The sequence below is a fragment of the Gopherus evgoodei genome, chromosome 8 (genome assembly GCF_007399415.2).
Source record: "Gopherus evgoodei ecotype Sinaloan lineage chromosome 8, rGopEvg1_v1.p, whole genome shotgun sequence".
Taxonomy (NCBI): domain Eukaryota; kingdom Metazoa; phylum Chordata; order Testudines; family Testudinidae; genus Gopherus; species Gopherus evgoodei.
In genome coordinates, this window is record NC_044329.1 from 57,437,876 (window position 1) to 57,673,086 (window position 235,211).

Genomic DNA, 235,211 nt, shown 5'->3' on the forward strand with positions numbered 1-235,211 from the left:
CAGCTATGAAATGCCTCTGCAAACTGCAGCCAGGAGAGAGAGAGCCCATATATAGCAAAATTGTGGAAGAGACTGCTAGCAGAAAGAAAATTACCAGGTAAAAGATTTTCCATTCTCTACATTTCCTCGTGCAGCTCTACTGATAGTAACCATAATAGAAGGGTCACTATGAATAAGTTAGCACCGGCCTTTTAGCCAGAGTTGTCTAATCCTACTCAGAGTAGGTCTGGATAATGACTATGTAAGGGTGTTCTACATTAGTGCTCAACTGTTATTGCCAATGCAGCTCTACCAGTGGTAGTAACAGTGGAGAAACTAAGGATCAGACTACTGTAGACACAGGTGGCTGTTCAGTGTTATAAAATGACCTTTCCTAGCCTCCTGAGAGGAAAAGTATCTGTTCCCAATTTAGACTATTAAGTCAAAGGGGACACATTGTAACGCAAGACTGAAGGTGTGTGTTAGAGTTAGATGCTCTAAAAGTTAAAGCACAGTAAGGGCAACTCTAGCCATTTTCCATAACATTAATTCAAAGAAGCATTTAAGACTAACAGTCTTCAACTTGGAGTACTGTTGCTTTAATTTTTATTAACAATTTTTATATATCAAAACATACATCAAATGCATGTTTAACTATGAACTATGCTGAGACCCTTGATATCATCTAGTGTGTTACTACTCATCTCTAGGCTCAATTCATGCATTAGTTTGGAAAGGATATCTTCCTCTGCATCTCCAGATGCAGTAAATTCTAGTATCCCTCCTGTAGCAGACAGTTGGTCCGTAGGTTGAAGGATGGTCACTCCATAACCATTGTTACTATAAATGTGATTATTTTTCATCTTCAGTTTAGGGACAGGAACAACCTGTTAAGGATTCAAAACAAACTAGTTTTGAAGGGTGCATTGTGCTCTTACACACCTAAAATATGGCATAAAAGAATGCTTGCACTGTTCACATTCAAAAGAAACACATTTTCTTTTATAGTTCTTAGTATTCCTCTCAAAATGGCAATGCCTTATCCCAGATTTTTAGACCCTCTCATAACTGTTAAAAGGAGCAATCTAATTCAAATCTGAAAAGACTTAACAAATACGTTTTAACTTCTAAAACTACTGATTTTAGTACTAAGACTACAGTTTCAATTTATTTAAATTTGATCTAACATCCTTTGAAGCTTCCCACTTTCTGTTACTATATTTAAGCAAGTATCTTTCACAAAGTATAGTATAACTAGTAGCTTGCAATCCATTCACCATAGCCAGCTCTGCTGCCCTAGCAGCAGTTCACAATGGGACTGAAATTGTCAATCTTCCATTTTTTGACTGAAATTCTAATACTTCTCAGCAGTTTGATAGCACAGCTACACAAGACATGTGACCTATTCCGTGTCCAACTTACTATTTAGTACAGATACTGACGAGAGAACATTGTGAAAAACTGTTTTGCTGAGAATGTGAACATCAGGAAATTCATGTATTGCTTATGTATGTATGCATTTATTCCTTATGTATGTATTTTTACTCCTACAGCAAAACTTATACTGTAATTGTCTCAATGATTACCAGAACAGTCTTGCTCAATTTTTTTTAAGTGCTAGTTCCTACAAGCTCAGCCTGATACCTGAGTGATTAACCATTGGAACAAACTACAGTGGGAAATGATGGTTTCTCCATCTCTTGATGGCTTCAAATCAAGATTGGAGGCCTTTATGGAAGATGTGCTTTAGTTCAGTTAAACAACTTGTTGGGTTTCACACAAGAGTAACATGGTGAAACTCAACAGCCTGTGATCTACAAATAGTCAGAGTAGATGGGACCATTAGTTTCTAAGTCAAACTACAAAAACAAGCTGTATTGGCTCATGGGCAAAACGCTATAGTTCTAACCAAAAAAAAAAAAAAAATTAGCCTGTTAGCACATACTAAGTCTTACAGATGGGAACTAAAATGTGACAAAAGTTGACTCAGAGGACCTACAAAAAAAATCATGAACTCAGGGTAAATTCTTAACTGTTGAGTCGAGCAAGTGAGATCATGTGTAACAACCAGTCAAAGCAGTAATAAAGGGAAACTTCTTCACACCAAGGCCTTCTCTTCAGTGGAAAAAAAGGTATATTGCTAATTCAAGTTAGCTAACCTGAGGTACAATTCTAATGCAGGGCTTGTCTGCACTGCAGTGAACTTGAATGTGATGGTGCTTAAGTTGAGTTGGCTGGCCCATCAAGAGGTATAAGTTCAATTGAGCTCAACCCATTAGCTGCTCTCACTACCTTTCTGAAGAGTGAATGAATGCAAACTCCACTCAAATGGCAACCTCTACTGATTTCCCATTATTCCTTTGTGTGCACAGAAAGGAAAGACATGTTCTCCCACAATTCACTGGGAAAGTCATGGAGCACCTCATTACTGCAGCACAGACCGTGGAATATAACCTCGGAAATCTTAAGTGCCACACGAGTGAGTGCAGTGCTAGAGTGAAGACAGCAGCTTGAGTGTTTTTCAATGTGGCCATTCACTCACACTAAGCTAACTCAAGAAGTAACTTGAGTGTAGATAATTCAAAATAATTCTGCAGTATGTAGTTTTCGCATGAGTAAGGCTATGATTTTGTCATGGAGGTCACAGAAGTCACGGATTCCATGACTTCCCAAGACCGCCGTGACTTCAGCCCGCAGTGGCTGGGAGCTGCAGGGTACCCTCACGGGCAGCAGAAGAACCCTGGAGCTCTGAACAGTCCCCACAACTTCCTAGTGACTTCCAATTTTGTCGTGGATATTTTTAGGGTTTCCGTCAATTTTTTTTTATTGTCTGTGACCTGTCCGTGACTTTTTGCTAAAATATTCATGACAAAATCTTAGCCTTACATATGAGGTAGCAGATTGAGTTAAAAACTATAGTGGATCTTGGGACTGCCTCTTTCCCCTAAAAACACACCTTCTGTGCTGCCTCAAAAGAAGCTCATGCAGCAGGGACACTCCACCATTCCCCCCGAAGAAGCATGGGCACAGGGACCCCTTCCAAGATAGCCCTTCCAACCACCACCACCACCACCATCGCTGCCCAGCATACTAGCCTCTCACTTTCTTAGGTACCAAATGCCCTTACTCACAGTTAGCTCTCAGAGCCCTGATGCATAGCACTTCAGTAACTGCTGTACATTTGGTGTCTAAGAAGTTGAGAAGTGTGCTGGAACACTAGAGGTTACCTGATAGGATTCATGAAATTCCACACTAATTGTTGGTAATCAAGGACTTAGCCACTGGATTCTTGAATTAGAAATTTTAACTAAAGAAATGCAATTTTTAGAATAAACATGACGTTCCGCATTTCGTTAGCTTCCACTAACTTCTGCATTTGCAACAGTACAGCTATTACTTTATAGAGTGTCAGTTACAGTTGCTAGGAGAACACAACACAGTTAGTTACCTTAATATTAATTCCACCTAGGGCACCCTGTGAACTCTCATTGGTTTTGAAGTTATTGCAGTGGTGAATTTTGTTACCCTCCAAAATGGCTGTGCTTCCTGGGTGCAGCTCAACACCAGCACCCTGTAAATTAAAATCAAAAAATTAAATCTTGAAAGTAAGGATTGCCACAGGAAAAGCATTCAGAGTACAGTCAAGTACGTAAAAAGTGGTTCTGAAATTTCGTATGAATATAAGATGTCAAAATTGGTCCACTGCAATTTATTATAGTGAGGAATGGAAACCCATAAAACTATGCAATTATGGGGCCTTGCAACTCCTGCTCACACTGGAATGAAGAATGCAGTGGAATCTTTTACTATTCATTGCTTAGCATTTATTACCTTAAAATTACATCTTCAGGGATATATTTTAGTCTCTACATCAAAGTGATTTACATGTAAAAAGTACCAAGCATGAAAATATTGCTTAATAATTCTGTTTGGTTTTTAATAAGTAGGAAAGCAACTCCCACCTAACACTTAATTCCAAAGGTGAGGATAGCACTCTACCCTAGTAACACCACAAATAAAACAAGGCTGCTGCCCTGAAGAGCTTAAAGAGATTTGCTACAGAAAATTGGAAGTTAACTGAAAATTACATGTAAGTTTTCAAAACAGAATTTGAACTTCAGGTATTTCCACTTGCAATTCAACAACAGTATTTGTCCTTTTTAAAAAAAAAAAAAAAAGCTGCTGTATGCATGTTAACATTTTATACTTGCTTGTATTATTAAATTTATTTTTTGATATTCATGCAGACTCAGTACCTGAGCTCCAGTAATCTCACTGTTTGTAATAGTCAGAGAAGCTCCAGTAAGCACACAGACTCCAGTTCCTTCACATTTCAATATACAGTTTACAAAAGTCATATGACCAGATTCAACCACCACAATACCATCAACAGTCCCCTGTTGTACTAAAGTGAGATGCATTAGTTTCACATTTTGGGCTTTGGATACCACAAAACTCTCATGAGTAGGCTCTGAAACGATCACAATTTCTTCTGGCTTCCCAGCTCCTAGTTGAAAGAAGAAAAGCACTGTAAACATTTATTTCCACACTATACATAAAGCAGTGAATACCTTTTTGCTGTTTGATTAACTGTTACAACGTTTGGGTTAAAATGAGTATTTCTCAGTTAGGTGTTTTTGGTTTTATTTTAAGTACCTAATTAATTACAACGAATGACTTGCGTGTAAAAGAACGACTCTCTCTCTCCCTCCCTCCCATCCATCCACCGCCCAGTGGTTTGAACATTGGCCTGCTAAACCCAGGGTTGTGAGTTCAATCCTTGAGGGGGCCATATAGGGATCTGGGGCAAAATCAGTACTTGGTCCTGCTAGTGAAGGAAGGGGACTGGACTCGATAACCTTCAAGGTCCCTTCCAGTTCTATGAGATAGTTATATCTCCATATTTTTTTTTGTTTAACCTTTCACAACTGATGCTGTTGCTCATGTCCATTCCAAGTAGAGGTGTGCACGCCACATGCATGATTGCCTCTCTAGTCCCTTGAGGAACCATCTAACCAAGGGGTTAGCAAATACTGACAGCCCCGCTGCACCCAGGTGGAAAGAGGAAATAAGAGCCAGATGCACCTTGATCAATGAGACTGCCAGCCCCTGCTGCTTTAAGTAGAGTACCTAGCCTGGTATAAAAGAGATTGAAGACTGCGGCGGAGGGGTGCCCTTCTGCGAGGACCAAATAGAGAACCTTTTCTGCTTGGCCAGATAAGTGGCATGAGTGGAGGGCTTTCTACTGCCAAGGAGAATCTCCCAAAGTAAATCAGAGTATTGGAGCTTTAATGAGTTTAGCCATGAAATTTCCACACTGTGAGGTGGAGATGCCAGGTTGGGGTGCTGGAGGCAGCTGTGGTCCTGCATGATGAGGTCTGGAATCATGGACAAGGCCATGTCCACCAAGAGGTGTAATAGCGTGGAGAACTAGTGTTGGGGAATCAAAAATGTCTTGTCCTGCTGGACCTCGAAGAGGACCTTGTGGATGAGAGGGAAAGGCAGGAATGCATACCGCAGGCACCCCATCTGCGAGAAGAGAGAGGCATCTGTGATCAAGCTGGGCTGTGGTTCAGGAAGGAGCAGAACTGCTGGCACTTCCTACTGTTCCATGTTGCGAACAGGTCTACCTGGGGAGACCCCCACCTCTGGAAGATATTGCTGACGACGTCCGGGCAGAGAGACAATTCATGGCCATGAAAGGATCTGCTGAGATGATCGGCTAGTTCATTTTGTGAACCCGGCAGCTATCATACCTCCAACTGTATTGAATAGGTGATGCAAAAGACCCACAACCTGAGGGCTTCCTGGCACAGGGGAGAGGAGAGAGCAACACCATGTTTGTTTATAAAGAACATCACTGTGGTGTGGTCTGTCAACACCAATACACATTTGCCCTGGAGATGGGCCTGAAATGTCTGACAAGCTAGACACACCGCACGCAGCTCCATGATGATGTGCAGCGATAGTTCTGCCTGGGATCATAGACCTTGAGTTCTGTGGTCGCCCATGTACACACCCCACCCCAGCACCAATGCATCTGAGACTAGCAAGAGCAATGGCTGAGGTTTGGAGAAGGATACTCCTGCACAAACTACTTGTGGACTGAGCCACTAGTGGAGGGATTAGAGAACCCGAGGAGAGAGCATGACCAGTCTGTCTAGATGGTCTCGGTTCAGCCTGTTTCCTTGAGCCAGCCATGCGTGAAGGGGACGGAGCTGCAACCTTACATGCTGCATCATGTATGGGCAAGCTGTCATATGTCCAAGCAATTTTGGGCCGTCGTGTAGAGAACAAGTGGAGACCTTCTATGATGGTGCTCACGGCCAGAAAACAAGACTTGAGCAGGAACACCCTGGCCTGAGTGGAGTCCAAGAGGGCCCAAATGAATTCTATTCTCCAAGTGGGAATTAAGGTTGACTTTGCCACGTTGAGAATGAGACCGAGTCTGAGAAACATTGTACGCACCAGGTTCACATGTTCCTCCACCTGGTCTTGAGATGAGCCAGGAAGAGTGATGCTTTCAAAGAAAAGCTGCCACAACTGCCATGCACTTCAACACCTAGGGGGCCGCTGATAGGCCGAAGGGGAGGACCATGAACTGGTAGTGCATGTTGCTGACCACAAATTGCAGAAACATTCTGTGGAACAGGATTATGGAGATATGGAAGTACACATGCTTCAAATCAAGGGTGGCATACCAATCCCTGGATCCAGAGAGGGAATGATGGAAGCCAGGGAGACCATCCGGAACTTCAATTTCTTCAAGAATCTGTTGAGGTTTTGCAGGTCTAAAATGGGCCTTAACCCACTCTTGGCATTGGGGATTAAGAAGTAATTTGAACTCCAAAGGAACCTCCTCTACCGCCCTGAACTGTAGGAGTGTTTGTACATCCGGTACTAGAAGTTGCTCATGAGAAGGGTCCCTGAAAAGGGATGGGGAAGATCGGTGGGAGGGAACAGAATTGGAGAGAATATCCCAATTCTACAGTGCTCAAAACCCAGTGGTCTGAGGTTATTTGAGCCCAGACATGGTAGAAAGGGGATAGATGGCTCACAAAGAGAGAGGAAGGATCCAGGTATTGAACTGGTGCTCCATCCTCGGGCACCTCTTCAAAAGTTCGGCTTTGAGCCCAAAGGCTCCTTAGCCTGGCCCTGGCCGGAGGAGGACTGAGATGGGCATCTCCTGTTACTTCTGCCCTGCTTCCTGCTATAGTCCTGGCTAGGAGGGGCAGAGCAGAAGCATCGGGCGACCTGGGGCTTTAAATGGCTTCCTTTGAGGGGCTGATATGTGCAGCTCCATAAACTTGAGGGTCACCCATGAATCATTAAGGGGTATGAAGCCTTGAGTCTGTCTGTTCCGCAAAGAGGCCGGAGCAGTCAAAGGGCAGGTCCTAGATTGTATTGTGGACCTCATGCGGGAGCCCTGAGATCTGCAGCCAAGAGCTGCACCTCATGGCTATGGCAATGGCCATATTGTGGGTGGCAGAGTCTGCTGAGTCCAGGGCAGCCTGAAGAGAGGCCCTGGCAACCACCTTGCCCTCCTCCAGGACCGCCCCAAACTCGGAGCAGAAGTCAGCTGGAAGCAATTCCTGGAATTTGACCAGAGAACTCCAGGAGTTATAAGCATAGTGGCTCAGGACCACTTGTTGGTTCACTATGCGAAGCTGGACTCCCTCCCCCCGGTGGAGTAGACTTTCTGAACAAAGGTTCAGCTTCTTCACATCCTTGGATTTGGACGTAGGCCCCAGTTGCCCCTGCTGCTCCTTGTGGTTAGCTGCCTCTACCACCAAGGTCCCAGGCTGGGAGTGGGCAAAGAGGTGTTTGTACCCCTTAAATTGTACAAAGTGTTTACACGCCACCCCCTTGGCAGGATGGAGGCAGGTGTGTGCCACAGCACCTTGGTGGTATTTTGTATAGTTTTAATGAGGGGAAAAGCCACCCTCAAGGGCCCTTCAAGAGCCAGAATGTCCATCATTGGGTCCGTGTCCTCAGAGGCCTCCTCTGTCTGGAAGTTCAGGTTCTGGGCCATCCTCCTGAGGAGGTCCTGATGGGCCCTCCTGTCCATAGCAGGAGTCCAAAAGGGCCACTGTGTCAGCCCCTGCCACTGAGGCAGCCAGGACAATATAGGCACCAGCTGCCCCTTGTCCTGCCTTTGGGCGGTGCTGGGAGCAGTACTGGCTATGCTGGGATGTGTAGGAGTCCACCTCTGAGGAGAAGTCTGAGCTTGACCACGGCGGTGCGGACCTAGACAGTGCCAGGGAATGGTGCTGCAAAACAGGCTTGCTCCTATGACGGATGAATGCTGATACCACTGTCTGTGCCAGAGCACAAGCCAGTGGAGCAGGAGACTGTGCAGTCATGGCGATCAGGTCCCTTCATGCCTCAAAGGTGTCTGGTGTGAAGGGAAGATCCAGTTCCTCCTCTAGCTCCTCCTGCACTGGGAAGTCCACCAGTACCAGACTCGATGGACCTTCCCAAGAGGCCAGAGTCAACAGTACCAGCATAGACAGGCCCAAGGTTGGTCCACTGTCTTAGTAGGGAAGTGCCCCATCCGCTCTTTTTGTGTGCCACTGAAGACTACGAGCGGTGTCTCATAATGGAGCTGGTTCTTGGTGCCAGGAATGGTGGTTCTGAGGCTCCCCAGATGAGTCCTTTTTGGGTGCCAGGGCCTCTCGCACTGGGGCCGGCACACTAAACACCGAAGTGCCCAGCCCTGGGTCTGACACTGTCTGGGCTAGCTGAGGGCAAAGGGCTGACTTCATCAAAAGGAGTTTCAGCTGAAAGTCCTGCTCCTTTTTGGTCCTGGGCTAAAGCCCTTGCAAATTTTACTGTTGGACTGGTGTCCTTCTCTCAGGCACTTGAGACAGGAGTCATGTGGGTGTCCCTTGGGCATGGGCTTGAGGTAAGACCCGCACGGCTTGAAGCCCTGAGACGGAGGCATGCCCTAGTCCCAGAGATGGGATTGTGAGGGAGGGGCAAACCCCAATGTAAACTTAACTAATTACAGCTATACAAACTATTTATAGAAAGAGATGAGAAGAAAATCCACTAGGGAATCACTTGTGAACGCAAGAGAGAAGCTGCTCCAATGACCATTATTGGTGGTATGATGGAACTGAAGAGGCGGCAAGTCGGCAGAGACCTATATACGGTGCCACTTCAGGAGGCTCCACAGCCGACATGACAGGTACCACCAGGGAAAAACCTTCCAGTGATCGTGCATGTGGCACGCACACACTTACTTGGAATTGACATGAGCAATCATTCAAAGAATTTAAGTTATCCAAATTTGTTCCCTCTCCAGATCTACTTGTTTGTATGTGCCATGTTGCACTGAACAAGGACCTAATAATGATACACATTTAACATGCTGGTCAAATGCCAAGTAAAAATAGCAAAACATTATTATGCTTTCCTCAATCTTAGTTCTATAAACCTGGTGCTCAAAACACAGAAGTTCTGAAGACATGGAGAAACAAGTATCACTGTGCAGACAAATTCTGATAACTCTATTTGTTAATGCAATATGCAGCTATAGTGCTGTCTGTTAACAATTGAGCATGACCAGGGAAGCAGTAGCAGAAGAGATTTTTAGAATCCACCTTACTGCTCCATTCTAGAAAATGTATCCGGAGCTTGGTCTCTCACAAATGGTCAGCTTCTGCAATTTGCCCAAAGAAATGAAACTTCTTTCTACCTGTTAAGTTCCACCAATGGAGAGTCCTGAGGATTTAAAGAATATTCAGCAGAGCTCCTATATGATTAATATTTGGAGTGTATTTTGCTTCCAACACCACTAGATATCTTCGAGCTCCTGGCACCAATGAATGACTTTAAAACATCTGTCTCTATATCAAAAAGGTTCACATGTCAGAGCTGATGTTATTGGCATCCAAGACTTCAGTACTTATAGAAGTCATAGGCATAACAGTCATGGACCCTGATCTGTTCTGAATTGACTTTATTGTGGAATTTATTCCTCATTTTCCTGGCTTTGAGACTAAAAGAGGTCTACTCTATTACTTCACAGGACAGCTGATTCAACATCAGAGTCGGGTTTGAGCTTTTAAAGCCTCTTTGAGGATGGCATAAAACCTCTGCTGCTTACTGGTGCAGACCTGATATTTGAAAGCTCTGCACACAGTACAGCAGTTTGGGGAACAGGCTTACTGCAAGCAGAACAAATAGCAAATGCGTATGTCTGCCTCAAGGAACCAGGAGAGAAATGACATACACTGCTTAAATCCACCTTTCTTATCAGAATCCTTGGAAGTGTGATCATCCAGGATCAAAAAATCTGAGAACTCTTAAGTCCAAAATAAAAATGAAATGTGCAAGGCAACAACCGTTTTACCAAATGTCATAAGTTAAAGTTTGGGGTGAAAACAACAGAAACCTATTGAGAGGGCTGGATCTGCATAGCCTTTTGCAGTCCATGCTATGAACATCTGCTATGAGAGTACACTGGTGTAGTGTTAAAGAAACTGATTTGCAGGAGGATCACAAAGTTCAGCCACAGATCTCAAGTTTGAATAGGCCGAGGCCACCTCAAAGAACCTTAACTTTATTTCTCTATTCTGAGTTTACTGACCGTAATGCTACATTAACTTATTTTGCATTTAAAATACCTAAGGGATCAGCAAAGATTTTTTGAAGGGATGTTTTGAAGTGGTCTGATGCTGTTGCCTGTTAGTGATCTTTAGCAGAGAGTTCACTATTTAGATAGAATACATGATACTGTAGTATAAGTGTTTGTTAGTGATGGTTACATTATTTACAAGTAGTCATTACACTCATAAGTAGCTCCTCAAAGACCTTGAAAGAGAAGGTGATGGAATCTGGTTATACTGTGGCATAAAACAGGCAAGCCCATTAAGGCAAAGTGCCTGATGTAATCGAGAACTTCCTCTGATACAGAAGAATAAAAAATCCAAACTAAGAACCCAGGAACAGGTATAAAGCAGCCAACATTAAGAGTACGGTTACACTAAGAGTTTACAAATGTGCAGCTACACTGCTGTCAACTCTCTAATGGAGCTGCTCTAAGCCAACAAGGGAGAGCTTTCCTGTTGGCTTAACTACTCCAGCCCCCGTAAGCGACAGAAGCTATGTAGGTGGGAGAAGCTCATCCGCTGACATACTGCTGTTCACACCGGCGCTTATGTCAATGTAACTTATGTCGCTCAAGGGGATGATTTATTCACATCCCTAAGCAACATAAGCTTTGCCAGCATAATCTGTAGTGTAGTCATAGCCTTAATTTCCTTTTTCATGGATGTTTTGAATGAATGACTCAATGACTGAAGACATAGTGCACACATGTATTATGGACACATTTAACCTTGGCGGATGAGACAGACAGGATCTAGGAACAGACAATTTCAGTATACCATTCTTGAGCATTAATTCATTAGACCTACCTGCTCTGAAGTCTCCTAGGACCATAGAGACATTTGTTCACCTAAAGCAAGCAAAGCAGAGAGGCTGGGGACAGAGGCTGCCATTTTGGAGACCAGGGTAGACAGTCGCTCAGAGGCATGACACAAAGTTACAGAGCTAGCCAGCTTGGGTAAGCCGTAAGAGGAATACTTACTAGCATATCTTCTGTTTCTCATCCATTTTAAGTAAACTCTCCTGAAGGGAAGGCCTGACTAGATTTAAGAGAAACCAGTCTAGGGAATAATCTGGAAGGTTGAATGGGAGTTTAGAACTTGAATTGTCCACAACTGGGATGCAAGAGGAAGTTTAAGTGCACCTGGATTGTTGCCAAATAACTTTCCAGAATGCTATTGATTAATTAATGCTTATTCAAGTGTGACACTAGTGGAAATCTATCAAGTTGTGGATTGACTAGGATCTCAGAGATATCTTCTTCTCTAAGGTCTTGCCAGATGAAAAAGAGTACTTCTAGATGCAATGTCATCACTTTAAGAGGAAGCCATTCAAGTGCTGAAAGATGAGATGGAGAGTACTTTAAAAAATAAACTGTTACAGGTACCAAAGAGTGCAAAAACCTGTCAATGTCAAAAACAGATTCATTCTTTCTCCAATAAAAAGATAGAGCTTCAATTCTGCACCTGAAATCAGCTGCATGTGTACATGACAGAACTGAAGTTAAATCATTTGTGCCTGACATTTTGCACTTGCACTGAATTGTATATGCATGATTGGCATGCCAGTTTAGACCCTATTAAAAATTAGGGCCAAGGGTTGTCTTATACCAATACTAAATGCATCAATACTATTGGTGTTGGCCAAGCTAAGGAAAATTTTTCAAAAGGCTTCAGTGAAGAGGGACATTAGCCCCAAAGTATATTATTGAGTTTTTAGTTTTAATTTTCAGTTCCTTCTTGGTTTAGTAACCTGAAGAAAAAAAATCTAGTTGCTAACCTGTCAAAAAAGGATATAAAAAGTTTTAGTCCTCACATTTATTACTTCCATCTTCACTTGTTAACTAGGAATGCTGCCGTTTATCAACAAGACTACTACATTACTGGTTTCTTAACAATGAATAAGGCTAAGATTTAGTCATGGGTATTTTTAGTAAAAGTCATGGAGTGGTCACGGGTAATACACAAAAATTCACCATCCGTTATGTGTCTATGACTTTTACTATAAATACCTCTGACTAAATCTTAAAGGGGCTGCTCATGGGGAGCAGTCATCCTGGGGAGCTGCTGCTGGGGGGTGCGGGGCCAGCTCAAGCACCGGCTGCACCGGGGATGGATGCCAGGGGCCACCTGGGGAAGCAGCTACTCTGGCCACTTGGGAACTGTCACCAGGGGTCACTAGTAGCAGCTGCACTGGCCACCTAGAGCCTGCTGCTCAGGCTGTCCCCAAGGCCACTCCAGCAGCAGCGAGCTGCAGGGCTGCTCCAGGAAGGGCCAGTGTAATTGTCCCTAGGGCCACCTGAGCAGCTGGCCCTGAGGTCAGCCACACTGGCCCCCACAGAAGTCACGGATTCCATGATTTTCCACAACCTCCATGACTTCTGTGACAAACATGGAGCCCTAACAATTCTTGAATGAATATATTACTAAATTCCTTATATACTGTATTCAGTTGCACAGTATTTTAAACCGGGGTGACCAACATTTTATTCTGTCTAATGTTTTCAGATTCAGTGTTACTAATCCCATTAGAATTCCCAGTGGATTCCCTCTGCCTCCCTATTTACTTGTAGTAATTGCTGATCTGAAAGACTGCTTTATATAGTTACAATTTGTAACATATTAAAAGTAAGTAGAATGCACTGCTGACCTTGAATAATAATATCCTCAGTTAACATGGACAGGTTTAGAGCCTTATATTCTCCTGGGAAAATGACCACATTATCGCCACTGTAACAGCTATCCAAAGCCATGTTTAAATTATCATGCTGTTGAAGCAGTGTGTCAACAGAAAAATCCTTAACCTGTACAGGAAAGAGGGAGCAACAACTATTAAGACACAACACACACAAACACCATGAAACGTTTGAATTAACAGCCAATCTTTTTAAATCTGCTGCGCTGTTTTCTTAGTGTCATTTACCTTTGTAGAGATCATTTCAAACAGCAGGACTGCATCTTGGATGTGGAATCCCACGTTCCTGCCCATCCCAATTCCCTGTGGAACATTCTCGCGCTTTCCTGGCTGCAGAGAGCAGCATAAAGGGAGTGACAAAAATGAATCTACTCCTTTCCTGCCAGCTGCCATCTTTTCTATAGCTAAGCTTTCTCCTTCATGAGACCCTGTCTGATCTCCAGCCCCTTCCTGCTCTTTCCCTCTTGACTTCGGGATTAGTTGCACAAAATAGAGTAGCCTGCATGTTTGGAGTCATTTGGCTAAACTGTGGCAGCTGATCCCCACCAGTAGCTCCCCTTCCATGTTCTGTTGCAAGAAGAAAATCTTCAGCCCATGTGGAGACCAAGGAAGAATGCACCTGGTCCCATGTCCCAGAAGAGACTCCCACCATTGCTGCTCCCCCTTGGCCCAAAACTCTTCATTGGAGGTGGTCAGAATGGAGTATTGGGGAGGGGAAACTCAACCTTCATGTGAAAGGTAACAGGTTGATGGTTGTTGAGAGCTCGAGAGGAGGGGGAAGAGGGAGTGAGTGTGATATGGCTCAGTGCCTGAGAGTGTGCATGATGGGTGCATATATGTCATAGGGTGGCTGGCCCTGACTCCCCTTATATGTACCTGTGACAGGATTCTTTAAGGAGAGCAAAGCCATCTAGGCAGCTAACTAACTAAAACATACCTGGGCCTGATAAAAGGCTCAGTTGAAGGGAAGTGCTCCCAAAGACTCTAGCACAGTGGTGGGCAGCCTGTGGGCCCCACGTGGCCCACCAGGGTAATCCGCTGGCAGGCCGCGAGACAGTTTGTTTACATTTGCACAGCTGCCTGCAGTTCCAAGCTTGCCATTCCCGGCCAATGGGAGCTGTGGGAAGCAGAGAACAGCGCATCCTTGCACCGTTTCCCGCAGCTCCCCTTAGCTGGTAACAGCTAACCGCAGCCACTGGGAGCTGTGGGCGGCCATGCAAATGTAAACAAAGTGTCTGGTGGCCTGCCAGAGGATTACCCTGACAGGCTGCATACGGTCCGCAGGTGGCCCACCACTGCTGTAGCAGGAGGATAACTATGGCCTGTTCATCTCCAAGCTGACACATGAAAGGAGTAAAAAAGGGGCCACCTGGCATAATCCTGCTCCAAGAGGAGTTCTATGGATGCACTCATCTCAGATGCATGAGTTTGCTTTGCATGTTAACCCAGCTCTGGGATGGGTGCTAGGAACTCCTGAACTTGGAAGAAGATGCTTGTCAGCATTAGCCCCCAGGTCAGAAGAAGGGTTAGTGTTGAGGGGCTTAATGAGATGCAGCTTTTTATACTCCATAAAAAAAAAAAAAAGTTGTTAAAGCGTCACAAAGAGTGTATCTTGTTCTGTTCCCAAGTCTGAGTAAATCATTGCATGACCTCAGCAGGACTGCAAGGTCCATACCATGCCCCAAGTGGGCATGCTTAATGACATCTACCTGTTACAATATACTATTGGCATAAAGAAAAAATAAATGATGAAGGGAGGAGGAGAGAAAGATAAGGGGAGGGATTAGTAAAAGGAACAATTCATAATTGGGGCCCTACCAAATTCACGGTCCATTCTGGTCAATTTCATGATGCTGGGATTTTAAAAATTGCAAATTTAATGATTTCAGTTATTTAAATCTGAACTTTCAGTGCTATAATTGTAAGGGTCCTGACACAAAAAAAGGAGTTGTGGACTGGTTGCAATATTAATGTAGGGGAGGTTGCAGTATTTCTACCCATATTTCTGTGTCTATCAGCACATGGTCATAGATTCCTGGAGTAACAGTACAAATGCCTTTCATACCAGACAAGGTGGGTGAGGTTATATCTTTTATTGCATCAATTCCTGTTGCTGAGACAGACAAGCTTTCAAGCTTACTCAGAGCTCTACTTCAGGTCTGGGAAACATACTCCAGAGTGTCACAGCTAAATACAAAGTGGAACAGATTGTTTAGCATAAGTAGTTCATACATATTTCAAGGGACCATTCAAGGTGAACAACCCTGCAGTGATAGGGGGGAAAGGAAAGGCGGAAGGGAAAGCCAGCTGAGGGGACTGTTAGTGGGTTATAGATCATTGTAATCTATAATTCCAGTGTGTCTACTCAATCCATGATTTTTAGTGCCTTGCAAAGTTATGAATTTAAGCTCCTAAGCTCATCTTTTGAAAGTGTTGTGAAGGTTTCCTTTGAGGATGAGAACAGATAGGTCAGATACAGAGTAATCATTTTGTGAAAAGCATTCAACCACAGGTGATATGGTGTTTTTTTGTCTTTTTTATCATTTTCCTGTGTAAGTTCATTTGAGAGCATAGTGGGGCTTCACTCACATATTTGTTATTGGGGCACTGAGTGCACTGGATGAGGTACACATGTTGTGATAGGCATGTGTAGGACCCATGGATCTTGTAAGGTGTGGGGGTGTTGATCACTGTAGCAGTGGAGACACATCTGCAGGTTTTGCATCTGTCGTTGTGACAGGGTCTGGTGCCACTTTGAATTGGTATGTTTTGGTCTGTGGGGAATTTGCTTCTGATTATGAGCTCAGAGAGGCTGGGGGACTGTTTGAAGGCCAGAAGAGGAGTTTCAGGAAAGATATCTTTCAGGATGTGGTCCCCATCAAGTATGGATTGTGGATGTTTTGATGGTACCTTCATGTGGGTTTCAACGTTGAGTGTTAGGTGACAATTATGGGGGTGTGGTTAGAGGAGGGTTTATTTCTGTACTGAAGCACGTTCTCTCGGGGTATTTGGATGACCTGTTCCATGAAGCAATCTACTTCTCTGGTGGAGTGTTGTTGTTTGATGAAGGCAATTTTGCGTGAATTGAGGTGTATACCCAGACTCTCTCCTCAGAGCATATTCTGTGGTATCTGAGTGCCTGGCTGCAGATAACAGATTTCTTGGTGTGTTTAGGGTGCCTACTGGATTTATGAAAGTAGTAGGTATGGTGACCTATGGGTTTCTTGTATATAGTTGTCTGTAGGGTTCCATTGTTGAAGCTGATAAGAGTGTCCAGGAAGTTGATGCTAGTGTAGGAGTGTTTCAGAGAGAGTTTAAGGGATGGGTGGTGGTGATTGAAGTTGTGGTGGAAATCTATGAGGGAGTTTAAGTTGTTGTCCAGATGATGAAAATATCATTGATGTATCTCAGGTATATCATTAGTTTCTAATGCATTCATGCCAGACAGAAGCCTTTGAGCTTTAGGATGTTTATGTAGAGACAAGCTTCTTGAAAGGGCCATAGGTCCCAAGTTTAAAGGTGCTCTAGGAGAGCCTCCCTAAGTGAGGAAGTCTGGTGAACAGTCTTCAAATGTAGAGGAAGAGAAGGAAAGGTTACTTACCTTGTGCAGTAACTGCGGTTCTTTCAGGTGTCTCCCCCTGTGGGTGCTCCACTTTAGGGGGGAAGTGCGTCCTGGCGCTATCAATTGGAGATTTATGGTCTCGCGCATGCGCAGTTGGTGTTTTGCGGCGCTGTTGGTGCCACGTGTAGTATGTGCATGACCTGAGCCCTCTAGTTCCTTCTCTACCGCAGAGTCCTCACTGTGAACACCAAAATAGACGGGAGGTGTGTGGGTAGTGGAGCACCCACAGGGACACACATCTCAAATAACTCCAGTTACTGCACAAGGTGAGTAACCTTTCTTCTTCCTTTGAGTAGTATCCCTGTGGGTGTTCCACTTTAGGTGTCTGTAAAGCAGCGCTCCTCTAAGGGCTGCAGGGACTTTGGGTTCGTTCGAGTCATTGAAGTAAGTACTGTGATGTCCACTATGGCATCAGCCCTGGAGTCCTGTGTGACTGCATAGTGCTTTGTGAATGTGTGGACAGAGGCCCAAGTGGCTGCCTTACAGAGCTCTAGTATTGGAACATTATTAAGGAATGCTACTGAAGATGAAATGGACCTAATAGAATGTGCTCTAATGTGCTCCAGTGGTTCTGTATTCCAGATATGGTAGCATGTTTGAATGCATGTGGAAATCCATTTGGATAATCTCTGAGTAGATATAAAGTCTCCTTTCAAGCACTCAGTAGTAAAGATGAAAAGTCTAGGGGATTTCCTGAAGGGTTTGGTTCTTTCAAGGTAGAACACTAGCACCCTTCCAATGTCTAGAGTGTGTAGGCAGGGCCGGCGCTACCATTTAGGCAGCCTAGGCAATCGCCTAGAGCGCCAGAATAATTGGTGGGTGCCGTTTTGTCCGGTGGAGCTACTGCAGTGATGCCTGCGGAGGGTCTGCTGGTCCGCGGCTCCGGTGGAGCTGCTGCAGTCATGCCTGCGGACGGTCGGCTGCTCACGCGGCTCCAGTGGACCGCCCGCAGGCACCACTGCGGCAGCTCCACCGAAGCCGCGGAGCACTGGACCCTCCAGAGGCACCACTGCGGCAGCTCCACCAGAGCCGCGGGACCAGCGCGCGGGGCGGCGAAATTGCCGTCCATCTAGGGCGCTCAAACCCCTAGCGCCGGTCCTGTGTGTAGGGTGGCTTCTGTTGGAGTACCATGAGGCTTAGAGTACAATGTCTGTAGGTGAATAGATTGGTTCATGTGAAATGCTGAAGTTACTTTTGGTAAGAATTTAGGTTGCGGACTTAACGTGATCTTGTCCTTGAAGAATGTTGCGTAAGGGGCGCTCATGGCAGATCCTCCAATCTTGCTCATCCTTCTGGTCGAGGTAAGGGTGACCAGGAAGGCTAATTTCATCGATAAGTAGAGTAATGAACTGGTGGCTAATGATTCGAATGGTGGTCTGGTGAGACATTTCAGTACCAGGTTGAGGTCCAATGTTGGCATAGGTCGTTGAACATCTGGGTAAACATTTATGAAACCGTTGAGGAAGCGTTTTGTAGTTGGGTGTGCGAATGTCAAAGTTCGATCTCTCAGTGGAATGCTGAAACGGCCGCAAGATGGACTCTGATGGAGCTCATTGTTAAGCCAGTGCTTTTCAGCTCCAATAGGTATTATAAGATAGATGCTAGTGGTGCTGAATCATTGTCAAGTGTCTTCCTTGACACCAGGCCAAGACCTCCATTTTTGAAGGCAGGTTTTTCTCATAGTCCGTTTCCTGCTGTTTAATAACACGTGTTTAACCTGTTCTGAGCAGATTATTTCGTCACAGTGGAACCATTCAGGAGCCAGGCCTGTAAATGGAGTATCTCCAGGTTCCCATGGAGAGTGCGACCATTGTGTTGAGTCAGCAGATCCGGCCAGTGAGGGAGAACTCGCGGGGTGTATATTGCCAAGTGTAACAGGTAAGGAAGGATACCCCTCTCTGGGCCATGTCAGAACTGTAAGGATAAATCTTGTCCTTGTCTGCTTGTATCTTGTATATCATTGGTATCAGTGAAAACGCATACATGAGTTGTATCTCCCATTTGATGAGGAAGGCATCCCCTAGTGACTGTAGTCCCAGTCCTGATCTTGAACAGAACATCATACATTTGTGATTAATTGGGGATGCGAACAGATAGATGGTGGGAGCGCCCCACTGTTTAATGGCTGAACTCAGGAGCTCTCCGTTCATCTCCCATTCGTGATCCTGAGAGAAGTACCTGCTGAGCATGTCTGTTGTTGCATTCTGACAGCCTGGCAGGTAACACGTTGAGATGTTTATGTTGTATGCACCAAAAGTCTCATGGCTTCTGTGCACAGAGAATGTGAGCAAGCAACTCCTTGCCTGTTGAGGTAGAACACGCAGGCGATATTGTCGGTCATAATTTGAATGGATTTGTTCCATATATGAGGTAGGAAATGTCTGCAGGCATTGCGGACTGCTCATAGCTCTAACAAATTGATGTGCAGTTAAATCTCTCCCAGAGACCATTTGGCCTGTAGGGTGTGTTGACTACATGTGAGCACCTCAGCATATCAGTGAGGCATCTGTGGTGATAATTGTTGTCAGGAGTTCCTGTTGGAAAGGAATACCCATACAGACATTTTGTGGAGTTGTCCACCATTGTAATGTGTTCTGGACATTTTGTTTGTGTAGGTTGTGTTTGCTTGGTATGTATACTGTGTGCAGCCAACCTCGTAGGCATTGCATATGTAATTTTGCATGTCGTACCATGGATGTCATGGCCGTCATGTCTCCTAGTAATTGTAGGACAGTGCGAGCCTGAACTTGAGGACTGACTTGTACCTCTGAGATGAGGTTCGTGAATCTGGTAAGGGTTAATGACGCGTTGGCTTTTATAGCATCAAGGTGTGCCCTAGTAAAGTCTAGTTGTTGTACCAGGTCTATGGATAATTTTGGTTTGTTTATTTGTAGAACGAGCTCCCAGAATAGTGTGATAGTGGACTGCGTCCATTGTGTCTCTCAGAGTTGGGCCTTTGATAAGGCAAATTGTCCAGGTACAGGAAAATCATTATTCTCTGTTTGTGTGGATGTGCCGCTACCACCGCTAGAGTTTTGGAGAAGACTCTTGGTGCCATGGATAGGGCAAATGGCAGTACCCTGTATTGGAAGTGTTCTCATCCTACCATTGATGCTGGCATTATCATATGGTCGCTGTTGTTGTCTGTTGTTTAAGGAGTCTCTAAGTCTCTAATATGCTTGGTATCTCCTTCTTCTCTTTGCAGGGTTGGTGTAAATCTCCAAGGTGCAGACCGTGGCCCAAGAGACCTTCACTGAATGAAGCACCTCGTCTGACTTCTGAGAGAAGAGTTATTCCTGGTCGAAAGGTAAGTTCTCTGCTTTTGTCTGGAGTTCTTTTGATGTCCCTGAGGGCTGAAGCCATGAGGCTCAGCGTGTTACTACAGCTGTGGCCGTTGTTCAGGCTGCTGTGTCAATTGTGTCCAATGCCGCCTGAAGGACTGTTCTGGATATGAGCTGGCCCTCAGTGACAATGGCCTGGAATTGCATCTGTTTTTCCTCTGGGAGTTCAGATGTGAACTGGGCAAGTTTCCTATAGTTGTTGTAGTTGTATTTGGCCAGTAGGGCTCAATAATTGGCCACTTGAAACTGAAGGGTGCAGGAGGAATATTCTTTGCATCCAAACAAGCCAAGTCTTCTGTGTTTTGTCATGGACTGTAATCTTGAATTGTGGCTGTTCATTACGGTGATTTACAGCCTCGACAACTAGGGAGTTGGGAGGTGGGTGCGCAAACAGAAAGTTTGCCCCCTTGGATGGTACGTAATATTTTCTATCTGCTTTTTTGCACGCGGGCAGAATAGAAGCAGATGTGTGCCAGACTGTCTCTGCCGGATCCAAGATGGCCTCATTGATGGCACTGACAATTTTGGAGATAGATGCAGGTTGCAGTATTTGTACCAGCTTGTGCTAGTTTCTTTACCTCCTCCAGCGGGATGTCGTGGCTTTGCATGACCCTTGAACAGCTCTTGAAACTATTTAAAGTCATCTGCCGAGGCTGGCAGTGGGAGCATAATCGCCTCATCTGGGGAAGAAGGTGAATTGTGTACAGAAGATGTCATGGTCTGTGCCCATCTCTGTGTCCTCTCCCCCTTCCTGTGTCTCCAAGGGTTGTGGTGTGGGAGATGCTGGGTTAGAGCACAGTTCACATCTATGCACTGTGGACAGTCTAGAAAGCTGACCCTTTTTTGAGCTCCATGGTTCTCAAATTGCCCATTGCATTGGGAAAGCCATAGGAGAGTACATCCATGGGGGTCCACACCATGGTTGGTTCATCTGGTGTCTTGGACCCATGTGTCTCCACGTTGGTCAGTGGACCTTAGGTGAGGAGTGACGTGGAGATAGGAGGTATTGTCCCTGCATCTCCTCATCGTCATCACTGGGGAACTGTGCTATGTCTTGTGGGCTGTGATCTCCTCTGGAGCCTGTGGGGGAGCCCTCGGCACAGAGTATCAGTTTTGTGTACATAAGTCATCCCATGGACAAGATCCCATTTCACCAGTGTCTCCAGGTGTTTCTCCTCAAAGTATGGACCCATTCGCTGGAACATATACAGGATCAGGTACTGGTCCCAAGCCAGGTATTGGATTCCCTCAGATAGTGGGTAATCCCAAAGATTGTCTGCAAGGGTCTTTTCATATGCCTTCTAGACCGCACAGGTGCTTAACGAATGTCCACTTAGGGGATGGGAGCATACCTGGGACACAGAACAGCACAAGGCACCTGGAACTCCACCAAAGGGAATCAAAGCATCATTCACCTGGAGGCTCTGTGCTGTTAAGCTCACCCTATGAAGGTTCCAGAGGGAAAGGGGTCTGAGCAGGTCTGTCTTCATTTACTTACTGAAGGCAAGGGCTAGAGAAGCTTTGTCTACCTCCAGAAACTCATGAAGATCCTGAGAAGTATTCTTTTCCCCTGAATGAACAAGAAGTATTTTTAAAAAATAACTTCCCCTGTAATTCTTTCCTAATTCTCCAGAGGCATAGGAAGCTTATTCAGATATGCAACTTCTTTTACTACTGTTATCCAGAACTTCAGAGTTTTAGACCACTGAATGGTATCTTGCTCAGTTCAGTTCTGGAGTGGTGTCCACACCTGGAGATGAGGCCAAGTATATCTCTTAGCTATGGTGGAACAAAAGGAGGCAATGGAAAAGCCAAGACGGACAGATTCAAGGGACAAATATCTCATTAAGGCAGAATTTCTGGATGAACAAACACCAGGGGGGTGGGGGGAATGAGTGGGACAAAGAACCATCTGAGAGGAACAGAATTAAATGATGCCAGCCTGCAAGAATTTGGGGTGGTAAGACTGGATAAAGCAGCAAGAGTTACTTTCATAGGTAGAAGGCTTCTAGCTAATTCAAACACAGATGAAGTTCCCTCTTGTGGAGACAGAGCATCTAGCTTCATGACCTTTTTTCATGGCTGTGGTGTCCACTGGTCCCTAGAGCAATAAGTAATAATGGACACCTCATCTCCAAAACACCCAGAACAGTCTCTTAACGTATGAGCCTGTGACAGCCTATCACTAACTGGTAAGAGATACCCTTTTCTAGGACTATTGCTGGCCATGGCAAAGTGGAGCTACTGCCCTCCAAGCTAGAAAAGAGGTGTACATCCCCATGTACACCCTGCTGCACATCATCTACTTCTGTCAGCTCATCTAATAGGCTCTATGGTCTGCTGGAGGGAGAAGGAGAGAGAAAATGTGGAAGTGTGGGGAAAGGGATGCCAGCAAGCCACAGTAGCCAAGGTTTTCCCCAAGTGCTCTGCAGTGGAATGATGACAAGTTGTTTCTGCAAAGAGAGGTAAAATAAACAGAGCTTGTTGTGCAGTTACTAGGCTTACATATGGGGAGTTTTGACAACAACCAATAGTTCATTTCAGACTAATGGATTGCCTATTAGAAAAAGACGGTTACTCACCTTTGTAACTGTTGTTCAAGATGTGTTGCTCATATCCATTCCAGTTAAGTGTGCGCGCTCATTGGAAGATTTTTTACCCTAGCAACTCCGGTGGGTCAGCAGGTCGCCCCCTGGAGTGGCGCCGCCATGGTGCTGGATATATACCCCTTGCCGACCCGACCGCTCCTCAGTTCCTTCTTGCCGGCTACTCTGACAGTGGGGAAGGAGGGCGGGTTTGAAATGGATATGAGCAACACATCTCGAAGAACAACAGTTACAAAGGTGAGTAACCGTCTTTTCTTCTTTGAGTGATTGCTCATATCCATTCCAGTTAGGTGATTCCCAAGCCTTACCTAGGCGGTTGGGTCGAAATGAGATGTCGCAGAGTGTAACACTGCAGAGCCGAAGGCTGCATCATCCCTGGACTGCTGAACCAGGGCATAGTGGGAGGCAAAAGTGTGGATCGAGGACCAAGTCACTGCACGAGAAATTTCAGGAATGGGTACGTGAGCGAGGAAAGCAGCCGATGAGGCCCGAGCCCTGGTAGAGTGCGCAGTCACGTGGCCTGAGGGGACGTGAGCCAAGTCGTAACAGGTGCGGATGCACGATGTTACCCAGGAGGAAATCCGCTGCGAGGAGACGGGTAGGCCCTTGATACGCTCAGCCACCGCGACAAAGAGTTGGAGAGTTCTGGGAAATGGCTTAGTTCGCTCGATATAAAAAGCGAGCGCTCTACGGACGTCCAGGAAGGTAGCTGCTGCTCCCTACAAGACGAATGGGGCTTTGGAAAGAAGACAGGTAGGAAGATCTACTGGTTAACATGGAAGGCCGATATCACTTTGGGGAGAAAGGCCGGATGTGGTCGCAGCTGAACTTTGTCCCTGTGGAACACAGTATATGGGGGATCTACTATGAGGGCTCGAAGCTCCGAGACTCGTCTCGCTGATGTGATGGCCACCAGGAAAACGGTTTTCCATGAGAGGTAGAGAAGGGAGCAAGCTGCTAATGGCTCAAAAGGGGCGGACATGAGTCTGGCAAGAACCAGGTTAAGGTCCCATGTAGGGGCAGGGCGGCGTACCTGGGGGTAGAGGCGTTCTAGGTCCTTAAGGAATCTAGACACCATTGGGTGTGAGAAAACCGAGCGGCCATTCTCCCCTGGGTGGAAGGTAGAGATGGCTGCCAAATGGACCCTCAGGGACGATACTGCTAGGCCCTGTTTAAGGGACCAGAGGTAATCCAAAATGTTGGAGATGGAGACCTCGGTGGGAAGGAAGTTCTGCTCCACGCACCAGCACGCGAAACGCCTCCACTTGGCCAAATACGTCGCTCTAGTGGAAGGCTTCCTGCTACCCAGGAGCACCTGTTGCACTGGGGTAGAGCAATGCAGCTCAGACTGGGTCAGCCACGCAGGAGCCATGCCATGAGGTGGAGGGACTGAAGGTCTGGGTGACGCAGTTTGCCATGGTCCTGGGTGATCAGGTCCAGGTGAAGAGGCAGTGTGACAGGGTCGGCTATGGATAAGTCTAGCAACATGGTGTACCAGTGCTGCCGAGGCCACGCCAGAGCTATCATGATCAAGCAGGCTTTGTCCCTGCATACTTTTAGTAGGACCCTGTGGATGAGCGGAAATGGTGGAAAGGCATAGAGCAGGTGCGTCATCCACGGTACAAGGAAGGCGTCCGCCACTGAAACCCGTGAGAGGCCTTGAAAGGAGCAGAACGTCTGGCATTTCCTGTTCCCGTGGGACGCAAAGAGGTCTATCCAGGGAAACCCCCACCTCCGGAAGAGCGAAAGAGCAACGTCCGTGCGAAGGGACCATTCGTGGGAAAGGAAGGATCTGCTGAGGCGATCCGCCAGCGTATTCTGAACTCCCGGGAGAAAGGACGCGATGAGGTGTATGGAGTGGGCTATGCAGAAGTCCCAGAGTCGTAAGGTCTCTTGACACAGGTGTGACAATCTCGTGCCACCCTGCTTGTTTATATAGTGCATAGCTGTTGTGTTGTCGGTGAATACTGACACAGCGGCCCTGTAAGTGCTGCTGGAACGTCTGGCAAGTGAGGCGGACCACTCTCCGCTCCCGGACGTTGATGTGGAGGGTCAGCTCTTGAGATGACCAAAGGCCCTGTGTGCGTAGGCGCCCGAGGTGAGCCCCCCCAACCCAGGGATTATGCGTCCGTTGTCAGGGACGCCAAGGTCTGGGGTGGATGGAACGGGAGCCCTGCACACACCATGGAGGGATCCAGCCACCATTCAAAGGAGTCTAGGACCGTTGGGGGAATGGTGACAACCACGTCCATAGGATCCCTGGCTGGACGGTATTGTGAGTTGAGCCACGACTGGAGGGGTCGGAGGCGCAGTCTGGCGTAGTTCATTATGAACGTACAGGCTGCCATGTGGCCCAGGAGAGCGAGGCAAGTGCGCACCGAAGTCAACGGTGCCGCTCGCAGTCTCCAGATGATGGCTGCCATAGTCTGGAACCGTGACAGTGGTAGACAGGCTTTGGCGAGAGTGGAGTCCAGGGTGGTGCCAATAAATTCTATCCTCTAAGTAGGGATCAGAGTCGATTTTTTCCACACTGATCATTAGACCTAGATGTAGGAAAAGTCCTTGACAATGCGGACGTGACTGAGGACTCTCGCCTCGGAGGTCCTGCGGATGAGCCAGTCGTCTAGATACGGAAAGACATGTATCCGACTGCGGCGAAGGTGGGCGGCGACTACAGCCATACATTTGGTGAATACTCTTGGGGCTGTAGAGAGGCCAAACGGTAGGACCGCAAACTGAAAATGTTGGCGGTTGGCCACGAATCGGAGGAACCTCCTGTGAGGCGGGAAGATGGCTATGTGGAAATAGGCATCTTGCATGTCCAGGGCGGCATACCAGTCCCCAGGGATGGGATAATGGTCCCCAGGGATACCATACGGAACTTCAACTTTACCATATATCTGTTGAGTTCCCGCAGATCAAGGATAGATCTGAGACCCCCCTTTGCCTTGGGGATTAGGAAGTAGCGGGAGTAAAACCCCTTGCCCCGCTCGTGCTCCGGTACCTCCTCTATGGCTCCGTTGGCAAGGAGCGTTTGCACCTCCTGTAGAAGGAGTTGCTTGTGAGAAGGGTCCCTGAAGAGGGACAAGGGAGGGAGGTGGAAGGGGGGGGGTTTGAAATAAATTGGAGGTGGTATCCAAGTTCCAACATGCGTAAGACCCAACTATCTGATGTTAGCTGGGACCACACAGGGAGGAAAAAAGAAAGACGGTTGGAAAAAGGAGGGGACGGATCCTTTAAAGAAACTGGTACAACGCCCTCGGGAGCACCTTCAAAAGGAGGGTTTTGGCCCTGAGGAAGGCTTGGAGGAGCTTAGGTTCTGGCTCCCTTGGTTGCCTGCAGCAACCGGTTCTGCCTCGCCATCTGGTGAAGTCTTGCCTTTGTCGGGGCTGAGGGTAAGGGCGGTGCGGTTGGGGCCGGAAGGGCCTGCGCTGAGTTACTGGCACATGCATTCCTAATGAGCCCTGTTGTCTTTTAGGCTCTGCAGCCTAGGGTCACTTTTATCTGAGAACAGCCCTTGGCCCTCAAATGGAAGGTCCTGGATAGTGTGTTGGAGCTCCGGGGGGAGGCCGGAGACCTGCAGCCATGAGATACGGCGCATAGTCACGCCAGAGGCCAGAGTCCTGGCGGCTGAGTCCGCTGCGTCCAGGGAAGCCTGGAGGGAGGTTCTTTCCACCTTCTTTCCTTCATCGAGGATCGCCGAGAACTCCTGACGTGCGTCCTGCATAAGCAACTCCTTAAATTTGTCCGCTGCTGCCCAGGTGTTGTAACTATAGCGGCTAAGGAGGGCTTGCTGATTGGACACGCGGAGTTGGAGAGCCCCCATGGAATAGACTTTTCGCCCTAGCAAGTCCATGCGCCTCGCATCCTTTGATTTAGGGGCTGGAGCCTGCTGGCCGTGGCGCTCCCTCTCGTTAACTGACTGGACAATGAGAGAGCAGGGAGGAGGGTGGACATAGAGGTATTCATAACCCTTGGAGAGCACCATGTATTTACGCTCTACACCTCGCGCAGCAGGTGGGAGAGAGGCTGGAGACTGCCAGATCGTAGTGGCATTGGCTTGTATGGTCTTAATGAAGGGAAGAGCCACTCTAGTGGGGGCATCCGATGACAAAATGTCTACCACTGGGTCCTGCACCTCCGGGACCTCCTCAGCCTGGAAGTTCATATTTTGTGCAACACGCCTGAGGAGGTCCTGGTGAGCCCTAAGGTCAATTGGTGGCGGGCCGATAGATGAGGTTCCAGCTACAGCCTCATCAGGGGAGGATGAAGAGGAGAGACCTGGAACAAGCAAGTCTGATGAGGGCTCCGCCTGGTGGATCGTGTCTGTCTCCCTGGGGAGCTTGGAGTCTTGAGGCTGGGTCAACCCTTCCTCCATAGGAGGAGGAGAACGGGTGATTGTGGCCTCCGGCACCCTGTGTTCTGAGGTGGTCGAGTGTGATGGACCTGGGTGAGGGCCTTGGGCCTGATGGTACGCCCAAGGCGTCCAGAAACCCCACTGCTGCGGTCCATGATCTTGAGGCTGGGGCTCATGGAATAACGCAGCAGGCACGTTGGTGTCTGGGGCGTATGCACTATCCGCCTGGGAAGACACGGACGGGTGTCGGGACGGCCATGGAGGAGCCGAACAAGGCTGGTATGAGTCCTTCGCTCCCGTCGCTGGAGATTTCCGCGGTGCCGGGGATCAATACCAGGAATCATACCGGTGCCAAGACCGAGACCGGGACCTGCAACCAGCGCGGTGCCGGGAGGTCGACCTGGATCTCGAATGTCTGCGGCGGGACCGGCTGCGAGAGTCTCGGTGCCTAGAGCCGGAGCGGTACTGGGAGTATTGGGCAGGACGAGAGGTGGATCTGTGCCGCGAGTACGACCGGTACCGCCTAAGTGAGCGGTGCTGGGACTGCAAGCGGCGTCTAGACCGAGATCATCCATGAGACCGCGAACGATGCCGGGACCTGGATTGAGATCGTTGCCGGCTCATCGATTTCAGTGAAGGAGGTCTCATAGTGGTTGGCTTGCCTCTGGAATGCAGAACTCGCACCGGCAGTGCCGGGGGTTGAGGCAGGGCAGACTCAATCATTGCAATAAGGTCCCTGGCGGAGGAGAATGTCTCCGGTGTGGAGGGGACCGTAAGCTTGACCACAGGTCTCGCCGGGGAGCTGTCAAGGACCGGACTCGACGGCCCTCACGGGACCGGAGTCGATGGTACCACAGTCATCGGTGCCGCAGCAGGAGTAGGTGCCGGGCGATCCGAACGAGTCTGCATCGAAGGAGTGGAGGAAGCTGAGATCCTGCGATCAGGTCCCTGCGCCGGAGAAGGCCGGTGCCGAGGTGTCTTGGCGGAGCCGGTGCGGTCTGGTGCCGGAGGAGCACTGTCAGTGCTCGGTGCCGAGGATGGAGGGTTCAGGGCTGCCTCCATCAGGAGAGTCTTTAAGCGAAAGTCCCTCTCCTTTTCAGTCCACGGCTTAAAGGCCTTGCAAATGCAGCACTTGTCGGAGATGTGCGATTTCCCAAGGCACTTTAGGCAAGAGTTGTGGGGATCGCTTGTGGGCATCGGCTTTATACAGGCCAAGCACGGTTTAACCACGGTGAAACGGGCATGGGCCCCGGCACTGGGTGCGGGGAAGGGCTAATGCCCAAGCTCCGCTAAACTATATACAGTAACTAATAACTATAAAACTAATTACACTATAGACTAAGTCAACTATATACAACAAGAGATCAAATGAACAAGGAGAAGCTAGGGAAGTGGAGGACAGCTAAGCCGCGCTCCACTGTTTCAACGACCGACATGGGCGGTAAGAAGGAACTGAGGAGCGGTCGGGTCGGCAGAGGGTATATATCCAGCGCCATGGAAGCACCACTCCAGGGGGCGACCTGCCAACCCACCAGAGTTGCTAGGGTAAAAATCTTCCGAGCGTGCGCACACCTAACTGGAATGGATATGAGCAATCACTCGAAGAAGAATGTATATTCTCTCATCCCATGGACTGAGAGGATTCTATGCGACCACTTCAGTTAGATCAGGATGTAAAAGTTTAGAAGTCAATTCTGAATAACAATCTCCTTCAAGACAGCTATGTACTAATATCCCCTAGGTCATTTGGCCTTGGTTTGTTTAGCACACTTAATCCTTCTGACTCATATAAAACATAATCGAAGTCTTCCTCACCATTTCTGCTGTCATTGTTTTAGCTACAATATGAGTTACAGCTTTCCCATCATCTCTGTGTCCTCTCCTACGCCTCAGTATCCTTGGGGTCAGAGGTCCATGAGCTCTGTAATTTAGACCAAAATCTATGTACTACAATTAGTTTTATACAAAGTATTTCTGATGGTATGTAAAATTGTTTGACTTTACGAAGTTTTATGCTGAATTTATTAGATTTTAACAGATATATGCACTTAAACATCTTCATCCATGACAAACATAACAAACATCTCCAGCATCACAAAACTTTCAGTGTTAAATGCCAGATATGCAAAAGCAGCACATTTGGTATTTCCAAATTCGTTCAGACAAGTCACCTTCCACTTTGCTGCCATTTCCAGAATCCTATAAATTAATATATTTCGTGAATTTGGCTTTAGGGTTCTGGGCTTTGACTCATGTTTGAAAACAAACATTGAACTCTATTTAAACATTGTTCCCAATATAATCCATCCAAAAAGATTGTCTGAGTGACCAGTACAGGTAGGCAAAAAAATATTTTAAGGCTATTTTCAAAAAGCAGCTTCTAGCCTAGATCACCAGTTTGACTCTATCTTTTGATACAACATCATTCCTTTACTATACCAATCTCCAATGAAAAATGCATATGGAGTGTCCAGACAAAAACCTACCAAAAAGACCCTGACATTTCTTAAAATATAGGCACATCTTAAACTGTGGTTATGGTTAGAAAGGGGACTCTTCAACTTATCTATGTTTCATATTCTTTCCTCCCTCAGTATAATAAATCACTTCCATTTTACAAAGCAAAGAGAATTTAAATCTGCAAGAGATGCAGGGCAAGGAGGAGGATTAGAAGGCATGGAGGGTGGGAGGGAGGGGAAGAGGCAGGACAGAAACAGAAGAGGACAAAGACAGGCTTGTTGGGGGAAAGGAAGAAAAACAGGAGCAGAAGTGTCTGGAGCCACTAGACCACACTCCCCAGCAGAACCTGGAACTAAACCCATTATTCCCAAGTCCCAACATTACTTTGCTATCTAGGAAATCGTTGTGAAACCCACTGAAAGTATGTCTCTCCAGTTCCCATCTAGTGGCAGTCCCATACGGAAGATGAACTAACACAGCTGATAGCAAGAGAAGGCAGTTTAAGTGGTAGAGAGCTGTGCCGTGAACCAAAATTTCCCAAATACGCTGCTGACCTATGTGGGGAGTAAATCTGTTCCCAAATACACCTCTACCCCGGTACAGTGCTGTCCCTGGAACCCAAAAAATCTTACCGTGTTATAGGTGAAACCGCGTTATATCAAACTTGCTCTGATCTGCTGGAGTGTGCAGCCCCACCCCCCCTAGAGAGCTGCTTTACCATGTCATATCCGAATTCGTGTTATATCGGGTTGCGTTATATCGGGGTAGAGGTGTAATGGAATTTGTATTTGAAATTTAAGTTTAAAAAAAAAAAGACTTACTGCATAAGACATTAAACTAACAGTAATGTTGCAAAGTCAAGCACTCAGAAGTTAGAAAATGTTAAAATTAAGTTTTCCTGTGCAGTCTTAATTCAGCTTCCTTGTGCATATGTTATGATAAGAGTTTAATTATGTGTTCATGTATATTTTTTCCCTACAGAACTCCTGCCTCATTAAGTTCACAGGACAAACTGTGCTGGAGGAATGAATCAAGGTTGTGTACTGAGTGAAACTGTTGTAGGACTGCTGCCTCATTTGTTGCAGAAGTTGGAAGATATGTAGTGAATGAAGCAGAGAACTATCATTAGGGCAGCTGAAACATGGAAATTGAACTCTATCCCTGACACTGCCACAGAGTTCCTATCTGATGCTATGTAAGTCACTTAAAGAAAACTTTTTACAGGTGGTCACTAATGTGCATTCCTCATTTTCTAGGAACCTGGTTTGAGATACATGTGGGTTCATTTGCGTTAAGTGCTGAGTGCACACAACTGCAACTGAAGTCAATGGGCACTGTACTTTCAACATATAAAGTGCTATAAAATAAGTCCTCTAAAAACCAAACTTCAGGCTTCTCAAATTCAGCACCTAAAATTAACTTACACTTCTAACAATTTTGAATGTAAGCTTTGTACCTCAGTTCTCTATCTGAAAACTGGGGATATCTTGCCTCTCAGGGGCTGTTGAAGATTAATTAATTAATGTTCATAAAGAACTAAGATACCTCAACGAGAAAAATACAGAAAACACCATGAGCAAATTAATTCTGTTCAAATTCTGCACTGAGTACAGTGCGCAATAAATAATGATGAGGATAGAAAGAAATAGTGAATAGTGAACCATCTATCCTGTGCACTGAGGGGGAAAAAAGTGATAACATAATTAAAGACTGTCAGAGCATATGCACACTAGGACCTGAATTAAGAATGCCTGTGGGCAACTCTTAACTGGCATTTAACAATTTCTGAATGCTTGACTTTGCAACCTTGTTTTAACGTAGGGTTTTTAATATAATATGGATTTACAGTACATATTTTCATACAGTGAAATACTGCAGTTCAGACAGCATCTGGATAAGGACTCAAGTATGCTGATAAACTAAAGAAAAATGGAAGGACAGAGATTTTCTAAATTTTAGTGATTTAATAGTTCCACTGGATAATAAGTAGCAATCAGTTGGTTATCTTAATATAATAATTCCACTAGGGAGAATATCAGTCTGAACCACTGGCAGGAAGTTTTTAAATTCACAGTTTATAATTAATTACAGTGCTAGTTAACTTCTATTAACATTGAGAAAGGACAAGCAACAAATTATGATGTTTAAGAATGAATTTTGTTGTAGGGCCCCAAGTATGAACTAGTAACTATAGAACAGTGGTTATCAAACTATGGGGCACACCTGGGAATGTGTCACGGGAGGCGGAAGCTGTATGCATTTTTTTTTAAAGAGTTCCAGCTGTCAGCCCCGAGCATCTGGGGCTTGGGCAGCAGGGCCATGCACAACCAGGAGGCCAGGGGAGGGAATAAAGAGGACAGCCGGAGGCCCATCATCCCAGGGCTCTCCTCACCCACCAATCCCTCACCAGGATGTAGTCTGGGCTCTCCTCTCCCCTCACCGCCACCAACCCTTCACTTGGAGGCGACTGCAGGGCTCTAGCTGTCAGTCCCGGGACGGCAGCAGTGCAGAAGTAAGGGTGGCAATTGGGAGCTAAGTCTGCTGTTAAAAGTGGTATTGACAAATAGCACTTTTCACACTGCCACTCTTACTTTTGCACTGCTGCTAGCACAATGCTGCCTTCAGAGCTGGACACCTGGCCAGAGGTATATGCACTTGTGTGGCAGGGGCCGTAAATGACTACAGATACAAAGAAAGGGGACTCTGTCAAATAAGTTTGAGAACCACTGCTATAGAGGTTACCTGAGGCGAAGATCCTCCCATATTTTCAGCAATCCACATAGCATTACTAGTTCATAGTATTTTTTCCAACATTCAACAGCTTCTTCTGCTGTAGGTTCTTCTTTAATATTACTTTGGTACTGAATCAATTCCAAATGCATCTTTTTATACTTCTCCAGATTTTTTCTAAAACGTTGACCAATTGGAACAGGAATAGTTCCATTCTCAATATCACACCAACTGTGAAAATAAAACAAAAATATTATATTTCTGTTATAGGGCATACAGGCTCCATGCTGGCAAGGAGAGGGTTAATGAAGGCCTCTGGACCCAACTGGCCTTGTGTCATTACACTTGCAACAGATGTCAGGTATGGAGTTAAAAGAAGTCCCAGCTCAGTGCTGGGCTGATCAGGAAAGAAAGCAGAGCTCTGCTTCTTCATTGCCAAAGAAAAGCCTGGTTTCAGCCAAGAGTCAGATACAGCTTGCTGTCTGGATGAGCCTCTCAAAGGATGAGATGACCAGGCCGAAGAAGACTGACCAAAAGCCGGGCCACATGTTATTTCCTGCGGCCCTCCATAGGCACCAACTTCACCGGCAGCTAATCTCCACTCTTGTCCCCCTCCTCCTCACTTCCCCCCAAGTGTGTTGTGTCCCTGCTCCTCCTCCTACCTCTCAGCGCTTCCTTGGCTGCACTTAGGACTTTCCGGGGGGGAGGAGGGAGGAGCGGTGACATGGTGTGCTCAGTGGAGGAGGCGGAGAAGAGGCAGGGCAGGGGCAGGGATTTGGGGAAGGAGTTGGAATAGGAGCAGGGAGGGAGCAGAGCTGGGGCGGGGATTTTGGGGAAGAAGTTGGAATGGGGGCAGGGAAGAGGTGGGGTGGGGGCGGGGCTCTGTGTTTGAGACACCTGTGATAGACTGTTTGTTGGGGCACCAGGCACTGTCGCCCAGGGATCTCTCTGTTAGGGGTTCTGGGCACCTAGGGATCCCCCCCAATCACCTAGGGGTCTCTCTGTTAGGGGTGCTGGGCGCCCAGAAGTCCCCTCCCCATTGCCCACAGTTCTCTTTGTTGGGACACTGCACAGTGTCTGTGATGAAGTGGAAATCTTCTGTAACATTTTTATAATTCCTAGGCGAGCCTCAGTTTCCCTCTCGACTTTGTGCTATGACCGGAGGGGGTGGAAAGGGTTATGCAGTGCAGGAGAGAGTCAGCGCCTATGGCGGGCCGCAGGAAACGGCCTGCCGGCCACGTGTTTGAGACTCCTGGTGTAGAACATCAGTGTTACTGACCACATAAGAAATAGTTACAGGTGTTTATATTTTATTAAAACCCCTCTTCGCATTACAGTTTTTAAAAAGTTAATACATTGACTTTTAATAGCGTACTATATTATTCATTTTTTTCATTTTTGACTATACTTTTGTATCGTTGTATGAAAAGGTTTCAGTGATGCGGCCCTTGGGCCAATGTACTAGTCCTCATGTGGCCCTCATGGTGATTTGAGTTTGAGATTCCTGCCCTAAATAGAAGGGCAGGATCCTGCTGAAGATTCCTTGGATAACTCTGTTTTTGAGTTCATAGCATTCCTTTATTTTTGGACTTTAATACGCCAGGAGGGGTAGGACTCAAGTGTGCCTTACCTGGAAGGCTAAAGCACCAATGCTGTAGACCCTGTGAGAGGTGGCAAGTGAACGCTGGAGACCCTATGACAAGGTGAATAGTGCTAAAATGGACCATGAGGAGACCCCTCACAGTTTCTTTAAAAAAACTCAAAAAAAACTCTCAAAAACCTCTATCTTTTTTGGGGTAATATACTTACAGTTTAATTCTCTCTTCTACCAGTGCCACATAGGTCTCACAACTTTCATCTTCATCCCAGTCCCTCCAAAGGAAGTCATAGAAAAACCTAAAAGATATATTGACATTACAGGGGGTCCCCAGTATACGTCAGTGTTGCGTTCTTGAAAAGGGCTATGGATACTGAAACGACAGATACCAGGGAATTTAACTTTTCCCCATAAGAAAAAATGGCCTGTTCCCCCTCTACTCTTGCCTTGCCTCTTCCCGCCCAGTCCTGCCCCCTCCTCCGAGCGCACCCTATCCCCGCTCCTCCTCCTCCCTCCCAGCACCTCCTGAACTCCAGGGGAAGCACCCAAAGAAAAGCCCTGCAAAAGGTGAAGTGACAGCTATGTGGATCAGAATCCGTTCCCCTATTGATAAGCGATGGATACGAGAAATGACAGACAAGGGGGAGACTTATACCGGGGACCCCCCTGTATGATACTGCCACCACATTTGTTCTTGCATGAGAAGCAGAGGAAAAAAAGCTTCCATATGTTATTTTGGCAATCAACCTCACAACTTTTTACTGTGGTGATCTCAAGTTGTGAAAAACATTTTCACTTCATAAAAAACTACACCACCACAAATCTTATTTCCCCGCAAGAAAAATCTGTTTAATTTCTGCAGTTTGATTTCTCTCTACACCTCAACAGCAGCCTTAGGTAAAATCTCAACAGCGCTTCTATAAGTTCATCCATATGGTTATGGCTGTCCAAAAGAAAAAATGTAGTTACCTACCCTTCGTTTTTCCTTCTCTGAAATGGGCACCTGGTGCTCCATAATCTGTTATAACTAGGTTATTCTTCTTCTTCCAAACCTGAAGACTAAAAAAATAAACTCCACTAGCTTCACAATGTAGTGCTGCCAATTAGAGCTGATAAGAGAAGTGATTGCCTCTCTCTAACTCCCCAATCAACTGCTCATGCTAAGATGATAAATTATGAATTCCGATTATAACACAGGGAAATGGAAGAAACTGCTTACAACAAAGAAAGATCCTAATATGAGGGAATCACAAGATTTCTCCGTCTCCCTCTGCAGGAATATTACATAAAGAGAAAAAAGGAAGAACTGAGACATTTCCCCTCCAACTGGAAATGAATGCAAATTAGGTGACAATGTGGGAGAGACCCCACAGAGCACCAGATGCCCACTTAAGAGAAGGAAAAGTTACATGTAGATAAGCAAATTTGACCTGTCTTCATCATGGGCACCTGGTGATCAGTAATCCATTACAACTGGGAAGTAGCCAGTAAAACGTATCTACATAAACAGGAGGGAAACTTGAAACACCAGGAGTTAACCACAAGGAAAAAACAACTGCGTGAGGATAGGTTTATTTTGTTTTACTTTTCTTCTGCCTTCCCTCAGCATGTGAAGTGGTTTATTGAAAGAAAGCCAAGAGAGCCTGCGGGATCTTCTGCCCAAAAGTTATATCAAAGACAAAACATCTATTCAAAACAATAAAGGAATGCACTGAAGTCCACAAAGCTATACTACAAAATTACTTCAAAGCACTATGCTGTTCTGTCCAGGAAATGGACATATGCCTGAACTTTTACAGGAGGAGAGGGATCTTTTATGAACAAACTGTAGGCCTGACAAACTCCTTAATTTATCCATCTAGGACTAGTGCCTATGATGATTTGTTGCAATCTTCCTTAGGTCTTGCATCTAATTAAAATTGCATCCGATTTTCTTCAAGAATTAGTTTTATGTAAACAGAATTGGAATATCCCAATATCTAAAAGGAAGTAACTGATTCTCTTAGTGGTGAAAGAATTTAGAATACAAGAAAAGCAAATAGATTAGTTCAAGTGGAAACCATAATTTCAGGGGACACAATTCTGGTGCAGGCCTGAGAATTATTTCATCTGCAAGAAAACTGCACAGAAAGATTCCAGGTTGATAAAGCCCCCCAAACTTTAGACTAGATTACCCTTGCGGTCCTTTCTAACCCTATGGCTCTATCAACTAACTCTCTTGGCCAACTTAATTGCAAACAGGTAAAATGCTTTAATAAGTATGGGGGAAACTCCCCCATTTGTTTAGGAAAAATTAGATTATCTGAAGCATTAAACTATTCTACTAGTCTCCTAACACCATCTCTGCAGAGAGACAGCTTTAAGGAATTGGGAAATGTGAGGGTGTTGCAAAAAATGCTAGAATTGGAAGGAATATGCTATAAGTAGCCTAACATTGAGACCTGAACCTTCAGGAAGATTGTGTCATAGTTTGAGCAAGTGCCTATCTAGAAGGAACTCCAATATGTCCTTTCAAGTGCACCATGAGAATCAAGTTCTCAAAATCCTTGGAAGTTGCCAGATTTGTGAACAATTTCTAGATTTGACTAGGATGTTCCATGAGCTCTCCTGAATATTCATGCTCTAGAAGGCAAAAACTTCAATTTCCAGGCCAAACACTGTAGGTCTGGGAGTCTGAGAGGATCCTGAAATATGTTTCCACTTGACTAGGAAGTTTGAAATGCTTTTTTGGTCACGTACACTAAGGTATCTTACTGAAGGCCTGAATTAACCTTTTCAAAAGACACAGCAACCCCCAATATACTAGGCTATCCATCTTAACTGTTGTAAAGATGTCTGCTTCTGAAGCTATAGCTTTTGCTGCTGCCCCAGTCTATGAACTGCTCCTTGTAGAGACAGAGGAATGCTTTAAAAAAGAAACGATAGAGTTGATAAAAGAGGAAGGAAAGCTGAGATGAACATGCTCTGACCTTAAAGCCTTACTGAAGTGGTTTTAAAGCTGTGGAACAAAACTCTGCTTCCTTAATGCTAACATTTTAGCACAGGATTACAGCCATTTGGATTGTCCATTGAAGCTGGCAGCTAACGGTGTAAGCAACTAGACACTCAGCAGTATCAGTTGAATGAAAATTGTTGTTAAGCTCAGTACAGTGGCAGGCTAGTCCAGTTTGGAACACATGAAAGGAAACTGGAAGAGAGAAGCTCAGTCAAATCCCTGTAGATTTCAGCTATTTTGATGGTCTGTTATTGGTACAGGCAGGATGCTCTGCTGCACTCATAAGAAAAGTCAGCAAGAGTGTAAAAAGGCAAGCTGAGTTAGGCCATGGTGAGCTAAGGGAGGCCAGACAGAAAACAGGTCTACTGATACTGACAGGCTGATCACTCTGCAAAATACAAAAATAAAATCAAATTGGGGGCAGGAGAAGATTAAGCAGTGGTAAAACGAAGAACTATACTAGGCCCTACTGTCACCACACTTGAGGAAGCCAGGGTAACAGAGAGCTAGCGGGCATCAGCAGCTGGAAGAAGCCAGCCGATGGAACCCCTTGCCAGCTGGAGTCCCGGCTGCCGGACCTGCTCAGCCCGCTGCTGGCCTGGGTGAACAGAACCCAGGCTGGCAGCAGGCTGAGCGGGCTGGCTGGCAGGAACCGACGGACGGAAGCCCAGACCAGTGGTGGGCTGAGCACCGCTTGTCTGGGGTTCTGTCTGCCAGTCCCGCTCAGCCCATCACCAGTGTGCGGTTCCTGCCACCAGCCCCTTGCCAGCTGGGGTCTGGCCATCGGCCCTGCTCAGCCTGCTGCGGCCTGGGATACCAGCCGCCAGCCCTACTCACCTCATTGCTGGTCTGGGGTTCCAGTCGCCCTGCGCCGGCCCCCTGTACTTATGTGCCTGTGCTTAATTTGTGTTTTCGATGATTTATTTTCTAAAAGTCTTCCATGTCTTGCACCCCCAGAAAGGACATCTCGCACCACCACGGGGTGCATGCACCCCAGGTTAAGAACCACTGCACTAAACTGATAAGATATGCATTTTAATTTAATTTTAAATGAAGCTTCTTAAACATTTTTAAAACCTTGTTTACTTTATATACAACAATAGTTTAGTTATAATAGATTTATAGAGAGAGACCTTCTAAAAACGTTAAAATGTATTACTGGCACGCAAAACCTTAAATTAGAGTGAATAAATGGAAGACTCGGCACACCACTTCTGAAAGGTTGCTGACCCCTGCACTACACTGTGAAGCTAGAAGGAAATGGCAAAATATTTTCAAGATAAAATGACTCACTGAAAAATCCTTTTCTGCAAACAGTTTCAGTTTCTACACATTAACAAGCATTTTGTCAGAAAATTCCTGACTGGTTCTACTCAAGATACAGTACTGCAAACCTTGAAAACACCATATGGTTGGTACATTAAGATAAAAGGGTCAACACCTTTTAGAATAAAAAAAACCAGAAGTGTTAAGGCAAAGCACCAGAATCCAGATAGAGCTGTTGAACCTCAAGTCCAAAAGCTGTTCACTCCTGGACTAAGTAAATCCAATCAAATTGCAAGGGTTTTTGGGGGCATTAACTGGACTGCATCAAAATGTTTTTTCATCCTTATCACTTTTTAAACTGAGATTTTTGTTTGTGAATACTCTTACACTATTAATGAAGCAAAGTAAATCTTTCTAATCTTTCTATTTTAGGTACAGTTCCTCAGTTAACATTTTAGCATCTCTGAATGGCAAAAATATAGGGGAGAAAGCTAAATACCTCACAACGTCCAAAGCCTGGGCAATATCAAATATTTCCATATCCTGCCCCTCGACAGGGTAGATTTCCAGTAGAGGTACAGAATGGTCCAGTTCCTCCAAGACATTATCAACAAGCTCTCTTGGAATATTTGCAATATTAGAGGAAAATGGTTCAGCAACAGATATAGAAGCTTTCAAGTGAGATGAGGTGCTCTGAGATGGTTTGCAAGAAACCTAAGACATAAGAAATATATAGTTACAAAATGTTTTTAAAATGTCTATTTCTTTGTTAGTATGATCCTGCAATCCTGCCACATACACAATTCTTAACTTTCATGGGAGTGCCACCTGTGGTACTGATCCATACTATAAAACTAATTAGTGAAAATGACATCTTCCTTTAATTTTACCTTAAAGCAGTAGTATGATTAAGAGAAAATGATTAGCTTGCTACAGAATAGGTAAACTGAAAATTGAGTTATTTTTTAATCTAAACACTACAGACAGCTGTAGAGGCCAGTATTTAAGCCTGTTTATCACTCAGAGTGAGAATTTGCTATTTCATATTCTACCTATCTAGTATGTTAAGCTCAGTTTGAGGTTTTGTTTATTTACTAGGTAATCTCTTTGATCTGTTTGCTATCACTTATAATCACTTAAAATCTACCTTTTTGTAGTTAATAAACATATTTTATGTTTTAATCCAAACCAGCGTGCATTTGACTAAGGTGTCTGGGGAAAATCTCAGCTTGGTTACCACAACTATGCATGGTCCTCTTCACATTGAGGTTAAGCCCATATATAATGACCAGATTTGACCAGGGCAGAACGAATGGTACTGTTCTGGGCTCCTAGGCTGGAAAGCTGGTGATTAGAGAGCCTGCATGTGACTGCAACTGGGTGTGTCCCTACCTGTGTGAATACTGGTGAAAGTTGAAGCTTGGAGGGCTTTGCAACTTGTCACGGCAACACAGTGTGAGAGGGAGCTGGTGGGTCAGAGGGCTCAGTAATACCCTAGTTCTAGGGAGCACCCCAGGGAGGAACCCATCACAGGAATCCTGTGGAGGGGGGGGGAATATAGCATGTAATCTCATAATTAAAGACTACTGTACTGTTTAAAGGAGCAGAAGTTAAGATTGTGAAAGCGACCTTCATTTCGGCATTTCCAGACTCTGGAAAACTTAATTTTTAACTTTAACTTCAGTATTTTTAAAAAAAAACTACACATCACATGTTGCGGAAAGGAACAGTTTAGTTAAAAAAGAATTGATAGTCTAATCCTGTCCCTACCGTTATCCTCCAACCTGCAAATTCAAGGAAACAGGATATAGTTATTCTTTTTTTTCCAGTTCTCAAGGACCAATGTGCAATAACAAGCACTTGAACCAGTCTCAGAAGCACAAAGAGATCGTATTGCATATCAGGATCCCTAAGTAGTGGAGTAATTATGTCCATAAAGTTGGGTGAAGAACAAAGAAACTACTCCACAGCTAGATAGCAGCTCAACTCCCATGAGGTTTTGTGCAGGTATCGGTCAGGAGAAGCTCAGTATGTCTCAGCAAGAGCTGTACACTTCTCCAGAATGAAACTGGAGAAAGAGGAAAACTGTTTCCTCTAATTCAGCTGTTTACCAAAATCTTGCAGGATTTTCATTCCTAGATTTTAGCTTCTCTGTAGAAGACTGCTGGGACTCCCCTGGCATAAAGATTCCAAATCAGTGGGGAAGAAGGGTAGGGTCATGAGATCTGTGTTGACCAAAGCATCTCTAAGTCCCCTTTCCATAAGGTAAATAACCTCTTTTCCAATGCTTGTCCACAAGGATCCCACGCGCAGGTGAGCGACCAACAGTTACCTCTCAAAAAAGCTGGCTGTAAGATTCCTATCCAAGATGTCACAATGGAATAATGATAGGTATGTGAACTTATCAAACTCCAACTAGCTTCCCTACAAATCTCAGGAATATGGAATGGAAGAGTATACAAAGATGGTATTTTCTACAACCTGGCTACCATACACAATAGCTCAAAGTATGTCCTTTTCTGCACTTGAAAATGTTAGTCAATGCATCTAGTTCCAAAAGCATGCACAAATGGAGGACCTAAAAAACAGTTACTCACCTTCTCATAACTGTTGTTCTTCAAGATGTGGTGTTCATGTCCATTCCAATCAGGTGTGTGCGCATGCACGTGCACAATGGCTGGATGATTTTTCCCATAGCAGCATCTGTCAGGTCAGTCTGGGCGCTCCCTGGAGTCATGTCTTCATGGCGCTCAATATAGCACCCTGCCAACTCCCCTCCCCTTCAGTTCCTTCTTGCTGGCTACAGGGGAAGGAGGGAGGCATCTCAAAGAACAACAATTAGGAGAAGGTGAGTAACTGTTTTTTCTTCTTTGAGTGCTTATTCATGTCCATTCTAATCAGGTGACTCCCAAGCCCAAATTCAGGAGGCGGGGTCAGAGTTGTCACTGATTGGAGTACTGTTCATCCGAAGGCCACATCGTCTCTGGCCCGCTGGGTAATCGCATAGTGCATGGAGAAAGTGTGTTTGGAGGACCACATCGCCGCCCTGCAGATTTCCTGAGTAGGGACCTGGGCCAGGAATGCTGTAGATGAAACCTGTGCCCTGGTAGAGTGTGCAGTGATCGGAGATGCAGGAACACCTGCTAGGTTGTAGGACTCACGAATACAGGATGCTATCCACAATGAGATGAGTTGGGATGACACAGGCTGACCTTTCATCCTGTCCACTACTGCCACGAATAACTGAACTGATTTGCTGAACAGTTTTCTTCTCTCGATGTAAAAGGCCAGCGCCCTGCGGACATACAGAGAGTGGAGCCCTCTGCTCCTTGCCGCTGGAATGAGGCTGAGGGTATAAGACCAAGAGAAAGATGTCCTGGTTGATGTGAAACTGTGATACAACCTTCAAGAGGAAAGCAGGATGGGGCCTGAGCTGAACCTTGTCCTTATAAAACATGGTGTAGGGAGGGTCTGATGTTAGGACCCTGAGCTCAGACACCCTCCTGGCCGAGGTTATTGCTACCAGGAACACCACCTTGTAAGAGAGGTAGAGCAGGGAGCATTTGCTAAAGGTTCAAAGGGGGGCCCCCATGAGCCTACAGAGGACCAAGTTGAGGTCCCAGGCAGGGACAGGCTGATGGACATTAAGGTATAGCCTGTCGATCCCTTTTAGGAATTGGCTGACCACGGGGTTAGCAAACACAGAGCGGCCCTGCACGCCCAGGTAGAAGGCTGAGATGGCAACTAAGTGCACCCTTATTGAAGACAAGAGTCCCTCCTGCTTCAGATGGAGAAGGTAGTCCAGAATGAGTGGCACTGAAGCTAGCATCGGGGGCAAATGGCGCTGCGCCAACCAGACTGACGATCTCTTCCACTTGGCAGGGTATGTGGCTCATATAGAGGGTTTCCTACTGCCAAGGAGGACCTGTCTGAACAGGAAAGCTCCAACAGACTTAACCATGGAGCTTCCACGCCGTGAGATGAAGCAACTGGAGGTTCAGGTGTTGGAGACGCCCGTGATCTTTTGTGAGAAGATCTGGGAAGAGCAGCAAGGTAACTGGGGCTCCCATGGACACGTCTCGGAGAGTTGTGTACCAGTGCTGACGCTATCACTATGACCTGAGCTCTATCTCTGAGGATCTTGAGAAGCACCTTGTGAACGAGTGGTATGGGTGGAAAGGCATATAGAAGAGAACCTCCTCAATGGAGGAACACATCTGCGCTGGAGCCTAGGCTGTGATTCTGGAAGCAGCAGAACCGCTGGCACTTCCTGTTATGTCACGTGGCAAAAAGGTCTACCTGGGCAAAACCCTACCTCTGGAAGATTGAAATTGCAACATCTGGGTGAAGGGACCACTCGTGGCTGTGAAATTATCTGCTGAGGTGGTCTACCAGCTCATTCTGTACCCTGGGGAGGTACGACATCAGGTGTACTGAACGTTCTACACAGAAATCCCAAAGCATGAGGGCTTCCTTGCACAGAGGAGAGGAGCATGCACCCCCCTGTTTGTTGATATAGAACACTGCTGTTATATTGTCCGTTATGATTGATACTCATTGTCCAATTAGGTAAGGGTGGAAGGTCTGACATGCTAGGCACACCACTCTCAGCTCGCTGACACTGATGTGGAGACCCAGATCTGCTTGAGACCAGAGGCCGCGAGTTCTGCAGTCTTTCAGATGAGCTCCACAGCCCAAGTCTGATGCATCCATCACCAGGGACAGAGACAGCTGTGGGGCAGCAAAGGAAACCCCTAAGCACACCTCCTGAATGTCAATCCACCACCAGAGGGAGTCGAAGACCGAGCAAGGCAGGATCACAATCCTGTGCAAGCTGCCCCAGACTGGCCAATACACTGACACAAGCCACGAGTGAAGCAGTCAAAGTCTGAGTGTGGCATGCTGCACTACATAGGTACAGGCAGCCATGTGTCCAAGAAGCTTCAAGTAGTTCCTTGCTGTAGTGGTGGGGAACTGGCTGAGGCCTCAAATTATATCGTTGAGGGCCTGAAACCTTGCCTCCGACAGGTATGCCCTAGCTTGGGTTGAGTCCAGTGCTGCCTCATGAACTGTATCCTCTGGATGGGAGACAGTCAATTTTGCTTCGTTTAGAAGTAGACCAGGTTGTCTAATGTGGCTCTAATGAATCTGACTTGAGCTTCCACTTGGGTCCTGGAACAGCCTTTGATCAGCCAGTCATCAAGGTACAAAAATACCTGTACCCGGTGCCTTCCCAAGAACGCAGCAAAGACTGCCATGCACTTAGTGAAGACTTCAGGTGCTGCTGACAGGCTGAATCGGAGGACAGTAAATTGGTAGTGGGTACTATTGACCACAAACCTGAGGTACTTCCTGAGGGGTGAGTGATTACAATATGAAAATGTGTCCTTCAAGTCGAGGGCGGCATACTAGTCTGCTGGATCTAGTGAGGGGATGATAAAGGCCAAAGAGACCATGCAGAACCTGAATTTCTTTATGAACTTGTTGAGTTCTTGCAGGTCCAGGATAGGCCTGAGGCTGCCTTTGGCTTTTGGTATTAGGAAATACTGGGAATAAAAGCCCTCACCCCGTGTTCCTGAGGAACCTTCTCCACTGCCCCTAGTGATAGGAGCAACTGCACCTCCTGGAAAAGGAGCTCCTCATGAGAAGGGTCGCTGAAGAGGGACATGGAAGGAGGGTAGAAGATCAGGAGGGCACAGTATCCCTTCTCTACCATGTGTAGCACCCAGTGGTCCAAAGTGCAGGACCATGCATGGTAGAAAGGGGACAGTCAGGAGAAAAAGGTATGGGGGTGTAGATCCAGTCTCTGATTGGTGCACCGTTCTCAACCACACCTTCAAAAGGCTGGTTTAGCACTGCAAGGCAGTTTGGGTTGGCCAGAGCCCTGGCCTGAAGAGGGCTGTTGTCTCCTCCTGTCACTCCAGTTTCTCCTCCAAGAACTGTCCTGGCAGTTCTGGTGATGGAATCTCAGCAGAGGTTGTGGTCTGAAGTGTCTCCACTGTGTGGTGAGTGTGTGCAGACCCAAAGACTTGAGGTTGGCTCGTGAGTCTTTCAGGCTGTGTAGCCTCTTGCCTGTCTTTTCAGAAAAGTGTCACACCCTCAAATGGGAGGTTCTGAATAGTCTGCTGGACCTCATAAGGGAGCCCCAAGACTTGGAGCCCCTTCTCGTGGCTACTCCAGTAGTCATGACCCTAGTGGCGGCATCTGCACTGTCCAACGCAGCCTGGAGGGAAGCCCAGGAGACTAGCTTCCCCTCCTCCATCAAGGCCAAGAACTTGGCTCAGGAGTCTGAAGGGAGTAGCTCCATAAATTTGGCCATCACCACGCATGTGTTATACTAGTACCTGCTGACAATGGCCTGCTGGTTTGAAATAAGGAGCCTGCAGACTCCAGGTAGAATAGACCTTTCTCCAGACAAGGTCCAGTCACTTAGCCTCCCTGTTCTTTGGGGAGGGCTCTTGGAAACCTTGTCTCTCACACTAGTTAGCAGCATCCACAACAAGAGAGTCGGGGTGGGTGGGAGTATAAATGTTCATACCCTCTGGAGGGCACGAAATAACACGCCTCATTGCGCTTGGCAGTGGGCAGCAAAGAAGCTGGGGTCTGCCACAGGGTCTTGGTAGTATCCACAATAGTTTTAACCAGTGGTAGGGCAATATGAGAAGATCCTGAGAGGATGAGGATGTCCACTATGGGATCAGCCTCCTCTGCCTTAATGCTCAGACTCTGAGCAGCCCTTCACAGCAACTGCTGCAGCACCCTGTTGTCCTTGAGCATCAGGGCCACGGCTGTACCCACCAATGCCTTGTCTGGCAATGATGAGGAGGAAGCACTTAAAAGAAGCAGATGCTCCCTGCCAGCTGGCCCCAGGAGATCCTGTGACTCTCAGGGCAGCATCAGTGCCAATGGGGCGCTTGCCAGCACCAGGACTGTAGCCGTCAAACCCAGTGTTGGTGCTGCCATCAGTAAGACCTGGGGAACCATCGATGGAGCCAGTGCTGATCCCTCTGTCTGCACCAACAAAGGCCCCATCGCTGCTATCCGTGCTGGAGCTGCCAGTACCTGCACCATAGTTGGCGCCGAAGTTGGGCGGCTCAGTGATGCCAATGCTGCGGCTGGAGGTGTTGGCATATGGGCAGGCGCCGAGGCAAGCTGCATAAACTATGGCAGGATGAAGGTTACTGAGGCCACAGAAGATCCTTGGTGAAAGGCCCAGGGGGTCCAGAATGGCTTCTGCTATTGTGGTGGCCACACCTGGGGTGCTCTCTCAGACCTCGGTCTTTGATTCCTACTTCTCCTGGATTGTTTGACTCCCAGGTCTCTAAGACTGAAAACCGGGGGGAGCTGAGCCTTGGTGCCTCGAGTGTCAAGAGCTCAGGGAGCAGGTAGGCTCTTTGTTCGAGTGGGCCGATGCTGAGGGACATGGAGGGGGGAGCACCTGGACATCATAGCTGGCTTCCCTCTTGACTGCGCCAGGGCGTGAGACTGCCAGCATTGGAGGTTCTTCCCTCCTCGGGGGCGAGAACGGCACTGTAAGGTACAACAGGTCCCGAGCAGTTTCGAAAGCTTCCGGCGTCGAAGGGAGCTGTGGCTGCTGGTCTCTAGGGACCAGTGACTGTGGTGGACCCAGACTCAACTGCCTTGCCTGGGCAGGAGTCGACGCGGCCCCAGTAGGGGATTGGAGCTGTGGCCTACCTGGAATCTTACTTCTGTGGACCATCCAGCTTCTTTTTCTTCTGAGGCAACGGTGAGTGGGATCAATGTCTGCTCTCAGCTGGACCTCTTGAGGTGCCACGATGGGGCCGAGTGTCCCAGGACCAGACTTTTCTCAGTGCCAAGCTTGACAATGGTGCCGGGGCGCTCCGCGTCAAGGATGACATGTTAGAAGCCAGGTCCCCTGATCCTGGTCGGAATGAGTGCATACAGTTGCCTCCATGAAGATCACCTTAAGCCACTGTTCCCTTTCTTTAAGAGTTCTAGGGCAGAACTTGTGGCAGATCTTACAACAATGCTTTTGGTGACCCTCCCCTAGGCCCCGTAAACACGAGGAGTGTGGATCGCACTTTGGAATGCGCTTTACCCAGACCACACAGGTTTTAAACCCTGGGGACCGCAGCATACCACAGCTCCAGGGAGTCAGAATGGGGGGGGGGGCCCCAACAACTCTAATAATAAGGTAACTATATATAGAGAACTATAGAATGCGCTTGCTAAGCAAGGGCTAGAGGAAGTTCTAGCCAACTATCACTGGCAGTAAGAAGGAACTGAAGGGGTGGCAGGGCCCTATATTGAGTGCGATGAAGGTGTGACTCCAGGGGCTGCCCACACCGACTTGACAGATGCTGCTATGGGAAAAATCTTCTGTGCGTGCACACACACCTGACTGGAATGGATGTGAACAAGCACTAGAAGAATACTTAAATACCCATCACTATATGGAGATCTGAAAACACAGGTGTTTGAGAACTTTGTAGAAACATTTGAAAAAAACTCAATGATGATTAGTGTGCAAGATGCTATGAGCCTTGCTTATTTTTCCACTAAACTTTAAAAACCTAAATGCTTTATTTTAATGACAACTACCATTTATACTTGATCATAAACCGGTTTGTTATAAGCTGATCTCCCCCCCCATCCCCCCAAGATGGATAAGTAAAAATGGAAAATTTTTATAACCCGTTCATAAACTGACCCTATAATTCAGCAGTCAGCAAACTTTGCCTCCGGGGCTATCAGGATAAGCCGCTTGGGGGCCGAGATGGCTTGTTTAACTCGAGGATCCGCAGGCACGGAGGTAAACCTAAGTAAACATAGTGTCCCGGCGCGCCAGCTGCTTACCCTGATGGGCCAGGACAGCAAGTGGTGGGGAAATTTTGGGAGGAGGGTGGAGAAGCTGGGATCCAGGAGAGTAACCCCTGTGACCACCCCCACATGACCCCACCCCTAGCCTGGGACCCCCACACTCTCCCTATCCCATCCTTTCCCACCAGTGATTTCCCTACACCTTCCCCAGGCGGGGTGTACACCCCCCCTGAATTTCCCCAACACCCCCCCCCCCCGGTTTTGTGAGCTAGTTACATACCAATTCAGTGACTATTTGGAAATCTGAATTTAAACTGAAACATTAATACACACTTTAAAAGCTTATACAGTGTATGATAAAATACGTGTATCTGAAAAAGTATAATAGATTTGAAAGTAGGAACATAGACTAGCTTCCTTGCTTCCTTTATACAGCTGTTTTTTATGATGTCAGTGCATTCATTTCGGTTATGTTGACCAACCTAATAATTTCAAATCATGATTTGTAAGCGAAGTCTAAATGAGCTCTCCCTGACAGCTAGTGATGAGCTGGGGCTATGGGGAAAGGCTTCAGGGCCAGATTATATTTACATTCACACCTAATCTACCTAGGTATCCAGCAAACAGAGCTGTGTTGTCCAAGTGATAGATTTTGGCTGGGGTTGAGTTACAAATCACTTGAATGTGGGGGGAATAGGGGATGAAATGTTGTTCTTACTGTATGAGTAAAGGGCAGTAGAACTGTAGCCTGTGATGATTTGAAGGCATCAAGAGAGAGGTTGGGGACCTGTTCCTCTCCACTGTTTAAAGACAGAGCTGATTAGGCTCCATAGATAGTCTTTTGTTCTGTTAAGTGACCACTGCAGCTGAAATCACTGACAATCAGGTCTAAGTGCTTAGTCCTGTTGTGGGGACAGTGTTCCTGTGGATAGTGTTTTTGTGTAAGACAGCCCAGACTGCACTAGCAGCGAGCAAGGTTCCCGCACTGAGAGCTCAGCTGAAATCACTGAGAGCTGGTGGAACCTCAAGAGACCAACTTGCAGAGGTCACAGTGGCAGGTGGCAGCCGAAGGTGACTGCACAGGGCCATTGGCAACAGAGTGGTGGAGTGAACGGTGACACAATGAACAGACATGGCCAGAGCGAACAGTGAGCAACTGGACGAACAAGCAAGGTGCCTTCCTGTCCCCCACCTGGAAGGTGTACTCACGTGAAAGCACCTCTGAACTCTGAGTCTCCACTGACCAAGGACAACACCAGTGAGTGGAGTGCGGTGGAGGGAAAAGTGAGGGGCATGTGAAATAAACATTTGTTTGTTGGACTATATTTTAGTCACTTTGCTCCAGAATGCTAGATTTTTGACTGGGAATGGAAACATATATAAATACGTTTCCTAGTAGACCAAGATTTTTAAAATGCATTATTTGCCAAGGTTGTTATCTCACATTGTTGCTGTCTTGAGAGGTCATTATGCTGGGGAGTTTCTGTACTAAACATTTTTATTATTATAATTAATTTTTTACATAAGAATGGTCATACTGGGTCAGACCAATGGTCCATATAGCCCAGTACCCTGTCTTACAACAGTGGTCAAGGCCAAGTGCTTCAGAGGGAATGAACAGAACAGGTAATCATCAAGTGACCATCCCCTGTTGCCCATTCCCAGCTTCTGGCAAACAGGCTAGGGACACTCAGAACATGGTATTGCATCCCTCCCCATCCTGGCTAATAGCCACAGATGGACCTGTTCTCCAGGAATTTATCTAGCTCTTTTTATAATCCTGTTATAGTTTTGGTCTTCACAGCATCCCCTGGCAAAGAGTTCCCTGGTTGACTTTATATTGTGTGAAGAAGTACTTCCTTTTCTTTTTTTAAAACCTGCTGCCTATTAATTTCATTGGGTGACTGCTAGTTCTTGTGTTATGTGAAGGATTAAATAACATTTCCTTATTCACTTTCTTCACACCAGTCAAGATTTTGTAGACCTCTATCATATCCCCATGAGTCATCTCTTTTCTAAGCTGAAACTTGCCAGTCATTTTAATCTCTCCTCCTGTTTCATACCCCTGATCATTTTAGTTGCCCATCTCTGTACCTTTTCCAATTCCAATATATATATTTTTTGGATGGGTGACCAGATCTGCACACACTATTCAAGGTGTGCATGTACCATGGATTTATATAGAGGCAATATGATATTTTCTGTCTTATTATCTATCCCTTTCTTAATGATTCCCAACATCGTTTGCTTTTGTGACTGCTGCTGCACATTGAGTGAATGTTTTCAGAGAACTATCCACGACTCCAAGATCTTTCATGAGTGATAACAGCTAATTCAGATGCCATCATTTTGTATGTATAGTTGAGATTGCTTTCCATTGTGCATTATTTTGCATTTATCAACACTGGATTTAATTTGCCATTTTGTTGCCCAGTCATCCAGTTTTGTGAGATCCCTTTGTAGCTCTTCGCAGTCTGCCTGGGACTTAATTATCTTGAATAGTTTTGCATCATCTGCAAATTTTGCCACCTCACTGTTCAACATATTCATCTGGAAAAATGGGTAAACAATACTGGTCCCAGTACTGACCCCTCAAGGATACCACTATTTATTTCTCTCCGTTCTGAAAACGGATAATTTATTCCTACCCTTTGTTTCCCATCTTTTAACCAGCTACTGATCCATGAGAAGACTGCCCTCTTATCCCATGATGGCTTTCTTTTCAAAAGTCAATTTAAATTAAATACATTTTTTTTTACTTTTTAGAAATCTAGATCTGTTGTGCTTTGGTGTAACTTGCATTTTCCTTATGTTAAATATGCATAATCCTAACAAAACATTTACTTTATTCATATCTCTTTTATATATCTCATTGGTCCTGACACCCCCCACAGTAAATTAGAACACCCCCGCAATTTCAATTCCTGGGGAAACCACTGCTTCCTACCTTATCTGGGGAGGGCCAGGGGAGAATGTCTCTGACCTGGGTAGAGCTGCTCCTGCAAGCCAGATGGGGTGGTGAGGCCACAGCATGTTTCAGTGGGCTGGGCGGCACAGCCATAGCGGGCCGGGTGGCACGGCCGCAGCATGCTCTGGGGGATGGGGCCGAGTGACACAACTGCAGCCTGCCAGGCCTGGAGCTGCAGCTGCTTTGGTGTGGGGGTGGGGGTGGGGGTGGGAGCAGTGTGGCCTGAAGCGGAGAGACTCTGGCCCAACCTCTTCCCTTCTGTCTCTGCTGGCTGTACTGCCTCTCCTTGCTCCCTCTGCTGGGGGGAAGGGCTGGGTCCCACCTCTACCTTGCTATACCCATTCATAAGCCAACCCCCTTCTCTGGTGCTTCCTTTTTTACTAAAAAAAATCTGGCTTATGAACAAGTATATACGGTAACTAGAATGAAAAAATAAAAAGGAAAATTACTTCAACAAGTATTCCAACAAAAGGTATAAGGATGTCTTCAGAACTGATGAAGAAAAGTTCTGGATTGGTCTTCCAGACTCCAAGCCATTTTTCTTTCATCTTCAGTTTCTCCAGAAGATATTTACTCATTGCTTCATTGGCATCTTCTGCCTATTACATGAACAAAGAGAAAAAATTCTCACTTATTTTAAAGACACTTCACTTTTACTTAAAAATAAATTCATATAAAACTTCACATTAATCCATAAAACATGATACATCACTCTAAGGCAGTGGTTCCCAAAGTGGGGTTTGCAGAATGTTACGGGGGAGTGCCAGAAAAATTTCACTAAGGGCAGCCAGAGGACCCCAGGCACTGGAGGCAGCAAGGCAGACAGCCTGAGCCCCAGGAAAAGCAGGGCTTGGCAGTTGGGGCTGGCAGCCTGAGCCCTGCCTGTCAGCAGGGGAGGCGGCAGCCCAAATCCTAGTGCTCTGCATGGGGCTGGGCAGTTGGGGCTGGCAGCCCGAGCCCTGCCCATCAGCAGGGGAGCTGGCAGCCTGAACCCCAGCACTCTGCGTGGGGCTGGCAGCACAAGCCCCAGGAAAAGCAGGGCTGGGCAGTTTGGGCTGGTAGCCTGAGCCCTGCCCTTCAGCAGGGGAGCTGGCTGCCTGAACCCCAGCATTCTGCGTGGGACTGACACCCTGAGCCCCAGGAAAAGTAGGGCTGGGCAGTTTAGGCTGGTAGCCTAAGACCTGCCCGTCTATAGGGGAGCGGGCAGCTCAAACCCCAGGGTTCTGCATGGGGCTGTCAGCCCGAGCCCCAAGATGAGCGAGGCCGGGCAATAAGGGCTGGCAGTCCAAGCCCTGTCCCCAGCAGCTTGAGCCCAGCACTCCGCGCAGGGCTGGGCAGTTGGAGCTGGCAGCCTGAGCCCTGCCCCCGCCAGTGGGGGAGATGGCAGTGGTTCCGGGCTTCCAAGAGCTATGCAGAGCAAAGCAAGCCTATCAATCACACTGAGGAAATTTAAATTTAAATCCCTGGAAATATTCATTTTTAGGATGGGGTTCACAAGATTTCACAATTTAGTGAAGGGGGTTTGCGGGCTGTTTAAGTTTGGGAACCACTGCTCTAAAGGCAGCAGAGAAGAAGGATATAAAGGGGAGGAGGGAGAAGGAAAGAAAATAATGGAGGGGGAGAGTGTACACTCTTACAGGAAAGAGAAAAAAGCAAAAAAAGGAGTGAACTGGGGGGGAATACTTTAAAAAAAAGTTAACTGACAATGTTAAAATTAAACAGTACACAATTACTTTAAATCAGAGTGCCGTGAGAAAATGTGTTGACAAATAATAACCAAATTCCTAAATTTTATTATGCTGCTACTCTTCAGGGAAAGACGATAGATTTTAAATAGCTTTCCAGCTGATCAGAGACAGCCATTATAGCTAAGAAAAGAGGTAACACTTTCTCAAAACAGCACAGTGGGGAATCATTGAATAGCCTTTCAATTCATTCTGTCAAGCTTCAATATGCTAAAACTTAACTTATCAAATGACAATACATGGGAAGATTAAGACTGTATTCTGTACATACTATGAACCACTGTTCTTTTTTAAATAAATGCCAGTTGAGTGACACATGAAATAGTTTAGGGTGGCAAGGTTATTTCATATCTGTGAGGTGTGCAACTTTTCCCAGAGGTTGGCAATTTATTTTATTTTACAGAGAAAAAAATGCCAATAATTTCTTGCACTAACACCACTGTGAAGTAGACTTGACACAGCTACTAAATAACATATTATAGCACCCAACTTGTCTCTTATCTTTTATTGGACCAAATTCTGTTGGCAAGAGATAGAAGCTCTCAAGCTACACCAAGCTCCTCTGCAGGACCTGTGTAAGCTGGAAAGCCTCTCTCACCAACAGAAGCTGGTCCAATAAAAGACATCACCTCCCCCATCTTGTGTCTCTCATATCCTGGAACTAAGTAAACATCATGGCACTCTGCAAGTGTGTTCTCTAACCTTACTTGGATTTTTATTTTTCTTCCCAGTCCCTCCCCTTTCCATCTCCATTTCCTCCTCCCTTCCCTTCGTTCCGATTGCTCTCTCCTCTTCCTCCCTCCTCCCGCCGCCTTGGGGCAGCGTCCCAAGGGCATGATCGCACGGTCCCTTATGTGGATCTTCTCGTTGGCTGGAGCGGTTTACCGTCAGAGGGCGGTAAACGCGTGGGGCTGAGCGCGCCTCGCCTCTTCGGATGCCCTGAAGACGCCCCCCCCCCCAGAAAGGAAGCGTCCCTGCCCCTCGCAGGGGACTCCCCACCTGCCCCGGCCAGTGCTGCGCGCAAGGCTAGGGGCCCCGCTCACCCTGCAGCCCCGCAGCAGCCTGTCGCAGTACAAGGCCACCTTGTCCCGCCCTGGCACGGCCCCCAGGTGGGACGGGTACTGGGCTGGCAATGGGTCGGCCTCCGCCTCTTCTTCGCCCTGGCTGGAAAGCAGCGGCCGCCGGCTCGGTCCAGCACCGGACGATGGCCCGGCAGGCCATGAGCGGGAGCTCTCACTCGAGCCCGGTTCTACCTCGGCCGCCCCTTCCTCGGGGCCACTCGAGGCCATTGCTTCAGTCAGCCACCCGCTTGGCTGCCCCGGGCCGTTACCCGCCGAGCCGGAACTGCAGCCAATGGGCGGCCGGCGCGGGACACCCAGCCAATGGGGGGCCTGGCTCGTGACCACCGACCGTTAGCACGAATCTGCCTCTTGTGCTGTGCTTTTCCCCTCCAGCCTAACCACGCGCGCGAGGTTTCTCATGCGCGTGGCGGGACGGGGCTTCAATGGTTCTTCTTTGCGTCTGCGATTTCCTATCTCGTGCCCCTCCCAGTCTCAGCGCGGGGCCGGGGCGGGGGCCGGGGTCGGGTCCTGCTCTCATCTGGGGAACTGGGGGTCCTGGGGGTTCAACCACTTTCCCTCTTTTTGGCCCCCTCCGACTGATGAGATGCTCCCGCATGAGCCCCTCCCCCTCCACGTCCCTTCTATTTGTTTGTGGCGGGAGTGGCTCCCTCATTCTGGCAGCTGGTTGCCTGGCCTGATGGCTGCTCAGCCGCCATGAAGCCCTTAGGGGTGGGTGGCAGAAGGGTTTTGTTTGTAACCTAATTCACACGCCGAGGTGCTGCCCCTCCCCCCCCACATGAGGTGACTCCCTTGGGTCCAAGGTGAGGGGGTAGATTGGAACAGCAGGTGCCAGTATGCACAGCTTCATTGCCCACCAAGCAAAGCAGCCTGCTGGAGGGCCTTCTCCCAGCAGCTTTCCTCTCCCCTCCCCAGCCTGAGCCAAGCGGCTTATGGGAGTGCCAAAGCCCAGCGTTTGCACTGCACCGTCGCCTGCAGGAACCAGCACATGCTGCTCTGGCACCACCAAAGCAAGGTGGCAATTTCTATACATTCCTGAGGAATGTATAGTCATCTCTTCAGCGCACACAAGTACAGAAATCCATGTGAAGACCTATTAACATCTCTATTTCAGAACAACATTCTTGGGTGACAGCAAAAGTCAGCTGCATGTGCACTTCCTGGCTCGCATCACCACTTGATAAATATTTTCTGGGCCCTTCATCTCCTAATACTAGCAGAAATCACTGAAAACCAAGAGAAGTCTGGAATGGTGCTTAATGGCTAATCACAAGCTTGTGGGTTGTATTTGACTTATAAGGTGCTGCATTTTTTTTGACCATCCCTATTTCATAGACTCTTCGGAAGTTGACAACTTCTTAGACTCAGCTCTGTCTAAAGTAGTTATGTAAAAGGAGAACTCTCAGAAATTATCTGACATTGTTTTCCTGTTTAATGAACAGTCTCCTCATTTGGACTCTCTAACTCCTGTTTACACCCTTGAACCTAAATAAATTGGCAATACTGTCAGGGAAAGATGAGTAAAACATTGTGGGAGAACATCTGCCATCTCACGCCCATCTGGAAGGACATTTTGTTAGACAGTATTTGGGGTCAGTATGGGAAAAATATTAGCTGTCTAATATAATAATGTACTTCAGGGGAAAACTTAAGATTTCAGTCATGCATTTGTCCATCCTTAGTCATCCTGGACTTTCTGTCTGAATATCCAGATGTTACTAAAGTAAAACCTAGCCATGTGAACTCAACTGATGAAGAGCAAATAGCTACTTTTGCCATATTGCCCTGTACTTGTGTATCTGAAAGCGTGGAGTTTATTTGTTGCAAATCCTGTGCCCCTGTATTTGGGATCTGTATCAGTAAGACCCTTCCATCCTGGCTCATTTTGCTGACCTCAGACCTGGTAACTCATTCAGTCTAGCTCAGGGGTTGACAACCTTTCAGAAGTAGTGTGCCAAGTCTTCATTTATTCACTTTAATTTAAGGTTTCAAGTGCCAGTAATACATTTTAATGTTTTTAGATGGTCTCTTTCTATGTCTATAATACATAACTAAACTATTGTTGTATGTAAAGTAAATAAGGCTTTTAAAATGTTTAAGAAGCTTCATTTAAAATTAAATTAAAATGCAGAGCCCCCCCGACTGGTAGCCAGGACCTGGGCAGTGTGAGTGCCACTGAAAAGCAGCCTGCATGCCGCCTTCGGCACCAGTGCCATAGGTTGCCTACCTCTGGTCTAGCTCTTTCAGATAGATCTGAATCACATTGGAGGCCAGGGAGAGTAGCTGGAACTGACTTGTGCCCTGAAGAAAGAGGTGGGGGCAAAGAGAGGAGAAAGACCTTTAAATATTTTCTCATGACAGCAAAATGAAAAAAAAGGCTCTAGGTGATTATGAATATGTCTATGTTCAGTAAGTAAGAGGAATTATTTTTTTCTCATTTTTTCTTGTTTATTCTATTTTGCCAGCACAGATTGAAGGGTGTAGCTTGAAAACACCCTCAGGGAGCAAAATTCATTTTATCCAGTTTTGCACAATAAATATCCAGATTCTTCCTTACTATAAAAAGACTCATGGGAGCTTCTGTGTCATGGAACAGAAGTTAGATATTCTTGTTTGCATGTTTTGTCTGCTTTTGTTGTTTGCTTGAATTTTGCTGTATATAACCTCAAATTCCATTTGTAACATGGGAAGGAGTAAGAGGAGAAACGATGCCAAGGGAAGCAGCTGGAGATTGTGAATCTCATGTATAAATGAAGGGGGGAAATCTTGGGGGACCCACTCCTGAAAACAATTTGAAAAATGGATGCACACTGGAAGTGTTCTAAGGCCAAAAGAAATGACACTCCTGGTTTTTCTTTCTTTTAGTTTAATTGCCTTAGATCAGATGATTAGGTCATTCTCAATTCTGTTGTTCCTTCCCAATGCCTGAATTAACTGTTGTAGAAGCAGTACTTTGTCTTTCTAAGGCTAAGAGGCACTCTTTCTTTTGGGAGGATTTGATCTAATTTTCCCTTCCTGGTTTCTAAATGCTTTTTCTCTGAAATCTCTTTTCTGTATCCTCTCCCTAGTTTTCTACTTTATCTATTTGCTCACTCATCTTGTTTTCTTTCTTTTACTCTCATTGCTTTCCGTCCCTTTTTCCCCCTCTATACTTGTCTGTGTGGGTTGCAAACCTGTTCTTATTTGCCATGGCTGGTCTTCCGCTGATGTGGATTAGCTCAACCATTTGCAACTATTCTTTCTCAGATGCCAAGAATACCCCATAAATCATTGCCCTGATCCCAGCAGCCTCTCCCTTGCAGCTCTGTGGGAACTTGTGCAAAGGATTCTATGGCACATCTCAGGAAGACTGTGAATGGGTGAATGGAGGGTCACAGTAACTAAAAAAATATTGAGAATCTCTGATTAATTGTTCTCATCTATATGCCAAACAATTTGGCACCTGAAAGAGACAGAAATGGAAATGTGTTTATGGAGGATTCTGGGTTATGAAAAAATAGATTGAGTGAAAGCAGCAAATAGAAAAGCAACTCTATACAGTGCTGATCAAGTTTGTGACAAAAAATTATTGGAATAGCTGAGATGAACTAGGAAAAGGCAAATGCAAATATCCAAAAAGTTAATAGACTATTTAAGAGAGATAAAGATGAAGAAACCATTGGCATAACTGTAGAAGAATTACACTCACTACCTTTATAGAACCCCCAAAATAAGTGTAGAAACTCTTAAAATTCATGATAGAATTTTGATGTTTGATAAACCTTTAATATCTTACAAAGCCATAACATTTAATATTTCTCCTCTAACATGCATATCAAGGGAGGGTTTTTTTTTTAGTTTTAAATGTATATAAAGGGGGGCTTATGAATTCAAAAATATACACATACAAAATTGCAGACACAAATTTAAGTGGCCGGATTGAGGCCCTGTTGAAAATGTGGCACTAGATATTTAATACTGTTTTCCTCTAATTACTGTATCAGGATTTTTGAAGCCTTGGGGCCTTTTTTAACTATAAAGTTAAGGGAACTTTGGTGATGACACCTGAGTTGTCAAAAGTCAGCAAACTATTAAAATGGACTGTATGGTAAAACAAACCTAAATTCTGATATTTAATTTCTTGATAGCAAACAGCTGCAGTTCCGAAGAGTCAAAAAATATTATTTTAAAATGACATATTAGTGTGTGAAGCAAAGGTGACCTCAAAGGCTGAACTGCTTGATTAATGCTGCAGTTACACCTGCTCAGATTAAAAACTGTTAAGTGAATTAACCTCTTTAATAAAATAAATCTCTTGTGCTCCAAGCTGTAGCAAATTAGTAAGTGTTAAAAGAAGAGCAGAGGTTTTGTTATACTTCCAGAATGTCATTGTAAACTAACAATTTATAAACACTTTTTATAAACAGGTAGACAAGCCACACATTGAAAGATTGACTTTTTTCAGTGTCGTTACCATGAAAATATCATAATATTTTCTTCTATATTAAAACACAAAAATGGATATACTATTATTTGAAGATAAAGAAAAAATAAAACTAAGATGCAGAAATTAGAATCTCTTTTCCAGTTTGATTCACTATATTTTTCTGTGTACTTTAGAGATCTTGTCAAGTTCATATGTCTGCTATTCCATTGTTGAACTGAGGAGCAAAGATGAAAAGAATGGCAGAATGCTGATGCTGGCACAGGGCAAATGTGGTTTGAAAGTAGAAAACTATCACTTTGTTCTACCTCCAAACTTTTTTTATATATACATTGTGATATCGCCTCCTTAAATAGCTTGTTACTGACCCTTCAAAAGCAATGAAGATGGAGTTGAAACATTTCGAAGGAAACAGTCTATTTTTAATGCATTTTAGAGATTTTTTCTTTCCATTGTTTGCAATATCCACTTAGAAGTTTAAAAATATCATTTCCTTCCCTAACAAAGTTATCCTTTTCCATTTGACACATGTTGATTTTTCTCCATGCTTAATAATGGTAGTAATAATAGTAATAAATAATAATATTTAGTATTCACATAGCACTTTTCATGTTAAAAGTTAAGAGGACAAATTGTCCTATTTAAAAAAAACCGAACACACACAAGGATACAAGAATTTCTGGGAGTTTCCACACACTGCATTTCCAATACATTGTTCCTTCACAGGGCAGAATTTAGCCATCTAGCCCCTGCAGAATGAGAACTGGTCTCTTAAATCCCCAGATCCTGGGAGATCCATAGATGACAGAACCACCCACATGGCGGTCTTCTACCTTCGCACAGCTCCCCAACCCTCATGGGAACATAACTCTACAAGAGCCATGATTCCATGGGATCCAGCACTGGACCCCAATCAGTTTAGGTTAACAGCAAGTGATAGAATGCTAACAAAAGCAACATCATTTTGTTCTGGGATCCTCAGTAGGGTTGGGGGTCATGGTACCTTGAGAGCAGCCATGCTCCTGTCTACACTCCTTTTAACTCATGGATTGTAATCCTCTTTATGCTTAGAGCCCCTTCCCCTGGATCCATGGAAAGGTTTTCACTGGGTCAAGGAAAAGCAGGAGGGAATGATGCCATGGGGCTGGCACTCACTCAGCTACTCTCCAGCCAGATCACCAGAGCTGGATCCTCTCCAGAAGTAGAGCGGGCCATCTGGCCCATACTACTACTTTCTACTTGATTAGTAAGCCCTGACAAAGAGCTCAGCCATGCAGAAGACGCAGAATGAATATAGATCCTGCCCAAAAGAGTTTATAATTAAAAAGTCAGACAAAGATGACAGGAAAATACAAAGCAGAGAAGAACTTGGAATAAATGTTTAACTTTTTATTAGTATGTAGTTTGTAGAGGCCTCAGTCAAGATAACTTTTTGCTAGGTACTATACAAACACATAGTAAGCAATAGCTCTTGAAGAGCTTACAATCTAAATAGATATGACAGGCAACGGGGCACAGAGAAGTGAACTGATTTTATCCAAGGTGACAGAGTGGGTCTATGGCATGACATCTGAGAGGTAGGTATAGGTAAGTAGTATTATGCCCTATTTTACAGACAGGGAAATGGAGACAAAGGTTAAGTTTATGGAGACTTGCCCAAGACCCCAGAGGAAGTCAGCATCAGAGCCACACTGCTATAGGATCACACTACTAACCTACACCTCTTTCTTTATTAGGGCCAAAATTGACATACTTTCTTTGAATATAAGCAAAGCTGGTAGTGACACCTCTAGATAAGTTTGCCTAACATGTTCCTTTATAAGACCATGTTGTTAATAACTTTGCAAAACATTAGCTGTTTGGGTTGAAATTTTCCAAGCCAAGTGTCTGTCTCAGGCTGATTTTTTTTTTTTAATTTTCAGCTAAAGTAGTCCAGATGTTTCTGTGACCATAGATTAGGGAAAACTGTATTGTTTTGCTTATATGAAAAATTGGTACAACCAGTTAATTGAGAAACTCTAGCATCTGTATGCTTTGGTGTCAAGGATATGCCTCTTATGTCCTTGTAAAAATCTACCCAAAGTTGGCTGAGTTATGACCCACTGAAAATTGCAGTTCACACATGCCCAGTAGCAACCTTTTAGAGTTTGGCTGCTAAGTACTCTGAAGATTTAGTCTGGACTGACCATGCTCTATTCCTTGGCTAGAAGGGCTGAGAAGGACTTCCCGAGCAATTGCTTCTCCTGGCTACTGTGTCTGTTATGATGCCAGGTACTGGAACTGAGAGTAGAGAGACTGTCAATAATGTGCTCTCAGTGACCCCTAGTTGGCACCCAGGCAATGAGGAGAAGGCTGCCTGACCAGGGTTGGGCATTTGACCAGTCCAAAAATAATTGGTCAATTGACCAATCAGACATTGGTCAAGTGTTTACAGATAATCTCAAAAATGGTCAAATATTTTAAGCATTAATTTATTAGAACAGTAACTAAAAAAAAAAGAGTCAAACTTTATAGTTTCTGTGAGGGTTCACGCCCCTCATTGCAGGGCAACATGGCCTAGTGGCCAGAGTCTATAGGATTGCCTCTGGTTATGGGGCAACACAGCCTAGTGGCCAGAATCCATAGGATTGCCCCTAACAACACCATAGGACCTTGCCACAGGCTCAGCAGGGTGTCCTACCAAAACACACTGAGGCTTACTGGGGGCAAGGTACCAGTCCATCACTCCTTCCCCGGGTTGCTTCCTACCAAGTTGAGAGTTGGAGTCTCCCATGAATCTCCAGGTTCTCCACAGGCCTCGAGGTCCGTCGCCTCCTCAGGCTCCACCCGCAGCCAGGCTTCATGCTGGCCAGGGGAAGTATCAGGTCCCAGCAAGTTCAAGGGTGGTGGCTGGTTCTCCACAGGAGCTTCCCAGGTAGGTCCTTCCCTTGCGGCTGCCAGCCCAGACTGAGCTGAATTCTCTCCGGTCTGATGCTGTTGGGGCTAGTGAGGGGCAGGGCTGCCCTGTCACAGTCTTCAATAAGCTTAGTCTAAGATAGAGACTTATACCTAAGGATAAGATTAGTCATGGATATTTTTAGTAAAAGTCATGGACAGGTCACGGGCAGTAAACAAAAATTCACAGCCCAGTGACCTGTCCATGACTTGTACTATAAATACCACTGACTAAATTTTAGCTGCTCTGGGGGCACAACTGCTGCTCTGGATGGGTGCTCCGAGGTGTGGGGACTCCAGGGCATCACTGGTGCTAGCAGACCAGGACCTCCGCTACTGCTGGGGGGAGGCATGGCTCAGTACTGCCAGTGCTGCTATAGGGACCAAGAGGACTGCACAGCAGCCACACCAGCCACTGCAGAAGTCATGGAGGTCCCAGAAAGTCACAGAATCTGTGACTTCCGTGACAGACTCACAGCCTTACTTATACCTAATTACAAAAAAAAGAAACAGAAAAGCCAAGTTACTTGAGTTATTTTAACTCTAAAAAATGCAAAACAATGAATTTAAGTTCTGAAAAAATGATTATTAAGGTGCCATGGGATGTAAATACTACATGCTGGCCCAACAACCAAGGGGTTAATTCAGGTAGTCCTAGCCAATGCTGATTGGCAGCCTCACAACAGCTGGAAAGATAAAAGAGCTAGGAAGCAGAGGGGTGGCTGCCAGAGGAGTGAGCAGGCTAGAGAAGAGAACTCCTGTCAGTAAGCTGCTCAGAGACAGCACCCTAAGAAGAGCTGACCAGACCAGTAGGCTGAAGAGCCTAAAGAAACCAGGGGGAGGTAGGAAGGAGCTTGGAGCTTGGCTGGAGTTGAGTCCTGGTTTGGCTTGTCTAGGTTGAGGACTCTGAGCTGGAACCTGGAGAAGTGGACAGGTTTGAGTTCCCCGACCAAACCCCTGAGGCATTTAAGAACAGAAGGGATTTTCTGGGCACCAGGATTTGACTGACAGAGCTCTGCTAGACTGTGTGAACTCAGGTTCAATGCTCTGCCTGGCTAGAGGTGGTGCTATTGCACCAACACACCAACTCACATAGGGTTTTTTTTTAGCAATGTTAGGTTAGCACAGTGGTTCTCAACCATGAACATGCGTACCCCTCGGTGAATGCAGAGGTCTTCCAGGGAGTTCATCAACTCATCTAGATATTTGCCTAGTTTTACAACAGTCTACACAAAAAGCCCTAGTGAAGTTAGTGCAAATTAAAACTTCAGACAATGACTTGTTTATACTGCTCTGTATACTATACACTGAAATGTAAGTACAATATTTATATTCCAATTAATTTATTTTATAATGATATGGTAAAAATGAGAAAGTAAGCAATTTTTCAGTAAGAGTGTGCTGTAACACTTTAGTATTTCTATGTCTGATTTTGTAAGCAAGCAGTTTTTAAGTGAAGTGAAACTTGGGGGTATGCAAGACAAATCAGACTTCTAAAAGGGGCACAGTAGTCTGGAAAGGTTGAGAGCCACTGGGTTAGCATTTAAATGTGAATAATACTCAAGATTGAACAGTTACAAAAGAAAAATGAAATTAAACAGAAGTAAAACTGATAGTAACTATAAAAAGAAAAATGTAACATTCAAATGTATTTATGCTAAGTAGGCAGCAGGTCACCTCTTTAAGCATCTTGGTTTTCATTATCTATCTTTATCAACTTCAACTCCTTCATTCTATTTTTTTTTGTCACCATCAGTATCTCATTCTTTCTCTTAAGCTGATGAAATACTGTGTCAAAACCCAAGTGCAATTCTGCTAAAAGTTTAAGAAACTCTCTTTATTTTTTTGAAGAGCATCATCATAGGAATGCCTGGGTTCTTTTACACAGCTACCCAATGTATCATCCCACAACCACCATTCACCTAACACACACATTTCTTTTTATATTAGCAGGCTTGTAAGTTAGGGACCTCTGGTCTATTGAGAATATTTCTCAATTAGTAAGAATAGAATGGATTATCTATCCCTTATCAAACAGCCTGAGCTCATGCATGCAAAGGGCTCTCACACAGCTCTATAAATCAACACAGAACAGTTCTCTGCCATTTTCCAAATGGATCTGGGTAAACAGGCTCTAGTCTTCATAGTGAGAACCTCGCCAACACACTAGTGTAAATCTAAGTATGAGAGGAATGTTTATGTAGTTGGATGTATGTCAGTGAACCCTTCTAGAAGTATTAAACTCTCATACTTCCGTGTGACATGAAAATCCCCTAGTGCAAGAACAACATGTTGTTGTTTTCTCTCTGCTAGGTGAGAAAGTTGTAGTACAATGACAAAGATAGCACCCAATCCAGAGTCTAAATTATTACATTCAGAGTGCACACTAATTTCAATCAATTTTGCACATACATAGACAGGGGAATTCAACCCTGCTCTGCAATCCTTTGCACTGATGTAAATGGACTGCTGGAGGCATGCAAGATGTGCTCTTGGGAATACCTGGCACACACACACCTCTCTCCACACAGGAGGCCCTCAGGCAGGGGGCATTTCATAGAGTTGAAGTGAGAGGAGGTATAGTTAAGGTAGTCCTGTGCCCCAGAGATTCCATGTCACCGCAGTGACCCATAGGGAGCAGCCATGAAAGGCTGCTGTATAACTATGGGATGTGGAGTAACTCAGGGCTTGGCTACACTTGCGAGTTAGTGCGCAATAAAGAAGCCCCGTGCACACTAGCTCACTCCTCGTCCACACTAGCAAGGCTCGTAGAGTGCTCGGACTGCGCGGCTACAGCCCTGCAGATATTCCACCTTGGCAAGAGGAATAACGTTTGCTGCAACCCCGCTGGAGCGCTGCAGTGCCAATGTGGACAATCTCTCCTGTTAATGCGCTCTGATCGGCCTCCAGAAGTGTCCCACAATGCCTGTTCTAGCCACTCTGGTCATCACTTTTGAACTCTACTGTCCTGCCTTCAGGTGGCCAACCGTCTGACCCGCCCTTTAAATTCTCTGGGAATTTTGAAAATCCCCTTCCTGTTTGCTCAGCCAGATGTGGAATGCTCTCAGCAAATCTTTCTGGGTTACTATGCCTCCATGCGCCAGGCGATCCCCAGTATGGAGCAATGGCGGGGTGTTGGACCTCATCAGTATTTGGTGGGGAGGAAGCTGTCAAGTCCCAGCTGCACTCCAGATGTAGGAATTACAATACCTTTGGGCAGATATCAAGGGACATGATGGAAAGGGACCATGACCGGGATGCACTGCAGTGTAGGTTTAAAGTGAAGGAGATGCGGAATGCCTACCACAAAGCCCATGAGGCAAACAACTCCGGTGCTGCCCCCTAGACCTGCCATTTCTACAAAAAGCTGGATGCAATACTTGGGGGCGACACCACCTCCACTCCAAGTACCACCATGAACACTTCAGAGCCAGTTCAACAAGGCGGGAGGAGGAGGAGGAGAAGCAAAGCGGGAGTGAGTGTGCTGAGGCAGAGGATGGCACCCCAGCATCCCTAGATGCATGCAGTCAGGAGCTGTTCTCAAGCCAGGAGGAAGGTAGTCAGTCACAGCGGCCAGTGCTTGGGGAAGGACAAACACCAGAGGAGGTTCCCGGTAAGTGGCTTTTATTTTGGGAAGGAAGTTATTTGGTGTGGGCTTTTAGGGCGAGAAGGGCTAGGGCTGCATGCATGCCTAGATGCGGAATAGAGCGTTGATGTTCTCTCTCACATCATGGTAATCGACCTCAGTGATGTCTTCAAAGGTCTCATGCAGAACTTGGGCAATGCGCTTGCGCAGGTTTCTCGGGAGAGTCACTGTGGTCCTTGTCCCAGTAAAACTAACTTGTCCACACCACTGTGCCGTGAGGGGTGGGGGGACCATTGCTGCACACAGGCAAGCTGCATATGGGCCGGGGCAGAAGCCTCATTGCAGTAGAAGACCCTCCCTCGCTTCCCTGGTCACCCTCAGCAGTGAGATATCTTCCAGGACAAACTCCTGTGGAAAGTGTGGGGACAGTGTTCAGTACAGGGGCCCCCTGCTGCTGTTAGCTCTCCCCAAAGCACAGAACCCCAGAGGACAGTACATCCATGAAACAATCAGTCCCGCTTGACTCTGTGCTTACTCACCATTTTGGGACTCCCATGGGTTATGTTTGTTTGCTTTGGGATGAGCAAATTATGCTATTGTGTAAACGGTGCTTGCCCTTAAGTACATGGGAATCATTGCTCTGTCTGGTGTGAACAATGCTGCCTCTGTCAAATGTTGCATTTTGCCTTTACAGATGCAACCTTGAGATCTCAGCCGTCCATGTTATCACTGTCCAAAAGATTCCAAAGAATCAAAATGGCCACGCAAAAGCAAGGAAGACATGTTGCATGAAGTAATGCAGCATTCAAGTAATGAAAATCAAAAAGTGCAGGAGTGGTGGGCAAATGAAAGGAGGATCTGCCAGCAGAATGAGGAGTGCCGGCACAAAAGCCCGGTGCTTTGGCAGCAAAACATGGATAAGCTGATAAGCATAATGGAGCGCCAAGCAGACTCTATCCAGATGCTGGTAGCCATGCAGGCAGAGCACTACTGCCCCCTCGACCCACCTGCAGCCCTTGTGCCAAAACTCTTTCCCTTATGCCCCCATTTCACCTCCAACTCACTTTCCCCAACATCTGGGTTCTTACCTCCACCAGCTGCCTCCAACATCTATAGCTTCACCACCCAGCCCTGAAAACTATTACCTTTACCCACTGCACTCAACCCACATAGCCATCCTGAAGTGCAGCACTCATTGCACAGCACTCCAGACAGGACATACGCAAATCTGTGATTGTACTGTTTGCCCACCCCACCCCCTTGCCCTTTCTGTTTCCCAAGCAATTGTATTTCTTTTCAATAAATGAATTTTCTTTTCAATAAATGGATTTTTTGGCATGGAAAAAATTCCTTATTCTAGCTGGATAACTGTACTCAGAGAGAAGTTATTAATGGTTTCCTATCCTGCTGAAAAGGTATAACAAGTGGGGTTCTGCAGGGGTCTGTTTTGGGACCGGCTCTGTTCAATATCTTCATCAACGACTTAGATGTTGGCATAGAAAGTACGCTTATTATGTTTGCAGATGATACCAAACTGGGAGGGATTGCAACTGCTTTGGAGGATAGAATCATTATTCAAAATGATTTGGACAAATTGGAGAAATGGTCTGAGGTAAACAGGATTAAGTTTAAAAAAGACAAATGCAAAGTGCTCCACTTAGGAAGGAACAATCAGTTTCACACATACAAAATGGGAAGAGATTGTTTAGGAAGGAGTGTGGCAGAAAGGGATCTAGGGGTTATAGTGGACCACAAGCTAAATATGAGTCAACGGTGTGATGCTGTTGCAAAAAAAGCAAACTTGATTCTGGGATGCATTAACAGGTGTGTTGTGAGCAAGACATGAGAAGTCATTCTTCCGCTCTATTCTGTGCTGATTAGGCCTCAACTGGAATACTCTGCCCAGTCCTGGGCACCTCATTTCAAGAAGGATGTGGAGAAATTGGAGAGGGTCCAGAGAAGAGCAACAAGGATGATTAAAGGTCTAGAGAACATGACCTGTGAAAGAAGGTTGAAAGAATGGTGTTTGTTTAGTTTGGAAAAGAGAAGACTGAGAGGGGACATGATAGCAGTTTTCAGGTATCTAAAGGGGTATCAGAAGGAGGAGGGGGAAAACTTGTTCACCTTAGCCTCCAAGTATAGAACAAGAAGCAATGGTCTTAAACTGCAGCAAGGGAGGTTTAGGTTGGACATTAGGAAAAAGTTCCTAACTGTCACGGTGGTTAAACACTGGAATAAATTGCCTAGGGAGGTTGTGGAATCTCCATCTCTGGAGATATTTAAGAGTAGGTTAGATAAATGTCTATCAGGGATGGTCAAGACAGTATTTGGTCCTGCCATGAGGGCAGGGGACTGGATTTGATGACCTCTCGAGGTCCCTTCTAGTCCTAGGATCTGTGAATCTGTTGCATAAAATAAAAGAAAGAAACAGGTACTGCAAGTCAGTGTAGCAAACACAGATTCCTACTAACATTGGAACCACTGCATTTCACTCCCGTGCAGGGCACCAGACATTACTGGTGACTTTCAGCCTCAAATTGCTCCCTCAAGGTATCCCTAATCCTTGCAGCCCCGTGCTGGGCCCCTCTAATAGCCCTGCTCTCTGGCTGTTCAAATTCAGCCTCCAGGTGTTGAACCTCCGAGTTCCATGCCTGAGTGAATTGTTCACTCTTCCCTTCACAAATGTTATGGAGGGTACAGCATGCGGATATAACCACGGGGATGCTGTTATCAGCCAGGTCCAGCTTCCCATACAGAGAGCGCCAGCGGCCCTTTGAACAGCCAAAAGCACACTCCACAGTCATTCTTCACCAGCTCAGCCTGTTGTTGAACCATTCCTCGCTACTGTCAAGACTCCCTGTCTAGGGTTTCATGAGCCACAGCATCAAAGGGTAAGCGAGATCTCCAAGGATCACAATGGGCGTTTTGACTTCCCCTATGGCAGCTCTCACTCTCGTGTCCTTGTGCCACAGGGTGGGGGTGAGCTCCTCACACAGTGCCATGAAAGTGACATTTCTTATCCAAAAGTTCTGCAGACACTGCTCGTCATCCCAGACTTGCAAGACAATGTGATCCCATCACTCAGTGCTTGTTTCCCGAGCCCTAAAGTGGCGTTCTACAGTGGTGAGCATGTCTGTGAATGCCACAAGCAATCTCATGTTCTATGCATTACTCGAGTTGATATCATCATCAGAGCCCTCACTGTCACTTTGGATCCCAAGGAATAACTCGACTGCCAAACGTGATGTGCCAGCGAGACTTGTCAGCATACTCCTCAGCAGTTCGGGCTCCATTCCCGCAGACAGAAAGGGAAGACAGAGCGTGCAGTACAAAAAACATTGAAAGATGGTGCCAAATGTGGATGGAAGCACAGGGAATCCTGGGATGAGAACCGATGCATCACGGGGCATTGAGACAGAATCCAGAATGCCCTACACCCCCCATCCCATTCCCACAAGCCACAGCGCCAGAATGGGAAGAGGTGCTCTGTGGGATAGCTGCCCATAATGCACCACTCCCAATGACGCTGCAAGTGCCGCAAATGTGGTCATGCCAGTGCGCAAGCAGCTGTCAGTGTGGACAGACTGCAGTGCTTTCCATACTGCACTCTCCGGAGGCGAGTTTAACTCACAGCACTCTACATCTGCAAGTATAGCCATGCCCTCAGAATTAGTTAAAGCCAGCTTTGCAGCCTTTCTGCTTGGACTCCCTCTTGTGTGCTACATCTTCTAAAATGCACACTATGCAATCTAGCCCTAAAAGTTTTTAAACATTTTTTAACACATGTTCTCAGTGGGCATGAACAATAGCTTTGGTGGTTCTGTTTATTTTTGTGCTCATGACTTAATTTAAGCAGAAATAAACAATAGAAATGTATTGTTCAATTAACAATAAATAGATCTACAAGGGCAGTTTCAAATCCCATTCAAACCTTGGTCTCTGTGCTGAGATTGCCAATGAAGGTGCCAAATAGTCCCTCTATACTGTGATTGTGATTTTGTTATATGAATGTTTGTCCAACAGGAAGATTGAGACTCCCAATTATTACACATAGGCCACAAGTGCTAACAACTCTTGATCACGTCAAAGAGGGGTTGTATTTAAACCAGTGACCCAAAGTAAAAGGATGCACATCCCATTGCTAGTCTCTTGAATCCATTCCCTTCAAAGCGGGGTTCTAAAAAAGAGAAAATCAGAACACCCCTGAAACCCATTCACCCACTCTATAAAGCAACCAGGTTATGTCTCTTTTTACATAGAATCTGCTTCTTGCAAAATTATCTCATTAAAAGGAGTGGAGAAATTTTATTCACGTACCAATGGTTATTGTGCAGATTGACTTGGTGTAATCTACAAATGAATAACTGAGGAAGTCAGATTTAAACAAAATAATCTGTAAAATTTGCTGTGTTTGTACAGCCAACAGTTCCCTTCTGCAATTTATCTATGAGAGTACACTAACTTTCTGCTCTCAGGAAATCTTGCTGTATGTATTAAGCAGCTAACATGATTCTGATTTATTATAATTATTACTGTTTGTGGTAAATCCAAAGTGTAGCCCTGAATTAGGGGGAAATTTCAGACACATGAATTTGCCAAGCTACCTCATACTCTTTGCAGGGCAGTCACAAGCCCCAGGACTACTTTAGGAGTGGCCTATATAAATGCAGTGATCTGAAACCACTATGCTAATTTTAATAGGAGCATTACTTACAAAGTGCAGTTGCTGCATTGCATGTGGAAAGAACTGAGATATCTTTAAAGGCACTTAATTTTCAGTTTGTGTTTTTTTCTAAGTTAAAATGTGACATACCTCTACACTGAGAGTTTTGGCTCCTGATTCAGGTGTGCCTTTATGTCAGTGCTTGGAAAAATCGAGTCATCTTGTTATCAGTATGTTTATTGATAAGTCTGAACTACCACCCAGTTTTTGAGAACTGGACTCTAATCATAGCCTGCATGACACAGAGCCGCATGGTCAAGTTAGCTTCACTCATTAAAGAAGATGTAGGTGGGCCAGATCCTAAGTGGTTTAAACTGGCATAGCTCCAATGATTTCAGGGGAGCTATGCAGATTTACACCAGCTGAGTATCTAGCCTGACATACTCAGTTCCACTTCACAAAATACAGTATTCAGTTAGGATGGAGGAAGAAATACATCTAGGTTGTGGGTTTTTGCTTTTAATATAAAGAGTATTTCCTCATCTGTTTCCTGATGTTTTACTAAAGACTGAAATGAGGTTTTCAAACACACTTGTGAGAACATCTGAATATTGTCATTCAAACTTTCCAAGTTTTTATCCTTTTGCTTTCATTGCTGGCAGACTTTCTAAACAAAGATGGGCTAGATTTCTCTCCCCATCTCTCTCTCTCTCTTTAGTTTATTTGCTGGATTGTGTGTGGGTGTCTCCTGCAATCACTGTTGTTATGATTGTGTCTATTCAGAAAGATAGACAAGCCTGTGGGAAGTCTCCACAGGATGGAGGGCATAGCAGAATGCTATGGACCACATATACTTCCTCTGCTGAATATGCTAGACAGACAAGAGAATGGTATAAACTGTGCTGCTGGAAACTCTTTACATTTCCCAAAACAACCAGACTGTCCCAAGTGACCTTTTGTAAGCATACTTTGTGTCTCTTCTAATGTCAGCATGATTATAAGCAAGTGGGCTGATCTGTCTCTCACTTTTCAATTTAGGCTTACTTGTATGTTCTTTTAAGAATAATTTGCACTTTTATAGCCCCTTTCCGCTGAGGATCTCAAAGCCCTTTACAAACCTTCGCTAATAAGAGGTAGGAAAGTGTTATTCTCATCATTTAAACTGAGATACAGACGTGAAACAACCTGTCCAAGATCACACAATTATCAGTGACAGATGGAGGAAATCAAACCCAGGAGTCCTAACGCCAGTACCTCTCAATACCTTCTTTTGACATATATATTTACACTTGGTACACAAATAGGCATTGATGCTTTATCCCTCTCAATATAATACAGAGAGGGTGGCTGGCAGGATGTTCTCTATAACGGCCCTGGGATACTTGAAAGGCCAGATTTGTGGGATCCCAGGGCACACTGTTTTATGTGCTTTGAATAGAGGTAAGATGCTTGAAGTATAGGCCCAGTGCATGGGGTGTTAGTATTTGGTTTGGGCTGTTTCTTGGTAAATGGGGTGAGCTGAATGAATTGTTTTTCAGTCTGTAATTTTAAATAATTGGCAGCCTTCTCTAATTAAAAAGAAGACAAAATATTGCCAACTTTTAGAAAGTCTTTTCCAGAATTCAGAAATCAATGTAGGTTGCAGGCCTTGGCACTTCCTAGGTTCCTGAAAGCTGATGGACAGAAACATCATTTTTATACAAAAAAAAATTTTGTCCATACTTCTTACATTATTCTTCACTTCCTTCTTTTCTTCTTTTGGTTCTTTATTCTCTCCCTTTTGTTTCTTGTTATGCTTTTTTTTTCCCCCCCAAAAAAGCATTATGATTAGTAAATAGCCCGTCTTGGCCTTTTGACTATAGGGGTGCACCAGTGGCTTCATAACATACCTATGTTCCCAACACCAGTGCTCAGAAATGTTTTAAGCACTCACCTTTCAGCATGAAGGATGTATCATTACTGAAATATTCATGCCCTTTTTGAGGAAGCAAATAGAGAAGGTGAACCATTGCATCAATATGTAATGCTATACATGTGTGAGGAAACACTACATGATAAACTCTATCAGGAATCAGACAGTTTCCAGACCTAGTCAAGGGCACTTGACATACATGTCAGTGAATAATGTGGTATGCGGCATTAATTGATATGTCTGCAGGCAGATGGTTATTCATACAATTGATGGATTTACTTCACTTTTCATTTTGTTTAGTTGTTACATTGTTACTACAGTATGTGCTGTTTAGTACTGAATATGAACTGGTGGGATCTATGAGCTAAACTGAGTGAACTGTTTTGCACTACTGATATGTGATATCTGCCTATTTGGAGATATGCTTAAGGCAGGCTTTGTGTTTAAAGTTATGATTAATCTTTCATGGCACCATGTATCTGACTGAACTATTTTGATCTTTTCTCTAAACACACACACACAACTGAGCCTCACAATTTATTAGTGTTGGAATGAAATTCTGTGTATGTTCAGGGAGGGAAAATGAGGGGCAAGACATTCATTTACAAGATGAAACATGACACTTTGTATCAGCAACACTCAGGGTATGTCTACACTATGGAATTATTCCGATTTTACATAAACCGGTTTTGTAAAACAGATTGTATAAAGTCGAATGCACGCGGCCACACAAGCACATTAATTTGGTGGTGTGGATCCATGTACTGAGGCTAGCATCGATTTCTGGAGCGTTGCACTGTGGGTAGCTATCCCATAGTTCCCGCAGTCTCCCCTGCCCATTGGAATTCTGGGTTGAGATCCCAATGCATGATGGTGCAAAAACAGTGTCACGGGTGAGTCTGGGTAAATGTCGTCACTCATTCCTTCCTCCGTGAAAGCAACGGCAGACAATCATTTCACACCCTTTTTCCCTGGATTGCCCTGGCAGACACCATATCATGGCAACCATGTAGCCCGTTTTGCCTTTTGTCACTGTCACCATATGTGTACTGGATGCCGCTGACAGAGGTGGTACTGCAGCGCTACACAGCAGCATTCATTTGCTTTTGCAAGGTAGCAGAGATGGTTATCAGTCGTTCTGTACCATCTGCCATGCCATTGTAAATTGGCGATGAGATGACAGTTATCAGTCATTCTGTACTGTCTGCTGCTGTCATGGGTACACCTGGCTGACCTTCGCTGAGGTTGGCTGGGGACGCAAAGACAAAAATGGGAATGACTCCCTAGGTCATTCCCTCCTTTATGTTGTACCTAAAAATAGAGTTAGTCCTGCCTAGAATATGGGGCAAGTGTGCTAGAGAACCAGTGTACCAGAGAGCATAGCCGCTCTGTGTCAGATCCCGCAGAAATGATGAGCTGCATGCCATTCTAGGGGGTGCCCCTGCAATAACCCCACCCATCGCTTCCCTCCTCCCCCAACCCTCCTGGGTACGGTTGCAGTGTCTCCCCCATTTGTGTGATGAATTAATAAAGAATGCAGGAATAAGAAACACTGACTTTTTAGTGAGATAAAATGAGGGGGAGGCAGCCTCCAGCTGCTATGATAGCCGAGGCAGAACATTAAACGGTGCAGGGGAGAGAAGCCCAGCATCGTGCTGCTATGATAGTCCAGGCAGTACAGAATCTTTTCTTTAGACATAAAAGGTGGGGGGTGAGTGGGCTGATGGAGCTCAGCCTCCAGTTGCTATGATGAAGATGGTTACCAGCCGTTCTGTATCATCTGCTGGGAATGACTGGGAGTTATTCCTATTTCTACCCAGGCGCCCCCGGCCGACCTCACCTGGGGCCAGCCAGGAGCACTCACGGGATGATGACAAGGATGGCTACCAGTCCTTCTGCACTGTACCATCTGCCACCGGGGAAGGGAGGGGAGAGGACACTGCTGTTCAGTGCCACAGCACTGCGTCTACCAGCAGCATGCAGTAGACATACGGTGACATTGAAAAAAGTCAAGAAACGATTTTTTTCCCCTTTTCTTTCATGGGAGGAGAGGGGGAGTAAATTGACGAGATATATCCTGAACCACCCCGGACAATGTGTTTGACCCTACAGGCATTGGGAGCTCAGCCAAGAATGCAAATGCTTTTCGGAGACTGCTGGGACTGTGGGATAGCTGGAGTCCTCGGTACCCCCTCCCTCCCTCCCTCCATGATCGTCCATTTGATTCTTTGACTTTCTGTTATGCTTGTCACACAGCACTGTGCTGTGGACTCTGTATCATAGCCTGCAGATTTTTTTCAAATGCTTTGGCGTTTCGTCTTCTGTAACGGAGCTCTGATAGAACAGATTTGTCTCCCCATACAGCGATCAGATCCAGTATCTCCCGTACGGTCCATGCTGGAGCTCTTTTTGGATTTCGGACTGCATCGCCACCGGTGCTGATCAGAGCTCCACGCTGGGCAAACAGGAAATGAAATTCAAAAGTTCGTGGGGCTTTTCCTGTCTACCTGGCCAGTGCATCCGAGTTCAGATTGCTTTCCAGAGCAGTCACAATGGTGCACTGTGGGATACCGCCCGGAGGCCAATACCGTCGATTTGCGGCCACACTAACCCTAATCCGACATGGCAATACCGATTTCAGCGCTACTCCTCTCGTCAGGGAGGAGTATAGAAACCAGTTTAAAGAGGCCTTTATATCAGTATAAAGGGCCTCATTGTGTGGATGGGGGCAGGGTTAAATCGGTTTAACACTGCTAAATTCTGTTTAAACGCTTAGGGTAGACCAGGCCACATGCATCACTCCTAAGATGATTTGGGGCTAACTATTGGTTGAATGCTGACCAGCTACAGAGGGACTGCAGATCTGACAGCCAGTCATTTCTACAGCAGACAGACCAGTAGTAGGCAGAGAGGAGGATTGGGAATTGCTCAGGTTCAACATGGTAATGCAAAGTGATTTGCTTACTTTTGAGAAATCTATAGGCATATCTTCCTGACAGCAGCCCTCCTGGCTTTTATAGATGGCCATTTTAGTCAGGGCTAGGAGGAGGTTGACTAGGATGTCCTGTGACTTTGTGGGGCCACGGATAGAGAGTGCATAAATAAGAAGGTGAGTGGAAAAGTGCAACCAAAAATGTAACAGGATGTCTAGGAGGAGCTGGAATAGGGGATGCAACCTGGCGCACTCCAGGTAAACGTGCACCAGGGTCTCCCTTATGCCGCAGAAGGGGCAGGTGTCCAGTACGGGGGTAAATCACGCCAGATATGCACCCGTGCTCAGGGCCCCATGAAGGAGCTGCCAACTGGTATCCCCGGCGAGCCTCGGGACCAGGGTAGAATATAGGCTGGCTCACTGGGGTGCCTCACCCTCGAAAGGTGGCAGGAGGTCCCACCACTTTGTGTCGGGGCGGGACACGAGAGTGAGGAAGTGAAGGGTGTTGAGCATGAGTGTGTATAGGTGTTTTCTTGGAGCAGTCTGGAAATGAACCGGCTGCAAGTTGCGCAGCCGGCTCATGGTGAAGGGGCGGGGGAGCCGGTTGGGTCCACAGGACAGAGGGCCGATGAAAAGGTCTGGGGGGCCTGAGGTGGAGGGTGGGCAGGGTGTGCCTTCTCATAGGACCCGGTCAAGGTAGACCCGAGCAATGGGCGACAAAGTGCCCTTCACCTCCTGAAGTACGCACTGGAGAGTATGAGGCCTGGAGAGCCCCATGCATTGAGCAAGTGTCAGGGGGTCCAGTCAGTCTCCCTGGTTGTAGTCCAGGAGGTCTCCGACTCTGGTGACTTCTGATGGCATCTCCTGTGACTGTGGGGCCTATTTCTGATCCTCCGTCCATTCACGCATCCTGGCAGAGTTCTTCTGGGCGGCATCCACTGGCTCCCTTGATGCCTTCGAGGAGCAGTGGGCGCTGTCTGGGGTTCTCTGCTCAGTGTCCCAGTCAGGTTCCCTTTGTTTGATCCTTTGACTGCACTCCTGTTCCTGTTATTTCATTAGTTGTCCCCCGGAATCATTTGGTTTCCAGGCCCAGCGGATCCTCTCCTTAGGCTGGGGGGAAGTCCTTTAGCAGTGGGCAGGCAAAGTCTGCCTATTTCCTGGATCCCAACAAATAGAGCAGCCCTCCTGGCATGATAGAGTGAAAGTCATGGTAATATTTTCCCCTGTTTTGGAGGGGGTGGAGAAGAACCCATATTTTACTGAAACATAAAAATAACTATCGTATTTAAAAGAGAAAAAAAAATTTGGTATATTCTTAAATGTCCCCAAATACTTCTTACATATTATGTAGAAAAGAGAAGTAGATTAATGCTGAAAGAACAGGAATGATAGAAAAAGACATCAATATTCATCTTCTGTTGCAGAAAATGATGCAAAGCTTGTTGACAGCTTTTACCATCTTTTGCTTCATGTCTTAAATTTCCAGTTATTTGAAGTTAGCATGATTCAGGCACTTCTTTTAGGGCCTTATTCTGTAACCTCTTTGGGTGCAGAATGTTTCCTGAATCAGGCACTTGGGGAATAAGCAACATTTCCAGAAAATTATACTTTTTTACAAAATTGTGATTAGCAATATGGCTATTTTCAGCTTAATTACTTTATAATTAAAGAAACTGGTTCAAGTTTTTGACTAATTGCCTTTGCAACTCCATTAAGATACACATGAATCTAGTTTTAGACTAACATAAAAGGAATGCTGGAAACACTGTTGCTTTGCCTCTTGCTGTAGCTTGCTTCAGTCAGGGAGATTTAAACATTAAATAGTCTGGTTTTATCATTTGAGAGACAGCTAGGCTTTTATATAAAATTTGAGTCCAAAAACTGTGAATTAGGAAGAAAGGACTTTTGGCTCTGACCAAGTTGAAGTCTAACCTTTCACCCTAATTTTGTGCATCAAAAAATGCTGTTCAACACTGAGCTTATGAGTACCAAAATATGAAAGAGGAGGTTCATAGTTATAAGGCCAGAAAGGATTGTTTTGATCATGTAGTCTGACCTCCATAGGACTTTCCTGAATTAATTGCCCTTTGAAGTAAAGCATATCTTTTAGAAAATCATCCAATCTTGATTTAAAGTTTATAAGTTTCTGTCTGTAAAACAGGAACTGTTCCTGCCTGTACGTGACTGAGTGGACATATGATTTGTGTTTTCCTAGTATTTCAGTTCCATCTCTTTGCTAATTTTGCATTTTTTAAATTATTTTGAGTTGGGACTTTGTAGGATGGTTGAGATCATAACTGATGAACTAATGCATGACCACAAACATCTCAAAATACCTATGGATTGACTGGTCGACTACTCGGAAAAAAAAAATCAGCAGATCCAAAGATAAATCCAAGTCCCAAATTACTAGAATGAGGAGGTTTAATTTGCATATAGATGATCCCATCAAACCCGACTGGATGATGACATTAACTTCAGAAGAAAAGTGCACCATTCTGCCAAGGGACTCCTGAGAAGGAATGTGACAGACATGCCCAGGCATACCATCGTAGGTAAATTGCCCTGTGTCAAACCATCTTCTCAGTACTTCACCGAAGGGGTTCATGTGTAGTCTCTGCTGAGAGCTAAGAATTAACTGATTGTCACGGTTATTGCAAAATGTTTGTATGCAGGGCCGGCTCCAGGCACCAGCCAACCAAGCAAGTGCTTGGGCTGGCACGTTGGGGCTGGGCAGCGCTCTGTTTTTTTTAATTTTCTTTTTGGTTCGGCCAGGCGGCGCTGGAGGGTTTTGTTTGTTTGTTTTTTGTGCCGGTGGCGTGGCGCTCGGGGGCTTGGGTGGCACAGCACTCGCAGAGGCAGGGGCTTGGGCGGTACGGCGGGCGTGGGCGGTGTGGTGCTCGGGGGAGTTTGGAGGCGTGGCGCTCGTGGGGGGATGTTTTACGGCGAGGCAGGGATCTTTTTCTTTTGCTTGGGGCAGCAAAAAATTTAGAGCCGGCCCTGTTTGTATGGGAATTAATTTATAAAAATGTAAAATAAAGAATAATAGCTTGTAAAACTGCTGAAGTGAGACTCCTCTCCAGAGGCAAGGGGAGGTCTCGGGACCAATTCAATCAATCTTGAGAACAATGGATGTCCCTGGAGACAGCACTTTGTTTACTGTCTGAGGAAGATGCAGCCTTGATCATACTCAAAGACAATAGAACCCCAAGAAAGTCTCAACAGGGGACTCCCTAGGGATCTGTAACTGCATAAGGGAAGAGGAGAGGGGACAGAGTTGGTACCATTACAGAAAAGTGACTCTGCCAGCAAGGGTTGTCTCATGCAAGGTGGATCCCAACTTTCTGAACTGGACAAACTCTGTAAGGATGAATTAGGTGAAAAATACCTTAGTAGATAGGAAAATAACTTGCTAATAAGTTTAGGCTAAACATATTTCACATTATTTTTTTACCTGTAACCTTGTCTTTCCAAACCCTTATATTTGCTTTTATTTAAATCACTATCTTAAGCTCTGTTAAATAAACTTCAATTTTGGTTTTGCTATAGACATGTCTAAGTGCCTTGTGCCAAGGAAAGTGCTGAACTGCAACAAAACCAGTAAACTGGGGTGCACTGCTTCCATGGAGGCAGCAAATCAGTGTACATTGTGGGTGTCCTGGAGAGAAAGCACTGAGCATTCAAATGTAACCAAGTAGGGTGTGTAAATTGCTAGCCTGCAGAGGGGAAGAGTGGTGCTGGCTGAACCTGGAGTGGAGTGCTTGTGTTGCCAGCAGCAGATGGCAGGAGAGAATTTCCCCTGCTGGGCACAGTTAGGGTTCCCTCCTGCTCTGAGCATTACAAGGAACTTCCAAGGGAAGTAAACAGCCAAGGCACCATATTCAAAAATGGAAGGAAAGGTGGAAGTCATTATTTTCTTGCTTCTGACCATTGACTTGAAACCTTTGCTTCCTGCTGCAGCGGCCATTGGTTTCTGGCCATGTGATGCCACAGTGCCTCACAAAGAGGCCTGTGCTTCCTCCACCCTCCCAGCTGGTCACCAAGAGGTGGGGGTCCAGCAACATGGAATAACTAAGATTCAACATTTATAAGTAAGTAATTTCTAACCAGTCAGCAGCAAGTCCATTGATGTTAAAACATCTGAGCTGATAAGATCACTGACTAGTCTTTTCAGACAAGTACCAGGTTCTGAAGCTGAATGAAAACACAAGAGTTGCAACAATCATCCTGCATAAGTATCAGTCTTTATTTTGTTTTCTCTTTCCAGTTTTCTGAGTAGAAGGATGCCTCTTCTTCTCATTCTTTGTGTTGTTGTTGTTGTTGTGTTTGTTTTAACTCTAGCAGATGGATGGTAGTCAGTGTATGTGTGGATAAAACCAAACTAATTTGTTTTAGAATGGTGGCTATAGAATAAATAAAATACCGGAAAAAAGCCTAGGTTAAACAACTTTGCTGTAAGACCACACATGCATATATGTAATGGTTTAGGAGTCGTATGTTTTATCTTAAGAAATTGTTATTTTGACTTACATTCAGAATTCAAATGAGAAATTTAAAAAGTTGCACAACAGAGCCTCAGTTACAAACTGACCAGTCAACCCCACATCTCATCAGGAACCAGAAGTACACAATCAGGCAGCAGCAGAGACAAAAGCAAATACAGTACAGTATAGTTACATATAAACTACTAAAAAAATGAAGGGAAAGCAGCACTTTTCTCCTGCATAGTAAAGTTTCAAAACTGTATTAAGTCAATATTCAGTTGTAAACTTTTGAAAGAACAACCATAATGTTCTCTTTGAGTTACAAACAACCTACGTTTCTGAGGTGTTTGTAACTCTGAGGTTCTACTATATCACCTTGGATCATATTACAATGTTTCATGTAACCTTATAATAGGGTGAGGGAAAAGATTGACTATTACCTCTCAATAATTTAGGGTTTATTTGATATGAGTTGATCAACCTGATATTAATTCATTTGATTCTATATAAACCCTTTATTTGATTTTATGCTTTTGCTTATTTAATTTAGCTAATAAAATATATCAAACTGGAAAACTGTGTAGTTCAGATGTTTGTTCCCCAGATGTCAGGGCTCCAGACCTGAGGAGTCCCAGGGTAAATAAGAGGAAACTCTGTGACCCATGCAATGGTGGTCCATAGAACCACCATATAGTCTTACCACAATTGGTGCCCAAACAGGAACACTGTTAGCTTGTGAAGAAAAGGTGCATTATATATTCATTTATTTTAACAAACAACATGCATTCTAGAACTTTGGTGGGCCTGGGGTGGATACCAGCTAGTCAACCTATACGTTGATGTGACAGCCCTCAGGGTATCCAGAACTTTAAGCCACCTCGTTACTCAGTGCCTCCAGCAAGAGGGAGTCTTTCTTGTGGTAGGTGGGTGGCAGCTTCCTGATACCACAATCTTTTCAGCCACTCAAGCACTCTCCTCTCTGCTATGCCAGCCCTAACTTCACCTTTCAGGTTAATCCCTGAGTCCCCTTTGAATCATTCCTCTGTGATATCCAGCCCCTGACACTGGCTACTCAAAGGAATTTCAGATCCTTTTCACCCAAAGGAGCAGTGTACTCCATTTTACCCGTTTTACATTAAATCACTGCTCCTGTAAACCACAGGGCAATTGTGAGCACTTAAATAAGCATACTTTTATTATTAAAAAAAATAGAGAAGTGAGAGAAAGTGATAGGAAACAAGTGGTTACAACACAAACAAAATCATAAAACAGGAATCTGGGTCTACATTTTTCAGTAATTATCCTTCCTATCTAATAAAGTAGGGTTTTCCCAAAAATTCAGTCTGTTGCAGAGCTAGTGAATGTCATGGTTTCATAAGAACCAGAATCCAAATGTTCATGACAGCCCCTTGTTCGTCAAGGGGTTTCCTCAGTGAATGGATACAGAGGGTCTTCCCTACATTCTGTTGTACTGAAACAGTCTTTTGTCTTTATTCCTAGCTAGGGCAATTTCCCACCTGCTATACTGGTCTGTTCACCTTCAAGTGGTTTTGACTGCTTGCAATTGTCTTTGATGGTTTTCCATTGACAGTTCTGCGATGCTGCAAGGATAAATGATAGAATCTTGCATTACTTCCCAGGTGACTAGGGAGGGGTGACAACTCCCTCTTGCTTGAATGGGCCCTCACCAAGACACATTACCCTGATTAATTTTTACTCCAAATCCATAAAGCATATGTTCTATACCCATTGTTCCTTAAATATTATCTGTACCTACATCTTGCAATGATTGAGTCTTGACAAGTTATGAGCTTTCTGTAGATATTTTACAGGTTACTCTTTATGGGTAAATATCCTGTAAGATGTTTGGTGTAGTGAGTTTGTTGGGTCTGAGGTAAGAGATGTTTGCAAAGAATAGGTCTCTGTCATCTGACAAGCAAATCTATTTTCTTTACACATTTGTAGCAGTCCTTGCTGCCATGCTTTTTCTTCACTGCCAAAAAGATGTGTGTCTTTACAGCGAGATAACTACTGTGCATTAGTTATCTTGCTTCAAAATTCTAGTAGAGGCAAGACAGCTGTAAAATCCTAGCAGAAAAAAAGTACTTGTAGTTTTTACCACAAGATAGCAAGGTGATGTCAACACTCTATCCTCACCCCCAAATCCATGATTTACTAGTTTATACTGTGGTAGAACTACAGTGTCTTGTCTCCACTAGGATTTTATAGTGGGATAGCTAATGTGTTTATTAACCTGTAGTAAAAATGCATCTTTTTTTAGCCATAAAGACACAGCCATAGCACTTTTGTTACATCTTGAGGCTGATATTCACAATTGTCACCTTTTTCCTACTGTTTGGTGGTGATAATGTACATTATGTTGCTCTCTGAACCCTGAGGATACTCAATGTTTCTTTTTATACCTGTCCTCTTTTTGGAGACTTGCAATACTAGCTAGACCCAGTTCCTGGACATGGATACCTTGTATCTTTCTCCTTTTGCACACCTGTGCAATGCCAGGCACAGTCTAGGCCCTCATTAACCATTCATGCTGTTACATCAAAATGCTGTATTCTCAATTCTCTCATTTTAAATTAACAACAAAATACAATTATTTTAAACTGAAATACGTGTGGTACTATGTTAAGGAAGCTGATGCTGTTGGACTACTAGCTGCATTAATATGGCATTGCACGAGGGATCTAGCATCTCACTCCACTGTAGACATAAGGCTCTTCGCTATGTCAGTTTTCTTCAATTGTCAATCAGCTCATATCTAATGGAGTGATGTTTCCTGTTTACTAAACAAATCTGTGGAGAAATACCCGTTTTCTACATAGCAGGAGAGCTGGGTTTACACAAGAGCAAACATAGGTTTGTCTGCATTCCTGAATCTGAAAAGTTGCAGGGAGATCCCATAGTGATAGCTGTCTCATTGTTAGTAGCAATAAATCAGAACCCAGTCTGTAGTCATGTCTGGCAGAGCTGATGCCTCCAAGCACTACGGAGATCTGGGTTCAGACAGGATAATGTCCAGGAGGATGAGTTTATTAGGAATTTTTTAAAAAAGGAGGGGAATACACCAATCTGATAGACAGACATATAATTCTGCCATTCTTTATGATCATTTAGAGTGCTTTCTTGACTTGTTCTATTTGACTTACCCTGTGGCTTTGAGTAAGTCCCTTATCTTTTATCTGCTTAAGTTTTGCCAATATGTAAAATGAGGATAATACTTATCTACCTCACAAAAGTAAGGTAAGGATTCATTATGCAGAAGCAGTAGTTACAGTTGCCAACTGGAGTTCCATTATAAGGCTGATTGTGATTCTCACTCCCAACCCCCATTAGTTAAAAAAAACCTCTTGTATGCTTTCAGATTTTTTAGGGTTAAGTCTCATTGGCAACTAGTAACTGACTTAAAAATCTTGACAAACTTTACGTTTCTTGATGTTAATAGCCTTTAAAATAATTCCTTACAATTTTTTACAAATTGCACTACTAGAGGGAGATATAGAAATGTTACACACCTAAACATACACAATTACAATCACAAGTAGATTTTTTTAGATTGGCTTTTGTAAGAGACAACTAGTACAATTTTAAATAAATTAATACTATTATTAAAAAAAGTATAAAACTTTGCTTCTTGTTTAATGAAGCCAATGGGTAAATACTGAAAATGACCCACATATTCCTGTTATTCCTTCTACTCTCCTAGTAACCTTAGCTGCTAAATTCTAATCTGAAACTTCAAGATGTTCTGGCCCAGAGGCTACCAGCTGAGTCATAGGGACACTAAAAAGAATGAGGAGTACTTCTGGCACCTTAGAGATTAACAAATTTTATTTGGGCATAAACTTTTGTGGGCTAAAACCCACTTCATCAGATGCATGCAGTGGAAAATACAGACTAACACACCTACCACTGTGAAATAGGGACACTAATAATCTGTGATTCAGCAGGATGTTGGAATGTAGATAATGAGAGTATTTTAAAGGGAAGCTACAGAGAACTTAAAGTAAACAGTCAATTTGGCTAAATTTTACAGTTAGTTTTATGTACCCAAGGGAAAAATGTATTCCATTCCCAGCATCTTCACTTCCTCCCTTATTTCCTTTCCCCCCAACGCTCCCCCCCCAAAAAAGACTAAAGTGCAAAGAATCTTAATGACAGGAAATACCTCAAATGCATTTTAAAGCAGCTAAAGCCTTCTAGCTTCTGGGGGCCTGAACTCACCCTGACTTATATTACTTATTAAAGTTGTATTAAATTCCCTCCTTACATGTTGCTTGAAACTCCACTTGCACCTCACTCAGTGAGAGGATTTCTCACTGCAGGAGTGGCTGTATTTTGCTGACTGGTATCAGAGTATTGGACAATCAAAATTTTATTTGTGAGGAGAGCAGAGGTTAGAAGGGGGAGCCAGGCTAAGAAATAGTGCTCTAATCTTGTCCAACAAATACTACTCAGAGCCAAATTCAGACCTAATGTAAGCAGGTGCAACTGCCCCAAAGTCAATGGAGTTGCACTAATTTCCCTGAGGTTTGATTTTGACCCTATATTCCCACAAAGTTCTTGAGGCTGCAGAATGAGGCAAGGGAAATACTGTAATATATTTAACAAATTATAGTGCAAACCATAGAAAAATATATAGAAAAAATGTATTTCTTGGGGCTCGAAAATTGTTGAATATTTAGAACCAAGGAAGAGACTGTCTGGAGGTGGTATGTTGTGCAGCTTTGGTCATCTGAGTTTTTCCTATGTGACTCCATTATGTGTCTTCCTGACTGCCCTTTTACATGTGACTTTAGCATTTGAGACCCTCCTTTGGAGAGACCAGCTTCTTTGATATTTTATTTAGGTACTGATACCTACTTGCAACTTGTACGCAGTGTCTGATTTACTTATTGACTTCCTTTTTAGTAACTTGCAACCTCCTCTAGATAGCTAGGTGGCTTGGTAGAATTCTCATTTTTGATTCATCTTAATGATTGTATAACTTAAAACAAATTTTTGTCAGAGAGAGACAAGGGGGGTGAAGTAATGACTTTTACTGACCAACTTCTGTGGGTGAGAGAGACAACCTTTTCAGCCTACACGGAGGTCTTCTGCAGGTCTAGGAAACTTAGTTTCAAAGCTAAATACACTCCATCCTGTATTTAGCTGTGAGTACGTTTCCCAGACATGAGGAAGACATATGTGTGGCTCAAAAGCAATCCACCTTCCCTTCTGCTTCCCCCCTATCTACAAGGTGCTTCCCCTCTTGTAGCTGGGGGAAGAGGTAGATGTAGTATATCTTGACTTTAGTACAGGTTTTGATACTGTCTCACGTGACCATGTCATAACCAATCTAGGGAAAAACAACCTAGATGGAGCTACTATAAGGTGGGTGCATAAGTGGTTGGAAAATAATTCCCAGAGAGTAGTTATCAGTGGTTCAGTCATGATGGAAGGACATAATGAATGAGGTCCCGCAGGGATCAGTTCTGGGTCCAGTTCTCTTCAATATCTTCATCAATGACTTAGATATGGCATAGAGAGTACACTTATAAAGTTTGCGAATGATACCAAGCTGGGAGGGGTTGCAAGTGCTTTGGAGGATAGGATTAAAATTCTAAATTATCTGAAGTAAATAGGATGAAACTTAATAAGGACAAATGCAAAGTACTCCACTTAGGAAGGAACAATCAGTTGCACACATACAAAATGGGAAATGACTGCCTAGGAAGGAGCACTGCGGAAAGGGATCTGGGGGTCATAGTGGATCACAACCTAAATATGAGTCAACAGTGTAATGCTGCTGCAAAAAAGCACATCCCAGAATGATGTTTATTAGTAGGAGTATTGGAAACAAGACACAAAAAGTAATTCTTCCACTCTACTCCACGCTGATTAGGCCTCAACTGGAGTATCGTCTAGTTCTGGGCACCACATTTCAGGAAAGATGTGGACAAATTGGAGAAGGTCCAGAGAAGAGAAAAAAAAAAATTAAAAGGGCTAGAAAACAAGACCTATGAGGGAAGATTGAAAAAATTTGGATTGTTTAGTCTGGAGAAGAGAAGACTGAGAGGGGACGTAACAGTTTTCAAGTACATAAAAGGTTGTTACACGGAGGTGGGAGAAAAAATGTTCTTCTTAACCTTTGAGGATAGGACAAGAAGCAACGGTCTTAAATTCCAGCAAGGGCAGTTTAGGTTGGACATTAGGAAAAATGTCCTGTCAGGGTGGTAAGCACTGGAATAAATTGTCTAGGAAGGTTATGGAATCTCCATCATTGGAGATTCTTAAGAACAGTTTGGACAAACACCTGTCAGAGATGGTCTGGATAATACTTAGTCCTACCATGAGTGTAGGAGACTGGACTAGATGACCTCTTGAGGTCCCTTCCAGTTCCGTGATTCTGTGTCTTTTTCACCAACAGAAGTTGGTCTGACAAAAGATTTAACCTCACTCCCCCCGCCCCCATCCTGCTGGGATAGACACAGCTACAACAACAAGGCATAGAATTTTTGTCCCAGTTATTCTAATTATGATCCTTAATTTCTAGTATTGTCTTGAATTGTGTGTGATCTGCCAGCCTGTTCCAGTGCCCGAGGAAGCGGTGAGCAGTCTGAGAGCACAGAGCGCGCTGCTAAGCAGGAGCAGAGGGCGGACTGTTAGTTGCAGAGCCCTGCACTGGAGGCTCTTCAACAGCATAGAGCCCCCCATGGAGCTGCAGCTAGCTCTGGGGAGGGGGATGCGCAGAGTGCGACCCCCCCTCCCACCTCAGACTCCGGGTTTGCTACAGCGAGAGGAATTCTCACCCAGCTGGACAGTTGGAATGTCACTTGATTTCCGTGGGCGGCACGCTACGGGCTAGAGGCGGCACCTGCAGCCGGGTCCCGAGTGGGGAGTGCAGCCCCCGCCCCGCGAATCCCTGTCACGCGGGGATCTATAGGCTGCAGCTCCCTGTCCCCCTAGAAACGCAGCCCTGGGGGTGCACCGCTCCCCAGCACGGCTCCTTTAAGTCCCCATGCGCTCGTCCCCCCTCCAAAGCATTCGGGGACGGGGGGGGGGGCGTCACCACGGAAACAGCCGAGCGCTCCGCAGACCACGGTCCCCGTGCCCCGGCCGGGAAGGGAGAGGGATGTGTCTCCCAGCGTGCACCGCGCGCGCAGCCCCCACCCCCTGGTGGCGCCTGCTCCTCCTCCGGCCGGGCCCGCTTCCCCTCTGCCTGCTCAGCCGCAGAGCAGCGGGAGCCGCCCGAGCGTTCACTGCTCCCGGGCTGCCTCTCCGCACGCAGCCAGCGCGCGCCTCCCAGCTCAACCGCCGCCGCGTCTCGCGCCCCCGTCCGCTCACGGCGCGAGCCGCTTGGGTGGCGGCTGCTGCTGCTCCGTCTCGCGCCGCGCGCGGGCGTCGCTGGTGCCGGCCGAGGATGCGTCGCCGGGCGCTGCCTTTGCTGTTGCTGCTGGAGCTGGCCGGGCGCTGCGTCGCCGCCATGGACGAATGCGCGGACGAGGCGAGCGGGCGGCCGCAGCGCTGCATGCCCGAGTTCGTGAACGCCGCCTTCAACGTGACCGTGGTGGCCACCAACACGTGCGGCTCGCCGGCCGAGGAGTACTGCGTGCAGACCGGCGTGACCGGGGTCACCAAGTCCTGCCACCTGTGCGACGCCGCCCAGCCCCACCTGCAGCACGGCGCTGCCTTCCTCACCGACTACAACCAGGCGGACACCACTTGGTGGCAGAGCCAGACCATGCTGGCCGGGGTGCAGTACCCCAGCGCCATCAACCTTACCCTGCACCTGGGTAAGTCAGCGGGACTCCTTGCTCCGCCTGTCCCCGCCCTAGGCCATTCCCCCTCCCGCAGAGGCGCGGAAGGGCTGTCCTGGAGAGACCGGTACCCTCCCCCCCTTCTCCCACTCAGGAACAGTGGGGACACGTGCATGCCTGCTCCCTCCACACACTTCACTTCTCTGCATTGCATTGCGGTGCCCCGGTCCTACAGGAGCACGGTCCCGCGTACCTCCCTGCCCTCTGCACCACTAGGGGCACGGCTACATGTATGCATTTCCAGACCCGGGTGGGGAAAAACCAGCTTTGCATGTAAGGCTTCCCGAAACAGCAAACTGAAGAGCAAAGATGGGGTTCGGATGAGAAGTGTGAGTGCTTGGAATTCAAGGATGAAAAGAGCAGGGCTAATTTCAGACCAAGCTTGTTAATTCTTTAATAGTTTGTGTGGCTTCTAAAACTTCAGTGACCCGCACTGTAAAAACATAAAAGAATCGTAACTTTATACGTATGCCCTCCCCAATCATTCCCTTCTGTCTGCATTGTATCGGGGTCCCTGTGCTGGATGATCTCTACCTCTCCCTTTGGAACCTGCACTAGCAAAGATCCATCTGTATGCGCTGCTGGTTTTGTCATCTCATGCACAACCGTCCTGTACCTAGTGCTTAAATCAACGGAGAAACCTTATTTTCCTTTCTTGTTCCTGCATCGCCAGAGAATTCACTATTCCTGCTCCCTTTCCACTAGTAGAGTTTCTCCTGCATACATGGCCCATCTCTACACTTAATTCCTAAAATAAGAAATCTAGTTCTTCCCTTCTGGCTGCCTGTCCTAAACACCGTCCCCTCTCTGCTTCCTGTACTAGAGTTGCATGATTTCTCCTTTTCCCAAACAAGGGCTCTACTTCCTTGTCTCTTCACAACCATCCATTTTAAACTAATAGACCTGCTGCAGCTTGTCAGAAACTTTGTCCCACTCCCATGCTCCTCTTTTCCTTTTTGCCTTCTAATAATGACCCTATCTGAATTTTCCTTGAGATAATGTAATGAGGGCCAGTTGCCCCTTAACTTTTGTGTTGAAACTTGGAGATCTCCATGGCAACTTATGCCCATTCCCATCCACTGAACGGATTAGTCATAGTAAAGAAAGAAAAAAATGTAAACCTGATGAAAACTGCACAATACACTTTTTGGGGAGAGGGGGGTAGAGGGGCAGGAAGGAGGAGAGGGATGGAACGGACCATGCATAATGTTGCAGTGTGTATGCCTGGCACTTTAAAGACTTTTCTATCACAGAGTTAACTTGTTGCTTTGTGGTATTCAAATTTAATTAAAGGCCACAAAGCTTAATCCTATTATACAGAAAACAAAGGTACATGTGTCTGCCCCAGCTGGTAATAAATTACTGAAAGTGACTTCTGCTATATACATGCAGGCTATCCTCCTTGGATTCTCCCTTTCTTTGATTTGTGTGTTTGAATGGGGTCATCTTTGCAAAGGTTTTGATTCAGTACTAGAAATACTTTTCACACTTCTGGGTTGCATTTTTTTAAAATGTAATTATATTTATGAAGTTTGGCAATGTATATATTCAAAATTAAAAGGTATATAAACAAATCATAAATGAAAACTGTAGGGAAGTGCTTAAAGATCAACAAAGTTAAAGGCTTGCTGTGTAGATTCAGATCTCATTGTGCTTGAAACAAACACTTAAACAGGATTTTGCAATAAATCTCAGCTCCTGCTATCTGCAGAGCAATAACTGTCTCGTTCTTAATGCACAAAGCAGGATAAACTTGTAGACATCAGAGTTGGAATTCAGAAAGGGAAAGGTTGACAAGAAAAACAAAGGAAATGGAATAAATACTTCCTGCAGTAAATGTGTTAGATTTTTCTCTGCTCATATGCTCACTGTTCTGTTACTCTAAAGTGGATGAGTTGCTGCTAAGGGTTCGGGGTTAAATTAAACAATTCCACTTTTTGGTCATGTTGAACAAACTTCTATACGGGAACAGTGCTGTCTGTTACTCTGGGAGATCTAGCACCATAAAATAAAAAAAACTACTCTTTGTCATGTGAAAAAGTAACAGAATGTGTAGTAAAGCTCATTTTAAAAGAATGAGATTCACTAACATGAGGTTACTTGTGTTTCAGTGGTGGCTGAAGTACATGTGATCTGAAAAGCTCTTTGGTGGCTAAAGTACTATATAACACCAAGTGTACTGAGGATGATATATAAATATTTTACTGAGGCAATGTTTCTTGTCAATTAAAAGGGGAGATTGGAAACTTAAGTCTAAGTGTTCAGCAACAGGATATCATAGTCACTTAAGTATTCTCAAAAAAATTAGCTTTGGAATAAAACTTCTTAAGCTTGGTTTCAACTTAGAAGCAAACTTTTGATCCTGTTGAAATTTCACCAAAATAGCTTAAACAGTTGAATCAATCTCAGTGTGGAGACAAGGGAAGTGTGTTTTTTGTTTTTGTTTAAGTATTAAATGGTTTAGATGTCTGCACTGGCAGAGTTACAGCGCCAGGAGTTAAAGTGCTGCTCAGAGAGAGTGTGAACACACAACAGTGGTTTCCCTTTAATGGTCAGCTGCCTGTGCAAAAGTGTGTGCACATTTTTGCAGTATTTGGAGTGGTGTGCTCCGGGCAGCTCTCTCACAGAGCACCTCTTTCTCTTCTGCAGCTAAGTGTTGTGGGAAGGCAGAGGGGCTTGCCTGGCATCCTGGGTCCTGTTCCAGTGCCTTGTGATGCACAGCTTCGCATCCCAGCAATCCCTGTGCTTTTGTCTGCATTTGGCGTTGTCTTTCAGTGGTTTGAGTACTGCGCACCCTGCTTCTTTGGACTGCAGGAATGGATCCCAAACTGTTAACCAGTATGCTGCTTGCTCTGACCAACACCTCACAAGTGGCAGTGGAGTTATTCCTTAAACTACAAAGGCAAAAGGAGTGTGGCATTGATCTTGCCCTGTGTACTAGCTATGACATGAGCTTGCTTGTGGCATAGTGGAATGCTGCTTTTTGGGCTCGGGGAACAAGCACTGAATGGTGGGATCACATTGTGATGCATGTCTGGAATGATGAGCAGTGGCTGCAGAACTTTCAGATGAGGAAAGCCACATTCATGGGACTGTGTGATGAGCTCGCCTGAGCCCTGCATCACAAGGACACAAGAATCAGAGCTGCCCTGCCGTTGGAGAACACATGGCGATTGTACTGTGGAAGCTCCAGACTGCTACTGATTGGTCGCTAACCAGTTCAGAGTGGGAAAGTCAACCATTGGACTCGTGTTGACGGAAGCGTGCAGTGCAATTAATTGCATCCTGCTCCGAAAGACTCTGACTCTGGGCAACATGCGTCACATTGTGGATGACTTTGAACAAATGGGCTTCCCTAACTGTGGAGGGGCGATAGATGGCATGCATATTCTAATTCTGGCACCAGACCACCTAGCCACTGAGTACATTAATTGGAAGGGGTATTTCTCAATGGTTCTCCAGGCGCTTGTGGATCACTCTGGGCGTTTCACAGACATAAACGCAGGCTGGCCCAGAAAGATGCATGATGCACACATCTTTCAGAACACTGGCCTGTTCAGGAAGCTGCAAGCAGGGACTTTCTTCCCGGACCAGAAGATCACCATTGGGGAAGTCGAAATGCCTGTTGTGATCCTGGGAGACCCCACCTACCCCTTAAAGCTGTGGCTTATGAAGCCATACACGGGGCAACTTGACAGCAGCAAGGAGTGGTTCAACAAAAGGCTGAGCAAGTACAGAATGACTGAGTGTGCTTTTGGCCGTTTAGAGGCAGTGCCAGCGGGACTTTATAGGGAGCTAGACGTGGCCAATGACAATGTTCCTATGCTTGTAGCTGCGTGTTGTATGCTCCATAATATTTATGATGGCAAGGGTGAAAGCTTCACTCAGGACTGGACCGCAGAGGCTCAGCACCTGGAGGCTGAGTTTGAACAGCCAGAGACCAGAGCTATTAGAGGGGCACAGCGCGGGGCCATAAGGGTCAGAGTTGCCTTGAAGCAGCAATTTGAAGCTGAAAGCCACTAATATTTGTTGCTATGCTCAGAAGTGCAATGCTTGTAATGCTAGGAGGCGATTGGTGCAGACGATGCAATATGAGGGTTTAACATAATTGTATGTTGTTTTGCTGGGCTTGTTTTGCTTTAAATAGAATAAAGATTGCTTTCAAACCAACATCATTATTTTATTAAAAAACAACCATCGGAGGGGAGAGTCAAACAAAAAAAACTCATCCGCAGTGAGAGGTATAGGGGAAGAGGAGGTCCCAGGAGGTGGGGTCCTGGGATGACGAAAAAATTTGCGTATGTCCAGGGATCATATCCAGTCTTCTCCTTTGAAGTACTATGCAGCAGGTACTGTACTTCAGCAGGGCCAAACTGCAGAGGGATAGGTATTGAGTGCAGTGGGTAATGGGAGTCCACAGTGCTGGACTATGAGGGGGAAGGAGTGGAATGTCGCAGGTATGGACTGGAGACAAGAGGTTGATAAGAGTATGTTGTTGGTGTCTGGGGGGAGCATGAGGAAGAGTTTTGTGACAGCAGCTGCATAGGAGGGCGGGTGCAGAGCTGCTTGGTTTGCAGAGCTAGTATTGCCTAGAAGAGCATGTCTGCTTGGCACTCCATAATATTTAGGAGCCACTCTGGGGTTTTATTCTGGTGTGCCGCATTCTCCTTTCGGTCCCTCTTTTTTTGCTGTCCCCGACACTCTTTCAATTCCTGTTTCTCAGCGGCGGAGTGCATCATAACATCGCGCAGAAAGTCCTCCTTAGTTCTTCTTGGCCACTTTCTAATTCTGCACAGCTGTTCAGCCACCGATAACAAAGAGAGGCTGGGCTCCCAAGGTCATCTCTGTGACGTTTAAATGCAACATTTTACAGAAGCAGTATGGTTTGCAATGCAGACGACATTGATTCAGTGATTTAAAACACAGCCAGTACTCGCACACCTGTCACTAACTGGCTGACCCCTGGCAAGCACCCATGAGCCACAAGACCCCCTAAATGGTGAGTAGCCACAGGGGAAGGGTAAATCAGTCTTCCTGGACTCTGCTGTACACTGGGCACATGGCTCTTGGGTAGAGCCAGCACTGTAGGGAGGCGGAGGGGGAGGGGGCTAATAATCATTCCTATCCCCACACTTTCCGCAGGATGTGATCATTGTGGAAGATATCTTGCTGCTGAGGGTGAGCAGGGAATCAAAGGAGGGTCTTCTCCAAGACTGCAGCTTCCGCCCTGGCCCCTGTGCAGCTCGTCTGTGTGCAACAACGGTTCTCCCCCGCCTGTGATGACACAATGATGCGGGAAAGTTACTGTTAATGAGGCAAGAAATAAAGCAGCTCTGCCGAAGAACCTGTGGCAGCGGATCGCCCACTATCTCCTCAAGAGTTTCCTGGAGATCTCTGAGGGAGATTCCCATAAACTGAGGGAGTTAATCAACAGTCTGTTCTGCTGCTCAGACTAGGCATGTGATGGGAGACAAGCCTGCTTTCTGCAACCTTCCTGCCCCCCACAATTCACTTCAGCGATTCCCAAAATCAAATCCACTTACCAGGGACCTCCTTTCCTGTTTGCACTTTGCCAACATGCAACAGCTGTGACTAGCTAGCCTCTGGGGTAGAAAAAAGCTCCTGGCTGCATGCATCTCTGACCTCCGAGCCATCCGCTGCCTCTGGGTCCCCCTCCACATTCTCGACCAAGATTTCTTCCTCCTGGCTTGGTCCACTCTCGACTGACATGTGAGCCGCCGAAGTATCCACAGTGGTCTTCACAGTGGCAGCGGGGTCGCCACCAAGTATTGCATCCAGCTCTTCATAATACCGGCAGCTCGTGGGCACAGCACTGGAGTGGCGGTTTGCTTCCTGCGTTTCGTGGTAGGTGTTCTGCAGCTCCTTCACTTTGACTCTGCACTGCAATGTGTCCTGGTCATGGCCCCTTTCTGTCCTGCATCGTGAAATCTGTCCATAGGCATCATAATTCCTACGTCTGGAGAGCAGCTGGAAAAGGACAGCCTCTTCTCCCCAAATGCTGATGAAGTCCAGCAACTCAGCATTGCTCCAAGCAGGGGATCGCCTGGTGCATGGAGCATTCATGGCCACCTAAAGATGCACTGAGACCACTGCATGCATCACTGAGGAAACAGGAAGGGGACTTTAAAAATTCCAAAGGAATTTGTGAGGGGGGATGATTGTTGGTTGCCTGAGGGCAGAGCAGTAGAATTAAAACTGATGACCAGCATAGTAAGAAAAGGCATTGTGGGACACCTCCCAGAGGCCTGTCACAGCACTGTAATTGACCATGGTGTCTACACTGGCGCTGTAGCCCTAGCACAGAAAGCTGTACGCCTCTCGTCGGGGTGGGTGTTTTTTTTAAAGCGCTGCAACTGCGCAGTTTCGCACTAAGTGTCTTGGTAGTGTGTACATCTTGGGAGTTACAGCACAGAAAGCTGCTTTACTGTGCAGAAACTTGCCAGTGTAGACAAGGCCTTAGTTAAAAATCTTCTGATTTAACATATAGGACTAAATAAGGGTAAATGTCTAGGTTGAACTAGGAACTTCTCTCAGATAAGTTAGTCATTTTATGCTTTAGCATTCTTTGTGTGATTTCAAAATAGAAGGACCAAGATACCTTTTTAAAAAATTCTCATGTCCCCAAATTAATAAATACTTTGTTTTAAAGATCATACATTCAAGGACATGCAGATTATAGTTCACTATAGTGTGTCCTGTACTAATGGTCCCCTGTGAACAGCATTGACCTGTTGCAGTGGCCATTAAAATGTCAGTATCTTCAAGTGTTCCTTCATATGAATTGCACTTTTGTGCAGGCACCTACTACAAAGGCCAGAAAAAGCAATCTCATAGTATTGCGGTTAGTAATGGATTTTATTGTGCAGGATGACTCAATTCAAGTACAGTTAATAAAGAGAAGGAAGATCTTGAAGTTAAGATTTCATGTAGTCATTTTTATCTTTATTTTTATACATTTATTTAGAGTTTTTATTCAGGACATTTGTTATAGGAAGAAAGAAATCCTCTTCCTGCAACAATAACTTTGTTTTCTCAACTTTTCTGTTTTGGACAAATGTATTATTAATGAGCCCCATATAAAGTCAGGATTGGATTTCATAGGCATTTCATGCTACTCATTACCATTATCATGTGAATAGCTACATACATAAGCTGCTTGCAGTGTTTTTGTAACTGTGTTGGAGACAAGATGGGTGAGGTGATATCTTTTATTTGACCAACCTCTCTTTGTGAGAGAGACAAGATTTTTAGATTACACGGAGCTCTTCTTCATTCAGATCGTATAAATCTTTCAGGTTTAGGAAACATACTTAGAATGTCCCCCTAAATACAAAGTGGAACAGATTGTTTAGCACAAGTAGTTAACACACATTTCAAGGGACCATTCAATACAGATGCTTTAATACAAAATATTACATATGCCCACATGTACATTTCAAAAGGAATTAATTATTTTGGGGAAGTTGTATGGCCAGTTTTACACAGGAGCTCAGGCTATGATCACAATGGTCTGTTCTGGCCTTGGAACCTATGAATCTGCAGTACATCCAAGACTTTTTTTTAAGTGCATTTTCTCTATAAAAAGTTAGAGGAGTAGTATTAGTATTGCAGCATAGTTATTGTTGAGATGGAACATTAATTTCAAGTTTCTGTTTGCAGGTTCTTGTGCGTTTTTTTTTTTTTTTAGTACTCTTGCTTGTTTTTAGGTTAGAATTGAACTTAAATAATGTGGCTGAGTTTGAGCTATTTGGAATGTGCTTTTTTTTGCTTTGCTAGTTTCTTTTTTTTTTCCAGGCAGTTTCTTTGTACTGTGAAATTTTGAAGAATAGTAACCTTGCTGTAGACGGAATCTTCCATGTGTACTCACATAGTGGTAGAAATTTTGTTTAGAAATAGCAAAATTGTAAGTGTCAAACTATGTGTGATGCTATACTGTTTTGTAGTGACTTTCTGTAAGAAATGCAGTTCACTGGCTTGTACTAAAAGTGTAAACTGGGTAAGATGGTTTTTAGCCTTGAATGCTCTGGACTCCTCTCTGCACCTTCACCAGTCATCCTTGCATGAATTCCACACACTGTCTTTGCATGAATGAGTGACTGCATGTTCCGTTCAGATTTCATATGCTCTGAGGCTGTTGCTCCCCCCCGCCCCCAGTGCATTGCAGCCTATTAAGCATTTAATAATGAAACAGTAGGGGAGAGAGGGCAACAGGTATGATAGCCATTTGTACATTTGAACATAGTGGACTTTGGGATGCAAACCTCAGTATGAAGCATCTTTTTATTTTTCAGTGGCTAGTTTATAAATTCAAAAAGTGTATATTTGATACTACAATCACAGTAATTAAATGCATTGGTAGTCAGGTTAAGAGAGAGCCACTTTTCAGGCACAACTAACCCATTCAAGACAAGTGCAAATTAACCATTTTGTTTTCCACCATGCAAGCTGCTGACCTGTTGTGAAGAATCCTAAGTGTATTTGTAAGTCAAAGATCTAGAGTCCTCTCTTGAAGCTATGGCTGTGACAACACTTTCATAGATTCCAGGGCCAGAAGAACCAGAGCAATCATTTAGTCAAACCTATTGTACAGCACGGGCCATAGAACTCCCCCAAAATAATTCCTAGAGCAGATCTTTTAGAAAAACATCTAATCCTGATGTAAAAATTGCCACTGATGGTGAATCCACCATGACCCTTGGTAAATTGTGCAGTGGTTAATTACTCACTTTTTTTAAATTATGCCTTATTTTTAGTTGGAATGTATCTAGCTTCAACTTCCATCCATTGGATCATGTTATACCTTTCCATGCTAGAGTGAAGAGCCCATTATTAAATATTTGTTCCCCATGTAGCTGCTGATAAACTGTAATCAAGTCACCCCTTAACCTTCTCTTTGTTAAGTTAAATAGATCAGGCTCTTTGAGTCTGTCACTATAAGGCCTATTTTCCTCATACTTTAATCATTCTTGTGGCTCTTCTCTTAATCCTCTTCAGTTTATCAACATCGTTTTTTTAATTCTGGGCACCAGAACTGGGCACAGTATTCCAGCAGCAGTTGCATGAGTGGAAGGTAAAAAAACCTCTCTACTCCTATTTGAGATTTCCCTCTTTATGCATCCCAGGATTGCATTAGCTCTTTTGGCTACAGTGTCATGCCAGGAGCTCATATTTGGCTTATTATCCATGACATCCCCCTATCTTTTTTTCAGAATCATGGTTTACCAGGATAGAGTCCCCCATTATGTAAGTATAGCCTGATAGCCTCTATGGATTCTTTGTTCGTAGATGTATACATTTAGCTATATTAAAAGGGCCTCATTCTCCCTGATAGAACTAAACTTGTTATCTCTAGCCTGCTTCTTGCTTGCATATATATACCTGTCCCTGGAAATTTCCACCACATGCATCTGATGAAGTGGGTATTCACCCATGAAAGCTCATCCTCCAAAATGTCTGTTAGTCTATAAGGTGCCACAGGACTCTTTGCTGCTTTTACAGATCCAGACTAACATGGCTACCCTCTGATACTAGTTTACTAAGTGATCCAGATTGCTCTGAATCAGTAACTCGTCCTCCTTGTTGTTTACTACTTACCCAGTTTTATGTGATCTGCAAAATTTATTCATGATGATGTTATAACAATTATATTAGACCAGTAAAAACCAGCAGGATCTTATTAAAGGGGACAAGACAAAGATGCCACATTTATTGTAACAGTTTGATTTATGACTAATAACTAATATCTTAATTCTTATACACACACACACACACATTATACCTAATACCTATACACACACACACACTCACATTCACATTCACATTATACCTAATACCTGTACACACATTCTCTCTCACACACACACACACACATTCACACACACACGCACATTCATCAGGTGTTCTGCAGCTGCTGCATAGTTACCAGTCCTGAAGACAGCTTAAGTTCATGGCTTGATTTTGTAGCTTGGGTTCGTAGCTTGTGGCGGCTAACTGGCCAGGAAAGCCGGGCACAAGGCCGAGCTGGATCTCTGTTGGGCAGGCACCGATGTTCTTCCATGTTGGCAGCAGAATGTTGCCCAGAGTCTCTCATCTCACCCTTCTTTTTTATAGGCTTTTAGTTTGGATTCAAAGTCTATAGGTCTTGCTGTGTCACGCTGCCTCTGGGTTTAGACTGATCACCCATCAATTGCAGGCGTGACTTTCAGCCTTGGACCTGGCTTTGATCTTCCTTCTGTTGTTCTGTTGTCCTTTTCTTTTTAGGGTGGATGCTTCTTACTTTGTTTAGGGCTGTTGTCTAGCTCTTCAGCCGTTGGTATTTGAACTTTATCTCATCAGGACAGGCTGGGGCTGGAGGTTGATTCCGTCATTCATACATACCTCATTCACACATCTAAACGAATAAGATTACAGCAGGGTTTGCAAAAATGAAGGTTGGAGGAAGCTTTTACAAAATGGAGTGAGTGTTTTAAAATGGGGTTTGAATTACAATATGGAACAGAAGTTACAGTGTAGGCAAGTGTAGCGAATGGTGAACAGAAGTTACATTAATAAAGTGAACAATTAAAAACAATTTCATTTATCAGTTCTACAATGACTTTGTTTTCTTCCAGGTCATTGATAAAAATGTTAAATACCATAGGGCTAAGCACTGATCCCTGCAGGATCCCACTAGAAACACCAACACCAACTTGATGATGATTCCCCATTTATAATTACATTTTGAGACCTATCAATTAGCCAGTTTTTAATCCAGTTAAGGTGTGCCATGTTAATTTTATATTTTTCAAAATGTCATGTGGTACCAAGTCAAGCAGAAGTCTTAAGTCTGTTACGCCAACACTGTTATCTTTATCAACCAAACTTGTAATCGCATTAAAAAAGAAAAGGTAACAAGTTAGTTAGGATCTATTTCCATAAATCCATGTTGATTTGCATTATTTATCTTGGTCTCCTTTTAATTCTTTATTAATCGAGTCTCATATTGGTCACTCTCATTGTTATCTTGCCTGGGATAGAGGTCAGGCTGAGGGGCATATAATTATTCAGGTCATCCAGTGTACCCTTTTTAAAAATTGGACCAACCATAGCTTCCATTTTTCTGGAATTTCCCCAGTGCTCCAGGACTCTTTGAAAATCGACATTAATGGTCCAGGAAGCTCCTCAGCCATCTGTTTTAAAACTCTTGGATGCAAGTTATCTGGGCCTGCTGTTAGACATTTTTAAAACGTTAGTAGTTTCTGTTTAACATCCTCTAGAATTACTAGTGGAAAGGAAGGAGTGTTATTGCCATATGATGAGACTGTATCATCTATTTTTTTTTCAAATATAGAACAGAAATATTTATTGAATGCTTCTGTCTGTACCACATTATTGTTGATGATTCTACTATTTCCATCTACTAATGAACCAATATCATTGTTAGGATTCTTTTTTATCCTAATATATTTTAAAAACTCCTCTGTATTGTCCTCAACTGTGCTGGCCATAGACTACTTGTGTCCTTCTGCAGCCATTATTAATTTTCTACTATTTCTAACTTCTGATTTAAATTCATCCTCTTTCTTCCATTTGTTATGTATTATTTTTTATAGATTCCTTCACTTCCCTCTTAACTCAGGTCATATTTTTTTAACCAGTGTAGCCTTCTTTCTCAATTGTAGGATTGACTTTTTGGGCATCCAGTAAGCCAAGATGTTCTTAAATGATTCCCAATTATCATTCACATTTATCTTTTTAAATTCTTTCTCCTAGCCGATCTGGCTCATAATTGTTTTTAGTTCTGTGAAATTGGCCCTCTTAAAACACCTCGTATATAGATTACTCATCTGGACTTTATTTCTGCTCGCACATTATAAGGGATCATGACTTGATCACGTTTATACCTCAACTACCATTAATTTTCAATTTAAAGAGGGGTTGGGGATTAGAAAGTGATGGTATGTGGCTGCTTTTTCCTTTTTTTTTTAAGTGGTAGCAATGAAAAGTTTGGGTATAATGTACCCTCCTATTTGTGGTTCTCCCCCAGTTGAAACCTTCGGCTGCATTCCTGATTTCTCACCCATGTTAATTTTTATTTAATTGCTGTTAGTATTGCCATTGAGCCCGTTTATATGCACACGTCAGACATAATTACTGCCTTAAAGAGTTTGTTCATTGAGGTAGCAGGAAAAGAAATTGAGTGCTGAGGTTTAATATTTAAGCAAAAGTCAGGTCATGCAGCAACCGAGCCCTTCTGTGTTATCTCAGTACTGTGAGAGAGCCCCACGTTCACATACTTTTTTAAAGGAAACTTCTCACAAAGGGTATGGCTACACTTGAAATTTGGCAGCGCTTTGAAGTGTGTGTGTGGTCGGAGCGCCAGCGCTGGGAGAGAGCTCTCCCAGCGCTGCACGTAAACCACATCCCTTACGGGTGTAGCTTGCAGCGCTGGGAGCCGCGCTCCCAGCGCTGCGGCACTGATTACACTGAGGCTTTACAGCGCTGTATCTTGCAGCGCTCGGGGGTGTTTTTTCACACCCCTGAGCACGAAAGTTGCAGCGCTGTAAAGTGCCAGTGTAGCCAAGCCCTGAGCGTATATCTACACTGCAAAGTTGTCAACAAAACTTTCGTCTTTCACAGGTACTTAAAAAAGCCCCCGCTACTCCCACCCCTAGAAAGACAAAAGTTTTGCTGATGCAAGTGGCAGTGTGAACGTGGCTTTTTTGGCAGGAGCGCTTGCCTACTGACAAAGCTAACGCCGCTCGTGGGACTGGAAGTATTTCATTGGCAAAAGTGATGACAAAGTACCGACAAAGAGCGTTTACACATGCTCACTTTTAGCGACAAGGCTGTGTCGATACAGCCTTGTCGCTAAAAGCTGCATGGTGTAGACAAGCCCTGTGTCTCTCTTCCTGTGCTCTCATTCCTTCCCCCCCCAGTCTTCTGTCCTCTTTTCTTCTTTTTCCCTTAATTTCCCCTCTCCTGGACCTGCTCCAGTTACCCAGCTTCCCATTAACTTTCCCACAGTGATCCCTGTTTCTCTCCTCCCAAAGGATTCTTGCTGTTACTGTCATTTCACTTTGTTCATGCACTCCTACTCTTTCCATCTGCCACAGAACCTTTTGATCCCAGCGTTTCGAACCTTCTGCTAATACGGAGGCAGCGTTCACAGCGCACTGGTTGGTGTTCAAAGCAGTAGAGTCCCTGTCTACATTACAAGTTCAGCCCGCTTTTTATAAGCGTCTTGTGACACCCTTGCCTGGCTCATTTACATAAAACACAGATGAACTGTGGCCATGCAGAAGCTTTTTTCACAATACATTTGAATCCGTGCATCCCCACCAATGCATTCTAAGACAGTCTGGGTAACTATCCTATAGTATCTCAGCAAGAAATAGTGCCCAGGTGACCTGCACAAAGAGTGGCACTACCACTATGGTGGTGGTGTGTGACTTATTACACAGAGAGCTTGAAGAAAGAGGCTTGTCCGTACACTTTACAGAGGCATGGTTAGGGTCTCTGTCCATGCTAAGGGTGAAACTGTTTGTTGCCACAGTTAACTGAGTATTAACTATGTTGTTTGTAGAGGCAAATCTGTTTAGAGCTAATGTCACAATTTCCAAACCAAGCTGAAATGTGTAGTGTAGACAGGTAGTGCCTAGCTTTCCAGTGTGTTCAATGCAAGACTGAAAAATAACTGCATGCCTCAGTGTCCTGGTAAATACCAGTGCATATTTGAAGACATAGATTATTTTTGCAACAGGCTCACTGTGTTACTGTATTTTCCTTCTGACTGCTCAGCTAGCAGTGCCCTGTATTTTATTTTGAGGAGAGTAACCATGGCTGATTACGTATGCTCTCTCCTTGAAGTACAGTTTGGGGCATGATTGCCATTTGAAGGCATTTACAAGGAAACCTAGGCAGGAAGCCAGTTTTCATGTTCAGCCTGAGGATGGAGTTGCTGCTTATTCACTGCAGACAGGACTTTTAAATACAGATCAGCAGCTTGTCCTTAGGCATATACTATACAACTTAATTTAAACTCATTTTATCTACACGAACCGGAGACAATCATTTTTAATTTAAAAAATTTTTTTTGGAACACAATAACATTTGATATTCCAATTGCCGTTTGCCCCAATTACCTTACTGAAAACATAGGCTGGTGTTTTAACTATTAGGTATTTTCTTATGAAATGACTGCAAAGAAAACTAAACGCACAGAACTACATTAATGTAATAGAAATAGCTTCTGCATGCAGAATTTCAGCTAAATGTTCAAATCTTAGGGTGGTTGTGGGAAGCACAACCAAAACATCATACTACTGCTAACTGCTACTTACTGCTTTTGATGGTGGTTTAGAAGTGGTTACTATAGTTTGAATTTCCTCACTTAGATATATGAAATCTTAGTTGCAATGTGGCTATTGCATTAATATTTTTAGGTATTCTTTTGCAGCCCAGTGGGGACTTTTATCTTTTTCCTTATAAGATGGTTCTTGCATCTTTAAAGATACAGGTGCATTTTATCTAGGAATAGTTGTGCCTGCTAGTGCTAGTATACTTGAAGGTCTGTCATTTTCAGTTATAAACAACCCCTGTTAACTTGTTTATAAATCACTTGAGTTGGAAGCTTGAAAGAGAAGGATTGGCCTGGACATGATTTCTTTTAACCGTGCGCTAAATAAATGTGTTTTATTATGAAGTAAAGCAGTGATATGAAACTGAAAATGGATATTAACTGTTTAGTATGGGCTCACATTTATTCTCAAATAAGTGAGCATGGTATGTTGAGTCAGACAGTTTTAGCTCATTAATTTCCCTGTTTTAGTAGGTATCAGTTGGACCTATAATCTTTCTATATAATGTAGGTGATGTTTTGTCAAAGTAGTAAATGGTATTTAATCTGGAAGCAATCTCTCATCTGAGAGAAATGACTAACTCTGCGATTTGTCAGGAAATCCTTTGGAGACTTTGTTAAATCAAGGTCTGGGAATGGCTTGCTGAGCAGTTCAGTGACTTCACTGTGGTATTTGTGGAGCCCTGAGGGGACTCTATTTTAGTTAGTCTCACAAAGGCTTGATTTACATTTTGCAGGTTTCAACATGAGTAGTTAAGAGATCAGCTTTTTAATGGCCAGCAGTTGTTCAGTGCGGTTATATAAAGTTGCTTTAAAGCTCTTTATCTCCCTCCACCTCCCATGCAACCTTTAAATTCTTATGTTTTCTCTAATTCCTTTCTCCTGTTTCTTTCTTGGGACACTGGTGCCACACTACAGGAGGCATTTGGGAATACTATGCGTGGCTGAACATTTATTTTAGGGGATGGAGAGAGTTGGGATTGTATGGCATTTTGCTGCACAAAATAGCTGCTATTTGTGGTGCTCAGTATGAATTGCTGTTGGGATTTATCATTAGACCTGGCACTTAAAAGCAGTCACCTTTGTAGTTTTTAATATTAGCTGTCATTTGATGTTCAGATTTAGTAGTTTGTTGTACAAATATTGGTTTATGTAGTAGGTAAAGGGGTAGTTTGTGTCCCTTACAAGCTCCTCATAAATATAAGTTTCTTAAAGCTTGGAGTTGCTGGTTTCTCCAGGAATCTGCAAATTGCAGGTAATGTGATTTAGTCTCAAACTGTCTAAATACAATGGTAGTTTCAGTACAAACTGACAAGACAGGAATTTCAAATCTGTGTTGGATTTCAGCTCTTAAATTGCAGCATAGAAAGGCACAAAAGCAGAATTGAGAACATTATTCTTAACTTTGAGTGTTGTAGCGCCTGCCAGTTTAACATCTGTAAAGTTAAATAGTGTGTACATTCTCAGGCCCCAGTCCTGCAAATCACAGGTGGCGGGCATAAAGGCCTGGGGAGGCTAAACCTCTCTCAACAGGATGTGGTGCACTTCCCACTCCCTTTGGAGCACCACACCAAAAGGGCATCCAGGCCGTAGCCATGCCCATGCTCTGCCTCAAGGTCCCACTCGTCGTCTTCCCCAGTGGCCCTGCCCTCACTCTGCCCCTTTCCCCCAAGGTCCGGCCCTCACTTTGCCTCTTCCTCCGAAGCTTCCCTCCCCGCCAGTTGGGGTGGAGAGGCGCAAGTGGCAGGCAGGTGGTGCCTCAGGGCAGGGGGACAGGCCTAGGGCCGCGTGAAGGCTGAGCATAGGTGGGGCCTCAGGGGAGGAGGCTGAGCAAGGGCACATTTCGATGCGGAGCAGGAGGTGGGGCCATAAACTGGGTGCTGTTGGGCCCCTTACTTCTAGGGAGCTTCCAGTGCTCATGCCCAGCCTCTCCAAATGCAGGAGTCACGCACTGTCCATGCTGCAAATGTTATCACGTGATTAGTTCGTGGAACTTAATAAAATCCATAAGCATAATTTTACATAGACATGCTTAAGCTGAGTATCAGGGTTTCAGTCTCCTACCATTCGGTTAAAAACAGTTATGAAAGTGTAAGGGTTGGCATGTTAAACTGAACTACTGTACTTGTGGACACAGGCGCCGGCTTCTGATTTTCTGTGGGAGAGCTCAGCCTCTGCTCAGTTCCAGGCCCCGCCTTCCCTCTTCCCACCCACACTCAACCTCTTCCCCCAAAGCCCCACCTTGCCTCTTTCTGCCCCTTCCCCCGAGCGTGCCGCATCCCGTCTCTTCCCTCTCCCCCTCCAGCACCTCTTGCAAGCCGCAAAACAGCTTATGGACTAGTATTATTATTGCACAGTATACTCCTGTTTATCCAGAACTAGGGATGTAAAAGTTTAACTGGTTAACTGATAAACTTGATGCTTATCGGTTTCTGTTAACGATTAAACTCTGCCCAGGGTCCCAGCTGCCAGTCTTGCCCACCTGGGGTTCTGGCTGCTGCCAACTATCTGTATACAAATGTTGTTTTATTTGCAAGTTTTTCAGTAGTGCTCATCACCACAGTATTGTATGGCTCACGGGCATTAGTGGATTTAGTCTAGCAACTTTCCTGTAAATAAAGGAAATGTTGTTTTATGGTTGCCTCAGCTGTGGCATGCAGTAGACTAAGTGCTGGTCTACATTAGAAAAATGAGCTAAAATTAATTTACAGATTATGCTAAACTAATTTTAAGCAAAGTTTGAACTTGTTGATGTGCATCTGCGTTTAGGATCTGTAACGAAACGAGATACATTCAGTTACCCAGGGCAACGTGTCTGGTGTAGACCTGCCATAAGGGACTTGCCCAAAATCACACCAGAAGTTGTGCCATTCTTCTTCTGTACGGTATATTTTATGAAGAATTTTTCATCTTCTACACAGTTTTCTCCATGTGCTAAAATGTATCCAATAAATTCTAAGGTGTGGGGCGGGGGAGGGGAAAGGGGACAGGGATAACTACTGTAAGGAGGGGTAAATTTTTAATTTTTAATTGTTAAAGAAAAAAATACTTGCGTGCTCAGCCCTCTTATGTATGAGGTTTAGGGTGGAGTGTATTTTAACACAAGTGACTAAAGCAATGGGAAAGAAGAGCTTAAAATGAAACTGCTTACAATGCTTTTTTAATTAGGTAGAGGTGGTAATAATGGCAGGGTGAGTGGTTAACAAAAGAGTGAGGAGAATTCAGCAAGCTGTAGCAAAATTAGCAGAAACAATTTCTGCTCCAGTTGACAGCTGACTAGGATTCTAATGTAGCTTCAGAGTAGTTTCCCCAGTGAGCCGCAGTGATTTCATGGGCTCATGATAACCAGCTGCTTCCCCCAGTGGGTGAAATCTTGTTTGAGCTATGATGCTTACACGAAGTACTGATTGTGTGCATTTCTTCCATCAAATATGAGAGGCAGCTTCATTTGAAAAACCAAACCAAACCCATTCTTCCCTTTGATCATTATAAATGATAACTTTGAAGGCTAAAATCAGTAAAATTGAGCATTTTTATATTGTGAGATTGGAGAACTGTTATTTACAGAAATGTCACTGATTTCTTTGAGAACTGCACCAGAGTGCTGTGATACTGAATTGCTGTGTTTCCTGGGATCTGCCATAGCATCATGTTGTTTTAAATATGCATTATCACCCTTGTGTGCTGCACTGAGTTAAATACTCATGAAGTAAAATAGAACAGACTCCCCTGAATTGTCCACTGTGGAAACTTGGAGTCTGCGAGAGGAGTGGTCATGTTTGAAAATAAAAAGGAATCTGGAAAGAAGATGAAGTGGGCTGTAGCCCATGAAAACTTATGCTCAAGTAAATTTGTTAGTCTCTAAGGGCCACAAGTACTCCTGTTCTGTTCTTTTTGGGGATACAGACTAACACGGCTGCTACTCTGAAACCTGGAAAGAAGAGGTTATAGAAATGGAAGAACTTTTGATTTTCCTTTCCTTTCCTTTTTTTTTTTTTTTTTTTTAAAGAATCCCTATTGTCTTTATTCTCCTCCACCTCATCACTCTGGGGTGACCAGATGTTCTGATTTTATAGAAACAGTCCCGATATTTGGGGCTTTTTCTTATATAGGTGCCAATTACCCCCTACGCTGTCCTGATTTTTCACCCTACATCACTCCCTAAAATCTCATCCTGCTTGTGGGATATCTTTTTAGAAGATTCTTTATTGCTCTACAACCATCAGCATTTTTGGTTTGAAACTGTGTGGTCAAGCACTTCTTGTTTCTGTGTTACCACATGTGAAAGGCATCAAATAAATGTTTTAAGTAGAAATGATGCCTGTAGTTCTGACACACATGCAGCCATATTCAGCACTGACAGTGGAGGAGTTCACTATTTATCCTTTTGGAAATAGTTTCCAAACATTAGCTACTACTGAATATTCTGCAGGTTTGCCAGTATGCAGCCTAAATTCTAGGTGTAGCATTCTGGATACCTTCTTTTGAATGAGAAGGGGATTTATTTTATAGATGAGTATTTCTAGAAACTTTTCTTGGGGAACTTCAAGTAGTGTTCTTCACACTTCTTATGTAGATGACATATAGAGGAGGAAGGATGGCACAGGATTTCTGAGTCAGCAGACTTCTGTTTTTGATAGTGCTGGCTGTGCTACAGTCTTCTAGTGTGGCCACGGACAAGTCACTTAACTTCTCTGCCTTTGTATTGATCCCCATATTACAGGTTGAGAAACTAATTTCACAGTGGTGTTGTAAGGCTTAATGGCTTCTGAAGGATTTTTAGATCTGTGGATAGAAGGTGCAGTACAAGTGCAAAATTGTTAAATGATGTAAGGTGTGGCAGCTGACTAACAATGGAGCAGGAATAAGAACCTAATATGATACAGACAAGAACAAAGATTTGGCTCATCCCTTGTTGTTAAATTTTCTTTGTAACTAATGGACAGATTAGCTATGACCTGAACAGTTTTTCAGAAAGCTTCTTGGTAATGGTTTGAAACATGCAGATCATAAACCTGCTGTTTAGAGAGTGGATGCTCTTCCTTGGCATGTTTGCCTTTAAATAGACAGTGTGTGTCTCATATGCGATGTTTAGTTCTTGGCTTACTTGTGGGTGGCCTGAACTCGCTGGTGGTTTCTTTCTGAGGTGTTTTTTTTATTTTTTTAATTCCAAGACTAAGTGAGAGAGCTCTGTAAAGTTAAGCTTGGCACAGGCTCACTACACTAAGTTGATTTCAAATCTATGTTACAATGGCATCTAGAGGCCCTAATCACCACCATAGCCTTATTGTCTTAAGTGCTGTACAAACATATGAAGAGTTGGTTCCTGCACTGAAGAATGTAACATCATTTTATTTTTATGTAGAAGACCAAAGTGTCCTGAACAACACACAGAATAAATGTTTTCCCCCTTGTTTGCAGAAACTTCAGGGTAGATTTTTTTTTTTCAATTGGTACCTATTTGTCTTCCGTGCAGTCTTGTAATTCAGATTAAACGAAAGGTGCCTTTCTTTGTGTCTTGATGCAACTGGTTTTCTTAAGCAATCAAGAAGGATGAAATACTTGTTGGACTTTCTATGTTAGTCTGTGTCATTCTGCTGCTTTCTTTTGCCTTTCTTGCCTGTGATGGTAGTAGTGAAATATAAATTAAATACCTAAATATTTAATTTGTTGCAATGGAAAGATCTTTCATGTTGTGATTGTGGAAGGGAAAAAAATCGTACTTAAACTATGTTTGTAATTGAAGTATAAGTAAGATTGCACCACTAAACAAATTTTTTTCCTCAGGGAATTCTGTGGCCACTTTGAAGGTATGGGTTTTGTTTGTTTGTTTTTTGGAAATATGTTGGCCTTCACTGCCTTTTAAAAAAAAATATTGTGTGGGTTTTGGGGAGTAGAGTATTTGCCCCAGTAACTCCCAGGAGTCACGTGCACTATGAAACCAGTTCCTGGGGATGTTTGGTTTGCTTGTGGTTAAGCATAATAGTATTGTACCCCACTTTCTGGCAGGTTTGAGTTTCATTTTATACTTGGGAATCCTACTATATCTCACTACTACCTTATCCTATACTCCCTTCTGGTTGTGAGAATTACTGAGTACAGTTCCGTTCAATTACCAACTTTATCTTCTCTGTCATGTCAGATAATGGCTTCCAGCTGCTGTGTGTGCTTTATTTCAGAAATTCTCAAACTCTTTTATTGTGCTGATTACAATAGAGCATTTCAGAGGTTCCTCCATTCTAACTACTGAATAACTATCCAATTTGTAATCCAGCAACCTCTCTTAGCAATTGCTTAATGGAAAAGTGATAGGGAAATATTTAGGAATTTAACTGACCTTAATGTGATAAATGCCTTGCTCCTTTAAAACAAAATGTAATCACACTCTTCATCTTTTCCCTTTGCTTTCCCCCCTCCCATCTGTTTTGCTCTCTTTCTGCTCCACTGCAGATGCTTTTTTGCTTCCTAGTCTCCGTGCTTGCACCTGCCACTGGTGTCCTGGTTCCTTTCTCTACTACTTTCACGTCTCTTGATTGTCATGTTATCCCTCCCTCCTTTCCGTTCACACACGTTTGTTGCCTAGTTCTCCTCTCTCTAGGATGTTCTTCTCCTGGAGGGCTCTTGTCCTATTGGCATTTCATAGCACTTTAAATTCCACTGGTGACCCCTGTACCTGAAAGTGGATCCACTATCTTCAGCTGCTGTTCTACTGGCCTCCAGTTGCTTTTACAGACGTGTGCAGTGGAGGGTCTAGATGTAAATAAAGCGATTGAAAATCATGAGGAGCCAGCACCATGACATCTGTGAACGATGTGCAGGAAGCCAGCAAGTACCCCATAGTCCTGCAGCTCTTGCTCTCTAGCTTTCACTTCACTGCATAGTAATAGCCAAGGCTTGAAAAATCCACTCACAGGACAAGTACATTGTTTTCCTGGGCAAATGCCATCATTTTCAGCTGAATATAAGTTTTCATTTAAAACAAAAATTCTAGCCCTTCTGGTTGTGAAGAAACCCTAAAAAACAGAGTAAACTGATGTAGTGCTGTCTCCTTTGTTGTGCAGAAAAGTAAAACCTTTGTTTACAGCTTTCCCAAGCTGTGGCAATGGAAACTGGTATCGTCAGTATCACTACTGCTACTGGGAATTTTGTGGTCAGCACAGGAATATGTTCAGAACCGCTCAGCTGCTTCTTTTGAAATGGTATGAGCAGTAGCAGCGTTGGGTAATTGTGCTCTTCATTGAGAAGGCTGACCCAAATAGGAAAGCTTCCTTCCCTCAAATTTCAGGAACCAGAAGGCTGAGGAGGCGGGCTAAAGTAGCACTGCATTGAGCCTTACAGTTTGTAGATGACAGGAGCAAGATGGGAAAGACCTGTCTTTTGTCATCTGTGTTCTTACTGTTTCTGCTGCAATATATTACTGAAAGTGTATGCCTAATTTCTAGACAAACTGCTACAATGGAGTTACAGTTGAGGCTGTATATCAGTAAATTAGGGTAAAATATAACAGGGATGTAAGTATCCCAAAGTGAAATGTTACAAATCCAGGAAATTCAGCATGGAGGTTATACTTAAAATAAATCCAAACATGTTAGGTACAGTTAGGACACCTAAGCAATTATTACATGTTGTCACTACAGTACAGCATTATAACTATGAGAGGAAGGATGGTTCAGAGGTTAAGGCTCAAGAGACCCTGGTTCAATTCCCTGCTCTACCACAGACTTTGTGATCTTGGGTAAGTCACTTAGTTTCTCTGTGCTTCCTCAGTTCTCCATCTGTAAAATAGGATAATAGCACTTCCCTATCTCACAGAGGTGTTGTGGAGACCAGTACATTAAAGAGTCCGGTGCTCAGATACTGTGGTAATGGGGGCCATATTAAGTACCTTAGATTGACTATAAGATTCTGATTACGGTATTTTAGTGTTTATGGTCTCATTGAGGATCTCATGATCTGGGACCATAAACATATTTGGTGTTTATGGTTCCTTAAACTGATTTTTGAAGACATGGTCTTTCTTTTTTATTTTTTTATTTTTTTTCATGGTGTCACTTACAGGGTAGAGTTAAGGTTATCTGGGTATCCTAACCATGCATTTCCACACTACCATGTCTAAATTTTCTGGGTTTTTAGCTTTTGGATTTGGAGTATCGCAAAGCAGCCAGAACACAGTGGCCAGCTAAGCTGTCCTGTCCTCCAGCTGGTTTTTGCTATTTGCACTTTGAGATTAAAACCCCTTTAATGCCAGCTGGCAGAGGAGTTACAAGAAAGTCCTGATTCTCGTGTGTATATTCTGGTTCACCAAAGAATGTCATGTGAGGTCTTAAATGGACGCCTAGGTCACACTGGCCATTAATCTTCTTGTGAAATAGATATAAGGAGTTATGCATGTATATCAAAAATGTTTTAAAGTTTGTATCAAGGCATAGTTGACAAACAGCTTTTAAAGCTCTTTGCAATCTTGAAAGCTTGTCTCTCTCACCAGTAGAAGTTGGTCAAATAAAAGATAGTACCCTCACCCACTTGTTTCTCTAATATCCTGTGACCGACACTGCTACAACACTGCAGAATACAGCTTTTCTGTCAGACGAGATGTTTGTTCACCTGTCTCTCTGTTGAAATGTAAATTAAGTATTGTCTTGTTCACAGTGGGTCTTCCATCACCCATCTAAGCTGAATGCAGTTTGATTGTAAGAATTTCAGAAAGGAACCAACAGATATAGAAACAGAGCAAGGGAAGAGAAGCTTATCATGAGATACACTTCAAAAGTTTTCTGACCTATATTTGGGGAAAAAAGAAGACACCCCATCCTCCTGCACCTAGGAAGTAAACAGGCAGTGTGTGTACATTCATGAAAACAGGATCACAACTAGCCTTGGTTGGAAACGCTGCAGAGGACTTTTGGGTGAAATAGAACTTTTTTAGAGAGGAGGTTATGCCTGTTAAGTTTAGTTTCTAGAAAGCGTGTTATGATTTTGTTTTATATGTAATATTTGGTTTCCATTGTTCTTATTCACTGTCTCTTGAATCTTTGGTAATGTACTTGTTTTTCACTATAAATATATCTTAGTGATATTAAGCAAGGTGGTGATCGTGAGATGAATCATACAAGCTGTTGTTTACACAGCTCCCTTGGGGAGAGCAGACCTAGTATTTCTGTGAGTGTTCAGTGGATAAGGGGCTGGACACTACAGAGGAATATTTTAAAGGGGCTTGGGTACACCTGTTAACCTGTAAGGCAAGGAAAGGAATGACATAGCCTATCAAAGAGTTCTTGGGTAGCTTAACAGGCTGGTGGTGTCAGCTCCCTGACCCAGCCAGCTAAGCACAAACAAGTCTCCTTCATCCTGGAGGTGATGTGGGTGGGTAACACAGTGATTTGCAATCCTGGGTACCCCAATAACCATCACATACCTATCCACTTTTTCTTGCTTTTGCACCACAGTTTCCCCCTGTCTCCTGTCCTTCACATTAGTCTGCACACACATGCCCAAGTTTCTCTCTGTCTTTCCCCTCTGAGTAGATGTGGTGCAGTCAGTAGCTTCTGAAAATATTTAAGATAAAAAAAAATGTTATTCTGTCAGCAGAGGCTGGTGTATAAAACATTTTCCAATAATTGCCCTCTTTCAAAATGTCCACCCATCTCTCTATTCTCAATTGTCTGGGGTCCTCTGTTAATGCTCTCTGATTCCCATTATTTCCCCTGAGTGAAGACACGCTGCTCCTAGGGAAGGTGGTGGTCATGACTTTCTCAGCATGCCCACCAAACTGGCTACTGACCCAAGTTTGTGGTCTCAGTCATGTTGAGAATATGGGAGGTGGGAGCCATTTTGAAAGAGGGCAGCTCTCCATGGAATTTGCCATAGCAGAACTTTGTTCAGCCTTTGCGGAGGGAGAAATTTTTAGTTATGAAGAATAAAAATTATCATTGATCCTTTAGAAAATGTAGCACCTGGGGTCACTTGTGCCTAGTCAGTGATGAAAGTAATGCAGACTTTTAAAACTTCCCTTTATAGTTACTCACTGAAATCTTGTGTATAAGCTACTTTGGAAGAAGTTATTTTTAAAGATCCCATTTTAAACTAGTTTTATCTCCTTAATTAACTAACATTTACTTGTACATTCGCAGAAAATTCATTCTGTACTCAGAAAAATTGATATAATTTTGGGGAGGATACATATGAAAAATAATGTAACAAGGATATTGAATCCTTGTTTAAGTGCAAAACTACATTGTCTTAATTCTGCAGCCTCAACTCCATTGTATTCTGTCCACTATTACTTATGAATTTTTTTTTTTTACCTGTAATGCTTTCCAGAGGTCTGCATTCCCCTGAATATCTGTTGGTCTCCATTTTGACCATACTTCTAATATTTCAAGGTCCCTTTGTAACTCTTCCCAACATAATATCTTCTGTGAATTTTGTAAACATTCTGTTTCGTCAGTCCGTCTCCTGAATCACTGATGAAGATACTTAATAAGATTGTATTGAACAACAGTCCCTGTGATACCCCAGTCAACATCTTCCCATCTTGATAAATTACCACTGGGGACAGAGAAGAAACGGAAATCCATGGTGATCTGCCTGAAGCTCTGAGTCAGTGCTCAGTCAAAGGGCTGATACATAAAGCAGCCCAAAACTTCAGATAGGTGCATTTTAAAATAACTCTAAATAAATCAAAATGGCTTTAGAAGTCAAAATAACTGACTTCTGAGAGAAAAGTCCATAGTATCTAATTACTGAAGTTTAATTATCTCTTCCCCACCTTTTTGTTTTTTTAACGCCTCTTCTCTTAGCAGCAGTTCTGGCTAAGCTGGGAAGGAAAGCTTAGGACTATGGGATTGCTGTTCAGCTCCCTATCTCTTCCCCTCCATCAGTGTTCTGCAGGCATGAGTTAACTGATTAAATTACAGGCATTACACGAGTCAGTGCTCTTCTGCTTTCTAAGCAGACTGATTATACATATGTACATTTGTACATATACACTGCCACTTTCTCACTCCCGAAGTGGCTTTTTTATCACATGCTTGATTCCCATTCTGAGTGTGCATTTCTTTTGAGAGATGGGTCCCTTGTACAAACCACAACAGAGGATGCAACACAACAGTCACACAGGGAATAGCATACCGGTGTCTTTATAAGTTACTTATGCAGGGATAGAGTTTTTCAGGAGATTCACTTTGACTTCCTGGAAAGAGGGCAAAGATTTAATTCTTTTAAAATGTTTTTTTTTATTGTAACTCTTACTTGTACTTAATGCTTTCTTTTTATTTTCAGTGACTGCTCTAAATCTAAATGAGAGTAGGACACTATAGTTCGTTTTTTTATGACTTCTGAAAGCCATGGCCGCTGGATGAAGAACAATAGCTTTGTCAAATTGCTAGAAGCTAGAGGTTGTTGTAGGAAATTGATGTTCCAAATGATAACAAGTGCCCTGGTAAAGAGTAGAATGACCTGGAGAAGTGCAGACCTGAAGCACCTACTGTGTTATAAATAACATTAGATGATCTTGTCTGTTAATATTTTTAGAAAGGTAGGAATATGCAACATCTCGTGATTTCAGATGTTTGTAGTTATTGAAGTTGGGATTTGAGATTGTATCTGATTAGGAAAAACTTTCTGGAAGTGACTACACTGGGATATGTGGCTCAAAAATGTACTTTTCTTTGGCTTTGAATTTCGTTCTGTTTGGGACTCTGTGCTAGTGGACTACTGGATAAGTGCTTGGTTAGTTAGCCCAGTATGTCTTCGTTCCATTGAGCCATGGTGATTGTCAGTATATTGCTAAATCCTGGAGAGCTTCAGCTATGTTTCCTATCAGTCAAGGAATATGAGGAATTATGGTCGTGGTCTTGTGGTTAAGGCATTGGACTGGGCTTCAGGAGATCTAGGTTAAATTCTTGGCCCTGCGACAGGCTTCTGTGTGGCTTTGGGCTTATCACTTAATTTTGCTGTACTTCAGTTCACCTCTGTAAAATGGAGATACTTGATTGCTTTACAGGGGTTTTGTAAGGATAAATCCATATCAACTTGGTGATTGTTGCCATAAGTCCTAAATTCATTACAATCTCATTTTTCAAAGCTGCTTCTGCCTATTTATTAACTGAGTTCCACTTTTTCTAGGAGATCACGACATTCCAGGAAATAGCTTACTGATTCTTGGATACTACTTTGTGTTTGGGAGCACTGATATAATCTGAGGTCTCCAAAATGTATTTACAAAACCTGGCTGCCAGTCACTTAAGAAATATGTAGATAGTGTTGGGAAAGAGTATCTGAAGACAGTGTGAATCAAAGCTGTTGAATTCACATACTTCAGTTCTGTGCCAGATGAATGGTAAAATCTAGAATAGTAAAGGCTATATGCTGTAGACAGAGGTGGGACTCAGGGAGTATTTGCATGTAAAGCATCTTTGCACCAATTACGATTTATAGATTCTGGTGACAAATCATGTTTCAGTACTAATTCTTAGCACCCAACAATGGAATCTGAAAATATTTGGAACAGCTGTGATGCAGCTGCAACAATATCTGTTTATGGAATAGGAATTGCTGTTAGAGGCTTAAAGTTTGTTTACAGTCCTTGCAGAGCTCTCTTGTACATACCAAAGAGCAATCGGCACTGACTCCCAGGTGGACTTGAAGTAGTTTAACTCAGTGGCCTCTTACAATGTTTTCTTGCTAACTAAGTTACCCTCTACTTCATAAAATATTCTAATATTGGTATAATATTCATCTCGGCTTTTAATTTTGATCTTAAAGATAACATTATGCTCTACTGGTTGTCAAATGGGATTGATTTTTAAAAAAACAAATACCCCCACACCCACCTTTTGTAACAGACGGATAGCTCACCTCATAGATTTTGCTTGTAAGTTGTATTCCTGCCAAAGTAGATCTATTTTTTTTTTTAATTCTCCCCCTCCCCTAAGATTCAGTATATGTATTCTGTGGGGTTCCTTGCACAACATTAAGCCACTCTGGCAGATATAAGTAATTGAGCCTTCCTGTTTCTTTTGGTGAGCTATATCCTTTTTTTTGTGTAAAGTCTCTATATTAACTGGAAGATAATACAAGGCAGTGGAAAACGATTTTGAATGGGGTTATCCCATGGATGAGCATAGTTTTGAGTGTTGATATATCAATAAAGGGTTTGTGAGGAGGGAGGTTATTCAGCAAAATGAATAGTTTTGGGTTGTTAATCCGTGTCATTAGCACTGTGTACTAGAAAGTAACAGTGTCTGACTAAATAGCCAGTGTCTTTCAAATTCATAACAATGCTGACTCCCCCACTGCTTTTGTCTTTCTTGCAAACACACAGCTGTTCTGCCCAGGCATCCCTGTATGTTCAACATCCGGATACTGTAGTTTCCTCAGTTCCCATCACAGCAAATGTCCCAAGGCATTGGGGAAACCACACCAGGCTTGCTGGAATAAACATTAAGAAAACGAGCCTCTGTTGCTGACAGATCAATCGTGGACATAGAAATGGAAAGTAGGGATACTTGATTGTGGATCTGAAATAAACACTCCTGTATGTAATTAGCTTGCTGTATGACTTTCTCCGAGGGATGGTGCATGTCCTAACTTGTTGAAGAAATTTGTTAGTGATAGCCCCAAGTACAAACTAAGCATGTAGTTGTGCAGCTGAATGTAGGTACAGTAGCTGGTCCATAGCTGCAGAAACACCTTCTTTGGCTGTAACTGCTAGCTATTTCACAGTAAGAGGAGTGCGTTTATATAAAATATGCTGCTGAACTTTGTCAATTCTAATCTCTTTCCCCCCTACCCCACCTTGCTGTGGGACAGACTTACATTTGACAGTAATTTTCATCATGAACATTTAAGCAGAAGGGATTAGAGTCTGTTAAATTACTCTGGGGTGAAGAGAGGTGATGCCTTTGAGAAGGGTGTTACAGATATACAAGTTCCTCCTCAAGTTACGCAATGTTTGCTGGTTATCATTGGAAAAGAAATGGTGGTAATTTCAGATGAAAGTACAAGGTTTCTCTACAGACCATAAAGAATGACAACCTCACTGTAGATTCCCTTATTTAAAAGCCCCCTTTAACTTGATCTAAGGTAACTAAAAACACTCCTATTGTAGCTCTTACTTTCAAAACTTTACATACTTTTGATGGGTGTGTTAAGACCACTTTTTGGTTTGCAGCTCTACCTTTTCCCTAATACCTTGGCATGGAGGACCTGAGAACCCCTAAAATAGGTATTGCATCATAGGGGGTGGAGCCTGATTACATTAGAGTTAATGACCACAGGGATAAAGCACTGTCTGGGACAGAGTTGCTAATGGCTTCCTCAAAGTGCAGAAGGAGCATCTCTAATTGAAAGAACATATACTCAAGAAATTATAAAACTACTAGTTTTATAGTCTTTTTTCCCCTTACGCTTAAAAAGGTGAGTTTTTTTGATTCTGAAGAAAATTCCCATTCAGTTAAGAGAGGCTATTTATGTCTGATTTGTCTGAATCAGCAGTCAGAAAGGAACAACAGTAAACCCCTGTTTTGAGAACTGGTTGGAGATTAAGTAGTTGATAAAATTGCAAAGTGCATGAAATTAAATCTCTCTATATGACAGTAGATACTGTGCATTAATTGCAGTATTGTGCATGGCATTGCTTTTGTCTTGTCCTTCAACACACTTAAAAGTGATTTCCAATGCTTTTGAAAAGTGAAGGGATGTTGACTTGCTCTTCCCAGGCATCAAACTGAGGTTCTACTGTGTTTAAAAAGTGTAACAAGAGGAGGGAAAAGATAGCAAAAGATAGGATTTTTCTTTTGAACTCAAAAGATATATGCCATTTCATTCCTCTCTCTGAAGGAAGTTGCCACAGGAAATGGATGCTTCATAACTGGAGCTGGGCAAATAAAGATACTCCATTTCACAGAGGATTTTGCTGTTTAGAAATTTGGTTTATGATGAGGACAAATACTAAAATTTTTGAAATTCTCTGCAAAAGGAGTTGGAGCCCTGGATTCAGGACAGGCTGGGGGTCTGAAAGCCCTAGGAGTCCCCAGTCCCAGGGCAGCCTGCCAGATGGACTGTCATGGATCCTGGAAGCTTGGGCTCCTCGGCAGGCAAGTTGGCTGGAAACCAGACAGGTTTCAAAATCCATCTGTTTTCTGGAGGAGCTTTATGAAAATTCAACAATCTTTGTGGAGACTGTTTTGATTTCGATGAATTGGAAAATTCAAATGAAAAACTGTTTAATTGGAATTTTTCAGACTAGTGGGTATTCTTTTAATTCCCAAAATGAAAGTTGTAGTAGCCACTCTGACAAAGTATACAGTGATCCCACTGCAAGTTATTTTGTTTTCTGCTCAGAAGGTGACATAATACATAAGAAAATGGAGGAATGGCTGAGAGAGAATTGCAGTGGTCACCATTAAAATCTCAGCATTTACCAGCAGTTACCACATTGTGGTTTGCAAGTATAATATTTCACTATGATCTACTATCTTTAATATTTTAATTTAATACTGCTATCTTCTTCAAGTGGGCCTCTGCATGTTGTGCTATTGCTGCAGCTGAAAGGGCGGAAACCTCCAGAAGCAGCACCTTTTGGAATGTCCTCATACCCCTCCACTTGTGGCTCCAAACATGTGAGGTGAGGCTAAAAAAGGGGATTCGGTGCTTCCTTCCAACTACTGTCTCCTTGATCTAGTGCTTTGGAAGCCTCATTCCTGGTGTTTGTAGGTAGCTTTATTATTTTTATTTTCTTAGTTGTAAAGAGTGTAGTGTCTGCAGTCTTTGTAACATGTACTGTATAAGGAATGCTACCTTTTATAATCTGGGAATATTTCTTTAAAATTGGGAATGGCTTTTATTGAATAGAAGTTCATTGAAATCTAAGACCCGATCAAGTTGTGAAGAGAATCTGAGCCCATCTTATTATACTCATAGTTGCATGCTATTTTTCACAGGCGATATCATAACTTTTTATTTTTGCCTGCTCTCACATGTCAGAGAAAGTTTGGATTAAAGCAGATGTTCCCATAGCCCCAAATATATCTATCAGAGGAATTTGGAGTTATAATATCAGTTTGTCATTTTCTAGTTCTGAATTGCTAAGGGAAGGGTGACTTGATCATAAGCTGGTTTGTTTATAAGCCAACCCCGGCCCCCACTCTCCAAGATGGATAAGTAAAAATGAGAAAATTTTGATGACCTGTTCATAAGCCAACCCTATAATTCAGGGATCAGCAAACTTTGGCTCCTGGGCCATCAGGATAAGCTGCTGGTGGGCCGAGATGGTTTGTTTACCTCGAACATCTGCAGGCTGTCCTGGCACACCAGCTGCTTACCCTGATGGGCCAAGACAGCAACTGATGGGGAAAGTTTTTTGGGAGAAAGAAGCTGGTGGTCAGGGAAGTAACACCTGTGACCACCCCCCTCGTGATTCCACCCGTAGCCTGGGACCCCCACACTCTCCCCATCCCATCCCTTCCCACCTTATCTAGGGAGGGCCAGGAGAGGATGTCTCTGGCCTGGCTGGAGATGATCTGGCAGGCTGGGCAGCATAGCTGCAGCTTGCTCTGGTGGGCCAGACCAGGTGATGCGGCCACAGCCTGCCAGCTCCAGAGCTGCAGCTGCTTCGGAGGCTTGGGGGAGAGCAGTGTGTCCAGAAGCAGAGACACTCTGGCCCCGCTTCTTCCCTTCTGGCTCTGCTGCCTCTCCTTGCTCCCTCTGCTGGGGGAAAGATTGGTGTCCCACCTCTCCCTCTCTATACCCATTCATAAGTCAATCCCGAGTAGTGGGATAATGTCCCAAACTCTTCCTCTCCCCTCTGTTTTTGGAGCATTTATTCTTATCAGCAAACAAGAATGGTAGCCTGAGCTTCCTTCTGGGCTGGTTATTTTTATTTTGTTCCCACTGAAAGACTTTCCTGCCTTGCCCTACGTTTTTTACCATACACCGTCTTTTATTTTTCGGAGACTCACCCAGTTTGGCTACCAGAAAGAGTCAGCAAAATAGCCCTGCATTTCCATGCAACAGATTTGATTTCCTGTTGCAAAACTCCAGTTGGTCTTGAATCCATACACTTGTCAACCATGTTGAACTAGATGTTAAATAGTCTGCAGCAGATACACTTCTAAGGCCAGTTCTTTATTCTGTAATCCTCTTCAAGCAGAAACTGTTGTAAAGATATATGGCTACCCTGGAGGGGAGATGATTCTGGGAGCTCTACCATATTTTCTTTGTGTTTTCTATAGCATTTTCGTATAAGAATCTTAAAGATCTTTGTAGTAGAGCGGCGCCGGGGCTCAACCCTCCTTGCGGGTGGAGGGGAGCCACACCGGCCCACCGTGCTTCGTCGACTCCGGGTCCGTCCCTTGCTGCGGGGCGGAGTGAACCCACAACAGTTAGCAAGTGGCCCAGGCCCTTAGGCAGGGCGGGGCAACACACACAGTCTAGGCTCAGGCCTCGTCAGCGGGGCTGAGCGCAGGGGAACAGTATATAAGTACGCCCAGGCTCTTGGACAGGGCGGGGCAACACACACAGTCTAGGCTCAGGCCTCGTCAGCGGGGTGAGCACAGGAGATCAGTATATGGCTTCCACCGGTCAGGGGAGGGGGAGTCTGCCACCCTTGAAGGGGTAGCAGGGGGAACGCAGGCCCTCCCACTCCATTGCGTTCCAGCCCGCGGCCCTAGTAGCGGTCAACACCGCTAGCGGTCAGTGGGGGATCCTGACCGAAACACACTGCCATCGGCTCAGGTGAGCCTGCAGCCTGACTGGGCTCGGCTGCCCCCGGGCCACTTCCAACCTCCCCCTCATTGGGTACCTGCCCTCTGCCAGCGTAGTCCAGGAGGTCCCAGATCATAGGTTCCTCAGGGTGTCAGGTTTCGGGAGGTCCAGTCCACTCCTCGGGGTACCGGGCGCCGGGAGGTCCAGTCCACTCCTCGGGGTACCGGGCGCCGGGAGGTCCAGTCCACTCCTCGGGGTACCGGGCGCCGGGAGGTCCAGACAGCTCCTCCACAGGCCAAGTATTGGACCACTCAGTCAGCTCCTCTGAGTACTGGCCCCAGGAGAGGCCAGGCCAGTACCCCTCCGGGTACCAGGCACGGGGTAGGCCGGGCCCAGCAGGAGCTCGGGCCCTAGCATGTGCCTTCTCTGGCAGCCTCCGCCTAACTGAGCGCTGGGGCTGGGCTTTTGTACTTCCGGTCCCGCCCCCTGACTTCCGGGGGGCGGGGATAGGCAGGACAGGCCTTGGACTTCCTGTCCCGCCCCTTGACTTCTGGGGGGCGGGGACAGGTGGCGGGGCCTCCACCCATGGCCACACCTTCTCTGGCCTATGTCCCTCAGGAGCGCGGGGGAGTGGGGCCCCCTCACTACAATCTTACAAATGTAGAGCCTCATGACATTCATATGAGGCAGACAACTGTATTTTATCTGCATTTTTCCCAATTGGGGTGCCTGAGTCATGGGGCAGTTTAAGTGACTTGTCTAAGTATGGAAAGCAAGTCAGTAGTAGTGCCAGGAACAGAACCTAGGAGCCTGGATTCCCAGTCCTGCACTCCAACTACTAGATAACACTCCCCAGCTGCTTACGTTGTGTGGTGGATCACTGTTTAGGAAAAAAAAGAATGGGAAACTTCCCTCACTCATCCATTTCCTCCCCCCGACCCCCGAAATAACATGACCACCAGTCTGACTCTCTCCTCCAAAGGTGTTCTGGGGATTCTTGGGGCTGTTTTTAGTTGACATTAGATTGTAAAGATGAAAAAAGGAAGGGATTTATGTAAAAATGACTGTCATGATAGTCTGAGCTCAATTTTCTAACCTGGTGCTCAGATACTAAGTTGTGTGTGCCCTAATTTAGGTACCCAAATTTGAAAATTGCATTCTGTTATTTCTGTTACTGTTGCACCTTGTTTTTTCTTACCCTGGATTTGGATTTTCTTTAGTGATGAGTGAGGGCTTGTCTACATCAGAAAGTTGCAGCGCTGGTGAGGGAGTTACAGCGCTGCAACTTAGGAGGTGTACACATCTGCAGGGCACCACCAGCGGTGCAACTCCCTGTTTGCAGCGCTGGCCGTACTCCCGTTTTGTCTCGGGTGTAGAGGATCCAGCGCTGGTGATCCAGTGCTGGTAATCAAGTGTAGACACTTACCAGCGCTTTTCTTGACCTCCGTGGAATAAGCAGGTATCCCAGCATCACCGAGGAAGCCTCTGGTAATCAAACTGGTCTCCTTCCCCAGCTTGCTCTCGCGTTCCCCGAACCCCGAGCAAGCAGGTCTCCTTCCCTGAGGTTTGCTGGGTGGTTCCGGGAACGCGAGAGCAAACCGCGGCGAAGCTGGTCTCCTTCCCCGGTTTGCTATCGCGTTCCCCGAACAAGCAGGTCTCCTTCCCTACGGTTTGCAGGGTGGTTCGGGGAACGCGAGAGCAAACCGCGGCGAAGCTGGTCTCCTTCCCCGGTTTGCTCTCGCGTTCCCCGAACCCCCCTTGAAGCCGCTCAACAGCGCTGCAGTGTGGCCACATCTAACACCACTTGCAGCGCTGGTTGCTGTAAGTGTGGCCACTCTGCAGCGCTGGCCCTATACAGCTGTACTAATACAGCTGTAACAACCAGCGCTGCAAAATTTTAGATGTAGACATGGCCTGAGACATAAGCTAACAGAGGAGTCTTGCATTGTTGGCAGGCATCTGTTGCATATCTAAGGGGGTTAAATCACTAACAAAAAGAAGACCTCTCCAGCTTCCATCTGTCTTCTCTAGTGCCTCAGTTTTCTCTAGTGTCTCAGTTTGCAGGTTGTCCATGTTAAGATTATGTCAGCACTTCCTTTATTAAAACCATTTCCTTTTAATTTAAACTTTGGTATATGCATAGTCTGGGGGAACACATTTCCTGCAACTCATTTGCCACCGATACAAACTGCACTTCTCAATACATTTTCATGGATAACTTTTAAAAAAATTGTTACATCTCACTTCTAGTTTTGGAAAAGGGAACTGGATTACTGCCTGATACCTCCTCTTTCATACAGCCAATTTGCCATTATCTATCTTTTTTTCCTGAGAAGTTATACCTAGCTTCCACCTCCCTGCTTAAAATAATCTTTTAGCCATCTAGAGGTATAGAATAGCCATATAGAGCACCTGAGGGCTTTTCTGCAGAGTCCTCCTTTGGTAAACGCCCCACCCATGTAGTAATGGGAGATGAACAAGAAACCCCCTTGAGCTACACATTTTTGTGTGAGTATGCAGCATGGCAGAAATTCCTGCCCAAATGATTGTCCATGAAAGGAATCCAGTGCTTCATTGAGCTGCCTTTCTGCTTGGCCAGTAGCTATTATGTGCCTCAGCTGTGCAGGAGGCAGGTACAAGTATGTACCTTTAGTAGAGTTGCCAGGTCTGTGAGGAGAGGGAACTTAGGGTGCAAGGACTGACACAATATATACCTTGGTGAAATTTTTCCTGTGGCAGATGCAGACCTAGGTATGCAGAAAGCAAAGGGTGTGTGAGTGGGGGAATGCTGTTTAAAACAGAACACTATCAAAATTGAGTGGTTTTGATGTGAATTTGCAAAGGAATCTTACAATGTAGCTTCCTCTTTTTCTTTTGTTTCCCGCTTCCCAGTAGAAGGGGACTGAGAATTCTCTACTTTTTTTTTTTTAATGATGCCTGAAAGCCTCTGAAGTGGTTTTGGCTTCACATGTAGCTTTATAAGTAACTGGAGCAGCTGAGCCATGCAGTGGTTGCTGTATTTCTAGTTGGGGGACTTTGAACTCTCAACACTTCCTTCCTGTTGGGGCAGGGGAGAGATTTGAGGTTTTTTTTTTTTTTTTCTTTAAGTGTTGTGTGTATGGTTTCTTTACAGTGCATCAGGTTTGCAACTCCATTTAGACTGAGTGCATTGCCTGAACATCAGAGCAGAATTCTTCTGCTGGTATTGTGATTAAAAATGAGTATGTGAAGACTTGTTTGCAGGAGGTGGTTTGCGCACATGTGAACATGATGTGATGTTTAGGTTCTGATGTTTTGAATATTGGACTGAGAACTCCTGTTAAATCGCTACCAGTTAAATGGACTTGACTGCCAGGAAAATCTGGTTTGGTGAGTGCTAAAACTACCTGAGACTAACAGCCTCTCCCACACTACATACTCCTTTTTTTCACAACAGCTGTCACGATAACTTTTACCTACTCATATAAACATTACACACTGATCTCCGCATCTGGATCCCACTGCATCAACAGAATATGTACTTTCAGGTAACTGAACATTGCAGCTGTCAGTGTCTGTCTTTTTCTGTAGGTGAAGTTTAGTGGTAATGCTCAGAGCCCATTTGTATTACTTGAAGCTGAGGATTGTATGTATGTTTGGCTGTGAAGAATGCCTCTTATCTACTTTGGCCAGATGTGAAACTTAAAAATAGAAGTCTTCAAAGTGAAGCTAATTGTTTGATATTGACAGGTTCATTGTCACCTGACACTTCTTGTACAGTACTTCGAGGAATTCCAGTTTTGGGAGAGGAATGCCCTTTGATTTCCTCTTACACATGAGGGTTCCCTCTTCTGGGTTAAGAGTAGGATATCCCTTTGATTTAAAAAAATTGTTTTAGTATTCCTGTCTTGATTCACTAGTGAGACCTAGGCATTTCACCTTATTATACTGGGTTTAGGATTCCTGCCGAACTGTGGTTTTTCTCATTGTTAAAAGGATACTGGCTGGAAGGCAAAGAGTTAGAGGTAGTTTCTAGTAGTGCACCTACTCTGAGTCACCTTGCCAGTTTTTGTGTTTCTACAATTACATCTTTTTTTATTTGTTTAAATGTTTTTGTCACCCCTATTGCTGTATATAAAACCCATGCCAACTGGGGATATAGACTAACTTGAGTATACAGAGGAAACAATGAAACTGATTATACGCAAAGTTCTGTCAAATGCAAAAAGTAAACTGAAAGAGATTTTTCTTTTTGCAGTCTCTGTGGCAATCTAAAGGTATGTCTACACTATGAAATTAGGTCGATTTAATAGAAGTCGATTTTTTTAGAAATCAGTTAGATACAGTTGATTGTGTGTGTCCCCACTAAGCGCATTAAGTTGGCAGTGTGCATCCACAGTACTGAGGCTACTTTCGGAGTGTTGCACTGTGGTAGCTATCCCACAGTTCCCACAGTCTCCGCTGCCCACTGGAATTCTAGGTTGAGCTCCCAATGCTTGATGGGACAAAAACAGTGTCTTGGGTGGTTCTGGGTACATGTCGTCAGACACCCTCCCTCCGTAAAAGCAATGGCAAAAAATAGTTTCTCACCTTTCTTCCTGGGTTACCTGTACAGATGACATACCACAGCAAGCATGGAGCCCGCTCAGCTCACTGTATGTCTCCTGGGTGCCGCTGACAGATGTGGTATTGCAGTGCTACACAGCGGGATCCCCTTCCCTTGCCTTGTGGATGGCAGATGGTGCAATACGACAGCTAGCTGTTGTCATCGTCCCGTGGGTGCTCCTGGCCGACCTCGGTTAGGTTGATCGGGGGTGCCTGGGCAGACATGAGTGCTCCTAGCTGGCCTCCTGTAAGCCAACCGCCCTCCTCTCCCCACTTTGATCTCTGCTTGCAGAGGCAATAAAGTCATTGTTATTTCAAATTAATGCATTCTTTATTAATTAGTCACACAAATGGGGGATAACTGCCAAGGTAGCCTGGGAAGAGTTGGGGAGGAGGGAAGCATAGGGGTGGAGTAGTTGTAGGGGCACCCCATCATAGAAGCGACATGTCTGTGACTCTGACCTGGAGCGTCTGTTTGTCTATCTGGTTCTTTGGTAGGCTTCATGCAGGTCCCTGTTATAACCTCTGTCCTTCATGCCCTTGGGGATTTTTTCAAATATTCCGGCATTTCATCTTTTGGAACGGAGTTCGGATAGCACGGATTCGTCTCCCCATATAGCAATCAGATTCAGTACCTCCTGTTCGGTCCATGCTGGAGCTCTTTTGTGATTCTGGGACTCCATGGTCACCTCTGCTGCTGAGCTCTGCATGGTTACCTGTGCTGATCAGCTTGCTACGCTGGCCAAACAGGAAATGAAATTCAAAAGTTCGTGGGGCTTTTCCTGTCTGCCTGGCCAGTGCATTGGAGTTGAGAGCCCTGTCCAGAGCGGTCACAATGGAGCACTCTTGGATAGCTCTCGGAGGCCAGTACCATTGAATTGTGTCTACACTACCCCAAATTCGACCCATCAGGGTCAATTTCAGCGCTAATCCCCTCTTTGGGGAGGCATACAGAAATAGATTTTAAGAGTCCTTTAAGTCGACAAAAATGGCTTCGTCGTGTGGATGGGTGCAGGATTAAATCGATCTAACACTGCTAAATTCAACCTAAACTCGTAGTGTAGACCAGGGCTAAGGTGTTACCTGGAACAATGATAAATTACAATTAAGACGGAAGGGCCTTCTGTATTGACATTTTTCCTCATACACAGGCCATGTCTACCTGGCAGGCACTATACTGGCATAGCTACAGTGCATTAACTATGTATCGCTGTAACTCCCAAGGGTAATTGCAGACTACAGCATGGGTTGGGTTTTTCCATCCCAATAGGAACTCCACTTTCTCTGAACATCGTTAGGTAGTTCAATGGAAGCATTCTTATGTCAGTTTAGCTGTGTCTATACCAGGGGTTAGGTTGGCACAGCTATGGTGCTCAGGGTCGTTGATTTTTCAGGCCCGAGAGACCGTAGCTGTGTCATCCTAAATGTTAAGTGAGTATTAGGCCTCACTTTCTCACACTGCCTAGATTGAAAATTGAGCATAACTTCAAATTCTTTGCAGGAAGACCAACCTAGCAGCCACTGCAGATCAGTAGATAGATGTGCATGACAAAAGTTAATCAGCCTTGTTCACATGTAGAAGCCTGAATTATTTCTTCCTGCTATGTGGGCTTAAGAGCCACTTTGGGAGAATAAACTTTCTGGTCCTAGAGAATACTTAAACTTTCAATTAGACTAACTTCTATTATGTAACTAGCTACCTTCTCTGCCATACAACCAAAAATAGGACTCTTAATAGCCTTTGAAAACAAAAGAGCATAGGTATAATCTTTACTGGTACTACCAGTGTACTTGCAAGGAGTTCATGGCCTTGTCTTACACTGCTTTAAAAAAAAGGAAAAAGTATTTTTTACTTCAGGTTAACGAACATGCATAAGCAGTTCTGATGTAGGGAAGGGGAAAAAACAGCAAAGATCAGTCACTTTACCTTTCAGTAGAACTAAAGTGGTTGGTCATCACTGTGTGTTTTACATCAGGATAGCTCATGCATGTTAGTTAAGCCAAGGTGTGGGGGGGAAAAACACCTTTCTTCTTTGCTTAATTTAAAAAAAAAAAAAAGAAAGAAGAGAGATTTTGGTCATCCAAGAGGCTAGGATAGACTAATTTCTAAACATTCTCCCTCTCTTCCAACTTCCCTGGCAGGCAAAAAACCCTTACAACAAAATCTCACACCAGTTCTAGAGGATTGGATTGATACTCCTACCTCCATGCTGGTAATAACATTGAAGATTTCCCTGGGAAACTATATATGTAGTTTGTGTAAATATATGTATGTACACACACACACTCACTCTCTCTCTCCTCCCCCCCCCCCCCACTTAGTTCTGACCACTGCTGATATGTGGCAATGCCATTTGGACTCTCAGCTCTGGAGGTAATTGTAGCTAAATAGAGGGAAGTGACCAGTGCCCCCAGAATCTAAGCTTTATATCAAAAAACCTCTTTCTAGTCCTTATGATTGCAAAAAACCTTTCCAAACATGAACATAATATAATCCACTGGTTTTCAAACTTTGTTCTGGTGACTCAGTTGAAGAAAATTGTTGATGCCCAAGACCCAGCGGAACTGGGGATGAGAGGTTTTTGATGTGGGAGGGACTCAGGGCTGTGGCAGAGGGTTGGCGTGTGGGGGTGAGGGCTGGGGGTGAAAAGTTTGGGGTGCAGGGGGGATTCAGGGCTGGGGCAGGGGATTGGGTTGCAGGAGGGGTTTGAGGCTGTAGGCTGGGGGTGCGAGCTCTGGGGTGAGGGCAGGGATGAGGGCTTTGGGGTGCAGGAAGGGGCTCCAGGTTGGGGAAGGCTCAGGGCTTGGGATTGGGATGCGAGTTTACCTTGGGTTGCTCTCAGTCAGCGGTGCAGCTGGGATGCTAAGGCTGCCTGCCTGCCTGTCTTGGGACCGTGCTGCGCCCCGGAAGCATCCAGCAGCAGGTCTAGCTTCTAGGCAGAGGTTTGCAAGGGGCTCCGCGCGGCTCTCACTCACAGGCACTGCCCCCCAGCTTCCATTGTCTGGGAATGCAGAGCCGGTGCTTGGGGCGGGGGCAGTGTGCAGAGTCCTGTGGCCCTCCTGCTCTTCCCCTCTCCCCTGTCTAGGAGCCGGACCTGCTGCTGGCCACTTCTGGGGTGCAGCATAGTGTCAGAACAGGTAGAGACTAGCCTGCCTTAGCTGGACAGCTCTGTTGATGGGACTTTTAACAGCCCGGTAGGCGATGCTGACCAGAGCTGCTGCGAGACAGTGCCTTACATTCCACGACCCAGTAGTGGGTTGTAACCTGCAGTTTGATTTATACCAGTGGTTTTCAATGTAATGAAGTCTCCCTGAATGTGCACATTCTGAAGTTAATAGCATTATGACTGGGGTCATCTATCCCCATTTCTCTCAATTTTGTGTCAACACTGAAACCTAACAATGGCCATGTAAATGTTATCAGTGTTTCAGTGCTTATTATTTTAGTACAAATATCCAGCTAATAAGCGTCTCACAATCAGACACCACTTCCCATGCATTCTCCTTATCTAGCTGTCAAAATCTTTAGCAACTTACGTAGAATTGCAATTTAAATGTGAAAGTGTAGGAGCACTTTAATATGTAATATAAAAATAATACAAAGAAGACTCTGCTTATTCTTATTTCATATTTAACCCAGTAAAAATCCTTCCATCTCTTAACTTTCCCTAAATGGCCACATAATTTAAGTTTGCTGGAGTGAATTTCAACAGAAACGGGGGCCTTACTGCAGAATTAGTCGGCTTGTGACAGAGTATGCAGCACCTTCAGCTTCTTTCTCTTCAAATACACTTATTACCCATCGATCCAACTGTCAAAGTAGATAGAAACCAGCAAAAAGTGGTATTGATTCTCGCATATAGTATTTTATCATTCTGATCAAATCTTATCTTCTCCCTCTGTAGACCTGATTTACATGGGGGGAGGCATATTTTATACCCCAAAGGGGTATACTGCCTCTCCTCCCCCAAAATTGTCTACATGTTCTAGAATCTAATTGTGTATTGCCTCATGAACCCTTGCATCTCTATATGGCAGTGGTTTCTGGGCTCAGGGGTATCGTGTGTGTTCGAGATCTCCTTTATTGCCATTTGTGATCTACAGAGGGATATAGTTCTGCTTAATCTTTGCCATGTGTGGTCTAGGAAATCTCCTCTTTAGTGGTCAGAAGAAAAGCATTACTAAAGTGAAAATCCATCAAGCGCATACTGGTATGTACAGTAACTCCTCGCTTAACGTTGTAGTTATGTTCCTGAAAAATGCGACTTTAAGTGAAATGATATTAAGTGAATCCAGTTTCCCCATAAGATTGAATGTAAATAGTGGGGTTAAGGTTCCAGGGAATTTTTTTTCACCAGACAAGAGACACATATATACAATATAAGTTTTAAAAATAATTTTAAACAAACAATTTAATACTGTACTCCCCAGTGATGACTGTGAAGCTTACTTGATGCAGAGGCATAGTGGGGTTAGGGCATGGGGGCTTGCCCTGCTCCCCCCAGTGTTCCAGCTAGGGCACAGGGTCGGGGGCTTGCCCGCTCCCCGTCGGGAATGCCGGATGGGCAGAGCAGAACATTGTACAACTTTAAATGAGTATGCTCTCTAATGGATCAGCTATCTAATAACGAAACAATGTTAACCGGGACGACTTTAAGCAAAGAGTTACTGTATATAAAACTATACACAAGCCTCAGAGGTTTGCATGGGCAGATAGGGAAGATGCTATTGTAACACTCGGTGGCTAGGTGAGGAATTTATTTTGGAAAAATTCAGCTGGAATTTGAAGCAATAGAGTTAAGGATTGAGTCCCCCACTTTCCCCTCTGTTTACTAGTTTGGGCTTACCTAGGCAGATGAGAGAACCAGAAGTGCAGATTTTAAGAAGGGAACATAAAAGGGGAGTGAGGAGCTTTTCTAGGATGAAAAAAAATAAGTCTCAGTAGCAGCAATATAGATGGAAAGTGAGCTCAAATTTCCAGATGGAATGACAAAGCTGGCAGGTGACTTTGGGGAGTTGGGAATTGAACAATGCAATTCACCCAATGTAGTTTCACATAGGAAAGTCTCCGAATAGATTTCTTGGTATCATGTAAGAAGAGGTTTTGGAGGAGGTATTGCTCTAGACATTGGCTGGAAGGTGGGGATACAGCCTGGCCAGTAGTTGCCATCTCAACTTAATGGGCAAATAATTGTAATATGGAAAGTTCCTAATTAAAATGGCATAACAGTGCCACACAGTAAGAAAACAAGCAGTTATTTACTCCCACCTCTGTTCTAAACATACAGAGTCAGGTTTCAGGTTCCATTGGTTTCAGTGGAATGTGACTACATGATACTCTATTTCTCCTGGAATATGGTGGTAGTGTGGGAATTGCCTGGTCATGATTTCGAGACCTACAAGTAAAATATATTTAGAATAGCTTATTGCACCTCTTATTTGTAGGTTTATGTGCTAAATGCCCAATAAGCTCATTAAAAATAGTTATGGATTTGCATGTCGCTTTGTTACTCAACTGCACATTTTTAATTGCCACCTGACTAATAGCGGTGACCCTCATTTTCTAAAAATAATTACATTGATTTACTTTTGCCAGAAAGGAAACATTGTTCTGACGCTAATTTTTTTCAGCCATGGATGAGCACCCTGCTGCTTATAAAACCTTTTTAGGATTTTAATTTATCCCTGTGATGTAATTTATAAAATGTTCAGCGCCATGGGTCATTATATTCCTATGCTAAATTTAGGAATAAGTTTGGTAGTTTTGTTTTACCCTGAGAAATTATATGTAAGATTAGTGTACACATTACAGCCTCACATTCCTAGTTGATGAAAAGATTGTTGGTTTCCTTTCTCCTCTGCCTTTTTGATGAAACCTTTTCCTCCTCCTTCCCACAATTTGTTGTGTATTCTACACTAATTTCTCTTCCATGCTCTGCAGGAGTTGAGACAAGAGGTGGTTGAGTTGCTTGGATTTGTGTGTATACCTCAGAGGTAGCCAATACGTGGACCGCAGACCAAATCCAGACCGCTGAATGCTTTTGAATGGTTTTATTTACTTATAATGATCATTATTGTTATTGCGGCGTGAAAAATATTTCTCTGAAGTCTGGACCTTGACAAAGAAATTTGGACTTTGACAAAAAGTTGACTATCCATAATGTATCTGCTCTTCATGTGGTAGACTTTATTTTCTCTTTGTGGTTATTTTATTGTTTTCTTGCAAATGCATATCTTTCAGTGTTGCTTCCTGTCTGCAGTTCTTTACCAACATTGGAATCTGTACTGATTTGCATTTGGTATACAGAAGACAGATATCAACTCTGTCTGTAAAGTTGATATCCAGACAGATTAGGAGATAAATTTTAATTGGATACTATAGGGTTTTTTTATGTTCTCTTCCCCCCCCCCCCATATTTTGTGTATGGGAAGAGGTTATACTAGGCAAGTATTTCAGCCTTCCTTTTTTCTTTTTTCTTTTTCTTTAATGTATCTAGTCAACCAAAATAAACGTCCCCAAAGAAAAATAATTTTACATACTGTAGATTCCTCACTCATTTCTTGTCTTTGGCATGCATTTTCTGAAGTTCTCTGTCTTCAGAAATATCTGCTTTATCTATGAAAAAGGGTAGTATTACCTTAGTATTGCCTTAGTGTCAATAACAGTACTACGTTATGCTTATACTCCAAACACTTCCTTTCTGTTTGTTTGTCTTGGGTTTTTTTTCAAAATCAGTTTTAGCTACCTAGAGGGTGTGCTGTCTACTGACTGAAGCACATACCTGAGCATCTAAATCTAGGTGTTATTTCCAGTTTTGTCACTGACTCAGCGTACCCTTTGTCAGCTCACAACTATTTTGTATTTCAGTTTCTCCTTTGGTAAAATGGGCAGAGTGGATACTTCTCAGGAGTGTTACGGAGCTAAATTAAACATAAAAGGCATTGAATGAAAAGCAATAAGTAAGTCACGGTTATAACTAGTGTAAGTATTAGATTTGCTTTTATTGTTTGCTTGTCTCTTATATTTGACAGTGTAAGGTCTTCCCCTCCCCCCCCCACTGTTACATATTGCTTATCCGGTATTGTGTGGTGTTACTGAGTTAAGGCTAGGGGTTTCACTGAAAAATCTGCTCAATGTGCAGCGGCAGTCAAAAAAGCTAACAATGTTCGGAACTGTTCAGAAAGGGATAGATAATAAGACAGAAAAATATCATAAAGCTGCTCTATAAATTCATGGTATGCCCACACCTTGAATACTACGTGCAGTTCTGGTTTTCCCATCTCAGAAAAAGGGAAGAAGTATAGAGAGAGGCAACAAAAATAGTGAGGGGTATGGAACAGCTTCCATATAAGGAGAGAGAGAAAAAAACTGGGACTGTTCATCTTCAAAAAGAGATCACTAAGAGGGGATGTGATAGAGGCCTATAAAATCATGAATGATGTGGAGGAATGTTGATTACCCGTTCATGTAACACAAGAATAAGGGGTCACCCAGATTAATAGGCAGCAGGTTTAAAACAAACATAAAGAAGTACTTCTTCACACAATGCACAGTCAACCAGTAGAACTTGTTGCCAGGGGATGTTGTGAAGATCAGAAGGATAAGTGGGTTCAAAAAAAAGAATTAGGTAAGTTCATGGAGGATAGGTCAATCAATGTTTATTAGCTAAGATGGTCAGGGATGTAACCTCCTGATCTGTGTGTCCCTAAGCCTCTGACTGCTAAAAGCTGAGACTGGACAACATATGGTGGATCACTCTGTAATTGCCCTGTTCTGTTAATTTCCTCTGAAGCATCTGGCACCGGCCACTGTCAGAAGACAAGATAGTGGGTAGAGCAGGGATGGGCAAACTTTTTGGGCTGAGGGCCACATCTGGGTATGGAAATTGTATGATGGGCCATGAATGCTCATGAAATTGGGGGTTGGGGTGCGGGCGGGAGTGAGGACTCTGGCTGGGGTTCGGGCTTCTGGTTGGGGCCAGAAATGAGGAGTTCAGGGTGCAGGAGGAGGCTCTGGGCTGGGGCAGGGGGTTGTGGGGGTGAGAGCTCTGGCTGTGGGTGCATTCGCTGGGGTGGAGGTGCAGGAGGGTGCTCCAGGCTGGGACCGAGCGGTTCAGAGGGCAGGAGGGGGATCAGGGCTGGAGCTCCACCCGCCCCCCCCCCCCCCCCCCCGAGTGGAGATGAATGATGCCAGAAGAAGCATAGTTTTGGTGGTGTAGCTATGTGTGCAGTAGTGGCTTTTGCTGTGTTGGTCACAAATCACATCTCTTCACATTTGTTGCTATAGCTATCTTGCTAAAAGTTTGAACCATAAACCTGGCTGAAGTCCTGGTAGTGAAACACAGAGGAAAATTAGTCAGGCAAACCTGTTCTCTTCTGAGATTCCAGCCCTCCTGTTGGCCAAACCTTGCTTTTAAAAGCAGTGCTTGATCCCTGTGAATAAAATCCATTGAACTGGTGACTAGGGCTTTTATCTGCTCCTCTTCACCAAAATTATTTCTCCACCACCAACTTTTGGGAATATTCATACATATTTGAAAGTATCGAAGGAGGATTTTTCTGTCCCTCCTTCAAACATGCAAAAATAAAGCACTGTTATTTGTTGTTTCACATCCTTCCTGGGCTAGCAGCCCAAAAGGAAAATTTGGGAAACGCTTTGTCAGTTATTCATAACTATTTCAAGATGTTTATATCCTAATCGCAGTACAGCTTCCTAAAATGAGGACTTCCAGAAATAGGAATTGCCAAGGACTGAATTTGTAATCTGAAGGGGAGGTGCCAAACAACATTATATTGAGGTCCAATTTAGGCATGAGCTCTTTTTTCTTTCCAGATGAATTACTTTGTTTCATAACTTCATAATTTAATTATTGGCAATATATAAAACTGTACAGTCCTGTCTACCATTTTTAACATGATACAAAGACAAGATCATATGAGAGAACAAAGTAATATAATCAGTCTACCTATCTTGCTTTTGGAAGAACATAACTCTCTCTTTCCATCATTACATTTTTTCCCCTAAATAAGACCTATGAGGATTGTCCCATCCCCATGAGATAGGTGAACCTGTAGAACTGTTTGCCAGAGGATGTTGTGAAAGCCAAGACTATAACAAGGTTAAAAAAAAATCATGGAGGGTCCGGTCATCAATGGCTATAAGCCAGGATGGCTAGGTATGGTGTCCTTAGCCTTTGTTTGCCAGAAGCTGGGAATGGATCACTTGATGATTACCTGTTCTATTCATTCCCTCTGAAGCACCTGCCATTGGTCACTGTTGAAAGACAGGATACTGGATTAGATGGACCTTTGGTCTGACCCAGTATGGCCATTCTTATGAGATTAAATTGATGATACACTTGACTTTAGTTCTAAGTGTGAAAAGTGAATTGGCATGGGTGTTCAGTGTGAAAGAGATTGCAACCCCCTTATCCCACATTGCTCTCTCTAGATTAGGAAAATTAGTATTTAGCTAACATGTTAATTAACATGTTTTTAAACAGTACTTAACGCCTACTCTATGCAAAGACAGAGATCCTCGGTTTGACCATAACCAACTATCACGTTTACCTTTTGTCTATGTACTCAGTGTTGTTCATTATTATTTATTTATTACTTCTATTATTATAGCACCTCTGGAGCCCTAGTCATGGGCAAATGTTAGCCTCATGTTTTTATTAGTTCGTTTTTACCACATTTCATTTTACTGGTCTAGACAGAACCCATGTTGCAAGGAAAGAGGTTGATGCCAAAAATACACCTGAGATTTCCTAAACCGTTGCCTAGGTTATAATATAAACATAATAAAAGTGTAGTAAAAAGAGGGTGAGAAGATGCTATTACACCGCTACCCTGCTATAACGCGACCCAATACAACATGGGTTCGTGTATAGCGTGGTAGCAGCAGGGCTCTGGCGGCAATTTAAAGCACCTGGGGCTCTGGCTGCTGCGGGGAGACCAGGGCCCTTTAAATCACTACCGGAGCCCTGCCACCCCTACCCAATATAACGGGGTTTCAGTTGTAACGCAGTAGGGATTTTTGGCTCCCCATGACTGCGAGGTAGAGGTGTACTTCATGACATCGCAATCAGTGTTTTTACCACCCGGGTTACAGGTTTATACATGCTATCACAGATAAATTAATCTGAAGACTGACTTGTGTGTTGACAGCACTGTTCATAGTGTGCCTTTTGATATGTTTTCCTGTCTCACTTATTGGAGACGTTTTAAAGAAGCAGAGCAGTTTCTAAAAGGCTCCTTGTCCTTGGCGTGGATTTAATGGACTTCTGCTCTGGTTTTTAAATGCCAATGATGTCCACACCAGTGGGAGTTCTTCCTTGAAAACAAAGTAGTCATTTTGCCTTGTGTCTTTCATTTTGCTTGTAATACCTTTTTAAAATAGCCTGATTTATACACAGAGCTTGCAGTCCACAGTATTAGGTGAAAATGGGATGGAGCAGGCTAGAATCTCCAACTGGTTTCTGGGCTTTTTCATTGGAGGGGGGGTGAAGGAAGCAGAGAAATATGGTAATCTATAGTGTGTCTCTGAGTACAGCATGTCCGTTGCATGGCAAGTCTACTGGTGCTTTGTCTTCTTCCTCCTTCCTTCTCCCAGCCTTGCTTCTACAATGCTAGGATCACCTTTCATGTGTGAACTCCAGTAACAAAAAAGATTTATTCAAGTTACTTGCTACTGGACAGAATTTTCTGAGTTTCATATCTAAGTCCCTAGTTCCTGAAAGAAGCTTGTTACAAGGGAGTGACAGTAGCACTGTGATATCAGAGTAAACTTTTACATTAGGAATGCTGGGTCTACCTAGTGAGAAGTGAACTTACTCCCTTTTTTATGGGCCTCTGAAACCCAGCCTTTGTAAGAAAACACCTCTTATATTGACTCTGTTCTATATTTTCTAAAGACCAGTGTGCTGAAGCGCACCTTTAAAGCACTATTGTGTGGTAGAGAATTTCTCAGGAAGGATATCGCTGGTGGGTGGACTTGATACATGTGCCTGCTAAATAGCATAAATTACAAATACAGACTTGCTTTTTATAGCTGGTGCATTTGGTTGCATTTATAAGACTGTTTACTCTGCAGCAGCAATGAGCAGAAAGATCACAGTGCTTTGAACTTGGTTTCCTGAGTTCAGGGTGGGAGGTTGGGGAGATGTAGACAGAGTTACCTTATAGTATGCTTCCTTTGTAACCTAATGAGAAAAGCTGGTACCAACGTTGTCAACAAAGGGAACTTTCACCCAAATGGGCTGTTTCTTCAAAGCTGAAATGTTTGGCAGAGATGTATTTGTTTTCATAAAGGTTTTGTTGGGATGGTTTGGACAGATTGATTCGACTAAACTCTATAGCCTGGTGGTTAGGGCACTGGGCTGGGGTCAGAGAGACCAGGGTTCAAGCCTTTGATTCAGAGCCATCTGGGATGAAAAACTGGACTCCGAGTGGGGACTTGAACCCTGGTCTTCCACATCTAGGCCCATGTCCAAACTAATACACATGTTTTACCTACAGAGAGACACATGCACACAGAGATGGACAGACAGATGGGGACACACATGGAGATATGGACACGCATGCATGCTCAGGTTTTGATCTGAAAACGGACATGAACACAAACTCTTGAAAGGTTTTGTTTTTGTTCCGGTGCAGAATAAAAACAAATTTAGAAACTTTGAACTACTCTGGAACAGTTGTCCCTTCTCTGTTTCAAAATGTATGCTTAAATACAGATTGAAATGTTTTTTCTGTTTAAAAATAAAATCAATCTCTGTAGCATCAAACAGTAATGCAGGCACACTGTGAGATGTAGGCATCAGGTTACTGTTGCTTTGTTAATTTGCAACAATTTCTATTGAAATAGTTTGATCTCTGTTCTGTTCCTATATCATCCTGCACCTCTGGGTTACAAGTTAATGAAGTACACTTATTTTCACGTAAATAAATTGGGTACCTCTTTAAGATTTCAAAACTGTTCCCTTAGACAATGGTCTGAGTCAGCTTCATTTAGCACTTTCCTCCCTGGCTTCCGAAATTTCCTTTCCTTCCTGACCATGAAATCCAAAGGGCTCGCTTAACTTTGCAAAGAGAAATGCCTAGGATTTCCCTGGCTTCTTACTGCTCAGGTTGGAAACAAGCCCACGTGTTCAAGATGCACTCCACCTGCTGGCTCTCTTATGCGGCATCAGATTAGTTGACTGCAACTGCTGCCTCTTTACTATTCAGACTGTGCATTCTGCAGTTGCAGTTTGCAAAGCAGAGTGTTTAATGGTGGCACATGGGGCTCCCAGGCCTGGAGAACAGTGATGTTTGTTCCCATCCACATGCTGCTGGCAGTGGCCCTGCTCATTAGTCTCTCTAGAAATTGTTTTATGTAAAATCAGACTTGCACAAACAGAGGGAAAAGTCAAAATGGGGAAAGTTTGGTTCATTGTCTTTTCAGTTGCTCAGGACCAACGTGCAGAAGAAATGTTTGAGCTAGAGGTTTGTTGCTTTGGGGAGGGGAGGAAGAGGAGAGAACCTCTGTCTTATAAGGGCCTGAAATACAGTCATAAACTCATTAGATGGAAGTCAGACTTGCCTACCTCTCTACAGAGAGGACTGGACTTTATTCAGAATTCAGCACAGGCAGAGCTGCTAAAATTTTGCTTCTGGGTGTGGATCCTGAAGACTGAATTGTAGAGCCCAGATAGACTTGATTAGTCATTCATCTGGTCTGCAGAAATTTGTTTTAATTTATTTTCACTGGGCCAGGAGTGTCTTGGCCTGCTTGTGGGCCCTTGTGAGGTTTCCGTTACCACACCATGAGTTGTTCGTTTTGGGTTAATGCCTGTCTGTGGTATATGATCTTGTGCCCTTCCTCTGAGTTCTGTCACAAAAGCATGCAGACTTCCCTGTTTCCAGTTTGTTTATAGGGCAGCCCATCTGTAGTCAGTTACATCCTGAGTGAGACCAAAAAAACCACCTTGGTAAGTGGTCATGGTTCTTAACTCTTCTTAATTGCGAACTGAATGCTGTGACTCTGGTCATTGAGTGTTACTTATAAGTTAACAAATCAAAGCACGCTGTTTTAGTTGTCTTGGGAGAAAGTGTTGCTAGTCAAGGGGTTCCCAGGCCTCTTCGTAGAATGGGATGCATCCGTCTAAACAGAGAATGTGACTTGTCCATCTCTTCTCCATTTAGTCATGATTGTGTGAACCACTTCATCTCTCCTCCCATTTGTGATCATACAACATCCAATTTGCAATTACAACAGTTGCTTACATGGAAAAGTAATATTTTTAGCTTCTTTTAATGCAGCGTAGCAGTTGAAAACAAGGAGAGCCAGGACCATGAGACCAGCAAGTTCTCTACGGACTCACCAGTGTTCAACAACTGGCAATTTGGAAACCGCTGATAATGGTTACAGTAGGAAACTGCTGCCTGCAGTTGTGGGTTTTCTTGCTGTTTCTGCCACAGACTCTATATACAAGGGCCTGTGTATTTCACAATTCCACAGCTGTGGAATTTGGTAAGAATTTCACTCCTTGTTGCAAAATTTAATAGAATCTGAGCTTTTATTTAAAAAATAAATTAAATAAATAAAAAAATCTAGCCCTCAGGATTGTGAAGAAAATGTGAATAGTGTTAAAACTATTTAGGGTGTCTGCAGTGTTGCCAGCTTAGCAACTTTGTCACTAGATTTAGTGACTTTTTGGTTTCCCTAGCGAGAAAATAGGTCTCAAAGTGACCAGTGATAAATCTTGTGACTTTCACTGCCAATTACAGTGACATTCAGAGAAAGAAGTCACCAATATCTGTAGCCAGAAAATCATTCGTAAGCAGCTCAATAGTGTTGCTAAAATCCATTCCATGCTCTTCTTACTACATTCTGTTGCACACCAAGTCAATGTCATTATGTCTCAATTGAGCATGTTCTCAAAAGGAGTCACACTCCAGGGCTTCTTGGGCTGAGATCACTTTAATCTGCAGGCGAGGAAAATAAGTTTGTGGAGGCTAATTAAATACTTTGCTAAAGCCCAGCGCACTTTGGAGAGGGCTTGTTTTTACCCAAATGTGTTCTTTCTCACCGCTCCATAGTAAGTAGCACACCCTGTGATGTAGGGAAAGGTGGCTAATGAAGTGGGCAGGGTGGGAGAGGCAGGCTAGCCAGGGAGGAGAGCCACACAGATGGAAGATGGGGTGGGATGGAACGGGGTCATGTTCCCCAGTCGGGTGGTGGGGCACCATGCCTCCAGGAATGAAGCCTTTACTACAGCATCAAGGGTGGAGCTAGCTTGATTTCAGCTCCTCTTTACTACTTCCCCTGGCTTGGCCTGAGGTTAGCTGCCCAGCTGTTTTCAGAAATGAAACCCTGGAAGTGGGGGGAAGGGGTCCAGCTAGCGGATTTTTGTTTTTAAATCTGTTGGGCTCCCTGCAGCACCGAGCTCAGGTCAGGTGAATGCCCAGTTTTGGGCTCTCCCTTTCACTAACCTGTCAGCTCAAATCCAGGCTGGCAAGAAAGGGGGAGGCTCAGCTGAATAAACCAACCCCAGCCAGCCTGGGCTGCAGTGTAGAGTGCCCTTCCCAATGAGCAGAGGGCTGCAGTTTCCCTCCCAATGAGCAGAGGGAGCCCTCCTGATGATGACAATGTACTGTCGTAGTTGCTTTTGGTGTGCAACAGAATTCATTTCATGCTCTTCTTAACACTATTGAGCTGCTTGTGAATGATTTTCTCACACACATACACACACGTGTGTGTGTGTGTGTGTGTGTGTATAATAAATTCTTAGTTGAATTCTCTGGAAATTTTGTTTGGTGACATTTTTTACTCCTTTTGAGTGCTTAAGCAGCTACATCTAGTGATTTTTTTCAGGGGTTGACTGTTTCCTGCAGTGTGGGGTTGGTAACACTGGAGTCACTCTGCAAACTCGAGAGGCCTTAACTGCAGCTATAACTCTGAGAGATGTGAGTTGCCTCAGTCAGCTCAATGGGATGTTGGAACTGAAATCTAATGAAGCCAAAAGTCAATATTTTTAACTATTTCACTGCTCTAGTACAGGAAACTACTTCTAACATGTTTTTATAAAACTGACTAGCTTTCAAGATGTGTCGCTCATGATGGTGTTGAGTTTTAACTGTTTGTGAAACATTTTAGATCTTTGAATGACAGATGCTCAACAAAATAGTAGAACCACATCCCACTCCACTTACTTACTATTATTTTAGGGATAATCATGAGTCATGATAAATGGCCTGTAATGTGTGCGAGATCTTATTTGCTGCTGTTGGTAGTGTTTATTGGTTTGCTAGTTTTATCAATACTATGTACACAGTGAAAGGCAGTAGGAAGACTCCTTGAGTAGCATCTCATTGACATCAAGGAAAGTTGCAATTAAATTATGTGGCATGATGTTTTTTTTTTTCTATCTCCCTTCCATGCTAACTTATTCCTTCCAGTGTTTGTAGCAATTAGGCTCTTTCTGTGTTTGATTTCTGGGTTTATAGCAGAAGTTTTGTCGGGAGTAGATATACAGAAGAATCATCTCCAGTGAGGTTCACAGAAGTTTGACATTAAAATGAAGCTGTGTAACTTTGGTACCTTGTCTTTTCATATTTCCCACCAGCTTAAAATCTGTGCAGTTCTTTTGACTGTACTTAAAATCTAAAGTAGCTAGAGTTGTTTTTTTTTAGGCTTTGTGGTGTTCTTTTAATTTGGAATATAGCACAAACACCAGAGTATCTTTGACACGTGGCTGATGTTTTCTTGTTGTGGTGGAAAAGTTTTGAAAGTCTTTAGTTTCAATAATTTGTGTGGAAAAAAAATCTGTCGCAGGAATTCTGAGATTTCCTGTAGGACTTTTCATCATTAAAGTAAGGGACTTTTCACTATGAAAATAAATCCTAACACAGTAAATCCAAATAGTATCTATGTATATTTTGCCTTGATTACTCTAGTTCTGCCAATTTTTGCCTAATTATACTAAAACCAGAAATAAGTAATGAGTCCTGATTACAACACAGCTTTGTCTACAAGCACCGTAAAAATATGGCTCCATGTAGTTTAGAAGAGACCTTAACTGTATTTTGGACAGCCAAAGGGCGAGAACGTGGATAAGGTCCAATCTACAGTACAAAATGGAACAGTGCTCTTAATATGCATGGCGAATGGGGTTGTTAGGGCCTCTCCCTGCAGCGCTCACGAGTGTATATACAATCTTTATAAAAACTTCAGATTAACAGTTTCTAAAAATACCCTTCCAAATATGCTCCTCCAGAACGAAAGCTTTCTTCGCTTTCTCCGCTTACATTGCACCACTCCAAAACACAAAGCTCGGGAGAATATACCAATATTTCCATTACTCCTAAATTACTCCCTGGACCAGAGGTAGTCAGTAGGTGGCCAAATCCAGACCGCCAGGCGCATTTGAATGGACCCTGAAATCTATCTATCTATCTGTTGTTGTTGTTTTTATTATTTTCTCTGTAGTCTGGACCTTGACTATACCTTGGTGAAGAAATTTGGACCTTGACTATAAACTTTCAAGTTCGCTTTAATGGTTCTCTTCCTGTCTGTTTCTTTTGTGGCTCCACCTCCTGTTGCTTACCTACTTCCTGTTTGTCCCATAAAGAGGCCCTTTTTATCCATGCACACTTTCAGTGGGTGACCACGTTGGTTTTCATGACTTTGCTACCGCTGGTTTCACTTTAAATCTACCTCTGCAGTCTCAACTCATCTGTTCCCTTCTGTTCAGTGTTGGATATGAGGTTACAGTAGTCTAGATGGCATATTATCAAGGCATAGAAAAAGGGGTTTGGTTTTTTTTGCAGAGGATGGATTTGAGTATGCTGTAAAAAGAAAGAAGCAGCAGGATAAGCAACAGATTGAATGTTGGGGGCAACTGAGAAATAAGAATCAAGAGTGACACCAAGTTGTGAGCGTAGGGAGCAGAAAGGCTTGTGGTATTGAAAGGTAGGGTGGGGAAGATGAGGAGTTCTGTTATTTGGAGGGTTTGTTCCTGGAAATTGATGGCAGGAGATCCAGGGAGAGATATCAGAGTGATGCAGTTCAAGACTGGCTCTGAACAGAACAGATAATGTATTCGACCAGTGGAGGGTGGAAGCTTACACACAGAGTTGGTACAACACGTGATATCTTGAACGTGATGAAAAAGGCCCCTCCTCGTACTTTTAACTCTAAGTAATACAGAAGACTTAAAACAAACCAAATCCTTACTAGCTCTGTTCCAAGGAATGAAATTCCTTTTGGCAAAAGCAGGTAAAGAGAGTTTGCACACGTGCTGTATGGAGGAGTTGGGCAAAGACGATCACTACATTTCAGACTATAAATGAGATGTCTTTAGCTGGCTTACTTGGAGCCCCCCCACACCATCTCTCTCCATTTAGAGCTGCAGAATCTAAAAATGTTTACACCTTGAGAACAGGCAGTGTTAGTGCATCAGCCACTCTGTTTGTATTTGTAAAGATGAGGCTGATTGTAGAACGCATCTCATCTCTAGATCTGTAACCCATTTTGAAGGGAATAGTCCAAATCGTAAGGAGTGGGGATGGCAGAGAGGAAGGACAGATGATGGTTCCCTGTTTTAGATCTGCAGTTTGTGTGCCTCTTGCAGTTTCTCTTGCTAATCCCAGAGCCTATTATAGATAGTGCATATGCTGGATATCTGTATAAATACACATGCACTTAGTTAGTCCTTTTTTGCATGTTTGAATGAAAAGGATGGGGGAAGATTATTGAAGTATTCACTTCCTGCCTCTGGACAGCAGGCGAGAAGATGGAGTGGGAGGAAGAGCTTAAGTGAGGTCTTGCTTTATCTTTGTTAAAGTAAACATCTTGCAGAGCTGTGAAAGTCAGAGAAGAACTTTGGTGAGCTGTTGTGACATTCCTCATTCCAGAGGGCAGGATCACCCGAACATTCAGGGTTGTTTTCAAAGGCTGTTGGCTGAAAATTCTCTGCCTTTTTTGGGCTGGGCTTGGAACAGAACTTAATGCTGTTTTCCTAAAGTGATATTTGTGGCCGCCATCGCTGTTGTTCTTTTTACGATGTCAATTGAGGCTGACTCACCACCTGCCAGATGTGTATGAATGACTTTTGGATCCTGACTACACTCTTAAATTGCTGTGATTGGATCCTGACTACACTCTTAAATTGCTGTGATTGATTAATATTTTTCAGCTTTTCATTTAATCGCTTGCTGCTCTCCTCCTAAGGGACAAGGTCCCCATACACACTGTTGCTTCACACAGTGAAGGGTTTTTGTGGAACCTCATTATATTTGGTTATATTGAACTAGTAAGGGAGTGACATTGCTGGTTAAATTTGCATCCTCCCACTTCAAGTATTCAGGGCAAGCTATCATCAGTAGGTATGACATTATTGTTCCTTGTTATATTTGTTGCCTATTATGAAACAACAGTGCACAATTATGAAAATTCAAGGATGGGAAATAACTCTCTGCATAGTCCCAGCTTTCCTGCTTTGTGGCTTCTGTTGTGACCTTCACATTGAGTGTGTTAACTCCATTAGCACTGGGACTGACACTACTGCGCTGTTATTGTCATTGATCTATGTTAGTAACTCCTGCCAATTGCATCATTTGAGGAGTTGAGACAGAATCCATGTTCTTTTTCTAAGAGGTGATCGCTTCTCGGCCTTCTGGTTAAGAAGGGTGAAAACATTATTTAAGTTATATCTAGGAGAGAAGTGAAATGAGTTACCTGACCCAAGGCAGCTGCTATCAGAGAAAACCTCAGCCTTTCCCCCAGATTAGGAGGATTTAAAAGTAGGAGAGTGACCCTGATATGCTGTGAGGTAGGGCTGGAGTCAGCCTGCTAGTAGCCGTTGCAACAAGGGGTGCCTTTGTTCAGTTGTTTTTCATTTTTTGGGGAAAAAATAATTCATGCTCAGTCTCTATGAATCCTGTTGTATAACCAGTTATTTAGATATTGCAAACTGCTCAGCAGAACATGTGTATACATTACAGTAACTTCTGAAGCAGTCGGTTTAGTCAGCAAGTTTGAATGATCATCCACATATTTTTAGGTCACTTGATTTCCGTAACAGTTGAATTTAAGCTACTAGGCAAAAAATGCCAGTTTTTCAAAAACAGACTGTTGTTCCCTTCAAAGGTATCCTCTCTTTCCCTCTTTGGCTGCTGTGGACATATGAAGCTTTTGGACAATACCTACTTCAGCATTTGAGAATGCACTTTGCAGATTGCTTGCTGGTAGTTGATGAAGAGTTGGCAGGTTACATTGGTGATGGCACCTTCTCCTTGCTTCCAGATACTTCTACAAAGCGTTCAAGCTCCTCATTGTAAAGAAAACCTGGATGCCTGTAAAAGGAGTTGAAGAAGGGGAGGAGGAGGAGCCAGTTTAGCTGCTTCCTCTAGGAGTCATTGGAGAGGATGCTGAAGCTGCCAGGTACCAGTGAGGAAACTCCAGCAATAGAAGAGCCAGGAGCTGCCAATGCAGGAAGAGTATCCAGGAAAGCAGGAAACTAAGCATCTGGGCAGAATATGCAGAGGCAAAGGATAATCAGGTGGCTGAGAAGCACATGCAGAGGAGCAGATCAAAGAGTTCAGGATATTCTATGGTTCCTTGGCTGTGGAATTTGCTTCCCAATTGTGCTGTAGTCTTGGGTTTTCTTTTAGGGTTTTTTTTTTTTTTTTTTTAAATCTTATTTTTAGCCTTCATGGCTGTGAAGAAAAAATTCCTGTCTCAACCCTAAATTACTGTGACAACTCCAACCAGTTTGTCAGCGTACCAAAGACCTTCCACGCCAAATCACGAGCCTCTACCACTTGAGCTAAAAGAGTAACTCCAGTAACCGCTCGAGGGCATGGGGAAGATGATACATTCACTGCATATAAGGGTTGGTTAAAGTAATAACCGGTCATAGATCTGGCCACCTTCCGCCTCTGTGGTATATCACCAAAGTGTTGTGAGGGGGAATCCAGCTGCTGGATCCACAGATGTTGTAAGATTCCTTGGACTTCAACAGGCTGCAGCACTGTTTCTTTCCTTGTCCTCTCTGGTGCATGTCCTGGGCAGCAACTCTGCTACTCCATCATGGGTATGGAGCACCTCAACCCATGTGTCTTAGGTCACCAGGACCAGGATAGCTTAAATTCACCCTCTCCCAGAATCCCACCAAAGGTGTGTAGTTTCTGAGTTGCTGTTTAACACTCTCAGGGGGCACATGGCAACTTGGAAGCATATAACACACAGTGTCAGGGAAATTAGTCAGGGAGTGAGGAAACTTAAAGCTAGCTATGGAATGCCTTAATTAGCACAATATGAAGACTAACCACTGTTTTTTCACTAAAGAAAAGTTATACTTCTGCTAATCATAATTATTTCAGTGAATAAACAAGATGGATAGAGAATCTGTTAACATAGCTTCCGGGGACTTTCCAAAAAGCTTTTGATAAAAACCTCCATGAGAGTAAGTTATGGGATGAAATGATATTATGAAGCTGATTGTGAAAGGAATAGAGTATTAAATGGTTGGTTTTAATCATAGACAGAGATTAATAGTGAGATGCCAAGTGGATCTGTACCGGGAACTGCGTTTAATATATTTAGTGGTCTGGAAAAGGAAGTGAACTGTGAAGTGGTAAAATTTTCAGATGACAATTATTTAGGTTAGTCAAGATTAGAGAGAACTGTGAAGAACTTCAAAAGACCTGGCAAAGCTAGCTTATTGGACAACGCTGGCAAATAAATCACTGTAAATGAGTGCAAGGTAGTGTGGATTGGAAGGAACTCTTTGAACTGCTCATGCATATTAATAGGTTTTAAATTAACTTTAATCACTCTAGCTCTGCTGGTGGTTGCAATGATGGCAGCTCTAAGATAGACCAGATTAGAACATTTTATCGCTACTGCAACTAGGGTGAATTATAGGTTCTAAATTTCCTAGATGCTGTGGCCACTGTGGGCAGGTTAATGAAAATAGCTGTGCAGGGTGTAATGGTACTCCACTTTTTTAAAACTGTAGAATGATATGAAATGGATAGAGTAATACCTAAAATATCATGGCATTGGGTACTTTTTTTTTATCACTCTATTTCAAAAAGGACGTATTGCAAATAGAAAAGATTTGGAGAAGGGAAAGAAAATTACACACTGAAAGACAAGGTAGAAAGGTTAGGAGAAGTACGTAACATAGTAAATTTATGTAATTGATGGCACAGAAAATGTCAGTTGGACACCCCCATCTACTCTCACAATAAAAGGGAACATGAAATAAGACTTAAGACAACAAATTCCTAAAAATTAACACTCATCATTATCCTGTAAAATTTAGTGCCACAGTGAGTACATCTGTGCTGCAGCTGATAGCATGCTTCCCAGTGTGAGTGTAGACATTCGCTAGCTTTGCTCTAACTAGTGTACTAAAAGTAGCAGTGTAGCAGGGAGTAGCATGGGCAGCAGCTCAGACAGCTAGCTTGAGTACAAATATGCTGGGACCCGCCGGATATGCACTTGAGCGGCTAGCTCGAGCCACTGCCCATTATCCCCAGCTGCACTGCTATTTTTAGCATGCTAGCTTGAGTAGAGCTAGCGCATGTCTGTCTCCCTGAGCTGGGAAGTGCGTTCCCCACCTGTAGGGATAGATGTACCCAATGTATTTTAGAGCAAAGACTTAGGTCATGTCTACACTAGTACTAATGTTGGCAAAACTTTTGTTGCTTCGGGTGTGAAAAAAGCACACCCCCGAGTGACATAAGTTTTGCTTGTATAAACTCTAGTGTGCAATGTGCTGTGTGGAGTTGGTGTTATTATGTCGATATGAGAGCTCCCTCTGGTCAGCATAATGTGGCTACACAAGTGCTCTTACAGCGGCACAGCTGTACCGATACAGCTGTGCTGCTGTAAGCTTGTAAGTGTAGACGTGGCCTTCAAAAATTTGTAAAAGGATGAAGCACTCTTTTATGGATAATGAGAACCTCTGCAGACATATTAATAGGTTAACAGTGATATAAATCCCCACATTTCAGGGCCATAGGCCAGCCACTAACTGCTGTGGGCCAGAAAAATTTCCTCTTTGGTCATATTGATGATAGTCTGTTCGGTGAGGACATGTTTTCCTCTGATATTGACCAAATGCTAGAGAAACTGGACCAATGGGCTGGAATGGTATGGCAGTTCTTGTGGTTTGGAAGAAATCTGCAAGCTTTTGCATGTGCTGTGTATGGAGCACATACAATTTGTGCTTACCTCTGTATAATCCTGGAATATGTGTTCTTGGGGCACAGGTAACTCACCTGCTGCTGATTATGCTTGACAGATAATATCTCATTTGTGTTTTACCAGAAAATGAATCCAGGAATTTTACTTTGAAGGTTTTGACTTTGTGAATTGATGGATGAAGTCTGGGATAACCAGCTGTTTGGAACATGTGCAGTATAACCACGTGGGGTTGGGAGAGAGTCATGTAATTTACGTTGTGTTCTGCAATCCATTGCCTGATGGGGTTTCAGTGTTGAGAGAAAGAGGCTTCTAACTGCAGCTGTGATTTAAAAAACAAACAGAAGGAAAAAACAAAAATGATAGTACACTTTGTGCTTTATCAGTTTGTCCAGGCATTAAGCAAACAAAATGGAACAGATGTGGCATATCTGGTTGTAATAAACTTGGCAGTCCTCTCTATGGAACATGCATGTGCAGCCCCTCCCATGCAGGATATTTCATGCTTTCTCTTTTCAGTTAGTCTCTGTGTATTTTTGTGTGTGTCTAATACAGAGTTTACAAATTGCTGTTCCCCTTTTTTTAACATTAGCCTTTTAATGTATGACACATAATTATAGCTATTTTGCATTACAATTTTTGATGATTTTATCCATATGAAATCTGTTCTAATATCACATTTACAGACAAAAGCAATAAAACCTCAACCCTGTAGAGTATCTATGCAGGAGACCAACCTTTCCTTCCCACTTCCAGAATTAGCCTGTTTAATGCTAAAGGATTAACAAAGATGTTCGTCTTTCTCCCTGAGAGGTTGGGTAGGCATAGCTAAAGCTAAGATTTTGTCATGGATATTTTTAGTAACGGTCACGGGCAATAAAGAAAAATTCACGAAGCCCATGACCTGTCCCTGACTTTGATGAAAAATATCCATGATAAAATGGGAAGGGGCTGGGTGGCCAGAGGCCAGTGGGAGCTTCAGGGTACCCCCACTGCCTATGGCAGCTCGGAGATTGGGGGGCCCACTGCCTCAGGCGGTGCGGGTACCTTGCAGCTCCTTGCCTCTGTGGAAGGCGGTGGGATGCTGCAGCTCCGAGCTGTCGGGGCTGAAATCATGGAAAGTTTGGAATTCATGGATTCCGTGACTTCTGTGACCTCCGTGGCAAAATCATATCCTTAGGGATATCTTCTGAAATGATGATGATGATGATGATGCTTACACAAGGTCACGAGATATCTGTAATGGGTTCACCTGGCTACAACTGCACTGCATGCGTTTTTTATAAGATCATGGGACTGGTGGGAAGAAGGAAGATCTAGTATATTAAGGGATAACTGACTTACTCAAATATTTTTAAATAGGAAAATAAAATTGGAGTTATGTATTGAGTTTGAATTGAGGAATGAGGCGGTAAGTGTACATATGCCTTCTGACATTAAACATAACTAAAAAAAGCTAAAGAAGTTAGGGCCTTGCTGTAAAGATGAAATGTGAAATGCTATTGGCTCTAAGGAAGTGAATGGATAGGTTTCAGTGAGTGCTATAGCATGAGATGCCGTCAGCTACTTACATGTGAGTTACAGCATACTAATCTTTTAACCTTTGTAGCAGTCTTACAGCTCACAGCTACACAAATTATTTCAAAGGCTTTTCTTGAGTCCTTAATGGTACTTGGTTTAACTGCAAGTGTAATTTGGAATTAACTGTCAATGTGGGGATATACATGCTAACTGGATATCCTGGGAGATGAAAGAATCTCTGTTGAGCCTGGAAGAGGAAATAAGATTGGAACGACTATTTAGAGGCACCACATGGTCATTTAAATAAATTGGAGAAAGTTTCTAGGTTCATCTTACAAGGTGCTGCAGATGGGGGTCCATGTAGATACAGATTAAGCCTGCAGGCTTTGTGAGCACAAAGAAATGGTTATTCACTGTTAATGTTCCTTTGACCAAACCCTACCTCAAGAATAAAGTGTAAAAAGCCTGTTTGGATTTAACTGTTTTGGAACTGCAGAATTTTACTGAAGTTTGATTTTGATTCTTCCACATGCTTATTGTATGTTTCCAGACCACAGGTGCAGTCTTTTTTCTATGATAGACTGAAGAAGAACTTCATAGCTTGTGTCTCTCTCACCAACAGAAGTTGGTTTCACCCACCTTGTCTATCTGGGGTAAACTAAAATATTTTGGATACTTCAGTCTTTTGAAGAATATAATTGACCCTGAGGACTTGTCCAAACTTTCTGAAGTGCTAAATTGTTTTAAATGTTGGTAGTGAGCAGTATTACTGCTCTTCTCACTTGCCCTGCACCTTCTTTGCACTGATGGCTTTACTCCTCCTAAGGCCTTGGTGCTCCTTGGTGCATGTATGAAATGGCTGGGAACGGCCTTGGATTGCTTTCCCATGTGCTTTTGAAGGTGAGCTTCGTGAAAATGAGTTGGGGAAATGAGCATCACTTCAAACACAGTAAGTTTGGGGGAGGCTTTGATTGTGTTAGTCAATGTGGTTTAAGTTTGAAGGGCATTATTGTCTGGTCTGTTGACTAAGGAATTAGTGAATAAATAGTGTGCTTTCCGTAATGGTCTTTGAAAACTTAAGTGCCCTTTAAAAAGTAAACCTATCCAGTGACCCTCACTGTCTTTCAGAGACTAAGTTCAATTAAAAATTAGTCAAACATCTTTTAGGCACAAGATCGAATCACTATTGACTGTGAAAAGAAAGCAGTCTTTGGTCAGAACAGGAACATGTTTATATGTTCAGGTCACTAGCGGAGGTTTTTGTGTGTGTGGATGTTGCTGTGCCATGTAAGAGGAGTGCACATTTTTTTTTGCTTTTTTACTTTTTTTGTTCACTGACTGACTCTCTGCTACAGTTATCTCTGCAACTTCTTTGTGAATGTTTTGAGAGCCCAATATAAACTTATTGGTAAGGCCCTTCTTGTCTTGCAGTATTGCAGAAATTGTAGATTCAGCAGTATTAGGCTTCTACCGCAGTTTTGACAGCAGGAGCCCTGGCTGCCCTGGGGCTGAAAACCAGAGTTCCGGCTCTCAGCCTGGGGCAGCCGACAGCGGAAAATTGCAGAAAAATATAATGGACTTGATTACCGCAAATAATGAGGTCCGCTCTTACTTTTTCGTGATTTTTCTTTGGCTGATCCGCAACCAATTTTTTTTGACAATCACCCTGCAATTCAGGTAGGGCCTTATTTATTGGACATATTTCCAATGGGTGCCATCCAGTGCAAGAAGCAAAGCTGAGAACTGAGATGTATTTATATCTAGATTTTTGGTGCTTATGTTGAAACTGCTTTTAAAGGTAACCATCAGAGGGGAGAAAATTAGCTTTGTGCCCTTTTCTTTATGAATTATAAAGGGTGCCTTTAAAGACTTCCAAAAAAATTCGGCATGCTTTTTACACTAGAAATTTAGATCTTTTCTAGGACCTAGCTTGTGCTAAAGAAGTGTTGGTGCCAGGACAGCTATACCTGTTCTCTAAACAAAATAAGCTATACCGGCAAAAGGACTGTGTCTGCAGTAAGGCTTCTTAATGGTATAAAAATGCTGTAAAGGAATTGCTCCCCTAATAAACATTTCACTATATTGGCAAAAGTTTCTAGTGTAGACCTGGCCTAGGTTAGAAGACTTTGATTGGAGAACCAGTGCAGTGGTGACATTACAGGAGCTCAGAGTGAAGGTTAAGTGATTTGAGAGGTAAAAGGATTTTTAGCCCAACTGTAGTCCTTTTTTTAACACCTATTTTACTCCATTGAATAGGATTTTGAATAAAAGAAGAATAAAAGAATCACATTTTATGTGATTCTTCTATTATGTTACACCTTAAGTCAGCTTCAGTTAAGGTGTAACATTTAGGTCAGCACAGAGGACTAGACTTGATGACTTCTAGAGGTTGCTTCCAGCTGTACGTTTCTATGATTCGATGGGTATATATGCTTTGAGATCTTCTTCCAGCAAAGTCAAAGAATACTAAACTTGATATTCCTGAGTCTTTTCTAAGGTAAAAAAAATCAAGCTCTTAAAAATCTTTCAGACCTTACATCCATTAAAAGCAAAAATGACAATGCCCTTGCATATAAAAAATATATATATATATATATTTTGGAAGCAGAAATCACCTGAAAAGGGGATATACTGTGTAGTTTACACTGAATTAATTTCCTGTTGCTGTTCTTACTTCTAAAAACTAATCCTGTTGAAGAGTTCAGCTACCTTCATTTAGAAGGAATTCCAGTGTAATCTGGAAGTGTTATTCTAGTATATTTAGATCAGCTTTGATTTAGAGGGTCTCACAACCCCATCTGTTTAGAATCTGGTTTATAGGATCATAGAATAGTAGTGTCTGAATGGCAGGGGGCTTGTCTACATCAGAAAGTTGCAGCGCTGGTGAGGGAGTTACAGCGCTGCAACTTAGGAGGTGTACACATCTGCAGGGCACCACCAGCGCTGCAACTCCCTGTTTGCAGCGCTGGCCGTACTCCCGTTTTGTCTCGGGTGTAGAGGATCCAGCGCTGGTGATCCAGCGCTGGTAATCAAGTGTAGACACTTACCAGCGCTTTTCTTGACCTCCGTGGAATAAGCAGGTATCCCAGCATACCTGAGGAAGCCTCTGGTAATCAAGCTGGTCTCCTTCCCCAGCTTGCTCTCGCGTTCCCCGAACCCTGAGCAAGCAGGTCTCCTTCCCTGCGGTTTGCAGGGTGGTTTGGGGAACGCGAGAGCAAACCGGGAAAGGAGACCAGCTTCCCCGCGGTTTGCTCTCGCGTTCCCCGAACAAGCAGGTCTCCTTCCCTGCGGTTTGCAGGGTGGTTCGGGGAACGCGAGAGCAAACCGCGGCGAAGCTGGTCTCCTTTCCCGGTTTGCTCTCGCGTTCCCCAAACCCCGAGCAAGCAGGTCTCCTTCCCTGCGGTTTGCAGGGTGGTTCGGGGAACGCGAGAGCAAACCGCGGCGAAGCTGGTCTCCTTCCCCGGTTTGCTCTCGCGTTCCCCGAACCCCCCTTGAAGCCGCCCAACAGCGCTGCAGTGTGGCCACATCTAACACCACTTGCAGCACTGGTTGCTGTAAGTGTGGCCACTCTGCAGCGCTGGCCCTATACAGCTGTACTAATACAGCTGTAACAACCAGCGCTGCAAAATTTTAGATGTAGACATGGCCAGGGCTTTTCATTGCCCTGGCTGGTGTGAGAAGACCTGAGCTAAAGCTTCCCTATGAACGTTCTTTTCAAGATAATGTTCAATCAGTCTGTGGTAAGTGTTACAGTGCTCTCTTGGCTTTAGAGCAGGGGAATGTTTAGTGCTTAGGGATGACATTTTCAAGTCATAAAGCAGATGGGCTATATCTTTAAAATAAAAAGCTTTCCCAGATAAGATAACTGTTTGTTACGTTGCTGCAGCTTGTTGGGGCCTCAAATTCTGGTGTAAGGCAAAAGAAGTTAAACACATTCAAGTTGGGATGTTTCAGACATTCTCTTTTTTTCCAGCAATTTAAACAGAAGGTTGGTTCTCTGAGGCCTGGTCTACACTATGGAGTTAGGTCAAAGTAAGGCAGCTTATATTGACCTAATTTTGTAGGCATCTACACTAAAATGTAGTTCCCCTTGGGGTAACTTGCCCACTATACCACTTAATAACTGTACCTCCGCGAGAGGCATAGCGCTTAGGTCGATTGTAGTTAGGTCAACATGATGTCAGTATAGACACTGTTGCTTACATCAACAGTTACATCAAAAACCATCCCACAATGCCCCCACTGACAAGTAAACTGGTGCAAGTGCTCCTGGTGAGGTCATGCACTGCCTGCACAAGGCGTGCAGTGTGGACATGCAAAAACATTTTAATTACTGTTTGGCTATACTTTGACATACCTTAGGTTGACTTAATTTTGTAGTATATACTTGCTGTGAGAGTTGGGCCATACCTGTAGGAGCATTGATCAGTAAAATGGTTTTCTGTTCAAAAACCTGTCTAGAAATAGTGATCAGCTTCAAGTCATTGGCAAATTAGACCAGAGTCTCTACTTTCCCTAAGTCTCTTGACGCTTCCAAAATAGTATTGAATTTGCTCGCTGAAATCCTCTTTTGATTAAGAAGCATCCAAGAAATTATTCACCTTTTTAAGACTACTCTGATTCCCATTTGTTTATCCAGGAAGGAGGCTATTACAATCGGTACAATAGCCCTTGTTTGTTTTGATATTAAATTGTTTATTTTACAATGGATTTAGGAGCTCTTGTGGAGAAATGATGGAGGTTTTGCAGTTAACTAGGAAGGCATGGGCATCGGTTTTGTTTTTGCCAAACAAGAGGTAGTTGTGGTTTTGATATTGGGTAGAAAATGCTTTCTTCTTCTTTCCTTTTGGCAGAATCAGAGATGACATTTAATTTCAGAGAACAAAATTTGAATTCCTTAGTTGCCCCCCAAGCCCACCATGACTGCGATTACCGTAGGTTTTATACTGCCACCCCATCACCATTGAGCACCGTCCATGTAAAATTAATCGCAAAGTCTCTTGTGCACTTCATGGAGTCTTTTCAGGGTAAACACACTTCTTAGAATAGGAGTTTTGGTTTTGTAGACAATGATTTTATTTTTTTTTAAAGTGGGTTTTCAGAGATCTTTTTGGTTGTGGTTTTTGAGTAGGTGGTGGTGTCAGTGTTGTCGTTCTTATGGTTGAAAGCCCCTTTTGAAGAGGAAGGCTTTGCAGCGTTCCCTGAAGATGGTCAGATTCTAGTTTAACCTGATCTCCTTTAAGTTTGTTCCATAGCTGAATCCCCTTGACCAAGGGTATTTTTCCTCCTGTTTTTGTGTGCTTCATTCTGCATTGTCCCAAAGTGGCACAGCTGTATATTGGTGGTTTCTTGATTAAAATTTGGTCTTTAATATAGCTGGTGCTCAATCAGTTAATTGCTTTTGAATTGGTATCAGAAGCTGACTGCATGGGCCTGAATGTCCTCAAGACAGCTTACACCTTGGAGAAGGCAGGCAGTTGCATTCTGTACCCACTGTATCCTGTGTCGTCTTCACATTCAGCTTCAGAGACAGAGACGGTGATTTACAGTAATCCAACCAGGAAGCGACCAATTCCTAGCAACTGGTGGTGAAAGAAGGTGTTTTTAGAATATGATGTCACTTGGTCACCCAAACTTAGCAAGGAGTTAAACAGAACCCCAAATCATCAAACAATTTTGATGAGTGGTGACCATACATCTTTACTGGAAGGTGAAGGAGAAGTCTCTGTTTTTTCAGTGTTGCTCCTTTCTGACTATCATCACTTTTTGGTATTGCCTGGGTTCACCTTGAGCCAGCTGTTCTTCATCCGGGAGCTCATCTCTTCTCGGTAGAGGTTGCATCAGTTGAGAATCAGGTGTATAGCTGAATAGTACTAGCGTACCTTTGACAGCTGAGCCTGTGGCATCTCACTGCCTCTCCCAGTAGTCTCATGTAGCTATTGAAAAGAGAGGTAGTATGGACCCTGTGGGACCCTGCAGGTGAGTGCTTTCATAAAAGAGGAGCAATTATCCATCACCACTCTGAGTTTGACTGGAGAGGAAATGATTATAGCTACTAGACTGCTGAGACATCCACTCTTGCCATGTTGTGTAGGAATATTAGCAGTACCTTGTGGTCCACTGGTGATGTAGAGAGGTCCAAGAGTATCAATATGGAGGTTCTATCTGTCTTTCTAGCCATCAGGTCATCTGTTAGTACCACTAAAAAGTCTCTGTGCTGTGTCCTAGTCCAGAGGTTCCCAATCTTTTCCTTTCTGAGGCACCCCGCAACATGCTATAAAAACTCCATGACCCACCTGTGCCTCAATAACTGGTTTTCTGCATATAAAAGCCATGGCTGGCATTAGGAGGTAGCAAGCAGTGCAGTTGCTTGGGGCCCTATGCCACAGGGGCCCCCACAAAACTACATTGTTCAGCTGTCAGCTTCAGCTCCAGGTGGCGGGGCTCAGGGGATTTTGACTTTCTGCCCTGGGCCCCAGGAAGTCTAATGCTGGCCCTGCTTGGAGGCCCCCCTGAAACCTCCTCGAGGCCCCCTAGTTGAGAACCACTATCCTAGTCTGAACCTGTATCATGTGAGACATCTTGGATGTTGGCTGATGTCATGTGTTGGAACTTCTTGCTGACTGCATCCTCTCCCCGTGTAACTGCCTATGGTACATCCAGCAGTAATGAAATACATTAGCTTGATATTTCTGCTAAAATGATCAGTTGTGAAATAGTTAATGTTGACATTTAAAATTGTTATAATTAGTTTTCAGAGTTAACCAATTTTGATGAATGGGGAGCAGTTCCCATCTCTCAAAGCCATTATTTCAAGCTGTCTGCAGGCTCAGGAAATCATAAATGGTTTACATCTGATTCACGCTGCAGTTTATTCTGGCAATCTTAAGGGACTTTTCTTTGATGAAAGCTTAGATTCTAGACCAGCAGTTCCCAAACATTATTCCTTCATGTACCACCTTCTGAAATTCTTGTTAAGTGAATGGGTGGAACATCAAGCTTAAGTACACCATTTGGAACCGTGGTCTAGACTATTGTGTGGCACTTTACGTGGATATACAATTGTAATTTACACAGGGCCCTATAAATGTTACAATTACCAGTTTCCCTAATACAATATTATCTGGGCTGTGACTGTCAAGAGAGCTATTATATTTATTATAGAACACTATAGAGTACTGTAGAAACTGTCATACATGGGTTGGATTTTTGTGGAAAATGTGAAAAGTGCAAATTCATAACCTAGTTTTAGAGTGGGAGGAGAACAATACTATAAACAAGGGTCCGAAATACCACCCACCAACTTCATATGCTGGTGTAGACATTAAATAAATTATTCTTACAGCACTGATATGTGTGGTGGATGGGGAAGTACTAGTTGTATAATCTCATCCATGCCTCTCTATTTTCTACAGTAGGCTCTCACACTAATCTCTTAGCATCTTAAAGGGCTGTCCCAGGTGCAGGGCGTCTGTTTGCACAGCTCAGAAAACTGAAATATTATTCTGTAAGTAATACCTTGGATTTTTTTGTAGTCTGTTCTCTGTGAAAAATATCTTCTGATTAAAAATAATTTAGACTTCTTGTAAATGTAACAGGAGTGAAGCAATCTCACAATCTGGTGTGGTCTAGCATGTGAGAGTACACACATCCCAGGATGTTATTTAGAGAGTGGTCTGGTTTGTTTCTAACATTTGAAATCCTGTCTAAAGAGGTGTGTGTTGCAAGAGTGGCCACGGGGGGTCCTGTGCTACAGTGACATCACTAGAAATGTTCTGTAAAATAATCCTAGTGGCTGGCAAACTACTCTCTGCAAAGTGAGTGGGTTGTATTTTGTGTTGTCTGGAGTTCATTCAGTAAGTGTTTTTGCAGCTGTTCCTATTCCATGCTTTTTTATTAAAACCGAGAGCTAGGTTTTTAAATACCCAGAAGGAATAAGTATTCAAATGGTAGGAGCTCTAGCAGCTTTTCTTGGAGAGCTTTGGAAGAAACTGCATGGCCACTCCTTTACAATTCATTTGCCACATATGATTCTGAAACATTAGGGGCCTCATCCTCCTTTGATATACATAGTTCACGTTAGTATAACTGAGATCTACTCATGGGTATCTAGATGAGAGAATACTGTACTGTCTCATTCTGCCAAGTGGCCCTTTATCCCAATAATTTGCTATTAGGAGAATACAGCACAGGAGATGCCGATGGTAAGGACCTTCTACGTGATAGCCACTGGCACCAGATGATTATTGTGGGCAGTAGGGTATGATTAGCAGGAAATTTATTTGATGCATCACTGGCATTCCAGGTATGAGGTCTCATTTAAAAATGGCTACAGCTGTTGCCTCTTCAAAATATTTTTAATAAAGGTAGATTCCAGTCTGTGAATCTAATTTTCAGCACAAAACCATGACACAGGGCTATTTAAGGCTAGACCGTATTCTCTATTTCTAGGCAAGCAGGGGGTCTCTAGCCTGAAAGGAAAAGGCTGTGTTCTACAATCTCTTCCCTGGCTTAGGTTTGTTACAGGTGTAATTAGATGTGCTTTCGAGCATGAAGTAAAGCTACTTCAGATCCATTCAATTCTTTCTTTAACTTAAAAGAAAACAAAAAGGACTTAATTAAATAAACAAAACAAAAAGATTGTCTGCAGCTGGAGGCATTGAGAAGCCTGGAATTAGAGTTCCCTTTGAAGTACTAGTAGGTATAATATTGTATCATTTTCCTGGTCAGTATGATTCCAAGATAATCCCGGGGGGTTGTTTTGAGCATGGGGAGTATGTCTATTGTACGTGTTTGTGACTTGTCACTTTCCTTTGGTAACTTACCTCTCAATTCTTACCAATTCATAACACATCTGATAACTATATTTGCACCTTTCTTTTTTCCTTTTGGTTCTGTCCATCTGCATGCCTACCCTCTCTAAATACATACTTATTTATGCTGCTTTGCTTTAATACACTTGCACAGCTTTCATGAATGCTTTCAGTATGCGTTTTGTTTTTCTACATAAATAGTAGGGCGCCATACTCAATAATTGTGATAACTGAACGAGTCAAAGTGACAGATGCTGAAAGGTGTTCACTGTGAATACAGAGCTTAAGTGAAACTTTCTCTTGCTGCCATAAGAACTTAGCAAGACTTTGAAAGAAACTTCATTTCGGATTGATTAAAGGCTGCTTTTGGAAATGGATTTTTGTGTACATTATTAAGTACTCCTACTCCAACAGTAGTTTTGTGAAGCCTGTCTGTTTCCCCAGGCTCTACCCAGGGGACTGGTTAAAGGGAATAAGACTTTATTGGTGGTGGATTGAGGGTGATGGTCTACGTGGGTGTTGTTCAGATGTTGGGGAGAGGGTGTGTATGTAAGAAGCGATGTATAAACACTTCAAATATATAAAGAGAAGAGTGCGTTTTGATAAATTGAAAGAATGATATAATAAAACATCTTGCTGCAGAGCCTTTAGCTCTACAGTACAACTCCATATACAGGCTATTGAAGGGCTCTTTAATTTAGTTGAGAAAGGACTAACAAGTAATGATGGCTGGAAGCTGAAGCCAGACAATTCAAATAAATGGTTAAATTTTATTTAATGATTTATTTGATTTGTCTGGCTTCAGCTTCCAGCCATCATTACTTGTTAGTCCTTTCTCAACTAAATTAATCATTTTATGACAGAATTGAGTTTCTCTTTTCCTCCAAGGTGTGTCCTCGTGCCCCTCCTCCCCCGAAGATCTTCTGGAATACAACTTTGAGAATGTGTTTTTCTTCCTGATTTTTATTGTCCGATTTGAATCTCTCTTAAAAAGATGTTTTAATCTAACTTGGTTTGACACAGTTTAGTAAATCATTTAAAGATCATTCCAATGCTGATGCTTAGAGTTGTGGAGAACTTTTTTCTAATTGTGGTGGTATGCATTTACAGATGCTCTCAGGAGCAAGGAATCTGTATGGGAAGTGTGTATATATAGGAGGGTTGCTCTGGCCCCAGGGATGAGATGAGTGTGAAGACATTGGCACCGTATTTCATAATTCCATTAATAGCTTTATAATGAAATTCCTGTGGTATGGTGCCAGTCAATTTTGGTCCTTCATGGGGTGTAGTGATATCATTTTCTTTGCTCTAGATACTACTAAGTGATATCTCTGCCTCAAGATAAGTGTCTTCCAATCAGTTAAATTAAAACTCGCCTATATGCCACCAGGTTACCTCAGGCATGTTTAAATGTAGAACTGGCTTCAAATGTTACTTGTAAGGGGATAATGCTTTTTTTAAAATAAGAAACTAGTGGTGGTCCCTCTGCGGAATGCCTGTAATGGAAGAGGTATATCTCTTTGTTTCATTGGCCTTCAGTGCACTCAACCATGATCTTCTAATTCCGCAAAGATTAAAGCGAAGAGCATATTCCTCTTTAATTTCCAGAATGGTATCATTTTTCAAGGGTAACCCATCCACTCTTCTTAGGATTAAGGAGCTACTTTGAAAAGAGGCTCACTTCCGTTTCTCTTGATGTACATTTATATGTGGCACCAATAAGTGGAGAAGCAGTTGGTTCATTGTACGGCCACCTGCTGTTTCAGCTGGGTGACTGCACCAAGCTTGACCCACACCTGTTGATCCTGATATGGTGGAGGAGTGCAATTTGACAACCTGGATATGTGATGGGAATAGTGAACCTTCTAGAAGTGGAACTTGGATTCCTGATCTGCTGTAATCTAGGTACATGTACCACTGTGTAACGTGAAATTCATTTGAAGTAAGTATTTGCCCTTTGGATTGAGGAGGGACTTTAGGGTTTTCTGTGCAGAATAGTATTTATCTGGCTAATTCCTGGCTGTCTAGGCTTTAGTGAATAAACATAGGTAGCTTTTGAGGCATTTCACTCTAGATGCAGGATGTTTATGTCTAAGCTGTACAAATAATAATGGAAGGGAGGGCTGGCTTCCCTTATTTTTCTGTATTAGCCATCACTTTCTGGCTTTTAAATTCTGTGCCTACACACGCAGGTGCAAGGTATGTGGCTCTTCTCTGACTGCCTGAGATGGGGCAAGTGTAAACTTCTTCATCGCTGAGCTGCCTTCAGCCTGTGCAGGGGAAATGAGCATTTTTTGTTGGAAGTAGGACTGCAATAGGCAGCCATAATGACTTATCAATGTTGGATCATCATGCAATAATGCGCTACACAGCCCTCTGTTGTCCTGAGCCGCCTACGTGCACAAGTGAATGGTGCCTTTGTTCTGGATTGTTTGGAAGAATGCATGAGCTAATAGGGCTGGTGGGAATTCAGTTTAGTTCCACTGTGTTAAAGGCTATGCTAATTCCCAGCATCCTAAACTTTTCTTCCTTCCTTCTCTATTTAAGAGCAAAATGCTTAGAAAATTCAACCTGTTATGTTACATGGGCATTCTTTCTTAAAACTCCATATGCCAGTTATCTCTAATGGAGTATTGTCTGGTGTCCTCTTCAGACATTGTCCATCACTAGCCTCCTCTTTACTGTCTGCAAAGACAGTTGCATTTCTAAGCCCTTTGGGCAGGCGCTGGAAGTTCTTAATCCTTAATAATTAAAGTGAAGTCATAAATGTGTTTCATAATGGATATATTTTTCCTTAAATGCTCCTTCATTGAAAGCCTCCACTCAGAATTAGAGTGGATTTTGTCTCTTTGCTGCTCATAATAGTTTAGATTTTTTTTTCCTGTCCTTCCATACTCAAAGTGTTGTAAGTATGGTGCCGGTGTGCAGCCAGATGAACAAAAGTGGATTATATTGCAGACTGTAGTCCATTAAAACCCATTTTATTGAGACAGGACATATTGGCCAGGACATTATTTTTTCTCTGCTCATTTTGGAAAGTGGGGTGAATGCTTTAACTGCCACCTGGCCCTCATTAAAGGTTGGTAGAAACTGCCCTTAATTCAGCATCCTCTCTAAAGAACGTCAGTCTCACGGCCCATCTCCTGCTATTTGAGAATTTCTGTTGTGAATTGCGAACTTACAACCTTTTTGGCTTATAGACCCTGTGCAGTCCATCCCCTTTATGTTCCAGGGAATGGAATCACCCACTCTTCTCACAAAATACTGTGTGCCCACCAGTGGTTTGGTCATCCAAATGAAGAGAAACATCCTAGTGCTTGCCAATAGTAGGCTGAACATGTTGCACAAGTAGAGAATTTGCAGGGGTTAACCAATTTGGAGTACAGCTCCCCCTCTTCTCAGTATATGCAGTGCTGATCTTCCTACTTGCTTGCCTGTGTGGCTTACAGGCAGGAATGCAGCCATAACCCTGGAGTTCCAGTATCTAAACTGCTCTTGTCTTTCCTATTGGCAGTATGAGAGCTTAAGATACTACCCTCCCGTTTCTCTCACTGTCTGTTCTAACTAGCAATCTTGTGACTGATCATTCAACTTTATGCTATATCTATGTTTTAGTCAGAGTGATGGATGTTGACATTTGGACCAAGGCTTGAGGAAGGGTGGTAGGGTAGTTCTCTGCAGTCTGACTGTATTTCTGACTGGCTGGGAGGTGGACAGAGCTGGAAGTGGAGGATTTGTAGGATCAAAGTGGAGAGGGATGAAGGCTGACAAGATATAAGGAGCGATGGATGAGCAAGTTAGGAACAGGGAGAGAAGAGCAGAATTGAGAGACAAGAAAGAGCAAAGAGAAAGGGTAGTGGGAGTGGGATAGATGAGCTCAAATAAGAGGAATGGAGAAGCTGCTTTTGTATGTGTGTTTTGTAGGGCAGAGGGAGTCAGAGGGAAAGAGGGAGAGATGCTAACATTAATTCACCTTACTTGGTGGTGTCCTGAAATAAAATTAATTGGAGAAGTAGACGCTCTCTGATTTGGTTTTTTATTCTCTGTATTAAACCAGAACTTGCATGTCCAGTTGAGAATTGAGCATATCTATATGAAAACTGAAATGCAGACACATTTCCAAGGCAAATACTGTATCCACTAGCCTGCAGAACAGAGTCCAGGGTCAGTTTAAAAACAGACATTACTTTCACAAGCAGTGCCCCAAACCCCAGAATGCTGCATGCTTTAATCATTAGGGCCAGAGTTAATGTTGACACTTTTAAAGTCCAACCAAACGTTGACAGTTTACACCCTGTTGGACTGAATGGCAGATCACACCTCTTTTAATTAAAATGCTACTTCCCCTGCACAATGCCTGAATCTTTGCACAGTGAATCTGAGGTGCTGAAGCTGGAAAAGGGATACTCCAGCATCAGCAAGCACTGTGGCGTAAAGTAGCTGCTCTATAGCTTGTATTGCAGCAGCTGGTGTCCCTGTGCGCATCTGAAATGATAGCGTTTGGGTTATCAGATCTGCTGGTTTATCTCCCTGCTTCTCCCCAGGCTATTGTGCCCGTGCCACAAGACCTTCAAACTTCCTCATTTCTCCCAAGGAGAGGCATTACAGCATGCTGAGGAGATGGCATACAGTGTGTCTTCATCATGGTCTCCCCTTCCTCTTCCCCAGAACAGTGGAATTGCCATGGTTCCACTGCTTTTGGTCTTTCTTCTATCCAGCTGGTTCTAGAAAGGAGTAGCATTTGGCTCTTCAAAGTCGTGACAGACTCGGACAACACTGCATCAGGTCACATTTCAAAGATTATCTTTGCCACCCGTAGAGACAGTAATCTCAATTATTATGTAAGTCAAAGTTTGCATTCAGCAGAAAGCAGTGAGACTACTAGACTGGTGTGGCTGAGTGTTGCGTGCAGCTCAACCCCACTCGTGTTGTATGCTCTGTAGATCACAGAGATAATGAAGAGATGCGCCTCTTCCTTCAGATCTGAATCGCGAGTAGGGGATATGTGTATGTCAGTAACATCCTGAAGAAAATGAGTCTGACCTGTTAAATTTTGAATTGTTTCCTGCCTCCCTTATTCCAATTTTTGCTAAACCTGCCTTTTAAAAAAGGCCCCATGTCCTTTGAGTAAACTCAACTAACCTAATAACAGGGGCAGGCTCCCTCCTTCCCTTCTCTCCCTCTTCCTCCTGCCCAAGCCAAGTAGACAATGAATCATTAATGGGTGTTACTCTCTCCCAGTACTGGCAGATGACAGGCTTGACAGGCTTGACACTTAGAATAGACTGGGATCTTTTAGTTCTGATCTTGGAGCTTTGCCTTTCTGAATCAATACCAGTTCTAATACCTTTTTAGCTCTCCCCACACCCCTCCAAAAAAAAAACAAAAACCCCTTGCTGTTCTAGGCTATGTCTACACCAGTGGTTCTCAACCAGGGGTACACATATCCATGCGGGTATACAGAAGTCTTCCAGGGGGTATGTCAGCTCATCTAGATCCAGTGTTTCTCAACCTGGGGAATGCAAGCAAGTGCCAGGCTGATGTTTGTAGGTGGCAAGCTGGGCAATTGCCTGGAGCCGCAGACCACAGGGACCCCATGAAGCTAAGTTACATATGCTTCAGCCCTGGGAGGCAGGGCTTGGGTTTGAGCTTGAGCTCTGGGCAGCGGGGCTCCGGTTTCAGACTCCTGAAATGGGTACTGTAGTCTGGAAAGGTTGAGAACCACTGGTCTACGTTACAGATTTCTGCTAGTCCAACTACATCTATCAGTGGTGTGAAGAGGTGTGATTCCTGAACAACATAACTGGGCCAGCAGGAGTCCCTAGTATAGACACAATTATACCTGCAACGCTGCACTTATACCAGTATAACTTCTTTCATTCAAGAGTGGAATATGCTGGTAAAAGTGCAGCTTTGTTGGTATGATCTGCAGCACATTAGGAGTACCGTATCAGTTTAGCTATATAGCAAAGCTCTCCTAATATAGACATGGCCTTAGAACAGTTTCCTTCCTAGTTCTGTTTCCATTCCTGAGCAGTGTAAATTATGCTGGTTGTGGCATCTCTTCCTCCTCCTTCAATACTTCTAAAATAAACTCTTACTGTTTATTTAATTTAGACATCTATGAAAGGTGCTGGACTAACAGCTGCTGGATAGTAACCCAGTTTACACTGTTGTGGATGGAGGTTAAATTGGTGACCAGAGGTGGAAGGGTTTGTATCCCATTACCAGTCCCCTGAATCAGCCAATTTCCCTGTAGCTTGCGTCACACTGTAAGGGCATGTGCTGTAACTCTGCCAGTGTAGAACACTCAGAGGGCTTGCCTACACTGGAGAGTTGCAGCACTGGTGGTGGGTTTACAGCTCTGCAACTTACTCAGCGTCCACACTTGCAAGGCACATACAGCTCTGCATCTCCCTGGCTGCAGCGCTGGCTGTACTCCTGCTCTGCCTGGGGTATAATGATGCAGCGTCTGGTGATGCAGCGCTGCTCCGCCAGTGTGACCACCAAAAGCGCTATAATTGGCCTTCGGAGGTATCCCAGAATGCCTGTTCAGCCACTCCCAACAGCGCTGCAAATGTGACCACACTGCAGTGCTGGTAGCTGTCAGTGTGGCCACACTGCAGCGCTTTCCCTGCACAGCTGTACGAAGACAGCTGTAACTCCCAGCGCTGTATAGCTGCAAATGTAGCCATACCCAGAGAGCGCTGAAGGGATACCGCTGTTGTGTGTTCACACTGTCAACTGCCTGCGCAATAGCGTGTTCACGCTTGCGGCACTTGCAGCGGTGTTCGGAGCAGTGCACTCTGGGCAGCTATCCCACAGAGCATTTCTTCCTGTTCTGCTGCTAAGAGTTGTGGGAAGAAGGAAGGGGATGCAGGGACATCCTGGTCCTGTCCCAGTGCCCATGATGCATTGCTTCACATCCAAGCAAACTGTGTGCTTCCATCTGCATTTGGCGCTATCTTTCAACGGTTTGTGTACTGCGCACCCTGCCTCTTTGGGCTGCAGGAACGGATCCCGAACTCTTGACCGGTATGCTGCTCATTCTGACCAACACATCACGAGTGGCAGTGGAGTTATTCCTTAAACTACAAAGGCAAGAGGAGTGTGACTTTGATCTCGCCACGTGTACTAGCTACGACACGAGATTGTTTGTGGCATTCACGAAGGTGCTGACCACAGTGGAATGCCGCCTTTGGGCTCGGGAAACAAGCACTGAGTGGTGGGATCACGTCCTGTTGCACGTCTGGGATGACGAGCAGTGGCTGCAGAACTTTCGGATGAGGAAAGCCACATTCATGGGACTGTGTTATGAGCTTGCCCCAGCCCTGCGTCACAAGGACACAAGAATCAGAGCTGCCCTGCCATTGGAGGAGTGCGCGGTGACTTTGGAAGCTGGCTACTCCAGACTGCTATCGATCGATCGCTAACCAGTTCGGAGTGGGAAAGTCGACCGTTGGACTCGTGTTGACGTAAGTGTGCAGGGCCAGTAATCACATCCTAATCTAAATGACTGTGACTCTCGGCAACATGCGTGACATTGTGGATGGCTTTGCACAAATAGGCTTCCCTAACTGCGGAGGGATGATGGATGGCACGCATATTCCAATTCTGGCACCAGACCACTTAGTCACCGAATACATTAATCGCAAGGGGTATTTCTCAATGGTTCTTCAGGCACTAGTGGATTACCATGAGCATTTCACAGACATTAACACAGGCTGGTCCAGAAAGGTGTATGATGCATGCAACTTTCAGAATGCTGAGCTGTTCTTGGGGAGAGCTAGCACTGTAGGGGGGGACCTGGTAATCATTCCTGTCTCCACAATTTCCACAGAGTGTGATAATTATTGAAGATACCCCGTTGCTGTGGGTGAGCAGGGAATCAAGGGAGGGTCTTCTCCAAGACTGTGGCTTCCGCTCTGGCCCCTATGCAACTCCCCTGTGGGCAGCAGTGGTCTCTTACCCCTCCCCCCGACGGCACAGTTTTGTGGGAAAGTTACCCACTACCTATGGTAGTGCTCTGTGCAGCCCGAGCAGGGCCACGGGGGCAGGAGCTGTGGGGGGCAATAGCAGAGGCCCAGAATAGTGTGGGGGATTAGTGGGAGTCCTGGCGCGAGCAGCGGGAGTCAGGATTGCCCCCCCCCCCCCCCGCACTCACCGGTGGCAGTGGGAAGCAGAGCGACCTGGCCCCAGCATGCTCCGCTCCCCCAACCCACTCTGTTCTCCCAGCCCTGTCGCTTGGGGGAGGGGGTTGGAGGAAGGGGTCAAGCCTTCCCTCGCACTCAACAGTGGTGGCAGGAAGCGGAGCAGTGCGGCTGGGAGCTGGCAGAACAGAGCGGGCTGGGCCCTGGCCGCTCTGCTTCCCGGCTGCACTGCTGGTGAGTGTGGTGGCGGGCCCGACCCCTTTTGCCAGCTCCAATACCCCCGCTAATCCCACAGGCCGCGTTGTGCGGGACGAGGCTTGCGGGAAGGGTTAATTGGGGCACGATGGGGGATGGGGCTGGCCACCTGAGCCGTGCCTCATATACAGCATGAAGCTGCCTAGGACACCACGAAATTTGGTGCACCACGCAGCTATGTATTCTGCGTATGCCCATGTATGGCCCTGTTAATGGGGCAAGAAACAAAGCATCTCTGCCAAAGAACTCGTAGAGCAGTTTGTCCAGATTGCCAAGTATCTCCACGAGAGTTTCCTCGAGATCTCTGAGGCAGATTCCCGTGAAATAAGGGAGTCAATCAACAGCCTGTTCTGCCACTCAGACTAGGTATGTGGTGGGAGACAAGCCTGCTTTCTGCAACCCTCCTGCCCCCAGCAACTCGCTTCAGTGATTCCCAAAATCAAATCCACTTACCAGGGGCCTCCTCTCCTGTTTGCACTTTGCCAGCATCCGACAGCTGTGCCTGGATAGCCACCTCCGGGGTAGAAAAGAGCTCCTGGCTGCATGCATCTCTGACCTCCGAGTCATCCTCTGCCTCTGGGTCCCCCTCCACATTCTCGTCCAAGATTTCCTCCTCTTGGCTTGGTCCACTCTCAGCTGGCATGCAAGCCACTGAAGTATCCACAGTGGTCTTCACGGTGGAGGTGGGGTCGCTGCCAAGTATTGCATCCAGCTTTTGGTAGAACCAGCAGCTCGTGGGCGCAGCACCGGAGCGGCGGTTTGCCTCCCATGCCTTGTAGGCATTCTGCAGCTCCCTCACTTTGACTCTACACTGCAATGTGTCCCAGTCATGGTCCCTTTCTGTCCTGCATCGTGAAATCTGTCTCTAGGTATCATAATTCCTATGGCTGGAGTGAAGCTGGGACTGGACAGCTTCCTCTCCCCAAATACCGATAAGGTCCAGCAGCTTGACGTTGCTCCAACCGGGGATCGCCTGGTGTGTGGAGCAGGCATGGCCACCTGGAAAGATGCACTGAGAGCACTGCACGCACCACCAAGCAAACAGGAAGGGGACTTTCAAAATTCCAAAGGAATTTATGGGGTGAGGAGGACGGTTGATCACCTGAGGGCAGAACAGTAGAGTTCAAACTGATGACCAGAGAGGTGAGAACAGGCATTGTGGGACACCTCCCAGAGGCCAATCGCAGCGCTGCAATTGGCCACAGTGTCTACACTGGCAGTGCAGCGCTGAAGTCCCAGTGCCAAAAGCTGTATGCTTCTCATCAGGATGGGTTTTTTTAACCGCACTGCATGTGCAGTTTCTGCACACTAAGTAGCTTGGTAGTGTGTACATCTCAGGAGTTACAGCTTAGAAAACTGCTTTATTGCGCAGAAACTTGCCAGTGTAGACAGGGCCTAAATTCTCAGCTTCCCTGTGCCTCATTGATTTGATTTATTTTTCATTCCACTGAACCAGTCCAGGTCTGTTTGAGTTGACTGACGAGTGTGCCAGGCCTCCATTGTCCATTCTGAAGATGTTAGTGATTAGAATGTTGGGTTTTTTTAACATACGTTTTCAGGAAGATGATTTACATATATAGCTTTTTGTAGGTCTCAGTGCTGAAGCTGTTATGAAACTAGGGTGCTCAAGAGACTACCGGCAGGCCCCAGTTCATTGGTGGAGTAGTGTCAGCCTGGGATTCGGTGAACATAGAAAGTCATTTCTTTTCTCTTCCACACAACAGAAAGCAGCCTTTCTGTGCTAAAGCTCCACAAACTGGATGCATGCAGTATCTGACTGCACTGTTCCAGTCTTACAATAGGAACTCTCTTGCACTTCTCTTCCCCCTATACTAAAACACATTGCCTTAACAATTAATTGTATTTTTAAAAAAAATGTAAGCAGTTCAGATAGCCATCACAACAGGATTCTGGTCAGGAAGACTTAGGTTGTACTCAGTCTCCCATGTCTTTGTGCATGTCCAGCCAGATCTGGCTCCTGAGGGAATTCCTGCAGAAGTGGATTGTGTTCAGGTTGTTGGCAGCCGATCAAGGGAAGGAGGAAAGTGTTTTGCCTGCTATCCAGAATGTAAACAGAAAGGTAGAGATACGTTCTGTTGTGGACTGGCATAAAATAGTTGTGGGAGCTCAGGAGTGTAGCACTTTCTGATTGAAATAATATGAAGTGTGATTGATTCTGGAAGGATGTTTTGGTTTTGGTTATACACTGGGTTCCCAGACTGGAGGGAGTCGTGGTGTAGCCTCTGGATTTTGAAGAAATCCAAATAGATTGGGGCCTGAATCTTAGGCATGAACTGTGTGTCTCTTTCTCTCTAAATCAGTAAAGGTGTCTGGTTCTATATGAAGTACACCATCCTCAAATGAGCTTTCTCGCACTGGAAGGATTTAGCAGAAGCATTGGAGCTAGCTGCCAGGAAGACTTATTGAGGAATCAAGGAAGGGTAAAGAGGAGAAAACTGATTTTCCAAAGTACAGTGTGGTGAGGGTAAGTGGATCGATAATGGAGGAGGAGAATGTTAGTCTATACTTATCTCATAAAGGCACTTGCTCACAATCGAGCACTTGTAGCAAGAGTGCCAGCTGGTGGGATGTTTTCATGATGTAAATTATCCATCCGTTCTGAAGAGCCAGAGTACAAGGAGGCCTTTTGTGTGTAAGGATGAATTCCTAACTCTGAGGACAAGGGAAGGAGTTTCTTTTAAAGATCTAGTGGCATCTACTTGCATTTTCCATTGCATATTTACAGTTTTCAGCATGTTGCATTTCCTGATGCCACTGCTGCTATTCTAGGGGCTGGCCAAAGTTTTCCCCCTCATCACCTTTAACTGCTGATAACCATTATCAGTCCATCAAATGGTGGTAGAGGTTCACTACTACGTATTGTTCGACAGTAATACTGATTTGGGATTCTGTTTGTGGAAACATCCTCTCAGCATTGCCCTATCCAAACACCTCCCACCCCAAATATAATTATTTATTTTTTTTAAAATTAAATACACATCTCCTTTGTCTTCGAACATCCCTCAATTTTGTACTTGTAGACTAAAAGACTGCGTGTTCTCTCCCTCTCATGATGATTCAGGGGTTCAGAGCTCTGTTTCATGGCAGTCAGTGTCAGCACATGCCTGCTGTTAGAGGAAATAATTCATTTTTATGAAATGAACACAGCCTTCCTTTTATCCAACTCTAATCTTCTTGCTGTCTTCATGTGCCCAAAGAGAGGAATCTCTCCCTTGCCCTCTTGGAGATTTGAAATAAGCTATTTCTTTTAAGGCTTTTTGGCACTTGGAATGTTAAAACTGTTGTTGATCTCTTAAATCATTTAGAGGCATTAGGTATACCTTGTTTAGCTTAGGTCCTGCTCCCATCATGTTTGAAGTAGTGTAGTTCAGATTCCATAGGGCAGCTTTAAGACTCTGTGTACCCTCAGGGAAAATGAGCTGTTGTTTTGAAGAGAGAGGTCTGTTTTGAGCGGAATTAAAGGAGGTGCTGTTGGAACTGTGGGACATGTCTGTGAATCCTTGTAGGAGATGGCAACAGGAATGAGCCAAACAGAACCAAAGCTCTTAGATGGCACCCATCACTATGGTACCTGTCTTCAGCTGCTTAAGCATAAGCATTAGTAGGGTTTGAGTTCACAGAATTGCAGGATTAGACTTATGAGAGTTTCTGTGGGCAAGTCTACGCTAAGTTGACTTAAGTTATGTCAGTGTAAAGCCACCGCAGCATACATGTCCACACTAGCTCCTTCTGTCAGCAATGTGCATCCTTACCAAGAGCGCTCACACCAATTTAACTGTCAATGTGGGGCATTGTGAGGTGCTGACTGCCGGAGCCCCACCACCTGAGGCTGACAGCTGGAACAATCTGATGTAAACAACGCAGCATCTACATTGACACTTTGCTGAATCAACCTAAGTACTACACCTCTCATGGAGATGGTGTTATTAAGTCAGTGTAGTGGGTGACTTATATTGGCGGGAGCAATATTGTAGTGTGGATGCTTATAGTTTGGTTGCAGCGTACGTCAGCCTAATTCTGTATATGTTCATTCTTTGAATATTTGTATTCACCTTGGGCCTAAATTTTCAAAAATGGCCAATGTTTGTAGGTTCGTTTGACAGCTTGAAGGGATCTCATTTTTAGAAGGTGAGTGTTCAGCACTTTCTGAAATCCAGGCTTGGAGTGCATTCTCCATAGTGGTGCACTCATAATGATTAGCCAGCCCACCACCACCACCACACATGACCTCACGCTTCAATAAACTTCTTTAATGAACATCTGGAATTCTTCCCAAAGAGTAAATGCTTGACCCCCCAAATAAAAATCAACTACCCTTTCCCTAGTCTAGTATTGTCAAAGGTACCTGGCACAGGTCAGGGTCAGATGTATGTGTATTTCTAGGAACAGGAGAACAGTGGTTTCTTCTTAAGTTGAAGTTAAAGCTTCCTTCCACCTCTCTACATTATTGTTGAAAGTTCTTAGTATAGAAATAGTGTGATGTGAATTAGTTGCTACAGAGAGGACTTCACTAGAGCGTTAGGCAGTGTTAGAATGCATCCTTGAGGAGTCATGTCAAGCACAGCTTTGCAGTCAGTGTAAAGAGGAAGAAGTTGTCTTAACACAGGGGTGGGCAAAACTTTTTGGCCGAGGGCTGCATCAGGTTTTGTAAACTGTATGGATGGCGGTTAGGGGAGGTGGTCATGGCCTGGCCCCCACTTCCTATCTGCCCCACCTCCCCTGAGACTCCTGCCCCATCCGACCGCCCCTCTGGGACCTCTCCCCCATCCACACACTCCCGCTCCTTGTCCCCTGATTGCCCCCGGACTCCTGCCACACCATCCAACCCCTCCTCTCATTCCTGACATTCCGCCCCCCCCCCCAGACTCCTGCCCCATCCAACCACCTCTTCTCCCTGTCCCCTGACTGCCCCCTGCCGCCCCATCCAACCCCCCTCCTTCCTGACTGACCCATGGGACGCCCCTGCCCCCATTCAACCCCGTTCCCCCCGCCCCTGACCACCGCCCCTGACCACCACCCCTAACTTCCCTGCCCTCTATCCAACCTCCCCTGCTCCCTGCCCCCTTACTGCGTTGCCTGGAGCACCGGTGGCTGGTGGCACTACAGCTGTGCCACCCGGCTGGAGCTGGGCCATGCTGCCGCCGCTGCCACCACCACACAGCACAGAGAGCTGGGTCAGGCCGGACTCTGCAGCTGCGCTGCCCCAGGAGCTCACAGCCCTGCCTCCCAGAGCATTGCACCAGTGGTAGAGCGAGCAAGCTGAGGCTGTGGGAGAGGAGCAACAGCAGGGAGGAGCCAGGGTGAGTCTCTCGGGCCAGGAGCTCAGGAGCCGGGCAGGCCGGTCCCAGGGGCCATGGTTTGTTCACCCCTGTCTTAACATCACATCATCTGGTCTTCAGTAAACTCTGTAGTTCCAGCAGGGTTCCCCCAGGACCGGTTTACGCATTGTTAAACACAACCCCTCGGTAAAAAGCGGCAAAGAGTCTCATGGCACCTTATAGACCAACAGATGTATTGGAGCATAAGCTTTTGTGGGTGAATACTCACTTTGAAGCTTATGCTCCAATGAAGTGGGTATTAACCCATGAAAGCTTATGCTCCAATACATCTGTTAGTCTATAAAGTGCCACAGACAGGACTCTGTCGCTTTTCACAGATCCAGACTAACCTGGCTACCCCTCTGATACGTAACCCCTTGGTGTACACTGACTCCAGAGTTCTGTTTAACAACATGTTAATCAACGTTGACTGCTCAGGGTGTGTTATAACATGACCTAATTGCTCTGGTGAAGACAAGCATGTTACGTGTTCTTGTGGAATAAAGGGTTTCTTGTCACCTGGTCTCTTCAGTGTGCCGCAATAGTGGATATTTTTGTACATTCCCTTTGAATAATGGGTGGAACTGGGAAGATAAGATGCTGCCTCTGGAGCCCAGTGGATAACCATACAAAGCATCTTAGCATCTACTGTTGCGTAACGGGGCAGTTATTTGCGTACTTCATAACTAGTTCTTTACATTGTATAGTTGCAGTCATTAGAAAACTGCATGAGGGAAGGGAGAAGGAAATCTGCTTGTAGTAAGAGAGGGAGAAAAAGAAAACTTATTGATGCACTGCAGAAACGAGACTGTTCCACATGGCAGATTTGTTTTACTCTGGGAAATCCCTGCATGCTTCTGCTGTGGATCCTGAAAGCTTCTTTTGGGGAACATGAGCTGTGAGCTAAGCTCACTAGAGCATTTTGTTCTTGACGATTTTCAGCTCAAGACAAAATTCCACTCTCCTTCATTCTCAGTTTTCTTTTCAAATATCTCCTCCTCTTCTTCTGTGCTCCCGCAGAAATAATCTTTTTGATGAAGGCTGAATACAGCTTTTACTCAGTGTAAGGAGAATGTAATAGTGCAAGAAAACTTGACTTCCCTTGTCCCTGTGACGTCGTAAATGTATCCAAGTCATAGCTGTGTGGCATTCTCAACGTTTTGGCCTAAGTTTAGTTTCATTGGATAGGTTTCATTTTGTTGTGTTTTTGCTTGTTTTATTTCACTTCACTCCTGGAATAACTGCTCTAGGTTTCCTTGCCTCGCTAATTTTGGTGGTAGTAAGAGTTCCACATGTTGGTCCCTTTAGGCTCTTCCTGCAGATGAATGAGGTAAGGTTTATTTTCAAGTTTGCGGCCTCAGCTTGGAAAGCATAGGAATTAGGGCTGTCAAGCGATTTAAAAAATTAATCATGGTTAATTGCGCAAATAAAAATTATTGTGATGTTAAACAATAATAGAATACCATTATTTAAATATTTTTGGATGTGTTCTATATTTTCAAATATATTGACTTCAGTTACAACACAGGTGAGGTATTTCCAGCAAGGATAAGGAGGTGTTAGTACCGTTATATAAGGCGCTGGTGAGACCCATCTGGAATATTGTGTGCAGTTCTGGTGTCCCATGTTCAAGAAGGATGAATTCAAACTGGAACAGGTCCAGAGACGGGCTACTAGGATGATCCGAGGAATGGAAACCTGCCTTATGAAAGGAGACTCAAAGAGCTTGGCTTGTTTAGCCTGGCCAAAAGAAGGCTGCGGGGGGATATGCTTGCTCTATATAAATATATCAGGGGGGTAACGTTAGGGAGGGAGAGGAATTATTTAAGTTTAGTACTAATGTAGGCACGAGGACGAATGGTACAAACTGATATTAGGAAGTTTAGACTTGAAATTAGACGAAGGTTTCTAACCATTAGGGAGTGAAGTTCTGGAACAGCCTTCCGAGGGAAGTAGTGGGGGCAAAAGACTTATCTGGCTTTAAGACTAAGCTTGATAAGTATATGGAGGGGATGTTATGATAGGATAGTTTAATTTGGGCAACTGATCTGGATTATCACCAGATAAGTCTGCTCAGTGGTCTGCGGGGAGATGTTGGATGGGATGGGAACCGAGTTACTGCAGAGAATTCCTTCTTGGGTGCTGGCTGGTGAGTCTTGCCCACATGCTCAGGGTTTAGCTGATCACCATATTTGGGGTCAGGAAGGAATTTTCCTCCAGGGTGGGATTGGCAGGGGCCCTGGAGGTTTTTCGCCTTCCCCTGCAGTGTGGGCATGGGTCGCTTGCTGGTGGATTCTCTGCAGCTTGAGGTCTTCAAATCAATTTTGAGGATTTCAATAACTCGTCCTGGGTTAGGGGTTGTTATAAAAGTGGATGGGTAGGGTTCTGTGGCCTGCCTTGTGCAGGAGGTCAGACTAGATGATCATATTGGTCCTTTCTGACCTATGAGTCTATGAGTAACACAGAATACAAAGTGTACAGTACTCACTTTATATTTATTTTATTACAAATATTTGCACTGTAAAAAACACAAAAGAAATAGGTATTTCAATTCACCTAATACAAGTACTGTCGTGCAATCTCTTTATATCGAAAGTTGAACTTACAACGTAGAATTACGTACAAAAAATAAGTTTTATTTTTGAATGCAATGTAAAACTTTAGAACCTGCAAGTCCACTGAGTCCTACTTCAGCCAATTGCTCAGACAAACAAGGTTGGTTACAATTTGCAGGAGATAATGCTGCCCACATCTTATTTACAGTGTCACCTGAAAGTGAGAACAAGCATTCACATGGCACTGTTGTAGCCAGCATCGCAAATTATTTACGTGCCAGATGCACTAAAGATTCGTATGTCCCTTCATGCTTCATCCACCATTCCAGAGGACATGCATCCATGCTGATGATGGGTTCTGCTCGATAACAATCCAAAGCAGAGCAGACCGACGCATGTTCGTTTTCATCATCTGAGTCAGATGCTACCAGCAGAAAGTTGATTTTCTTTTTTTTGTGGTTCAGGTTCTGTAGTTTCCAAATTGGAGTGTTGCTGTTTTAAGACATCTGAAAGCATTCTCCACACCTCATCACTCTCAGATTTTGGAAGGCACTTTTCAGATTCTTAAACCTTGGGTCGAGTGCTATATCTAACCTTAGAAATCTCACATTCGTACCTTCTTTGCATTTTGTCAAATCTGCTGTGAAGTGTTCTTAAAATGAACATAGTGCTGGGTCATCAACTGAAACTGCTATAAATGAAATATATGGCAGAATGTGGATAAAACAGAACAGGAGACATACAGTTCTCCCCCAAGGAATTCAGTCACAAATTTAATGAACACATTCTTTTTTAGCGAGCATCATCAGCATGGAAGCATGACCTCTGGAATGGTGACCGAAGCATGAAGGGGCATATAAATGCTTAGCATATCTGACACGTAAATACCTTGCAATGTCGGCTATAAAAGTGCCGTATGAACGCCTGTTCTCACTTTCACGTGTTCTCACTTTCAGATGACATTGTAAATAAGAAGCAGTCAGCAGTATCTCCCGTAAATGCAAACAAACTTGTTTGTCTTAGTAATTGGCTGAACAAGAAGTAGGACTGAGTAGACTTGTAGACACTAAAGTTTTACATTGTTTTGTTTTTGAATTCATTTATGTAACAAAAAAATCTACATTTGTGAGTGATACTTTTAACTATAAAGAGATTACAGTACTTTTGAGGTGAATTGAAAAATACTATTTTATCAGTTTTACAGTGCAAATATTTGTAGTAAACATAATATAAAGTGAGCCCTATACACTTAGTGTTCTGTGTTGTAATAGAAATCAATATATTTGAAAATGTAGAAAAACATCCAAAAATATTTCATAAATTTCCATTGGTATTCTATTGTTTAATAGTGCAATGATCACGAATAATTTTTTTGAGTTAATTGCATGAGTTAACTGTGATTAATCGACAGCCCTAATAGGAATGCATCTTGACTTTGTTACCTTTTTGGTCCATTGAAGGTTTTCGGGCGTCTTTGACCTACTGGCCAGATTCATAGCCTCAGCTGTTGGAATCTTGTAAAAGTGATTGTCAAGAAACAGCGGGGTAGCCGTGTTAGTCTGTATCCACAAAAACTACAAGGAGTCCTCCTTGTTCTTGTCAAGAAACAATCCAAAGGAAAAAATCTCAAATGACTGCTGAAATTATTCACTTTGAAGCACTTTTTTGTAACGAGCACTGTTTGTTTTTGGAATTGATGGGTTGAATTTGAGACACTGTCAGCAGAAGTGAAAAACCTGAGAGAAACAGACTACTTGCATGCTTAAGCAACTCTCTTCTTCTCTCCACCCAATACCATATCTTTCCCCAATTCCACATCCAGGCATTGTGATGTTCCTTTAGGTTGTGTATCAGCAGGTTTCCAAATAGGCTCTGTGTTAGAGGTTAATAAGTTACACTGTGCAGTTATAATATTGTTAATTATTTCACTATTGCTAGATTGCACAGGTCTTGGCAGCAGTTTTGTATAGAACATCCGTTCAAGTTAATAGAAAGTAGGTGTGATAGACACCCAACCTGCCTCTGTCTCTTTCTGGAATTTAGCATTGAGGAGGGAATAAATCAGATATATTTTAATCAGGATCTGATTATCAACACCTTATGATTCTAGCCTGTATGAGCACAGTTTAAATTGTGACATCAAGTGTAAAAAAGACAGTTTGTGACTCACCAAAGGCCACCAATGTATCAGTAGCAGAGGAGGAATTAGAAATCAAGTATTAATTTGCCTTTCAATCGTTGCCTAATGCACTGGGTCATGGTTTATTTAGATTGTAAACTCCATGGAGGTAAGAATTGTTGTTTTTGTTTCATGTATGCAGAATCTAGCATGATGGAGTTCCAGTCCCTGACTGGGTCCTCCAGTTGCTACCACAATTAAATAATACCATTTTGTATAATTGAATACTGGAGGGGTTCACTTTGGGTTTAAACAAAGCTTGTATCCCTGTAAGATTATACACAGAAAGCAGTATGGCATCATTTATTTCTTAGCTTTCCTTCTAACACACAAGTCTTGTTCCTTTTTTTATCCTGTATCATGGTTGTGTTTTGTTTATTTACAGTCAGACTAAACTATCCAGTGTCTCCCCTTTTTTTAAGGGCTTGTCCTTTTATGATGTTTCATTGGTGCAATTCAGTAAACTAGTAGATTAGTATGTTCATATTTTAGAGTATGCAAGATTACTTAGATGATCAATGTTTAAGACTATAATTTGCCTTTCCTTAAAATGTAAACATACATGAAAAGTTCTACTGATGCTGAATTACTTTTTCTTCAAAATTCACTACTTTAGCGCTTGCTTTAAAAGGCAGCATATTGATATGAGACACAACAGATGACCAAATATTTTGAGCTTCCCTACTGGTTCTGTTGCCCAGAGGTAACTACTGCTGTGTATACTCTTGTCGTATTGATGCTGATAAAAAGCCTTAATTTAGGCATTTTGCCTTAGGGCTGGTCCACACTACGGGGGGAAATCGATCTTAGATACGCAACTTCAGCTACGTGAATAACGTAGCTGAAGTCGAATATCTAAGATCGGATTACTCACCCATCCTCACCGTGCGGGATCGATGTTCTCGGCTCTCCTTGTCGATTCAGCAACTCCGTTGGGGTTGATGGAGTTCCGGAAGCGATATAAGTGCGCTCGGGGATCGATATATCGCGTCTAGATGAAACGCGATATATCGATCCCCGAGCAATCGATTTTAACCCGCCGATACGGCGGATAGTCTGGATGTAGCCTTAGAAATGGGAGTCTCCAAATACTCTGGGTAGTTGTTATATCTGCCTTTCTTCCATCAGCAGCAGTGACCCGCTGGGTTACGTGAGAGATGAGAACTGCATTTATGAAATGCCCAGTCTCACTGTAAGCCGGTTGTGTCGGGGCTCGTCCCCCTCAGGCGCGGCGGGGAGCCAGGGCGCCTCCTTGCGCGCCGCAATCTGTGTAGGCTTAGCCCTCGGCAGGTGTTGAGCGGGGTACAGGGTCTGTAAACAGGGTAGAGCCCTGGCCCTCTAGCCGGGGTCGGGGCTCTCAAAGTCAATAAGCCCTGGCCCTTGGACAGGCCGGGCAGTAATAGTTCTGGCTCAGGCCCCTAGCAGGGGCTGAGCAAACACAGTATCAGTCCGGGCCCTTGGCTCGGGCGGGGCACCAAACACAAGTCTAATTCGCCCTGGCCCTTTGGGTCAGGGCAGAGCAGTGGCAAAGTCAACGGGGCCCAGCCCTGGGTTCGAGCAGGGCACCAAACACAAGTCTAATTAGCTCTGGTCCTTTGGGTCAGGGCAGAGCAAGTGGCAATAGGCGGAAGAGGGGGAGTCTGCCACCTGGTTACGGGTGGCAGGGGGAACGCAGGCCCTCCCACTCCACTGCGTTCCAGCCCGGGGCCCTAGCAGCGGTCAAGACCCACTGCGGTCAGTGGGGATCCAGGCCGCAACACGCTGACATGGGTTCAGGCTCTTCCGGAGCCAAACCAGGGTCGGCTATCCCCAGGCTACTTCCAACCTCCCCCTCTCTGGGTACCTGGTTCTTGCCGGCGTCGTCTGATGGGTCCCAGACCATAGGTTCCTCCGAGTACCGGTCGTGGGGAAGCTCAGGCCACTCCTCGGGGTATCGGGCACACGGCAGGTCAGGCCGACGTTCCTCTGGGTAGTGGGCGTGAGGCAGGTCCGGGCAGCGCTCCTCTGTGTAGTGGGCGCGGGGCAGGTCCGGCCAGCGTTCCTCTGGGTAGTGGGCGCGAGGCAGGTCCGGGTAGCACTCCTCCGGTATGGGCACGAGGCAGGTCCCGGGCAGCGCTCCTCCGGTAATGGGCACGAGGCAGGTCAGGCCAGTGCTCCTCTGGGTAGTGGGCGCGTGGTAGGTCCGGCCAGGCAGGAGCCCGGGCACCAGCATCTGTCCTCTCCGGCGGCCAACTGAGTGCTGGGGCCGGGCTTTTATACTTCCTGTCCCGCCCCTTGACTTCCGGGGGGCGGGGACAGGCCGTGCTGACTCCGCCCACTGAGGCGCCTGCTCTGGCTCGTCCCCTTCAGGTGCGGCGGGGAGCCAGGGCGCCTCCTTACACTCACTCAGACTTTCAGAAGCAAAAAACATTTCTGGAGTCACTAGCATCCTAAAGAGTTACGGTTTATCTGTGTGAGAAAGTTGCACTGGCTTAATTTGTGGTAGGATATAAAAAACAAAACACTTCAGTTAAATTGATGAAAAAGGCGGGGAGGACAAACTCATTTCCATTTCAGCCAGGTTTGTTTTCATTCAGTTGAACTCAATAGCTTTAAGCTAAACAAAAATGTTTAGTTTAAACAGAAATAAGCCACTGGTACAGTGCCCTGTGTGGCCACTACATTTTATGTCTGCACTACGGTTGTAGTTGACTCTAATTTTTTAATTGTACGCTAGGCCTTATTTAACTAAAACTGATTTTAAAATCTCTAAAGTTAAATCAATGCAACTGTGTATGGAGATAAGGCTTTGGATGTCAGTTAAAACCATTCCAGAGTTTCCATTCAAAAGAAGTGACCAGTGATTGCCACAAATGCTGCTTTGCTGAACAATATTTTTCAAGAGATAATAGAGATGGAGTCGATGGCAAAAGGTTGTTTATATGTGCAGGGCATAGACTGAGCGTCAAGAGTGTTTGTGGACCAAAATAAATCAATATTGCCTATCTAAGCCCCTGATATGCTTAGTATGTGTGTAGCTTAATTTTCTATATGGTAGCTGTCTGTCGGCAGTTAACCCAAACCCTGCGTATATTTAGCTCCAGGATTTGTTGATTAGTGAGATTGTGCGCACACAGTCTGTCCACTGAGGTGGAACGATACAGCTGTTGTGCAGCTGTACACCTCATCCTGGGAACTTTTCTCATAGCCACTAGGCCTGTGAGGAAGGTGATTGAAGCATTTTAAAGATCCCTTCCCCACTATTGCTTTAACTGTTTAGAGCACTGAAGAACAACCTTCTATTACTCCGCTACTACCCGTTCTCTTTTGTGTGCAGGTTCAATGTTGATGTTCCCATTGATGTTGGCAGGGCAAGTAAATCCATATTGCAGCCAATTCTCTAGTGACTGAGTAGTAGAGAAAATATTCTTTCAGCGGTGGACAGACTATTGATATATTCCATTTTTCCCCTACTTGTAATCCAGGCTGTGGAAAGGCAGCCAATGTACACTATCTCAATAGGTGGAAAATGCATACAATAACTATTGTCCTCTAAAGCTACACTACAGAGTGCTGGAAGTTGCCTTGCAAGGCTTGGCTGAAATTCCTTTAGAGCTGCGTTAACGGAAGTACTTATGTTTCTGAACAGCCCAGCACCTGACTGCATTTCCAGTGCAGAAAGGATTTCTCACCCCTACCCCCGGAGATGTGAAGCTTTTAAAAATGTTTCTTCATGTAGGAGGTTTCAGCAGAATTCCTTGACTTGGCCCCGGGTGAACGAAGGCTGGATTCTTATTCTTCAGTTCTGCCACCTCCACACCCTGTAGCTCTTAATGCAGGCAGTATTTCTCCATTTTGAGTATTCCATTCAGCAAAACATCTGCACTTCATCTTTGATACAGGGCCAGAATGTCATAGACCAAAGCAAAGAATGTAGCAGAACACTGAGAAGTTAAATATTTTCTTGGGGGTGTAAATCCCCTGAGTGGTTCATGTGTGCTCTATGGGGGTGGATATTCCAGTCACTGGAATGAATCCATTAGGGAGGATTATTTGCTGATTGCCACAACCCTGTTGGGAGATAAGTATGGGTTGGGAAGGTCATTTTACGTTCACTGTCATGGGGGGGAGGAAGCATCTTTCATTTGTAACTCCCTAAATTATTCTTGATTTGAAAAAGTCTTTTCAGAGACTCGAAGCTTATTGGCCAGGAACTTCCCTCTTGTTCTGTCCTTCCCAGAGGATAAGCTGAATGAACACAAGCCCTATGATCCAAATTCTAAAGTAAAGGCTGTCATGATAGCAATAAGGATCCTGGTTACTCCTGATTTTCTAACTGCATAGCAAGTGGGGAGGTCTTTGATATGTGCCAGATTGTTCTCCCCTGTAACTAGTGTACACTTCAGTATTAGGTTAATACAGTTTTATTCCCAGCGGTGCGTTTGACTGCATATTCACAGGAAATAATATTAGATCAAATACTAAAAGAGTGAGGAGTGATTTAACTAGGATGTAATTCTTAAATATGCATGACTTATTAACATGCAGTGACAGAGCTCCTATATCTTACATACAATAGGCCTAGGCTGTTCACATGACACGCAGGCAGACACTGTACAGTGAATCTATAGGTTTTTGAATCTGCATCCTAGTTCTGCACGTATTCTAGGGCAACTGATCTGCAGGACACTGGCATCCTGTTGTGCTGTAGGGACACTTACCCGTACTGATGTGAAAGTACCCCCAGAATATTTAAATAAAGATGATACAAAGAGTTCAAAGCGTCAGTTGTTGGTCATTGGGGGCAACATACAGAGTATAGTGGGAAGCTGGTGTTTGGGGATTGGTTAGCATATAACATATATAGTCCGTAAGGTCCCCAATGTGGGGTGTACGGTGGGTGGGATCAGGAAGCAGTAAGGAAGCAGTGAGGGTACATTGCTCATACAGTGAGTTACACGCAGTCATGGATATAAGTAAATAGGCTGGGTAATGGGGACAGGATGACCCTCACCTGGTGCAATCTAGTTCGGTGGGTTTAGGGCTTAGGGGATATGGTTTAGTAGGGGGGTGTTTATAGGCCTCAACCCCCACATGGGTGCACAGAGCCATGCTGACTCACTCTTGGTATTGGCGGTGGCCGGTGATGTGCTCTGTGTAAATGTCCCTAGACCACCGGATAGTGTCCGAGACCATCAAACGTCTCATGAGTCGTGCATAGTGACGGCCCACCCCACAGGCCCTAAGTACTTGTTCATTACAGGGGTCCCAGGCACCCAGTGCCCCGACAATCAGGGCATCGGTGTAGACCTCGTAGCCCTTTGCCCGCAGGGTGTCCACCAGGGGGGGCATATTTTTACTCTTAACTAGTTCAGTTGCAGAGGAGTCAGTAAGTCTGGTCTCCTACTTACCTGTACTATATACAATTATGTCAGTAGACTCTGATGCCTCACTATGATGTGGCTCACCATACAGAGAGTTCCATACTGGGCTGGGACAGCATAGCTTTTGGAAAAATCTATAGATAAAGCACTTCTGCAGCAACGTCTCATTAATACTCGGATGAACACTCATCTCTTTATAAGTGAGACTTTTCTGTAGGGGTGAGTTGCTGTGTTATCTTTCCACACTGCGTCATCACCATCTTAGGGAACAGATGAAGGTATTTTTAAAAAATTCCTCTTATTCCTTGCAAGGTTTGAAGCTTTTGAAGGAATGAAGCACTAATGCTCTGCTTTGTAACTGTCTGTTTTATGTGGACTGTGCTATACAGGAGCATACTTCTGGGAACAATGTTGAAAGTATTAACATCCTCTTTTCTAAGTAAAAATAAATATCCCCTTTCCCCAAAGCTCCTGAGTTCTAAAAGTCGATAGATTTCACAGAGATAGGTTTTGTGAACCATTTGCTCTCTTTGGACTCAGTAGGATTTGGCAGTGATGAGTTTGGGATTTATAACAAGAAAACATTCTTGTTCCTATGATCTACAAAATTAAAATATAGTTAATCTTGAGAAATTAGATTTTTTTAACAGATTTTGTTGCAGTTCTTCAAGTGCTTGCTCATATCCATTCCAGTTAGGTGTGCGCACGCCGCGTGTACGTTCGTTGGAGATTTTTACCCTAGCAACACTCGGTGGGCCGGCAGGGCTCCCCCTGGAGTGGCGCCGCCATGGTGCCGGATATATTCCCCTGCCGGCCCCTCCGCTCCTCAGTTCCTTTTTACCGCCCGTGTCGGTCATTGGAACAGTGGAGCGCAGCTTAGCTGATCTCCACCTCCCTAGCGATTTGCTCGTTTCTATTGTATTTGTGTATATAATTTGATTTCTTTCAGTATAGTTAGTGTTTAGTTATTAGTTCTGTAGTAGTTATTGTAGATAGCTAAGAGGGATTGGGGGCTAGCCCCTTTTCCCTCCCCCGGTACCGGGGCCCATGCCCGGTTCACCAGGCTTCAAACTGTGCTCGGCCTGTCATAGGCCGATGCCCACAGGAGACGCTCACGACTCCTGTCTTAAGTGCCTGGGTAAATCCCATCTGACAGATAAGTGCCGCATCTGTAAGGCATTCAAGCCCCGGACTAAAAAAGAGCGGGACATTCGCCTAAAACAACTGCTGATGAAGGCAGCGTTGACTCCCCAGTCAACTAACCGTCAACGACACCGAGAACAAGTGCCTCTTCAGCACCGGAGCACACTCCAACAGCGAAGACTCCTAGACATCAGCTGTCACCGGCCCAAGCTTCTACCCAGCACCGTTTGCTCTCACCACGGAGCAAGAAGCACAAGCCTCCTGCGTCTGCTATATCTACACCGCAGTCTGAGCACTTAGCCAGGTCGGACCGCCCAGCACCGTCAACTGCCACGGCACCGACGTCCTTCGCACCGTTGATTCTGGCCTCGCAGGAGCCATCAAGTCCGGTGCTCACCAGCTCCCCGGCACGCGCCCTGGTTGAGCTTGTTGTGCCCTCCACTCCGGAGACATTCTCCACGGCACGGGACTTGATTGCCTTGACGGAGCCTGAGCTGCCTCAACCCCTAGCGCCGCCAGTGCGGGTTCCTCAGTCCATAGGCAAGTTGGCCCTCATGAGACCTTCTTCGCCTGGTACCACAGAACGTCGCCTGTCCCGATCCAGGTCCCACAGGCATTCCCTATCCCACGACCGCTCGCAGTCTCGGTACCGTTCCCCATCGAGGTACTAGTCGTACTCGTGGCACCGCTCGAGGTCCCGGTCGCCGTCCAGATACTACCAGCACCGCTCCAGATCTCGGCACCACTTGCGGCACTGGACTTCTCACAGCCGATCTCGGCACGGCGATTCCAGGCACCAGTCGACCCCCTGGCACCGCGCTGGTCGCAAGTCCCAGTCCCTCTCCCGGCACCATCACGACTCTCGGTACCATTCCCCGGCACTGTGTAGGGACGGTTCGAGTGGACGCAGAGACCTACATCAAACGGTCTCCGCTCCCCGTGGCCGTCTCGTCATCCTCGATCTCTTCCCATGCAGACACTGCATCATATGGGGATTCGGATAACCACCAGGGACCTCATCAACGGCCCTTTTGGACACCTTGGGCCTACCACCAAACCCAAGGTGATCTGCATATACCATCGCACTCCGGCCCTTCTGAGCATCGGGCACCAGAGACCACAGTGAGCAGACCTCCCCCACCGGTTACGGAGGAATCTCCAACACACGTGCCAGACCCACAAGATCCGCCGCCTCAGGACATCCCCCAAGACCAGGAGTCGATCCAAGACCCGCTGGTTCCCGGGTTCTCATCCTCTTCCTCCCCAGATGAAGCGGTGGTGGGGACATCTACATCTGAACCGCCCCCAATCGACCTCAGGTCACACCAGGACCTTCTGCACCACGTCGCCCTCAATATCAACTTGCCTGTAGAGGAAGTTCCTGAGGTGGACGACCCGGTTGTCAGTATACTGTCGATGGAGGCTCCAACCAGGGTGGCCCTCCCCTTCATCCGCTCGATACAGGCTAGAGCGGATACCATCTGGCAATCCCCGGTATCCATACCGCCCACAGCCAGACGGGTTGAACGTAAATACATGGTGCCCTCCAAAGGGTACGAGTACCTGTATATACACCCCCCTCCTTGTTCATTGGTTTTTCAATCTGTCTATGAACGGGAGCGCCATGGCCAGCAAGCCCCTGCTCCTAAATCAAGGGAGGCCAGGCGAATGGATTTGTTGGGGAGAAAGATCTGTTCCGCGGGAGGCCTCCAACTCAGGGTGGCGAACCAACAAGCCCTCCTGAGTAGGTACAGCTATAACACCTGGGAGGCAGTGGGGAAGTTTGTAGAGCTCGTCCCGCAGGACTCCCACCAAGAATTCACAGCTCTCCCGAAGGAAGGGGAAAAAAGTTGCACGGACCTCCCTCCAGGCCTCGCTGGATGCCGCCGATTCGGCAGCTAGAACTGTCGCCTCTGGGATTGCCATGCGGCGTATATCATGGCTGCAAGTGTCAGGCCTGCCACCTGAGCTCCAGTGCACTATACAGGACCTACCCTTTGATGGCCAGGGCCTCTTCTCCCAGAAGACGGACCCTCGCTGCAGAGTCCTGAAGGACAATCGCGTAATTATGTGTTCGCTGGGAATGCATACGCCGCAGACTCAAAGACAATCTTTCTGGTTGCAACCTCAGCGCCCCTACCACCGCCGCGACCAAGGCAAGACTTCACCAGAAGGCAAGGTTGTACCTCTCGCAGATGACAGTCTGGACCTCGGGGGTAACAATTCCAGTCCCACCAAGCCACCAGCGGGACCGAAGCCAAACTTTTGAGGGTGCGCCCGAGAGCACTGTACCAATGACCTCCCAGGATTCTTTTCGGTTCGCCTCCGGGCTATCCTGGACCTGCGAGGACTGAACAAATTCATGAGAAAGTTCAAGTTCCGCATGGTGTCCCTGGGAACCATCATCCCTTCCCTGGATCCCGGAGATTGGTACGCTGCTCTCGACATGAGGGACGCATATTTCCACATCGCTATTTACCCTCCGCACAGAAGGTACCTACGCCTTGTGGTGAATCGTCAACATTACCAATTTGTGGTCCTTCCCTTGGCCTCTCCTCGGCCCCTTGGGTATTCACGAAGTGTATGGCGGTAGTCGCCGCCTCCCTCCACCGTCGTCGAATACACGTCTTCCCATACCTCGACGACTGGCTTATTCGAGGGACCTCTGAGACTCAGGTCACCGCTCATGTAAACGTCATCAAGGGCCTATTCACCCGTCTAGGCCTGGTTATCAATCTGGACAAATCCATTCTGCTACCTACGCAGAGGATAGAATTCATAGGGGCCATGCTGAACTCCAATCTTGCAATGGCCAGCTTCCCCCCACAGCGGTTTCAGACTATAGTCTCGCTTATACAGCAACTAAAAAGCTTCCCAACAACTTCTGTCCGAACCTGCCTCGGCCTCCTCGGTCACGTGGCTGCATGCATCTTCGTTACGAAGCACATGAGACTGCGCATGCGTCCTCTCCAGACTTGGCTTGCCTCAGTCTATCATCCACGCAGGGATGCCATAGACATGATAATCACGGTTCCACCAAGCGTTCTGGGCTCCCTCGACTGGTGGCTGACGCCCTCCCTGGTGTGTGCCGGTCGTCCGTTCCATCCGCCACAGCCCTCGGTGTCTCTGACAACAGACGCTTCCTCTCTCGGCTGGCGTGCTCACTTAGGGCACCTTCGCACCCAGGGTCTTTGGTCCTTTCAGGAGCTGGCGCTTCATATCAATGTCCGCGAACTTAGAGCGGTCAGACTGGCATGCCAGACCTTCCAGCATCACCTACAGGGCCGTTGTGTTGCAGTTTTCACAGACAACACAACGGCCATGTACTACATTAACAAGCAGGGAGGGACGTGATCTTCCCCCCTTTGTCAAGAGGCGATGCGACTGTGGGACTTCTGCATAGCCCACTCGATAGACCTGGTAGCCTCCTTTCTCCCGGGAGTCCGGAACTCTCTCGCGGATCACCTGAGCAGGTCCTTCCTGTCCCACGAGTGGTCCATCCATCCAGACATCCTCCTTTCAGTATTCCGGAAGCGGGGTTTTCCCCAGATAGACCTCTTTGCCTCCCGAGAGAACAGGAAATGCCAGGCGTTCTGCTCCGTGCAGGGTCTCTCCCCAGGCTCCCTCTCGGACGCGTTCCTAATTCCCTTGGAAGGTAGTCTACTTTATGCCTTTCCGCCCTTTCTCCTAGTCCACAGAGTCCTGCTCAAGCTCTGCAGGGACAGGGACAGGCTAATCCTGATCGCTCAGGCGTGGCCGAGGCAGCACTGGTATACCATGCTGCTCGACCTATCTCTAGCGGACCCAATACCTCTGCCACTCTACCCGGACCTGATAACACAGGACTTCGGCAGACTTCACCACTTGGACCTACAGTCTCTCCACCTGACAGCATGGCTGCTGTCTGGCTAAACCAATCTGAATTGTGCTGTTCCACCCCGGTGCAACAGGTCCTCCTGGGAAGCAGAAAGCCTTCCAAGCGGGCGACATATCTCGCCAAGTGGAAGTGCTTCTCCCATTGGCGCGCCCAGCGTAACCTTACTCCCGCAGGCGTATCTCCCCATTATCTTGGACTACTTATGGGACCCCAAGGAGCAGGGCCTGGCGCTCTCTTCGATAAAGGTGCATCTGGCCGCAATTTCTACCTTCCATTCTGGGGAATCCGGCAGTTCGATCTTCTCTCACCCTATAGTTTCCAGGTTCCTTAAGGGCTTGGAGTGACTCTACCCTCCGGTTAAGCGCCCTTCCCCTACCTGGGATCTCAGCCTTGTATTAGCTAGGCTCACGGGCCCTCCCTTTGAGCCGTTAGCCACATGCTCGCTGCTGTACCTGTCCTGGAAGACGGCCTTCCTTGTCGCTATCGCCTTGGCCAGACGAGTATCGGAGCTTCTTGCTTTGATGGTAGACACCCCTACCCCCACCTCCCGTATACGATCTTCCACAAGGACAAGGTACAGCTGCGGCCGCACCCGGCTTTCCTTCCCAAGGTGGTCTCTGCCTTCCACATTAATCAAGACATTTTTCTACCTGTCTTCTTCCCGAAGCCGCACGCATCGTGCCGGGAACAACAACTACGTACCCTGAATGTCCACCAGGCCCTCGCCTTTTACATTCAGAGGACAAAACCTTTCAGACGCTCACCTCAGCTATTTGTAGAGGTCGTGGAGCGCATGAAAGGCATGCCTATCTCTTCCCAGAGGCTCTCATCCTGGGTGACGTCCTGTATCCGGACATGCTACGACTTGGCCCGCGTTCCGACTGGCCATCTCACCGCCCACTCTACTCGGGCTCAAGCCTCGTCTGCCGCTTTCCTGGCCCACGTTCCCATCCAGGAAATATGTCACGCAGCTACCTGGTCTTCCATCCGTACGTTTGCATCCCACTATGCACTGGTTGAGCAGTCTAGAGACGATGCCGCCTTTGGCTCAGCAATCTTACATTCTGCAACGTCTCGCTCCAACTCCACCGCCTAGGTAAGGCTTGGGAATCACCTAACGAATGGATATGAGCAAGCACTCGAAGAAGAAAAGACGGTTACTCACCTTTTGTAACTGTTATTCTTCGAGATGTGTTGCTCATATCCATTCCACACCCGCCCTCCTTCCCCACTGTCGGAGTAGCCGGCAAGAAGGAACTGAGGAGCGGAGGGGCCAGCATGGGTATATATCCGGCGCCATGGCAGCGCCACTCCAGGGGGTGCCCTGCTGGCCCACCGAGTGTTGCTAGGGTAAAAATCTCCGAACGTGCACGTGGCGCGCACACACCTAACTGGAATGGATATGAGCAACACATCTTGAAGAACAACAATTACAAAGGTGAGTAACCGTCTTTTCTTCAAACCCCATGGAAACAAATGGGAATGTTGTCCGGCTTGGGTAACTAACAGTTGATGCATGTGTAGAGGTCACATGAGTTTTAAGGTACAGTGGTCTGAAGTTTAGTACAGTATAATGTAGAAATTGCATAAATGTTCAAAAGTGCAGCCAAAGTTGTCAAACAGATGGAACTGATGTCCATCATAGATCTGCTTTGGTCACACTTGAACTTGCCTTTTTGTGTGTTCTGCCAGTTTGAGGTCAGGTTTTCACCAGGGCTTTGTCATACATTTTATAATGTGTTACTTGTTGTGAATTAAGCTGGCAGGTTGGTACCGCCTTATTTAAAGGAACAAAACAGTACAAAACTCTCTGCTCTAATGAACCATTTGAGTCTCATATCGGGGGTGTTTGATTTGTTTTGTTTACAGGAAAGGCCTTTGACATCACATATGTGCGTCTGAAGTTTCACACCAGCCGGCCTGAAAGCTTTGCCATCTACAAACGTACCAGGGAAGATGGGCCGTGGGTGCCTTATCAGTACTACAGTGGCTCTTGTGAGAACACGTATCAGAAATTAAACCGAGGCTTTATCCGGACTGGGGAGGATGAACAGCAGGCACTCTGCACAGATGAATTCAGTGACATCTCTCCACTCACAGGTGGCAACGTGGCTTTTTCAACACTGGAGGGGCGGCCCAGTGCCTACAATTTTGACAACAGTGCTGTGTTACAGGTATGCGGGTAGGAATTGGATAAGGCATGCAAGCCCTTTGTTATCTGTGCACTATGGAAACCTATTAGAAACTAAATCCGTATCTCTGATATACTGGTAGGCTTAGCAAATGGATACAGTGAGCAGTCCAGCATTTCAGAGTTAATGGAGAAAAATAGATTGATATTAGAAACTAGATATTTGCCTCATCTGTATGTATATTCTGAGTATACTTCAAAAAAGTGCTGTTTTTCTCCCTCTGCCTCTCCCACCCAGATGTGTAGCTGTGCCTTTTTGTCCGGAGGTGTTTGGCTGCATCTTTAGTATATGTTAGATTTGTTTTCCATTCTTGCTGGGCTGTTTTGCAAGGGAAGTGCTGTTCATTAGATTTGTGCAGTTTTGCAAGTACACATACTTACTTGCATCTTGTTTTTTCTTTGCTGAAGATATTTTCTACTGCTTCTTAGCACATAGCAGTAAAGGCATGAGAGGACTGGAGAGAGAAAGCACATAAAGTTAGTAAAGGAGCCTGGAAAATGTATTTGAATGTGGTTTACAAGGAAAAACAGTTGAACCTAGAGGGAATGGCAAAAGTTTTAGGGCAGGCTGTCAGGAGATAAGGAGAGAAAATATTGGGTGGGCTTCATGAGTGACTGCTGGCACCAACCCTATTTTTATGTGAAAGCTAGTGCTAATGACGGGAACGCTATAGGGCATATGAGCTTTGCATTGGTGGTTTTATTCTCATTTTGGTGGGGGTTTTATCTCCGTTAGGAATGGGTGACAGCTACTGACATCAGAGTGACCCTCAATCGTCTGAACACCTTTGGAGATGAAGTATTCAATGATCCAAAAGTTCTGAAGTCCTATTATTATGCAATTTCTGATTTTGCTGTGGGTGGCAGGTGAGTAAATCATTCCTAATAAAAAGCCATACTTAATACTGGCATAGTGCTTTAATCATTAGACTGCTTTAAGGACATTAATTATACTAGACCCACTGAGATATGCTAAAGCAGAAGCACAGTAAAATGTGTTTTATGAAGCCTGTAATTACTTCTAACCAAAACTGTATCTAAGTGCATGAAAGAGCTGTTTCGCTTGTCAAATGTAAATAGCTATAGCATGGGAACTTATAAATCCACACAACACTCCCTCCTAGATCTTAGACTTTGTCTGCATTGCCATTGCTGATTATAAACTGTAGGTAGACAAAATTGAAACTAAATAGATTTAATATTAGTATTAAAAAAGAACCCACATGATATAATACTTGTGGTGGTGGTCATTTTCATATTTAATTGACTTAAAAGCCTCCATTTTTTATATGCCACAGAATTTCAGATCTGTCATAGAAACCAGAGTGGTTCTTGCCACAAAACTTAGGTCAAGTTTCCCACAAAAGTTCTTCCATATTTAAGGAAAGTGGCCAGATCTCTGAGAGTCTTCAGTCTCTAGGATATCAGCCTGCTGTGTGTGTGACCTGGACCTGGGAAGCTTAAGACATATTATGTCTGAAGTCAGTACATTCATTTCTCCTGTTCTGCAGGTGCAAGTGCAATGGCCATGCAAGCGAATGTGTGAAGAATGACTTTGGGAAGCTGTCGTGTAACTGCAAACACAACACTTTTGGGGAAGACTGCGAGAAGTGCCTTCCCTTCTACAATGACAGGCCATGGAGAAGAGCAACAGCAGAGAGTGCCAATGAATGTTTGTGTAAGTGGCTTTGTACAAGAAAAATCTTTCTATGGTATATTCCACCACCTTTACTTTGAGGCAGGTGGCAGCCAGCCACAAGAAGTCTTTTTTACTATTTAGTTTCTCCCTTTCCCTTCCTCCTGGCAAGTCCCAATTTCTTCCTTACTCTGTCAAATTCTGTCCACACTAGAGTCAACATTTTAAACAATTTGCAAACACTTTTATGCCTGTGTGTTTTTGCATGATGGCTCCATGTAGTTACAGCTCATGATGGGTGAGATTTTTCTAAAACATGTAAGTGACTTAGGAGCATAAGTGTCTCATTGACGGATCCATGGGGTCTGGTCTATGCCACAGCCTGTAACCAGTCCCTTGGAAGTGACCTTTTTAGTGTGCCGAACTCCAAGGGTTCATGCAGTTCCACAGGGGCACATCCATGGCCTTCAAGACTGGGCCTTCAGGCATCTTTGATCCCGGTCTCTCCATGGCTCCTTGCAGTGAGGCAGACTCCTGTGAGAGGCTTGTGCTGTGCCTCTTCAGGGCTCTCAGTGAGTATTTGCAGTGACATCAGGCTGCCTCTTCAAAACAGAGTAGGATTTATTAGTCACCTGGCATAGAGAATCTGAAGGTCCTCAGTTCAGCTAAGAGAAGCAAAGTTAAGTCTATAGTCTATCCTGGCCAAGCCAGTGCAAAAAGTCTGCCAAGCTGCTGTGGACTCCATTTCTGGCTCTGGTTCTTTGTCAGCTCAGGGTGAGAGCTGCGAAGTCCCACCAAAAGCCAGCTCTTAACCCCGCATTCTGACACCTCTTGGTCCATTTTTCTCAAGCTTAGGCCCTGCTCTGCTTTCCTGCCAAGAGGTGGGAGAAAACCACCTTTCTCTGGGATGTTGGTTGCTAAATGTCAATGTCTTGTCGGTGGGGGTTTCCCATTGTCTTTATCCAGATTCTGTACTGAAATGGGTTAGTTTCAGCAGGCTCCAGCCAGTTCCTTAATGACATGTTCATTCCACTGCATACAGTGACATGACACAACAGCCATGTCTCCTGTTCTGTCCCAAGAGCAGATTTAACCTCCTTTTCACCCACTGTGTAGCAAAGCAAAGCATGGAGGAAACTGAGGCACCCTTCAACGTTATAAAAATATTACAGAAAACTCTCCCTTCGTCACTGGGACTTGTGCTTGTAAGTCACTTAGGCATTTTTGAAAGTCTTGCCTGTTACATTTGGAAACTACCCAGTCCTCACAAAATGGATCGCTTCAACTGAACATGTGAATAATGTAGAAGTTTGTAGCAAAGCCTTATCACAGTGAAATCCCAAATTTCCAGAGGAAAAAGGACCAGACTCCTAAGGTCTCCCTCTTGTTTTGACACAGAGCTAAAACTTAATCTCCTTTGGTTATCAAGAATGTAACGGAAATGTAATGTAGGACCCAAGATCCTTTTGTGACAGAACCCATTAATGTAGGTGTGTTACCACCATTTATTATTTGTATTGTGGCACCACATTGGGTGCTCAGTAAGGATTTGGATACCATCGTGTTAGGTGCTGTGCAAACAAGTTAGGTCCCTGCCTCAGTCTAGTATAAAAATATAGTAAATGCAATTGTCTGAGCACACTCAGAGTAGAACTGACACAGCAATTTGTTTAAAGAGGTTGGGACTTTGTTTTAGGGATGCATTTGAGTCCTAGCCATGGGGAGTCCCTTTTCTGGAAAAATGGAAAGTTCTTCTTCGAGTGGTTGTTCACGTCCATTCCAAGTAGGTGTGCACACCAGCCGGAAGATTTTCCCATAGCAGCATCCGTAGGGTTGGCTCGGGCACCCCCTGGAGTGGCACCACCATGGCGCCCTATAAAGGGGCCCACCAACCCTCCACCCCCTCAGTTCCTTCTTACCACTGGTGACGGCTAGCTGGAACTTCTCTTGAGTAGCAATTTGGCAGTGTCCTATCCTTACTGTTTAGTCCGTGTGTTCAGTTATATTATAGTTAGTTAGATAGATCTTTGTATATAGTTTTCGTAGTTGGGGGGTCCCGCCCCCAAGAGTCTTCGTCACCCCCTGGGGCATGCCCGGGTCCCCCGGGTTCAAACTCTGCAAGGACTGCGGAAAATTGATGCCCAAGAGTGACCCGCACTCTGCATGTTTGAAGTGCCTCGGAGAGAGCCACTGAAAGGACCGGTGCTCTTATCTGTAGAGGCTTCCACCCGTGAACTCTTAAGGACAGGGCTCAAAGACTTAGAGTCCTCCTGATGGAGGCGGCACTGCGACCACCCTCGGACCCAGAAATGGCTGAGGCGGGGCCCAGCACGTCATCCTCGGTGCACAGTGCCCCGGCATCAGGACTTAGGGCCCAGCCCACGTCGTCCAAAACCCTGCACCGGATGGAGTCGAGTCATAGGAAATTGGCCTCAGTGCAGCACCGCTCACCTTCGCCGGTGCCCACCAAGAGAAAGAAGCCAGTGAGGGGTTGGTCTCCCCACCAGGATCCGAGGCCGACTCTGTTCGCAGGGCTAAGCGGACAGGCTGGGCTACAGCCCTCGGGGGTTTCGTTGACTCCTGCACCACAGAGAGGGCGATCGAGTCCAGACCAGCCTAATTCCCCGGACCTCAGCGGAGACATATGCCCCCCGTCGACGCTGGAGGCGTTCGAGGCGACCTCGGACCTGATGGGTCTCCCGGCATCGGCCTCCCCACATGGTAGGGAGTTGCCTACTGTTGTCCGCAGTACAATCTAGAGGCAAGCCAGCCATGCTGTCGCCTCCCTCCCCGCACCGCGCTGTGAAGGCGGCACCGGACCAGATGAGAGGCTCCCCATCGCCTCGGCAACGCTCTCCTTCGGCACCGGGAGCTGCTCCCCCCAGGTCCTCATACTCAGAGACCTCAGACTCAGAGGCAGACTCCTATTGCTCCATCAGGTCGTGGGGCAGGAGATCGATGTCGGGGGCGAGCCACCAACGTTATCCGCAGTGGCCGTTTTGGACTTCCTGGGCCTACTATCAGTCGGTAGGCTAGGCCTTTGGTCCTCGATCGCGGTCGGCCTCGGTGTCCTCGATGTCGGTGGCCCCAGCGCAGCTGCTTCCCCCACCGGCACCATCGCCGAGCAGAGGCGTGCCGTTGTCAAGTTCAGCACCCCCTAGCCGAGCAGCAGCACTGACAGCGGCTTCAGTTCGGGCTCCGCCGGCACCGCATGATACACCAAGCTGTTCACTGCGACCCTGATACCGGCCGTGTTGCTGCATTTAGACTCGGAACCCGCACCGCAACCTCAGTACCGTATGCTGCAAGACCCTAAGGGGCCGCATGCACCGGAGGAAGGGCCGCTCCATGTAATCTCCTCGTCGTCCTCCTCGGACTAGGCGGTCTCGTGCACGGCTGCGGCACCGGCCCTAGAGGACACTCTAATCCTCCAACAATTGCTTCAGTGAGCTGCTCAGAGCCTAGCAATCCAAGCGGAGGAAATCGAGGTGGACACGGACCCTGTAGTGGACATCCAGGCTCCCTCAGGGCCATCCAGGTGGCCCTCCCGCTGATAAAGACCATAGTGGATATGTCCTGCACCTTATGGCAAACACCAGCCTCACTGGCCCCTACTGCCAAGAGGACAGAGCGGCGCTACTTCATCCCCGCTAAAGGGCACGAACACCTGTACATCCACCCCTTGCCCCCCCCCCCCGACTCCCTAGTAGTAGATGCGGCTAACCAGTGGGAGCGTCAAGGTTTTCAGGGGTCAACAACAAAGAGCGGAGACGCAAAAAGACTTGAGCTCTTTGGCAGGAAGGTGTACTCCACAGGAGGACTCCAACTCCGCATTGCCAATCAACAGGCAATAGTAAGCCGATATGGCCACAACATGTGTTCGGCCATGTCGAAGTATGCAGAGCTCCTTCCCCAGGACTTGAGATCAGAGTGGAGGAGGGCAAACTGATCTCTTGAGCCTCCCTCCAGGCCGCCTTAGATGCGGCGGACTCAGCCTCGCGCACCCTGGCCACAGGCCTGGTCATGCGGCGGGGCGCCTGGCTCCAGGTCTCGGGCCTGCCCTATGAGGTCCAACAGACTATTCAAGACCTTCCCTTCGAAGGGCAGATGCCATTTTCAGAGAAAACGGACAACCGTCTCCATAGTCTAAAGGACTCAAGGGCCATGCTTCACTTGCTGGGCTTGCATACCCCTGCAACCCAGCGCGGACAATTTAGTCCGCAGGCAGCCCCTTTCCCATACCAGCCACAGGCTCACCAGGAGCTGGGGCGCAGGCGGGACAGAAATGGCAAGAGGTATCACCAGCGTCACCCCTCTGGCCAGACGTCTGGCCAATCGAGACCACCATCTGGGCCTAGACCCCCTATTTGATGGTACGGTCGAGGGCGACCTACCAATCGAGACTCTGGATCCTTCCACCCCTACCTTTGGATCACGTCTGTCCCACTTCTACCGTGCCTGGTCCCGAATTACGTCGGAAAAATGGGTGTTCCGCATGGTAGAGAGGGGATATTCTATCCAGTTCTCCTCCCTCCCACCCTACCAACCCCCCTCCCTGTCCCTCTTCAAGGACCCTTCTCATGAGCAACTTCTAGTTCAAGAAGTGAAGTCCCTCACGGAGGCAGGGGCGGTGGAGGAAGTCCTGTGGGAGCTCAGGGGCAAAGGCTTCTACTCCCGGTATTTCCTTATACCGAAGGCGAAAGGGGGCCTGAGAGCCATCCTGGACTTGAGGCGGCTGAACAGGTCTGTGAGAAAACTCAAATTCCGCATGGTCTCCCTGTCCTCGATCATTCCCTCCCTGGATCCAGGAGATTGGTATGCCGCCCTCGACTTGAATGACGCCTATTTCCACATTGCCATAATTCCCCGACACCGTCTGTACCTCATGTTCTTCATGGCCGACATCCTTCTGCAGTTCACGGTGCTCCCGTTTGGCCTGTCAGCTGCTCCTAGGGTCTTCACGAAATGCATGGCTGTTGTGGCGGCCTTCCTGCGCAGGCGGGGCATCCAGGTATTCCCCTACCTGGACAACTGGCTCATAAAGGGCCACTCCAAGAAGCAAGTAGAGACCCAGGTGCTGTTCATCAGGCGGACCTTTCTCAATCTTGGCCTCCTCTTGAACGAAGCCAAATCCATCCTGTCTCCGACGCAACAAATAGAGTTCATAGGAGCGGTTCTGGACTCCACACACGCCAAAGTGTATCTGCTGGAGTCCAGGTTCCGTGCAATTTCCAAGCTCTTCCTCAGACTGCACCGCGCCCCGGTTACCACGGCGTGAGTTTGCCTCTGGCTGTTGGGCCACATGGTGACATGCACCTATGTGGTGGTCCACACCAGACTCCGGCTTCGCCTGCTGCAGTCCTGGTTGGCGACAGTTTATCACCCAGTCAGGGACCCCCTGGACTCAGTGGTGTTCGTTCCCCGCTTGGTGCTGCTCTCGCTGCAGTGGTGGCTCAACCCGCAGGAAGTCTGCATGGGTATTCTTTTTGCTGCCCCGCAGCCCTCCCTCTCCCTGGTGACAGATGCCTCGGGTCGAGGTTGGGGAGCGCACCTGGGATGCCTCAGGACGCAGGGCTTGTGGTCGCTGGAGGACCTCGAGTGGCATATCAACGTCACACACAGCAGTAGTCTTTTATATCAACAAACGGGGGTGCACCCTCCTCTCCCCTCTGCAAGGAAGCCCTCACACTGTGGGATTTCTGCGTTCACAATGCCACTCACCTGACGGCGTTCTATCTTCCAGGGGAGCAAAAAGGTTTGGTGGACACCCTCAGCTGCTCGTTCCAGGGTCACGAGTAGTCCCTCCGATAGGACATGGCACGCTCAATTTTCCAGCTCTGGGGCTTTCCCCGGTTAGACCTGTTTGTTTCAAGGAAAAACAGGAAGTGCCGACGGTTATGCTCCCTCCTGGGCCTCAGTCGAGGGTGTCTGTTGGACACCTTCTTTCAGCCAAGGGAGGACAATCTGCTCTATGCCTTTCCTCCGATCCCCCTGATACACAGAGTGCTTTTAAAGATTCGCAGGGATCATGCCAGGGTAATACTGATAGCTCCGGCGTGGCCACACCAGCATTGGTACATGTCACTCCTGCACGTCAGTTCAGGCGCCCCTGATGCTGCCCCTACTCCGAGACCTGATCATGCAGGACCGGGGCTCCCTCCGCCATCCAAACCTCAAGTCCCTTCACCTCACAGCCTGGATGCTCCATGGCTGAACCCGGTGGAGTTGCAGTGCTCCCAGCAGGTCAGGCAGGTGCTGCTGTGTAGCAGGAAACCGTCAACTAGGACCACCTACGTGGCTAAATGGAAGCGCTTCTCCATCTGGTCGGGTCAGTGGGGTCACGACTCACTGGGGGTTCCAATCCCCGCTGTCCTTGACTATTTGCTTCACCTAAGACAACTGGGCCTCTCCCTTTCCTCCATTCGTGTACACTTGGCGGCCATATCCGCTTTTCGTCCGGGAGAGGGGGGTACCTCAGTGTTTGCGAATCCACTGGTTGGGCATTTCCTCAAGGGTATGGACAGGCTCTTCCCACATGTGCATTAGCCGACCCCTGCTTGGGACCTGAATCTGGTCTTCTCCATCCTCTCGGGGCCTCCCTTTTGAGCATCTGATCTCGTGCTCCCTGCTGTACCTGTCATACAAGACCACCTTCCTGGTGACCATCACCTCAGCCCGACGGGTGTCGGAGCTTCTAGGGTTAACATCTGAGCCCCCGTACACAGTCTTCTGCAAGGACAAGGTCCAACTTAGACCTCATCTGGCTTTCCTACCCAAGGTCATTTCACAGTTCCACCTGGGCCAAGATATCTTTCTCCCGGTGTTTTACCCGAACCCCCACGCCTCCAGCGAAGAGCGGAGGCTACACTCCCTGGATGTCCGCAGGGCCTTGGCTTTTTACATAGAGCGTACCAAGCCGTTCAGACGCTCGACTCAGCTCTTTGTCACAGCGGCAGAAAAGATGAAGGGGCTCCCGGTCAACTCTCAGCGAATTTCTTCGTGGATCGTGACCTGCATCAGGGAATGCTACCGTATTGCGAAGACCCCTGTCCCCCCCCGGTCACGGCCCACTCCACTAGGGCGCAGGCCTCCTCTGCGGCGTTCCTGGCTCAGGTTCCAACTCAGGATATTTGTAGAGTGGCCACATGGTCCTCCATCCACACGTTCTTGTCTCACTATGCCATCATGCACCAGGCTAGGGATGATGCAGCCTTTGGTCGCGCAGTACTCCAGTCAGCAATGGTCTCCGACCCCACCTCCTAAGGTTAGGCTTGTGAGTCACCTTCTTTGAATGGACATGAACAACCACTCGAAGAAGAAAAAACGGTTACCCACCTTTTAGTAACTGTTGTTCTTCGAGATGTGGTGTTCATGTTCATTTCAACACCCACCCTCCTGCCCCTCTGTCGGAGTGCCAGCAAGAAGGAACTGAGGGGGTGGAGGGTCGGCGGGCCCCTTTATAGGGCGCTGTGGTGGCGCCATTCTAGGGGGCGCCCGAGCCGACCCTACGGATGCTGCTGGGGGAAAATCTTCCAGCTGGTGTGCACGCAGCACATGCACATCTACTTGGAATGGACATGAACAACACATCTCGAAGAACAACAGTTACTAAAAGGTGGGTAACCGTTGTTTTTTTTGGTCCTTCATGGCATCCTAGTTCAGCATAAGTTATTTTACACTAACAAAGATTTGTGTGCCATTCTTCCTCAGGAGGACCCAAAGAAATAGGCCCGAGTGTCTCATGGTTCTTAATGAACACAATAATGACGTAGCTCTGAACTCCATTACCATGAAGCAGAAGATTGCTTAGCTTCTGGAAATAGGGTGCAGAATGATATCTGAAGGCTGAGTCTTGTGCTTATCAGTAGAAATACTTCACAGAATTGCTAGAAACTCCCATCCAAACTCCACCAGTATCACTGACAGATCCCTAACAAGGGGTGTGTTCTTATAGTAGAACACCTACTGGAGAATAGATCATAGAATATTAGGGTTGGAAGGGACCTCAGGAGGTCATCTAGTCCAACCCCCTGCTCAAAGCAGGACCAATCCCCAGACAGATTTTTACCCCAGTTCCTTAAATGGCCCCCTCAAGGACTGAACTCACAACCCTGGGTTTAGCAGGCTAATGCTCAAACCACTGAGCTATCCCTCCCCCCAATAGAATTGGTTCATACGATAGGTGCACACCACAAAATTATATGGACATGGTGCTTAAAGGGCCCCCAGAAGAAAGAGAAATGGGATTGTTTCTGGTGTGCAGCATACTGCAGGTCCTAATGAATGCAGTGGCCTTTTAACTGAAGAGTTCAGTTAGCATTCAGTGACCTCTTCCCTTTGCAGTCAGAGTCCTTCATCTCCAGAATATACTCAGACTTCATCCTGGTCTAGACTATTGCAAAGGTGCAGTGATTGTAACGTATCTCCTAAAAGCAAGCCAGTTTATTTGTGCAGTCTTCTGTTAGGAGCTATTGCACCTCGTAGTTTACTTACGAGGGTGGATGGTGGAAGACTTTCAGATAGGAGCCTTCTTCCTGTCTGTCTGTATATTAGTATTAAAAGGTCCCAGCTGTTGATCCAAGTCCTGTGACTTCAGTTGACAGCCCAATGAAACCAATGTCTTGTCTACCTCACTCCCTAGACATAAAAATCTCTCTGCATGAGAGGGAGAAGAAACTTTTCTCACAGGACTTTCTGGAAGACTTGTGTCACTGTTATCTTCTCTCACTGTTTTGCATGCCTGAAATAGCATTATTGTGTGGGAAGGCAGCAGGAAGGGTGGAAAGCTGTAGCCCAGCTGTCAAGGGAGCAGCATGGAAACTGTAGTATTCCTCCTGACATATGTAGAAAGCAGTGCTTTTTCAGCAGAGTATTTGTTAAGACTAGTTTCTTCCATCTAGCAGAGGGAAGGAAACCAAATACTTCTGGCTGTGCTGCTGTTTTCATTAATTGGAATGGCAAGTGCAGCGTTGTTTAGATTCCAACTATCTTTGCTGATAAAGTCTATGTGTACCAGCAGTACCTGCATCCCTATCACATACTGACAAAAACTCTGACTCTTTGACATCTGCTTTTCCTTCACCCCAGATTAATTTCTAACTCATTTTGTTTTTGTTGCATTGCTCTCTGATATAATAATCATGTACATCTTCTCCTGGATCAATTACTCTTCTGCTGACTTTCCTACACCTTATTTCTGGGGCAGGTCTAGTATTGTAGGTGAGAGTAGGATACCTTCCTATAGATAGGAACTGATTTAACCTTGTGCTTTTTCCCACAGCCTGTAACTGCAATGGGCGGTCACAGGAGTGTTACTTTGATGCTGAGCTGTACCGCTCCACGGGCCATGGTGGTCACTGCATCGGCTGCTTGGATAACACTGATGGTGCCAACTGTGAAAGGTGCCGGGAGAACTTCTACCGCCTTGGAAGTGAGGAAAGATGTCTACCATGTAACTGTAACGCTGTTGGTAAGTCAGGATGCAGAATCTTCCCTCCTGTAAACTTAAAAAAAAAAAAAAAAAAAAAAAAAAGTGCACAAGGTAGAATATCAGGGTTAGAAGGGACCTCAGAAGTTCATCTATCTAACCCCTGCTCAAAGCAGGACTAATCCCCAGACGGATTTTTGTCCTAGATCTCTAAATGGCCCCCTTGAGGATTGAATTCACAACCCTGGGTTTAGCAGGCCAATGCTCAACCCACTGAGCTATCCCTCTCTCCAACAGATACTATTTCAACTTAGAATTGTTAAGTAACCTGCTCATAGTTTGATCTGATTGCTTCAAGGAAAATGCACAGCAGCTAAGATCGTAGACTTTAAGCAGATACAATGCATATACAATAGTTCCTTTTCAAATGCATTCTAGAAGGGCTTTTTCTGTATATTATAACATAGGCAAGGCCCTGGACATACTCAGTAAGTGGAACTTCGGAGCTGTTGCAGTCCAGCAGAATTTTTTCAAATCATCTAGGTATCCAAAAGCAACAGTTTGAATACCTTGTTTTATTAAAGGGTGAATGAAATAAGACATTTGTGGTAGTGTATCTAAGCACCATAAAATATGAACTAAACAAACTTTAAAAAAAACTCTTTTAAAGGAAAGTCAAAATACTCTACTGGATTTTTTTTTGGGGCGGGGGGGGGGGGAGGGAGGTGAGAATTTCTGTCATAAGAACAAATTAATGGTAGTCAAGCAACTTACCTGACCTGTATAGGGATCAGTCCCACAAGTAATAAGAGGAATGGGGAAAGCAAAAAGGTAGTGGAAGCTAAGGTAAGAGCTGATAATCCAAAATAGATCAGCTGAAATAAATTAGGTCTGTTACAGTCCCTCACTAGCTGCCTTGAGAGCATGTTCCAAGTATGATCTCCCTATGAACTCCGGAAGGGAAGTTCCACATTCAAAAAACTTTTGACCAAGAAAGGCAGCCCATACCCTTTTCTTCCCTGCCTCCACCCCAAACTTTCCCTGGGCCTTGTGTTACAATCAAGTCAGGCCAACTGTAAATGCTAAGTACAGACATGGGAAGAGAGGAGATTGCTCAGGTATGTAGGGGCAAATTACAAAGGTCTTTATAACTTAATACTAAGTCCTTGACTTGTAGCCCAGGGTATGCTGGCATCCAGTGTGTATTAAAAGTGTGTGGAGTTGATTTTAGGATGATATTTTTATCTACATAATGTTTTTATAAACAATTATAGACTGGATCACACAGGGAGTTTGAACTTTGACTGTATATGGGAAAGGTTTTGTGAGTCCTTCACTCTTAATTATTCTGTCTGGTTTAATCCTCTTATAATTGTTTCACTTGCTGTTACATACAGCCTTTTAGTGCAGCCTGAAATGGAAGGCAGAAACCATTCCTTTTTATACATAAAAAGTTGCATTAAATTACATATTGGTTCACTTATTAGCCCGTAGAACACTGACATTTTCCCAGGCTGCTAGCCAAACAAATACCTGGGAGAAAACATTCTGTCTTCAAAGAGTTAAAGAAACTGAGTAAACTGTGTCTTCAGGACCAAACTCAGGGAGCATGTTTGTGTCCGTTTCACAGGGGGGGAAAAAAAAGGTCAAAATTTTCATTCACATGCAATTTTATAAAACATAGCTTTAAGACAATTCCTTGCTACGAATGTGAGGCTTGCTTTGGAGTCTGTTAGAGGTCATGTGTTCCTCTACCAATCCTTCTCAATACTATTAGATTTAGCATTCAAAATCTATCAGTGTGATGTATAGCGGATTCTTAGCATTTAAATTGTACCAGTATGACGGAGGGCATGTGAGCTATGTGGGGCCAAGTGTTCCTTCTCACTGCTCTTGTCATCTGGCCTCCTGATAGGGAGGAGGAGAAGTTTGAGCTGTTCCAGCACTGTGTCCTTTAGGAGCTTACTCCCTGACCACAGACAGCAAAAGAGAAGGCTGACCTGGCCAAGAACAGCCCATGCTCAGGAGCCTATCTTGCAATACAGGAAAGTTGGGGAGAACCCAGGCTGGCTGAAAAAAGGAAACCTACATGTAGACAGTCTGCCACCGAGCATGGACTAGGAGAGGGGGGGCCTATTGGGTATTATCTGTGTGTGAGCTAGCAGCACTTGTAGACTTGGTGGGGCTTAAGAAGGCAGAGAAGTGGGAGTACTAAGGAGGAAAATCTGTGTGTGAAGGGAACTAATGAGGGGGTACGTAGGCAAAGGGGGAAATGATGATTGGGGTGCAGAGAAGAGACTTGGGAAAAGGAGGGTGGGGAAAAGAAGACTGAGAGTGTTGTACTTAGGGAAGGATAATGAGAAGGCATGAGATAAACTGGAGATGCAGAGATAACAGTGAGAATGGAAGAGACAGAAGGGAGAAAACCCAATGGAAAGGAGCGAAAATGGTACAAGGAGAAAATGAGAATAGAAGTGGGAAATGGGATTGAGGAAAATGGAAGGGGAAGCAAAACAAGTGCATGGTCAGTACAGCTTTATTTCGGATGCACAGATGTAAAGATATCATTTGAGTGATGTCATGGGAGATACACATTTATGAACCATCATGGAAATCAGATGATACCCTTAGGCTCTTGGCAAGTTTTTCATTCCAGACCTTGGAGTGACACATCACTGTTCTTCTGTTCCCCTCCCGGCATATCCCCCAAAGCTCGCTTAGCACACAGTTTGATCTGCAACAGCTAATGTAATCACACACTCTATTAAAGTTTTCTTTTTTCTCCTGTTCCCGTAGGCTCTCTCAGCACTCAATGTGATAACTATGGCCGGTGCAGCTGCAAACCAGGTGTGATGGGAGATAAATGTGACCGATGCCAGCCAGGGTTCCATTCCCTCTCAGAGGCTGGGTGCAGGTAAGGGATTCTTTTCCTGTAGTTAAAATAGAAGGTGAAGGAGCTACTGCTCAAGAGGGGAGTGTGTGAGTTTTCCAGTAAACTTTCTTCTCTTCTGGTTTCTGTACCCAGTTCTCAATGGGTTTCTTTCTCCTCTCCCCTGTCTCCATCAGGCTGTGTTCATGCAATCCTGCTGGCAGCACAGATGACTGCAGTATTGAAACAGGACGATGTACCTGCAAGGACAACGTGGAGGGATTCCACTGTGAGAGGTGACTTGCCCTTTCAGTAGCTATGTTGCATATGTCTCAGGAGTATTCTTGGTCGCTATGTGTTTTGAAAAAAGATGAAGAAATAACTTCTTACTCTTGCTCATTTTTAGATGTAAACCTGGATTTTTCAATCTGGATCCACCCAATCCGAGGGGCTGCACCCCTTGCTTCTGTTTTGGTCACTCCTCGGTCTGCACCAATGCCGTTGGCTACAGTATCTACAGCATCGTCTCCAACTTCCAGACTGGTAAGGACAGATCTTCCTTTAACTTCAAGGCTGTGCTAGGGACTTCAATCTAAAAATTAACGCTTTCCTTCTGCTCCTCTTCCCCTTTCCCTGTGCTGGGTTACTGTAGCCAAGGCATTCAAACCGTAGGTATCTAAATATGTAGCATCACTTTCAGAAGTGCTGAGTACCTACAATACACATTAAAGTCAATAGGAGATGCTCAGCATCTTCAAACATCAGGTTTTTTTAGATGACCAAATATGGATTTAGGTGCATGACTTCAGGCATCTAGGTTTGAAATGTTTTAACGTATATGTGTACTGAGGATGTAAACATTTCTCTTCATGCTTAATGCCGGCAGCTGGGAGAAGCCATTTGGGCTTCTAAACTTTATAATAAAGCAACTCTTAGGTTTTGAGTTCAGTGTGATTTTGGCAAAATGTGCCTTCTGGCTGCTTCCTGTTGTTTTCATTGGTACTCCTAGAATCAGGGCAAGAATCACTTTTCGTACAATCTCTTTTTGCTTTCATGCAGCAGTAAGCTGTATGGGCTGCTATGCAGCTTGGAAATCATGTTTCTTTATTAAAATTCCTCTGGAAAACATGTTTTATGGAAGCCTGAACTTCCAAGTATGAAAGTCTCTACAAATTTCACAAAACCCCAGATATTTGCAGTTCTCCCACCCCTACTTAGTATTACATTTTTTCTGGTGATAGAGCGGTTTAAAACCTCTGCTCTTTGAAAGTTAGAGAAAATGGTGGGCATAATATGTGTGAAGTTAGCACTTTGTAGGTTCTGGGTTGAACTGGTAACGTAGCAGTTTCTCTTTGTAAAAGGGTGGAAACAATGACACAAACCTTCCTAAAGCATGTTAACACCAGTGCATAAACTGTAAGCTAGAAATTCCCTGGGTGACACATTGTGTTCCATGCGTGATATGGTATCTGTGACGGGTTTGGTCACAGAGAGCTCCTTGGGACTGTCACCTGATTGCTGAAATTACCTCTGAGCCTGTTTTCCACTGCCAGCTTGGGACTCCAGAACCATACCTTGTTGAGCCAGACATGCTTGTCTGCTGCAGCACAGACCCCAATCTGGCCCATGCCCCCAGAGCTGTAGACTGTAACCAAAAACTGCTCAGCAAGTCACCTGTCTCCAGCACCCAGACACCCAGTTTCCAGTGGGATCCAAACCCCAAATAAATCTGCTTTATTCTGTATAAAGCTTATACAGAAACTCATAAATTGCCCACCCTCTATAACACTGATAGAGAGAGATGCACAGCTGTTTGCTCCCCCAGGTATTAATCGCTTACTCTGGGTTAATTAAGAAACAAACGTGATTTTATTAAGTATAAAAAATAGGATTTAAGTGGTTTCGAGCAATAACAGGTGGAACAAAGTAAGTTACCAAGCAAAATAAAACAAAACATGAAAGTCTAAGTCTAATAGATTTAAGAAACCGAATACAGGTAAATCTCACCCTCAGATGTTCCAATAAACTGCTTTCACAGACTAGGCTCCTTCATAGTCTGGGCCCAATCTTTCCCCCCTGCTACAGTTTTTGTTAGTTCCAACTCGGGTGGTAACTAGGGGTTTTCTCATGACTGCCAGCCCGCTTCGTTCTGTTCCACCCCCTTTTATAGCTTTGGCACAAGGTGGGAATCTTTTGTCTCTCTGGGTCCCCACCCCTCCTTCTAAATTGAAAAGCACCAGGTTTAAGATGGATTCCAGTACCAGGTGACATGTCCTGTGAGACCCCAAACCTCCATTCTTTCGGAAGGCTTACAAGTAAACAGAACCATTTACAACCAATTGTTTTAGTTAATGGGAGCCATCAAGATCCTAAGCCACCCTTAATGGCCCACACTTTTTACATAATTACAATAGGACTTCCGAGTAATACTTCATATTTCTAGTTTTAGATACAAGAATGATACATTCATACAAATAGGATGATTGCACTCAGTAGATTATAAGCTTTGTAATGATACCTTACAAGAGACCTTTTGCATGAAGCATATTCCAATTACATTATATTCACACTTATATATATATTTTCATAAAACATATGCAGTGCAACGTCACAGTATATACCTTATAGAGCATTTCCCCTAGTAAATCTGTATTTCAGGGGAGGAAGAGTGGCGTGCTGAACAGCGAGATGGCTCTGAAATTTTACTCCAGTGGAGTGCGGAAACCCAAGACATCTCTGTTATCTCAGACAGCTATTTCCCTATCTATTTCATTGCACCTGGTAAGTAGAGTCAGAGACAAGGTTCTCTCTAAAAATTTACCATGTTATCATATAGTAAATCTTCACTTTTCTGCCCCTAATTATAAGAGTTTTGTTTCTGTTTCAGGCAAGTTTTTGGGCAACCAGGTTTTGAGTTATGCTCAAAATCTGACCTTCTCCTTTCGGGTGGATAGGCGGGACACTCGTCTCTCTGCAGAGGACCTGGTGCTTGAAGGGGCTGGGCTTAGAATATCTGTGCCTCTTATTGCTCAGGGCAATTCCTATCCTAGCGAGAACACAGTGAAGTATGCCTTCAGGTGAGTGAGTGTTCCCTGTAACATGAAAAGAGTTGGGGCTGACTGTGGAGGAAGGAGAGTAATTGCTGTAACAGGAATCTAGCCTGGGGTGGACAGTGTTCTCAGAAGGCACAGTAAGAAAACCAGAACTGTTAAGGCTGTTTTTTTCAAAATAGAATTAACAGTCATGCCATCAGAGGAATGCAGTGCATATGCCCTACTAGTACTACATAGTTATATCCTAAATGTGTTGTAACAGCATATAATTGCTCAAATGGTCCAGTGAAAGAGCACAGCCATCAGCATGTGAAAGCTGTAAGCACAGAAAATGATTCATGCCTCTTCTCCATAGGCTCCATGAAGCAACAGATTACCCGTGGAGGCCTTCTCTTACCCCATTTGAGTTTCAGAAGCTGCTTTACAACTTGACTTCTATCAAGATCCGTGGGACATACAGTGAGAGAAGTGAGTTATTCCACTACTTGGGAAAGTGGGTCTAGGGATGAGATATGGAGAGGTTTCCACAACTGCTGTATATGGGAAAGGAGCAGATTATCTCACTGCTGCAGAATGACAGTGGCTGGCATATTTCAGATCCTAATTATAAATATCTAAGGGTGGTTGGTTGTCAGTCCATGACTCATGCTTTGCATCAATCTGCCTTATGACATCTTGTTTCCTGAGCCACTTGCAGGGTACCTACTCTCACTGTGATATGAATACCCTGCAGTAGACCAAGGATCCACAGTCTCTGTTCCTTTGGGCTTTTTTTTTTTTTTTTTTTTTTAAATGACTTTAGCATTTTTGTCATGACCATGCATAGACCTGATTAATGAAAATCTGGGAGCAGACTAGATTCACTCCAGAATTCTGAAGGAAGTGGTCGCAGAGATGCCAGGATTCGTTAACACAGGGGTGGCCAACCTGTGGCTCCAGAGCCACATGCGGCTCTTCAGAAGTTAATATGTGGCTCCTTGTATAGGCACCAACTCCGGGGCTGGAGCAACAGGTGCCAACTTTCCAATGTGCCAGGGGGTGCTCACTGCTCAACCCCTGGCTCTGCCACAGGCCTGTCCCCACTCCACCCCTTCCCATCCCCTCCCCTGAGCCTGCCATACCCTCACTCTTCTTCCCCCCCTCCCCGATCCTCCTGCACACCACAAAACAGCTGATCAGGACGTGCAGGGAGGGAGGAGGGGCACTGGAGGGGGGGAGAGCTGATGCGGGGGCTGCTGTTGTATTACTGTGGCGTGGCTCTTTGGCAACGTACGTGGGTAAATTCTGGCTCCTTCTCGGGCTCAGGTTGGCCACTCCTGCTTTAACAAGTGTGGCACCTACTCTACTGCTATTACACTTGTAATGTAAAGAGGAAAGAGACAGGAAAACACAAAACCAATGAGAGATAATTGTTCTAAGTGGGAAGGGCCTGATCCCAAAACCTCCCCATTTTACAGAACCTCTGTTTACTTAGAACATAAGAATGGCCATACTGGGTCAGACCAACGGTCCATCTAGCCCAGCATCCTGTCTACCCACAGTGGCCAATGCAGGTGCCCCAGAAGGAGTGAACCTAACAGGTAATGATCAAGTGATCTCTCTCCTGCCATCCATCCCCACCCTCTGACAAACAGAGGCTAAGGACACCATTCCTTGCCCATCCTGGCTAATAGCCATTAATGGACTTAACCTCCATGAATTTATCCAGTTCTCTTTTAAATGCTGTTATAGTCCTAGCCTTCACAACCTCCTCAGGCAACCTACTTCAGTGGGAGTTCCACATAAGGAGGTGCTGTGGGAACTGACTCTGATTAGGGACAACATCGATGGCCTTGAACAGTGTTGAGAGATTTTCATGCTAAAACAAATAGATTTTTTTTAAAAGTAATAACTTTTTAGATTGGGAATCTACAAGAGTTTGAAGTGGAATATTTTTATTGACTTTGGAGGAGAAAAACCCGAAAGAGAGTGGGCAGAGGGATGTCTAGGTAGTTTAATCTTTCTCTTACTGTGAGACTGGTTCTGATGAAGAGTCCACTGCATACAGGGCTTGTCTGTTCTTGTAACAGGGAAGGTTCGGAACCATTCTTGGTTTCTGAATGGAACTATAAACAGTGCACACACAAGGCATGATTTTTACTGCCAAAATGTATTTACACAAATCATGTTCTTTGCACCCTGCTATGTTTTGTGTGACGGCTGTTTGACAAGCTACCAGCTCTACATACCTGTGTATCTCGTCCATGGGGAACTGCCCTCTCTGCTTTCTGGCCTTTGTTCTCTCTGGGTTACCTGGCATCTTTCTCACATCAACCTAAGCAACTGCTGACTTTGCTGCTGAAGTAATAGCAAACACATCTCTTCCGACACTGTGTGGTCTATCTCTGACTTGTGTGTAAATATACTGTATTGGGCTCATATCATACCATTTTTCATGCGTGGGTAATTAAATGCTTCTCTTCCCAATCTCTTTCCAGGTGCTGGATACCTGGATGATGTCACTATTGTGAGCGCTCGTCCTGAGCCAGGAACCCCTGCAACCTGGGTGGAGAGCTGTACCTGCCCAGCTGGATACCATGGGCAATTCTGCGAGCACTGTGCCTCAGGTTATAGGAGGGAGACACCTAGCCTTGGGCCATACAGTCTGTGTGTGCTGTGTACCTGTAATGGGCACAGTGAGAGCTGTGACCCAGAGACTGGTAAGGAGGAAGATTGGGGGCGAAGGGGGCAGCAGGAGATCTGATTTTTTTTTTTTTTGTTTTGTTTCAATTTTTTTTTCTTTCTGTGTGAGGAATGGGATGGGGAAAGTGACTGGAACAATATTAAAAACATACACTGGTATTTTTCTCTCCCCTCCTCCCCCTCCGTGCCTTCCCCCACCCCCCCCCAAAAAAAACCCCACCCACCCCCAAAACCCACAGGTGCTTGCGACTGCAGAGATAACACGGCAGGCCCTCACTGTGAGAAGTGTAGTGATGGGTATTACGGAGATGCAACTACAGGCATTCCCTCAGACTGTCAGCCTTGTCCATGTCCAGGGAGCTCGAGCTGTGCCATAGTGCCCAAGACTAAGGAGGTGGTGTGCACCAACTGTCCTGCTGGAACCGCAGGTGCGTTCTTTATTCAGAGCTTCCACATCCCACCTGCCCAGAGAGAGCCTTCTTACACCCGGTCTGCTGCTTTGCACAGTGAAGAGAAATGAGCAGACCTGATCCCTTCTTTATTTTGTGGTTGCTTTTTTCTTAGCAGACAGCTTGGTAACTAGTAACGAGCTCTTTGTTGCCATAATTCTTGGGATTCTATGAACTGAAAAGAAGCCAAATGTTTCTCTTTCCTGAATGGAGAAATTGAGATTTAGTCTGAGCAAAATCTGAAAATACTTGGGATACATGAGCCATGATAATTTCGGATACTGAGCACTGTTAATCATGTAGAGCTGGGTGGAAAATGGGATAGTCACTAAAACAGGCATGAGAATTTTTATGTTCAAATCAGGATAAAATTAGAGGGCATATTTTCCCTCTGCCAGTCTGGCAGACATTGAATGTTGTTTGCTGCAGCAGGTTTGTTCTGCCTTGGAAGCCATAGGTTGCAATGATTCATCAGGACAGGGCAATTTAATGTACAAATTCATATTGTTTTTTACAGCCTAAACCAAATGTCTGAACAGATATGTATCTTATTTTAAATAGTAAATCGTAAAGCAGATGATGGTGTTAACCCTTTAAGTAATGCTGCTGCCCTCTCCTCCCTCCCAGTGTGTCCCCACTTATGGTGAAGAGCTTGTGATGTGATGGAAGGGAAAGGGGGAGGTTTGCATGTGAAAGAGCTGTCTGGGAAGTAGAGCTTTTAGCTTGTGTGGGGCGGTCTGGCAAACCTTCTGTGGCTTCCATCCCCATCTTAAAGAGGTACAACAGATCAGGGTCACCACTAACATCGTAGGAGGACTTTGGGAAGCAGTGACATTGGGAAGTGGGGAAGAGTATTGAACTGTTTGACAGCTCAGGTAGTTATAGCGAGGGAGTAACTGGGGACAAAGTTTGTCAGGTGCTGCCTAGGGAGACCAAGGGGCTGAGCTGTGTATCGGTGACTGCCTAGGGTGGGGAGCCAGAGTCACTGCAGGGCTGTCTTCTATATGGAGTCTTCTGTCCTTGTTGCAGCATCGCAGCCTCCTGTAATGGAAGTGGGTGTTGAGTGTCCATATATCTGTCTGCTTGCTTTAGCTGATCTCAGTTGTTACAATTAATAGGGGCAGTCATTTTTTGTATTTTATATTTTGGAACTTAGTCTGTGCTGGAGTATAGATTAACTAGCGTGAGACATCTGGAACAGGTCGGAGAACTGTGATATTAAAGTGGCACAAAAATTATGACAAACATGCAGATTGCAAAATTAGTGACTTTTTAGTCCAGTTTCAGAGTAGCAGCCGTGTTAATCTGTATCTGCAAAAAGAACAGGAGTACTTGTGACGCCGTAGAGACTAACAAATTTATTTCAGCATGAGCTTTCGTGAGCTACAGCATCCGAAGAAATGAGCTGTAGCTCACGAAAGCTCATGCTGAAATAAATTTGTTAGTCTCTAAGGTGCCACAAGTACTCCTGTTCTTTTTAGTCCTGTGTTTCTCAATGACTGATCTGTGGACCAGCGCCTGTCCCTGAGATCTCCCTGACACACTTTAGGAAGGGACAAGAGAGTCTCCGGTGCCCAAATGATTGAGAAACTCTGTTTTAAACTTTTTAAGGGGACAGACTATTGAGAAAAACCATATGTGGAAAGTTGTATATTAGTATCTCATTGGCATGTTTCTTAAGAACTAATCAGAGTATTTTTGGAGTGACACAAAGGTTTTTAAATCACAGTTTAACTGGAAATCTAAAGGTAGCTTTAACTATTGGAGGTTGTGACTGAGTCCTCCACGGTAGTGCTTTGAAACATGATCTCTTCCTGGTCACTTCATATCAGATGAGGAAAAAGTGATGAGGGACTCACTTTGCAGGAGAGGCGGTAGGGTAGTGGCTCTCAAACTTCTGTACTGGTGACCTCTTTCATATAGAGAGCCTCTGAGGGCAACCCCCTCTTATAAATTTAAAAACACTTTTTATATATTTAACACCATTATAAATGCTGGAGGCAAAGCGAGGTTTGGGGTGGAGGCTGACAGCTCGTGACCCCCCCCCCCCCCCCATATAAGAACCTTGTGATCCCCTTAGGGATCCCAATCCCCAGTCTGAGAACCCCTGCTGTAAGGGAATCCAGGTTACCTTGTAATCACTGGATGCCTATTGTGACATGTATGTTTGTCCTGCCCCTAGGTAAAAGATGTGAGCTATGTGATGACGGCTATTTTGGAGATCCACTTGGTGAAAATGGCCCTGCCAGGCTTTGCCGTCTCTGCCAGTGCAATGACAACATTGATCCCAATGCCGTGGGGAACTGTAACCGCTTGACAGGGGAATGCCTGAAATGCATCTACAACACAGCTGGCTTCTACTGTGATCGGTGCAAAGATGGTTTTTTTGGGAACCCCTTAGCCTCCAGCCCTGAGGTTAAATGCAAGGGTAAGTGCCTTTCTCAGCTGTTTCACATGAAAATCAGAACCCTTTTCATGGCTACAGGTGCCCCTTCTTAGGCCATGTCTACATCTAAAATTTTGCAGCGCTGGTTGTTACAGCTGTATTAGTACAGCTGTATAGGGCCAGCGCTGCAGAGTGGCCACACTTACAGCAACCAGTGCTGCAAGTGGTGTTAGATGTGGCCACACTGCAGCGCTGTTGGGCGGCTTCAAGGGGGGTTCGGGGAACGCGAGAGCAAACCGGGAAAGGAGACCAGCTTCGCCGCGGTTTGCTCTCGCGTTCCCCGAACCACCCTGCAAACCGCAGGGAAGGAGACCTGCTTGCTCGGGGTTCGGGGAACGCGAGAGCAAGCCGGGGAAGGAGACCAGCTTGATTACCAGAGGCTTCCTCAGGTATGCTGGGATACCTGCTTATTCCATGGAGGTCAAGAAAAGCGCTGGTAAGTGTCTATATTTGATTACCAGCGCTGGATCCTCTACACCCGAGACAAAACGGGAGTACGGCCAGCGCTGCAAACAGGGAGTTGCAGCGCTGGTGGTGCCTTGCAGATGTGTACACCTCCTAAGTTGCAGCGCTGTAACTCCCTCACCAGCGCTGCAACTTTCTGATGTAGACAAGCCCTTAGTCTCACTGGCACATCCTTGGAATGATTGAACGTTTTGGCCCCACAAATCTGCCCTTTTGTGGTCTGTCTTGGCCTGACATCATAATAGGGAAAATGTCAGAATTCCGATTTTGGTGCTGCAGTGCTAGATTTCATACTATGCTGATGGTTCTGGCTTGATAAAATGCAGATGCTGTAAGCCTACCCAGTGACCTGACACAGTGTGGGCATTGAATGTGTTATGGTGGTGCAGTTTAGATTTGGATTCATGTGCTATCTGGCATGTTTGGAGGCTCCTGTCTAATGCTGGTATTCTGCTAATTACTGGGGACATATTCCCCTTTCCATCTCTGGCAGCGTGCAGTTGTAATCCTTATGGCACAGTAAACCAGCAGACAAGCTGCAGTCAAGTAACTGGACAGTGTGAGTGCCTGCCACGTGTCACCGAGAGGGACTGTAGTACCTGTGAGCCTGGCTTCTACAACCTACAGAGTGGACGTGGCTGTGACAGGTGAGGTTGGCCTACAGTTGTGGCAGCGAGTATGGTTGTTTCTTTTGGGGGGGGGGGGGGCACACGGGTCCATACTTAACCCTGATTTCAGCATCCATAACAGGTGGATGGGATTTTCTATAACAGTGATAGGGCAGGAGGAGAGGACTAGTCATGGAGCAGATCTGATAAGGGTTCTATAGAGAAGGGTAATTTATAAATAGAAACCATGTTGTGATTATAGGCGAAGACTGATAGGTGTGGGTTCTGGATCCCATTCCTAGCTCAGTCCCTTCATGGTCTTGCACAGTTCAGTTAACTTCTGTGCCTTGCTTTCCACATCAGAGACAGGCACAGCAATACCCACCTCACATGGGAGGTGTAAGGCTTACTGCTTGCATAGGACCTCTGAGATCCTCAAATGAAAGGTGAAAGTGCAGCCTGTTGTGTTTGCTGTTTTTTTTGTCACTTGAAATATCATCTCCTTCAATAGGTGCGACTGCCATCCACTGGGTTCCACCGATGGCCATTGTGACATACACACAGGGCAGTGTGAGTGTCAACCAGGCATCACTGGGCAGCGCTGTGAGAGATGTGAGGTCAACCACTTTGGATTCGGACCTGAAGGCTGCAAACGTAAGTGATGGTGGGTTGGAGAATGAGGGGAAGTGGAAACCAACACAACGTCTCCATTTTCTCATCCTCTCCATGCCTGTCAGCTGCTGCCTTCTTCTCACTTCACTAGCCCCATGTTTAATGTGACAAACAAAGGTTGTCTTATTGTGTCCACATCCCGGACAGTGGTTGGGACCTGGTCCCAGTGAGGGTGTTTTGAATCTTGATTTATTTGTAAGTGTTTCTTTTTCTGTCTCTGGGGAGCTCTGATTGCATTTACTTGTAGACATCTACTTCTTTTTGGCATAAACACTTGCTCTGAATATTTTTCCAGAACAGTTCTGTTTTCTGCTCTCTAAGCTCCTGCATCTCTACTCTGGAATGTGCCCATAAGTTGCTAACTCAGTCCTGAGAAGAAACAAAGTTTAAATGTGATACAAATTTAGGGCTGGATCTACTCTTCTTTTCAACTTCCTTGTACTGTGAGAGCAAATTAACTATTTACAGATCATTCTAATGAGATGGACCAATACAGAGAGGTCAGTTTGTGGGGCATTGGTGTGAATAGTGTCTCAAACTGAGAAGTTACATCTTGTGCTTTGCCTAATACAGTGCACAGAAGTGTCAAGCCTCAAACTGTGTGCTGCTGTGTTGTTCTTTCAGAGAACAGTCTGCAGTTCAGAGCAGTTCTCGGTCTGTCTTTCTCCCAGCCAGTCTAATTCCCATGCTTTAACTTTTATGCAGCATGTGACTGTGACACCGAGGGCTCTCGCTCCCTCCAGTGCAAGGAGGATGGTCGCTGTGAGTGTAAGGAAGGCTTTGTGGGGAGCCGTTGTGACCAGTGTGAAGAGAATTATTTCTACAATCGGTCCTGGCCTGGCTGTCAAGAATGTCCTGCGTGCTATAGACTGGTTAGAGATAAGGTAAGACCTGCAATGTAATGTTCTGCTTGTCTCCTGTTACTGTTGGAGGCTGACAGACACCAAGCAGAATACCCCTCTGCTGCTTGCTGGGGGATGAACTCTTCCGAGAGAGACAGACATGGATCTAGATGTACTTGCATGGAGATTCTCACACGGTGTCTGAGCGACACCTCCTGGAAGCTGAAACAACTGACAAGTACTTTGTCTGTCAGCTTTTGGAAGGAGGCTGTTTATTTCTGTCCCCCTATCTCCTTTGCTTAGGTGGCAGAACAACGTGAGAGGCTGCAGGAGCTGGAAAATCTTATAGCAAACCTTGGTACAGGAGATGAAACAGTGACTGATCAGGCCTTTGAGGACAGACTGAAGGAGGCAGAGAGAGATGTCACAGACTTGCTCCGAGATGCACAGAACAGCAAAGGTAGGTTGAACTGGTCTGACAAAGGGTGCCATGGAGCTAACGATTTGCTGTATTCCTAGTCCATTAGGGGAGCAAAGCTTTTTTTTGCTACCACATAATTTGCTTCAGGAGCTGTGAACATTTCAAAATATGGTTGGGGAAGTGTGCATGGGGGGTGGTTGTATTTTGTTCCTGACTGACAGTATTCATGTCTCTGTATAATAAACAAAAATAAAGAGCTGTCTAAAACTGACAAAAAGACAACTGGCCCACACAGAGGAGAGACTAATTTAAAGAGACTTTTACTGATTAACTATGAAAATCTTTCTGCTTGTTTAAAAATAAACATCTCTTAATGTAGGGATGTGTATATTTTCATAGTCTTCACCAGTAGCAATGTTCCCGCTGTTGCTCATAGTCTTCCCAAAGTAATTTCTTTGGGCCTAAACATTCCTTGTTTAGTCTTAGCTCAGAGATGAGTAGGTTATGTTTTCCGGGTTTGGTCAAGCTCGTTTCTCTGTCGGTTCTTATGTTGCCCTCCTCACCCTAGCATGTCTGCATCTTTCAGCAGTTTGCTAAGTGTTGTGGCTTACGTTAGGTATATGCATGTTTTTAAATGTACATGTTGTGCATTTGTTAGAAAAGACCGTTGTCAAAGAAACACACCATGAGCTTGGAGCAGAAAGAATGAGACTTGTGGTGGTTCTTAGTTCCTGTGCAAGTTTGTTGCATAGTCTCAGTCCAGCCTTGGAAAAAGCTCTGTTTTCTACACAGACGAGCTTTACCCTCTTGGTAGAGAGTTCCATGGTGTCCAAGGAGCTGAATTGTCAACCATGGTCTTCATCCCGGAGCTTTTGGCACTCTTTAAAAGATATGCTGGGCCCAGGCCATTGAAGGTCTAGAAGATAAAGACTGTGGGTAGCCAGTATAGAGAGCCAAGGACAGGTCTGATGTGCTTTTAATAGCCCTTGTTGAGGATGACACATGCTGCAGAATTTTGTGCTAGTTAGGGTTTCTTAGGGGCTGATAGCTTCATCCCCAGGCATATCACATTGCTGTAGTCTAGTGACAAAGGTGTGTATGACCAAAGCAATGTCGCTGTCTGCCAGGATGGAAAGGAGCCTCCTAGCCAACCAGAGATGGTAGAAAGCACTGCACACAGGTGCTGTTGTGCAAGAGCTTAGTGTCGATGAGAAATCCCAGGAGTACTTCTAAACTGCACTCTTAATTGATCAATTGTGGGTGTTTGCCTTCATCCAAAGGAGACTGCACCATGGCTGCACATTCTTCTAAATGCTTTCCACTGCCCACCAGCATCACCTCTGTCTTGCTTGGGTTCAGCTTCAGTCAGCCACTGTTCATCCATGAGCTGATCCCATGCCAGCACTGAAGCCATATTGGTGGCTGTGGTGTGGTCATATGGCAGTGACAGGTATCCATTTCGGTCAGCCTCTGTATCATCTGCATGGTGCTGGCACTTGAGTCCATGTCCTCTGACCATTTCAGGACACACCCACCAGCCAAGGAGGTTGTAGTTTGGATTGATAGTTGTTGGTCTGAGACTCTTGTAGGGTGTCCAGCACTATGAGTGATTGCACTGAACTCTGGGAGTAAAGGTGGACTGTGTGCTGGCCAGCATAGGAGGAGCAAGTCCATGCTGTCTGAGAAACCTTCCCAAATGTGCACAATCATTTAAGAAATTAGGATAATAGTTCTTTGTAGTGCTTGGTGCTGGAACTATATGACCTGCTTATGTAAGTGATTCAAGTGCACAGGTGGTTATAGGATTGGGTCTTTGGTTGGTTTGCTTCCTAGCCCTCATTTGAGGAGTAAATAATTCCCCTTTTACAAAAGTCAATTCAGTGTTTAAATGTTCAGCATTGTTACTGTTTGAGGGGTCTTGTGGCTCCTTAAGACTCTAAATAGCTTGACCTTAAGCATGCAGGGGTCACTTTACCTTTGGGGTCTCCTAGGGTATGTCTGCACAGCATTTTGAAGCTAGTGGGAGCCTCAGGCTTGGGATAGTGGGGCTCATGCTGGTGTACTAAAGATGACTCAATAGACAGCTCTTCAAAGTTGGGGCTTGGGCGTGAGCCACTGGGGCCTTGGGAGGGCTGAGCTCCAGCCCGAGCCATAGCTTCAAAGTGCTGTCTCCAAAGGTGTATGTAGAGTGCTAAAATGAGTCCCACTTCTCCTTGAGCCTGTCTATCTGGGCTGGGAGGCTCGCTCCCATTCAGTCCAAAATGCAGTGTAGACATACCCTCAGGTTACCTGCATCTCAGGAAAGGCTGTGAAGCTAAAGTGCACTAGTGTAATAGGGAGAGCTCCAGGTTTTTTGCTTTTTTTTGCTCCTCTCTGAAATAAAGAAAAGGCAAATTAAGTGCAGAAATGGTTAGTTCACCATTAAAGTTAAGAGAACAGGGACTCAAAAAACCTCATGTCAATTTCCTGAACCACATTAATGTGAACACTTGGTGCATGTGTAGTATTTTCTGTCTGAATATATAGTTTAATAAATGAAAACTTGTTATATGTTCACATTAAAACCTCCAGGATGTGTAATGTGGCCAAGGTAACATTGCTATAGAAACCTTAACTCTTGGCTCTCCTGAGGATTTTTGTTCATTTGTAGTTGATTTGTCAGCCTTCATGTTGCTGTTATTTGTTTTTTAAATTAATCTCACTTTATGCACCGAATGTGTATATGTGTGTTTATAGGACACAGTATTAAGATAATGTTAAAGGTCTAGTTTAAAAAACTCAAAACCTAGTTAAGCTAACTCTCTCCTTGGGTGGCCCTGCTGTGTCTTGGTATTCTACCGTATCCATATGATTAGTCACTGTTTCAAGAACTGTAATACTATCATGTTACTTATCAGTTTTAGAATTAGGGTAGGGTTTGGGGAGGCCATGCAGAGGTTTCTACCTTCTATAGCATTGCAGAACCCAGATCCAGAGGGGCTCTCTACCCAGCCATGTGATTGGGAAGTCTTTAGGATGGGGAAGGTACCAGTCTGGTGAATCTTTTGCTGTGTAGATCTGCCAGCTGTTACTCTCCTCCTTGTGGAGCAGGAGAACAAGCTGTGGAGGCTGTTGCATCTCAGGTATGCAATACTGGTTGCAAAGCAGCTTTGGAGCCTGAGGGTGAAGATTCCTTACTCTCTGCGCAGCAGAGAGCAGTGCATGGCTTGGAACGGGTCCGTATGAGGAGAGATTAAAGAGGCTAGGACTTTTCAGCTTGGAAAAGAGGAGACTAAGGGGGGATATGATAGAGGTATATAAAATCATGAGTGATGTGGAGAAAGTGGCTAAGGAAAAGTTATTTACTTATTCCCATAATACAAGAACTAGGTGTTACCAAATGAAATTAATGGGCAGCAGGTTTAAAACAAATAAAGGGAAGTTCTTCACACAGCGCACAGTCAACTTGTGGAACTCCTTGCCTGAGGAGGTTGTGAAGGCTAGGACTAAACAGCGTTTAAAAGAGAACTGGATAAATTCATGGAGGTTAAATCCATTAATGGCTATTAGCCAGGATGGGTAAGGAATGGTGTCCCTAGCCTCTGTTTGTCAGAGGGTAGAGATGATGGCAGGAGAGAGATCACTTGATCATTACCTGTTGGGTTCACTCCCTCTGGGGCACCTGGCATTGGCCACTGTCGGTAGACAGGATATTGGGCTAGATGGACCTTTGGTCTGACCCAGTACAGCCGTTCTTATGTTCTTATGCTTGCCCCTTTATCTGTGCATTTTTGATAGAATTTGAACCTAATACAGTTTTCAAACTGGGGCACGCACCCTTAAGGGGAAGTGTGAAGGAACATCTTTTTCCGGGGGCTGTGGGGTAGCTCTTGCCAGCCCTGCATGGTGGGGCCTGAGCATCACCTCCACCCTTGACTCGCTTGCAGAGACCGTTACATGCACCTTTCTCCACCCTAAAAACCCAAGTAGGGAAGGGCAGGTATTGGCCATGCCCTATTGTTGCAGCCTGGCTGCAAGGTTGAGGAAGCTTTGGCTGTGCCATTGGTCAGTATCAGTGTATTTGGAACTTTACAGGTGTAGGTAATGTAATATAATTAAAGTTGTGATAAGGTCTCTGTTAGGTTTATCAAGCATATTCTTGCATGTCTATTTTTGTCTAGTTAGGGAGGTGCAATCAAAAAATGTAACTTGAAAGGGGGCTCAGCTCCAAAATTTGCAAACTTTTGCCCTAATAGAATAGGTGGAACAACTGTTTCATGCTTTGCACATAATTCATTTGAAAAGCAACTATGCACCTCCTTTATGTGCCAGGTCTTGCATTCAAAGTTCTGGCCAAACGTGCTTACAAACGCTTAGTGACCAGCAGGGCCATTAGAAGGTAGAGGTGTCTTCTTTTCTTGTGGTTTTTGTGCACATTCTTATAATGACTTGGATCGTAAACCAATTACCCTCTCATTTAAAAGGCTCTTCTGGACCCCTTTCAACAAGGGATTAACCTACCAACATGTTGCAGACAGCAGTAGCTTACCAAATGTTTTATTTTTGCAACTCATGCTCCCAGTGTAATTAATTTTGCTTCCTCCCTTTTTATGTTGTTCGCTTCAGATGTGGATCAGGGCCTGATGGATCGTCTCAAGGAAATTAACAGCACTCTGGCAAGTCAGCTTCATCGATTACAGAACATCCAAAATACAGTGAGGGAGACTGAAGGCCTAGCTGAGCAATCCCGAGAACGGGTGCAGGCCACAGAAGACTTGATTGAAGTAGCTTCTAATATGCTAGAGAAGGCAAAGATGGCAGTTGCCAATGTGGTGAGTGTTTTGTGACACAAACTCCTTAATGTGTAGTGTCTTCCTTTTTTTTTTTTTTAGTAGAATAAGGTTCTTAACGTCCTGAGTACATTTCTCGTCCCTGCCCCTCATCACAAACTAGCCCTGAGCTTGGGTTGTAACATTGTGTGTTTAACGTCATAGAGAATCTCATAAATCTGGGCATAAGTTTTGTTAGTGTGTGTGGCACAAACAAATGGGAAAAATATTACTAAATGAAAGGAAACTCTTGGTATTATTCATAGTTTTAAATTTTTTTACTTGCTGTTTACAACAGCATTTGAATTGGAAACGTTTATCTTTGTACAAGATTTGTTGGCTCTTCCATTGTACACTGGGTGAGCTGTGTGTATATCCCAGCACTCATAAACAACCCTAAAGGACTTTGGTAACCACTTTGCCTCCCACTGTGCTCCCCAGTCAATCTCTCTCTCACACAGTCACACATCCTAAACACAATCTTGGAGCATTCGTTTTTGGGGAAGAACCCATGCAAAAAATCACACAGACTTTGCAAACTAATATAAGAAATGAGAAATAGAGCAGTCACATTACGTCTGCAACCCATGACTACGAATAATTTAAAGTGACAATCAAAAGGGAAAATAATAGCTTCTGAAAGGATGTTTGATTTGCTTTCAGTCCATTACCCCACCAGTCTCCAGTGGTGACCCAAACAACATGACACTCTTGGCGGAAGAGGCTCGTAAACTGGCTGAACGGTAAGGCCCAGTGTGCCAGTACAAAGCATCAATGTAAGGGTAGGGCTCTTGCTTTTTGCCTTCTGGAGGGCTCAGTGGGCCCCTGCTGGGAAATGGAAGGCTCACCTTAATTTGCCTGAAACGGAGCGAGCCTCCTTTTGCTCAGTGTGAAGTTGCAGCTGCTTGGATCAACGATGGGGCATTGAATTCTGGGACCTGTAGCCATCAGAGCTGTATATGAGTATTACTGACGAGAGCAACCTTTGGCCTAAACGCAGTGTAAAATCCTAGTAATACCCTGCAATTGCCCTCACAAGCTTTACTGGGTTGTTAGCAGTGTGTTGGGGAGACAGCACCTCTTTATTAGCATCCTAACTGTGGTACTGGGAGAGGAAGGGGAGTGTTAGATGGGAATAAAATTGGCTGCTAATTCTAATTAGATTATTTTCCTTCTGTAATATTGCCCAGACACAAACAAGAAGCTGACAATATTGTGCACATAGCGAAGGCAGCAAATGATACATCCACAGAAGCGTATACATTGCTGTTGAAGACATTGGCAGGAGAGAACCAAACAGCGAGTGACATAGATGAGCTCAACAGGAAGTGAGTCAGTAACAGAGAGCAGATTATTCTCCCCTTGGTTTGAATGGGGAAGGGGGATGGTGCTTATAACAAGATGTCCTCTCTGCTTTGGCTGGTGGGAGGGACCTGCTTTTAAGCAGTACGTTTCATGTGAGTTCTCTGTTTCAACTTCTGTCTTCACTTCTGTCAAGACAGTTTTATCCCTCCTTTGCTGAGTCAGTAAAAGAATGAAATCATAGGCTAACGGGATACTCTGTTGTCTCTTAGGTATAATCAAGCAAAGAACATTTCTCGAGACCTAGAGAAACAGGCTAATAAGGTGCATGCGGAGGCAGAGGAAGCTGGGAATAAGGCCCTGCAGATCTATGCTAATCTCACCAGTCTTCCTGCTGTGGACTCCAAGGGTCTAGAGGTATCTGAGTCAAGCAACATGTGTGTTCAAAGATCAATGGTGGCAAATATCATAGAATGTCAGGGTTGGAAGGGACCTCAGGAGATCATCTAGTCTAACCCCTGCTCAAAGCAGGGCCAGTCTCCAGATAGATTTTTGCCCCAGATCCCTAAATGGCCCCCTCAAGGATTGAACTCACAGCCCTGGGTTTAGCAGGCCAATGCTCAAACCACTGAGCTATCCCCTCCTCCCCAAACTGGTGTGATAAATTATTAATGCCTTGTTTAGTACTTTGCAAAAAATACTGGAGCCTAACACCTGTATATTTAAGTGCCATGTAATTTTTGTCTGTATGGAATAGTCAGGACTTTGACATTTCAGTCCTCCTCAGAAAGATGTGCACACAGGAAACCGCATGTTTCTCTATTTATCCATTTTTGAAGGATGAAAGACAGAGTCACCTGCTTTTAGGGAATGCAGGAATCTCAGACCTAATGCCAAGCCCTCTAAGCTGTCCCCTTTCCCATTCCCCTCTCCCTCTTCCCTTCCTACCACCACCAAAGAGAGTTTGATGTAAGCTTTCTTACACAGGGACTGTCTCTATATGTGTTCTGTATTGCATTCAGCACAGTGGGGCCCTGATCCTATTAGGAATTTTTTTTAGTATCAAATTACATCTCTACCCCGTTATAACTCTAATTTGGATATAATGCGGTAAAACTGTGCTCCAGGGGGCACAGGGCTGTGCACTCCAGTGGATCAAAGCAAGTTCGATGTAACATGGTTTCATCTATAACGCAGTAAGATTTTTTGGCTCCTGAGGACAGCGTTATATCGAGGTAGAGGTGTAGTAATAACTGAACATGAGGAGTCTAGCTGCAGCTTCTGTCTCTTTTGAGCACTAGAAAGTGCACAGTGTATCTGTCTCCCTGCGAAGAAGTTCTGTTATGTTCACAGAAGCTGGTTTTGTTTTCGATCTCCACATACAGAATGAGGCAAATAAGATCAAGAAGGAAGCAGAGGAGCTGGATCAGCTCATTGACAGGAAGTTGAAGGATTATGAGGATTTGAGAGAGGACATGAAAGGGAAGGAACTGGAAGTGAAGAATCTCTTGGAGAAAGGAAGGACTGAACAACAGGTTAGTTCTGGGTGTGCAGGCTCTTATTTCCTAAAGTGACCCTAAGGAAGCAAATGACAGACTAGATCTGAGAGATTCAAACATTCTTATACTGCTAATAACTGACTTTGTGGACATCACGGTGGGTGGAGAGAGTAAACAGCAGGTTCTGAACACAAGATAGGAAAAGCTCGTGAAAATGTAGTGGTGTTGAGATTCTCATAGGAGGGCATGAGCAACAGCGGACTGTGCTATATTGTGTCATGGGGACAGGTACCCCTTGAATGTGTTATATGGTTGCAGAAGAAGCATAGTCTGTCATCGGTAATGAGCCCTTTTTTGTACTGAGCTGGGATTTGCAGGGCCACTGTGCATTGTGGCATGGCTAGATTTTGTTCTACAGAAGATGAGAATATGCTGAGCTGTGTTATGTATCTCTAGACTGCCGACCAGCTGCTGGCCCGAGCAGATGCTGCCAAAGCTCTGGCTGAAGAAGCTGCCAAGAAGGGAAGAGAGACGCTAGAGGAGGCCAATGACATTCTCAGCAACCTGAGAGGTATAAGAGAGACCTCTAGGGACAATATCTGTACATAGTTTGTATAATGACCAGGCCTCTTCCATCAGAGGCAGACTTGTTTAGGGAGTTGTGTGGTTTAAGCTCTTACCCCTGGAAATTAACTTTTTCATTCAACAGTGGCCATCAACCTACATTGCTAGTCTCCACTTATAATTTAGCATCACTATGCAGCCTGCATATTGAGCCTCAAACCCCCCTGATCCGCAGTCACTGCTATTCTGGAAGCTTGGAGCACTGCATTTGCTAGAAGGGAGAAAGCCAATAATAAACTTGTGCAGTCAATCAGTACATCCTGGGTTAATACCCGTGATACCACCAGCCTGTGTGTCTCCTGTAACAGAAACCGTAGCACTCCTTTCAAAGGCATTGATCAACTTGACCCTCTGTCCCCTATCGTTGTTCTTCCCTCCAATGTAAAGGTAGCATAGGCTGGGCTGCTTGCTAGGCTGCTGGCTATGTTTCCTTGGCCTGACAAGCGTCTGAGCCTTCCAGAGCAGACGCAAAACAATGCCTGAATTTTTATCAGATTTTGACAAGCGTGTGAATGATAACAAGACAGCCGCCGAGGGGGCATTAAAGAAGATTCCTGCCATTACTCAAACCATTGCTGAGGCCAATAATAAGACAAGGCAAGCAGAGCTGGCGCTTGGTAATGCTGCTGATGATGCCAGGGAAGCCAAGAACAAAGCAGACGATGCTGAGAAAATTGCTAATTCTGTCCAGAAGGTGAGACTCACAGCACCGTTTGAGTCACTCTTTGTGAAGTAGTGAAATTAACTGAGTAAATTTCATTCTACTCCTGTCTGTCCTGCTGGGACTATGCACTTCCTTCCCTACTGAATTGTGTTAAGCCCACCGTGAGCTAACACGGTTTTCACTACCCACTGTGTAAAATCCAGGGAGTGAGATTAGTTGCTGTGAAATCTTCTGCTGAATTGTGTGGTTGAGCTTGCCTCCCATCAGAAATGGCACATACAGCAGAGAAACTTGCCCTGGTGCATTATGGGAGAAAGAAAGGAGTGAAGAATTTTCTTTTGTATCCTGCGTGTTCCACCCTTTTTTGAACCTTTTATCTACATTGGCCTTAGAATGCTGCCAGTACAAAGTCTGAGGCCGACAAGACTTTCTCTGATGCGACAGAGCTAGACAAAGAAGTGGATGACATGCTGAAACAGCTGCAAGATGCCGAGAAGGAGCTGAAGAGGAAGCAGGAGGATGCTGATCAGGATATGATGATGGCAGGCATGGTGAGTTATTCTAGGAGCTGACTGCAGTGCGTGGGACAGTAAGAAGAGTGGATACTGGTATCAGTGGTGAGAGTTGGTATGTTGGTTCTGTCATTCTTAGTATCTTATTGACTGTCCTGTTGGAAAAACATCTGGTTTGGATCTCAAGTCCAGTTAGTGACCTTTATTTTTAAACTAAGTTTTGTAAGAGAGAGAAAAAAAACAGGATTAGAATATAATGCCTCTTGTAACTTTAACTATAGAGCACTGGCACAGCTTTATAGTCTGGAGACAGACTTCCATGACCTAAGATTTACCCATCTCTAAACAAAAGAAAGGTTGCAGCCCAATATGGTCTCTGTTGTCCAATGGAAGCCTCCTCCATTATTAGTTTTCCTACAGAAGGCTAATTAATTTCATTTTTATATTGCCCTGCTCTCCACATTCACACATCCAAGCTGTGATTCAGATCTGAGATTGAACGAGGTTGGGGATTATCCTAAACAGAGGAGTCAGGGATGCAAAACAGTGTGTGGAGACATATGAGATTAGCCCTTTGTGTCCTTGGGCAAGTTTCATGATCTAGGAGGGCAAGCATTAGGTGGGGAAGCTTTGCAATGCAGAGAGGCAAATCCATTATGATTCTGACCACTTTGACATCGTTGCATTTACACACACTTCTTTTTCTACAGGCTTCACAGGCTGCCCAAGAGGCAGAAGACAATGCGAGAAAAGCTAAGAACTCTGTTAACAGCTTGCTCACCATCATTGATGACCTTCTGGGACAGTTAGGTAGATATCTAATTTACAACTCTCTCCACTCCTAGCAGAATTCTGCTCCTAAACACACATGCCTTGTTCTTCAGAACATTGTTTTATTGCAGAAGCTGGAAAAAAGTAGCAATTGGATTAGCTTGGCATCTAATGGTCCATTAAATTATTTATTTCTGAATCAGTTTTTGGTGGGTTATCCTCAAAGACTCACTGTGTATGTGCTGTGTTCATTGCTGCTTTGTGTGAGCATTGCAGATTGACTCTTCTAGTTTTGCTGTGTCTGATACTGTTGGCCCTTAAGGTACAAAGAAGGTTGGTGTGTATGTGAGGAGCTCTCTTTGTCCTCATTCATTTCCTGTGCTCAGATTATATTCCTTTCTGCTTTTGGAGACTTAAATACCCATTTTGGTTACTGAATCTCCTATGATGGTCCCCCAGCAGAGAAGGAGAGCAGAGAAATGATGAAAAGCCCTCTAGCTCCTGTTTGGATAAATAGGTTCATGGTCTTAATGTTGCTGCTTTGAGGAGTCTAGAGCCCTTTTGACAAGCATGCCCTGGCTCCTTCAGGAAATGGAAAGCTCCTGTTTGGAGCTGAAATGAAGGGTTGAGAGGAAAAGTAGTCCCTTCCACCCTCTTCTCTCTCAGCCACAGTCACCTACAAAAGGGCACAAACAGAGTTTCTCCAATAGACATTGAAAGTAAAATGAGAGCATCATCTGATTTTAGACACTACCGTAGCCTTCTAAAGGCAACAGAACATCAGGTAATTACAGTGGAAAATATTTTCCCTAATTCATTAAACCCTCTTCTTCCCCCCACGCTGCCCACCCTGGAGTTTAGTCCTTGTGCCATGAACAGCTTGTCGGAAGAACGAATATTCACAATAAATGCCTGGCTTTTTCAAAAGTTCCAAGTTCTGCTACATCCAAAGGCTTGAGTTAGGATTTGCTAAATCCCTCCTATGTTTGCAAAGCCCTAGTGCAGCGACAAGTAGAGAGTAATTAACTATATATTGCACAGTTGTGATTCATTCATAGGTATCATATAACCTTATAAACTATGGAAGTGAAGCTTGTATTAAGAACCTGCAAGACAGAATTTGACCTTTTATGATTAAATTACATTAAAGACAACATTTAAAAATGTATTGAAAACAAAAAGGGCCATATCCTCAGCTTGTATAAAGCAGCAGAAGACTTGGCCCACAATGTGTGCAGTGAGTTAGGATCATTTAAGTCAGCTGTTACCCATGAAGTATAGAGACTGGGTGATAGGCTTCTTATTTATTTGTGGTGGGTTCAGGCAAGTGTGGTGTTTGCATCCAAATACAGAGGAACCCACTTAATTTGAAACGCCACCTTGTGAAGTGTAATGGTAGTTTTGCTTTGTTTCATGGTATTGAAAGTGCCAGTAGCAATTCCAGTTAGTATTAATGCTCTGTGAAAACAGTTATTTCACCGTAAGATGGTTCCACTGTATTAATCCATAATTTGCCCTCTCCTGGATAAGAGCTTGAGAGCAGGCAATAGCCTCCTGAAGTGTTAGTGGAATTCACTGTGTACACTGCTGGTTTTCTAGGGCAGCTGGACCCAGTGGACTTGAACAAACTGAATGAGATTGAGGGTACCTTGAACACAGCCAAAGATCAGATGAAAGATAGTGACCTGGACCGGAAAGTGACCGAATTGGAGGATGCAGCTAGGCGGCAGGACGAAGCCATACAGGCCTACAACAGGGACATTGAGGATATCCTGAAAGACATTAACAACCTGGAAGATATCAAGAAGACCTTACCGTCTGGCTGTTTCAACACCCCGTCCATCGAGAAACCCTAAGAGTGTGCTGGGGGTGGGGGGCATTCCCCCAGTAACTGGTGGAGCAATTGTTTGGCTATGGAGTGCCTTAACACACAGAGTACCTTCTTCGAATCCCCAGTCTCCGCTGCTCACAGTTGCTATCTTCTTTCCAAATCAGGAAAAGTTGCAAAGTTTTAAAGAGAAGCAAATTAAATATCCATTTTGGGGCATCAAAGGGTTTTTTTTATAAATTTTCTCTTCCTCAACACTCCACCTCTGCCCCTCTCTCATACACACTTCCCTTTGATTTGCACAAGGATGTGAAATGTTTTGGACTACTCTTACTGCGGTGCAGAAATGACCACGTGAGCCAGTGTACAGTGGGGCAAACTAGCTCTCCTTTTTTCTCCTCTTCCCCCTAACATGTTAAAACCTCAGTCCCAGAGTTCGCTGTCTCTATGAAGGAAAGGGTTGGCTATCAAAGTATTATTACAATGGCCAGTATAGCTGCACTCATAAAGAACACTAATCCCCTTCCCCAAATGTTAACCATTTTTTAAAAAATCTACGTAAATTAACGGCCAATCAAAATTTTTTGTACCCATCTACCAAATGGTTTAGCATCTTTCTAGAGTGCAGTATATCCATCTACTGAGAGAGATATACAGCCTCTAAAAAGAGCTTGAAGGAGGAAAGGGAGAGGAATAGGGTGATAGGTCTCAACATTACTGTTGGCCTATAAACTAGAAATTTTGTCTCATATCTGTGAACAGCTGCCTAACCTAATACTCCAAGTAGGGAATCTTGCAAGTGATCAGCTCTGATCTCCTCAGTAACAGTCACTAGGAGCCTCAAAAGAAAACTTCCAGGGTTAGAGAGAGAGAGAGAGAGAGACAGATTTTTTTAAAGCCACTAAGATCTTTTTGAAGAAGAAAGCAGAGAGCTCTTACCAGTTAGTCTGTCTAAATATGAAGTTGATGTCTTCAGGTAGAAAATGGGTGTCTAAAATAGAGATGTAAGGGTCTGTCTCTCCATCCTCTTGCTATCAGGGGATAGTATTTTTACACTACAGTAGCAGGCTTGCCTTTGTCCAAGTCAAAAGTCATCCTATCCCTGTTTTCCTGCTGATCTGCCAGTCTTCCTAAAATGGTGCAACACAGATTGTTCAGGCCTAGCTCTGATGGCAGATATCCAGCCCGCGCAGTATTTCACACAGCTGCCACTGCTGCCTCTTTAGAATTTCTGTCCAACTCAATGTCACCTGCTCCCACTTAGTTACGCTACCTTGTTGGTTGGGAGGAGTGGTTGCCTTTAATTCCTCCCCTTTGAGTTTTCTCATTAGATCAGTCTGACACCCCCTGCCTTTCAGATCCATATATATCTATTCTTAAACACTATGCAACTTTGTACGTTTGCGTAGCGGGGAAGAAATTATTATCTGACACACACTGGTGCTATTAATTATTTCAAATTGATATTTTTGAGTGAATGTGGGTTTTTTGTTTTGTGTCTGTTTGTTTTTATCCTGATTATAGAGTGAGGAAGTCCTATCTTTTTGTGTGTGTAAATATACTCAGTCCTATTTCCAGAATGGCACAGTCTGTTCTCCTCTACTTGCTTCCTCTTAACCATCACTACACATGCACCATATATCTCTTCCATTTATTATTCCTTTGGGGTCAGGCATCTCCCCTGGCCAGGCTCCTGCTCTCTTCCTCCTCTCTGTTTTGCAATATCTCTATTCTGTGGTATTAACAATAACCCGCTTGCCTGTGTGTGCAGCCCAACGATGAGGCACCCAACCTCTCTTCCAGAGCCAGCCCCAGCCCCCCGAAGGACTCTAAAGTGTGTAACTCATAAGAAACCAATTACCATCTTTGTTTCTGACTAATGAAAGTGAGATGCTGATTTTAGATGGTTGTGGCTTTGCTCCTGGGAGTTGCAGCACTATTATAGGCCCAGTAGAGGTCTAAATGCTGAATCTGTAGCCTTCCTACATGTGCGAGAAATGAGAGCTCAGTTTGGGGCTCTCTACAGTATCAGGGACAGTGCCACAGGGCAGGGGAGAGTGGTTCCAGGCAGCTCTCATGTGTCCTGCTTCTTTCCCAGAGCGTGTTACAATTTACCAAAAACAGACTTGGAATTACCCTGCCTGTGACTGCTCCTAATCCCACCAGTGGAGGAGAGCTGCCTTTGCCCGTCGCACTTCTGGAACTTTCTGGAAGATATCAGTATTTCCTGGCTGGCTGCTCTGGTCCTGTGGCTGCCTCCTAACCACGTCACCTCTCTGCCAAGGCTCTGGAAAGAGCAGATACAAGAGGCAACACCATGCCCTGGCTGACCTCAGGCGTAAGGTTTCTGGCTTTTCACTTTTTCTTCAGCTGTTTTTAACAGATTTTTATTTTTTAAAAAAAGATCTTTATAAGCAATCTCTTAATACACTACTGCCTTACAGCCCCATTATCTCATTGTATAGGTCCAGTTATTTCTTTGCATAATGTGATGACAAGAAGGCTGCTGGTAGAATGCTGATTGTCACAGGGGAACACACAACAGTTCCCCCATTTTATTCTTGCCTGTGGCCTCCTCCATATGTGCCTTCACTTCAGCTTTTGCCTTAATCTGTGGTCATGCTGTCTGGGGCGGTGAACAAAATGCAACACTTTCAGTTTTTTTATGTATAAAACAGTATTTCTTATTTATAATAAAGTCTGAATATTTGTAACCCCTTATACCGTGAGTTTCTTTGAGTGTTCCTTTATTTGGGGAAGCGGATGATGACTTGGCATGTAAAGTTTGCCTCTAGAAAGCCAATGAAGTCAATATGTGGGTTGGAATACAAACAGCGCCCCCCCCCCTCCCGTTTTTCTGCTGGGATTGTTTTTGTTTATCTGCTTTGAGAGGACCTCACCTAAATCTTCTCTTGGGATTTGTAACAGTGAAGAGATTTTATCTCATGATGAGAACCATGAGAGGAGGAGTCTGACTTCGCTCTTGAGGGAATTGATAAATGGATGCTAACTTTCTCTGAACTTTCGGAGGCAATACATATATGCACTATGTACCTTCTGCTGTCCCTGCTTTGTTTGATGTAGGCGGTAGAGCCCTGCCTGGGACTATTTTTTTTAATCCTGCTCCTGTCCCACCCAGCAATACCTTCTCCCACTCCCACCTGCTCTTGCATTTTTATCCCGCTCCCACCTACAAAATCCCTAGATTCTGCTAGAGAGAGATTATCCCCGCTACTGGGAAAAAAGAAAAAAAAAAGAGGGAGAAAAAGGTCAGTAAATATATATAAAGAAAACATCAGAGTTACAAACACGAGTTATGAACTGACCAGTCAACCACACATCTTATTTGGAATCAGAATTATGCAATCAGGCAGCAGCAGAGACAAAAAAGAGAAATCAAATACAGTTCTGTTCTATGTTAAACATAAAACTACTAAAAAGGAAAGCAGCATTTTTCTTCTACATAGTAAAGTTTCAAAGCTGTATTATGTCAATGTTCAGTTGAAAACAACCATAACGTTTTGTTCGGAGTTACAAACATTTCAGAGGTATGAACAGCCTCCATTCCCGAGGTGTTCTTAACTCTGAGGTTCTGCTGTAAAATTGAATTCAGACACAATTTTTATCACTAAAAGAATAAAACAAATCTTTCTAAAACCATGTTAAAAAAAAAAGCTTTAACTCCTGTTACAATAGACATCAAATCTCTTTCTATCTCCTACTTTAAGTATTAAAACCTTTATTTTTAAAAAACTAACGAACTTGCTTTACATTGCTGAATTTGTATTTCTAACAAACCAATGAGAGATTTAGTGTTTTCCCACAAATTACCAGTTTGTTTTTTTTGCACACCCAATCTGGCCTGCAACAAAATACATTTTACTCACTCCTGCAATTAAGGCAGCAGGACCTGTGGGATCCCAGTCCTGCTGCAGGACTCTAGTACTAGTACGTGGTATCAATACAGTTACTTCTGAACTGACTCCACCATCTTCCTGCTAGAGAGGGGGGAGCGCTCCCATCCCAATGTTCTTTTTTAATGTCTTGCTTTACTTCCTCTTCTCTCATCCTTCCTCATGTCAAGGATCTTTTATGAAGTTGAAAACATGCCAGTGTGGTTTACTGCCTTCAAGGGTCAGAGAGGAGGGCTTTCTTGTTAGAGGTACATCCTCCTTCAAGACAAGTCTGTGCCAGCAACAAAAATCCGGTCCTGGCCACCGTCCAGACAAAGCATGCAAGTTTAAAAAACAAAACCCCAAAGTGAGTTGCAAATGATTGTGGTGGGTAATTAGTTCTCTCACTGGGCACATGAAGGAGTTTTAGCTCTTTTGGCTAAAAATAAAATCAGTTACATGCTGCAGTTTTCCTGGTCACTGAAGGGTAAGTGTGTATGGTGTGGCCAGCTGGGCGAGTGGGGGTGCTCATCACTCATGGAAGAATCGAAGGGTAGGCGGTATGTTTCTCTGCACACTGTGAAGGTAAGTTCTGTTCTACCTTGATTGGAGAGGCTGAAGGGGAAAAGTGACTCTGAGGGTATGTCTGCACTACAGGATTATTCCGATTTTACATAAACCAGTTTTGTAAAACATTGTATAAAGTCGAGTGCACGTGGCCACACAAAGCACAATAATTCGGCGGTGTGCGTCCATGTACCGAGGCTAGCGTCGATTTCTGGAGCGTTGCACTGTGGGTAGCTATCCCGTGGCTATCCCATAGTTCCCGCAGTCTCCTCCACCCATTGGAATTCTGGGTTGAGATCCCAATGCATGATGGTGCAAAAACTGTGTCGCGGGTGATTCTGGGTAAATGTCGTCACTCAGTCCTTCCTCCATGAAAGCAACAGCAAACAATCATTTTGCGCCCTTTTTTCCTGGATTGCCCTGGCAGATGCTATAGCATGGCAACCATGGAGCCTGTTTTGCCTTTTGTCACTGTCACTGTATGTGTACTAGATGCTGCTGACAGAGGCGGTACTGCAGTGCTACACAGCAGCATTCATTTGCCTTTGCAAGGTAGCAGAGATGGTTACCATCCCTATTGCACTGTCGGCCATTGTAATTTGGCAATGAGATAACGGTTTTCAATCATTTTGTACCGTTTGCAATTGGGAAATGGTGATGACAGTTATCAAGCATTTTGTACTGTCTGCTGCTGTCATGGGTGCTCCTGGCCGACCTTCGCTGAGGTCGGCTGGGGGCGCATGGACAAAAATGGGAATGACTCTCCGGGTCATTCCCTTCTTTGTTTTGTCTAAAAATAGTCAGTCCTGCCTAGAATATGGAGCAAGTCTACTAGAGAGCCAGAGAGCGCAGCTGTTTCATGTCAGAGCCCCAGAGATGCCACAGAAATGATGAGCTGCATGCCATTCTAGAGGGTGTCCCTGCAACAACCCCACCCATTGCTTCCCTCCTCCCACACCCCTCCTGGGCTACCGTGGCAGTGTCCCCCCATTTGTGTGATGAAGTAATAAAGAATGCAGGAATAAGAAACACTGACTTTTTAGCGAGATAAAGTGAGGGGGAGGCAGCCTCCAGCAGCTATGATAGTCCAGGCAGGACATTAAAGAGTAGGGGGGAGAGGAACGCAGCCTCCCGCTGCTATGATAATCCAGGGAGTACAGAATCTTTTCTTTAGACACAAAAGGGGGGGGGGGAGGGGCGCTGATGGAGCTCAGGTTCCAGCTGCTATGATGACAGTTACCCAGCATTTTGTACTGTCTGCCAGGAATGACAGGCAGTCATTCCCATTTTTACCCAGGCGCCCCCAGCCAACCTCACCTAGGCCAGCCAGGAGCACTCACGGGATGATGACGAGGACGGCTATCAGTCATTTTGTACTGTACCGTCTGCCACCAGGGAAGGAAGGGGAGAGGATGCTGCTGTTTAGTGCTGCAGCACCCCGTCTACCAGCAGCATCCAGTAGACATACGGTGACATTGAAAAGTGGCGAGAAACGATTTTTTTCCCTTTTCTTTGAGTGGGGGAGAGGAGTAAATTGATGACATATTCCCTGAACTACTGGCAACAATGTTTTTGACCCTTCAGGCATTGGGAGCTCAGCCAAGAATGCAAATGCTTTTCAGAGACTGCAGGAACTGTGGGATAGCTCGAGTCCTCAGTCCCCCCTCCCTCCCTCCATGAGCGTCCATTTGATTCTTTGGCTTTCTGTTATGCCTATTACACAGCACTGTGCTGTGGACACTGTATCATAGCCTGCAGATTTTTTCAAATGCTTTGTCATTTCGTCTTCTGTAGCGGAGCTGTGATAGAACAGATTTGTCTCCCCATACTGCGATCAGGTCCAGTATCTCCCGCACGGTCCATGCTGGAGCTCTTTTTGGATTTGGGACTGCATCGCCACCCATGCTGATCAGAGCTCCACGCTGGGCAAACAGGAAATGAAATTCAAAAGTTCGCAGGGCTTTTCCTGTCTACCTGGCAGTGCATCCGAGTTCAGATTGCTTTCCAGAGCGGTCACAGTGGTGCACTGTGGGATAGCGCCCGGAGGCCAATACCGTCAATTTGCGGCTACACTAACCCTAATCCAACATGGCAATACCGATTTCAGCGCTACTCCTCTCATCGGAGAGGAGTACAGAAACCAGTTTAAAGAGGCCTTTATATCGATATAAAGGGCCTCCTTGTGTGGACAGGTGCAGGGTTAAATCGGTTTAATGCTGCTAAATTCGGTTTAAACGCATAGTGTAGACCAGACCTGAGCTGGGTTAAAGGGGATTTAGCTTCTATGTTTAAAATTAGATCTTACGGAATAGGAAACCCCAATGATTCTGACATTCCCTGGGCTGTTCTGAGGGACTTCCACCATGATCTGCAGTGGCGAGAAGGAAACTTCTGCTCCAGTCTCCCCAGCTTCCATTCATAAATTTCATAGACTCTAAAGCCATAAGGAAGAGACCATTATGATCATCCAGTCTAACTGCCTACAGACCACAGAATTTCACCCACTAATCTCTGCATCAAGTCTATAGTTTCTGGTTGCACTGGAATGTATCTTTCAGAAAGCCATTCCATGACAAAGAATCCACCACACATACTGGTAAGCTGTTCCAATGGCTAATTACCTTCACCATTTAAAAGTTTATTTCCAATTTGAATTTCTCTAGCTTCAACTTCCAGATCTTGGATTTTACTAATACCTTAAATTAATTCCTAGGCCTGGCCTAGATTAGGATTTCAAGATGTAACACTAGCATCCGATGTCACCTGCTCCCATCTGGTTAAATTCCCTTGTAGGGTAGGGGGAGGATGTGCCTTTCGTTCCACCCTTTATTCGCCCTCTGAGAAGTTAGCAACCTCTGGAGTTTTCTCATTGGTTCAGTCTACTCGGTCCCATTTCCAGAGTGGTACAGTTTGTTCTCCTTTACTTGCTTCTTCTGAACTTTGATGACTCATGCACCATTTATTATTCTTTTGGGGTCAGGTATCTCCCATGCCTGGATTCCTGCTCTCTTTCCTTCCCTGTGTTTGCAGCATCTATATTCTGTGGTATTGACAATAACCTGTCTGTCTGTGTACTAAGCTGAGTGACGGGTGCCCTGCCTCTTCCAGCAGCACCGAAGGACTCTGAAGGAATTAGCTACCTTCACTGTCTGTGATTTGCAGAAGTGAGATGCTGATTTTGGATGGTTGTGGCTTTGCGTCTGAGAGTTGTAGGCCCAGTAGAGGTCTAAGAACTGAATCTGTAGCCTTCCTACATATGCAAGAAATGAGATCTCAGTTTGCGGCTCTGTACAGCATCGTTGACAGTGCTACTGGGCTGGGGAGAGTGGTTCCAGCCAGCTTTCATGTCTCCTGCTTCTTTCCTAGAGCTTGTTACAATTTACCAAAAACTGACTTGAAATTCCCCTACCTGTGAATGCTTCTAATCCCACCAGTGGAGGAGAGCTGCCTTCGCCCATGCTAACTAACACATTTTTAAAGTCTAGTGTACTCTGCCTCTACCATTTTAAGACATTACTAGCAATTACTAGCAGCATTGGCTGCAGTAGATTTTCTAAACTTCTTGACTAACTTGCTAACATCACACCTTTAAATCCCAGTCTAGAGTAGGCCTTTAAATGGGTCCAGAATCTGAATTAGACAGATTACCTTCTGTCCTGGTGAAAGGAACTCTCTGTTTGCGCTAGCACTTCCTACCGATTTTCTAAATGTGGTCTCTTGTTTATCATATAGAAACACAAGTTTAGTCAAGAGTGGGGAGCAGCTGGTTGGGCTCATTGTTCCAAAATATACCCTGGATTACAAATACCAGTTTTTTATGAGCAAACCTCGTGCTGTAGAGTCTGTGGTTTTCGTTCATTACAAGTAGTGGAATATGAGCAGAGGTTTGTACTGGAAACAATGCTGATCTTGTCTGGACTGTTGATCTCAAGGTTCTGTCTGCCTTCTGTGCCATCTAAGATGCTGCGGGGAGGAAAGAGCCCTTTCTGCCTTTTATCCCATCCCCAGACTTCAGGAGGTCAAACCCGACCTGTAGACTGAGGGCTAGATCCTGAGCTCAGATAAATTAGTTTAGCTTTATTGACTTCAATGGAGTTGTGGCAATTTGCACTAGATGAGGAGCCTTCTTCCTCTGCAGTTTCTGACCTACCACTTGTGGATGATTATGCCTTTCTCAAGGTGCTAGTATTTCAGGACTCCATTGGGGAAGGTGTTCCTGAGAACCATCTTCCTCCCCTGTCTTTCTGATGGATGTCTGACACCACTGTGCTCCCCCTTCAGAAATGACAGCAGCCAAGGATCTTTGGCCAGTGCTAATCAGTGGTGGTGTCATTGAAAGTACAGATTGCCCCTATCTGCATGCTTCTCCTCTGCCCTCGCCCCTGCCACCCTCTCCTAGCATGTCAGTAGGAATTTTTAGACTCTCTCACCTGCTCCTCTCTGCAATCTAAAGCTGTTTAAATTCCTCTGCTAGCTGCCTTCCTCTTAGTAACCCTTGTTTTATCTGGTGAAAAAGCAGGGCTGTTTTTCTGGGTGGCATGTCAGTTTCAGTAGCTTAGTGGGCGTGACAAGACATACAGCTGCTGCCAAAGTTGAACCTTTGGGTAACTATCTTGGACAGGTTTCACTGTGGTATTGTTCCTTTTGATTAATGTCCATTTTGTGTTGCTGTCCACTTCTGATTTGGTAGCAGGCTGCTCTTTACTGAAACTGTTTAACTAAGACGATGTCTATTAAGCTTCCTCCTCAGTGGAGTAAATTATCCCCCCTTCAGCTTATTTGTGTCATAACATGGAGGTGCACTTTACAACTGGTAAAATGCTAGAGATCCCTGCCCCAAATAACTTGCAATGGAAAGCATGAACAATTGCAATATGGCTAATGGGTGAAGAGCACTGTGAGGACAGGATTAAGTTGCCTTGCTCTGTCACTGTATCCTGGTCTGCGATGGGTCAATATAATAGTTCAACAGCATTTTCTTTAGACGTTGGCAAGGTGGGGGTTCTTCCAGGTTCCTTGTATGACCAGGTCTGTCTTAAGACTGACTGACTGCGTCAGGGTGTGCCTGGACTGGAATAATCGTGAGGATTCTCCACAGTTCCCTCAAGTGCATCCCAGCCTTGTTACCGGTCGCTGCCTTCCGGTCACCAGATCGTTCTACCTGGGTTTAAACTGCATCACAGTGTCAATGAACTTGAGTATGTGATGGTTCCAAGACCAATATTACAACCTGAAGGAGGTAACTGCACAATATTCCCTGTCTTGTGGGGCTGTTCCCTCTTGTAAAATCAAACAGCCAGTCTCTTTCTATTGGCGGTCCCTGCCCAAAGCCCTTCCTAGTGCAGTATCTCCCTGCTACAGGTGATGGTATCTCCTGGTCCATAGGTGGAGTGCTGGGAGGAAAACTAAGCATGAAGAAGGCTGGAGACTGTTCCTTCCAGCTCAAGTTTGGAATTTCTTTGGGAGGCACTTGATGTAGTGCATAAGAAACTGCAAGTAAGCAAGCCCATGAAGGAAGCAGCTGCCTGTTATTTATACTGAAACGGAATCTGTGGATAGTGAGAAGCTCCAACTCATCCATAAAGGAGTTAATGCAGGAAACAGATCCCCAGGACAGGGAATGGCACTGAACTGAGATCTAAGTGCAGATAAGGAATTCCAGCAACTCTGCCAGGGCTGGTAAAGGCAGAGGGAGATTTTGTGTTGCTTGTATTTCTGGTCAGCATTGCATGAGCTGTGTCTTGTGGGAAGTGGAGTGCGGCTGATGCTGCTGACTCCAGGGAAATGCCGTTTGTTTGCTCCCTGCGCTAACTGACACGTCACAATCTCTCGCCTCAGAATTTTTTTCTGGTTCCTCTTTGTTTAACTTTTTGTTTTCTGGAAACAGCAGGTTTGCCTGCTGAAGCCTGTGGACCATGCGTGTCCTTCACACAGCCCTTCCTAGGAGCTCTAGAACCATGCTCAGGGAGTTTGAATTGGTGGAAGGAGTGAGGGCATGTCTGAGACAGAGCTTGCACTGTGGTTTGTTTCATAGCTGTGGCTGCTAGAGGCTCATGCTGTGGTTGTCTTCAGCTGACATTGCTAGTGTCTTTGCTATCCTTGCCAGGCACTGCTGTGAGAACATTGTGGGAGACAACCAGGTCTTAGGGGGATGGAAAGGGATTCTGGGAGGCCTGGCTCTGCTCCTTTATCCCACTGGCTGGAGTGAGGATTACTTTCTGGGTGGGGCCCTTAGGGGCAGCCTAATGGTGGCTATGGATGGTGAACGTGCCCTGCCTGGAGGAGGCAGGGTGGTGGCGGGGGCCTTGAGCAGCTTCATAACGCAGGCCACAATTGGACTTGGGGGCTGATTGGACACAGTTATACAATGCCCAGGTCAGGCACGTGTGTGAATTCTGAGGAACAGCTGTGGCAGGCATAAGCTGGGTATGCTCAACCAGTAACATGTTCCAGATGAGATTCCTAAGTTGATAGATAGTGGCTCTGGGAGTTACAGGGAAATGTCAGGAATGGTTTGAGAACTTCCTTGGCAGCCTGCAGGTGCCTGGCAGCAGAGTTGCTACAGGATTGTGGAGCAGAGAGAAGAATGCAGTAAATGCAGAAGAAAGGAAATAGATTCCTTCCTTATCTCACTTACCTGTGTGTGTGTTTTGTGACGGACAGGCAGGGCGTAGGCTAGGCAAGGCCAGACATGACTGTACTTCCTTGCGCTGCTGACACCTCAGCTGCAGTCTAGCCAGGCAGGCCTGCCTGGCTTGCTCACGGGAGCTGCATGGAAGGGCATGGTTCCTGAGTGATCTGCCACAGCCCAGAGGGGGTGGAATTCGACTTGAACCTCAGCTGGAAGAAAGGTGTCCCTGGGGCTGTTAACCTGAGTAGGAAGACAGTCATGGTCTTGATAATTCTGGAGAACATTCCTCTGAGACCTGCTTTTACCACAACCGGGCCACCTCCCTGTCCTGTAACTCTCAGGGCATTTTCAAAGCTGGTGACAGGTTGGGTCTTGCTCACTGGATCGTTGCTTTCCAGTACGAATGAGGGCAGGGCAGCCTGGACTTTGCAGTCACTGGAATTAACCAGCACTAATGGGTTCAGGAACAAACAGGAAATGTCAGGAATCTGCCTAGTACCTTACATATGTTCCTCGCAGAATCCCATTTTGGCAAGGTTCCAGATTTTATTCTGGGAACTGTTTTGTCCCATGAAAGCTATGAGGCAGCCTGGCCTAGTGTACTAAGCACAGGCTTGGGAGCCCAGGAACTTCTGCATTTTAACCACAGCTCTGCCACTGACTTGCTTTCTGTGGCTGTGGGTAAGACTCTTAACCTCTCCAA

The 235,211-nt window shown here is 44.9% G+C and overlaps 2 protein-coding genes and 1 long non-coding RNA gene across 3 annotated transcripts; 2 read left to right on the plus strand and 1 right to left on the minus strand.

Moving 5' to 3' along the window:
• Window positions 1-578: 578 nt before the first annotated feature.
• SHCBP1L (SHC binding and spindle associated 1 like) lies at window positions 579-52,879 on the minus strand. Its single transcript, XM_030573694.1, has 10 exons — window positions 52,820-52,879; window positions 50,481-50,630; window positions 38,761-38,975; window positions 34,213-34,299; window positions 32,416-32,634; window positions 29,029-29,134; window positions 13,243-13,396; window positions 4,236-4,486; window positions 3,428-3,550; window positions 579-866 (listed from the first exon to the last, which is right to left on the minus strand). The coding sequence occupies exons 2-10, from the start codon at window positions 50,607-50,609 to the stop codon at window positions 630-632; spliced, it is 1,521 nt and encodes a 506-aa protein (XP_030429554.1). The 5' UTR covers window positions 50,610-50,630; window positions 52,820-52,879; the 3' UTR covers window positions 579-629.
• LOC115656660 lies at window positions 22,459-33,109 on the plus strand. The gene is made up of 3 exons (XR_004001714.1): window positions 22,459-22,715; window positions 30,655-30,868; window positions 32,674-33,109. It is a non-coding gene; the product is annotated as an uncharacterized LOC115656660 (long non-coding RNA).
• Window positions 52,880-85,188: 32,309 nt separating the features above from the next.
• LAMC1 (laminin subunit gamma 1) lies at window positions 85,189-226,138 on the plus strand. Its single transcript, XM_030572319.1, has 28 exons — window positions 85,189-85,579; window positions 185,518-185,822; window positions 186,576-186,706; window positions 187,351-187,517; window positions 196,756-196,944; window positions 199,699-199,816; window positions 199,969-200,067; window positions 200,178-200,314; window positions 202,430-202,552; window positions 202,659-202,848; window positions 203,180-203,292; window positions 205,302-205,523; window positions 205,746-205,934; window positions 208,138-208,383; window positions 209,360-209,513; window positions 209,986-210,128; window positions 210,852-211,030; window positions 211,292-211,448; window positions 216,015-216,220; window positions 216,881-216,960; window positions 217,408-217,545; window positions 217,792-217,936; window positions 218,905-219,054; window positions 219,475-219,589; window positions 220,137-220,336; window positions 220,699-220,857; window positions 221,529-221,628; window positions 223,189-226,138. Exons 1-28 carry the CDS (start codon window positions 85,207-85,209, stop codon window positions 223,443-223,445), a joined length of 4,785 nt encoding a protein of 1,594 aa, XP_030428179.1. The 5' UTR covers window positions 85,189-85,206; the 3' UTR covers window positions 223,446-226,138.
• The last annotated feature ends 9,073 nt before the right edge of the window (window positions 226,139-235,211 follow it).

Excerpts from the sequence above, each read along its gene's own strand:
- SHCBP1L (XM_030573694.1), bottom strand. The coding sequence starts at position 50,609 with ATGAGTAAATATCTTCTGGAGAAACTGAAGATGAAAGAAAAATGGCTT. Across the intron at positions 29,135-32,415 it reads TGGGAGGATCTTCGCCTCAG|AGCTCATGGACCTCTGACCC; the intron begins GTAACCTCTATA and ends TCTAAATTACAG. Across the intron at positions 4,487-13,242 it reads TGAGGATATTATTATTCAAG|GAGCTGGGAAGCCAGAAGAA; the intron begins GTCAGCAGTGCA and ends TCTTTCAACTAG.
- LAMC1 (XM_030572319.1), top strand. The coding sequence starts at position 85,207 with ATGCGTCGCCGGGCGCTGCCTTTGCTGTTGCTGCTGGAGCTGGCCGGG. Across the intron at positions 209,514-209,985 it reads AGTGGACGTGGCTGTGACAG|GTGCGACTGCCATCCACTGG; the intron begins GTGAGGTTGGCC and ends CTCCTTCAATAG. Across the intron at positions 211,449-216,014 it reads AGATGCACAGAACAGCAAAG|ATGTGGATCAGGGCCTGATG; the intron begins GTAGGTTGAACT and ends TGTTCGCTTCAG.